Source organism: Echeneis naucrates, chromosome 16 (genome assembly GCF_900963305.1).
Source record: "Echeneis naucrates chromosome 16, fEcheNa1.1, whole genome shotgun sequence".
In the NCBI taxonomy this organism is placed as follows: Eukaryota; Metazoa; Chordata; class Actinopteri; order Carangiformes; family Echeneidae; genus Echeneis; species Echeneis naucrates.
Genome location: NC_042526.1, coordinates 8,124,205 through 8,383,804, shown reverse-complemented (window position 1 = coordinate 8,383,804; position 259,600 = coordinate 8,124,205). Strand labels below are relative to the sequence as shown.

At 41.8% G+C, this 259,600-nt stretch overlaps 19 protein-coding genes and 1 non-coding gene across 34 annotated transcripts; 11 read left to right on the top strand and 9 right to left on the bottom strand.

The window, feature by feature from the left end:
* Positions 1-2,183: 2,183 nt before the first annotated feature.
* Positions 2,184-21,831, bottom strand: rassf7a (Ras association domain family member 7a). The gene is made up of 6 exons (XM_029522844.1): positions 21,468-21,831; positions 8,046-8,245; positions 6,427-7,355; positions 4,315-4,489; positions 4,100-4,207; positions 2,184-2,467 (listed from the first exon to the last, which is right to left on the bottom strand). The coding sequence occupies exons 2-6, from the start codon at positions 8,146-8,148 to the stop codon at positions 2,436-2,438; spliced, it is 1,347 nt and encodes a 448-aa protein (XP_029378704.1). The 5' UTR covers positions 8,149-8,245; positions 21,468-21,831; the 3' UTR covers positions 2,184-2,435.
* Positions 21,832-36,446: 14,615 nt separating this feature from the next.
* On the bottom strand, positions 36,447-47,139 carry lrrc56 (leucine rich repeat containing 56). The gene is made up of 13 exons (XM_029523147.1): positions 47,072-47,139; positions 46,662-46,834; positions 46,187-46,274; positions 45,675-45,735; positions 44,357-44,453; positions 43,712-43,909; positions 41,364-41,541; positions 41,041-41,271; positions 40,872-40,939; positions 40,231-40,373; positions 39,909-40,111; positions 38,925-39,258; positions 36,447-38,594 (listed from the first exon to the last, which is right to left on the bottom strand). Exons 2-13 carry the CDS (start codon positions 46,824-46,826, stop codon positions 38,417-38,419), a joined length of 1,944 nt encoding a protein of 647 aa, XP_029379007.1. The 5' UTR covers positions 46,827-46,834; positions 47,072-47,139; the 3' UTR covers positions 36,447-38,416.
* Positions 47,140-48,267: 1,128 nt separating this feature from the next.
* LOC115056059 (GTPase HRas) lies at positions 48,268-63,633 on the top strand. The gene is made up of 6 exons (XM_029522308.1): positions 48,268-48,559; positions 56,537-56,683; positions 58,028-58,206; positions 59,599-59,758; positions 60,402-60,526; positions 60,737-63,633. The coding sequence occupies exons 2-5, from the start codon at positions 56,573-56,575 to the stop codon at positions 60,519-60,521; spliced, it is 570 nt and encodes a 189-aa protein (XP_029378168.1). The 5' UTR covers positions 48,268-48,559; positions 56,537-56,572; the 3' UTR covers positions 60,522-60,526; positions 60,737-63,633.
* Positions 63,634-64,343: 710 nt separating this feature from the next.
* On the top strand, positions 64,344-65,203 carry LOC115056153 (tumor susceptibility gene 101 protein). The gene is given in 6 exon segments (XM_075353380.1): positions 64,344-64,385; positions 64,482-64,566; positions 64,663-64,728; positions 64,896-64,943; positions 64,946-64,979; positions 65,188-65,203. Coding segments are annotated over 6 exon segments (291 nt in total).
* Positions 65,204-66,482: 1,279 nt separating this feature from the next.
* On the top strand, positions 66,483-71,376 carry ndufa9a (NADH:ubiquinone oxidoreductase subunit A9a). The gene is made up of 11 exons (XM_029523102.1): positions 66,483-66,577; positions 67,623-67,796; positions 68,209-68,306; positions 68,418-68,509; positions 68,888-69,029; positions 69,203-69,305; positions 69,394-69,464; positions 69,827-69,903; positions 70,490-70,585; positions 70,917-70,983; positions 71,095-71,376. The coding sequence occupies exons 1-11, from the start codon at positions 66,523-66,525 to the stop codon at positions 71,263-71,265; spliced, it is 1,146 nt and encodes a 381-aa protein (XP_029378962.1). The 5' UTR covers positions 66,483-66,522; the 3' UTR covers positions 71,266-71,376.
* A 1,454-nt stretch (positions 71,377-72,830) lies between these two features.
* LOC115056151 (probable polypeptide N-acetylgalactosaminyltransferase 8) lies at positions 72,831-75,887 on the top strand. The gene is made up of 10 exons (XM_029522412.1): positions 72,831-73,096; positions 73,204-73,370; positions 73,530-73,713; positions 73,800-73,997; positions 74,276-74,390; positions 74,476-74,661; positions 74,761-74,895; positions 75,199-75,294; positions 75,365-75,532; positions 75,705-75,887. The coding sequence occupies exons 1-10, from the start codon at positions 72,831-72,833 to the stop codon at positions 75,837-75,839; spliced, it is 1,650 nt and encodes a 549-aa protein (XP_029378272.1). The 3' UTR covers positions 75,840-75,887.
* A 1,134-nt stretch (positions 75,888-77,021) lies between these two features.
* Positions 77,022-87,079, top strand: LOC115056068 (probable polypeptide N-acetylgalactosaminyltransferase 8). Its single transcript, XM_029522314.1, has 12 exons — positions 77,022-77,363; positions 77,747-80,057; positions 80,650-81,013; positions 81,115-81,281; positions 81,649-81,835; positions 82,088-82,285; positions 82,469-82,583; positions 84,905-85,090; positions 85,250-85,387; positions 85,491-85,583; positions 85,679-85,849; positions 85,947-87,079. The coding sequence occupies exons 2-12, from the start codon at positions 79,877-79,879 to the stop codon at positions 86,064-86,066; spliced, it is 1,920 nt and encodes a 639-aa protein (XP_029378174.1). The 5' UTR covers positions 77,022-77,363; positions 77,747-79,876; the 3' UTR covers positions 86,067-87,079.
* Positions 87,080-87,276: 197 nt separating this feature from the next.
* ribc2 (RIB43A domain with coiled-coils 2) lies at positions 87,277-89,416 on the top strand. Its single transcript, XM_029522316.1, has 7 exons — positions 87,277-87,481; positions 87,559-87,640; positions 87,825-88,112; positions 88,218-88,336; positions 88,471-88,650; positions 88,730-88,896; positions 88,991-89,416. The coding sequence occupies exons 1-7, from the start codon at positions 87,365-87,367 to the stop codon at positions 89,058-89,060; spliced, it is 1,023 nt and encodes a 340-aa protein (XP_029378176.1). The 5' UTR covers positions 87,277-87,364; the 3' UTR covers positions 89,061-89,416.
* On the bottom strand, positions 89,170-94,083 carry ada2a (adenosine deaminase 2a). Its single transcript, XM_029522315.1, has 10 exons — positions 93,981-94,083; positions 93,272-93,599; positions 92,565-92,784; positions 92,230-92,443; positions 91,751-91,878; positions 91,584-91,674; positions 91,307-91,415; positions 90,785-90,942; positions 90,475-90,677; positions 89,170-89,834 (listed from the first exon to the last, which is right to left on the bottom strand). The coding sequence occupies exons 2-10, from the start codon at positions 93,576-93,578 to the stop codon at positions 89,744-89,746; spliced, it is 1,521 nt and encodes a 506-aa protein (XP_029378175.1). The 5' UTR covers positions 93,579-93,599; positions 93,981-94,083; the 3' UTR covers positions 89,170-89,743.
* A 711-nt stretch (positions 94,084-94,794) lies between these two features.
* cecr2 (CECR2 histone acetyl-lysine reader) lies at positions 94,795-125,481 on the bottom strand. The gene is made up of 19 exons (XM_029523038.1): positions 125,222-125,481; positions 111,166-111,260; positions 109,248-109,431; positions 108,822-108,949; positions 108,506-108,589; positions 107,834-107,901; positions 107,512-107,672; positions 105,034-105,123; positions 104,529-104,679; positions 103,444-103,573; positions 103,315-103,352; positions 103,125-103,216; positions 102,892-103,018; positions 101,810-102,189; positions 101,563-101,703; positions 100,556-101,360; positions 98,013-100,059; positions 97,759-97,829; positions 94,795-97,489 (listed from the first exon to the last, which is right to left on the bottom strand). Exons 1-18 carry the CDS (start codon positions 125,339-125,341, stop codon positions 97,778-97,780), a joined length of 4,893 nt encoding a protein of 1,630 aa, XP_029378898.1. The 5' UTR covers positions 125,342-125,481; the 3' UTR covers positions 94,795-97,489; positions 97,759-97,777.
* Positions 125,482-128,259: 2,778 nt separating this feature from the next.
* slc25a18 (solute carrier family 25 member 18) lies at positions 128,260-136,102 on the top strand. 2 transcript variants are annotated; one of them, XM_029522676.1, is made up of 11 exons: positions 128,260-128,362; positions 129,481-129,826; positions 130,036-130,158; positions 130,953-131,008; positions 131,239-131,329; positions 131,637-131,645; positions 131,949-132,064; positions 132,953-133,118; positions 133,579-133,751; positions 134,491-134,566; positions 134,668-136,102. In XM_029522676.1, the coding sequence occupies exons 2-11, from the start codon at positions 129,807-129,809 to the stop codon at positions 134,807-134,809; spliced, it is 972 nt and encodes a 323-aa protein (XP_029378536.1). In that variant the 5' UTR covers positions 128,260-128,362; positions 129,481-129,806; the 3' UTR covers positions 134,810-136,102. The 2 variants fall into 2 exon arrangements, with proteins under 2 accessions (XP_029378536.1, XP_029378535.1); XM_029522675.1 differs by lacking the exon at positions 131,637-131,645 and having other exon boundaries at positions 132,929-133,118.
* trnaa-agc (transfer RNA alanine (anticodon AGC)) lies at positions 132,109-132,181 on the top strand. The gene has a single exon. It is a non-coding gene; the product is annotated as a tRNA-Ala (tRNA).
* On the bottom strand, positions 133,620-140,810 carry atp6v1e1a (ATPase H+ transporting V1 subunit E1a). 5 transcript variants are annotated; one of them, XM_029522680.1, is made up of 10 exons: positions 140,662-140,810; positions 140,168-140,233; positions 139,684-139,793; positions 138,729-138,795; positions 138,284-138,373; positions 138,126-138,194; positions 137,898-137,992; positions 137,628-137,715; positions 137,049-137,157; positions 133,620-133,744 (listed from the first exon to the last, which is right to left on the bottom strand). In XM_029522680.1, exons 1-9 carry the CDS (start codon positions 140,692-140,694, stop codon positions 137,095-137,097), a joined length of 681 nt encoding a protein of 226 aa, XP_029378540.1. In that variant the 5' UTR covers positions 140,695-140,810; the 3' UTR covers positions 133,620-133,744; positions 137,049-137,094. The 5 variants fall into 5 exon arrangements, with proteins under 5 accessions (XP_029378540.1, XP_029378538.1, XP_029378542.1 ...); XM_029522678.1 differs by lacking the exon at positions 133,620-133,744 and adding an exon at positions 136,015-136,340; XM_029522677.1 differs by lacking the exon at positions 133,620-133,744 and having other exon boundaries at positions 136,021-137,157.
* Positions 140,811-142,046: 1,236 nt separating this feature from the next.
* bcl2l13 (BCL2 like 13) lies at positions 142,047-154,552 on the top strand. Its single transcript, XM_029523851.1, has 7 exons — positions 142,047-142,105; positions 142,590-142,789; positions 144,579-144,668; positions 144,870-145,026; positions 145,881-145,953; positions 146,150-146,278; positions 151,754-154,552. Exons 2-7 carry the CDS (start codon positions 142,648-142,650, stop codon positions 152,792-152,794), a joined length of 1,632 nt encoding a protein of 543 aa, XP_029379711.1. The 5' UTR covers positions 142,047-142,105; positions 142,590-142,647; the 3' UTR covers positions 152,795-154,552.
* Positions 154,553-157,160: 2,608 nt separating this feature from the next.
* On the bottom strand, positions 157,161-160,879 carry wee2 (WEE2 oocyte meiosis inhibiting kinase). Its single transcript, XM_029522651.1, has 11 exons — positions 160,588-160,879; positions 160,293-160,501; positions 159,860-159,917; positions 159,327-159,496; positions 159,120-159,241; positions 158,870-159,016; positions 158,679-158,783; positions 158,518-158,603; positions 158,214-158,384; positions 157,960-158,108; positions 157,161-157,521 (listed from the first exon to the last, which is right to left on the bottom strand). Exons 1-11 carry the CDS (start codon positions 160,855-160,857, stop codon positions 157,368-157,370), a joined length of 1,641 nt encoding a protein of 546 aa, XP_029378511.1. The 5' UTR covers positions 160,858-160,879; the 3' UTR covers positions 157,161-157,367.
* Positions 160,880-161,759: 880 nt separating this feature from the next.
* dennd11 (DENN domain containing 11) lies at positions 161,760-167,292 on the top strand. The gene is made up of 9 exons (XM_029522652.1): positions 161,760-162,381; positions 163,048-163,147; positions 163,244-163,402; positions 164,288-164,441; positions 164,532-164,670; positions 164,859-164,990; positions 165,168-165,318; positions 165,454-165,522; positions 165,631-167,292. The coding sequence occupies exons 1-9, from the start codon at positions 161,973-161,975 to the stop codon at positions 165,824-165,826; spliced, it is 1,509 nt and encodes a 502-aa protein (XP_029378512.1). The 5' UTR covers positions 161,760-161,972; the 3' UTR covers positions 165,827-167,292.
* A 3,159-nt stretch (positions 167,293-170,451) lies between these two features.
* On the bottom strand, positions 170,452-173,444 carry agk (acylglycerol kinase). 3 transcript variants are annotated; one of them, XM_029523171.1, is made up of 14 exons: positions 173,217-173,444; positions 173,082-173,121; positions 172,922-173,001; positions 172,763-172,838; positions 172,533-172,658; positions 172,350-172,444; positions 172,157-172,226; positions 171,946-172,025; positions 171,789-171,846; positions 171,373-171,547; positions 171,157-171,254; positions 170,947-171,017; positions 170,750-170,834; positions 170,452-170,634 (listed from the first exon to the last, which is right to left on the bottom strand). In XM_029523171.1, exons 1-14 carry the CDS (start codon positions 173,324-173,326, stop codon positions 170,500-170,502), a joined length of 1,299 nt encoding a protein of 432 aa, XP_029379031.1. In that variant the 5' UTR covers positions 173,327-173,444; the 3' UTR covers positions 170,452-170,499. The 3 variants fall into 3 exon arrangements, with proteins under 3 accessions (XP_029379031.1, XP_029379033.1, XP_029379032.1); XM_029523173.1 differs by having other exon boundaries at positions 170,750-170,830; positions 170,943-171,017; positions 171,373-171,520; XM_029523172.1 differs by having other exon boundaries at positions 171,373-171,520.
* Positions 173,445-173,881: 437 nt separating this feature from the next.
* On the top strand, positions 173,882-188,665 carry nup205 (nucleoporin 205). 3 transcript variants are annotated; one of them, XM_029521997.1, is made up of 42 exons: positions 173,882-173,929; positions 174,878-175,020; positions 175,177-175,348; positions 175,549-175,693; positions 175,944-176,103; positions 176,214-176,442; positions 176,585-176,749; positions 176,866-177,041; positions 177,203-177,319; positions 177,554-177,691; positions 177,862-178,012; positions 178,175-178,380; positions 178,682-178,864; positions 179,036-179,086; positions 179,491-179,700; positions 179,825-180,062; positions 180,166-180,355; positions 180,549-180,669; positions 180,797-180,878; positions 181,037-181,201; positions 181,325-181,449; positions 181,595-181,709; positions 181,855-182,004; positions 182,250-182,324; positions 182,465-182,622; positions 182,718-182,798; positions 183,001-183,192; positions 183,377-183,578; positions 183,696-183,794; positions 183,907-184,055; positions 184,181-184,372; positions 184,497-184,618; positions 184,773-184,905; positions 185,041-185,167; positions 185,306-185,379; positions 185,499-185,627; positions 185,867-185,972; positions 186,733-186,905; positions 187,106-187,235; positions 187,547-187,658; positions 187,923-187,974; positions 188,151-188,665. In XM_029521997.1, exons 1-42 carry the CDS (start codon positions 173,902-173,904, stop codon positions 188,301-188,303), a joined length of 5,919 nt encoding a protein of 1,972 aa, XP_029377857.1. In that variant the 5' UTR covers positions 173,882-173,901; the 3' UTR covers positions 188,304-188,665. The 3 variants fall into 3 exon arrangements, with proteins under 3 accessions (XP_029377857.1, XP_029377856.1, XP_029377855.1); XM_029521996.1 differs by having other exon boundaries at positions 185,867-185,993; positions 187,547-187,675; positions 187,898-187,974; XM_029521995.1 differs by having other exon boundaries at positions 180,797-180,890; positions 185,867-185,993; positions 187,547-187,675; positions 187,898-187,974.
* A 494-nt stretch (positions 188,666-189,159) lies between these two features.
* fgd4a (FYVE, RhoGEF and PH domain containing 4a) lies at positions 189,160-231,244 on the bottom strand. Of its 5 annotated transcripts, none has more exons than XM_029521999.1 (18): positions 230,982-231,244; positions 207,260-207,334; positions 199,870-200,025; positions 199,159-199,360; positions 196,412-196,832; positions 194,596-194,685; positions 194,339-194,484; positions 194,046-194,202; positions 193,745-193,883; positions 193,599-193,657; positions 193,369-193,515; positions 192,796-192,968; positions 192,479-192,509; positions 192,299-192,379; positions 192,085-192,210; positions 191,810-191,947; positions 191,567-191,707; positions 189,160-191,465 (listed from the first exon to the last, which is right to left on the bottom strand). In XM_029521999.1, exons 1-18 carry the CDS (start codon positions 231,082-231,084, stop codon positions 191,196-191,198), a joined length of 2,655 nt encoding a protein of 884 aa, XP_029377859.1. In that variant the 5' UTR covers positions 231,085-231,244; the 3' UTR covers positions 189,160-191,195. The 5 variants fall into 5 exon arrangements, with proteins under 5 accessions (XP_029377859.1, XP_029377862.1, XP_029377860.1 ...); XM_029522002.1 differs by lacking the exon at positions 230,982-231,244 and adding an exon at positions 217,587-217,743; XM_029522000.1 differs by lacking the exon at positions 230,982-231,244 and adding an exon at positions 210,946-211,092.
* Positions 231,245-232,366: 1,122 nt separating this feature from the next.
* On the bottom strand, positions 232,367-258,255 carry bicd1a (bicaudal D homolog 1a). 2 transcript variants are annotated; one of them, XM_029522934.1, is made up of 10 exons: positions 258,040-258,255; positions 244,439-244,651; positions 242,135-242,287; positions 240,770-241,267; positions 239,306-239,698; positions 238,425-239,183; positions 238,201-238,352; positions 237,845-238,055; positions 235,933-236,018; positions 232,367-234,529 (listed from the first exon to the last, which is right to left on the bottom strand). In XM_029522934.1, exons 1-10 carry the CDS (start codon positions 258,253-258,255, stop codon positions 234,409-234,411), a joined length of 2,802 nt encoding a protein of 933 aa, XP_029378794.1. In that variant the 3' UTR covers positions 232,367-234,408. The 2 variants fall into 2 exon arrangements, with proteins under 2 accessions (XP_029378794.1, XP_029378793.1); XM_029522933.1 differs by lacking the exons at positions 232,367-234,529; positions 235,933-236,018 and having other exon boundaries at positions 237,461-238,055.
* Between the last annotated feature and the right edge of the window lie 1,345 nt (positions 258,256-259,600).

The following is a 259,600-nucleotide window of genomic DNA, read 5'->3' as shown; positions in this document are numbered from 1 at the left end:
TCGGATCTGAAAGCAGGTGAGCCACTGACTAACGCACATTGTGCCAGTTGACAGTTCCACTGTGCGTGTGACAGCGGCTAACCTGGTTTTGGGAGTACCTCTGCTCAGATGCCAGATCTTCCAGCAGCCCTCTGATCATGTCCCAGCTTTGGCTCAGCCCTCCCAGTGGTCTGCATGTGTACTGTAGCTGACTTCCTCTTAAGTGCACTAACTGACTGTGCCTTATTTAGGGTCAGCCGCTTTTCCGTTGTCTCCTACAGGGCAGACCTCTCTAATGTCACTATCATGGTCTGTCAGGACTGTTGGTGAGTGTTTTCGGTTTCAGTTTCATCTTGGTAGTTTAGTGAACATGTTTAGTCACATAATGTGTGTTTCCCCAATTTGAGGTCAGGGCTCCTTCAAGGTTTGCTGGAGAAGTTCAAAGATGCCCACCTAGAAAATAAATAAATAAATAAATAAAACGTGGACAGCAGCGCACCTGGTTTTGGAGGAAAAATGGATGAACTTGACAGGTTAATTAGTGACCTAAAAGTATAGTAAGACAAATCTTACCTGTAAGTAAGAAAATCACAATCACTTGTATCCATGGCATAAGTTTGTAAAAAGTATCCTGAAAGAGAAAAGTAAAATTTCTGTTCCAATCAGTTGTGGCATCGTGTATCTTCTTTGTGTAATGTAATGTATTTCTTAGTGTCAGGGAGCATGGTGCACAGAGTCATGAAGGCTCAGAGGAATAGATAAGTGAAGTATGTCAGACCCATTAACTTGTGGCCCCCCTTCAAGATCATAATGATGTGGATGTGCAGATTCTCACTCGTATCCACATCTAGGATGTTCTTTCCAAGACATCCACTGCCTGTTTTAAATATTGATAAGTTTCCTTCTAAACTTCCAATATTAATCCAAAATCACCCAGTTAAATTCATACAGAATTCCTGTAGTGCCATTGTATGAGCAAATCAGATGTCCTTCAGCACCATGTCCTGAAACATCATCGTAATCTGTTAATGTCCCTTTGATGAGATTGGAATCCCTCTGAGTGTAGATATGAAGTGGGTGAGCAGGTTAGGCACATTTGACACATTGGAGCTACGTCACAGCACACTGTTGGCTAAGGATCAGAAAATAAAGTGTTTCATGAGAAAGGTCAGCTTGTATATATATTAATTCCTGACCTGCTATTAAGAGTAACTGTAGGAATTAATGTGAAGATTTTTTATTTTAAGTATGTGTGAAGTGTCCCTCATGTCCACAGCCAGGCGTCAGTGTTGCGCCAGGGTGTGGGCTTGTCCGTACAGTGGGTACCAAACAAGGATTTGAAGCTTATTTAAGTTGTGCCAAGCCAGACAGCTCTAAAGCTTCTCAGTGTAATCCAATTCAACATAATCAATCATAATATCTAAACTCTCATGTACTTGTCCTTAACTCTAAACACAATCAGAAGTTAACAGCTAAATGGGAGTGAAAAAAAAAAATCTATATTTTTATGGATTTAAAACATTTTTACTGTCTTTTGTCTATTCATACACACCGTACCCTTAAATGGAAGGAGTGTGTTGAAAAATCCACAGGGTTTCTGTCTGTGGTTAGCCAGGGCACTAGGGAAACTCACGTCAGTCTGTGTGACAGCCAGCATGTTTACTCTCCAGGGTAAACAAACAGGAAAGGGGTGGAGGACAAAAGTGGTGTACTCAGGCCTGTAGTTGCACAACTGTGTGTTCATCCGATACTAAAGATTTCTTTTTTATGGCATGATCACACTCACACGCTATCTATATATATATATAGCACACTTGAGCTCAAAATGTAATAGGAAGAAAATTGACGGAAACTCTGTAATTGGATAGCATGTTCAAAGTATATTTCTGATTAAACAGGCTGTGAATATCAGCTTTAAAATGACTGTGTAGCGCAGTTGAGCTTCATTCTATCCCGTGGAAAGAGGAAGGCATCCATATTCCCCTACCTATAATATATTCATAATACATTTCACATAGGAGCGTCATAGCAGTGTAATTTTTAGAAAGTGTACACTGGTACGTAAATTATTTAGTGTGCGGTACTGCAGATGTGCTGTACTTCCACTCCTAGCTACTGTGTCATTTAAACAAGGATTGTTATGTTATTATTACAAAAAAAAAAAAACCCACTCAAAAAGGAATACCTAAAACACAATCCACATTTTTATTATATTTAAATACATAGTAATAATTTCTCTAAGTAAAATGTTTCTAAATTATTTTACATTTCATACAGATACATTTCAGTGTTTAGAGTAGCAAAACTCTGTAAATATATTTGTCTTATATATATACATTATGTATATCATATCATGATAGATAGAATAATGACAAGAGTTACAAAGAAAGAGGTCAAATAAGAGGTGACGGTGACAGAACAGTGAACAAGTTTCCCTTGGCCCTGTGGTCCATGTTTTATCTCCATGATGACTCTCGGGATGTCAGGACTGCAAGACACAAAAATGAGTGGGGATTATGATCCCTTTGTTTAGAAAACACTTTTCTTCGACAGACACAGCAGGAGAGAGGCCTGGCTCAATTAAGAGATGCACACATGCCCATGAGAAACACAAATTAGCACAAGACTAGTTACCGGGTCCCATAGAGTTTTTGGACTATGAGAAAGTCTTGTAGTTAAGAATGGCATTTTGGATAGAACTGCTTTGAAGTGTGTTTCTGTAACAAGCTCAGATGTCTTCAATTGCCGAAGCAAGGCGAGGTTGAATAATCCCACAAAGAAAACACCACACTTCAGACAGTAGGGAGAAAGTGCACACACAAACACACGTCACTTTGACCTGTCAGCATAATACAGAGACAATAATGACATGCTAAGTGCTATGATAGAGTAAATATTGGTTTAGGTGCTTTGGGTGGCCAAATGTAGATAACAGCACTGGAGGTGAGTACAGAGAAGAGCTTCCCTTATTCACTTGATGTGTGTTATTGGGACTTAGGTTAAGTAAGATGATCCTAAATCTACAATACACTGAAGTACAGTGCAAGTTATGACAGGTCAAATGTTAGGTGTGATGACAGCAAACGAATCAGATCCCAACAGATGAAAAGAAAAATACTGTAACAATCCATGGCCCTGTGGCCCTACTTCTGAAATGTATCCCTTGTTTTAGCACAGAGCTTGACAAAAATAGAATGGCATAAGCCGCAAGCTCCTAAAAATAAGTTGCACTGTCTTCCCAGCAGATCAGAAAGTGAACAGTACGATACATTTCTTTGTAGGCAAACAGTGGCCGAGGCTTTACATGGGAAGATAATTGGACAGTGCAATACATTTTTGCAGAGCCCTGTGTGAAAGGCTCTTGCTCTTTGGAAGTCAAGCATCACCAAAGTACAAGGCATTGTATAGATACAACCCCTTCACATATGAACTGTATCCATACGGAAAAGGCAAACTGAAATGACACTGGTCTCATATCTTTCCATGTCACATTATAAAAACAGTGCGACAATCAGAATGTCTGCAACAGTCATTCCCCAGGCGACCGATGTGTTACATGGAGATACAGTGAAAAGCAGCTGTCGGCACACGATTGTTGAATTGAGGGTGGGGAGGCCGCTCTGTATTACAGAGGGTGGGGGGATTAAGAGCAAGTTCCCAGATGCATTAAAGCACAGAAGCAGTCACTGTTAGTCCAGAAGCAAACAGTGAGAGAGGAGGAGGCTGGGGAGTAGAGGTGACATGAAAGAATCAATATCAGAGCAAAGCATTACAGAATGCAGGAATACATGACAAAAAGGAAAAAAGAATGTGGAAGTTAAATCATCTGTTAACAGTTGGGGACACGAATTAGCAGAAGACAGAGTGCAGAGGAGAAGTCTTTCGGCTTTGAAGGTAGCACACAGGAAAGCAACTGAGAAGTAGCACGTAGCATGGAGACCTCCTCCATACAAATGCTTCCACCACCCATCAACAAAAATTGCAGCTTTAGCTTTGAACCCAAAAAAGCTGGGGTGAGGAGTATAGGGAGCAAAAGACTCTGGGACCAGGGGACGGGCAGGATGCGACAGGAGCAGAGCAGGATGGACTTGGGAAGCAGCAGGGTCTCACACATACACACCCTCAGGGTTGAGACTGGACACTAGAGGGTTTTGCAGGTTGCGTGGATGTCCAAGGAACTGTTTGGCAGTGGGTCGAGGTGGAGATTCCCCTGGGGTTACATTGTGACCTGAGAAAGAAACAGAATTATTTTTGGAGGACAAGCCATCGCTGTTCAACATTTTAGCATGCAATGCTGGGTAAAGGAATGTGACATATTTTGGACTGATTCCATACTTCCATTCCTGTATCCGTCATGCAGAAGATGTGCAAGTTCCAATTGCTCTAGCTGCTCCTGAAGATCTGTGCGTGAGTGGGTGTGTGCCGGCAGGACACCTGTCTGTTGAATGAACTGCTGCAGGTTACACTGCCTCAGCTCCTTATTCAGCTCCTCCAGCTCTTCCTGTTTGGCCTGAGATGGAAAAGAGGATGGATAACTGAGAGCTCTGATCAGTCACACAGTTGACTCATTGAACTCAGTGTTGCCAGCAAACAGAATTGGATACATCATATGAAATTTGAAATCATATGTATTTAATGAATCAAAACAACTTAATTTCGCCTGTAGATGGCAGTATTGTTCATGTAATTGCAAGGTGTCGTTTCACCAACAGAGGGCAGCAGAGTCTACAGGGCTCGTCTCAGAGCGTTCAAGGTCACCATCACACCATTAAGCTACAATGAATCATCAGGGTGCAACCCTGTGTCATCATCAATTTTCTGATTCCATCAGATTCCATAAGTCCAGGACATACTCATAGATGGATACATCTTTCCTGCTCCCTGTTTGAGGTGTTTAACAAACCTCATGCCACGAGGAAAGATATTCATCCGCTCATATTAAAAAAGGTGGCATTCAGAGCTCCTCTATGGAGACAGCAGCATCACCTTCAAGCCCACACATTAAACTCTGCTGTACACAAACAGGCCCATCAATCAGTCTTAATCAACTATCCATGCTGCACACAGCTCAGCAACATGCTATGACCCCCCCATCCCTTGAGCCTGTGGGTGTGTGTGTGTGTACACACAAAGGTAATTGATGGTGGATTGAGGCAGTCTGCTGAGGTAGTTCACACCTGCAGGTCTGCCTCCATTAGCCTAATGACAGGAATGCTGTGTTCATCGCCACCGGCACTAAAACACTCGGCTGGCAGCCTCAACGAATCAGCTAACCGATAATTGACAATGCAAAGCATCTAGATCTTCCCAGTTCTATGTATGGACATTTCTGATAACATTCTACAAGTGCTCACATTATTTACAGGATATCTAACAATTACTGCCAGGGCGCCTTGGGGTTTCGTGTTAGATTGTAAACACTTGGAAAGTGTTGGTTAAATGTGATGACATTGGTAAAAATAACGACGGTATATGTAAAATCAAAAGCCCAGAACATACTGTCTGTAGAGCATTGCCTTCTATGTAACTGGCAAATTGAGCTCCACTCAGTCACATCAACCAGGCACTACGTCTGGGAGGGTCACATCCCAACTGAGCGAAAAACAAATGAGCTTCTCATGAAGTTTTGATCTGATTTGCAGCAATTGTTATTTCCTAGAGCCCACTGGATAGAGAATTGGATGCATTTGGTCTTTCAGTGAAGGCTTTCGTGGATGAGGACAATGAAACATTGGACTGCAAATATTTCCAGTACGCTCTGCGACAAAACAGTAAAACATCTACTACACCGAATTTAAAACATTCACATTTTTTAAGTCCCCTGGCAAGAACTATTCTGCGTCAGCTCTGAGAGGTGAATACCTCAGTCTCATGTTTCATTTGGAATATGAGGAAACTCATAAAAGTTTCACGTCAAACTGAGTTAGGCTTTTATTGATACAGCTGCTTCTATAACAACCACCGAATGTAAACAAACGTCACCACACACTACGAAAAGTTGACTGAGTAGATCCAATGAAAGGGGCTTTTGTTCTACCAAACAATGCTCTTTAATCTTTGTTTCCATACACACGATACAAGAATAGATAGTATCAGTAAATTCAATATAAACACCATTAGTAACCATGTGCTCAGATTGTGTTTACAAAATGATACCTGCCAAACCAGTTCATCAAGAGTGTAACTAGCTCATCACACAATTAAGAATTTTCATACAAAGTAGGATAAGCACATACAGCATTCATGTCATTGTAATTTCACAGTAAAGCATGTTTTTCCTCCTTTATATGAGTGTCTCTGCATTGTTGTGTGTCTGCTGCAGTTTGGAGGAAGGAGAGGGATACAACTTTACAGTACGGCTACAAGAGGGTCTGCGCTACACTTCTCAAATGGCAATTCACAGCAGATTCACAGGCCTCTCTCCAGAACCGTGACCTCTCTCCTTACCTGCAGCAGAGACTCTGCCTTTCCCAGGGCTTTGTCTGCTTCAGAGAGCTGCTCCTCCAGCTCCGTCCCCTGCCTCTCCTGGCTCTGGAGTTCTGCCTTCACAACATCGAGGGACCCCTCAGGCCTGGTGACTGTCTCCTCTGCCTGGCTTTCCCGCAGGATCTCTTGCTCTAGCTGAGCTGAGCGGACTGAGAACTCATGGAGCCGCCGACCACAGTCATCTAGCTTGGCATGGAGCTCGCCGAGCTTCCTCCTCATTCCCCTTTCTTTCTCCACTTCTGCTTGAAGCTCTTTCTCCCAGTATTGTTCGTGGGCAAGCTCAGCTTCGTTCCGCCGCATCATTTGCTCCAAAGTGTCTATCTCTTCCTGTATACGAGTGTCAGAGACTGGTGAAGGGCAGGGAGATGGGTAGGAACGATCCCAGGTATGTGACTCTTTCTCTAGGGTCTCCAGCTGTGTCTCCATGGCCCTTAGTCTCTCCTGTTGCTGAAGAACTTTCCTAAAAACCTCGTCTTTGGATGGTCCTATAGGTGGCGAAGGAGAGGGAGATGGCACATGAGAAGATGCAGGGCTGGGAGAAAGGGAGGGAGAAGCTCTCTGTTCTGGAGAGTCCCGAGGAGACCTCTTAAACTGTTTGGCTTTGCTTTTAGGAGAGGTGGATGGCCCCAGGTTAAAGGTGAGTGCCTTCTTGGGTTGGCTGCGTTTCGACAGCTCTGGCTCAGAATGCTTGGGCAGTGGAGGGGGAGTTGGCCTGTCTTGTTTTGAACCAGGTCCATCACTGCTGCTCGGGCCAGTTCGACGGAGAAAGAACTGAACCTCACTGCCATGCTGGCCTAACTTAGCCAGAGACTCCAGAGGCCGCTCAGTGGCCAACAGCTGCCTTTCAGTATCCCTAAGACGCTGGATCAGAACATAGCGGCCTGTCTGACCTGGGGACAGACAAGAGAGAATGCAATTGACAACATGTTCCACAAAACAACACCAACTGTATAATAGTTGTAAAGGCTGCTACACTGTTTTGCATTACAGTCTGTTCATGTTATTTGTGAAAGTGTAATTAGAGCAGTCTGTCTCCTCCCACTGAATCCATGCAAATAATGCCATGAGAACAAATGGCATCAAACACATATGATGATGCTGATACCTCTAAATCTCTGCCTTTGAGAACTAGAATAAAAGGCTGCTGTGTAAGACTCTCACAATATGTAAAAAATGTTCAAATAAATTGAAGTTTCCACAAGGACCTTGAAATTAGGACAAACCCTCCCTAATGACTTGGCAGGCAGCTCACTCATAGAAGGAGGAGAGCGCTAAATCTGGAATTATGGCGTTCAATGCTGCTGCATCTTATGGTTTGAGTAAAGCTGGAGGGTATAGGGACAGACAGCCAGCTCATGTCCAAACTGACCCTGTGGCAGTCCGACAGAATTTGCAATTTAGGTCTGCAAAAAATGAAAAGGTGAAAGCAGAAGAGAATTGCTGCAAGTTTGGCGATGTACAGGTACTCTTGTTTTGTCTGCATCAAATTGTCATTGCAGGGTTGCTATCCAATCACAACATCATCAGAGGCTGGTAAAACCAAATGATGACACAATTACTTCAAAGCTTGAAACACTCACCTATGGCTTGGGCCAAAGCAATGACCACATCCTGACAGGACGTCTCCTCAGATAAACCGCACACCACCCGCACCACTCCGTCCACCCACACTTTGAGCTCCATCTGCGACTGGGAAATCCAGGTGCAAGGGTAAACGGACTTCTAAACAGATGACTTCAGCTCTTGGCTTAACTCAGGTCAACGCTGCATGGCACTTGCTCTGTAAGAGATGAAGAACAAAACAAGACATCTCAGAGGTGTCTTAATCTGACTGGTCTTTCATCCAGAAATATTACTTCCTGGTTAGAAAAAAAAATACTTTTGTGAATGAAAATCAAAGCAAAGTTCTTATTATTACCACAAACGCAACACAGTACAAGCTGTCATGGGAAGGTACATAGTACCCTCATTTTGTGTGAATGCGGGCCTCTAGTGATGTCAAAAATGCGTTGTGCTGAGTGACAACATCACTGAATTTTAAATTCCAGCATCAGCAGCCAACAGGTAGAGCAGTGTAGCATTTTGTAAATTTCCTAGGGTTTAGTTAAAAGCCATGGCAGTATCTTGTGGACCAGGGAGCATAAATGCCAATCTGTAACCCAATTAAACGCTCTGCTGCCCTCCTTCAAAGCCGTTATGATAGCTTACTGCCGAGGGGAAAGGACAGGGAAAGTGGAGCAACTCGACTGTGTCTATGTTTGGGAGATTGTGCGGGAAGAAATACATAGAAATGTAGCAGGAGAGACAGAAAAAGTGTGTGTATGTGTGTGTTTGTGTCCCCCAGTTTGATCCACCTCAGCGGGACCAGAACTGGGTCTAAAGCACCTTCAGAGAGCAGATCAGCAGGTAGACTAAGACTCGTCTGGGCAGCAGGTTTAGCTTAAATGAATGTCATTATGTGCGCCCTTTGCTCCGCCTGTCTGTACTTTTATAGCTAAGCTTCAAAACAGGGCAGTAAAATACTGCAGTGCATATAAAAAGTGAAACGCCTCAGGCAGTTGTAGGATTATCAGTAGAACTTGGCACAGCAAATGAAACTTTGTAGCCTAGGTGGGTAAAAGACGACTGTTCAACCACTCAGACAGATGGTGTTCTCTTTCTGTCTGTCTGTCTCTCCAGCTCTCAATGGGAGGTGTTTAATACTGAGCTCCACCATTATCTTTCCCCTCATTCAGAGCCTGGCTCTGCTCCACTGGCTGCCTATAGGGAGTTGCTTTGGAGGAATGCACTGACTTCATCTGCCAGCCGGAAGAATGCCTGCTTTTCTTAACAAAGCCCTCACCCACCCCCTCCCCTGCTGCTGACCTGGCTGCCCCGCACCTCCATTACTTCACTGCTGTTTGGATGCCAAACACAAACTCTGCTGGGGAGCAACAGAACTATGTAATGTGACAACAGCATCAACATGACACCACATACACAATGACGGCATAGCTCAGACGCTAGACTTGCAGATCAAGATCGCAGGGAACAAGCTGGAGATGGAGACGGGTGATCAAATGTGGTCTTTTGGAGCGATCAGAGTGAGGCAGGCAAGAAGCCTATTTGTCAAAACTCAGCACAAAACATCTCAACATAGATGGCAGACATCTTAAAAATGCGTGAGAAAAAATATTTACTCGTGTCACACAGGCTGAGTTCTGACATTGGTGAGTTTATGTGAAATACTTGTCTATATGTATGGTATAATTAGGAGATAAGAAGTTGATATAACTCAAACTTGGTTGAAGACAGTTCCTAAATAATTTATTTTTTATAATTATCTATATACTGTAAAAATCACATTAAAGAGTGCACAAACAAAAAAACATCTTCCAGCAAAGAATGTAACTCTCCCATGATAATATTTTTGTCTGTCCTGGCTGATGAAATGTGATAATCTGCACCAACAGGAAACATGCAGGCCTGTGAGTCTCAGGTTGCTGTCTATTCTCTCTGTAGCAGGCGCAACAAGCCCTGAGAACCAGACATCCGCCTGACTCAGCTCCCATGTCACTACTCACTGATAGACACACACACGCAAAAATTAATTAAATAAAAAAGCATTTGGAAAAAGGGGATGAAATGGATAATATTGAAAATGTAGAAAAACAGCCAGCGTATCAATACATTTTTGATTCGCTGATTTTCTGGAAAGGACGAGTACTCTGCAGGATGTTTGGTTACAGAGTCAACATGCAAATGCTGCGGACAAACAAGACTGCTTTGCACATGCTCAGGGCCGCACCACACACACACACACACACACACACACACACCCATCCAAACCCAAATCCACTGGGAATGTAAAAAACATCTCAACACTGTATCTCTGAGCCACGCACCCTAAACCTCAGGTCAACCCCCGCCTCCACCCAAAAAATAAAAAATTTCACCTCTACTTTCACCCATACCCCACCCATTCAAATAACACAAGCCACATTGAGAGAATGTAATATATATATATATATATTTTATTTTATTTTATTTTTTTTTTTTTTTGGGGGGGGGGGTGTAAAGAACAAAGTCAAGCAATCAAAAAGTTGCAACACAAACCAGATCTGCAAAAACAAAAGACACTTGTCTTTCTCTTGTCTATTGAGTTGAATAATAATAATTATATAATAAAAAAGAAAGACCAGTCATACTGTATGATGAAAGGGGGAGAAAGGGAGACAGTGTGGAAGACAGACAGCGAGCAAATTAGAAAGGGGGAGAGAAATAGGGAGGAAAAAAAATAAATGCTGGCAGATGGACAGATAAGAAGGGAGAGAGCGTGGTAGAGAAAAGAAGAGCAGTGATTGGAGCCATGTGCCATCTCCCTCTCCTCTCATCATCACTCAGCCATCCAGCTAGCACGCTTTGTGTCTTTCATCACCCTGTCTGTCTCCTTTCAATAACTGCCTCCCAGCTCCTCTGTGAATTCAACTCAAGGCACAAGTGGTTAGCATCAGTCCTGCAGACACACAGGGCATGATTTGGCTCGTCCGTGCCCCGCTCTGTGTGACCAGCGGTGTTGGGCTGTGAATTGATTAAACCTTTTAGCCTAACTGAGCACAAAGAAGGTTCCTTTTGCCAAAAACTACCTCCTTATGTCAAATAAAACACCCAAAGCTGCAAATTAAAAAATCTGACCTGAGTTAGACATTGTTTCCTCTTTTGATATGACTTCAATTCTTCAAAGTTTAAAATAAAAACAAGTTTTTTCATACATGGGAGAGTTAAAAAAAAAAATGTATGGAGATTATGAACATGTAGGGCAAAACAAAAATAAGAAACAGCAGATACATTCCAGCCGAAAAGTAGTAAAATTATTGACGCAGCTGGAATGGCACACCCTGATGGTAGAACTTCCGTTGCAAAGGTCTGAACAATGAATTCCTCTTAGTCATCAGCAACATTGGGAAATCTGCAGAAACAAGTAAAACTTCTGAGGAAAATTCCAATCAATGTTACCAACTTACTGCAGCCTCACAACACCCGAGCCCTTAGGCTACATTAAGAGTATGTCTACTGGGTGTGACCTTGAGTTTCATCACCAGCCAGTTAGATTAGCTTTACCTAGTCAGAAGGCACAAATTTAGAAAGCCCATTGGATGAGAGACAAAATGTCTCCAAGGATATCGAACCTTATATAGCTACAATATATATTATATATATAGAACAGTCGCTCTTAATTCTCTTTGGATATCTATGACGTGGATGAATGAGAACCCTCACAGACGTCTACTGGTTGTGCATTGTGTGAACATATGAATGTGAGTGAAGGTGTGTTTGCGTACCCATGAAATACACAATACTGTATAACACAAATAAGGTGGTCAAAGGTTGGGTATGCATGTTTTCATGTACAAGCTTGTATGTGTTCAGTGTGTTTGAAAGCAGACAAGCCATTTAGGTCTATCTTTATGAGAGGCTGCTCCAGCCCACAGCCATTACTGTGCTATCTCTGCAGCAACAGAAGTCTCAGGAACAATGGCAGCAGTAAAGGGCAGAGTGTGCACATCACACATTGCCTCAGATCTGAACCATAGATACACAAACACACAAAAAGAAACAAAAGTGTACAGAAATAGTGTTTGTGACGGCAGAGAAAAGAATGCCCTGTCCCAGGCTGGTTTAAGAGCACATGATAAGTTAGAGATCATGGTTGGAGGACAATGAACAGCGCTGGGAGAAGCTGCACTTTCTGTGCCACTCTGCTCCAGGTTGGCAGGGACATGCAAACACTCAAAGAGCCAGTAACAGGCTGGCACCAAGCAGCCTGGTCTCATCTGTGTTGCAGAGACACTATTGTTGTCCTGGATCCACACTCAGCAGACAGTGTTGTCTCTTTTGTGGCCTCTGGCATCGCTGGCTCATCTGCCACGCCAGCTTTTACTGCCATTCCACTATGTCCGCATGTTACTGCTGATAAAACTAATAAAAGGCAAAACAGATACTTTCTGTCCTCCCTCACCTCGTTTTGCATTCTTTATTCCTCTTCCACCTTCATCATCCCACATTTTGGTCGAGTCAAGTGAGACCAGTTAATGTGTTCATAGACCACTGAGACAGAAAACACACAGAAAATGTACACAACATGCCTGTAGTTACAGGGAGCACAACAATTTCATAACGGTTAAAAAAAAAAAAAAAAAAATCCTTTTGCTTTGGCAATTAAAATGATCTCTGTAGAAATCTTGTAATGAATCACATGGGCAGTCTCAAGTCACTCTTTCACACTCTGCAATTTCATTTCAATGACTGGAAACACATTTTACTCATTTCAAATATTTCATTGTTGGAAAATAAAACAAACAAAAAAAATCTATTTGTGACTTCTCCTTCCTTTTACCCGTGCTGGTCATTCCAATTTAAATTTGCAATGCAGCTGTTTATTTATTTATTTATACTTGCCAGTACTGCTCATCTCAACAACATATCATTCCAAATGATCAGAAGTCTTTGTCAAGCCCTCAAGGGTTGAAGTGTGCCAAAAAAAGTTTACAACACTGGCTGAAGCTTAGCCCAGGAGAAAGCACATCCGGAAGGAATTGTAACACTGACAGGCCAAGCCTCATCACCTTGTGTTTTTATAGGGTCATGATTGTATCACAGACTGACATCTCTCAGAACTATGGCAAAGAAACCAAGGCTTTAGAATTCTCCACAAGTCACCGGCAGCTAAAACGACAAAACAAAACAAAACAAAACAAAAAAAAAAAACACTAAAACCCTCATGTGGAGGTCATTGTCAGCAGGTGCTCCTCTGTCTGCATGTGGAAGACAGATCTAAGATCTGAAGGCTTTATTAGTGTTCAATGATTGGCTTTCATAGCATTTGATGTATCTGACACGGCAGTAAAATGCAGTAAAAAGAAAAGCCACAGCTAGATTGTTTAATTTGTCTGCCGGTGTTACCCAAATATCAGGCAGCGGTTGACTCACTTTGTGGTTTAAGCTAAACTTCTGTGGCTCTATTTTTCAAAAGGATAGGTGGGCTATGTGTGTTCTCATTTGTGCAGCCAAAAAAAACATTTAATTTGCATGTAGGCATTAGTGTTTTCTGGTAGAAGTGTGTATTTTACTGTGACAATGACTGTGATGCACCGGCTGCTCTTCAGTGCAGGGCCAGGCTGCAGCAGCCTCTCCAGACACACTGCTTGTTAATTAGACTGAACGGTTGCCTGCTTTCCCGTTAACGGAGCTTGACTGAACCTTCAACACACCTAATGAATAATGAATTTTTTCACAGCACATTAATTTGGAAAATATTTTTTGCAAATGCCTTTGACCAAGTAGCTTTCTGTAAATGACCCCCCCGATTCAAATGTGTATTTACTCTATTGACATGCTAATGACTCAGTGAAGGAATCAGCCACAGCACTAATAAGCTTTTGTCGTCATACTTGCGTTCAACCTAATGATTGGTTCTTCCAAGTGTGAAATCACAAGGAGAGGGGATCAGTGATTCATTTAACACAGGGGACATCATTGCCTCCAAATGAAGGGCAAATATGGCCTAGTATTTCCAAAGGCTTTACTATGAGGTTGCAAGCTCTAGTCTCTGATCACCTGGAGAAAATGCATTATTCTTTACCTCTAGATTTCCCCACAACCCGGAAAAAGAAAAGTGGTAGAAGATGGATGGACCTCTAGATCTCATGTACAGTCACCAAACACACGTTAATAATCCCCATGCATATAATTGATGATTGATGAAGATTTAGACAGGTTAAAGTGAAACAAACAAAAAAAAAAAAAAAACCCAAGCCTGTCACTACCACTGCATAAACAGTGTGAAAACCTCATCATCACAAATCACACAGACAGATGATAACCTGGTCTTAATCATAAGTGAGAGTACAAAGAGGGAAGGTAAGAGAAAGAGTCTTTATAAACATTTTTAGGAATCGAGGGTGAATAAAGTTCTTCTTTCTCTGATATATAAAGAAGCCCTGGCACAGTTTGAAAGGCAATAATACCTAGTTTACACAGCCTGAACAATACTCCATTATTCACATCACGATGAGAAAGACTTACTCATACTTGGTTTGGCGCACTTGTTTGCTTCAACCCCGGAAACTGACTGGGGGCAAGCACATTAGAGACAAGGAATTTGTTTGCGCTGACTCATGGATACACGATGAGCCAGCAGCTAATGGTGAGAATGATAATGCGGAATTGCACATAGCCTGTTGAAGGCCAAGCAAATCTAGCCTCCACTGAGAGCTCAGCTCAGGATGAGTGTTCTTGCTGCCTGCAGGCTGAGTACTGCAAGTACCGGAGTTTGCATTGTTGGGCAAGTCAGGGAAGAAGGCTCACACTGCTGATGGGCACCCATGTATAATCATACACTCCTGTCCTGACTCAGCATTACTTACCCACAGAAGGAGGTCACCGCTCATTTCCCAGTACAAAGCAAGCTTGTTAGTAAATGGAATACCAATTCATATGTTGTACCTTTAGAACTCTAAGAACAGCTGTATGTATGCTATCAGCTAATCAGGGCTTTACAAAAGCACCAAACACCAGAATGAGACAAAATGTGATTCCAGTGAGTTTATATTTAGACAGACATATTCACTTATCGCATAGCCAAAATAATATGTTGCATGGCGGAAATACAGAGGGCAGACAGGCTGTCTCAGACTAAATGATGATGCGTCATTTTTGACGAGCGCAACACATAGCAAACCCACCAATTTAAAAGGATGCAATTTACACAGCACATGAGTGGAAAATAGTACCTTTAAATTACCCAACATGGTATTTGTAGATATTTTTTTCCCAAGCGTGTGTGTGGCACTCCATTCTCACTTCCTGCATGCATGTGTCATTGAGGAATCAGGAATACTGGAGCCTGCGGTGTCACAGGTTTGAAGCAAAACTCATTAGTAATTTAAAGGTCGCTTCCATGTCTGTTCATATCAATTATTCACTGCTATTTTTTGTTTTTCTTTTGGCATTCTTTTTTAGGAGCAAAATCCAAAATAAGGACTCAAAATATATCTAAGAAAAGGTTTATTGTAGGAAATCAATGCACCAATAATAAATAAAATAATTCAATCCTACATAGACAGGAAGAAACTTTAAACAGACTGGTCAATAATTCAATCCAAGAAATAGAATAAAATTTCATTCACATTCACTGCAACTCCTTTAACTGTGGAGGCATTGAAGGGAGGCTATTTTATCAGTGACTGAAAGTGGTGGTAGTCTTTCATCATACTTTAATTTCATGCAGTCCATGATGCAATATATACTTGCCAGTCCTCATATGAGCTAAAAGGGAAAATTGCCATCAGCATGCCCAGGGAAAAATGAAAATCAATGTGTTACTGCAAACGGAAAAAGGAAAACAAGAGTTCAAAGCTTTACACCTTTATCATCCACACACAGCTCTGCCTGTCACATCATCCACTACAGTAATACAGAAGAGAAGTTCAAACTCTGGTAAAGCTGCCATCAATCCTGGAGAGAGCAGGTGAAAATTATTATACAGGGTTGTAACGGTAACATTACAACAAAAATACAAGACTCAGACAAAAAGAAAACACAGACCTGTCTACTGAATGGATGTTATCACAAATGAAAGTGACAAATTCCACCTGGCTTCCTCCCAAGACATCAATCAGAGTTCATGAACAGCCAGTTCGGACTTCTACTACTCCTACTGCTGAGGCTAACGCACACCAATCACCTCTGGGTTTGATTACATTCTCTGTACTATACTCTGAAACAGGAAGGAGGCTGGAGTACCTGACAGTGACAGTCTCTGAACAACTGTTACGAAGTTTGAGAGAAAACCGCAGGTTGTCCAGTTCAACATGTTACTCCATCACTAATGTCTGTTATGCAAAACATTTCTTCCCACACCCTCCCAATATTTACCTAGGGAGTTTCAACATACTTGGTCCTTGGAGAGACACAGAGAGAGAGAGAGAGAGAGAGAGAGAGAGGTAAACTCAACCATGGAAAAAGAGGGCTTGTGAAACTGCGTTTGTGTGCTGACCTTCAGGTAATCTATCACAGTGTGACCATGTGCAAGTACTGACGTATGTGCAGCACATCATAAAAGGAAGTAAAAATTAAGCTTTTGCACAATAATTTTCATTCCCACCATTTCAATTTACACTGCTCTTCTGGAGGTCAGGTATAATTATGAAGTTCTTATACCCAGCCATACATATGTCCATTTAAAATGGACCCTCCAACAGTGGAGGGTGAATTTGTTTGTGCTGCATGTGGATCAGAAAGACTTAGGGTGGGTCTCTCAATTGACCCGATTACAGTTTGATGAGTAGGAGTTTCACACACGACTCGCTCTCCCTGTAGGAGGAGTAATGATCCCACCTTTCAGAGCAGTGAGGGGGAAAGCATCTGGACAGACAGCATGAGTAAGGAAAAGGTATGAGGGTGAGGTACAGATTTATAGCCAATTCCCAGTATCCTAGCAGCACCTTTGGGACCAAGACAGTATATCTGTCAGGGGAGCGTCTTCATTTCTGGAAAGCTGCCATTCACCACTCTTGACTTGCAATCACCAGGGTGATCTTTGGCATGGATAAACATGTATATACACACATCTTAATAATCACAGTTGTTGAGTTTGCATATGAGAGACAACTTGGCTAGCCCCTGGGAACAGCAAAGAAGGATGGAGGGAATGTAGTGATAAAGGAGAGGTTGGACTAAGACTGAGTGTGGCAGATGGGTCGAAACTAATAAATCAGAGCTATGACAAAATGAAAATGGCCAAAAAATTGTCATGCTTCAGGTTATGGACAAGATAACTAGGGGAACTTGTTCACCAAATAAGATGGCCGTGTTGCTATGTTAAACCTGAAACAGTCAATGCTCCACATCTCTGGAGGTTCCAGGTTTTACCCCTGGCAACTCAGTAAATCTGTGTCTTGGAGCTCAGCCCAGGTTTGACTCAAACATTACTTCTTAAACCGCAGAAGCATGGGTAACTTGACACTGAGATTATGGTTTATCTGTTAATCTCTGCAGATAAGTAAAGTATCTGCTTTGGCCATTTTGTTTTACGGGAAACAGGGTAGTCTAAACTAGACACTCAAGTACTCAAGTGCACATGAAGTGGCACTAAGAGAAAAAAGACACACACTGTGCATTTTTGTATTGTGTATGTGACAGCTAACTACATATATACTGACACATTTAGAGTCATGGGGTCTCTTAGTGTTGTCATCTCAAGCTGTTTAGAGTTATTCCTGGGAGCTTTTGAAATATGTCACCCATTAATAAACATAGCAAATCACATCTTTAACTCTGTCAAATTCATGTTTCATTCATTCTTATCTATAAAACAATTCAGGCATGGAACATGATAATCACTAATGATGAATACTTGTACTTCCAGTATCTAAATTTTACCCCAGTTCTTTTCCGCTCGTCAATGTGCATTTGTGCAACAGTGACTGATATCTGCATGTGTTTGTTTTTCCCCCCAATGTACTTGATCAAACACAGTCTATGTCTAACATCAAACTCTCTCAGCATGAGGGATGAGACTGTCATATCCACCTGCCTCTCTCTTCTCATGTCTTTTGATTTAGTAGTCCCAAGCCCTGAGGCAGACATTTTCTTTTTCTTGCTGGCATTTTGACCCCCTTCCTGGACCTGTCAGGGGCCCTTTGGCAGAGGCACCATGTTATTTACTGCCCAGAGAGTGCTGTGAGCTGAGAGTCCACGCAGTATGGCTGGTTGAACAAGGAAGCAACCTGCTGTTCACTTACAAAAAACATGAAACCACAGTTGTGGATACACATACACACAAACACAAACACACACACACACAGTCACATGACGCTCCCAGAGGGTAGGCACAGACGTTACCACGCTACAATCACTACACATGGTAGAACGGAGAGGCAGGGACAAAGAGACAAACAGATACAGACGTCCATACCCCCAGCAGCCAACCTGCCAGTAGTTTGAATAGTTACAACAGAAGGGGAAATGTGAAGCTATGGGTTTGATGATGTGTCAGAACAAACACCCGTGAAGGCTACGGGAGGTGCAACCTGACATGAAATGACAGCAAGTCACTCAGGTGAACTTCACGGTCAGCTGGACTAACTTGGTAACATGTCCCTCGGTGGACTCAGCTCTGTGAGGACATTTGGACAGAACCTCTGACCTGTACAAGGTGGATAAACAGAGATTCAGGCAAAAAACCTGTATGTGTTCAGTGGCCCAAATCTTTTCCAGCAACAGCATTCCCTAAAAAGGTTGACTAAAGACAAAGGCAAGTACAAAGCCTTGCACTTGGCATCAAACCATCCCCTAAGGGATAATACTGCCCAAACCACCAGCTGGGTGTATACTTTTTTTGACTTGCCCAGAAATGTATGCAGTTTTAGTTCACAAAACTCTGTTTTCAGGTGCTCTTTAAAACTATGCTTGTTAAGATATAAAAGAAGAACCGCAGTGAAATTCCTTCTCCAAATGCTCCTTCCTCTCAGTAATTATAGCCTCCCAGCTGACAAACTACAGGTCTGCTGTGTTTGGCTTTGCTGCCTCAGATACAACAGGTGAAGTAAAGTTTGTGTACACTGGGCTGGCTGCCAGTTTCTTACTGGTTCTGCTAGCCAAGTACATATTACCCTTCCTGGTACAACAAAAACACCTGGAGAATGAGTGAGGGAGAGTCCTTTAAAAACAAACAAGCAAACAAACAGAAACATGTTACTTCAAAAATTTCATGGAGAACAACAATTCCTATGCATCTCTGAAAACTTTAGTAACACATTCTACACAAGTAAAGCTGAATGCCCCCCTTTATGAAACCCAGTGAGGAAAAGTTTGCCATACTAAACTTGGTGAGGATGATTTATTTAGGGGAGTACAGATGATTTAATAAGTTGAAAAATGGGCTGACTTCGAAACATGGGTGTGCAGTAGGATGAGGGAGCAGGGTGTGAGGGATGTGAATGTGATGCAAGGAAGACTGGATCAATCTTTTATCACTGCAGTGTGCTTTCATCCCTAATGGATCCGACATGAGCAGAGCACAGCACTACCTTCCGTCACATTGCACAGGCAAGGGAAGGACACACGGAAAGAACAAGACCAAGCAAGAGAGGTAGAGCAACACATGAGAAAGACAGAGCTACAGAGCGGACAAGAGTGTAAGGGGGGGGGCTGTTGACACCACCCTACTCCAAATAATCACAGCCCCATATGTGCAAACATATTATTTTGCAGACATGCTGTTATAACGTTTTCAATTACCTCTGGATCTGAGTGCATCTGCAGGAGTTGGGAAACACTCCTGATAAGGACAGCGAGAAATTAAGTCATCACAGCATGAAGAGTGACTTCAAAAATTCCCATCAAGAATCCCAAGAGATATCTTGCTGTGCATGGGTGGAACTGCTTTCCATGCCATGCGAGCTGAGCGTCAAACAGACACGCAGACAGAGTCAGAGACAGAGAACTCCAGAAGAGGAAAGGAGTCCATCTGTGTATTCAAGCAGTGAAAGAGCAGTAAAAATAACATAGCTGAAAACAAGGCACGATGACTCTCTGAGGACACCCTGCTCTCTCCATGCTAAACAGGTTCATTCATGGGATAGAAAAAAAAGAAATATCTCGACAGTGACAGAGATACAAAGAGAAGCAGAGAAAAAGTAAGTGCTAACTAAACAAGGCTGTGAAAAAAGTTGAAAGTTTTATAATGCGTTCCGACTATTGGCAAGCACACCATTATCCTGCTTTCTGGTTTTCACTTTAGATAAAGTACCCACAATACTTAAAAGGAGGCAGCACATTATATCATCACTTCTCTGCTCTATCCATCAAAGAACTGAAGTAAACATGGTCTGACTTTGTATATTTGACTGGTTGAAGGTATGAAAAATACATCACTGATTTCCCAGGGAGTTTATGTTACACGGTCAGTATCAGTTCTTTGATAAACTTAGATGAGCAAAGGTCAAGTAGGACTAATTTATATGAACCAAAGTACCAAGAGCAGGAACGCTAGTAAGATACTGAAGCCGACCAAAAGATAAATCCATGAATGCATTTACTAGAGCCAAGCCAAAGCTTTAATATATGCTTGAGTCAAGGTTGTCCATTTAGTTTCTTCTCTGACAACCATATATTATGCCAACATTACATCTCTGGACCCAAGTTAATGGCGGCAACACACAAACAGAGATAAAACGTGAGTTATCATTGTGTAACTCCCACAGTTGGCCAGGAGAAAAAATAATCACCTCCCGTGGGGGTTGTGCGTATCTGTGTGCGAGTATGTATGTAGGGGTTTCCAATTGATGGCCCCGACTGAATAACAAATGCAGCCTCCTAATGAGCTCTGAGGTCCCTATCTGACACATACCATTCTGGGAAATGTTAAATAAGTTGCTACCTATGCATAATGATTAGTCAATGTTTTAACGGGCTTGGTGCAATCGACTTGCACAGTGTTGGCATTCGAGATGTGTAGCCCATCAAGAGTTAAATGTAGTTCTAAAACGTAGCGAGCTGAACTCTGCCCGTGCCCTCCATGCATTAATCTTTAATCCCACAGTGGTAAAAGGTGCAGCCGGTGTGACAGGAGACCTGTGTAAGTCTGAACTCGTCTCAGAGTTCTCACATGGCAGAATGTTTTCACACAAGAGAACGCACGTATAGCATTCAACACACACAAGTGTACAAGTAAGAGTAAAGTTTTATACAAATAGGTCTTCACAGCTTGTACAGGAGTACTTGGGTGGTGGGTCTAGTGTCAACAGGTACAGGAGACAATACAGCTCACCTCTTCAAAGACAACACAGAGGGCTGTCTTTGTTTATCTGATACAAACTCAAGCTCATACTTATTAATAATAGTTCATGTTAGGACATTCAGCTGACAGATTGTCTGACTTCAGTGAAACTTCCTGGCAATGATACTTAAACAAGCAGGGACAAATTCAAAGAAGCACTGACAGACAGCCTTACACTCACCAAAGGAGAGGACTGTTTCCAGTGTCTTCGGTGCCTTTAATTTCCTCTGTCTGTTTTCTCTCCGTCTCTCTCCTTCACGCAGGAAAATCCTTAATTCTGACAGAGCAGCAGAGCCGGTTGTGCGACTGGTGAGAGTGAGCGAGTGTGTGTCTAGGAGGAGTGTGTGAGTCCAGTAGAGGTCAGAGGCAGTCAGATGTGGTCTCGGGAGGAGATTTAAAGGATGTTGCGACTTCTCCTCTGCTCTGTCTTGCTGCGTTCTTCTCTTCTTGCCGCCTCAGGAATGCACTTCTCCTGGGTGTCCTCACCACAGCCAAGATCTGAGAGACTGCTAGAGTTCTCTTTCTCTGTCTACACCCCTCCTTCTTTTCTCTGTGCCTCGCACCCACACAGAAACACACCCTCCCAGTCTCGCTCTCTCGCTCTCTCTCTCGCTCTCTCCACCCTTTCTGGCTGTGCTGACAGATTTGGCACCTCCCCCCTTTTCAGGTAGTTGAAAGAGGGTTTTTGGCTTTGTCATTTTCACTCTATCAATTTTCTCACATACACCTTTTGTATTTTTCCCCCCAATGACACGAAGAGCTCCAGGTAAGAAAACTTATATGACACTCTTGACTCCTTGCATGAATACGCATTTATATGTGAGCCGATACTGTTTGGATAACCTATAACCTGAGGCTTTGTATACTCTGCCTCCAGTAACATGAACAGCTGATTACACAAATGAGGCCGTCAGGTGATTTTGCTTCCTTTTCCTGGAATGAGGTCATAGTCCGACCGACCAGGTGGAACTGCAGAGTGCGTCTGTGTGTGTTTGAATTTTAATCAGATAACGCCCTGTGGCATTGTAGCATCTTAAATCTGAGATCACATGTACAAAATAAAAGTCTAATCAATTAAACTATTCGAAAATATTCAACGATCATTCATGAAATATTGATTTCCCATCTCCATATCCTATCCGCATAAAGACAAAACCAAGACACGCATGACCAATATTTGAGACTGAATATGGAGGAGCCTCACGGTAGGGGTCAGACCCTGCTCTCAATCACCTTAAAACTGATGGTTGAATCATTCACTGCCCCTTTACCACACCCCAAACCTGAAACTAAGGCCTTGACATGATACTGAGCAGAAGTCCTTCATGCAAATTAAAGTGGAAATCAGGCTGTGTTGTTCCTTGTGGCATTCATACCGCATTGGTAAGGTCCTCACAGAGCTTCATATTACTCCTATTTTGTTATGTCGCTTTATGCTATAAGAAATAAAAAAAAATAGATAAAAGTAAAAGTCCCTCAGCAAATTTTAATTCCAAACTACAATATGTGGAAGAAGGGACAACCTGTGGAGATCTTAAAGCTCTCAAATGGAGGAGGTGTCCCAACTTGGCAAATGGGGGAGAAGGGACTTAGGTGTTCACTTTGGCTGAGCTCTATGGATCCTGTGTGGTAATGGGATAAACTCTCAAAGGACAACCATCACTGCACGCTTCACCCACCTTTATGACAGAGAAACCTCATTGAACTTTCTTATTAATGGGAGCTTTGGGAACTGTGACAAATGCCAAGTAAAATAATAGTGGTATAAGTTGAGTGTTATATCTCTATTATATATGCGATAAGCGTATATTGGCCAGCATTAGTTTTTCATGCAATTCTACAGGAGTCAGCCACTGACAATACCTTCTCTATCCATGTGATTACTTGCTTTTTTCCTGACAGCAGATTGTATTTTGAACTAGACTAATGAGGACATGCAGTCACAGTGCCTAATAACCAGAGAGCACATTGTATAAAGCAGATCTTCCAAAAATAGATGTCTTGGATTAATTGCATTAATTTGATGAGTTAAATCATGCAAACAAAAGACCACAGTGAAGAATGCTGCCGCTTTTAACCAGCTGAGTCACAGAGGCCCACAGAGAGTCACTTCACATCCATATAGACTGTTTCTCTCTTCTGTCTATATAGCAAAGCTTTTGGCACATCTAAGAGCTGTGTTGTCTGACAAATCACTTAAACCAAACTCCAAGATAAAAGTGGATGGGGGGGTGGGCATCCTGAAACCATGTTTGGGTAGCAGAGGCCACTCTAAGAAAAGGCTGAGGTGACAAGCAGGAGCGACATTTTAAAAGCAGCAGAAGGGTAAGTACACTTCATGGATGGCTACAGGATATTACCCTTCAGTGGGACCATGCAGTTGTCAATCATCAGACCCTCACCATGTTCATTTACAGGATTATTTTGGAAGATAAAACAAGACAAAGGTTAACAGGCAAGCAGTCCACCTTGATGGTCTGAAAGTCTGAAAACAGAAGGACAACAATCAGAATGGTGGGTGAGGGTATTGTAATGTGATGTGGAGGATTATCAGCCCAAAGCCTCCCAGAGCTCACTGACACCTTCCAGGCATTCCACAGGGCACCTCCCACTGCTGTGCCTCCCTCGACCCACCCTCCCCTGTCAAGACCCACATATCATCCCTCTTTTTCAACGTGACTCAAGCATTCTTGCAACCCCCTCCCCTCCTCCACCTACCTTTCCTCTGCATTCAGCAAAGAAGCAAAGGAAAACAAAGACTTGGCCTTAAAACCGGCTCTTTCAGAGGAAATTCTACCCTATTTTCTACCTATTTACTACATATTTCTCATTGCACAAAAGCTGCAAATGCACTCAGCTCTGTGGTCTACACAGCTATTTGAGTGCTCTCAATCACCACCTACTACTGAGTTAATGCTCAACAAGTGATAGCAGGTATAAATCTGTTCACTGAGTGGGTACCCAGACATAACTCAACCCAGGAGAGACAAGAAGATGGCTGTGAAATAAACTGGCTGGGTCTGGCAGCAGTTCAAAACGATCTGTGGATAGGAGCAGAGAGAAGGGAATACATGCTGATAATGTCTTTGTTGGCCATTTTTCACTAAGAATGAATAGCATTAATTTGCTTCTAAGGCTCACCCTTCCACATCTTCCCTGGTGAAACCCCCAACTCTTCTCTCTCCCTGTTTATTCAGCTTTCCTTTAAAAACAACCTTCAGCAAGTGAACAACAGGTTGGTCAAGACTGAAGTGTAGGCAGCCAATGAAATGGGGGCTGAATACTATCCGTCTATTTTCAGACACAAAAACAAGTTACAAAATCCTGAACTTTTGTTGACATCGGTTTTCATACTCATGGCACCGATATAAGGTAGTAATGCTCTGTTTGTGCCAAACATGCCTAAGTATAGTATTGCAATCTCATTATGGTCAGGCCAGTGCTGTTGCTCTAGTAGTGTAGCTATGCCTTGTGTATCATTATGACAAGCGAGATGGCTTTCGCCAGTGAAGGTAATTGCACTGCTGAGACATAAATATAGCACATCCCACACCAAGAACAGACAAAGACTTTTGGTTTTTTCCCCCAGAAACATAGCTCACAAAGATGATTCATGTTTTGGAAGTAAATTAATGTCACTAAATCATCTCTTTACAAATAACAACTGCTGTATTGAAAATACATTACCAAGGTGAAGCTGAGGACAAATAGATGACAGGGGAGTCTCAAGTGGAAACAACAGGAAGAAAGGTTCATCTGGATTAGCATATGCACAGCTGGTAAACAAGCTGTGTATCCCTCCAAACACAGGTCAGAATGGAAGCCAGTTAAAAAAAACCTACAGCCTTACTTTTTTCTCTCTGAACAAAGCACATAAGAGATCCTCAGTTAGTTTTTTGCTGCTTCCAAGTTGTCAGGACTTTGGCCGCACTCCTGCACCATTTCTCTTTTGTCTCTTTTTCTCCCTTTTCATTCAGAACCAGTCCGTCCTGGCTCGAGACTAATCATCATCACTGAAAAAAACATTTCTACCTCTAACACTGCCTTGTATTTTATTTTTGAGGAGATCTATAAACAGTTATTTTTAGAGGTCAAATAAATTCACACCTTGACAATAGGCTGTGGAGTTGTCCATCACTACTTTCAAGCAGTCCTCTTGGAAGTAACTAGTGCTTCAAACTGTCTCCTTCATCCTAGCTCCAGCTAAGCCAATCTGTTTCCATCCTGCCTCTAGACATATACTCACTCTCTGTCTCTTGAGATAAAGCTCTACCATTAGTATCACACTGTGCTCTTCAGCACCGTTCTTATCACTAAATGGAAGTAGGCTACAGCCAACCTGATTAGTACAGGGATAAAGCTTTGACTTGACTCAACTTTTCCTCATGCACTGAGTAGTATGGGATGTTGACAGTGCACCTCAACTGCACTTTAATCATATAATTTCTCTCTTTTGCTCTTTCCCAAGGAAGTGGATCAGAGAATAAAAGACAGTCAAAGCTAAATCAACATCTCTTTGTGCCAGAGACCACACCCACTCAGGATATTCTGGACAGAGAGAGGACCCAAGCAACAAGTTCGATCCACACTGTGTGCCATGACAGAGCAAGGACCCAAACACAAAGAGAGAGTAGGGAAAAGAAAAAGACTGGCCTAAATTGGAGGGGGGGTACAACTGCTGGGGCGTGAGAGGATCTGATGGACAGGAAATATGGGTTAGTGAGAGGGGAGCTATCAGGTGGTGCAGGTCAAGAGTCAAGGGTAAACAAAAGCTTTGTAAGCTCCCCACTGAGCAAGGGAGAGGTCCCGGGACTCTCACTGCTGTCTAGTATGTCTGTCTACACCTTTCTCTCCCTTGCTTGTGGAAAAACAATTTCTCACATTTGCTGTCTAAATGCTTTGTCGTCTTTATAGACTAAGATTTCAAGAAATCCAAGAGCCAAAATACTTTCATGATACACAAATGTACAACAAAATGAAGGTGCACTTTCAGGATTTCACCCTGACTTCTCTGTCCATTCATTTGAATCATTGTTCACAACGTTGGTCTATTTCACTGAGTGTCGGGAGGGGAAAGGACTATCCAAACACCTGCAGGAACAACAGCATTTAAAAGCTTTTGCTGCACCAGGCCTCTCATCTCTTTCCTTCTGCAGCTTTACTGGATCAAAGGAACACTGTAGCTGTGTTACGGTAAGAAGATCTTTTGTAGCCATAATCATGCTCTAAAGGTACACAAATAAACAGTGATGTATGCACGCATGTGCACACACACAAAGACATGATGACACCAGTGCATAATGGAATATCTCTAATCATGCAGCTTTAACAATAGTCATTTTAAATTGAGGCAGTGGCATATGTAAAAACTGATTCACCAGAACTTCAAGTGCAGACACTTTAATTTTAACAAGGCTGATGAGACTGCCATCATCATCTTTATCTGAGTAGCAGAGGGTTTCAATGTGTGCTAGAGTGGGCACATACGTGATGCTGAATTAATGACGTATGTGTGTGTGTGTGTGTGTGTGTGTGTGTGTGTGTGTGTGTGTGTGTGTGTGTGTGTGTGTGTAGGTGGGTGGGTGGATATACCAGATTACTAATCAGCATTTAGACAAAGGCCATATGTGTGCAAGTCTGCGCAAATCTCCCACGTCTCCCACATATTCTCCTTCGTGTCTGCATAAAACCCTATCAGCAGGAATGTTAGGATTGTCAGGTCAGCACTGGTGACATCACGGCAGTTGGTCAGAAACAACAACAAGGCCTCAGCACCAGTTTCCTCCTTGTTGCATCAGCATATGTCATACCAGGCAATAGATCAATGATACTCACCCAAGTCCTGCTTCCAGTTTACTTAATAATTATTCTGACACTCAATACGGACCAGACAACGATATGTCTAAAACATCATATTCATAAAAAGGTTTTCTTTTCCACATCACTCAACTCTGGAACCTTAAATCAAACCTGGTTGTCTGGAGTTAACAATCAATGTGAAAAGGTAAATTGTACACTTTGCAAAATCAAATACAAGTTCCAAGATCTTAGACAGCACCTGGGTTTTATCTGACACACCATACTCTTCACCTGCTTAAGGTAGTCTAAGCCCAACAGTCAAACATTAGTGGTTTGATTGATTACAAAAGGACAAGACTATAGCATGAAGTGAAGCCTGCTTTTCTAAATATTTACAGCCTCAAATAAAGTCAAAAAATGTCATTCAACGGCACTAACTTGTCTTTATGACAGATCAAGTGTCACCAAAACAAATGCTTGTGTGTTTGTGTTTGTGTAAGTGTGAGTGTGTGTGTGTGTGGAGGACCCTCCAGGTCATCAGATTAAGTGCACCTGAGGGAGGGGCTGCTGGGGGCCAGCTTTCAGTGTTGCCACAGCAACCAAAAACAGAGGTGACCACCTGGCTGGCAGAGCCCAAGATGGGGAGCTCTGAGGGCGCCACTTCAGGATGGTAACCTTGCCAGAAAATCCTCACAAAGCGGCCCAATCCCAAACACAACTCATACTGTGTTAGTGCCATGACGAGCCGAGCGGAGCAGACAGCGCACACAGCTGTTCAATCTTTCATGGAACATAAAAAAGAACTAAGCCCTCTGAACAGCTCTCTTACAGCAAGAAAATAACTTTGGCCTATCTTGATCATGTTGTTTCCACATGGTTTCACTCATTGTTAATCCTGTTGGACATTTAAAATCCACGCCAAGACCACAACTATGTAAGGTCAGTATTGTACTATACCGAATTTTCTAAATATGTCCTAGACACACACTTACATTAGCAGACTTCAAGGCACACATTCATGCTGCTTGAAAAAAAAAAAAAAATTCTGAATGAGTCACTCACCAACTGATCTTCCTGTAGAATAATGAGGTCAGGGTGACTAATCATCTGTCAAATGAGCATCTATCAAATAAACAATGATTCATTTTTAATGAACTTCTAACCAGTGAATCAATATTTAAATTATGATGAAACAGGCCTAGATTTTGCTCAACTCAAAAGACTGTTTCTTGTGCTCAAGAAAAAGATTAATGAAAAAAGTGTTTTAAAAAAAGGGAAACATCTAAAACTGAACAAATAAAGCCAATTGTTTCACTCACCCTTTGCAGTGTAATAGTCCCTGAAAAGTCCCTGTGACTGCTTACTGAAAAAGGAGAAGAGCATGAGGAGGGGGAAGAGGGAGAGCACGACAGCCCTGTCACTGTCACTGTGTGTCCAACTCACGGGCCACCTGATCCACCGCAGCCTGTGGAAGAGACGGAGCAACTGAGAGAGAGAGAGGCCAGCTCAGAGCAATGCTAAAGGGGAGGGCGGGGGCAGCTGCAGAGAAAAGTGAAGTGGTGCCGCCATTCCCTGTCACCCGGGAAACCGACGCGCTTTCAAAGGAAATCGGACCAATGGCAAACACCGGCAATTGTGTTCAGACAAAAAGTCACATGACTGCCCCAATACCACTCCCTAAGCACAGAGTGAGAAGGGAGGAGAAAAAAAGTATAGTGTTTGGGGGGGGTGGAGAATGATGAAGACAGGGAAAATAAAGAGAAAGACAAAGAAAAACTGGGAGAAATGAAGAAAAATAAAGTAGACTCTAGCGTTTGAATTTGAGTTGAGTTGCAGAGGCAGGAAACAAATGACCAGGCCCAGCTCCATCCTACTAATGAGTGCACAAACTCATTTCAACCTCATCTTTCCACATTTCCATGTCAGCTGCCCAGCAAGCAGGTCGACTATCCCATTTCTGATTTCGAAGAAGAACATTGCTGAGCAGCACAGTGTGACACTAATGATGCAGCTCTATCTCCAGCTGGCACACTAACAGCACCTATCTACTTCCATATTAGGCCATTTATATAGAGAGTGCAGAAAACATTACTTTCCTTCACCACATTCAACCCATATAGTGTCAACCATCGATGCATAACTGAAATCAAAGTTTCCTCCTCATATCTATTCTTGGAAATGGATCTATTACTTTTAAAGAAATCCTTAGTGCACCAATATGAAGTTCAAAATAATGATACTTCATGATACTAGTAAAAACTGAGTTTGTTATATCATTAAGTGATTTACTAAATCATAGATGTGTTATCTGTTAACTACTGCAGTCTTAGTCAATTTTAAGTGTTGGTTAGGAATCAGATCACAGTGTTTTGATAGATGGGACAACATTTAAAGTTGGGCTGATAACACAAAAAAATTGAAGATCAAGTCTATCATTTGCAGAAGGTGCTGTATTGAATATGTGGACTTATCTTTGAAAGTCAAATTTTCTATTATGAATGTCAATTACATCCTAAACGCGACTTATTTTGGACAGACAGTCCATCACTACTTTTGGTTTCATGTGTCATGATATAATTGTCCAGGGGGTTCAAATTGATAGCAATGAGTTTTCTACTTCACTGAAGATGGTGCAACATGTGTTGATTAAAGGCTCTGACATTTCTCAGGGCAGGACCCAAAGACAGATTCATTTAGAGGAAAACATCACAAAGGGGCCCACCCACTGTTTTCCAAAAGGTTACTGTGGCTTTAGACCCTGAGATGCTGATCCTCATTCGGATCACTTTATAGCTGCCTATAAACAACACCCATTAAACAGAGGAAGCCAGCAGAGCCACACTATCTGTAAAACTCAGCGATGCACAAGCCCTTTTCAGGTTCCTTTTTCAGTTTCAGCAGACTACTGAAGAGAACATGGTATCCAATATTGCATAATCTTGCCAATGTAGTGTCAGGTTAAACTCTTGGGCTGCAGATTAGAGTTGTTTTTCAGATGAACTAGCTAAACATACTTGACTCTGAGTTCATTAAGGTTTTTTTTTTTACCTGCAGCCCAAACAGGGCAAAAAAAAAATAAAACAATTTAACATTTTGTATATGTCCACTGCACAAGACAAAGACTTCAAAATCATAGCCCCTCCGAGTGTGAAGTAGATCATCCTTTTGCTGTGCACACTGGCATCTTCCCAAAGAGGTGAAATAAATTATAGTGAAGCTCTCTGGCATAAATTCCAAACAGAGCAGCATCTAGAAATGTTAGGCAGCAGGTTTATCACTCAGACTGAAATCAGACATCTATCACTTTCTCAGCAATATACAGTACACTTGAACACAATCATCTCCTGCGTAATGCATTGCCTCAGTGTCAGAAAATTACCCTACTTCAGTGGCGGCAGACAGGTCTTGTTCTCAGGAAAGCATTTACCAAGTGAAAAGGGGGCTAAATTACCTCTGCACAGTGTGAATGTGACAGGATAACAAATGAGCCACAGCCAGAGAAGGTAACTGGGCAGACAGCATCCAGAGCACAGGCAGCAAGGACAAGTCTGAAGCTCTGCTATTGATTTAGTTTGTTTTGTTTTTTTCCCCAAACATAACACAGTGTCAATAGATAATTGACACATTCTTGCTTTCGGCTTACTGCAACTTTCTGTGATGCTTTTGATGACACTGAACAAGCAACCAAGAGATTAGATCTAATTAGAAAATGTCAAAAGAAACAGTTAGCTTTTTCCGTTTTTTTTTAACAATACCAGGGTTTTTTATGGTTTGTACCCTATTCATAACGTGAAGTTGTCTGCATTGTTTACTTTCCTACCTAAACCTATAATAGTCTATGTTGTTTCATTTTAATAAAATAAAGGGAAAAAAAACACTTAAACACAGCATGCACTTGATGCTAAAAACCAATGTAATTTGATACTTATATTACATATTAGAAGGCATACATATTGGTTCCCATCAAATGATGGCAAACAAATTTGCAAGAGATGTGAGGATCATAAATTCAGTAAGTTCATCCAATAGCTTTGATGAAGGCAAAATTTAAGTCTCTTAAATTCCAGTTAGAGTTTTTGTGAAGATAATCTATCCCAATGTTCCTGAAAGTCAATACTTTAGTGGAAGGGTGTTGGTGCTGCAATGATTTAGTGTCTGCCAGACCAAGATTGGGGATGTGGGCGTGTGGGATTCTCAGCTGGTGGACGAGTCTTTACATTCTCTGGTGTTGAGCAGCTGGACAGATGAGTCACTGTGTACGGTTTTAATTATATGGAGGAGACAACGAGCTCAAGCAGCTAAACTCTTAACTGTCAACTTTTTGTCCTACTTTCCATTTCATTCCAGACTTGCAAACAGGGTGAGCTGCAAATTTATGATGGGAAAACATGGGACGGAAATACTAAATTAGTATCAACTCCAGTGCTGTGCATGAATCAATTTACTTGCTCAGAAATTCTCAAGAAGTAAAGTTAAATTCTCCTTGATAAATCTTGTGTTTTATATGTACATCAGATCAGTCTGAACGGAAAAAGAGAGAATCTGGTTACAACTTCCAAAACAAAAATAGTGACAATGAGTGAAAGTGAAAACTATCTCTGCCTCATCCTCACTTTCTCCTGAAAATAAAATCCATTATGGGTCCTCCTGATGCTAATCAGATAGGAAAGATTAATTGGTTAAAAAAAAACAAACTAAAAAAAAAGGTTCCATTACATTAAACATGCATGAAATGATTAACACAGACACATGGCAGGGCCATAAAAACCATTTACAACATACCACGATTCACTTTCAGAGAGGTAGGAAAACCAAAGAAATAGGAAGAAAACAACTCTATTAAAATAAAAGGAAGGAGGAAAGAAACCATACAAACAGAATAAGAGGAAGTTTAACAAACATGATTGGGAAGAAGCAAATATGCAAACCAAAAAAACTGTAAAAAAAAAAACAGTCAATGACTCGTAAACATGGGAAAGTGATAAACATAAAGCCTTTTTGTGTATGAGCAACGAGAACACTTGTGGTTAGATAACTAGGAAAAGTTTATAATAACAAATCTAACTCGTGAGAAAGAGTTTCTTTTTTTAACAAACACCTAAAGCAATAAGCAAACACAAATGAACATTTCAATAATGTTTAAATCTATAACATAAATAAAAAAAAGCTCAACAATAATGGCATTAAAGTTTCATAGTCCACTAACAGATGAAATTGGATCTGTAAACTGACTATTTATTTGATATATGTTACAGCATCTATTTAGTAAGCACAACAACAAAGGTTTTCTCTATCACTAAATAAACGGTCTTCTCTGATTTAAATGAAAATGCAAATGTGTTAACTCAGTTACACTGAGAAATGCTGAGCACAAACACAGCAGTTGAGATGATGCTTAGTATTTATGATGTTGTGAGTGTACTGTTTAATTTATTATTACTGGGATTTTTCTGTTTTTGTTTTGTTTGTTTATATTCAACGTGTTATTAATATTGGACATTGCCCGAGCTGAGTTTACTGAGCACGGTTTAAATGACTTTTACACATATTTTGACGTAAAAGCAAAAATCGGTATTAACTCTGAACCACGCAGGCAGCGGGAAAAACTGCTGGAAAGTAAAAATGACGAAGGAGGCAGAAATTTACTGACTTTGTCTGTAACTTTGAGCCAAACAAAAGTTAGTTACACAACAAGTTGAGAGGGAGAAGTTTGGAGGTCCGGCTCGTCTTTAGCTCGGCTTCACCGTGCAGGTGCACCGACATTTCTGCCGCCACTTGTTGCATCCTGTCTCGGTGTCTAAAAGCATTTCCGTTTCACATCATTACAATAAAACAAAACAAGCAAAACACCAACTGAGAACAACTTACAGGACATTTAGAGGACGATGTCGGTCCAAGGGACAACCGACGGAGTAAGTCGATCCTGTCCGTGGGCGAAAGTCCGCTGGTGTGGAGCCATCCCGGAAACAGAAGCATTACAACATCCGGCCAGCGGTTTCAAATTAAAGGAGTTATTTAATTATGTTCGAGGGGGAAAAAAAATAAGTAAATAGGAGTAAAATATCTTATGAGATAATTTTCAGGAAATTTGAAATATGCGCATCTTAGACAAGATGCTGGAGGAAACTGCACTTGATAACTGTTAGTGAGCCCCACACACAGCCGATTAGAGATGCTGACATGGGAATTAGGTCCTTATCTATTTTCATTTAAAGAAAAAAATAATCCCATTTTGCAGGAATTGAGAAAGCCCCAGTCTCATGGAGATGGTAGCAAAACAGGCAGTTTAATAGGCTGATATTTTAGAGAAGAGTTCACTTGCAAGCAGCAGAAAAATTACACTGGACTAATCTCCTGGATTATGTGGCTATGTAACTAAGGAACCACTGTAGAAGCAATTGGCTTCCAAAAAGTCCAAAATCTCCCCCCTTATTTCCCAACTCCGTGTTATTTCACCAGAGAACTTAACATTATCATTTCTGACAAAATGCTAGTATGACGCAGTGGATGCTAAGTTGTTGCAACACCTGGTTGGGTCATGAGTGCGTGGAATTGTTGGAGGGGAAAGATTATAATTGTCTGTCGTAACTAATTTATTTCCTCAAGCAGTCGTCAACAAAAGATTATCTCTGCAAAGTCTGCCAAGACGGAAAGTGCAAAATACGATAATTTTCTGGAACAACAATATATAAATTGCAATATATACGATACAATAGCCTATTTTCTGTGAATGTTGCTGCAATATTTACTTTTCTGGGCCAAACATTCCTTCCACTATAAGATCTTATTTGGTTATTTGTGGCTTTGACAACCAATGAAAATTAAAATACATTTTATATTTTTTCCACAAATTGCAATCACTACAATAAAGCAAGAGTTTCTGAAGAAGACACAAATGAAAAAGAATCACAAAGCAGCAAAACACACAACAGCTGTTCTTGGCGCTCATCTGTTGGAATAGATTATTAAACACTCATTATTAAGCCGTGAACTTTCTCTAAAAGCATGCCAAGACACAGCGATCAAAAATTGATGTATGCAGTATTTGTAGGTTGTTCCAGTCCCGCTGAATTTATCCTCTTCCTTTTGAATAACAGGTAATCCCCAGTGCCTCTGGATGCTCTAATGCATGATCTTGAAACAGAATGAGCAAAAAAAATGCAGCTTTGGCTGTCAATTATCAATTCAATGTTGCAAAAGAATGAGTGAGAGGAGAGCCTTAAGGTGTTGTTGCTGATATAACCTTTTCCTTGCATGATAGTGCTTGTACTCTGTATATCCATTTGTTATCTTATGATGTACTTGGCCACATGAAAAGAAAACCAGCATCGATAGAAGAACTTTTGCATAACAGGAACTGTATATTGTACTGTATATTGACTCGTCATGAAAATATATAACTTCTGTGTCACAAAGAATATGTAACCTGAACAGGAAAGCTAAAAACATGAAAGCATAATTGTGAGCCATTGTTTTCCGTTTGTATATTATTATAGACTGTGTGTCTGCCTTTGGTTATAAAGGTGTCAAGATAAAATGAGTTATGCAGTCCAAACATGTGGCAGTGAAAGGAATGTTCCTTCCGGCAGGATCCTGTGGTTTTACCTGTACTGTACAAACAACCTCTACTGGGCCTGTCTGAACTCATTCTCAAAGTATTTTCAGTTACAGCGTGTCCCACATGAAGTTAGTCATATTGTCATCAGATAATAAAATTTAAATGTATTCTTTTAAATGATAAAGTTAATTTGGTGTGTTGTTTGTCACTAAGTGTTTCTCTGTAATTTATTCCCTACCTGTTTTATAGATAAGGGTGCATGTAGATGCAGTGGTACTGTATATAATTACATTATTCTGCAAACTTCCTGTCTCTAACATATTTGAAGGCATCTTTTAGGGAAATGGTTGAAGCTCAACGAACATGACATGAAAATTAATTTCATTGAATTCGTTCTATCCTTCTATCGCTTTTCCGTTGGCAGAGGGTTTTGGAGCCAATCTCAGCTCACCCTGGGCAGGTCACCAGTCCATCACAGGGCCAACACACAGAGACAGACAGAGACCGACAACCACTCAAACTCACACTCAGACCTACAGACCATTTAGAGTCACCAATCAACCCAAACATGATGTCTTTGGATGGTGGGAGGAAACCAGAGTACCCAGAGGAGACGCAGGCAAGCATGGGGAGAACATGCAAACTCTGCACAGAAAGGCCCCAGGCAGGGAACCAAACCTGTGACCTTCTTACTGTGGGGAAACAGTTCTATCCACTTCATCGCCGAGGTGCCCTTTTATTGACTCATATCAACTATATCTTGTATATTTTCTATAAAATATACAATATGCAATATACAAATATATTTCATGTATGTTTTACTGTTATTTGCAGAATCTGCTGGCAGTTTTGTCCATGTTATTGTATTAAAAGTGTCAATTTCTTTGTTTCCCCTTGTATGATTGCTTGTATATTGGTGAGTGACAGGAATCATTTGTATTATTTATTTATTTATTTATTTATTTACTATTTATTTGTCTTAATGATATGAGTCACCTGCTTTTTGTAAACATCATTAGGAAAAAGGTTTTACATAGCAATGTTATAATGCAGCGTATTGAGTGTATGTGTAGTGTTTTTTTCTTTGACTTTGATGAAAGAGGTAATATCCACAAACTCTTGACTTTTCTAACCACAACGGGATTTTTTTTTTCTCAAATCAGATAAACTGTTATAGATGGATGCTTTTGAGAAGAACCTGTTGTCTCACTACATATCAGACATGTAAAAGGAAATTATTCTTCTTTGCAATCCAGTTTTCAGCTTTTCTCATAATATTTACTATCTAAAATCAGTAGATAAACTCTAGGCCCCCCGTCTTAGTTACATTATCTCATGATAACCAGATTAGGCCCTCACCAGATGTGAGAATACTGTAATACCTTTCAGAGGAATTACAGAGAGAAAGAAGGTGGATACGATCCTACTTTCCCACCACAAAAGGCCTCACTTTTCATTCCTTTCTCTTCCATTTGTGTCTTAAGACATAATAGCTACAATGTGATGAGAGTACGGCTGAAAACACCCGAGAGGGATTGAAGGAGAGGGACAGTCTTGCAGATGGAGCAGCCATGTGCAGTAGGGTAAAGTTTCTGCAAGTAAAGACATACAACAATGTGGTTTCATAAGAGCTGTGAAATGATCGTGGGGCTATGCATGCTTACACGTATAGACATATATACATTCCTGTGTCTGACACGTATACATCTCTTAGTTCAACACTGTAGTGTAGCATTGACAGAACTCTTGAAGCTCAACTGCAGTCTATGCTTTGACATTCCTTTATTTACATCTTTTTCTTTGGACTCAAGTGGTATATGGTTGACAGAAATTTGGGAAGTGATCTCAGATGTTTGTCTGTGTGTGCCCAAGTATTCATACATAACAGCGGGCAGGTTTGGAAATGTCAGCCTGCTGGTAGCGGTTCACCTGAAATGGAATTTGTGGAATTGATGAGACAACTATGAAACAAACCACTTCTCTAAATTTTACACACCCTGATGAACTGTTAGGGTGGTAAATGTCACTGCATTTTTCTGCTTCATCTACTACAACACTGTTGGGACATCACTCTCTGATCACATATAAAACATATAATGTATATTCAATGGACAATTAAATTGCATAACTCTCGAAAAAAAAATAGGACCCGTCAGAGTTAGAACATATAATTAAGAGTGTGCAAATCCAAAGCTTGCATGTTTCATGTTTGTGTATGTATAATGTGAATCACTGATGTAGGTCCACTGATGTGGACAATGAAATAATTGAAGCTTGTTAAAATGCGGGGTGGGGGGTTGAGGGGATGTTTGCCAAATGAGGATGAAATTCTAATTTTCATTAGGTAAATTTAACCTTCAAGACAAGTTGAGATGACCCTTAATTGCTCCCTCAAAGAGTGAAGAACTTCCAATACAGCAGCTCAATACACAAAGATAGAAAGCAAAAACAGAAGATAATTAAAAAGAAGATAGATATAAGAAATAGGGAATAGGGATAGGATAATATAAAAAATATTTGCAATACACAGATAAGTATATATCAAGGTTGCGCCGATAAATATATACTCTGCAGTTTTAGTTCTGTCTACATATGCAGTACCTGTCAAAAGTTTGGATACATTTGTGCTGGAGCTAGCTGAAGGAGGTTACAATCAGATCAGTACACAAAGTCAATGATGCAGCTGCAGGGGGTCTAGCTCCGAGCTCACCAGGTTGTTCAAGATTGCCTTCTCCATAGTCTTCATCAGGTGAGAGGTGAAGGCCACAGGTCTGAAGTGGTTAGGCTCCCTGGAGTGCAGAGTCTTCAGAAGTCTTTAACAAGTCTGAGACCCTCTCCAGGCTCAGGCCGTTAGGTTGAAGATGTGTAGGAGCATGTGACAGAGCTGGTCTGCACACTCCTTCAGGAGTCTGAGGTTGATGATGCTCAGATGTAGTGTCCAGGGTGCAAGCTGGGCTCTGCTCCCCTTGGTGGAGGAGGGGTAAGGAGCAGGAAGAAATCTGTAACAAAAGCTGATTCAATTCAATTGCCCACTCACCACCTCCAGCTACAGAATCCCTCCCAGGACCCCTGCTGTGGCCTGAGATGATCTTCAGGACTCTCCAGACTCCCCTGGAATTGTTGTTTTGAAGATGCCTCTCAATCTTCACTCTGTAGTGTATCTTTCCCTCTGACTTTCTACTTTCAGCGCACTATGTAGCTCATCCTGGTCCCCTGACCCTCCACTTCACTACCAACAGAATGTAATTTACATTTACATTCTATTAAACCAGCATCCCAGTATTAATGAAAGAAAACCAAAATAATCCTAAATTGTTTGATATTTAATTGTGTCAAATGCAAGAAAAAACAAATAATAATTAATCTTAATAAAATATTTCAACCTGAGAAATATGAATGTGAGATTAATTACACCCCACGTAAATTTTTCTCTAACTAAACGTCAACTCAGAAGCATTAAAGGAATTATCCTAGCAAATCCAGTACTACTCTGTCAGTCATCTTATTTAGACAGTTATTCATACTAAAGGATGGCGATAGCACCAATGGGACTGCTTTCAATAATCCTCTTTGAACAAAGAAGAGATAAAGTCTTATGGCAAAAATACAGGTAATCCCAACACAACGCAAAATATCGTGCAGGTAAACTTCCAAGCATATTCCTCTCAATTGGCCTACTTGCTGACCCTTTCCGTTTTCCGTGGTCCAGCACAGTCACACAATAATAACACTCCTCCTTTGCAGGGCAGCAAAAACATCAGCCTATTGTGGTGTCAGTCTGGGGGTGAGCTCCCTCTGTTGGGTTGGAGCATGTGGTGCTGGTGATATTTCTGTAAAGCTGCCATTGCTGTGTGAGGACGAATGAGACAAAGTCTGTTCCGAAGTTCAGATATCTGACGTGTGCGAAAGTGCTTGTTCCCAGACAGCACACTGGATGAGTCCATCTTTACGCTGAAAGACAGGAAACCTTTCTTTAAAAGGTAAAAAAAAAATAATTCATACATCATTTATTCAAACTACAGTTAAGAGATGTATTTCAGTCTAAAAGTATATTTTCCCCAAATTGCAAAAATGTTTTTCAGCACTTATCTGATAACTACCCCCAGACCTCTCTCAGTTAATTCTCCATTACAATCGGGTCATTTAATAACTTAAAATCTATTACATATAAGTCCCACATTTGGGAAACATATTCATAAAAGTTTGAAAACAAATTCACTGTACATATGCATCTATATATTTATTTAAACTTTAATAGTGATTATATATATAATGCCATACCGTGAATCCACAAGATCTTTACCCACAACACTTGTTGGTGGCTGGCAGGGTATGTGTGCAGGGTGGGGTAACAAAGGCACATTGGTTCCGGTCACATGCTTGACCTCCTGGTTTGCGTCTCCTGCTGTTGTACCTGTCTCGTTGGAACAGCCTACTCTGGATAAGTGGTCAGATTTGGCCAGGTTGAGCCGAAGCCTCCGTGCACGAATCCCTTGTTGGATCTGACTACGAGAAGCTACTGTGGCACTGGCAGGAGGAGAAGGGGACAGCGTGGTGTTTTTGCACAGGTACAGTTGAGCCATGTCAGGGGATAAGGCTTCTCTCTGGTACAGGTCTGAAAGCAAAATCATGATAAATGGAGTCAGGAGTTGCCATACATTCTTGTTTTGTCTTGTTATGTCTTGTTTGTCTTGTTCTGTCTGTTTTTGGTTTGGTTGTCGAGAATAACACTTTAATAGTGAATGTCGCTGACTCACTGATTGACGAACAGACTGACCTACTGACAGACTGTTCGTCATTCCATTGGTTGTCCAACTGCCATGGAACTGTATTTTTCCCATTTGTTGTTCTTTCAAAATAAATTAGCACTCACAATTTCTATTAGGGACTGTAAATTTTGTCAGGATTTTAGTAGCAGACTAGCAACTTGTCAAAGGCTTGAAAGTAAAATTTGTGGTCTGCATTTCAATCACTGTATCATACTTGTCTGTTGTCTAGCAACAGAAACAGAAAATGTGTAAATGAAGACAACCTTTATTAAAATACATATATGTATATACGAGAGCAGAGAATAGCAGAAAAGATACAAAACAGATAAGGCACTGACACTAGGCAGAATGCCCACGAGGCTGTCTAGCCATACATTTTGACATAGCTTTGTTAACTTATAATAGCTTCTATTGTGGAAAGGCTTAGGTTTTTTATTCACTTATAGGAAACATACTTTTAAGAGCAACAGAAGACAACCATTCAATAAGTAGTCACCTGGAGAAAGGGACTTGAACGAGGAATCTGGTGAGACATTGCCAAGGCTGTCACTGTGCTGTTCCTCTTCATGTTCTTCATCACCACTGTCATTCCTGGCATGCTCAAAACTTTCCTCTTCATCATTTCCCTCGTCTTCTTCATTTCTGTGCTGGATGACTAAGACCTGTGGTAATCTTTCTGTTTCTATGGCCTGGAGACGCCTATAAAGAGCAGTATAATTATGTTGGTTGGTTGTTGTACAGGGTTTTAGCTGTCAATGTGTCATTGCAAGATGGAGGTTAAGAATCGGCCCTCATTTAGCTGTGGAAGTACTTAGTACCTGCTGTGCTTCTCCCTCCAAGCTCTAAGCTCAGCAAACACATCACTGCATTCTCTAGCATCAGGCTCCTCAAGGTCGTACGTGTGCTCTGGTACGTGGATACGAACGTCACGGGGTGAGAAAACAGACCTGATGGGTGCCGTCTAAGAGACAGAGGAGAAGGAGCATGAACATGATGATAGGAAAGGAAGCTCCAAGACATAACAGAAGAATAGAGTCTTAAGAAATGAGTACATCAATTATGGATGTGCACCTGTGCACTGGCCAAACACAACAGGGGCAGACTGCACAATAGGGAAGAGGAAAACAGAGAGTGACAGCAGTGGTGTTTGTGTTGGATAGGGCCCCATCTGTCAAGTCTCTCTAACACTGCTGCATCCCTCACATATCTCAATACCTTGTGTCCTCCTACCACTGTGTTAGTCCTCTCAGGTTTCTGCTCTTGTGCTAATGATTAACTCCTACTGTTTATACCGACATTATATTAAAGAGATGAGCTGCTGGTGCCAGACAGCTATAACAGCCTGCCAAGTCCAGAGGGTTTGCTCTTTTCTGTGAACACTTAATGCTCTTAATACACAATTTTATGGATTTCTTCATGGCATTTAAGAACATCTGTTGTTGCAACACAAACCACATACCCTCAGCTTCTCATGTCTCGCTCGAATAGCTTGGATTGGGTTTCCACAGAATAGGATCTTACCAGCTCCTTTGAAATTAACAGACAAGAGGGATGTTAGAAAATCAGTAAAAAAAAAAAAGAGTCCTCTTGGTGGCACTGTTGAGTAAAGACTGCTTTTGAGTCTTTACCGTGAGTCATGAGGCTGGTTTCTGCCTCTACTGCTGAGAGCTCCTTGTCTGCAGAACAAGGTCTGGATCCAGGGGGGGATAAGACTCCTAGTTTGGTTGTTAACATGACTCTGGAGCCAGTGTGTGGTCTGGAACCCGCTGACAAGAGTGGCCAGACACAAGACTGGCTGGATGCAGGGCGCCTGGCTGAGTAAGGTCTGCTATAAGGACACCCACTGTGTGATGTCTCCTCTGCAAAGACACAAGTGAGTGGCCTATTAAATGCATTGTTGTATTTAACTGGTCTGCATCACTCACTTAGAAAAACAATTACATACACACACCATCTTCAGTAGCGCTGTGAGAGGGGTTGCGGTCTCTGATGGAGTTTCGGAGCATGGCCCAGTCTTCTCCCATGGTGCTGTTGCAGCTCAGCCTGTCCTCCTCTACCCTCACATCGTCTAGGTAACATAGCTGAGGGACCAACTCCCTCACTGTGGCCCGATAGCTATAGTCTGCACTCTGGGTAGCATAAGACAGAGAGAAGAGTGAAATGTGAAGGAAAGACAGTTCTGTGAAGGGGCAAATTTCAAGCATCTGCATAGCTGACTGGTCCCACTTCTAATGTAGGTGCAGAAGTTGCAGAAACTGAAGTATTCCGGAGGGTGGATGCTCACCACCCTCCATATTTTTATTTTTATTTTTTTTTTTAATTTCAGATTAATGTGGATAGCAGTGACTGACTAATGTATGAAAATAATAGTAATGCATATATTTGTAGTATGGCCATGAAGAGGTTTAATATGACAAAATCATATCTAAGATTGATACTCATGACACCACACACTCACAAAATACATAATTGACTAATTTAATAAACTACTGAGCTCTGTGCTTGATATTGACTGATCTATTTAATGATATCTTTGGTAAGATACATGGCTCCAAATAATGGAATCATTGCAGTTCTAATCTAAATTAGATTCCATTATACCTTGAGTGCTCTGTGATTTGGCTATACTAAATAATGCATAATATTACAGTATGGGGGGTATGACCAACACAAGACAACGATCCAGGATAACATGTAAAGGAGATGTCAGGTGACTCTTATGTTATCATTTTGATGTTATAAATATTGGAGTATATAGTCAACCAAGCCATTGCTATGTTAGTAGTCCAAACATACAGTTTACAGACAGTTACTCGTATCATATCAAGATATTGCTTTTTGGTCATCTTCATGATATATCTACTTATTTTTTTCCTCCTTTGTCTTTTATTTATTGATGAAACCTAACTTTAAGCAATGAAGGAAGGAGCAGGTTAACAACTAGTGCTACTTAACTCCACAGTGGGCACTTTGCAGTGAAGTCTGGTCTTTTATCACTAAGCAGAAAGGACAGAGAGGGAGAGGGAGAATCCAGTAACTCACTGAGCCACTGAGTGATCAAATTAGAGCATGGCACTCCTGTCCTTCACCAAACCACACAGATGCAGTGAATGGAAAAAGGGAGTGAGTGGCTAGCAAGGAGGAAATGAAAGAGAAAGGAGGAGTGAATGAGGATTGAGTGAGAGGAAGTAAGCAGATGTGTGTATGTGTGTGGTGGGGCAAGAGGAGTGATAGTTTGGAAAGCGAGCAAACCCAAGACCCCCTCAGTCACTACAAAGCAAAGGCCTAATGCATATTCAGCTCAGCATCTCCCTTCATTGCCCTAGTTTGCTAATTAATGCTCGGCTGGTGGGTGTAAATAAATACATTCACAGTGGCCCAAAAAAAATAAAAGCACACTGTGTCTCAAATCCATGGAAGGCACAAATGCAGCTTCTACGCTGTATGTTAGTGAATTAGCCCATGATGGGCTTCTTTGTGAACTGGGCATTTATAAGATCATAACAATATATTAAACAGTTTCCAATTACATCCCATTTACACGGTAAAGTATAAATAAAGCAGTAAACCTAATACATTGTGTTTCCACAGAAGAGTGTGACACTTATGTGACTTTTATACAGAGTAGTGAGATTGCATGGATACCTTCATGTTTTAGCACAGGCTAATTACATTTCAGCCATTATCAGACAAAGCCATGATGGCTAACAATGCGGATGCGGGAAGGACACACAACTAACTGAATGATACCTACAACAGAACCGCAAGTTGCATTTGCAAGTTGGCTTTTACAACATCAACTGAATACAACACTTCCTTTTCAGGAACTCTGCCCAACTTGCTCAAGAGTTTATTTGCCTCGCAACTGCTCTCTGTTTTTCGTTCTAGCCTTTGTCAAATTGATTCTAACCCTTACACTACATCATATAGGTTATTTCAAGTTGCAAATTGCACTTTCTTAATATTTTAATTATAATTATAATCTGGATCCACGTGGAAGCACATAGGAACATAAACTTCTGCAATCGCATGTTCTTGTGTCCTTATTCTTTCATTATCACCCTTGTATGATGCTGGTAAGTTCAGTGTAGATACATGACCTTTTGTGGCTAATTAAATTTTTTCCTGATCTCTAATTCTAAGAATCTCATCTTTTCAAATGTCTTTGATGACCATGAAAGACAGCCTGAAAGGGGAAGACAAAAGAGTAATTAAATCATGTGGATTACCTCATTCAAACAAAATGCTTTTTAACAGGTGTTTCATTTAGTGTTATGTAGAAAATGAGCAGAACATTACCTGAATGGCAGTGTGCTTTGGGCACACACACACAGGATTTCCTTCCAAAGTGAGTCTCTGGAGATTGGCACACAACCCCAGATACTGGATCTGGACTAAGTCATCCACATCATTTCCTTCAAGATCTAAAACCTGCAGGTTCTCCAGCATCGCAAGTGGACTCAAGTCTGACAAACTGTTATAAGCCACATACAACTCCTTATAGCAGGGTGGTTTTTCATAAACAAGAGAGGGAGAGAGAGAGAGAGAGAGATTGATCTGATTAGACAATTAGAAACCTTAGCATGCATGAAATGTATTATACAGTAAGAAAGGAACATTTCAGATACACACTCAGCCCAAGAGTCAGAGAGACACATATGAAACCATACAGCCTGGCATCTGAAGATCACAACACCTGTGGTCACTAACCAACATTCAGTATAACATTACTTTAAAAAATTCAGTATTTTCTATTTAGAAGTGAGAATGGAATGTAGTATTGTTACAGTAGATTGTCACCAGTGCAATTCAACTAGTGAATACTACATGAAAGTTATGAAACAAATTTAAAAACCTTGGCAAGTCAAGTTTTTTTTCTTTCAATGGTTTGCCAGATTATTGGATTGTCTCTCCAGAGAGCCCTTTGTAATTTATAATGTATACCTTTAGAGAGGAAATAGTAGTGATGCCATCTAGGTCCCGTAAGCAGCAATGAGACATCCATAGCACCTGCAGGTGGGAGAGGGTGGTTCCCAGGTCTCTAAGGAGATAAAACAGAATATATTTGATTTAGAAGCAAGGAATGGAGTTACGCAAGAATGTGAATTATGACAAAGATCATCAAGTCCCTTAGACACTGAAGTTAAAAGCTCCTTCCTCTTCCTCAACACGCAGGCCTCTCTTCTGCCTCCCACTTGTCTCTCCACACGGTCCTGCTCTGATCCTTCCAGCAGAGGCTTATTCACAGTATCTACAATACTGTCACACCCTGTCCACTACAGCTCCCTCAGCCCAGAGCAGGAAATGCTATCAGAGGCAGTGCATGTCCGGCTGGCTCTGCTCTGCTACTCTCAGGGTGGAGCAGACAGCTCCCTATCTTTCTATTGTACTCTTGTATCCCTCAGCAGCCTCTTGAATAACAATTCTCCACCTGTCCTGTTATGAGGACACTTCAGTTTGTGCATTTGTGTGTGTCATCCTGGACGTCATTGCTTATCTTCTGTCTGAGTTTGGTTACACTGCTCGGGCTGAAATCAAAGTGGAAACTGCATATTTCCTGTCATTTTCTGTGGCTGTCCAAATGGGTGAATCTGAAATCTGATATGCCACAAACTCCTCTGTGCCTTATTGTGAGGCAGGTGGGTGAACCTGTTCTCCATGTGTATGCCTAAAACATACAACATAGAAAATCTGTTGGCTTTAGGTCTACAAGCTTCAACACCTACCCTCTATACAGGAACAATTAATTACATGTAAGTGCCTGTTGGAAACCTTGGCTGGAGCTGAGCAGAGGTCCACACCTGCATGCCAACTGCACTGCACTTTCAGATCTGGCTTTCTGCTTCAAAGCATTTCCCTTTTTATTGCTTCCATTGCCTCTCGCTAAAAAGTGTCTTGTAGCACATATGTGACCAGTGTAAAGCATGACAATAATCCCCACTGGTCATCCCTGCTCATGGTCAAGTTAAAGTTCTGCTGGAGTCTGCTGGACTTGGACAAGCTTGTTTCATTTCTAAATATAAACTATGAATAAAATAGGTCAAAATGTAAAGAGAAGGAAACATACAGTAATAGTACAAATTCAGAGTTGTTAAATTTGTGATTTTACTTTTGGTTTTGAGATTTGCATCCACTGTATTTGTAATGTTCTGTGACCAAATGTTGACATAGTATGAGTGTGTTTGATGTGTGGTCAAGAGAACACATAGCAAGAACTAGGAAAATTACAAGACAATATTGATATTACACAACATACACCTACCTTACTGACATAATCAAGCTGTTATTCATTCTCAGCTGCACAAGGTTGGGCAAGAAGACACCTAGAAGATCATCAGATAAACAAAAACATCGTTCTCTACTTCATGTCATTATGGGGTGACTAGGTATCCACAGACAACACTCTCCCATACCTCCGCTTGTTGTGTAATGTAGGATTTTCTAAGGGCATAATCAAGAAGTTCCTCCACCAATATAAGTTCATTCTTGTCCTTAGGTTAGCACACCTGACAGGAAATCCAGCATGGCAGCATAATGTGCACTCGAACAATTTGTCTAGTTCTGCTTCGTGATTATCTTTTGTGTTTTTCAAACATCTGTCATAAATGATTGATGCATTTAAAATATAACTGAAGTCACTGAGTGTGTGGTCATGTTTGTGTAAAATACAGTGGGGAAAAAACTAACTCAATGTCGAACAATGAGCTGTGCAATAAAGTTTGAAGTAGTAAGCCTTGATTAATATTGAAGAACTTGCTTTATTGGACATCTTACCGAAGTTACCCAATGTGTTTTGTTGTGTGTCTACGCAGATCTCTAGTGAGGTCACATTAGAGAGGTCCCGAGTTCCACACAGCAACTCCTGTAAAAAATCATCAGTAAAAAAGCTGGCCTCTGATTAGCATCATGAACTTGAATTTGCCTTTTTCTATCTCCGTTTGATTTTCTGTATTTACCTACAACATACACTTGTAAATTTAATCTAATAAATTATTTGAAGGCTGTGGTGTGAAATTGTTCTGTCCACCCAGCATTCTGCACAGGCTGTACAGCCCGAATATTCTCATTATAATACAGTAAATATTAAAATGCCACCACGCTGAAAGGTCAAATATTATCTCTCAGCTCAAGCTTTCAAAGGTATCAAGTTGTGATTAAGCACCTAGACTAACAACGTGAATGAAAGAAAAGAGAAGAGAGGATGGTGGATCAGTGGGATGAAGTTCTTAGGGAACTTTTAAAAACTTACCAGCCTCTCTGGAGAGAGGCTAAGCTCCACCGCTGTGTCTGAGTCCTCGCAGGTTTTTGAGGTAGGAGTTGGATTGACAAATCCTGATCCACTAAGCTCAGTCACAAGGACCCGAGCTGTACCGGGCCGGATCACCTGAGGCATGGACCCACGACAGCAGCTCATCTCTCTACCTGAGCGAAACAATGGATGTAACTAAACAACATGGTTTATGACTGCTTTGATGAGATACGTAGTCGTTATTCATCGAGACGGCTCGTCTAACTAGCATACAATAAGCAAACAAACTAGCGTTACCTGCTTTGGACAAATTGTAGCGTATTAAGGGAGGGACGTCAACGAATATTCCACTATGAGCTAGAAATGACAAAGAAATTTACTTCTAACAAAATAATAGATAGGAGTTTTACCTGTTGCAGGAAACTGTAGTTTAGAGGGATGGTCAACACATTTTAAAAGCACTTCGCCTACAGGCAAAAGTTTGCTTGACAACCACAGACGACTTCCTGGATACGGCCTCGAGAGACCCATGGCTCTCTGGGTAATGTAGTTCAAATTTATCACAGGTGGCGTTGAAAATACGCCTTTCACTGGGAACATTAAGGAAAATACACACAGCAGTTAACAACTAACAGGACTATTATCCCATAATAGCCCTGTTATCAAAGAATTTGAATTTGTTCAGCTCAGTTTCTCCCACAACATCCCTCCAATTCGACTCCGTTTCAAAGCCACCCAAGGTGGTCTGCTGCTGCCTTCAAATGCTTCGGTGCAAGCTTTGATTTTGGAAAACATGTGCTTCCAAATCAACGTTGTCTGAATTATTCATTTCAGTGGGTGAAACATTTTTATCACAGTTTACCAGGTGTCTGTTTGTCTAGTTTACACAGAAGAAATACTGTTGATGCAGGGTCAGGTTTAATACTAATTAAAAAATATCTATATGAGGACAGTAATTATTGGCAAATATTTGATAATTTGGGATTGTAACAGCATGAGTTCGTTTTGTAGTGTTTCACTTATACGGATATGTTGGGTTTTTTTGTTTTGTTTTGTTGTTTTGGTATGACGGTTCTTCAGATTTCTGATGCTTACATGTCGTAATAAGTGACTGTTTTAAACAAAAATATAACTACGCTTCAAATGATTCAGTAGTTTAACTTTAACACCTTAACAGAGCCCATTAAAGATTACATTGTGTGATTTTTCATTTTTATTTTATCTTATTTTATTATTATATTATATTATATTATATTATTTGTTTCTTCTTCTTTTTTTTTTTGCAGTTTTGGTGACGGTTAGATTTTTTTTTTTTTTTTTTCAAGTGGGTGCGGTTGTGCTCAGGGAATTAGGACATATGACCCCAGTCTATTTTTATTTTTAGTTTTAGTTTTGACATCCTGTTGGCTTTATAGTCAAATAAAAGATGGCATCCGAACTCCACTGATATGTACACACTGTTTTATGGTGTCTCACTTTGATTAAGTAGTGAATGCTGTTCGGGTCCGCTGGGCTTCGCCGCGGAGTGGCCCGTTTTTCCAACAGTGTGTGAATGCAGCAGGACTGGGCGTGGGCTCCACACTCATCCCCTCCGCGCTGCCTCTCTCTGCACAGCACATTGTTCAACGCGGGCTCATTGTACCCACGACCAATGAAAGCCTCGGTGCATTTCGCCTATTGAAAATTAAACAGTCGCTGGGAGAGAATAAGGTGCAGATAGCCACCAAAGACGGCGGGAAGTGGACCAAGAACATTTTGTTTTTCTCCTGATTTGCAGCTGAGAGGCAACATCAGACTTGGAAGATTTTTTTCCTCCTCCTCCTCCTCCTTCTTCTTCTTCTTCTTCTTCTTCGGTAGACCAAACGTCGCTCTTGTCCCTAATTAGAAGCCTGCCTGTTGTAAGTATGCAGCTCATATTTATGTGTATGAAATATGTCCGTGTTTGTCTGATTTAAAAAAAAAAGCTCTCTGTGTTTATTTAGGATATTGCGGTGTGGTGTTCAAACACGTTAGCTAGCCACCGTAACATTTTCATTCACGCCGGGCGAGCTCTTGTCGTTATATCTAGCTTCACAGTCCATGCTTGATTTTTTATTTTTTTTTTTACCCTGTACACGGCCATTATATATTTATTTATTTATTTCCCACAGAAAAAAGTAGAATTATTTATTTTTGATAAATAGTCTCTTTGAGTTCGGGCTGGTGAAACTTGGTCATGGAAAAGAAAAAACCCCATCTCTTTAAGTCGTCGTGGATTTCCCCCTTCTTGTCTCTTTGAGAAGAGAAACCGAAGGCACCTAAATGAACATGGCCTGGGCTGCTGGGTGACTTTGTGCGGCCTGTGTTTTCTGTCCAGTGTAAAAAAAAAAGACAATCTTCGATATGAGGTTGCTGCTGCCGATAGTGGCCACAGACGAGAAGGGTGACGCCCCGTCATTCTGAGTAAAAAACACAGTGTATCACTGCGGAAGTTAGATTCCATTACAAGGCATTATTAGAGCTGACAGGGAATAATTTCTGCTCTGGACACTGTCCGGTCAAACTGTTTACCAAGTTGGAAAGGTGAAAAAGACGGCTAAGACACCGCTGACGTCCGATCGGCCATTGGCTGTTATAGAAGGGGGAAAATGAACCCATCGCTGTTAGACACAAATCTTGGTTGCAATCTGGGTTATTTATCATACCAACAACATTGAAGTTTGACCTCAAAACAGAAAAAAAAAATGGAAATATGTGTTTGAATGGCTAATTTGTCATATTTAGTCACGGACTGCTGTTCCTATGTTATTTTAACATCACTGTGGCTCATCTATGCATCATCATGTGAATGATCATACAGGTAGAAGCATATTGAAGACATTCAGGCCTTGTATTGTGAATTTGGCAGGAGGGTGTGTATCCATCAGAGTTGTGCTATGGACTGAAGCAGCTGGGAAAACAGCTGGAGATGCTTCAGTAAGTGATGGAGGTTTGATCTGTTGCCCTTTCTCTAAGCAACTGAAGGCTGGGTGCTACCACCCAAAACAGGAGACCAAGAATATCAAGATTTTTACAAATGGCCACTGTTCATAGTTCTTCTATTTAGTTAGTTATTTAGTTTAGTAAATGTGCCATGTGAGGTTTGAAAATGATTAATGGCAGGCTTGGCAGGAGAAGAAGTGTTGTTCATAGAAAAAAAGGTAGTTTCACAATATGCTTTCTATGCTGTATTCTTTATTTCACATGTCATTCAAACACAAAACATGACCAGATTTTTTTCATTCCTCCTACTGGTGAAAAAACAAACAAACAAACAACAACAACATAAACCTCATCATTGGTCACTTATGATTATCACTGGTTTCTGATGATAACCGTTGTGGCTCCTCTAAGTGGCAGGCCTTTGTGTGGAGGTCAGCTGGCCTTCTCATCTTCTGCCTTTACTGTCTCACCCAGCTGGGCTAAAAGAATGACCCAGTAGGGAAAATGTCACTTGGTCTCCAGTGCCTCAAAGAGCAATTTGCACAAACATAGCCTCTTCCATATGCTCATCTAAATTCTCATAGGAGAGATAATGTTGTGAGGAGGAACTGTTTCTTCATTTTTTCTTTTTGAATAAAATTACATGAAGGCTATGGTGGATAATTATTGAATGGAAGCCCTGTTAGAAATGAGTTCCTACTAGATTAATGAGATATTTTTTGTGATTAAGATCCTCTTAACTTAATTGTGTCTCATTGGCTTCAGAAAGCAGAGTGGTGATTCTTCAGCTGCTGGTCAACATGTACTTGGATACTGTTTAGGATGATGATGTCATTGGTGAGCAGTGGGAGGCTGCAGTGGGCTATCAAGGCTCTAGGATGGGTCTTTGAGTCTCAGTATTCGACCACGATACCTCCCTAGAGAGGGTCTTCTTACCATCATTGCTCCATTAAAAATCTATTATCTCTGCAGTGGGCTTGTGGCCCTGCCAGTATGGATTCTTTAACCAATTAAGCAATTTAATGGAGAGAACAATGCATGTCTAAGAAGATGGTCATTGATGTGCCCACCCTACTTGAATCATGTCTTGAGGTGATGGAGTTGTCCAGGTTACAATGAATGTATTAAAAATTGAAGAGATGTTTATTTACTGCAGTTATTGGAGCTTCACAGCTGAAATAGCTTGAAACATGCCAGAAAAGGTTGAACATTATCGTTATTGATTTCTTTTGTTATTTATTTATTTATTTTTTTTTCATTTTCCAGGTCAACCCCTCCCTCATGTGGCTGACTTTGCCCTTGGCATTAAGAAAGAGTAGCCCTCTCACTCCCTCACCCGCCCTTAGCCACTCTCCTCCCATCTCCCCCTCACTGCTCTGTGCTTGCACCATCCGTAAACTGTCATGTAAGATTATCCTCTTGGTCCAGGCAGGGCTCTAGGGTTTCAAAATGAACTGTTAATTTCCCAGCCTGGAGGTGGCAAGCTATAAATAACTTTAAATGTAGCCACACTGCATGGTGCTCTATGATCAGAAAGTGAGAAGCCATGCAAAGATTTGGGGGATTTTGAAAGGGACAGACCACCAACTTGTAGACAGATCTGCAGCTTGAGCCAGTCTAAGAGTAATGGCTGTAAACAGTATCAGAAGGAAACTTGCACTCTATTACTTTTAGCACGTTATTAGATCATTGGTTGTGGTTATTTTTTATTCAACAGTATACACAATGGGGCAGCCTGGCGGCAAAGTGTTTAGCACTGTTACCCAATAACAAGAAGGTCACGGGTTCAGTTCTTGGACCTGGGCCTTTCTGTGTAGAGTTTGCATGTTCTCTCCCTAACCCTCCATGGATTTACTCCGAGCACTCCAGTTTCCTCCCACCATCCAAAGACATGCATGTTTAGGTTCATTGGTGACTCTAAATTGTCTGTAGGTCCGAGTGTGAGTGTTAATGGTTGTTCATCTATATCCAGTTCTGTGTGTTGGCCCTGACTGGCGACCTGGGTGTACCCCACCCTTGTTCAATGTGAGTTAGGATTGGCTCTAGCAACCCCCATGACCCAGAAATAGATAAATGATAAAAGATAAAAGTTTTTTAACATCCTCAACTGTCCAAAGTTTCTACTTCCTCAATAATCGATTTCCCACACATTGTCACAACGTGATTAAATAAATAAATAAATAAATAAATAAATAAATAAATAAGCCTACTAGTAATAGTGATTTGATTTGAAATCATCGCACAGGCTACAAAAGCAAAGACAAAAAGAAGAAAGGGAGCATGCACAACCATTTATACACATCATCAAGACAACCAAAGCTTACAGACTGCCTGCACTCCAGAATGTCATTGTCCAGATTATACCTACACATTGTTACAGCTGCATACATTAACCACTGATACATACTGAACAATTAGTATATCTACATGCAGTCATGTTGTAACTGCATGTGTTGCACTGATTCCAAGTGAGATGACAGGCTGCTGATGTTTGTCAGATATATTTATTTATTTATTTTCAGATTGGCTGCACATGTTGAATTTGATCTTTTCCAATTACAGAAATTATTGTGGTTCTGTGTGATGTTTTTCTTATGTGTGTGTCTGGTCATGTGTAAATGTGGCCAACTGTTGTACATCTGGTGCAATTAAAGACTGCAAAGATTAATGATGCACTAATAGTAATGACTGAACAATATGAAAATCAAGAGTGAAGAGAAGAGTACAGGGGGTGTGGCGCTGCTGAATTGGTTGGAGATCCGTCTGTGCCCAGAACAGAGAACAAAAACTCTCTTCTGGTAGTTCCCTGTGGATGGGATATGTGAAAAGTTTGATGTTGACTGTTGATTGCTATGTCTAACGTTTGTATCCCCCTCCCCGCTCTCTATCTGCAGAAAGACGAGCCCAGTATGAGTCCCTCTTGACAACAAATGACTCTTAAAAAAGTGACAGCATCTCTATCAATGATTAATTTTTCCTATTTATCCCCATATGTATGTGTGGATTATTAATCAGCTGCTGGCGTGGCCTAGTTTGATGCGAGATGTCTGTTTTCCTTCCTCTAGTCTCCCAGTAGTGAGCATGAGTGTTTTGAATTTGCATTTTAGTTTAATTCAAAATGTTTGGCAGTTGTATACTTGAGATGTGGTTATACAAAAGAAGCACTGAAACCAACCACTGCTGAATCTGGAGAATGGTGGGTGTTTGTGAAAGTGCAGATGTCAGTCTCTGTAGCTTTTCCCCCCCTATTTGTGTGTGTCCTACATTTCCATCTTTCCTACTCAGAAGTTCAGTTCCATGTAGTTTCATTGGCATGAAGCCAGTGAATATCACTAACATAACAGGCCTGTTACTGTGAGGATCAATGGATCAAAGGATCAATGCGTAGGGAAATCAAAGTCAGCTGACTATGGATGAGGTTATGGATCTCCTGTTGTGGTTGTATGTAGTAGATTGATCCTTGTACAAGGTTATAGATGAGGTATGGATCATATTAATTCAGATATCTGTCAGGCAAAAGCACTGATTTGTCTTTGCCATTCCACCCATTTCCTGCTCAAATCTCCATTTAATCCATGCTAATGTTGAAGGCATCGCTTGATAAATAACTTCATCAACTTAAGATGTAAAATCTATTAGTTTATTTATAATAACATATTCCAGAAGGGTGTGTGTTTCCCAATGTGGAAACCAACCCCAAAAAGAAATTAAACGCTGATATTGCATCTATTCATCCATTATCTATATCGAACCCAGAACCTTTTAGCTGTGAGGCTGCAGCAATAACCACCACAACACTGTGCCACAAAGACTGATATTCAGACATAAAACATATTTTATGTATGAAGAGATTGTGATGGATGTTTTACAATTTACAGTTAATTGAAAAATATCGCTGATTAATCGGCAATCCTTAGTTGGGGAGTTGATATTGTATTTAGTATCCTCAATGTGTTTGGTTTTCATTCCAGCAAAGTAGTTCCTGGCGATTCCTGATGTGAATTCTTGCCCTGCCTTGAGTGTATATCCTTCAGTGACTGAAGTCCCTCCAGCGTCTGCCTGCCCTGTGTAAGGCTGCCCTCCTTACACAGCTGCTGTTTATTTGGTGAGAGGACGCTCTAAGCAGCGAAGCTGGGTATGTGGCTCTGCCACGGTCTCCGTACCCCCGCCAGGGCCAACTGCCCTGTGTGCCAGGTTGATTTATATACAGTGAGGGGAAAAGGAAGTTAAATGTTTGGCCACAGGATCGAGAGGTCAGGATAATTCCCTTCCTGTTGTGCTTGAGAATTATAGCAGCAAGGGTGTTTTTACAAGGAGGCCATTGTTGATATTGGGGATGGTGTTCAAAGCTACCTGTTCCATTAAGACAAGCAATGGCTTCTGGGCTCGAGAGTGTATTGCAGGAACGTGTGTGTCCGTGTGGAGTGGATGAGGGCAGCTAAACAGCTATGTCTTTAGTTAGCAAGTCTGCTTTTCTGTCAGTCATTAACACCAGTGAGTGAGTCTTAGTCCAGCTAATCTTTGTCTGCCCTCACATCAGCAGTTCCACACATTTTCAAACACTAATCATGGAAACAGGCAAATTTAGCATGCCTGTTATTTTTTGTTCCCCATGACTCAGCTCTGTAAGTCTCTTGTGGATGTCTTTCTGTAATGAAACTTTCTGGATATGTTCAGTACACCTGTTAATACTCCTCTCTTTTTTACACGTGAAGTTTAGAATTCACTCGAGCTGTGTGCGTGGGGAGATGAACCTCTAGAGGGGGGGTGTGTATGGGTTCTGCTCAGACCAACGGATGCACTGATGTTCCCCACTCTTGAGTAAGCAACAAGGAGTTTGTGTTACAGAGGTAAACAGACTATTAGGGATGACAGTTGGTGTCATGAAAAGGGTAAAACAGCATACATGACCCGTGGCAGTCACGACGGGTTGATTATACACTGTATCAGTTGGTGCAAGTTAGTGAGTTTTTTTAACTCTCAAACTGCAGAAGGGCAGCCTGAGATGCTTAACCCTATTTTTAAAACTCTTTAACTACTCCGCCTAAACAACAAGACAAGAGAGAGATGGGTTTTGAGGAAGAGAAACCTTTGGTTTTGGGGTGGTCCTAACGTAGATCATAGTGTCAAACCAAACCATACTATGATTCTAATGAAATTATCTTATATTTACGTTATTTTATTTTAGTATAACGGTATGAAAGCAACTTGAACTGGATTTAATGTAATTATTATTAAAACAGAAAGTGGAAGTGAACTGTTGGTCAACATTATTGCGTTGTCTTATTGGAATCCCCGGTGATTTTCCTGTCTGTCATTAGAGATGACGCTGACCTGACAGCTCATTGTTGCCGGTACAACGTCAAACTGAGGCTGCGATCAGGACAGGTTCCTGCAGTTATAATGGGCCTCTGGCTTACTTAATTTGTCCCCAGCTATAGGTTTGGACACACCAGCCCTGGGCTGTATTTGATTTCTTCATGTTTTTCCAACACTGAATCATCATGTGCTTTTCAGGGTTGGTGCCAGGTCATTTTCAGGCCAAAGATTTAGTCTCGTTTTTTAGTACATTAAAAATAATCAGTCACACTTGGCTACTGTATGTGGTTAACGTGAACGCCCATATGACTACTCTCTTTACCAGATGACGCAACATGCCTGGAATTTCACTGGCCAGCAGTGTTGCAGCAGAGATGATGTCAGGATCCATGTGCGTGCTTTTGTTTTTGTGTAGTTCTAGCTGACTCAATAGTCAAGGCTTTGATAGCATAATTTAAGTTCTTCGGGAAAATCCTGACTACTTGTACTCCACTGTGCACATCCATCACTGTGCTTTTTGACTTTCTTTGCTATGTATTTAATACAGGAGAAAACTGTATTAACCAATCCAAAGTTCATATCATTTTTTTTTTATAATTTAGCTTAAATTTTCATTCCCTTCCTGAGTTGAAATTCTGCCACTGTGTATTTTTCATACCAACATTGTTGCTGTTTCTGTTTTCAAACACCCTATGTTCATAGATTCTTGGAAAGGTAGTGGTTACCTGTGTCAGTTTTAGCCATCCACAGAAATTGGACTTGTGTTTTTCCCAAGGGACTAGTATTTCTTTAATGACATGCATTGATTTATAGTCAGAGCATCATATGGACCTTTGAAGTGAGGTCAGTGGGCCCTTAAAGGGCGACTGCGGGCACACCTGGTGACATAAAATCCTCTTTTAGGCCTCTCATTCTGTTGCTGTTGATCAATCCCTGAAGAATGACCATGGAAAACCGACTAAGAAATTGTATGGGATTTGCCGAGCTCTGTAAGAAATAGAGAATTGATTGCTGAAAGGAAAAACTGGTGCAGGTACTTGAATGTATTTCACCTATTATAAATTAATATTTTACTGTCACCTTGGGTTCAAAGGAGGCATGAGTAATGTGAAGCCTGAATGATGAAGATCAGTCTCCCAGTGTCATGCCCCTCCTTTTTCTCCCTGGCTGCCTCCCTAACTCTCCCTCTCATACGCACTCTCCCTGCTGCTCACACTGAGCAGGAGAGGACTGGAACATTGAGTACCTTCAGCACATTTTTCACATTACCCTTTGAGGGTCTCAACCTCAGTCCTCACTACATGCAAACACACACACACACACACACACACACACACACACACACACACACACTCACACTCACTCCCATTCACAAGTACCACTAATGTTTCTCACCCCTTCGCAGTAATGACAATGTGTATGTTTTGTCTGTACCACATGCTCTGGAATGCTTCATGGTAGTGCATTGGCAGAGAATATCTTGTCAAAGCTCAGTGGGTAACAGTTCCTTGGATCTGAATGTGTGTGTTTTTTATTATTATTATTTCAGTGTGCTAATCTACACCGTTTTCTCTTCCCTTTCTTTTCTCTGGCAGTGGTTTGTCCGTGTGCAGTGAGCAGCAGCAGCAAAGATGACGGAGTATAAGCTGGTGGTGGTGGGAGCTGGAGGCGTGGGCAAGAGTGCACTCACCATTCAGCTCATCCAGAACCACTTTGTGGATGAATATGACCCCACCATAGAGGTACGGCTCTGTTCTGCATGTTCTGCACACTATTCTAGTTCCTCCCTGCTCCCCTGTGTGGTTGAAGCAGATGGATTAAACCACATTTTATTTGAAATGGAGTGCAGGGAAATGCAGTGGAAAATCAAGTTAATATAATTTAATTCATCCCGTGGCCATACTAGTCAGAGTAAGAAAGAAATATTTACTCAGCCCTTCTTTGTCATTGTTTTATTCTCGTGGAAATACAACACTGAAAGACACAGCAATGAGAAGGGGAAAGCCAGTAAGACATTAGTCTCCAGTTTTCTCCCTCTCTGACTCCGTTCTCTCTGTCTAACTCCCTTTCTCACCACGCCTGCCTCTCGTCAGACAATGTCCTTTTTGTGTATTTGCATTCCTGGCCCCTATGCTCTAACAAACAAAGGGACGGCACTCCATGTTTTTGTGGCTGTGTGTTGGAAGGCTAAACATTGGCTCCAGTCCCCTGCTCCTCTGATGATGTTGTTGTTCATTTGACCTGGTAGTGGACAGGGAATTAATAACAGAAGTCAGTTAATAATCAGTAAATTTACTTTACATCTCTGTTTCTTTACCTGAATTCATGTTGCTTCATGCTTGGTGATATTTATTATAGATTGCACATTCACAGACCTCACGGATAGGGATCCACGATATTGGATTTTTTTTGCCGACATCCAATGATTTACAACTAACTTTGCCCATAACTGATATAGATACCAATATTTTTCCCCGTGTCAGTTAACTGGGTTAGGGTTAGGGTTAGGTTAATACAGACTTAAAACAAAAAGTCTAAAATTATGTAATAAGCCTTGCTTATGCAAAATGTACGCTATGTCAAACGTCTTTTATTTCTGTTTTTACACAAAAAAATATGGATATACACATCATATCCTATTTAAAACAAACTTGGATGATGCTCTCTCTAAGATAACCATAGCAATACCTCCAACCATTCTTATGAATGAAGGACAGCCTTTTTAAGTTCATTCTTTTTGTCTAAGCATTGATGTAAGACTCAGCATCCTAACACAACTAACATTTGATGTCCAAATTTCTTTTGTAAAGCTCACTCAAGTGGCTTCACCAATGAGCTTCTCATTTGTTGTTGGCAAAGGTTACCTCTCTTGTAAGACCACATCAGAAAAATTTCTCTGACTGGGCACGGTGTAGTTTTTTTTTTTTTCCAAAGAAGCTGCAGTTAGAAAGACAATGTCCAAGAGTTCATAATTAAGCAAACATAGGCCAATAACAATAACATGCCAATAACCTTGTGCATCCGTAATCATTGATGTCTTTACCACACTGTTAAATGTTGTATTTTTTCTTTTTCTTTTTCTGCAGGACTCATACAGGAAACAAGTTGTGATTGACGGTGAGACCTGCCTGCTGGACATCCTGGACACTGCAGGTCAGGAGGAGTACAGTGCCATGAGAGACCAGTACATGAGGACAGGAGAGGGTTTCCTCTGTGTCTTTGCCATCAATAACACCAAGTCTTTTGAGGACATTCACCAGTACAGGTGTGTGTACATTGAAGAAAGCATCACAAAACATGTTATTGATATCATTGTCATCTGTTGTTGCAGATGTGTCAGAGACTAGTTCCTGATGTTTAAGCTGTTCTGTATGGTTCTGTGTATGTGTATTTGCATATTAGGCAGTGTGGTATGGGGACTCCCATGTGCTGTGGAAGGAGAGGGGTGTGTATTTGTGTCTTTGCCAGCTCTCTGCAGTAGTGGGGTGATGTCATGCTGTAGCGTTTAACACGGCTAAAGAAAGCTTAGCCCCCAACTGGCAGATTACAGCACGATGCCAATGAAATCGATCCTGACTCAATTAGAGGAGCAAAGAGAGGTAGCACTCCCAAGGACAGGGAAGGAGAAAAGGGGAGGGACGGGCCTGGGGATGACTGTGTTCTCTCTCTTTGTCACATTCTGTCTTTGTCGTCACATTAGACACCAACCTGCTAGTTTTGCTTTAGGTAAGCAAGAAGTTGCATATTTGAACTTCTCCAGTTCCTCTACAGTTTCGCAGGGTTTTGAGTTTATCATGCACACATTTGTTTGAATTGTGGGACAACCATCTTTTAAACTCCTTGTATCAATACTACAATACTGTGCAGCTAGTACATGGATCTTTGGCTGAATGCTGGAATAGGTGATGGCCTTGTCACAACTGCTGGGTTATTCAAAGATCATCTATATTACAGGCAACAGTTGTCTGAGACATTATTGCAAAACTTCTCCACCAGCGCTGACATGAACTGTCACTATACAGTAGCTGCATCTTTTATTCATTTATTCATTATTATTATCAAAAAAACCAAAGTTAGAAGCTGATATGCTTTTTACAGCATTTTGATACACCTGTTAAATCTGAAATACCTTTTACGCAATAGATAGGAAAACATTTCTGCTGTGACAAGTGTGGTCATAAAGAACATTAGCGATGTTGACTTCAGATGGGGTGGGCGACTGTAGTAGCTATATCCTGCTGTACTGTGGCTGAGGGAGAACAAGGCTTGAGCTGATTGATCTGGCCCACTCCTCTCACTTGGTTACCCCTGGCTGCCTGGTGTTTGGCGCTGGCTGCTGTAGGGATGAGGTAATGCTGTTTGCTGCCTGCTTGTTGTGCATCCCTATCCCTCTCTCCTCTCCCCTCCACCCCTCCTCCCTCCTTCAGCAGTGCAGCACAGCCGAGCACCAGTGGGCCCTTGCACTTCCTCAGGGTCCTAGAGTTCCCTGGGTGGTTGGCTCCCCAGAGGTGAAGCTGCTGTTGTTTATGAAACTGGGAGGATTTCAAGCAAGAGATATGTCACTGTGATTAAACATGTCTGAGATTGGTTAAGGAAACTGCCAAAATTTTCAAATCAAATGTAACCTTTTGCAATTTCTTTGTTTTCCAATTCACAGAGAACAAATTAAACGTGTAAAGGATTCAGACGATGTTCCCATGGTGCTTGTGGGAAACAAATGTGACCTCCCAGCACGCACAGTGGACACAAGGCAAGCGCAGGAACTCGCCCGTTCTTATGGTATCCCCTACATTGAGACCTCTGCCAAAACACGGCAGGTAGGTGATGTACAAGAACCATACACCCATAGTCTTTGTTCACGTTCATGAAAGTGCTCTCTTTGATTTCAAATGAACGCAACAATCTGCCACTTTACCTAATATCAACAAGTAATGAATGAAAATAGAATGGCCCCTGTTTATGTTGATAAACTTTATGCTGTGTATTCATACACAAAGAGAAGAGAATGGCCTGCAGCATTATGTGATTTGTGTTGCTGGAGATGACTCACCAGGTTACCTTGGCTTGAGAACAGAGCTTCAGTATGTGAAAGGCCTCAGACGGACAAGTCACCACACAGCTCCACTGTCTCTGACTCACTGTCGCACTTCGCATAGGCACATACATGGTCTATAGGTACATACCGACTCACACATTCATCACTGAACCCAACAGAACAGCTGTCATTCAGGTGGTAGAGTGTCGAAAGAACGAAGCGATGAGTCATCATGATTTCCCTGATTAAGGGTGTCTAGAGTGTTCAGGGTTGCCATGACAATGCAAAACCTCGGACCAGTAAGTACACCGCAGGAGTTTGATGTAATTGTGTTATCAAAGGTGTACGCAGTGCGCTTGACTTATAATTGACCATTATAAGTTTGTGGATCTTGCTGTAGCCAGTCTGTTTGTATCTGTTGACAGGGAGTAGAGGACGCCTTCTACACACTGGTCAGGGAGATCAGACAGCATAAACTGAGGAAGCTGAACCCACCTGATGAGAGCGGCCAGGATTGTTTGAGCTGTCGCTGTGTGGTATCGTGATGCAGGTAAGCCATGCCTCCAAAAATCAATTTTCTTCTTTGATGGCTACACAATAATAAAGAAAGTCTCCAGATTGCTCTGATATGCTGGAAAATACACAGCATGTGTTCTTCTCTGTACAACTAAAACAGAGCTCTCTCAATTAAACTCTGACTTTGCCTCAGCTTCCACGGGCGCTAACATCCGTCCCCCTCTTGTGCCGTTTCCCTTCCCAGCTGACAGTTGCACGTTGAGGAAAATGCTACGGAGCATAGTGGCAGCATGGACTTTAATATAGAAAGATAAAACAACTCAATGACGAAATATAAACGTTTTCAAAAAGAGGATGATGGAAGAAAACGCTCTCAAGGAAACCACCAGAGCTGACTGAACCATAGACCTTTATGGAAAGGACGATTTTGGACTGTTGCCGAAGTGGCTCGCTGAAGTAGCCTGGTCCGGTCCCTTCGTTTGGTCCACATGTCGACCTGTGAGCAAGACCACTAATGAGTTTGTCAGCTCTAGTGTGGTCTTGCTGGGTAGCTCCAAAAGTTTTCTGCTAACTTATTGTTTTCAGTCTCAACACTGGTCTTGAAGGGGGTGAAACCAACCACCCTCCCACCTTGAAAACCTAATTCCACCCCCACCCACCGCCTGACCACTGGAAGGACTGCCCGACTGAAATGGAAAAGACTGGAATGGACATTTAGTTAACCTGACACCTCTTACTTAAACGTACATCTCCATCCAACCACCTGCCTTTGGTTTTCTTCAAATGGCTCTGTAGTCCTTTTGTTATGCTGAATGGCGAGGGTGGAGGCTGCTGTGGAAATAACTTTAATTTGTTGTTCTTGTTTAATGGTTAACCTGTTGTAAAAGTCATTCTTTTGTGATTGGAAGATTTGAAAGTCACTGAGCACTATCTGAACAACGATGTACAATAGCACCGGGTTCAACATTTTTCTTGACCTGCCTGGCATAGTTTGAATTCTTTTTCAGGTGAGAAAATGAAGATGGATGACTTTACAGAATGCAACTGCCTTCTCTCCTTTGAGCTGTTTTATTTAAGAGTTGTCTTTGTGGAATAATAATAGTAATGGCTAGTGTACGTAGGTTCTGGTGCAATAGAATTATTTACTATCCAAGTTACACAAAGTATTGGGATTAAAAAAAAAACCTCTCATGACTATTTATTATCCTGTTTGACATTGGTTTAGAAAAGGAGAGGTACAGTGCATGAAAAATTAGTGGTCATCTTTGCTGTAGCTGCAGTTGGAGAGGTTGCCTGTAGAAGAGGAGGAAAACCATAAACTTGTAAGGTTACACAATGACTGATTATTGTTTTAGATAAAATGACTACCAGCTGAATTTCTTTCCTGCTTTCATTTCAGTAATTGTACAGTGTATAACTCTTATTTACCGCATGGTGACAACAGTTACTTTTAGGTTGCAGTAATCACTCCTTGTGGTTAATATGGCTCAGGAATTAAGGGTCCAGGATGGTCTTCTGGAAACCAGAGTTTTACACAGGATGTCACCATTTAGCTTTGTGAAGTGTAACGCACAAGACCTGCCTCAGTCAGACTTTCCAACACACCAGGCTACCCTCAAACTACTCCTCTTCCTCTGCCACCTCAGCTCTTCAAATGAACAATAACAGGTCAGGTGCTAATTATGTCAGAACCATATTAACTTCATGTGTCCGACTGTTGCATGTAATGCGTGATGGATATTGGTTTGTTGGAGCGCATTGCTTCGTTTCTTAACGCTGACTAGATTGTGCTCTCTACAACTGCATTAATTTGATACCTAAATGAAAAAGAGTGCTCTGTGTTTACTTGGCCTTATGTTAGCTAGTTTGTACCTCATGTCTGCAGCAAGCTCTACCTGAGTCATTTGTTTGCTGCATCGTTTTATGTTTGGTTGTGTGTGTGCAACTAAGAAATATAGTGTGATGAGTTTAGACATGCGCTGTACAGAATTTGAATGACAGGATAAGTCCAAAAACACAATACACTGATTTTTTTTTTTTTTTTTTATTAATAATGAGGGAGTTTCTATGTAGGGATGTCGAAGTCTGAATGTGATTCTGTTCGATACAACTGAAAACACAACAAATTAAAGAGAGTTTTTAAGACAACCCCCTGTGTAAGCCAAGTTGTCTTGCTCACATTTTCATTTCATCCCCATTACACTGGAACATGTGATGGTAATTACTAATTGTAGAAGTATTACTTCGAGTCCAGGTCAAACTGCAGCGATGTTCAGAGTTGGTCATGCACGATTATCTGTGGAGTTCCAGACACTACAAACATGTTTTGGTCACCAGTTATAGATGGAGATTTCATGTCCAGAAACTCACATTTCTGGACATGAAAAACGTGAAATTTTATTTACCATTGTTTCTTGTCAACGGAAATATTTTTTTATTTTTATTAATTTTGTACAGTTAAAGGGACTAATTGTCACTTAAAACATGGCTTAAAAATATGGTGATTTCAGTTAGTTTATGAATGAAAGTGGTCAAATAGTTGTTGGTTTTTAACTGTTCATTTCTCTGCTAGTAGGGCAGATATGAACTGTGAATGTGTTTGAGTCTTTACATATTATTTGCAAGTACCATTGTGTTTAAAATTTACAATACTGAAATAATGCAAGAGTTGGTCCCACTGGGCTGTGTTGTTCCTTTATTTTTCACCCATTGTACTCAAATCTTCCGGTTAAAAACAAAAACAACATGCAACTGCAGTCCTAATTGTAACCAATACCTGCCCTCTACTTATTAATACTTTCATAGTAATACCATAGAATTCCACTAATCTATGCATTCAAATTCCCATCGAATTAGAATATCAGTGTCATGTTTTCGCAGGGATACTCCAGCCAGCAAACCGCAACATGTATACAGGTCAGAAAACCTGACAAGCATGACAAAGACTGTATGGACCATTGGGAGTTTTGCACAAGGATACAGTGAGCTCAAGGGCTTGTTTCTTCCCTTGCAAACTGTGTAATGGAGGTGTGGAAGGAACTTGTGAAAATATCAACTGTTTAGCTATTTAAAATGTATTTACTCTTTGAAAATGTGGCAAAAAATGTATTGCAGGACAGGAATAAAGATGTCAAGATGAAACTGTCTGATTATTTGACCATCAAACTTTCAAATGTTCCTTTCAGTTTTCAGGTTTCTGCCGCCTAAAGCCTAATCTGTACATCCGGAATGACAAGCATTGACAGAGACATTTTCTCTTATTCCAAAAATTTTAATCGCCCAGTGTAAACAGAAAAGCAGCAATTGATAAATTGTCATGAAAAATATTTTCCTCTTTGCCCCTGCAGGATTATAATGTGAAGATTACCTGTGGCCATATAGGGCTCATGAAGTTTCAAAGGACAGTCATAAAAGTTGTGTTTACACTGGTTTTACCGTCAGCACTACAGAACCTATTGCCTATTTTACTCTGGTGAACCTAAGGAAGCATTTCAGTGTATGCATAAAAAGAAAAAGCCCAACAAGGATCCAGTTTGTGAGTTGCTTCCTTTCCTTCTAACACAGCTTCTCCACAGGTCATCGATTTTAATCAAATTGAAAAATAATATATTGGTTTATTTGGGTCAGTATGACACTAAATTGCTTTGTTTGTTCAAATCATGTTGGCTTTTTAGGGCAGATAATCTGTATGATTGCCTAAATCTCATGTTGGTGGCTTCAAAGGTCATTGGTGATAGGAGGTTGTCCATAAACCCCGGAGATACATAAAGGAGACAGCTGAGTGTTGGTGAGGAAACGCAAAAACGTAGTACAAAAGTAATAGTTATTCTCCTTTTGGATAAACGGTAACCATGTCATACCTTGAGGGTACAATTAAGAAAATGCTTCCTAAGGTAAGAATAATCCACAATTGAGAGAAGAGTTATCCTCTCTAAATCATCTGTTTTCAGTTTCCTACAGTGTTTGTTTTTTGTCCTTCCATTTTGTAGACTTACATTCGCAAACATGTGGCTCATGAGATATATGTTGCAATATCTCACTTCAAAGATATGGTGCCTAAGATGGATAAATACAGTAAGTCTCAAAAAAACTGCTCACAATCTGTTGCTCAATTTATTCAACTTGTGGGTAATTTCAACAAGACCTAAATAATGTTGTGTTTTCACACAGTTTACAATGATGGAACCGCAAAGGACTTGATGAGTCTAACTGGAACCATTCCTGCCTTATTTGCTGGTAACAATGACTTTGCATTTTATTTGATTATTGGGTGATTTTATTTAAGATCCAAAGATAATCAAGAGCTGATTTTGATATGGACTGTGGTCAAATCAAAAAGAGGAAAGCAACAATTTACAACACACAAGTTAAAATACTCCTCTCCCCTTGTTTTTTTATACAAGACAATACTTATAACATACCCATATGCCTGTGGATTGAGGAGAGCTACCCCGAGACTGCCCCCATCTGCTATGTCAGACCCACACGTGAGATGATGATCCTCAGAGGAAAGTTTGTCTCCAACAATTGTGAAGTGCAGCTGCCTTACCTAAAGGAGTGGAAGAATGTGAGAAGTGAAATATTATTTGTTATAGGGTTAAGGAATTATATTTTCCTGCGCATGTACAGCACTGTGCTCTTTAGAGATTTGAAGCTACTTTTCATTGACGTGTGTGACTTCTTTTCCCTTCTCAGGGTGAGTGTGATCTAGCGAGCCTGCTGCAGGTGATGGCTGCCATGTTTGGAGACTTTCCTCCTGTATGTATGCAGCCTCATTCAGAAGCCAAACAAGACTCATGTAAGTGATTCAAAACAACAGCCTCCATGTTGTTACAAAACGACAATAGCATCTATGACCCAGATACAAGCTGATGTTTCAAGGTTCATGTCGAGGCCGCACCTGATTAAATACGGATCTGAAATGTCCCTCATAAATCTAAGGCTTATAAGACAACACATGTCTTCCTTTGCTGTGAGCCTTTGCTGTTTTCTTTTTAGGCTGGTTGCAGCAGCGCAGGACAGAAGAGGTGCTTTCAAAGACGGATGGAAGTTTTTATGTGTGTTTAACCAGAGAAGGTGGCCAACCCTTTCACCGAGAAAATGAATCAATCTGTTAATTCTACTTGGAATGTGTTATACTAATATGTGTTAAAAGCATTGTGGTGTTTCCTGTCTATTGGGTTGTGTAGATGTCAGATGGTATCCATTGTCTTCTTTTATAGTCCATGATTTATTAACTTCAGAAATAAAATTGAGTATATGTTTTGAAAGGGTCAGAATGACTGTATCATATAGAACTTGAAAAAAATGTAACATGTTCAGTGAGAATATTTGTACTTTTTTAATGATTTAAAATGCTTTGTTGTGTTGTTTTTAAATACAAGCAGCTTTACCTCACAACTGTAACTGAAATTGTTAGCCACAATTGTTTAGGACTTTTAATGTAGAAAAAGACTAATTTAGAAGACCCACACATTCGTTTGCTCAATAAAGCTGTTTATTATATCATTATTGTGACAGGTTTTAAATTTGACAGAAAACATTATTTAGCTGATATTCTGACAGTTAATTAAGATGCGGGTTGGATATTACATGTTACATGTAAGTCTTATAAATTTTATTTAGATATTTAAATATTAAATATTAAATGAAATTACATTAAATTAAATATATTTAAATATTAATTTACTTAATTCACATTTTGAACACAGATCATGAATGATTATCGTCTGTGTCTGTGTCGCAGGTTTTCTGTACAATCACCACAAGAAGGCAGTCTATAAACGGCGAAGCTCTCCTCTGCTCTATTTTCTATTTTCTGATCGAACAACGTCAGTTTGAAAATCAACCCCGAACAATTTGGCAGCTTCGTCGCACTGAATATTATTGCATTTTAAATTTTAATCAGTTTTCTGTTTGGTTAAAACGACTCTACATCGCTGCCTGACATTTGTACCTGCATACGCTCTCTGATCGCCCTGACTCGGTTTACGTATATTTTGTCCCACACGGAACACCGTAGTCCGGAAAATGGCGACCGTAGCGCTGGTTAGCCGTCCTGCGAGTGTCCTTCCAAAGTTTTCAAGTGAGTAGTGTCATAACTGTTATTATTACACATATATGCGTGTTTTGGACTATAATATATCCCCCTTTTCACGCACTGTCCACCACAGCAGTGACTCGAATCAAACCGCACACAAGGATTGAGTGACCTTGCTAACCGGCTCGGCTAACAACCTGCTAGCAAAGGCTTCGGCTAGCTCGTAGCTCTGATATTGGACATTCAGATCATGTTAGTTTAATTAGTTCCAGAAAAGCCGAATTTCCGCAACCGGCCGCAGGATAATACATACAAAATCAAGCGTTAAATATGTCTCAGCTCTGACTATCATCCTCTCCAGTGGCTCATGATGGCATGACGTCTGTTAGAGACCCCAAACACCTTGTTTTTCTAAGTATGAGGAAACAGATTGGTGGCCTCAGTTGTATTGTTTGGAGCCGAATTAACTGTTATTGTGTCTCCAGCCTGTTAAAGACTCCATCTTACTCGTTTGTTGATGATATTGTCTCGTCAGTGTATCCGTACAGTCACTGAGCACTGGACTACCTTAATAATATTGTGGAGGTCCTTGACACAGCATCGGCTGTCCTGGCATTGATTCAAGTTTGAATTAATGCCGTTTCCTTGTTTGCATATGAAACGAAGTTCATTTCGGTAATATGTCGGAAACAATTCAGTTAGATTTTGCTCTGTTTCTACAGGACTGCGTTGCACGATATTTGTCAGATGGATTCAGATCTGGCAAATGGGAAATCTACTGTGTTCCCTGCCATGTTATTAAACCAGAATGAGAGATTTTGACTTTCTGGTGTGGTACATAATTACCAGTACTAACCATTAGAAGACAGTAGAACGTGTTAGTTAGGACACACAAACAATACTTAGTTAACTATTTTAACCATTCAAATCATTCAAATCATGGTCGATTGAGCTCAAGGAAGAAACATTCCCCATGCTGCCACACCGCAATGAAAGAAATATTTATGGCAGAGATGATGTAGTTTTTAATTCAGGTGGAGGTATCCCATGTGACATTGTGATATTAACTGTGTTTCTCTCCTTTGATTAGGCAGCTGTTCCCCTGCTGTATTGTCAGCAGCCTCTGTCTCCACAGTCCAACAGAGGAAGTTACACCATGCAATCATCCCCAAAGGAAAAGGAGGGCGCTCCTCTTCCAGTGGAATAGCGGCCACTGTGTTTGGTGCAACAGGTTTCCTGGGTCGATATGTGGTCAATAGGCTGGGTAAGTTTAAAATGTAACATGAATAATAATGTTTGGATATTAACATGTTAATACTTACTTTATATGCAAAATATATTCTTGCAGACATCCCATCTTTTTCATAATAGCCCAGTTAAAATCTCATATCAGCAAGGAATTATGAAACATTTTAATACAAGTAATATAAAGATAATCTGAATTGCACTAATGCATTTATATGTGTGTTCTTTCATTCACTGCCTGAATAGAACTGATTGTTTTGGTTGAAAACATAAATTAATTGGTTTCTTCTTTTTTAAATTTGTCCAGAGCCAATCTTGTTAATTTCACACATTTATTGCCATAAATAGCCGACTGAATTTGTTCACAGACCTGTCCATTTTAAATTGATGATGTGACTGTATTGTATTGGTTTATCACTGACTATTTGCAGGTCGGATTGGCTCTCAGATTGTAATCCCTCACCGATGTGATCAGTATGACATCATGTACTTAAAACCCATGGCTGATCTTGGACAAATCATGTTCATGGTAAGATACATGCTGTGCAGAAACACAAGCATCTTGTAGAAACGTAGCAACAAGTATTTAAGATCCTTAAATCAAATGCTAGTGTATTGTGTTTGTTCTGTCTTACTGGAGGAGTGGGATGCCAGGAACAAAGACTCCATCCGGCAGGCTTTGGAGCATTCTAACGTGGTCATCAACCTGGTGGGCAGAGAGTCAGAGACAAGGTATATTTGGAAGATGGCTCAAAGTATCAGATTTTTATTGTTGTTTTTTTTGTTGTTGTTGTTGTTGTTGTTTGTTTTGGGGTTTTTTTTTTTTTTTTCCACATAATGGAGAATTATAATGCTCTCCCACTCCAGTAAATAGACACACTGGGGGGAGAGGATAAGGTGTGAAGGCCATGGTTGCATTAGACCATTGTAATTTTAATATTACATATATACAGATTTTATTTTGACATGACGTGTTACCAGCGGTAATAAAAGGAATGCACTCATCAAGCTTTCTTGGTTGACATGTAGGTGTAAGTGGAATGTAGGAGTACTTTGAATTTGGCCAACTAAGGATTCATATGTTAACTTTTTCCCTCTTTCTGTGTAAAGGAACTATAGCTTTGAGGATGTCTTCGTCACCATCCCTCAACAAATTGCCAAGGCAGCCAGAGAGGCTGGCATCACAAAGTTTGTCCACATGTCTCACCTCAATGCTGACATACGCAGCCAATCCAAGTACCTAAGGAACAAGGTAGTGAGCTATTTCTGTATATAGAAAACATCTTAGTCAGGCAGTTAAACTAGCATCTCCTTATGTCTTTAGTTGTGTATTTCCATTACAATGCCAATACAGGCCACAGTGACATATTAAGAAGATTTTTAATTTTTACATGTACGTCATAATTACACATAATTTTCCTGTAGGCTGTAGGTGAGACTGCAGTGAGGGATGAGTTTCCTGATGCCATCATCTTGAAGCCCTCAGAGATGTATGGCAGGGAGGACAGATTCTTCAACTATTATGCAAGTAAGAGTGTGTCTGTCTGCTGTACTAATCTCAGGCCAGTTAACCTGCCTGTCAGTGAAAAGTCTGTGTGGATTTGATCCTCTTTCAGACATGCGGTGGTTTGGCAATGCTATTCCACTTATTGCGCTGGGGAAGAAGACAGTGAAGCAGCCGGTTTATGTAAGTTTGTTAAAAGGAACAGGTTATTCTTGTAATTATTAATTTTATCATTTAATTAATTGTCATTTCATTTTCATGTGATATTGTAATTTAGCCATGTTTGCCTGTAGAACGTAAGATGTTATCAAGTATCTTCACAGGCCTGATTCAGTGCAAGGTGTGAAAGTGAAGGTTAGGTTGATGTTTGATGATTGGATGTTGTATAGATTATGGATGTATGGATAATATTCTGTCTTATTACATGTGGGTTTGTGAGGGTCTTCCCAAAAGTCATGGTGCTCTAGCAGTCTAATAGGGAAATACATTGGAAACGTAGCAACCATTGTAATGAAGCCAGCTAAACTGTCAGTTTCCACCCTCAGGTCGTGGATGTGGCTAAGGCTATCATTAATGCTGTCAGAGATCCTGATGCCAATGGAAAGACATATGCACTGGTTGGGTAGGTCACCCCAGATTACTATGTCTTGCAAAGTTTATCTGCAGAGTTCAGCAAATACTATTGTTTGGTATTGTTTGTTAAAGCAAATAATTTTCAATTTTATTTCTAGCACATGATGTCCCATAATCTGTCCTGAGATAGACATTTTACTTTAATGATAAATTCATAGTTTTAATTCATTTAATTCACTGTTAAATTAACTGACTATAAGTCATTGAAATTAATATCTACCAGATATCATGGTGACTTTGAGATCTTGAACAGTACAATGAATGCAATACATACAGAAAACAGGCGGCGCTTAATTGAGAAATCAAAATTATACAAGTCCCTGAAATCTGATGGGACTTGTTTGTAAGCAGTGTTTGTAGGGTGGGGTGACTCTTCTAACCTGTCAGTTGAATTTAATTAAATCCATAGCCCTGCTGACCGATTTGTGTGGATGTAAAACTAGTGTAAACATGTCCCTCAATCATGTCAATGTTTTGTATTACTGTGATACTTTTGTATTACTGTATGAACCGATTCATCCTCTGAGGAAATTCTCAAATAGATTTCTTCTGTCGTTTCTGTTTTTGTGGCCCAGCCCTAACCGGTACCTCCTGCATGACCTGGTAGAGTACATCTACGCTGTGGCACACAGAACCTTTGTGCCCTATCCCTTGCCTCGCCCACTCTATCAGTAAGTCCCTGATCCTACTCATCAACATTTTTCATCTTTCATAGAACTAACTCAGGCGTTTAGTTATGTCAACGGCATATTATTGAACTAACCAAGGGAGGTGGTACAAAAATGTTAAACACCCATCTGTTTACTGATAGAAGTTGTTCCTGCTATATGTTGTTTCATATTCTGCAAAAAAAAAAAATATTTGTATTTGTTGTGAGCAGACTGAACACATCAAAGAAGTGACTTCCCCAAAGAGCTACCAGTAATCAAACTCTCTACAGGGGAGTCAATGTTAACATTGTTAATACATATTCCTGTGATCATCTCCCTTTTTGCTTTTAAGTCTTGCAGCTAAAGTTTTTGCATTGAATCCATTTGAGCCGTGGACAAGCCCAGACAAGGTTGACCGGGTAAGTAAACCAAGTTTTGGCATTTCGCCCGGTTGTGGAGCTTGTTGCCATCAATGTTTATTCTAATTATAGTTAATGAACATACAACTAATACTGTTCTGCATTTTTTAGTTCCACATAACAGACTTTAAGTACCCAGGACTTCCTGGCCTGGAGGATCTGGGCATCACACCTTCTACTGTTGAACAAAAGGCAATTGAGATTCTCCGTCGTCACCGCCGCTACCGTTATCTTGAAGCAGATCTGGAGGACGCAAAACCAGCAAAGACTGTCAACTATTGAACTATCTGAGAAATTTCACCATCGCTACAGCCGACAGGGCATGTCAGTCCCACCGCTTTATCCTGTTGTCTTTAACTGTATTCTGTACATAAATTAAAAAATATCCTCTAAGGACTTTTGTGTTTGAGCCTTGTATATTTTTCTCTTTAGATAAGATCCAAGAATTATGGTAGCTCTAAAGACTATTGACCAGTTTTCCTTTCTTAACCCACTATACATTTAGTACTACTACACTTGGTTGGTTGTAATTTACCAGCAGTGTCGGGAGAACTGCCACCAGGGAGAAGAACAGATTTGCTAAAATGAATGCAGAAAACTTAACACAAATTTGTGTATATGTGTAAAGGTGATAAATTGAGTAAAATTAGAAAGTTATTTCAATCCAGTCGGGGTGTGTCTGATGTATACACTGCACAATGCTGGTATTGAGCAATTTTATAGGCAGAATGCTGAAAGGTACTTTGGAACCTGGAGTATTGTGGTTCTGATAGCATCTAATGAGTCCACCTCTCCACTCTTTACCCAGCTAGGTGCTGTTGTATGTAGGTATTGTTGTTTCCTATAAAGACTATTTATTTATTTTGTCTTTCCTTCCCGATCAGTCTAATCGAACAGTTGAAATTTTAATGAGGCTTTAAACTACAACTCTGAAAGATTTTGATGAAACAGTCCTGTAAGGGTAATTTGTAGGGATATATTATCTTTAAGATTAGACATGATTTATTGAACATTTTCAGCTGTCAAGTCTGTGAAGAGTAGAGTCTCCTTTAGGAGACGCCACAATGAAGACATATATGAGAAGAGCTTGGATAACAGGAGCTTTTTTACTTTTCGTGTACATTATCAACTTGTTTGGGAGTTGCAAAGAAGGGAAATCTCTTCCTCATGGAGTTGCAAATGCAGAGAAGGTGTGGAAGAAGCTGGACTGGATTGAAAAAAGTCTGAATAGGCTGGGTGAGTTCAGAAGCAGCAGCAACAGTATCAGCAGGCTCTGTGTAAAGTTAACTATCAATCCCGAATAACATGGAGCTTATTTCTTGAGGATGTGATGTTTATGGTAGAAAATGGTCACTGATAGGTCCTGTGTAACCAAGAGTCAAGATAGCTTTGGAGTACGTGGTGAAATCAATCAATCTTCAAACCAATCACCTTGACGTAATATGATTCCCCCCCCCCCCCATAGAGCTTTTACTATATTTATGAACATATGTACTCTATTTAGTTCATGGTGGGTCACATTTATCAATGATCAACTTTTCACACATTTGATTTTTCTCATTATGATTAAGAATTAACATGCTCTCCAGCAAAATAGCTGCTACACATGTTAGGGCTCTTTACTAAAGTAAAATGAACAGTACTGCAAATTGAGGGGAAAAAAAAACACCACACACACAGTACAAATGTCCGTAAAAGAAGAGTAAACTGATTCCTTTGGGGAAAAACTGAAAAAAAAAAATGCAGCTCACCAATCTATTTAGATTCTATTGAGAGACAGCTCAGTAAAACTAAAACTGAACCAGACTGTTCACGTTCCATTTCCAACTCTCTTTGTCTTTTTGTGAATGCATTCAACTAAAGAAAAGCTTATAGAAGCATCTGGTCCCAAGGTGTCCACAAATGAGTTGCTTCCAAAAGTGGACCAAGAGAAAGGGAAGATTGTGGTGCCCAAGTTATATCCAAACTCCTACCTGTTTGCCCACTGGGGCGATGGGCTGTCAGAGGAGGAACAGAAAGAGGCTGAAGGTTTGTTTCAGATTTATGGTTACAACGCCTTCCTCAGTAATCAGCTACCACTTGACAGGAAGCTTCCAGATACAAGAGATGAAAGGTAGGTTTTCGTTCTCATGTTTCAAGGTGCTTAGCGCGATTGAAAAGAAAACAAACTTGAATGCGATACTAACCAGCTCTATCATGGCACCCCATTTCACCATGTAGATGTCTGACGAAGACCTATCCCAAAGACCTGCCAAGCATCAGTGTGGTGCTCATCTACGTAAACGAAGCTCTTTCTGTCATTAAGAGGGCAATACGAAGTATTATCACCCACACTCCTCAACATCTGCTCAGGGAAATCATACTGGTGGATGACCATAGCACCTACAGTAAGTTTGTCAAAGAGTACGATGCCACTGCTCTCAAATGTCTATGTCCTTATTCACCGCACCACTCATATTGGTCTCACCATCCCATCTTTAAGGAAATCTCGGTTGTAGTCATGCAGTACTCTTATTTATAGATTTGACTTTGGGCTCCACTTTCAGATGACCTTGGAAAACAATTGGAAGACTACATAGCTCAGATTCACGAAGAGAGGACTGCTCTCATAAAAAAAGTGCAGCACAAGCAGCAAATGGGCTTGTCACAATCACGGATCTCAGGTTGGGAACACGCCACAGCTGATGTTGTGGCCATTTTGGATGCTCATATTGAAACCACAGAGGGTTGGTAAGTATATGCTTCAAATTGATTGTCCATGTTATAATTCTAAGCAAACACAGTTGAAAACTGCTACTTCTTGTCATCCTTTGCAGGGCAGAACCTTTGCTGGCCAGGATAAAAGCTGACAGGACGGTGGTTGTGTCCCCTGTCTTTGATAAGGTCAATTTTGACACCCTGCATGTGGAAAGATATGAAGCATCTTCTCATGGCTTTGACTGGGCTTTGTGGTGCATGTACGAGTCCTTTAATCCAGAGTGGCTGAATATGAAGGATGAATCGCACCCTGGGAAGTATGTGGAAAAACTGTTAAATTCAACCAGATTTCCATGAGCAGAATGATTATGTTAGACCTTGACCTAAAATATCTGCACCAATGGCTGCTATAACGCTTATCTTGCTAAATGTCTGTTTGTGCAAGATATAAACCATTCTATGCGTCATTTATGGAGGCACAGTTTCTTTGTATTTATATCATGTACATAAAGACCATGCCAACCTCATTTATTTTATGGTATTATACAATATTTTGGCTCAATGCTAGTGGCACTGTTGTCTCGGTTTTGGTCAGGAGTCCCTCTGTTATGGGAATCTTTGCAGCAGACAGGGGATTCCTTGGAGAAATTGGTGGACTTGATGGTGGAATGACAGTTTACGGAGGAGAAAATGTTGAGCTGGGGATTCGTGTGAGTATCCACTACGGAATAGATTACGGTTTAGGTTTTTCACAATTAGTAACGCAGGGTCCTGATGTCTATCTTGACTGCTCAGGTGTGGCTGTGTGGGGGCAGCGTCGAAGTTGTGCCTTGCTCACGTGTGGCTCACATTGAGAGGGCACATAAACCATACGCACCTGATCTGAACCCTGCCATGAGGAGAAATGCCTTAAGGGTTGCTGATATCTGGTTGGAAGATTACAAGAGGAATGTCATGATTGCCTGGAATATTCCGCTTGAGGTTACATTATTTGATTTATGTTTCTGGAGTATGTAATGCTGCAAAGCTAACTTTGGCCTTGTTCAGGCCAAACATCTTAACATGATATATGCCACACAGGGTCATGGAATCGATATTGGTGATGTGTCAGCAAGGAAAAAACTGAAGGACAAGCTCCAGTGTAAACCTTTCAAGTGGTACCTGGACAATGTTTATCCAAGTTTGCAAACGTGGGACAATATCCTGGGATATGGTGTGGTAAGGGCCAATTTCATGTAATCTACTTCCAATGCAACAATGAAACTAATATTATATGAGTTTAAACAGCAAGCGAATCAGAAATCTGGCATTCAAAGACCTTGTGTGTTTATTGTGTATTTTCTCCAGGAGTTAAATGTGCTGTGGTAGAGGGTAACATTTTGTCATGGTAAAGTTTAGATTGAACAATATATGTTAATAGATATGAAGCACACACCGTAAATGAGTATTCACGCTGTAGAAAGACACAAAAGAAATTAAAAAAACAAAACACTCTTACTATAAGACTGACTTGTACAGCTGCAGAACACCCTTCATGAGCAGTATTGTGTGGACCAGGGAGCCCTTCCAGGAAACATCCCAGTCTTGTATGAATGCCACTTCCAGCAACCACAGGTAATATCAGATTTATTTTTTAAAACCCAAAATGATAAATAATTAAAACATGACTTATCCTTTTCACCAGCATTGCTACTACAACACAGAAGGTGAAGTCATCATTGGGTACATAAAGTCTCACAAATACAACCCAAACCGTTGCCTCATTGATCCAGGCTCGGGCAGCACCCCCACGCTGCATGACTGTCAGCTGGCAAAGCTAAGCAAGCTATCTATGCACTGGGACTTCAAACAGGTATGCTCTTCAAAGGGAGCTGTCAGACCCTGTCAAGAGATTTTTCAACATATCAGTATACTACTCACTGAAGGCTCAAACTCCAAAAATCTTAAAGCAGCTTTAAAATGTGATTTTGAAGGCACTCACATTACCATCCCGTTGATTTTCTCTACTGATAACACGTTTGCAGGGCAAAGAAATTAAAAATAAAGCAACAAAGAGATGTCTTGAGGTCGCCCAGGGAGAAAATTTTACCTACGAGCTCATCATTCAGAAGTGCAGTGCACAGAGCTGGAGGATTCAGCATCTCGTCACAAATTTTTAGTTCAATTCTTAATCCTCATGTATAATAAAGTGGGATTGTGTCAAACTAGATCTTATGTTGTGTCTTTTTTTTGTTTGTTTTACTGATTCATACAAATATAACTTTAAACTGCTATCATTTGAGTGTGTGTTTGTGTGTGTAGTAATTCCTTTGACTAGCCTTTAAAAAATACTCAGGATCCAACAATGATGATTTAAGATGATTAGCCAAATATTATATTAACATATAATATGAAATAATGTGATCAGGAGAAGGGTTCAGATTTTTTTATAGCACTGCAAACTCAAGTGACCACAACAGACACTAAACAGCCCAGAGTGAATCATATATCAGCAGCCATTGTGTTCAACTGTGACATATCGTTGTTTGTCTTGATGTAAGCTGCCTCACCTAATAGGTCACAAAAGCAGAACTCGTCCGCTCGTCTGTTTCTGGACCATGAGGGAACAGCATGCAGATGTAAGCTGGAGGAGTCAACCCAGCATCAACTTCAATGAAGGGAAATGAAGGAAAATACCACTACCACAAACATTGTGACAGGGCAGTGCCAAGGAGGAGCCCTGTCAGTATTGGGTCAAATGATCCTCCCTTTATTAAATGCTCAGTGTGTTGCATCATCAAAGATTCAAAGTGTTTATTGTCATATGTACAGTACATACAATGAAATTCTTTTTTTGCTGTCCACAATGAATGCCAAACATAGAGAAAATAGATAAATGGGATAAAAGATATGACAATCTCAAAAACAGCAATAGAAATAAAATACAACAGAAATAGGACAAGCTGACATTTATGCTATCAGCTCTGTGTGCAAAACGAAACATCAAAGATTGTGACGTGAAAAAGAGAAAACAGTTTGCTGGCTGTTAAATGAGGTAGCTGATGCCTGTTAACTCCTGTTTAGGAGTCTGATGGCAGCGGGAGAGAAAGAGTCCGAGCAGGTTTCCAGGTTTGTTGGCACCCCACAAGAAATCATTCAATATTTTTCTACCCCCCCCCCCCCCCCAAAAAAAAAAAAAAAAAAAAAAAAAAAAGACTAACGTCACAAAACAAGTAATAATAGATTTAAAAAAAAAAATCTATCCACTTGCTTCATTCCGTCTGAAGACTGAGCCAAGCCAAAGTGAGTCATCATGAGCAGCTTCTCTGCAGAAAGTCAGCTGGAGGGGCGGCGCTGTTAATCACCTCCACCTGTGTCCAAGGTGGCGGCTCCAACTCTGTTCACCTCCAGTCTTCATGATAACTCACAATCAGAAACACCTGCATGTCGCCCTTTTCCTGCCCGAACCGACCGAGAAGGAAACGGTTTGTGCGGCTTAGTCGCGGAGGCTGCTCCTTCCTGATCGGCGCCGTCGACCTCTCAAGATTTTCAAGACAATGTACTCCGAGCTTTCTGAGCAAAAAGCAGGATGTCATGCAGAAAATGCTGGAAGAGGACAGACGGAGAAGACCAGCAGATGTCGAGAAACAGCCAAAGCTCAGGAGCAGCAGGAGGCAGCTAAGAAGGGTTTCCTTCTGCAGGAGGTCTGTTTCAAACGTATGGTTACAACGCTTGTAGCAGGACAGGTGTCCCCCCCTGCTGGGGTACCTCTGTGTCCGAACCACCCCCCACCCCCTACCGCCTATATAGGGGGATGAATGTAGTGGACTACATAGTGACCTTGTGCACAAAATGGACAGCGCCTTTGTGCCCTACTCTTTGCTTTGCCCACTCTGTCTGTAGGTTGCTGATCCTACTCAACGTTTTTTCATCTTTCGTAGCACTAACTCAGGCATTCAGCTATATCAAAGGCATACTGTTGATGTTAGCTGCCAGGCAGATCTGGTGTGTGTGTGTGTGTGTGTCCGTCCCTGTCCCTGTGTTTGTCTGTCCCTCATGGTCTCCTCCCAATTCTCTCTGCCATCAGCCTGACTGACCTGCAGAGCACATCTGATCCAATCATCCAGAGCTTCAGTGTAAAAAGGGTTGTCGGCGGTGATTCTGGTTGTCTGCTGGTTCCTGTGCTGGAAACATTTGTGTCGGCTTGATTTTAAAATGAAAGGTTTGTGGGGATAGGTAAGTTTGATAAGAGTCAGGGTTTTGCTTTTAGTTTGAATTGGGTGTCAGATTAGCTCCAGTTCTATTGAATGTCTTCCAGTTTATTTGGCACAACCACCTCATTCCACACTCCTCCACAATTGTTTTCCTGTATTAGTTTTTCTTGTTTGTCTCCTTACTAGGAGTTCTAACATTGAACTTATCAAGGGACCGCCTATCAGTAAGTCCCTGATCCTACTCATCAACATTTTTCATCTTTCATAGAACTAACTCAGGCGTTTAGTTATGTCAACGGCATATTATTGAACTAACCAAGGGAGGTGGTACAAAAATGTTAAACACCCATCTGTTTACTGATAGAAGTTGTTCCTGCTATATGTTGTTTCATATTCTGCAAAAAAAAAAAAAAAAAATGTATTTGTATTTGTTGTGAGCAGACTGAACACATCAAAGAAGTGACTTCCCCAAAGAGCCACCAGTAATCAAACTCTCTACAGGGGAGTCAATGTTAACATTGTTAATACATATTCCTGTGATCATCTCCCTTTTTGCTTTTAAGTCTTGCAGCTAAAGTTTTTGCATTGAATCCACTTGGTTGGTCGTAATTTACCAGCAGTGTTGGGAGAACTGCCACCAGGGAGAAGAACAGATCTGCTAAAATGAATGCAGAAAAACTTAACGCAAAAGTGTGTACATGTGTAAAGGTGTTATTTCAATCCAGTCGGGGTGTGTCTGATGTATACACTGCACAATGCTGGTATTGAGCAATTTTTATAGGCAGAATGCTGAAAGGTACTTTGGAACCTGGAGTATTGTGGTTCTGATAGCATCTAATGAGTCCACGTGAACCATGTGAGAAATTTCACCATTGCTACAGCCGACATGTCAGCATGTCAGTCCCACTGCTTTGTCCTTTTGTCTTTAACTGTATTCTGTGCATAAAATAACATGTCCTAAGGATCTACATCACGTTGTTGTTGTTGTTTGCCTTGATGTACTCTGCCTCTCCTAACAGGACACAAAAGCAGAACACAGGCCAGATTTCAGTGAAATGGCACACCCAGAACAAACATAACCTCTTCTTCTGGATAAATGTTAGAGGATTCGTGTTCTAATGAAGCAAGAATAATCAAATGTATTTATGTAGCACCAAATCAAGAGTTGCATCAAGTTTCAGATACACTCAAGATTACAATCTGCAGGTCACTTGTCCTGTGCGTTTCTGCACCATAAGGGAACAGCATGGAAAATACTGCAGGAGTCAACCCAGGAACGACTTCCATGAGAGGAAAAGAAGGAAAATACCTCTTTAAAACAGACTGACTGCTAAACATTCATTTAATAATGGCGTGGCAGGGCAGTGCCAAGGAGGAGCCCTGTAAGCCTTGGTGCAAATGATCCTTCCTTTATTAAATGCTTGGTGTGTTGCATTGTCAAGGGGGCAGAAGTCGAATGTGTGAGGGGATGGTAGAGAGACAACCGAGAACTTGTAGTGTAGCAGAAATTATCAAAGGATGTTTCATTAACGACAAAACTTCACTTTTACTTTGAAAGTAAATTTCAGAGCCTGCACTTTCTTACTTCTACCAGAGTATTATTTTATTTTTATTTTTTTTGTTTTACACATGTATCTGTACTTCTACTTAAGTACAGAATGAGTACTTTTGCCAACTCTGAAAATAATAGTAGATAAAAAAATCTATCCACTTGCTTCATTCCGTCTGAAGACTGAGCCAAGCCAAAGTGAGTCGTCATTAAAGCAGCTTCTCTGCAGAAAGTCAGCTCAGATCTGATGGATGGCTGTTAATCACCTCCACCTGTGTCCAAGGTGGCGGCTCCAACTCTGTTCACCTCCAGTCTTCATGATAACTCACAATCAGAAACACCGGCGCGTCGCCCTTTTCCTGCCCGAACCGGTCCGACGAGGAGGAAACTGCGCAGTGAGGGAGGCTGTTTGTGCGGTTTAGTCGCGGAGGCTGAGGTCAGTGAGTCCCGGATCATGATGAGGCTGCTGTGGCTGAAGAGGCCGGTCCTCCTGATCGGCGTCGTCGGGCTCGTTTTCTACGTGAGCACGTCGGTGAAGAACGGATATAAAGCATCAGGAGGGGCCGGCAGGGAGCTGGACCCCTCACAGGTGGTCAAGAGCTTCTCTGACCTGGAGGCGAGCATCAGCAATCTCCGTGAGTTAGTAACCTTTAAAAATAATTTAATGGAATTTACAAATGTGTGTGTGTGTGTGTATATATATATATATATATATATATATATATATATATATATATATATATATATATATATAAAAACTCAAACTAATGACAAGGATACATGTGATAATACTCGAGACGAGGATTAATCCTTGGTCATAGAGTCGGAAGTCTCACACACATAAAGGCAACTCAAATTGGCCGAGCGAGTTTTTTTACTTTGAAGGTCACAGAAACACTTCAAAAGTTTATGGCTGCGTTTGTATGTTTTTATTAAAGTTTCAATAAATAGTGAGAATGGTATTTTTAATTTATTCTAATGAATTATTCATTTTGGCGAACTAAAATACTCTGTTATGAAGTGTGAAGTCACACAGAGGCTGCTTGAAGTGCTGTAATAGGCCATTTTTCTCTGCCGATTAAAAAAAAAAAAAAAAAAAAGGTTGATGCATACTTGGTTTTTATTTAATAAAAATACGTTTTTTTGAATTTCATGTTTGCCATCCACCAACATGCCTTTGACTCATCTTGCTCTCCCCTGTGTCATTGATCTCTCAAAATTTTCAAGACAATGTACTCCGAGCTTTTGAGCAAAAGCAGGATGTCATGCAGAAAATGCTGGAAGAGGACAGACAGAGAAGACCAGCAGATGTCCAAAAGCAGCCACCAGCTGAGAAACAGCCAGAGCCCAAAGAGCAGCCCAAAGAGCAGCCCAAAGAGCAGCCCAAACCTCAGGAGCAGGAGGAGGCAGCTAAAGCTAAGAAGTACAGTAAACTGTACCCTTTCTCTCCCCTGTTCAAACAGTGGGGTGAGAATCTGTCTGAGGAGGACCAAAAGGAGGCAGAAGGTCTGTTTCAAAAGTATGGTTACAACGTTTTCCTCAGCGATCACCTTCCTCTAAATCGAGCCCTTCCCGATACCAGAGATCCAAGGTACAAACATGGTATTAAAGTCCATGATGCCAGAACTGTCATTAGGCTTCACACCCAGATAATATACTTCTTCTTAAAGACTATCTTATGTTTCTGAATAGATGTGTGAAAAAGACTTATCCGAAAGACCTGCCAAGTCTGGGAGTGGTGCTAATATACCTGAATGAAGCCCTGTCTGTGATCAAAAGAGCCCTGCGCAGCATCATTGACCGCACCCCTAACAACATCCTGAGGGAAATTATAATGGTGGATGACAACAGCTCTAATGGTTGGTTGGCTATGCAAAGAGATAAAGTTAGGCAATCATACCTGTGCCCACTTTGTATTTGTAGGCTGCAGACCTTATTATGAGGTAAGAGACAGGCTTTTATTAGTCAGAACTTTTTATTATTTCTGAGGGAGTCCAGAGTTTGACAGTAATGTCAACATGAAAATATGTTGCGATAGATCAGAAGAGTGAAAGCACTCTCATTTGTTTAAATGTAGCGCTAGGGGGCATCTGGCTAGGTGTGTGTGTGTGTGTGTGTGTGTGTGCATGCATAGCATCATCCTTATTTTTATTTGTGAGATGTGCAACGGTCAAACCTGTTCTCTCCTACTCTCCAAATAATGCCCACATTTTCCTTTCAATACAGAAAACCTCAAGGGCGACCTCGACGCGTACGTGAAGTCACTAGAGCAAGAGAACCCAGCTCTTCGTTTTATTAGAGTGAGGCACAACGAGCAGCGAGGGCTGGCCTTCGCCAGGGCCTCTGGGTGGAGAGCTGCTACTGCTGATGTGGTGGCCATCCTGGATGCACATATAGAAGTCCACGAGATGTGGTAAGGAGAAGGCTGAAATACCAAATCCTTGATTAGAAATAAAACATTTAGGGTTACCTGTATTTTTAAAACTACTTCTTGTACTGACAGAAATATATTTACTATTTCTAAACAGTTATTCCATTTTAATATCCACTTCTCCCTGTGTGGCTGTCTCCTATCTATATTATATATATATATATATATATAAAAACAAACATTTTTTGTGCAGCTTTAAATTTAAGACTTGTCTCTCGTCTTCCACACCTGCAGGGCTGAACCCCTGCTGACACAGATCAAAGCTGACCGGACAGTGGTGGTGTCCCCAGTGTTCGACCGAGTCAACTTCGATGACCTCAGAGTTATTCCCTACTTTCCAGCAGCACATGCCTTCGACTGGGCTCTGTGGTGCATGTATGAGGGTTTTTCACCTGACTATTACAAACTCAACGACAGCTCGCTGCCCGGGAAGTAAGTAGTTGTGAAATCATCAGTTTTGTTCTGGTTATTTGTCTTTGATTACGGGCCATTCTTCTTTATGATCACACAGTCTCAATTTTAAAGATTGAGTCTGGTAAAGATTGTGGTTTGTTACATTTTTTAAAGATTTCTTTATATGACCCGGTGATCATAGTTTTTTTTCTTTGACCTCAGGAGTCCATCTGTCATGGGAATCCTAGTTGCTGACAGGAAGTATCTTGGGGAAATTGGAGTCCTGGATGAAGGGATGAAAGTGTATGGTGGAGAAAATGTGGAGCTGGGAATTCGTGTGAGTGAGCTTTACCAGTCTAAAAACAAATCCTGCCCCAATGCAACAGAACAAACTGTTGCAGCTATAATCCCTCTTTAGAGTTGTAAAATCGCGTCTTTAAATCCACAAATTACTCAAATGGGCTTCTGGATTCTGTTGGGTCTCATCTCAGGTCTATCAGTAAACATGCCAAATGTACACATAACACAATCAAAACATAGTGTCTTCTAACATCATGGCATGGTAAACATGCAATGTGCCCCCCTGTAAAATGCTCAATGAAATTTTAATGAATGATCCTATTTTTCAGCACAGAATAATATCCATAGCTGTGCACTATGACTGACACATCTAGGATTGGTTGACAGCTCCTGTGACATGGTGGAAAGAAGTTCCGCTCTCCAGCAGCAGTGACAGACATACTCATTCAGAACCCAAAAAAAAGTAGATGTTCAAGAAGTGTAACTGCATCAGAAACTTAAGTCTGTTACGTTAAGTTACGAATTTAACTACGGGTCTATGAATCCTGAATGACCACCAGAGGCGGTGCTTTAAGCACTAAATATTCCCCTTTGTGCATGCACAGTTCGAGTATGTATACAAACAGTCACCTGTGACCTCTGGGGGGGGGGGGGACACTGCCTACACCCCCTACCCCCCCCCCCCAATCCCTCCTTCTCTCTCTCTCCCTCCCACTCTCAGCCCAACCGGTCGAGGCAGATGGCCGCCCCCCCTGAGCCTGGTTCTGCTCGAGGTTTCTGCCTCTTAAAGGAAGTTTTTCCTTGCCACTGTTGCCAAGTGCTTGTTCATCGGGGGATCTGTTGGGTCTCTTTAAATAAATTTAAAAAGAGTTTGGTCTAGACCTGCTCTATATGTAAAGTGCCTTGATGTAACTTTGTTATGATTTGGCGCTATACAAATAAATCTGATTTGATTTGATCTGGATGACCTGGAGGAGACCATATCTTCTGGTGTCACCTGAGGATCGTTTCCTACAGAATCTTCTCGCGAGCATACAAGGATTCTGAGTGACAGAGAGCTCTGGCGGTCATTCAGGATTCATAGAACTGTAGTTACATTCGTAACTTTCATTCTATTTCATCCCTGCTGACCGCCAGAAGTGTTGCTTTAAGCACTGAATGAGTCATACCAGCAGAGTCACAACGAATCCAGAGGCTGATCAGGTGGGGAGCTGCCCATGTGAGGAGATCTTTCGTCATTTTCAGCAGCTGTGGAGACTTGGTCCCGACCTGATGATTTATATGATGAGCAGCCCACTGCCGGAGCTGCTGGAGCGAAAAATACCTGACTGCTGACCCCAAGGCCTCAGTGTCTGGTCCCCTGGCCCCTAGGAGGGGGACCAGGCCTCCCTGGCCGTTCTCTGTGCAGGTGATGGAATCAGCAGTCATGTTCCCTCCTGCAGTGAGGCTGAGAGGGCCGTGAGATGCGACATGGAGTTCCCCATGTGACCAGCACGTGCTCCGGCATCATAGGCCCTTGATCAGCTGATGGCTGTATTTGATTCGATGAATTGTCCAAATGCGTTAAGATTAAAAATATGGAAAACAGTGCCATTGGTCTGAGCACACAGAAGTGCGCACTAGAATTGATTTTTATTATGCGCCAATGAAAAGCTGCCTCTCGTACAGAGAGAGAAAAGCTTGCTGCTCATAGACTCCAGTGTTACAGGTGACCTTCAGCTGCAGGAGGGCTTTATATCGAATGACAAACAACGAGCTTAGCATAACACTAGGACGGAAAATGGTTGGACTATCACACAATCACACAAGGAAAAAAATCTATTTTGTTGATTTAATTTTGTATTTGTTTTGGTTGATTGATTTATTGTTGAACTGGGTACACATATAAGAGGTGCCTTACCACCCTCTACTGACCCACCGCCGCTGACTTTACGACCATATAAACTGAAAACCAAATGGGGGTCTGATCATTTCCCTTAGAGGTGTAGCATTTTAGAAATATCATCACTGACTTTTTCCCACAGTTGACTGACTGATATCACATTATAAAGCCATAGCTATAAAACTATTGTCATGATAAAAAAAATTACCATTTCTTGTCAAGGAACAGTAACTTTTATCTTTAAGGAATCTTAAGATGTCTGATTGTTAGAGAAGTGTGTGTGTGTGTGTGTGTGCGTGTGGTCATCATTATCACTAATTCAGAGAGAGATATGGTCTCTATCAATCTCTATCTATGAGAATTGGTAGATTGTAAATATCTAAGTTGGTACTCTTTGCAGTTGCAGATATGTTGTTGGTGAGGGAAGAATGATCCCATTTTATATCCTAAGTTTAAACTTTTTACTTCTCATACAGGTCTGGACCTGTGGAGGCAGTATTGAAGTAGTTCCGTGCTCCAAGATTGCCCACATTGAGAGGTACCACAAACCCTATATGCCTGATCTGAGCCCAGCCATGAAGAGAAATGCACTGAGAGTAGCAGAAGTCTGGATGGATGAATACAAACACAACATCAACTTGGCTTGGAATTTGCCGTTTGAGGTATTTAAAAAATCTAAACAAAATTAAGGCATTCAAATATTTTTTCAGAAAAAGGAAAAATAGTTATGACTGCACTGACTGTATTTTAGATCTTAAACTAAACAAGATCACTCATATTTCTGCATGTACAAATAGTTTGCCCATTCTTGTCCTCTGCAGAATCATGGAATTGACATTGGGGATATTACTGAGAGGAAAAAACTTAGAGAGAGGCTGAACTGTAAGCCTTTTAAATGGTACCTGGAGAATGTGTATCCCAAACTGGATCCCTGGGACAACATACTTGCTTATGGAGGAGTAAGTTTTGTCCATTGCTTTGGAATTTTCCAAGGCTTATAATTACCTGCTATAGTGCTTAATAAAATGTTACTGACTGAAAGCAATGAATTCCTCCTGACAGATGAAGAATCTCGACAATGGCTGGTGTATAGATCAAGGCCCGGTGCCTGGTCACACACCTATTGCTTATGAATGCTACTACTATGGACCTCAAGTAAGTGAAGCAGCTATTAACTTTAATCCAGTCTCGCTGCCATTGCTGCATGATTTCATTGCCCATTCTGCTTTCTGGCCATTTCCCCTTTTTAGTACACGTATTACCGTAAAACTGGTGAGTTGTACATCGGCGGCATCAAGTCCCACAAGTACAATGACAATCGTTGTTTAACTGACACTGGGAATAAAGAGACCAAGCCTGGGCTTTACAACTGCAAAGAGGCTATGCAAAAAGGAATGGGGATATACTGGGACTTCACGCAGGTACCAAAAGAGGGTTTAGGTTATTTGACTGTTGTCTGAGTACTATATGCTTAGATATTGCAAATCTGTATTCTTGATACTTATTCTCTTTTTCCAGGAAAAAGAACTGAAAAACAGGCAAACACAGAGGTGTCTGGAGATGAAAGACAGAACACTTATAATACAGGAATGCACTGGCCAGAGATGGAAAATCCAAAATGTGATCAAACCCTTTTAAAAGGCCTTTCTGTACAACAACAAATGCAATTCTCATCTCAGATAGGGGGTAATAAAAGCAGATAATATAAGTCAATGAATTGCAACTACCTAAAATACTCTTGTAATTAGTAAACAATAAATTAGATTTTCAAGTATTGATATCAAATGAATATATTAACTTTTAATCAAAACAGTTTTCTAAGTCTGCTTAATATCATGCCAAGACTATAAATATACAAGTATTTGTACTATTAATATTTTTTGAACAACCGTTTAGTGTAATTTATTTAAAAAAAGCTTATCATTATATCATGATTATAAATAATAAGTACTTTTTATTTCAGTAACTAAAGAAAAAAAAACTGGGTGTTTGGGTATACTTTATAGTTTGGGTCTTCTTTAAAGGCTTTGGATCCAAAATTATGATGAAGGATGATAGGATGATTCCTGTGTTTCTAAAATTTGTTTAAGAAAAAAAACACTAAATGTTTGTTCAATGTTGGGGGAAGAACAAAGTCCATTTAATGTTTCCACTGAAGGTCACCAAACATGTCCTGCCCACAAGTGAATCTTAACGGATAACCTTTGGACAAACATCAAAGTGTCGCTGTAAGGGTAAATGTTTTAGGTCTCGCCTTATTTTGTCTTTTTAAATTAAGTTTTGGCTGCAGAAATAACTGTAAATGCTATTAGTGACATGTGGTTAATGATAATTAAATATTGATGGGACATTTGGTTTTGGTATAACAGGAAATACAATTTTGGAGCTTAGTGATTATTGAGATGCAGTTGTTAAGTTAGTGTTCATGGGACCTTCGGTTAGACTTTGGTGTAGGATGAAACCCAAATTAAATGTAACTTAAAAGTTTTTAATACTCGAAAATGGCCAGCTGCTGCTAAAAATGGTTAGTGTTTGGGTTGGTGCACATAACTAAAATGTTTTCTGATTTTAAAATTAACAGGGAATCGTTTTTGTAATTAGCAAAGTTTAATATGCCTCTGACATTTTATTTTTTAATAAAAAAAGAATCTAATCTTGTGATCTTTCATGACTGATAAATGCTGCAGTGGCTGTGTATGAACTAAAACTGTGGACTAAAGAATGAAAATGTCTCAGGTTGCAGGTTTTATTCAGGACTGGGTGCTGCCATTTTCATTCCGAATTCACGGAAAAAAACGAAATCTTCCGAAGCCTCGACAACATTTTAGTTGCCTGGCAACCGGTGTGTTTGCTCCTTCGATTAGTGCTGTCCCAACGAAAGAACCGGAGTCCGTTTTCAACAGAAAGTGTGAGGAAAAGGAGAAAGCACAGCCACAATGCTTCAGTTTGAGCTACTATCTGACCGCATGAAAAGAGAGAGTCTACAGAAGCGCCGAGACAGAGAGGCCGAGAGACGGGAGCGGGTTTTTAACGACAAAACGAGGAGCATCGGGGTGAGCTTGGCCCTCCGACTTTAGCTCAGAGTGCTAACGTGTAGCTTAGCTCTGACGCTAAAAGGTCTGTTTTGCAGGTTGACAAGGAAGCGCTGGACATGCAGGTGAAAGAGAAGAAGAAACAACAAGAGGCAGAGAGAGAGAGAGAACAAGCATGTGGTGAGTTCAAAGTTACTGGACTTCTTTTTTTTTTTTTTTTTTTTAAATCAGTGAGATGATCGACCTTGGAGTTGCTCACCGGTACCAGATACTGTGTGTCTCTGCACACTCTGCATGCCACCTATACTTCCGGTCATTCAGAATCTCTAATGGCTGTTGTCTGACTGTTTTATCGTCTACACAGATGCTGATTTGTGCCATAACAGCAAGGTAGCTTTCATTCTTCATAGCAGAGAAGAGAAGAAGCAGCGCGCATTGGAAAAGGACATTGTTAACTACAGGCTTCGGCACCAGCAGGAGTATGAGCCGAATCCCCCAGACCAAGAGGAGGCACAGATGATGCCCCCAGGCCTGGTGGGCCTGGACCTGGAAATGAAGAACAGGCAGCGGAGGCAGAAGGAGCAGCTCAGACAGTGGCTCCTCCAGCAGCAGAGTGAGCAGGCAGCAGAAAGGCAGCAAGAAACGTTGAAGGGTACGTTTTGTCTGATCCCACACAGGGTTTGTGCCATCATGTAATCAAAATGATGCATAACCTCACTCTACCCCACCCCCCCTCTCTCCCTCCCATGGCCATTAGAGCAGCACTATGACCAAAGCAGAGTAGAGATGGACCAAAAAGCTCAGCAGCTTCAGAGACTTGAGATGGAGAGGAGAAAAGCTGAAGCCATTGCCACTAAAGAATATAATCTGGCCATTGTAAGCCATCCTCGTAATTGTTACACAGATGCTGATATGCATGTTCCACTAAAACTATGTCATGTGATGTTAAACTAGTTATGTAAAGTTTACACAGAATGAAGAGGCAATGCAACTGACATGTTCTATCACAGACAGAACAGAACAGAGGAAACAGGCACCAAACTCAAGGGCAGGTTACAGATACTGATGTCCAACCCAACCTGGGCAGGGTGGGGGTGCCTGGCCTTTTCCCCAGCAGTGATAGGAGAACCCCTCCAGAGAGCCTGCAGCAGGTCATGGAGTTCCAGAAATATCAAATTGTGGAGAGAAAGGTAAAACTGGACAAACACACACTTATATTTTCAAAAATCCAGAAATCTATTTACTAATTACCTCTCTGTGCTTTTTCAGAGGATAGAACTTGAGAAAAAGCAAGAGGAGAAGCTGGATGATAATGCACGAATAGCCTCAGCTCGTATGGCTCTGCTAATAGAGAGGCAGCAGGCAAAACTCAGCAAGCAACTGAGACAACACCTGGACAGCACAAATGTCCAACTGGCCAAAGCACACAAACAACAGTCAGTGAGATTGAGAAAACACTAATACATCAGCTATTCTGTCAATTACTACACCAAGTATATTCACTGTGGTTTGAACTGATCTTATTTTAAGGAAAGCTGACATTGAAAGAGGATGCATCGACGACAGCTTCTTCTCCAAATTCAACACCTGCAGCAGATGACACACGAACACGGATGACTCACTTAGTTCAGTGAAGTAGTATTGACACCATGACAAGAACATGTTATGCATACATACAATATAAAATAAATCAAATGACACAGTCTAGCAGCAATTGGTTTTTAATGAAAATTTTAATTTGAACATTTCACAGCATATGCATGTCTGGATAATGGGTGTGTTTGATCTCTGGATACCACTTCAAAAGCAGCAAAGCATCCATTTATTTTCCTTTGTTAAAATGAACAGTTGGCACTATCCCCCTGTATGTACTGCTGAGAGCTAAAAATGAAAATTACATCCAAGTAAAAATCTAAACAATTAAAAAAAAAAAAAAAAAAACCCACGCACAACAAAGGCACTTGGCACTATCACAAAACCATGACTGCACAAAAAGGAAGTAAAACCTGAATCATAAAGCTCAAATATGAACATTTTTAACTGAAGTAGAAAAAAACAAGATGCTTTTGATCAAAGCTATTTCATATGTGTGGTTCAGGTAATAGCCCTAATTTTTATGGGACAAAGATCAGACCTGATTCACTCAGGCCATGTCATTAACATTACTGGCCATTGTTCTTTTTACTGACATGTTGAAATTGATGTGTGCCAAAAGACATTACCTTGTCAAAAGAAACCACTCCAGCATGAAGACTGCCCTGTAGACAATGTTTGAACAAAATGCTAAAAGGCATTTTCAGAGACAAATTTATCCCATTTTTTCTGCCACAGAGCAAAGGCTTCCTTCTGCTGCTTTGGAGTCAAAGAACTGTACCTAAAATAGAGACAGGGACATGTCAGAGTGGTGAAAACCTTTCCAATGGTCTACATTTGTGAACAGACACGATTTGATATAGATTCGACAGGAAAATCAGAAACATCCTTTCTCAGGATGATGCAGAAAAAGTAGTCCATGCATTCTTAAGTTCCAGGCTTGACTACTAGAACTCATTACTATCTGGATGTCCAAACAAATCTCTGAAAGGCCTTCAGTTGATTCAGAACGCTGCTGCATGAATATTAACAGGAACTAGGAAGAGAGATCAAATCTCTCCCGTGTTAGCTGCAGGTAAAATATGGAGTAGAATTTAAAATCCTTCTTAACTTATAAAGCTCTTAATGGCCAAGCTCCATCATATCTCAAAGAGCTCAGTATCGGGCCGGGGGGCGGACTCTTTAGCAATTTTCAAGATCAGGCTTAAAATTTTTTGACAGAGCTTATAGTTATAAAGTTCTCCACTCCTTAGCTATGCTGCTATAGGCCTAGGCTATTGGGGGAAAGAACTGAGTGTCTCTCTCTCTCTCTTTTTTTTTTTTTTTAAAGCCTGCTCTATATGTAAAGTGCCTTGATGTAACTTTGTCATGATTTGGTGCTATTTAAATTCATCTGATTTGATTTGAGAGCTGAAACTCACCTGATAGAGTTCTTGGCCAACTCTTTGAGGGTGCCAATGTTGGCTCTAAGACCACCAAAGCCCACAAAAGCTTCATAGAAGTCATAAGAGAGACCAGAGGAACCAAACATTGAAGGGTCATCAGAACTGATGACCACAGGATGGTTCTCTGACATCAGAGCAGCCGCAGGATGGTTTCGCAAGTCCTTTACCAGTTTCATTACCTGAATGACAACAAAAAGAGATATCATTTGAAAGATGAAAAAATAAAAAAAGTTCCATTAGATGACAAACTTAAATGGAGAGGATAGTTCACAAGATGGCAGAGCACCTGGTTGGAGATTGGGCAAACTTCCACAGCTACCCCTTCTATCCTGGACTTATATTTGACCAATGGATGGCGAAGCAAAGCAAATCCATGACCAATGCGTGAAGTGTTAAATAAAAGAGCATCCAACAAGTTCTGGTCAACATCTGTGCCCTCGAGATCTCCATGTATCAGAGAGAAAACAAAATGATGTTATTGTGTGGCTGGTAGAATAAGGAAACTTATTAAACCTAAAATACTGTAATTTTTCAGACAGTTCTTAAGTATGTATCTATCATTTAATTAGTTTATTCTTATCCTAGAAATATATGTATTCTTTGAGTGTGTGATAAAGCATTCAAATACTGAAATGGAGATTATCTTTTAACATCTTATGGTAACTTTTTGATTGTGAAGAGAGAGAAAAAAAAGTTAACAGTGGCTCTTTAAATATATTCTTGAAATGCCCAAAACTAACAAGTAATTCTTATTTAATTATTACTAGCACATGAAGTTACTCTACATATTAGGCACTGATGAGCTTACTGGTCTCTCCAGCATGGAAAAAGAATGGAAGTGTCATTCCTTTATCTCCTGGCAGTGACAAGGCATCTCTGAAGTACCAGAGGGGTCTGCCTGTGTCCTCACGGCCCACCTTCACATGCAGGGACAAAAGTGCAGCCATGTTTGCAATCTCAGGAAGTAATTTATAAATGTTTGTGTACATTTTAACCACCAGTGGAAATTAAAGATCAGCGAGTAGAAACTCCAACGTTAGCACCGCTTCCTAGCAGTTCATACAATAATTGTTGCTGACTCTCACCAGGTCAAAACCAGCCATGAAAATGGGGAAGTCTTGCTGTAGCTTTAGAGCCTTCTGCACAATTTCAGTCATCTTGGATGGACTTGCATTCCTGAAGCGTAAAGATGATAAGTGTGATGTAAGTATGACAGTAATTAAAGATTTTGAAAGGACCTTGGAGCAGTTACCTATTGTGTGAGAAGATGATTCTTGCTCCATAAAAGTCTGGATGGTCTTTTTTGAACTGCCTTGTGACTTCCTGGTAGGTCTTCACAGTCCAAGCTACGCAATGACAACTACCATCCAATTCATATATCTGAATGCAAATAGAAAAACAAATATCAAAGATAGCTATAAGCAGCAAATTGTTTTTATAACCACCTTCCCCGTGACTGGACTTCACCGCTAAAAAAAAAAAAGAAATCATTGACACCATTAAAAGTTTAAACACTATATCACAGCCACAACGTCAATGCTAGTTCCGTCTGCACTTTGACCAACCACCACAATATGAAGCTCAGTTTGACAATAAAGGTGATTGGGGTCATAGCTGTTATGGGGAAGATAAAGGAACATGCTTTTCAGTTATTATGCAAACATCTGGGTACGAGCCCAAACTGACAGATATGTGAGTGCACTGTATCTACCAGGAATGACCTGAGCTTACCTCTGGGAGCACAGCTCGTAGTTCCAAATACATGACGTTGTCCGTATAGAACTCAGTGAGGCCTTGGTAGTAATAATCTCTGAACACGGGAGCATATGTGAATAGACCCCACATTGCTTGAAAGGCCTTTTCAAACTTATCCCACACCACTTCCTGACTGGGATACACCGTTTCTGGATCCTGATTGGTGAAGAGTGTCAGGTTGCCCATGATGCTGAGTGTGCAAATATGAAAATAAAGAGGTTATGATCAGATTTCCAGCATAATTTTTGGTGCAGACAATATCTATTTCTCAACACTTGGGTTAGGGTTGGTGTTGTGGTATAGAGTAACACCTGTTGTCCAGATCTGTGGTGTTAATGAGCTTGGCCCTGAGGCTTTCCAGCAGGATCCATGGAGAGCAATTTAACTGTTTTTCTGGAGCTTGAGAGGAGAAGTTGAATCTGATGCTATTGCTGTCGGTGTAACACATGTAGCAGTGGGGCCGATAGGTCGCGTTCTTTACCAGCCACTCTGCATTCACCATGGATAAGTCGTGCACATGGAGAGCTGCCCCTGAAACAGTGAACTATAAAATCATCATCAAGGTAAACAATGGCAAAACCACTACCAATCTCACTTTCCATAAAAAAAAGTTTTTTGTATATAATGTATGTTCTAAGTGGACAATTCAGTATCTATTGAGAACATTATGGAAATAGGACAGAGATCCATTGCCTTGATTGATTGATTAAATTTTTGTCTTATATAATATCAAATAGTGCTGAAACATGTTTTTCCCTGTACCCAAGGTGACGTTACATTTTTTTGCTTACTCTGGCTGACAAAAAAAAACAAAAAAAACAAAACTCACATCTCATCTCACAAAAGTAAAGGCACATTCCTTTAATGAAGAGAAGCCCGGTCTCTTCATTAAACTAACACCTCCTGCTATCTGATAACCAGACTGGGTCACTCTCAATTCTGTAAACGGTGCCAAGTGCAAGATGAGCATAAGCTTTTAATAAATAGGCCAAAGTTTGAGATGTTAGGCTGAGCAGACCTTTGGGCATCTTCTGCAGCAGGCTGAAGATGGGACTGGTCTTGATGAGCTCTCTGGCCTTGAAGAAGTGCATGGCGGGAGGGAAGTCCGGCCTCATCATTTCCTTCTGTTTCATTTTAAACAGCACAGAGTCCAGCCGCTGTTCAGCATCAGTCAAAACCACCTGTCCTCCTGTCTGCATGGAGATCTCCTGCTTTATAAGGGCTTCCCTCAGTTTGGGGTCAGGGATGCACAGGCCACAGCTCAGGTACCGCAGGAGGAGCAGACAGGCCGCGGCCGCCTGGGGGCGCTGCAGGCCGGCAGCCATGCCGCCAGAGGAGCGGTGGAGCTGGAAGATGGACAAATAAAAAGTGCTGAGCTCGACTCAAAGAAATTAAAGAAATAGACCATTTGTTCAGCATCTGGTGGGGTAAAAATAACCACCACATCTCCAACATCAGCTGGACTTAAGGGAAAAAGCTTTCGGGTGTGGTGTGGTATGTGTATGGTGTGTATGAATGTTTCCGGCGGACAGTTACGTTCGTAAAACAGGAACCGAAACTGAATGACAGCAGCAGCAGCGGCCTCGAGCCGAGTCACTGCGGGATCTTTGAGAAACGAGCTAAACCTGAAGCTAAAGAAAGGTCCCCTTTAAAATCAGCTCGGCGGTCAAATGAACTGTTGGAATTGATTATTACACTGCGAACCATGACAAAAACTATAAACTTACTTTATCACGACAGTGTCAAGTATATAAACGCGTTTAGACGGAGATTCTTTGTCCGCGGTTTGTTTACTTCTGGTTCTGAGTCGTTGTGCACCTAAGCCCCGCCCTCCGCTCTCCCATTGGCTGGAACTGAGGCCTGCTTGGTGTTGATTGGTGGATTGATCTGCACAGCTCTAACATGAATCTGTTAAAAGAAACAGAAACTGTATGCTGCCATTAACAACTTAACACGTTTAAGTACAAATACTTAAGATAATTCACAAATTAGGAAAAAAAAAAAAAAAATCATCATAAACAGACATTTAAGTCAGTCTTCGTCTTAAAAGGAAACTAATGCTCACAACTTGTGTTGATAACTACGAGACAATTTGAAAGCTACATGGGGAAAAAAAAACTAAACAAAACAGTTAAGCTGTTTTACTGCTGAATTTTGTGAACTTATTCCCCATTTTGTTGCTTAATTATGCTCTATTAAAGGGGCCTTCTGCTTTAGCTCCTTGATTTCATTACTTTTGGCCCTTTCGTTGCCACAGTGTGATGGAACTGCACAGGTATTCCCTATGTGCTGTTTTCATATTTCTGTTACACAAACAAAACAGATTTAGTAACCATGATGAAACAAAATCTTAATAAGGAAAAGTTATTTATTCCTAAGAAATGCACAGTAAAGAAAATACTCCATTCCTTTTGCAAAATAATCTATGTCAGTCAAATAAGAATTTGTAAACGTCACTTAAAAATGAAACATACAGGTCTTTTTTCCAATACCACCATGCTACTGAGGTAAAAGACATCTGCTTAAAAATAACACCAAGAAAAAAAGGAAAGACACCACATTTATATTAAAAAGTCCAAACATGTACAAAAATTCTCAGAAGAGCAAATAAATATGATTCACATTTAATCACGTCTAAATGGTTTTAACTAGTGCAGAGGGATGACAGCAGAATAAATGAAGAGTTGACACATTTGCAATCATCTGGTGCCCAATCAACAACAGAAACACGCACACGCACACACACACGCACACACGCACACACACACAATAAAACATTAAAACCTCACAGATCTTTCAAAACAACACTGCCCTTCACACATTAGACAGAAGGAGTAAACACACTACCTCCAAAGTGGCCCTATTAGGCTCACTAAATATTGAGACAATTCCCTATTAAAAACAAAATGCAAGTCAACCATGACAAACCCCGTGTGACAAATTTATAAAATAGTCCCACAGCTTCTAGCATTTCTCCTCAAATACATTTCCTTACAATGCCTTACATACCTATTTCTAAGGCCATTATAATGCTGCCAAACACTATGAAGTCTATTACTAGACTGGCATATAGCCGACTGTTTCAACATCTTGTAGGCAGGAAGGCATGAAATCTGTACAAGTCCCACTTTAGACATATGGTGTAATATTGTCTATCGTACTACAACGATGACAAAAACTGAGAGTCAAAGTACCCATAAAAAGTGTACATTTTAAGAAAATGCTTGTTTTCCAGAGCACCTGTGCTCCGCGACAAACTGACAGATAAGTAATCATGACAGCTATTCAGAGATATTCACTCAGCACCACATTTCAGTCAAGTTGCACAGCAACCTGACAAGATTTTCTTTGTAGATGTAAAGGTATCATAAGGCCATATCATTATCAGTTCTAAGTCTAAAAACTAAGGGGGTGTTAACATCAGCTGGTCATAAAATGTTGACCCACAGGACTCTGGCCGAGGAGGAGAGGAAATTGGGAGTGTGGGGGCCCAAAAATGCCACTGTCTGGCTAGATGAGGTAGATTCATTTGCTGTCATCACTTAACTGCACAAGTGAGGTCTCACGGGTGCACCTTTGATATGACAGGGTGAATGATGGAGGAAAAAAACCCTACAAAATACATACCACTTACAAGAAACTACAATGAATGCCAAAATTAAATGTGATCGTTGCACAGCCTCAAATCATCAGGAATTGAGAATAACCCAGTTTAGAACCATTTAGACTCTAACGAGAACCAAAAACAAACAGGGATTTAGACTGGCAGTGTGCTGAGCTAAGGATTACAGATGACAATGAATACAAACCCATAAAAGCTAAGTTCTTTACATGAGATGGACTGATATGCCACAGCGGCATTCCCACTTTCCTTTTGCTGCTCCTTTTTAAAAATAATTCAGAAAAATACCCGTATATAGAAACTGTACACCCTGAGGATATGTTTAGTAATGCCAAGGGGTTGAGGAAGCACTCAAAGAAGCAAGCATACATAGGGCTGGGCTGTAAATAAACAAAAAACTAAGCTACAAATTTGTAGGTGGAATGTAAAACACAACAGCAGAACATGACACACATTTGTTCTGTGTATGTGCATAAGCCAGCTAGGAGGATATGTCACTGTGTGAGAATTTCAGATTTGCCTCATCTGGGACAAGAGGTACATCTACACAGTGAAGGGTTCATTTATATATATATATATAGATACATATATATGTGTGGAACAGGCAATGACTAAAAATCAGACTATCCAAGGCCTCGCTATTCCAGAACATCTCAAACAATAAAAACCATATAGTGCATAAAGTCAGGTATAGTCAAACAAATGCTGCCATCCTTGCTGGTCCCTCTCTGTTAGTCAAAGACATTCTTCTCAATGAAGGCAATTCTGAAAGATGCATATACTCTGTTTACCCTAAAAGCAGAGAAACACTGTTGGGGAGAATATGGACTAACTGGGCCTTGTCAGGACGGTTTATGCTTCAGACAAATAATCAATCTGATCATGTGCCCTTTCACATGCAGCTAGTGTGCTGCATTTACACATTCATGCATACATTCACAAAGCAAACCAAGATGGTTGTAAAGGGGCCTGTGAGTTGACTGGGTAGGGTGACAGCCTCATAGTACCTCCTTTTCTACACCTGAGTTTTAAAGATAAGGTTGGGACAGAAAGTAGCAGTAGCAAAAATAATTCATTTCCTCTAGATCACAGTTTTCCACAGTTCTGTCAGCGGATTCAGTACTACAGCCAGTTGACAGGATGGACAAGCTGTGTTCAGCCATCCGTATTTTGACTCCTCAAAGCTTAAAGGGCTGTCCAGTGTTCTTTAAGGCAGTTTCCCCTCTATTTGGAAGGTTGGCCGAGTGGTTAAAAGGGCTGCCCTTCTGTTGGTGGATCCAAGTTCATGCTTGTAATAAGTGGCAACAGTTCTGGTCAGGGGTCCTTGAGCAGCTCAGTAAATCCTCACTAGTTCAGAACATTTTTTTTTTCCACTGACACAGTAAGCTCTATATGAAGAAGAGCATGGGAATTGTTCTCCAGGATTGAATAACATTTCACATTATCATCTTAGAAATACCAATTTCCTGGTTGGATCTTCAAGTCCAATGGTGGGCAAAGCAAAGCCACAGGGTTTTGTCCAGTGTAAAAATATAAAAATAGATGGCTGTGGAGCAGAGCATCGTCTCTGTAGTCTGGTGTATCCAGTCAGAATGTAAACATGTCCTTTTGACACTGAAAAAGAACAGTTAATTAAAAACCAAGAATTTGAGCAAATTTAGAATCAATGTGATACAATGTGAACATAGCTCAACAGTGTCATGGGAACAGATGTATGTTTTGCTCCCTTCAGAGATGGATTAAAACTTTTTGGCAACATTATGCTCATCGAAACAAACACCTAAGGACTTAAATGCTTAAAATGATGACGAAGTAGGAAATTTTTAAAAGCTGTGAGTCAAATTTAAATATAATGAAGTGCATTAGAATATATTTTCACTCACTCTGATCACATGATGCATGTCACACTCCTTGTTTATTGCTAGGGCCACCTGGGGCAGCCACCCTTTGTTGCCTGGGAACAAATACAGTTATATTAAAAAAAAAAAAAAGAATAGCAGGACAGTGATTTTGACTCCAAATATCAGTATCGTCATCCTTAAGTTGATTCATTGTGTGGACAACATTTCAAAGTATTGGTTCTGGTAAAACACAGAAAAGTAGCCACACACACCCACCCCCACACACACACATTTACCCTGGGTGCAAAAAGTGTTCTGGTGCCAGACTGCTCTGCTGAACCATCATGCCCTGGAAATGCCCTGCAGGCCTGGGATGCCGGTACATGGACATGCGCGTCTGACCAGGGGAGTAAGGCAGTTGCTGGGGCCGCTGAAGAGCCTCCATCAGGTGTGGGTGAGGTCTCTGTGCTGCATAGTGTCCTGGATCTGGGTACGGCTGGCCAGGGTAAGGGCCTCCATTTCCAATGCCTCTGGCCTGAGATATCATATGTGGTGGTGGAACGCCGCCTTGCTGCATCCCAGGGTGCATTGCACGAGGGTCAAACATGAAGCCAGGTGTCAAATGTGCAGTAGATGCGTGTTGCTGTGGTAGGTGGGTGCTACGGTGTCGGGCTGCAGCATTATGGCTATCAAGGTCTAGGATTTCTTTTGGACTTTCGGGTTGTTCTGAGCTCTCAATATGAACCCGTTTTGCTGGACTGCCATCACCATTGCTGCTGCCTCCACCTGAATGCACGCTGCTTTCAGGCTTCCTCTCCTCTGGGCCCCCAGGGTGCAGGCCTGTTTCTGACACAGGACCTGCAGACACCAAACTAGCACCAATGGAGCCTTCAGAGCCCAGCGGTGACACATTGCTCTCCTTCAAATGACCATTGCCTCTAGCATTAGCTGGAGGTTGGTAGGCATTAGTTAGCATTGTCTGACGAGGATGATACTGAGATCGATGCCACTCCTCTGGAGGATAACCCCCTCTACTGTTACTTTGATTTTGGGTCTGAGTTTGTAGATGGGGCTGGGGGTAGTAGTGTTGCTGCAGGTACTGATGAGATGAGTACAGGTTAGGGTGGGCCGGGGGGTGTTGTTGGCCTGACATGTGGTAAGAGTAGGCAGTACCTCCCTGGTGATGGTAGGTGGGGTGGTTAACAGAATTGTGGAGGGTGTTAGTGCCCTGGTTGTGGAAAGGGTGATGAGAAGATGGAGGCATGGTCCTGGTCACGTTGGTCTGGTTGTAGTGAGGATGTCGAGGGCTACCCATGCTGTATGGACCTATGGCTCCATTTACCTGGCCTTGAGATTGAGGAGGTATGGCTGGATTGTAACCAGGTGAGGGTCCTGTCTGAGCTTGCATGCCTGCATTATTAGCCACCAGCTGAGTCTGGTGGTGGTTGGGCCGAAAATCCTGTTTATAAATACCATTTGGAGGCCCAGATTTATTTACAGTGTGCTGCGGGGGGTTGGCAGTGCCTTCTGTCTCTGTTCTGCTTGTAGGTTCACTTGGCCTTTGATTTCCATGGTCTGCTGGGCTAGGCTGGGATGGCAGTAATGGAGTAGGATGACTTGGAGGCAAAGATGTGAGAGGAGCTGGCTGAAGAGGTCCAGGTGGAGTTTCTTGTGTACCACTCTGTGGCTTCCCAGGTGTTGGGCTTTTCTGAGTGGGATTTTGTGGAGAGGTGGTTTGGGGGAAATGCTGAGGAGGTAGCTGAGAACTGTGTTGGTGTGTATGCTGGGCCGACAGCTGAGAAGAGTTAGGGGGGTAGCACTGAGGAGGCGTACTCTGGCTTGCCTGAGGGTGCCGCTGCTCTTTTTGGTTGTTTTTGTCCTCAGACATTTGTCGTGTGGAATTCAGAGATGCTGGTGAGTGCAGTGGCAGTACATTATGGGGTGGAAGCACAGGGCTAGGTCTGTTTTTATGTGGGCTGTTCTGTGCATCCTGAAGGGGGTTGGGTGGAATAGGATCAGTGGAGCTGTCGTTGCCTGTGTTGACAGGGGATGAAACAGGCGAGGAACCATTGCGTTGAGGACAGATGCTGGCAGATTCCCTCTGTTCATCTACCTCCTGCTCGTGACTCACTGTTGAAATCTGTGGGAGCTCTGGTCCAGATGGATTCCCTTGTGATATGTTTATGTTAGTGGCCGCTGTTCTCTGCCTTCCCTCTGCTGCCCCACTGTGGTGTCCTGTGGGAATAGGGTTGGGCGGGGGCTCTTGATTAATTGAAACAATGTTTTTGTGCGATGAAGCTTCATCTGAAACGTTGGCAGCCACCTTGCTCTCTGATGTTGTGCCTGTTAACATACAGAATGATGAAAGAGCGATTATCATAAAAGAATAACAGAAGGTGGTCATTATTTGAATTTCATTATAGATTAAAAGCAATTTCAGGAACAAGGTTATGTCAAACAATATAAAGAAATCCAAATAAAAACGACATGACACAACTGATTCATAAGAAGAATAAACAATAATCTAATAAAAAAAACAAACAAAAATCAACCCATGTCCTTTTATGATTTTTTTACCTTTCATTTGTAAAATTGCTAGTGAAGCTTAAGTGATGACATGTCATGTCTTTTGTACCCTCACAGCAAACAGCAAGATATTTCACTGAACTAATGAATATTCACTTGCCACTTACTGTTAAAAGCAACCTAAATCAAATAATGAAAAGCACTTGACAGGGAGGAAGGGAGAGGATATGTCCTGTGCTAATTCACAAAGAGACTAGAAAGGCAGTGGGTTCCTTTATGTGGAATATACATAGCTGCTGAAGGTCAGGTCTACCTTTGGGCTGCACGCCTGTCTGTCGTGAGGGCTGGCTGTCTGGCCCATTGTCTCTAGCAGGACGCAGCAGCTGAACCTCAGGGGCAGTGGAAGGCTGCTGAGAAGAGTGAGCTGGGATGCTGCCAATTCCTGATGGGGGCCCAGGCTGCTGAAAGTTGCCCATGTGCTGATGAGGGGGACCAGCAGGGGGTCCAGAGGAGGCTGACAGCTGCTGCAGGGCCAGCATCTCTGGGCTTTCTAACATGGAAGCCAAGCGTGTCCTGCCAGAGGAGTCTGGGTGGGGAACAAGGGGACGTAACGACATGGGCCCCTGGGAGCTGACCCCTGCAGACATTTGATATTGGGCATTGGGAGAAGGCTGGGGATATCTAGCAGCTTCTGGCCATGGTTTATGACCCACTGGAGGCGGAACGCCACCATAGCTGTAGCTACCCTGGTTCATCATGTTGGCATCTTGCATTCCCATCCCATTGGGCCTCTCCTGGTGGCTCATACGGGTCCACATGTTGGATGGACCCATACCAGGAGGCCTCAAGCCAGGGTAGTTGTGCTGAGGTGGCACATCTGGCCCTGGGAATCTGTTACCCATGTGATGCATGGTGTGGCCCTCTGGATGGTGGTGAGATGGGTACATGCTGGCTTCAGAAGGAGGTCCAGGCTGTAAGGCCACAGGCCGTGGGCCCAAAGATGGGCCATGTGTTGGACCCATGTAGGGGTGCTGTTGTTGATGTTGAGGTGGATGATGATTAGGATCTGGACCCATTGGATACCGGGGATCCATGTGATGTCTTTCAACCATCCGATGCTGAGAAAAGCAACAACAGCAAAAAAAATTTGTTTTGTTCATTTGTTCATATTAAAAATAATTCAATGAGTAACTGATTACAACAGCCAATGATTAATATCAAAGGGAAGTGGTAGCTTATCTGCCAATTTATTGATTCAAAACATTTTATAAGAATGTGAGGTATATCTACTTGCTGATGAAATATAGCTGTAATTTATACCTGCATGTTAAAGTTGCGGGGCAAGTGGTTCAAGTTGGTGTCTCTATGTCTGGGAATATGAGCTGCGTAGGCAAAGCGGGGATCCATGGCCACTGTTTCAGTATACATGTGTGGTCCATGGGGACCAGGTGGACGATGAAGCTGGTGACATTACAGACAGAATTTCAGACACATATAAAAGAAGGGGGTTAGGCGCATTGTATTAGGTGTTTACGAATGTAGAGAAAAAAGGTTATCCTGTTGATACCTGATGCCCTGGGTGGTACATGCCCCGAATGTCTCCATCATGGATGCGTTGTTGGCTTGGATGCATGCTGTGGAGGTGAGGGGGGCCACTGGCCCAGTGAGGAAGATGATGTGGTCTTGTCAGTTTGTTGTCCTCTTCCTCTGACAGTGTGCTACCCTTGCCCCCCTGGGAGTGTCGTTTACGTTGGACTTGCTCAGTGGCCTTGATCAGACTCTCAGGTCCCAAATGTTTACTGCCACGGTTCCGCTTTTTGTCCTTGCGCTCTTTGTCTTCTCGACTGATGTGGAATTCCTCATCAGTGTCCCCATCCTCCGATGGAAAGTGTTTCAACAGGGCCCGACTAAAACACCGCTCTAGAGACTCTGCCATGATGGTGTACTCTAGAAACAGAACCAACATTAAAATTGGCTACACGCATATGCACATCCTGTCTAGGCCCATAAACAGAGACACACACAAAGACATACCTGTGGCACAACCATCTTTCACCCTCTCCCTTTTCCACATGCAAAACCTCACTCATCTCCTAGTTCTCCCTTCCAGTCAAGCACTGCAGATCAAAATGCGTGGTATGCACTCCTAGACACACTTGCTCCACTTTTCTGAGCTTATATTGGCCCACTGACCAGGTCAGAGGGCATAGGTTGACCCCCTGCTCCTCCAACCCCTTCCTCCTGGTCCTACTACTCCAGCTCCACCCAGCCCACCCTGACCACTCTCCTCCCCCCTGTCCCCGGGGAGAGTATTCAGTTGGATGGATGACTCCAGACAGAGGGCTTAGGGGCTGGAATGTTTCTCTGGCACTGCAAGGCTAAGATCCCCCTGAGCACTGGAGCACAGCTCAATCACTCCCCATTAATCACTGTCAAAGCTGCCCTGGCCCTGGCCCCAACACACCACTAGGTCCAGCCCCCTTTCTTTTGCTCTTTCTCCAACTCTCACCCCCCCAAAATTCATATAGGCACCCCTTTCTGTTCTCATAACACACTGAAATGGATTTTGATGGATTAATCTTAAACTGAGAACAAACTGTTAATAAAAGATGTGGTATTTTGGAGTAGAGCTGGTTTGTTTTCATTTACCGCTGTCGTCTCCATTGTACTCAACACAGTTTTCAAACATGAGCTTCACATCAGCAACAAACTCCTCCTTAGCAACGTACTCCCCATCATTGAGCTTCTTTTCAATGGTGGACAGGTCCATGGGAGTCTATGGGGATTGGGGAAAAGATTAAGCAGAATGTTGACCCATCGCACCCAGACAGACGTAACGTCACACAAACACCATTTGTGAAAACAATGACAGTAATGGTCACCTGTATGATCTCATGGTAATTAGGAGCATACGAGTCATCCACAGGTTCCAAGAAAGGCCAAGCATCTTTGTGAGCTTTCAGGGCCTCAAGCACTGAAGAAGAGATTAGATCAGATTAAAATCACACATTGACAAACATTTATGTGGTTTGTGTTAGGAAATAGCCTTCAATAACTGTTTGGTAGGCATACCTTTGTATAGAGCAGTGTAGTCATCATCAATTTCATAGCTGTCATGTTCAAACACAGGACATGTTATTAGACAGCATTGAGCAATACAAAGAGAAAGTAAACTGATGTCAAATGTACAGCAGTACTTACAATTCCTTATTCTTGTGTGTTCTGCGGACGGGGGAAGATGGCTCCAGATTCAGTAGCTCAGGCGGCAGGTCTTTCCCTTGAGACAGCAACCTGGCCTTTTCCTCTCGCATCTTCCGCCTCTTTGCTCGTTCTGGGAGGAAAGTATGAACATAGGGAGAAATTAGAGGCCCAACTAATAACATAACAGTCCCAGGTGGCTTTGGGCAAACAACTTTTTAATAGCTTTCTTGGGCTTTGAGTTACAGTTTAAATTGTAGTTTTGGACCATTGAGGCTGTCAAGAGAGTCAATGAAAACCAGGCCGTAGCCAGAGTTCAGCAGCAGTTGAGAAAAATACAACTGGAGATTCATCAGAAATCTTTTTAGGGCCAGCCGATCAAAAGAGCTGAGAAAGTGCATATGTATTGCTGCTTTATCTTTTAACATGAAAGGCAGAGAGGGCTGCCAGCCCCCTGCCGTGTGGATTGAAGATGTTTGAGGAAGGATTCCACATATGCAATCCACACAGAGAACAGACCAGGTCCTGCTGTTCATCTATAATACATTAATGAGGCTCCTCCTCTGAAGCACAATCAGCAGTTCATTAACTCTTGTCAGATGATGGGTGGGGGGGTGCTGGTGTGTGATCCTATGATTAAAGGCCCTCAATATTCCCTCTCACAGTCTCTGTGTACTATACATAAATCACAAGGCTTTGAGTGCTGCTATGCTACTGCAGATTTTTCAGATGTTAAGAGCCAAACTATAGCAATGGAAATGTGAAAGCCTGCGCACAGGGTGCCCTCCACAATCCATTCTACCCTTCAGCCCTGAGTTAGAAGGGTACCATGAAAGCCCCTTACCTGTGGCTGCTGAAAGAATGTGAAATTATTGTTGCTCTTTGCTATGTTTGATATATCTTGGCTTTCGGTACTTGGCTTCATTTTTATATTGTTTTTATACAGTGGTAAATAAATATAAGAAAAATAAAAATGTTTTGTTCTGAAACCTTCCTGGACCTGAACAGAAAATTTGTTATTTTGAACAAACAGATGTTGACCATCTTTCTATCTGCATCCCATTTATCCATGTAATCGTCCATCTTACCCTCGACAGCTTTGATCTTCTCCATCTTTTCCCTTTGTCGTTCCTCCTGCAGAAGTCTCTCCTCTTCTCGTCGCTGCTCGGCCAGCAGGACCTGCCTGTCTAGCTCATCATCTTTCCTCTTCTCTTCCTCTGTTCCAGCCTTCTGATTGTCCTGAATACATGCACACAACCCTGTTATTCTACTCTGGTCTCATATTACGACAGTTTGTAATGAATGTGTGAAAGCTGATAGTCACATTTCTCCGTATTGCTCATCTCTCCATATTACTCTTAAGCATTGAATATAAGGAATAACATTCAGAGGTAACCAAGACAAGTAGCATACCACACACACAAATGTACTGCTAAACCTCTCATTGCACAGAGATACATTGTATTAGCTCAAAACCCATTAAAATCAAAGTAAAACGGATATTATGCTCCTGTAATAGTATACCTAAATTTTAATAAAATAAAGAAACCCCCCCCCCCCCAAAAAAAAAAAAAACCCCAAACAAACACCCACCTCATCCTCTTGTTTAATGGGTTGTACAGAGAACCGTTGTGATGTGCGAACTGGATTTGGGTCAAGTAGTTTCTGCTTCTGCTCCCGCTCCTGAAGAGAAATTAAGTGAAGCGCTGGTTTTAATGTTTGTACTGTGGCCCTAATAAGACCATAAATTCATATCGATCTTAGATGATCCAATCACAAGTAGATAGCTCTTTAACATTTTTTAAATTAATAAAATCTTGTTTCAAACTAGAGCGAATGTTGGAATTAAAACCACCTTATCTCTCTCTTTCTCGACAACACTGGTATACTAAGTGCCATTGTCTGATTGAAAATAACAAAAGAAAACACATCTATTTGCATATAAAGCAGTATAGTGAGATCTGATCACAAGTGGTGAATGGAGAGGGTGTATGAAAATTCCTTTAAGTTTAATTCATTTCTGATTAAGCCTTCATGAGAGAGCGACAGATCATACCCTACATAAGCCAACACATTCGTGGGCCCTAGGGAGTTGTGGAGAAGCACTGAGTATTGAGAGGTCACTAACTCTACCCTCCCATCCCCCACAAGTCACCCTCTCTACTCTGCCGCCCGTATTCACCCACCTTTCCCTGGAGTGACAACCAAGCTGAGAGAGAAAAGAAAGAAATTGAACCATGTGTTGTTGACTCTACCAACCAAATTAAACAATTCTGGGTGAGAGGACATGTAAACGCACCCTGTCCAATTTGGCAATAGCACTACAGTTGTTACAGCATATTTAAATTCTGCAGAATTCATCTTGGGGTGGAATTCACATGAGCCTCATTTGGATCCAAATCCAAGATATATCACTGCTACAGATCCAGGTCATACAGTCAAGGGTGAAACACCAGCCAAGAGAGCTCTCTGTAGATCCTCAGAAGGCTTGTTTCTGTCTGAGACTGGCCTGTGCAGCTCATGCCAGAGTTCATCAGGAGAGCACAACAGTGGCCAACAGCCTCCTGGCTGATTTTATATGTACAAGTGAGAGGACAAATGAGGAAGGAAGATATGGGTGCGGTGTGAAAGGCAGAAAAGAGAAATGAAGAGACTGAGACAAGAGAAAGACATATTTTCACAATCTGATCTGCACTACCCTCCACAACTCTGTCCCGATTCCATTTCTGCCTTCCCTCAATGTGTGTCAATGGTATATCCTGGAGTTACACAAAATTCAAACTAACACAAAGATAGATTGCCTTTGGTGTCAAAGCTTAGAGAGGTCCAGAGAATCCTGAAGCACAGCACTGCTGTCACTCAAGAGACTACACTCTGCCTCAAGGTGAGCTCCCCCCCTGCTGTGTTTGCCCCGTGAAATGCTGGTGACAGCAGCATGAGACACGAAGGAAGAGGGATTCAAAGCACTATACGCACTGTGTTGGACATGCTTCTATGCACACACCCACATAAAATACACTATGTTATGATACTGATGAACGTTGAATGCTGAACATTTGCTTTCCAGCTGCTTTACTGGGAGGGGAGGATTTTCTTCATATACATCATGATAATTATGCCTTTTCCCCTGTTAATGCAAAACCAACAATTTGAAGACATTTTTTTAATGATTTGAGCAACATGGCCTCAGTCATTTCAAAGCAGAAGGGGGTTATGAAAGGTTTTAAGTAATTTCAACATGAAAGTGTCTGTAATCTTTAATCATACTTACCCAATATCGAAGAGAAAAAGAATGGCTTAAGAACTTATATTTGTTCTCAAATGAAGGCTGGACTGTCCAGCATGACAGCGAAATGTGTTTGTGTGATGAACAAACATTTATAGGCAAAAAGTATGTCTATAATCCACTTGTTAAGTACTTAACCAATTTCAAAGAAGATAATGATGACAGATGAGCATGACCTACTGCATGGCCAAGCACATTAAAATGAAGGCATGAATGAAGGCATAAGTTCTGTAGTCAAAGTAACTTGAGAGCATAGTTCTTTTAAATGAGGCTTAAGTAAAAGGCCTGAGGCGAACTCTTCAACAAGCAGGTGCGCAGAATTAAGAGCAAGCACAGGCCAGCTTTTCCTCGCTCCACCTGTCCAGCAGCTATACTAGGTAAGACTGTACAATCCCAATAACATCAACCGAACGAAGCAAAGCTGCTAAATGGAGACTGCGTTCAATCTTTCCAGCTCTGTTACTTAGACTAACAGTGTCAGAAAGTTTATTACCCCTGCAAGAGGGCTTCAAATAACAGCTCAAGTTAGGATTTGTGAAGTTGATTGCTAAATAAAACCTGGCAAACAGACTAAAAAACACTTTGGTGAACAATGAGCAATCATTCAATTGGCATTTTTAGATTTAGGCACATTTACAATGCTTTGGACTTGTTTATGAGCTGGTATTCAGACATCTCTGGGTAGAAGTTGATAAAATTGCATAAAAAAATGTGGACAATGGTTTAAGTAGACACCATTGGCTGTTGTAACAGGGACTAATGGCAATGTTTCTTCTGTGTCTGACCTTGTGCTCAATCATGCTGCTGATCTCTGGCAGAAAGTTCTGACTGATGACACGATAGAGGTGACGGTCCTGTGGTGAGGTTTTGTCCTTCATGCTTTCTGCCAGTCTCACCCACTGTTCTTCTGTATCACAAATGAGGGACCAAGTGCCTCGCTTATGGCCTGGCAGAAGCAAAGAGGAGAAACATTGGCATTTTCTTTGAGTGGAAAGTAATTAGATACTACCAAGTAAGGCAATCTTGAGGTCAAAACATAAATAAAACAGATTCTTCGATGGAATCAGCATGAAAAATACATTGATTATATTGCTGAGGTCAAGTCACCTTTTCTTGGGGGAGAGTCCTCCAGTCCATTTTCTGTCTTGACTTCTGAAATTTCTCTTTCCAGCTCTCTGAAAGTAAAATATAATCATTACGAGGATCCAAAACATAGAAACAAAAAGCAAAAGTTATAGAAGGGGGAAAAAAAGCAACACAGTTATAATGTAAAAGAAGCGGTCCTTAACTTGAGCATGATATTTCATTACATTTCTTAATGACATTTAGGTTTCTTGGAATTAAAGGGAAAAAAAAAATCTGCCTACAACTGGATTCACATGGTTGGAGACTACATGACCAAGAAACAACCAACTATTTATTACTTTTCAGATAAGACAGGAGGCTGTAAGTCACTCAACAGTTGACTGGGCAAAGGAAACAATAAATCAAAAACCTGATCTCTGGGCCTCATAATTTCAGAAAACGTATAAATGCTATTATGACAGTTCTTCTTTTGCTTTGTATGATATTGTACAAAACTCTGATTAACATCTGATATCACACAAACAGCACAAGGCAAAACAAACCACCATTGCATCTGCAGTGACAGATAAAAGCATGCATTGTATTGATATAACCGGTAGATCTGTGTACTACACGCACAATTTCATTACTATACAACAGCAATTCTCTGCAATATACTGTTGACTATAACAGCAAACTAAATTTTGTTGTTACCCCAGTTGAGGGTCATCCAACTTTCTCTTCTTTGGTGGTCTTCCCCTTTTCTTTTTCTCTGGTAATGCTAGTTCAGGAGGTTCACTGTTGGATAAACAATCAAAGTAGAAAGCCTTTTAAAATTACAGCCTGTTAACGAGGGTAATTCACAATGGGATCATACTATAATTAACCCTTAACAGACCTGTAGACAAGTGGGAAACCATCACAGCAATTACATTTACCACATGCCCTAGTTAATCGCAGAAAACACTACCAGTGGCATAATGATCACTCTCGTACAATGAACAGATGAATAGCATCCAGTGTTATCTACCTGATCTTGTCAGCTTTCCTCTTGACTGGCTCTTCTTTGTACATACGAGTGCCATAAAAATACCAGTAGAGGGCTCCGTTTCCATCTTGTCCCAATGGTTCAACCCGCAGGCTGTCAGCTTCCAGTCCCTGAGAGAAGGGTGGGGGTGAGGACTTTAAATCATGTGTAAGACTGTCTAAATCTTAAGTCATTAGGGAATGATGTCATGCTGTCCTTTCAGCCTATATGGCTATGAATCATATACAGACATTAGGCGCATTTAGTTTATCACTAATTGAATTTGATACATTAATTAAAAAAAATCTCTCATGAGAAAACGGGTAAATATATGGGAGTAAATTGCTGACTGACAGACAACATGGGAATATAACTGTCAAGTTATTTACAATCAAACCTTTGTTTATGCCACTATACATATTTGTGTACCTTAAGCAAGTCAAAGACATCGGCAGCATCCAGACGGTAATCACATAGCCGGTGCAGCAGTTCCACCTGAGTGCGAGGGGGGAGATTCTCAAAGGGCCCCTCCCTGAGTGGGTTGGGTTTCCCCTCTTCTAGTTCCCACCTGTAACTGATGATGTCGTCCAGATAACTGCTAAATGCTTGGGGGCTTAAGAGCAAAGCAAAACAGAAGATGTTGACAGGAAGTGAGGAAATGTGCCAAGTTTCTCAGAACCACAGTAAGAAAACATTTTCAGTGGCAAATAAAAAAAATACTGAAATAAATGTGATAAATAATTTGGCCTTGTATTGTAGTATAAGAAATTCATTAGAAACCTTTGGAGCGGGGCATTTCTTTATGCCATGACAAACATTATACCAACAGAGCACACAGAAAAATTTTTCTGGCTGATGCACTTACAAATTATCAATATTTTTGGTTGAATTTTTTATCTAACCCCCTAACCCTGGCCGTTAACGTTAATAATGTTAAATGAAATAATCAAAAAAGAAATTAGAAAGATCCTTTTTTGGAGGGTCTGTTTAACTCCGTCAGTGCGGAGCAATTCTACCAATTAAATCCCAAAATGCTGTCTAAACATTGCAAAGCCAACAGATCAAGCTTCATTATCAACTAAAGCACTAGTTTAAGTAATAGTTTAGTGTTTAAAAGATGTGATAGTTTAAAAGAAAAAGTTGAGTTTTTTTTCAGTGGGAGTTGGTTTGTATCTCCGCTAAGAGTGGAAGCCAGTGAATAAATGCTGATTCCTGTTCAGGTGTAGCTGATTTTTCTATAAACATTAATTTACAACTCAGACCAACTGAAGAACCGCTTCAGGCAGGGGTAATATCTATGTACAAACGAAAAGAAAGCGGGAAAGAAAATATGTTTATGTTGAATGTCTGGACTACACAGCTGCAGGTTCCTCCTCCCACTACCCCACCTCTATCTTTCTTTCTATCCCTCACTCTCTAACATCCTCCCTCCTTCATTTCCCCTGCTCTGGCAGAGCGTTTAACACGTGCAGATGAAAAGGGCAGCTCTGTGAAAGGCCAGTGCTGAGCAGCCACCCCCAGGATGCCAGCGCCTGTCTAGTCCAATAAAGCAGGTTGTCCTCCTGTTAAAGGCTGCCTGGATGGAAAAAGAGGATCACTTCTGCCCCTCTTCTTATCAGTTTACTTGTACCATTATGCTAATTTCTAATGATGTGCTAGTGGGAGGTGTACAAAAGGGAAAGCCCCAAGAGAAAGAAATCACGTGGGGATTTAAATAACAACCTCTGCTATATACTCACTTTCTCCCATCCCTACATCACAGGAACAACAGACGTTTCAGTGGCTACGCAGATCTCATTCTCATATAGTAGAGTAAGATTTTACCAGAGTCTTAATATATCATGTGGTGAGCAAATTCTGAGTTCTCTGCGAGTCATAGTGCCAATGACACACACTTCCTATGACGGCTCTCGTGTGTGCTGAATAATTTGAGGTAGATGAAAAAACTTGTGTTCTGATGCGCTAAATAAAAAGACAAAAACAAACAAAAAACATGTTCTGAAATTGACTGACTGATCAGTTTCAGATTTAATCAGTTTCTTGATTTGAGGTGTGGCTCAGAAATTTGTTTGTAAAAAAACAAAAACATGTTTCTTCATTTAAGTGGGCAAAGAATTATTGTTTTTATAGATGACAAAAGTCTTGTAACATCCATAGTTAATTAAACATTTCAAATGATTCTCAATCATGATGGAAAGAGCACAAAAAAGACTTCTTTCCTTTCCTTTGTACTTCTTGTATGTCATTCCCAACCTTTGCTATTTGTTGCCAAAACATGACAAGACAGTTAATTTCAGTAAATATATTGACAGTGGTTTCAGACTTTGCCGATATACTAGAAACTTACGTGATGTCAGTGCGCTGGTAGCATCCCTGCAACAGACAGGCAATGAGGTCACCAAGGAAGTCCAAGTCCTGCTCTGACAGCGCTTTCTCCAACTCCTGGACACAAAGAAGAAACAAGGGTGAGCGCACTTACAAACATTAGTACTTGCCTAACAGACAAAGACATATTAAGATATTGTTGAAAGTGTAACATACAGCATTAGTACATGCTGCCACATCTTTGCAATAATAGAAAAAGAGTTGTGTCAAAGCCCAACTTTTAATAAAGTGAAATAAAGTGAAGTGTTTAAAAGTGTTGGTATCATTGTGAGGTAATCTGGCAGAAGCAGACAGCAGGAGGGAAGGTTGGAATTTGCAACTTGTCTGATTATGGCTTCTTGGTTTGTCAGAGGTTGTTTGGCTGAAGCTGAGGTTCAAGTTCAGCTATGACCCCTCTCCTGCCTGGCATTGTGTTTCAGCCATTGAGGTTTTATGAAGCGGCAGTAACCAGCCGAGCAACCTCAAAAAGATCTGAAAGCTCTAAGGAGAGAAGGCAGGCAGCAGGGGCCTAGAGCTACAACACAGCCATGCCCCCACCTCTTCTCTGCTGACCAACCCCGAACAGCTTCCCAGCATGCACTGCTCTCCGCAATGGTACCCACCCAAAGACCCTGGAGTGGTGGGGGCTCAGAAGGCAGAAATGCTAATCCAAAGTGCTCTGTCAGCCAAGTGTCCATTTCACTTAAAGCCCCCTTTTTCTGGATGCAAAGCAGCCCTCTCAGGCTGAACCTCAACCAGTTGCTCTTCAGAAAAAGAACATGGCTGCCAGCAGCTGACCACTCCTCATTTCTCTTAATGACTGCAACTACGCACCTATGTAATTACAAATTAAAATTCTCATCTGTGTGTCATGCCAGCTTCAAGTAGGGGGAAAAAAAAAAAAAAAAAAGGGAGGATGAAATTATCTCAAGGATTTGGAGGCACATTTAATTATTCTGCATTTATTCCTTTCTCCCCCGTCTGCCTCTCTCTAGAGAAACACGGGTGAGCTCAGAGATCGCCAAAGGTCACCATACACACCTCCTGGCCACAGAGGATGACGGAAGCCAGGAGCCAACAAGTCAGCACGATGAGAAACAGAAGGGGAGGAGGAGAGGGACAGAAAGGAGGTTGGGAAAGAAGTTGAAAAACAGGATAAGATAAATGTTTCTGCTTGAGATTAGAAGAGAAAAAAGTACAAGAGAAACACTGAGGGGACAGTCTGATCCTGCCTCAAGCTTCCAGAGTAAAGAAAATGTGTCTGATGTTGCAAAGTCTCATGACTCATAGGAAGAACAGTTCATTAAGTTTTATTAGCACCTTCTAATGGCCAATTTAAAAACCTACAGATCAATATGCTGACAATGGCAAAAAAGACAAATGAATGGTTTGAGAGACAACTCAGGCAACATTACAAGTTACAGTTAAAATAAGTGATTTAAACCTTTTAGATGGTGAATGCATCACTTCAATATGCTGCTAACCTACAGCACAAGCAAATACCAAAAATAATTATCTTTCGGTAATGCCCTGTCCAATATCAGTTTAACAATCAGCTGGCAGATTTCCACATTCATTCACAGAGCAAGACCAAACAGAATTTGGTCATGTTGGCGATTCAGTGGCGATACCAGCAAATTAGACTCATACTGTTGCTGTAACAATGGATGTGCACATTCTGGAGAGCTGTGTCCTAATCTTGAGCTCTGATCATTTAAGGATAGAAAGAACGACTTGTCTATCTCTTTGGGTAGAGGAGTGTGTGTACAGGATGGCAAGAGATCTGTCACACTCCTTTGTACATCCTGGACCTCTGTCATGCAGCCTCTGGGCCAGAATGAGCCCATCCATCAGACACAAACTGCACTTTGATCACACTGTGAAAAAGCTGGGGGCCACAGCTGGGGGAAGATTGGAGAGTTGAGTACAGCACGGCAGAGTGGAGAGCTTGTTATAGCCTGTGGATTAACACCACTGTGCCCCACCTTTGAAGTGCCACACAGCATCTCAAATGGCAGAGGCAAGGGAAATTAACGTGGTGTCCGTGCACTTTCTTCAGCAATCCATCCATCCAGCCGATCTTTCTGGTGTCAACAAAGACTCAGTTTGATGAAGGACTGTGATGGGACACGCCAGTGCAGCTGTAGCAACTTTCCCCCCAGATAACCTCATACACCCAAAACAATGAGCAAACTACTACACTACAACATGACTCACAACTGCGGACTAGCATAGTCAGACGAATATGCTCACTTTTATGGACAGCCATTCAATTATACACGTGTCAACAGAATGAGCACAGTGGACTGTTGTGGCTGTTTCACATTAATGATCAATCAGACGCAAAGATAAGAGAGCTGGACAAGTGATAGGCTACAAAGAGCAGAAATCACAGAGCCAAACAGTCAGAGTTATCACTAAGCTACTGCTATGAACAAAACAAGCTTTTCATATTCACACACTAAGACAAAGATTGAAGGGTGAGTCAAGGCGTAGTCAAAAGGTGTGTCATCACCACAGCCCCTCTCTAGGCTTTACTTAAGCGGTTCACCCCAAAGGTATTTGCCACTTCTATCACCCAATTCCCTGCTGTTTCTTCCTCTACCCCTAACTTCACTGGTCTGAGCACTTATTACTCTTGTCCACACCATTTTCCTCCCCCTGTCTTGGTGTCTAGTATCTGGGTGGGGGGGCTCTGAGGCATTCCTTTATGCCTTATCTCTATTCTCCCCACAGACATTGTCATTAGAACAGCTAGCTGCCTCCAGTTTAGAAGAAGACACTGCACACACCTCGCAATAAGTGAGAGGGTGATTGGCAGTAATTCACTGGCAAAGCAAAGCAAAAAAAAAAAAAAAAGAACGCCATATCTACCCTAGATGTTTGGAAATCTCCACTGAAAACAACTTCAGGCACCGTCACCGTCCACCTGTGGAATTAATTGAAAGAGCATGCCACTGTGTCTCAGATGGCCTTGCCACACATAATGTACCTCCACTACTAACGTAACAGAAAAAATATTTTTTTCCTCAAAAAGATTGCTTTACTGCATGTGTGAGGGTCATAAACCACTTAAGTCCTAATGTTGTCCATTACTATACTACTAGCGCATGTAATGTTTCAAATATCTTCCTTCAGTCTGAAGTAACTGGCATTGTGAAATGCTGACCTGACATAAAACCTGAAACTGATTTGCAAATAACAGTTTCACATTGTAATTTGAATGGGGAAAAATGCGCTGCCATCACGTGACTTCGAGCGTCTCAAGGTCAAGTAGAATCTTATTCTTCACCGTTAGAAACAAATTAAGACAACTCCTGCTTACTATGCTTTGATAAAACCTATGGTAAACATAACATTTTTATAAACATTAACCCCCACCCTACCACATTTGTGTGCTTGTCTCAGTCATCTGACTTGCACATTAGCCTTTAGTTTGCAGGTAAGTCCTCATTCGCGTTGACACTATGACGATGCTTTGCATCGTAGTTGGGTCAATAAGTCAGTATACACTTCCAGTCATATGATATACATGTCTAACTTAGCTGAAAATGAGCCCAAGAAATTGAGTAATACCACATAATCAACGCAGGGTTTAATGATACCAACCAGAGATGAACACCAAAAGGAAGTACTAACAAGTTTTCAGTACCTGAGTGGTAAATGTTAAAGAAACAAATAACCAAGAAGCATAGGGTGTGATTTTATTTTTTGAAGAGATGAAGCATGAAGGCAAAACTGATATTTCAAGCAGACTTAAAGGCAAAGCAGGCCGTCTACATTTGCAGATAACAGTAAAATGTGCTTGTCTAAGTAGACAATAGGGCCTCATCATGTGTCACAAACTAAATCTCTCGAGACAGAAAGAAAGCAGACATAAATTTGTGTATTTGTGCCTGGCCCATGTCGGCAGTAGAAAAGGGAGAAGGGCTTGTGATAAGCAGTGCAACAGCTCCAAGGCTGTGACAGAGCCACAGAGACCTCAGTATCAGGGGGTTGGCCTCTGGCTACCCTCACAGCAAACACTTTCCATGCCACTGCTGTTAACAGCTCCTCTGGGGTCTATATCACCAACAGTTGGAGAACGTATGCATGGATAGCTGGAGGGGGAAGGGAGGCCTGTTTGTTGTGTAAAGGCTCTTCTCTCCTTTGCTTCTTTCTTTATTTCTTCCTCCCCCACTCCCCACCCACTTTCAGCTCACACATGGTTCCTCCAGGAACCATCATCTGACAACACCCTCCACCCCCACATGCAACCGCCTCCTGCCACATGACAAACACACATACATTGCCGTAACACCACAGGAAGACGCCCTCGCATCCTCAGGATGTACTCTTCATCTGATCAGAGGAAAGCATCAGCATATTGCCAGATATATCTGACTGCATTAAATAAGAAGCTGTTGGCTGAATAGCCTGCACAGCCATTCCTGATTTACAACAGGTCTGTTTGTCATTTTCTGCACTTCTGCTGCAACCCGCATTTTGACACGTTAAAGCAAATAGAGCTTCCAAAGGACACCATTTGCTCATGAAAACATGTGAAGAGAAAGAAATGACTATGGGTTGTTTTCAACAAGGTGTGGGAACAGTGGCAACACTAAATTTAACTCATATACCACCTGAAAGGGTAATTTCAACTTTCAGATGAATTTTACTATAGTGCCAATGTGAGGGCAAATTTGGCCAAACACTAGTAAAAACAAACAGTGGAGAGAGCCTTCTGGACGCAAGCGCTTTCCAGACAGATAAGGATCATTTGCCTTGTCCTGGCTCTCTGGCTATGTGGGTGAGGATCATTAAGCACAAGAGATGGGAGGCCACCCATTGCAGGAGCATGTTTCACACTTCCACTGTCTGCTCTAAAGAAGCCACGTCATCAACTTCCTCATATAAAAAGGAGCTTCCTGCTTCAGTTGACATCCCAATGGTCCCATTGTCTGACTGCATAAAGACACACCATGTATGTGCACGTACGTACACAAATAAGCCATCATTTTGACCACTGCATGACACAGATGACTTGTAGCCTTGGAGGTCAATGGATTAGACTTAAATTAAGAGGAAATGTTGCTTCACAGCGGAGATAAACAAAAAGGTACCCTTTACATAAAATGTTTGAAATTAAACAGCATACTGGGAATAGAAGATGACAATAAATTAAATTATGTATCCAAAATCGGCATGAAAAGTTGAAGATACTCTGTACATCTGTTATTTTAAAACTGGAAAAACTGTATGTGATGTCAATAAATTTTAACTCAATCGAGGATTTCAGTGCAAGATGAAGTAAAACTTAATAAAAAGGTGGAATTAATAAATAGACAGATTTTCTAATTTTATTCTGAGCATGTCTACAGCCAGCTGGCCATTGTCTATAGTATTTGCACTATTTAAATGAAACATTTAACAGAAGACATGTGGTGACATAGCATTGAGTCTTGTTGGCTCTATTTCTTTGAAGTCAGTGTAGCGTGTCAAGGTCCTGACATTCCCAAACAACAGCGCAAAGCTCCCAAGGTGCTTCGGCCTCATTCAGACTGACCTCTGTGAAAAAACCCAGCCCCCTAATTTATCTGAATGAGGCCAATCCATGATGCAACAGGGGTGCCAATGCAGAGGTCTTCAAAAAAAATAAAATAAAATAAAAACACTGCTAAAAACAGCATCATCTGACAAGGTGCCGCTCTTGCTAATTAAATATGAAAAACCACACATTTCTTGAATATTATGTTTCAGATACTCACCTGGGAATCATCAAATGAAAATTCAAATGACTGTCAGCTTGCTACCTTGAGGTATGATTAATGATGAGCCTACAGAGTCATGGTTCTATTCCTAAAACCAGCTTTCCTGCATTGTATTTCATTCTGTCACTAGTAAGAGGAACAGTATGCTCTCACTTTTTTTTTTTTTTGTTTTTTTAACTGGGCTGCTTTAGAACTGAACCCTTATTCAGACCAGATAATGGCTAAGCAGCAGGAAAGAAAAAATGGATGGACAATTAATATTGTGGAAACAAACAATATACAGAGATATGTAGTGTTGGAAAACACTTGCAAAGTATGACAACCGGACAAACTTTATTTTGTCCTGTAATTGGCTGTAACCCATGTCTTCAGCAAACTGTGTGCTAGTCAGGACCCTCATAAAAGCCCCACAGATCTATCCTGTCCTTTAGCAGAGAGATATCCGTCCTCAGAACTGCTCTAAAAAAAAAAAAAATAGCCTTTCAGTGCTCTCCACCTCTTTATCGCACTTCCTGTGCCTACTCTTTTTTTTGTCTATAGGAAGAAACAGCAGCATGTTCCAGAATAGATATTGCTTTACCACCTCTTACTGTAATGTTGAGTCAGACAGACAGATACACACCAACACAACCAAAACACAGTTTCATGGCAGGTTGAACACAGAAGATAACCAGGAAGCCTTCAAAGGCTCTTACTCGCCAAGTCCTGGGTTGGTGAAGTACTCATCACTTGTTTTGGCTCACTCTGCTTATATATGCTTCATAAGAGGCAGCAAAAACACAGAAGGAGAAAGCAACAGTGGAGGGATGCCGCCCCAGACTGGAGACAGAGAGAGGGAACCATGGGGAGCGGCAACAATGGAACTGGCTGAAACAAACCCCAGTGTATATGCCCCCTCTACCTCCCCCTCTAGGCACACAGTCCCCATGTGAAACCATCTGATACATGTACTTCTGCTCTTACTTGTCAATCACAATTGGGGGAGGGGCAACAACATCTTACAAAGCTTCTCTCACAGTGCACGCAAGGGAGGGTATTAAAAAAAGACATGCAAAAAGGTTCTTGATCTTTGAGGGGTATTCACAGAGTGTGAAAAAGTTTTAAGGGTGTTATGTGTAGTCTGATCTGGAAAGGAAAGTGTCAGAGGTTGGTGTCTGTGAGGCTTTAAGAAGGGCTGAGCAGGGGATGTGTCAGTGGGTGGGAGAGATGGAAAGAAAGGGAAGGGATGCAAAGGATGAGAGAACAGCACAGATCTGGGATGAAAGAGGATCATTGCTGTGTTACAGGGACGTTTCAATCTCCTCCTTGGAAATGACAATGGAGGTAAAGCAGGCATACATTAAATGTAAACACATTTTCTGTGGTTTCAGTTACTGATAACTGATGATATGTGAGGAGATATCAAAGAGTAATAACAGTAATAAAAAAAAAAATAATAATAATCACTTGCGCCACCCTCCACTTTTTTTTTTAAGTATTGCCACACAGCTGCACCACCAACCAAACTTGGCCCTCACATAAAAGCCCCCCTAACTTGAGGCCAGGTTGGTAACACCTATTAAGTAACTGGTATCTGCAGCTATAATCCACAAAAACTGTGGATTGGCAAAAGTGTGTGTCTGTCTGAAGTTGGGCCATGATGGAGCAACACTTAAGCCTTGATCCCATTCCCCTTGTTAATCCATTTTCCTTGTAGACAACAGAAACAAGGACGTGCTCACAGGCAGCCTGCTCTCGCTTATTTACCAGACCTAATAGGACTAAATCTTCTTTTACAATCACACAGGGGGGCTTTACAAAAAAAACAGGGAGCCCCTCCCCAGAAGGGTAGCAGCAGCAGCAGCACCCAGAGTGAAGAGCCTCCATCCTCCAGGGGGCAGGGAAAGAAAGAACCACCATCTGGGGTTTAGTCATGGTGATGCCAGGGGCTGAGGCTCAGGGACAGGGTGTCTGCTGGGGCTAGAGAAAGAGATGGGTTAGAGGGAACACCCCATACATTGGTATGGGATACTAGAAGCAACGATGTCAATCATGAATGGCGTTTGGGGAGAGATTAACGGTGAAACTAGTCTTTGGGCATGCATGAAGGTAATGATGAGGGATGATATTAAACAAGCACGACAGATAATACATGTTTACAGAGATCTTAAAGAAACTGCACACCCAAATCGATGTTACTCTGGCTGATCAGATATCTAGCTCTTTTGCTGTTGGGTGTATCGTTGTCGACAATTATGTCATCAAAGCAACTCTATGAACAAACAATAATGATTTCAACGTTCCACCCTAACAGGTGCAATAAAATAAAGAAGAGGGAGAGAGCTTCCAGTTAAGTACAGCCTGTACACACCCACACAGGCCTGACAAGAGGTCTAACCAGACAGAATGAGTGCAAATACCTGTGTGGGTGGAATATGGGTGTGTGACGACTTCGGTTCATTATTAAAACAAAAGTCTAACCTGATTTTTTCTTTTTAAATCAAAATAACATTAGCAAAGAAAAAAAGCCATGGATGAGAAACCTAAAACTGGAATTTCTAAAAAGTTAGTCTTAGTTGGAGGCATAAGATAACAAACAAAATAAACTGACATAGTTAAGAGTGCGCACACCCCCCATAATTTTGATATACAAACAACATACGGTGAAGAGCTCGTTCCAAAGAAAGGAAACGTATCTTTGGTTATTTGGAGTTGCTTCAGGTTTTTGGCATCAGATATAGAATAAACAACACTTCGCTGCAAAGTTTGTTTAAAGGTGGTTGCTCCCTCCGAAAAGAAGAAGACCGCTGCAGCCCAAGCACCACCGCCAAAACACAACCTAGCGTCTTGGAAACATTTACAAACTGCATCCCATATGATAAGAAAGGGGCGCGGTGGAAAGCGGTCATGGATGCAGTTGCGATGATATTTTATGTTTTTCTTTTTTTTAAGTTAGTTTGAGGGTGCACTGTGTCAGTTTGAAACCAGATTAAGCTTACTGAAAAGTTAGGTTACATTGTCACCGTTTACATTGGCAGGCAAGGCTTTCCATCTCTTTTTTTGGCTTGTTTATGATCTCCTTTTAACTCCAGAAGGGGAAAAAAATGTAATTAAAACTTGTTTTGAACAATTTGTCATTTGCAAACTGATTGTAGGGGGAGAGAAAAAAATGATTGATTTGATTTAAATTGTGAATCGGATTTGTTGTAATTAGGCCATATTGCCCAGTCCTAATTCACTTAGTAACAAAAAAAATAAACAATTATCCCAACATTGACCAACAAGCTCCGAATCTGCTAATCGCAACAAAGAGAATATAAAGATGTAAATAACCGAATTTAATTATTTAAAATGAACAAGATTGTCGTCATGTTACAAATCTTCAACACCACACTGAAGAGAATTCATCCATTAGTGCTCCTACAACAAACCTTTTATTATTATTATTAAAAACTGGGATGAAATTACAAAAAGAAGATCGACAAGCCAAAATTTGTTGTAACTTCTGTCAAGTGAAAGTGCATTTTCTTTGAGATTTTGGTTACTCATTCAATTCAAAAATCGCAGAAGACAAAATTCTCTTGAGTAAGTTACCAGGAACAGTGCTAAAAACAGATGGCACCAAAAGATGTCAATGATCAGTGATATATTAAGCAAGATGCCTTTTGAAACCCCTGCCAACTGCGTCTTGTGTGACTAAGTCTTCCGGGACATAACTTAAACCAGACCTGATGAAAAAGAACAAATGCTGTAACCCAAATGGCCAAAGAGTTGAAAATGTAAGGTTAAAAATAGATCCATGTTCTAACAATTAACCTTTGAAACTTACAGAAAAGTAGATATTTCAGAAGTTTGATTAGATTTGATTAGATAGCAGAGACCACTACTTTAATCTTCATCAGGACAATCAATCTCAAGACTGCTGGCTGGTTCTCTTTGAGCACCACTGTGTAATTTCCATTTCCATTAAAAGTATTAACAGAACGAAGTGTTAGAGAATGAGAATGTAGCAAATTGGAAATTGTATAGGGAAAAATTTAATTACAAGCCACAGCTTGATGTCTTCTAAATGTTTCATGTGTCTTAGCTCAACTGTACTTTAATATTGAAAATCTCCAAAGAGGAGCCCTAACAATATCAATGATGACAAGCACATGATGAAGATACATGGATTCAATGCATACGGATGTGCCAAACAGGCTGCCAGCAGAGCACGGACTGGGAAGATGACAGGGACAGAGGTCTTTGGCACCGAGGGCTATGTCTGGCAATAAAACACACATCACTGGAGAGCGAGTGACAGAGGCCTGTAGTGTCTGTTGGCTGTGGGATTTCAGGCATCATTTCAGATACACAGCCAAGAGACCAGATATACGTTACAGCGACCAAAAAGGCAAGCAAAGGGAGACAGTTGTGTTGACTCTGGACCTCCTTCCTGGAGATTGCCCTCTTGCTCTTCCATGCTGCTGTCCTTTCCCTTCTTTAACCGGCATCTCTAGGACAATTTTCTTCACATCCCCCCTTTCCCCTTCCTCTCCTCATTTTTTCTTGTCCAGCTCACCCACACACACAAACACACCCTTTCCAGCTACCTCCCTACGGCCTGAGGAAAGTGGAAACCAGTGACAGTGAAGTGTATCAGCCCAGGAACAATGTGCAGGGGACTGTTTTGTAAGGCTAGCCAAGAAGATTGCAGGAGACACCATTATCACAGACCAGCACCATAGAATGAAAAGTGCTGCTCCAACAGTACCACAGCAGCACTGTTGGACTGGCTCACTGAGTTTGTCAATATCCAGCCTGGTAGATGTTTCACAGGGTACAACTAACAAAAGTTTCTTCTAAAAGAGGAAAACAGGTGTTTCACTGACACGACTACAACAGTCAGTCAGTAGTCATTGCCATCCTGCATTTTCCATACTTGTGCCTCCAAAAGTCCAAATCTCAAAAACACTCCTTAGTGTTTTGTTGTTTTTTTTTTTGATGAAATATGGCAAATGTCAGAGAACCCATAAAGTTGAGTTCCACAACAAACCAGCGCTGGAGGGAGGCATGCACTTCACACCTTTTTATAGCTCTCACTCCCAAAAAGCTGGCATCACAATAAAAAAAAAAGATACAATACAAGAAATACTCTGACAAGGAGATCTGTTTGAGGCCCTCAGTGGGCACAATATTAACCTCTTCTGTGTGTAATATGGAGGGCCAGGCAGAAAAGCCTGACACAAATCGACAGCAGCAGAAGTAAAATACTGTGTCCACATGGAGGGACTGATGGTATGTCAGAGAATGTTGACACTAAAGCCCAAACCAGAGTGAAATCACTCGACACCCCCCCACTCTGTCATGACCAATGACATCTACTTCCTGAGCCCTTTCCCAACAACTGATTCTTGGGTAATTTAACCTGTGCATCCAGAAACAAGTTTACAGCTGGAGCTACCTGCCATGACCCAACCAATGTTATATCAGCAGAGGAAAAATTACTATAGTAGATCATTTTAATCGACTTTCTTTTCCATAGACTATACAAATCGAGCGAAAGGTAATTAAGAGTCACCTTAGGTGCTTCACCCATGAGAGTGCCCAGGCCAGCTTGTCTTGTTGTTGGTATTTGGCATTAAGCAAAACAAACATGCCTGCATGACAGTTTCCTCTTGGTTCTATGACACAATATTGTCAAAAAGTAAACACGTTAGATCCAAATAATCTGGAAAAAGAAATGGCCGACTACCGTTCTACATCACTGTTTAGTCAAATGGCCATTTGATTAGTTACCAGAGAACAAAAAAAAAAAAAAAAAAAAAACAGACTCACTGGAGAGGACATTGTCAGCTTGTTCCTTTTAAATTATTATATCAGACGTCTAGATACTTCTGGGGAAGTCCATTTATGAGTGTCCTTAGTGCGAAAAACACAGGGTTTAATCAAGGTAGTTTGTGTTCCCTAATTTTAGAACACCACAAACACTGGCATTTGTCCAAAAGCTTGCTTTGCTCGACAAATGGAGACGTGCACACAGGTGAGAAAGCAGAGCTTTTAAGCACTCTGCACACTTGTTGCCACAATGAGAGGTGGTGGGGAAGGTGTGACAAGGGGTTATATGAGCTGGACTCTTAGGTTCCATCTTTAGATGCATATTGTATTTTCAGATTACACAACAGGCCTATGCCAGTACAACACGATCTACAAATTTGGACATACTATAAATGTCCAAAGAGTGAAATTCTGGCTTGGCTCTTATCTTGACATTCAGTGGAACAAAAATCTCCATACAAAGACAGCCACTTTAGACTTCGGCAGATTTAAAATTACTGATATAAAGGAGAATTGGATTTGTACACTTGGTACACTAAGATAGCAGCTTGCTACAACCTGCAGAGAAGAGAAAGACAAATTTGCTTCCTTGTTGACATACCAGAGAGCAAATCATCAAATGACAAGACGGTCTTTGTAAGAACATACATTTCAGCTTATGACATGTATTCAATTCAGAACCTTGGTAGGTTTAACATGTAACATATTCTCATATGGTCACCAATTTCTCTCTCTCTCTAAAGTGTATTTCTTGTCCACCAGCTGACACTTTAGGGAACAATAACAAGATCAGCAAGACTGTGTCTGGAACAAAGATAATATGTACTTACAGTCAAACACCTACAGCAGTGTACTTCTTTTCCTGCTTACTACCAAGTCGTTATTATAATTACGGCTACAGATAATTTGTGGCAAATCAAAGAATCATGACCTTGGACACATGCATCTGATTAAGATGTCAAGTTTAAAGATTAAGACAATCTCAACATTTTCCTGAAATCCATCTTAAGGGGTGTAGCCACACGTGATCTGTTGTGTGATGCGGTTAAAGATTAATACATCAATTGCAATGAGTAGCAACCAAGCTCCCCAGTAAGTGAAACGACGGAAATAATTCTGTGATCTCTAAAAATGTTTGATAAGTAGAAAACCAATCAATCGTTTGCAGCTGGCTAACTCGATGTGGGCTTCAACAATGCGGATCTTGCGTGAATCCAAACACACGCCAGTGAGTGAGGCGACATCATAAGACCCTCAACTTTCACGTAAACTAAGCGCAGGGCGACTCCCCCCGGCTCGCTCTCCATTTAACAACAAAGCGATGCCTGCGCGTGTTTCTCTCTCTGAGGGGGTGGGAATGATTGAACGATGGATGCTGTTGATGCGTGATGTTGACCTCAAAGATTTCTTTACAGTGCAATCATTCACCTCCTGCGGAATGAACCATCTCGATGAGCTCTCTCGAACTGAAAACGATGTTTAGTGAATGTCTCTGTTCTGTTAACTCAAGACGCCGATAAAGTTGATTTATTAGTCCCGCCGTTATAATAAACGCAATTTATTCTGTCTAAGAACTCGGGAAGGATGAAAGATTTTAACCTCGAAACTTCTTGCAGCCCAGTGATCTCGAAAAACAAGCGTTTGAAGCGTCGCTTCTCACGACAAACGGGACTTGGGCAAGCAAACAATGCCTGAACAGCATCTGCGTCCCTATGGCTACCCGAGCCAGATGGCTTGAAACTCCTAGACAATAAATTCAAACCTCACACCATGAACTTAACTTTATCTGGCATGGAAGAGAGAAAAAAAAACAAAACAACCCAGAACAAAAATCACCACCAAAACGCATCTAGCAAGACCAACAAGATTTCAGATTGAAGCGTGACTTTTGGCTCTCTGTATATTATTTACAACAGTTAATAAATGGTGATCTAAATGAGATAACGCATTTTTTTTTCTTTTTCCCCCTAATCACATCACCCCATGAGTATCACCTTTACCTTATTTACTTGTTGTTTAAACGACCAGAACTAAGATCATTGTTAAACACAAACATGCTTGGTCTAGCCAAATGAAAACAAACGATTAGCACATGGTTGTTGTTCTTATCTAAAGTTACTTCGATCATCCGCAGGTACTAGAAAAAAAAAAAGGAATCCATTCGTGTTATTGGGGTCGTGAAATTATGCCGCCGCGTTATTCTACAGACGCCTGTTGTGACGTGTTTATTTAACTTTGAGGCAATGAGCCTGTAGAGCTAGCCTTCGTTAGCTGCGCTAATGAGCTGGTTAGCTCGTTACCTAACAGGATTGCCTCAGTAACGTTAACGCAGGAGAAGTTCAGACAACACGGCTAAGCTGGTTGATCGAATAGCTGGTGGGGTGGAAAAGGCGCTCGACACATCACGCAGGCAAAAAAGCTGACACAAACAACTTTTCATTTCCGCATTAAAACACATTCACGCTGATAGAAGTGAGCACATTTGTCATTTACCTCTATTTCAAAGTCTGGGAGGTTGAATGCTGTCCTGAACAGCGAGCAGAAGTGGGCTATGGCGGGGACTTCCCACCAAGACTGGATCTCTTCCACAGAAACTGGACATCCCTGGGACATTTTCGGTCTGGAGAAATTGCGTGATGTTTATTTCTCACATCAGAAAGTAGTTTCTTCAGCGACTTATAACGCCTTCTTATCATTACAAATGCGACAAAACTTGCTGCTGCCGTCCTGTCCCAACAGTTGCCATTGCGACCCGGGAGCGCTACAATCTGTTTCAATCAGTCTCACCGGAGCTGAACAGATGGGGAGGGCGATACCACTGTGCGAGATGTAGGGGGGGGGGCGACCTTACTTAGCCCCGTACGTTAAACAATATACTAACCCAACAACGCATTGTGATGTCGAGTCTGTTTATCTTTCGCGATTGTAACGCACATTCGTCCAATATGTGGGCAGCCGAATTCATCTGTTCGTCGTGGCAGCAAAAGTCTGCGACCTACGGGACCCCGCCGGATCGACAGTGCGGCGGCTGTTTAAAGGGAATGCTCGTGAATGGTGAATGAATAAAGAACTGAGAGGTGTGAGTCAGGTAACTTCTCCGAAGTTACACTAATGTGCTTTCCCCGATTGGTTGTTTTAATGTCTCACCAGGGGTCCTTTCATCCGATCACAGTTCGGTGCAGAGATCTGTCAGGTACATATTCAATTTGCCAATGACGTTGTAAACAACGTCGTTGAGACTGTGTTAGACAATACGCTGTGCAGGGGCTCCCCCCAACGTAATATCTGAAAAAGTGCATGCTGTTAGATTGTTGTGCTCGGTTACAGGGAGTAACAAAGCTCGTGTCACAGATGGACACTCGCGCCCATGTGTCCTGTTTTACTACGAAATATCAGACTTGATAGTCGTGTTGCTTGTGCGAATTCGGTTGTTTTTTTGTTTTTTTTTTTCATGCCATTTAAAAATGTGAAAACAAATGTTGTTATAAATATTACAGCGGTATTCAGACCAGAACAGATTTCATAAGGACGAAAATCTAATTCTGATTTAGATCTGGCCTAGATGACACATAACCCATCCTCCAAAGTTCAGTGCATTTAGTATTTGCTTTTAGTTAGCAGTTGTGCAAAAAGTGGCAATATTTGCCCTGAAGGTGGCATTAGATGAAAGGTAATGGGTCCCTTCTAGCTCAAAAGCTTCACCATAATTAGCTTCATTAGTTTTAAGAGACATGTAAATTGACATTTTGGCCTAAGGGTGGTGCAAGAGGCGTGCTCAGGAGTTCGCCAAGCTGGAAAGGGTTTACAGAGCCAAGCATCATCTTATATACTTTCTCATATATAGATTTTATATAACATATACACGTATTTAGCCACATACACACTGAAATTAAATATTATAACATATATTTATTATACAGCGTGGGTTGAGTAACCCTTAATTAGCAAAAGTTCCATTTGGAACAAAGCCATTTCTTTAGTCACAAGTCATATGAAATCCATCCATCCATCCATCTTCATCTGCATATCCAGGGTTGGGTTGCGGAAGTCAGATGAAATATTGTGGTAGGTAGGTTTGAATTACTCAGAGATCACATCTAAATTTGTGCTATACAGATGCTTGACATATAGCAGGAACAATCCTTTAAGTTGTCCAACTAAATTATTGAGGCATTTTGACATAGCGTATAATATAGCAAGTCAAAAATAATCTATAAAATAATCTAAAATAATTAGTCCAACCAAACAGCAGAATTTCCCCCAAGAGATTAATAAAGTGTTTGAGGTTCCGATTTCTATACTTTATGAAAGTACAATTAAGACGTATGGAGTTCACTAGTCTAGCTGGCTCTGGATAGAAGGTGTGTTTGAGCTTAGTTGCTTAGGTCTTAAGGCTCTGCAACGTCTTGCCCAAGGAGAAGGGGTCGAACAGTCCATGGGCCATCGCCACGATGTGGGATGCACTCGACTTCCCTCCATGTTACTGGTGTTCTGATGACAGTTGTGGAGCATGCCATCAAACAGGGGAAGGTGCTGGAAAGCAACATAACGGGGTCTGCAACATTGAACTCAAAGGCATGATATCAGCGCTAAAGGAAGGGTCATAGGGTCACCAAGAGGTCACTGAGTACCATAAGAATGACATAAGAACAACGAAACAGCCCACATTACCTAATTTAGGCTATGTTCTTAATAGGCTGTTTTGTTCAAAGGTGGAGCGATAATCATCGAAATAAATACCTTGGTCTTGTCTTGGATTTGTAAACCTGCACGTTCTTAGCCCTTCAGCGTGCTAAAAGGTAACAGCAGCTGTCAGTGGGACAGGGTATTAGTGGTGAGCCATTCTCTGAGTTATCAATCCCAGATTAGCGATGTTACTGGGCAATTGAGCAATCTCCTCAAAGCAAAGCTGAATGGCCAATCGGTCCAATTTAAAATTCAAAGCAATGAGTTTTAAACCATCAACAGTGAGCTGTAGAGAATTCTGGGACTAAGACAAGCTGTTTAAAGCGCACAGTGTCTTTAAACACAAATTCATCTTAACCCCTGTTTTTCTTCTCACATCCCATTTAACTTATTGCATGTAATTTTTCATTAATCAATTTGATTACTTTATTTATTCTCATTAAGCCTAATGGACTTGATCTTATTACTAGTCACCATAACCCTGAGAATTCTGCTGACATATCCTGGCCCGTGAACTACAAAATGCCAAACGTGAATACATTTGTGGCATTGATTTTGCTCTGAGGTATTATACAACATGAGAGTTGTTGAATAGAAAGCTTACTAGGAAAAGGCAGCCTTTTGTGTCTCTGCACATTTTCCTGGATATATTTACTTAAAACAACAGAAACAGGGTTATAATTGTGTCTCTACTGTGTGTTTGTGGCAGCAGCTCCACAGTCATGAGTTTAAGTCGAGTTGTGTTGCTGTGGATGTGTCACACAGGGAGTCACCACAAGAGGGAGGGACCATGAGAGGCAGCAGGACAATGCTAGTGTTTGTGCAACGGCCCCTGAGTGGCGGTTGGCTCTCTCATATCGCTCTCGCTTGACTACCATTGCTGCATGCATTGTTGAAGTGAAAGGAAAGTGGACAGCTTGATCCTGTCTGTGGGATACACCGACAGAGGTAAGACCCCTGTTCCCTACTGCTATGCCCGTGTGATGGCAGAAAATGAAGTTGTTTTTTTTTTTTGAAAGCTGTCTCGTGGGGCTGTGCTGTGTGAACTGTGTGAGCAGGGGGTTCCAGTGCAATTTGGGGTTGGCTTGGGGTGAGACACCCTTGTTGCTGTTTTGGCAGGGCCACTAATGTGTGTGAATGGAGCTGAGCTGAAAGAAAGTTTCACAGAAAGAGGCTCAGTGAAAGGCATGTGGAGAATATGCGACTAGGACCGAACAGAGGAAAAGAGAGAGCTGGAGGTGGCAAAGAGAGAGGAGAAATATTTGGAGTTGCACTGGTGATGGGCAAAAATGTAGATGACACAAATTTACACGAGAAGATAAACAAAGCAAAAAGAGATTGTTTCAGCTGCGCTCACCAGAGAAGACAAGCAAGGATAGAGTGAAGGTTTACAGTGGTAAAAATAGAGACAGAAGGGAGGTACAGAGATTAAGAGAAAGATTAATTAGGGAGCTGAGGAGAATGGGAAGTCAGGAAGGGAAAAGGGAAAAAAAGTGAGAGCTTTGGAAATCAAAACAAGAATTGTGAATGATACAGACAGTTTCAATGGCATCTACATTATCTAAAGTGCACTATTCTTAGGCTAGGCCACCAACTCTTGTACTTCCACAAAGAATAATGAAGAAAAAACTCTTTCAAACTAATTTACCAACTTCCATCCAAATCTTATTTGTAGTCCATGTATATGCTGTAATTCAAATGTAGAAAGAATATTAGTAAGCCACTCATTCTCAGTTCTGCCCTCCTTCCTAGATCAAATACTCTTATCCCTTTTAGCTGGCAGATTAGAGAGGCTCAAGATGTTCTGTCCCCATGTGGTACTCCTGGGATATCCCTCTATTCACATTTATGAATGACAAAGTCTGTATTTTGTATGTCTTTATAGTCACTGCTAACGGTCTAATTCTACAACCATGATTGCAAAAAATCTTATACAGCCATCACAAATATCTACTCACAGGAACTTTGAAAGAAAAATACCTGCGGGCAGTTTAGGGATGAAAAGACACCGGTGTCATTTTACGAGTATTTAATCCATATTGTCTGCATGTGTTTTGTTGTTCCAGGGAGTGGGCTTGGTTTTTGGTTTGAGGTACAGCAAAACAGGAAGACTGGCCAGAAAATACAAGTCCAACAGCAGTGGTTTTGGCCACGACAGGAAAAAGGGTGTTCACCCCTGCCGGACCAGAGAGGAGAAGAAGGCGTTTCACTGCTGCTGCGTTAGAAAAATCAGTGAGCTCTGTTTGTGGCGTGGGTGGGTAGGTGAGGGTTAAGCTGCTGGTGCCAATATTGGGCTGTTTGCCAACGTGTAAGGAAGAGGAAAAGGAGGAGGAAAGAGAAGCAGTAGGTGGAGGAGTAGTAGACGTGGGCCTGGAGCCCAAATTCGAGCAGGATGGTGGAGAAGAAAGTTAGGTGAGTGTAATCGTCTTGATTATTTTGCTTTCTGAAGATACATTCACAACGTAGAAGTAGCAGCTGGACTAATGTTAGTGTTTTACAACTTGTGTGTGTGTGTTTTTGCCTGTGACTGGATGTGTCATTTGTGTGGTTTGGGTCGGTGACTGCGTGTAAATGGTTCTGTGCATGCATGTGTGCATGTGTTTTTGTTGATCCCTTCACAGCCTCCCTGCTAAGCTGATTAATGGGGGCGTGGCAGGCCTGGTTGGTGTGACATGTGTATTTCCTATTGACCTAGCCAAGACCCGCCTACAGAACCAGCAGGGCGTCCAAGTCTACAAAGGAATGTGAGTATGACTCCCCCTGGCCCAAAGTCAGCCACTGGTATTATCGATCTGCAACAGTCAAACACAGGACAGACATACTGTAGTCTGTTTTTCTTGGCATCACTGAATGGTGCTTTGTTAAATTCTTAAAAAACCTCAAAGTAATCTATATCATTAATGTTGGAAAGGCCTACTGACAAACAGTTTCTCTGCATGAAAATAAATACAAAAACAATGTCTGAGTAAAAAAAACCTTCGTCAAAATATAATCATACATCTAATCGTTAATCTGGAAAACAGCACTCTCTTATTTGAGCAACACACAAGACAATATTATTTATATGACCACATCTCACATATTTTTCCACTGAATCTTAGAAGGGGAGGCTATCCAGCTAGACACTCTTTCCATATTTGGTTCAGAGTTTTGGCGAGACTTTGCAAAATTTACTCATGGGATCAAATTAGGGGAGTTTCAGTACACAGTGTGTTCTTTTGATGGACTGACAGTTCAGTTACACAATTTAATTTAATATTGGGAATAAAGTCAAATGAGAGGAAGCTTCTGTGTCCTTAAATGACACTGTACACATCTGGAGGGCATCGTTACTCGTGGATGACTGGGTGTGGCCATCCTGATTTTTGCAGACAGTGGTTTTCCACTGTGAGTCAGCGATTGAAAATAAACATAGAAAACTCTCTCTTCAAAGCCCCATCATGAATATGGAGGTTTTATTGTGACCATTGTTAGGTTGTACTTTAACATTCATACAGAAACAGACAAAATGTCTATTGTTTCCATTTTGTCGTTCAAGGCTGGACTGCCTGGCAAAGACGATACGCACGGAGGGCTACTTTGGATGCTATAGAGGTATTTGTTTGTAATCCCTGTGACAGGCTATGCCACAACTCTGCTTTACTATAAGCTTTAGACGGCCACTGACAGTTGTTCGTTCTGTGAGCCCTAAATCTTTTTATCATAATACATGTGTCATCTGCCATCAACCCATGGGGGTGAGCCATAAGCTGTTGTGTAGGTCTATTTGTGTACCTTAATGGAAGCATGTTTGTCACTGTCATCGACCTGTTTGCCTTCTATAGGTGCTGCAGTCAATCTCACACTTGTTACACCAGAAAAAGCCATAAAGCTTGCTGCCAATGATGTCTTCAGGCAAAAGCTCTCAAAGGATGGGTAACTTACCCTCACTGATCCATCACATGATTAATCAACATCAAAATACACAATATTACAGCCAGCCCGTAAACGTATTATAGGATATATTGAGATAATATTCTATTAAATAAAATTAGATTTAATTATTTCAATTAATTAATGTAGTCAATTAAAACTACATTCATGAGTTCAGATAGTTTTGCCTTTGATTGGTGCAAATGGCCTGAAGTGTGGCAATCTTACCTTGAATGACTAAAGTCAGAAATTGTCTGTTTTATACCGTAGCAGTAATTAAAGCAAATACCAATTTTATCTCATTATATAGAACTGAGAGGTACCAGAAGTACTGCTATTAGTCCAGTGATATCATTTTATAGTGAAACTAAAAAATTGTTTTTCTGTGTTATAAATGAAAGATATGTCAATACTTTCCTCACTTCTTAAGATTCTTGAATGGGAGCATCTGTGAGGAGAGCAATTTCCCCTTGGGGATCAAGTATTTTCTGATACTGATTCTGATTAATAATAACAATCACAGTCATCTGCCAAGACATCAGCTGGAGCTGCAGAAACTCCCAGCGTTAGTGCATCGACATTTGCAGGGATTTAACTGTTGTCTCATTCACGGTGTCTCCAGGCATTTGCCCCTGTGGGGGGAGGTGCTGGCAGGATGTGGGGCTGGGACCTGTCAGGTGGTGGTCACTACGCCCATGGAGATGCTAAAAATCCAACTGCAAGACGCAGGAAGGCTCGGTGAGTTTTATTTTTTCTTCACACAGAGGAAACGCCACCCGCATGGGGAATTAGCTCAAATGGTAGAGCGCTCGCTTAGCATGCGAGAGGTAGCGGGATCGATGCCCGCATTCTCCACAGTCCTTTTGCACAATTTCCCACAGCACAGCTCTGCACCTCTGAAATGAATGACGCCGCTCCTGCAATTATTTATTTATTGATTAATTGTTTGTTTGTTATACGTTATTGTACAGTCTAGATATTCAACGTCTAATTTTTTATTTTATTCATTTTGTACTTTTTTTAAGTATTTTTTTTTTCTCTTGCTCTTTTAAACTCTCCACCTTATTTTCTTTGGCCATATGTTACACCGTAAAGGACAAAAGGGCAAACGAAATTTCGATTCCTCTGTGTATCATGTACAGAAGAACTGACAAGAAAGTACACTTTGATTTGACTTTGTCTCTCAAGAATATGGTGGCAAAAGGGTAGATTTTATTAGCTCAAGTTAACTAATAATAGATTTTACAAATCGATAAATGGCATTTGCAAAATATTGAAGGCCAACTAACGTTATGTAACATAGCATTGGGTCAATTGGGCCTGGACATTTACAAGCCATCATTTATGTTATTTTCTACTTCTTCTTCTTCTATCACTCAGGAGATATTTATTTCACTCTCAAGAACACTTAAGAATTAAAAAAAAAAAATACATATACTATAAATAGATCATATTTCAAAGGTCAATTGTCAGTTAAGTGCCATTTTATACAACCCCCACCCCTCATTGGTTGGTATAAAAAGTCTGTGTAATAATGGCTGCAAACTTCCATTACCCTTTTGTGTGTTTTCTCACCTGGGTCGCTGTGCATTTATCTAATAGCTGCACAAAGGCCTGTGCAAACAGCAGCTCAGGCTGCTTCATCTGGTCCAGCTCCATCGTTGGTGGCGCCCCCTTCACAGGCCCGGCGAACCCCTCCACAGCGACCCTCAGCCACTGGCATCACTGTGGAGCTGCTGAGGACCCGCGGCCTGGCTGGACTCTACAGGGGGGCAGGGGCTACTTTAATGAGGTCATACACACACGTCTCCCCTAACAACTCACCTTAGTTCTAACTGTTTTTCTTACTTTTGCTTTAAATGTACATGTATCTTTGGTATTATTTTAAAGTATTCCTCACACCAATTATTTCCACTTTATTTCTGTTCATTCTTTTTCAATTTCACTTGCAGTCACTGATTGACTTTTTTTACGCTTGTGTAAAACTCTTTCCACAGTGCTTTAATTACTTTATATTGGATAATTCATGCTACAGTTGTTATTTCCAGACATCTCTCAATTAATCAATAGATCCCCGCAGCTATGTCTGGCTGCTGTACTGCAGTGGAGACCATGTCTCTCTCTCTCTCTCAGTTCACCCACTAATTCTCAGGCTATCCAGGGTCTTTCACCTCACCCAAACCTATATTGATGCCTTTCTCCGGGGTTCTTTCCTCTTCGCCTCATTTAATCTAACTATTTTTCTCAATCAGGGATGTCCCTTTCTCGATGATTTATTTCCCGCTGTTTGCCAACCTGAATGCTCTGGGCCAGGAAAGAGCAGGTGGTCAGGGTGCTGTGCAGGCCCGGTCTCCATTCTGGCAGTCCTTTATGGCAGGCTGCACTGCAGGCTCCGTGGCAGCTATTGCCGTAACACCACTGGATGGTGAGTGGGAGAAAAATACATCAAAATAGAGGGGGGGGAAATTAGATGTGCATATGAAGTTGGAGAGGGGGCTTAGGTCTGTGGTTAGACAGCAGGTGTGTGCACCCACCCAGCGCTGCAATGCTTACTTTCTATTTCGTGTGTTCTAGACCAATGGTTCTCAAATGGGGGTACTGGAGAGCACTCCCGGGGGTATGAGAGATTAAAAAAAAAAAAAAAAATTCAAAAGCCCCCAAAAATGGTTTAGGGTTTTTTTTTTTTTTTTAGCCGAGTACGCCCTAACCATTGGGGGGGTAGGGTAAAAAAATTATTTCCAGGGGTTTCTTCACTGAAAGAAGGTTGAGAACCACTGCTCTAGACGAATCAAATTTACCTCTAAAGCTAACGCTATATTTCAATTATATATATTTTTTTTCTTAATGATTATGCAACCAAATCTTCCTCATCAAATGAAAACTTGAATACATAATCATAAAACACATCCTTTTTTAATTCAATCCACAGCCTCTCTGGGCCTGAGTTACTGGTAGTTTCTTGTTTCAGATAACAGATTCTCACTACATTATATCTTCCAACTGACATCAATAAGGAATTCTTTGGGAAATGTGCTGCTATGGTAACATTTACACTCATCTAGTGTTTGTCATGTGTGGCCACATTGGCTTTGTCTGCTGGAACTGACACTCCATCTTTCAGTTTATGCAATGATGGTGCATCTTTCTTTTAAACACCAATACAGTAATAAAGACTCGTCTGCAGACCTTGCAAAAAGGAGAGGGGGAGGACACATACAGAGGAATCATTGACTGCACAAGGTACAAGTATATGCTTAAATAAAATGAATGTAAAAGGCCCAGGTAACATCTGCTTTTCTCAATGTTTTCCCCTTGATTGTCTCCCGGTTTGCTTTTTGTAGGCGCATCATGAAACGAGAGGGCCCATCAGCGTTCTTAAAGGGTGCCACATGTCGTGCTTTAGTCATAGCACCTCTTTTTGGCATTGCACAGGGAGTCTACTTTCTTGGGGTAGGAGAGATGGTGCTGGGTTTGCTGGGATAGCGGGGCTTTTTATAGTGGTGGCAGCTGTGTTATCACTGTACACACACAATATGCAGTGACTGCATGGCACCACAGAGATTGTTGAATACAGAGAGAAAGAAAAGGCAGCCATGATCTGCCTACCAAAGGAAGAGGAAGGGTCAGAGATATGAAGAAGCTGTATTTAACAATGTGGACCGACCGGTTCACACTAATCAAGTTTCCCTAGGTAGGTAAAACAGGGTCCTGAGTATGTGTGTGACTAATCTGAGCGTCTGTGTCGCAAGTTGTCTGGTTGATCCCCGTGCGCTTGTTGCAGTGTTTCTGGGGCTCTTCCTTTCTGCCTGGTTAAGAAAGAGCTGCTGCTGTTGTTTGTGGCTGCTGACTAAAATGCCTATCAATCTGACCATTTCTACGGTCACGATGAAGATACATCATTTAATGCTAGTGACAAATTCTCCCTTTCAGTCTTTATCTGTTTATTGTGTCCCCAACAAATAACATCCAAGACTTGATGTGTTCCTCTGGAAGAAGAGCTCAATCTATTTCGGCCTGTTACGCATTCCTCCCACTCCATCTGTGAGGTTTGAGTTGTAATCTTGGATCCCTTCACTGGATTGGGAGGTGCTGCCTGTTAGTGTCTCTAAAGTCATTTGTTAATCTGATGGTAATGCTTTAATCCCTGTATTAGCGTGCAATATACCCTAACATTCAGCTCACTTCCTGTCTAAGGGCCAGAGGTTAGCCTACTTGGCCGCTGTCTCGTAGCCTTGACTTTCTCTTCTTCACAGCTTGGAATTAAACTGAACAGCTTTCGGCTTCTCTGTTTTATTGAAACTATTGTTTCAATAAAACATCAGCCGAAGGTTGTTTTCTTTCTGCTTAAGTGTACATAAAGCAAAAATGTTGCTTTAAATGATGCACGCACAATAACTTTAAAAAATGCATTTAAAGCCTTATCATTGCTGATAGTTACTAAAGAATCAAAACTGTAAGTCTTAAATGAATTCAGCAGAACTGGTGGTGTTGAGCTATCGTTTGCTTCTTGAGTCCAACTTAGCAAGGACAATTGAATTTGTTACTCATGGAGGGAGTATGGCACCGTCTTGCCAGCTGTTTGCCATTACTGAAGTCCACTAGTTGGCACTAAAAGCATCTTTTTGTTGTTGTTGTTTTTTTTTTTTTTTTTACATTTTTAATGCAAGACATTAGTGTTAGTGTACCTAGGCAACTACATTTTCCTCATTGTAGAGTGAGCATAGACTGAGTAAACTGTCTGTTTACAAGCTGTAAATAAAGATATCTCATACATGCTGATTTCTTTGTGTATTTATGCATTTATTTCTTTGGTTTCTGTGGGTTATGGGCTTTGAAACAATGGTTAACATCCTTTCTCTGTCCACATAGACTCACACAATCAAACAGTTCACTGAACATACAATGAACCTCATTAAAAAGTGTGGCCAGCAAAACATGTAGACTATAGCTTGGTTCAGATTCAGGGGCTGTGTCCATCAGAGAACAAGGTCCAGAAAAGAGCAGTCCTTTGTATCTGATGAAGACCATGAAGGATGAGTTAAAATGGGATAGTCTGGTCTCTGGAGAAATGTAGTTTTGCATATCGTGTTGCAAAGCGCCACCCCTCGGGTTTAGCATCCTTGGCTTTAATTTTTTCCCCCAGAAACCTAAGGTTTTATGTTCCTTGGCTTTAACAGCTGAACCACCCCAACTCAATAATACCTTGAAAACTGTACGCTTGAGATACACAGGGCTTCAAAGGATTTTGCCTATTGGATCCTTGGTTTCCACAGAAAAGGACGACGCATTTGTCGGCTGCATATGACGGAAGCGTTGAAATAGAAATCTAATTGCATCAACTATATGACTGGACACTCATTCTTCTAAAACAGAATTAGAAGGATGCAGTCCCTGAAATGGGACATAGCTTGTGTGTAGGGAAATGTGTATCTTTGGTGTCTTCAACATGTAGCTTTGATTAGTTTCATCAGTTAGTAAAGAGTGATTGTTTTCCCAAAACAACAGCAGTCCATCAGACATTTCAAGGAGAGATAAATCAGAGTGCATTTTAACATAAGTGAAAGTGCCCACATCAAATTAATCTGTTCATTAGTACAAAAATAAAAAGATAACTCAACACATCCATGGCACCATCTTTAGTAAACTAGGGATTTCTTCAACCCTAATGACTGGAAGGTGATTGTGCAGACTGCTGTGCATGATGATGATAGTCTGTGGTCACCTTAAGTATCCCATCTTTGGTCTCACTGCTCCCTTCAAATCTGCTGTTAATCTGTGAATTTGCGGTTGGGGTTGGCACCAAACAAGTTCACTCTGATTTCAGGTATCATCTATCAAAGGAAAAGTCAGGATATCAATGGGAAACACTCACACAAGTCAATAAAAATTAAAAATCAGCATAAATCCTTAAAGTAATCCTCTTCGATGTCTCTTACTTATTTAATTTATTGACCTTTTGACAAACATCTTTTCTTTTGCTTTGCTCTTTCATAAGACCCTTGATCAAATCTAATTCATCCAAGGGCAGCTATTCTACACTCAAAGCACAAATACATTTAAATTACTCTTAGGTAGATTCCTCCAATAAATTACAACCACTTAGCATTTGGTCAGTTAGTGGTTACCATGACTAACCACTAATCATGCATGAATTAACATGGTTTTATTTTCAACCAGAACTTACTAGAACACCTCCTGGGCTCTGCTGCCCTCTTCAGGTGAGCAGCAGACAGCATTTAAAATGTTGTTGATATCAAAATGAAATTATTTTAATTTGAATGTCCAGTCAAGGCTCCTTTACCTGATATGCCATAAGTTCTAGTCTGCTCTCCAAAGTGTTAGACACCTTGATCTTTCCATTGGCATTATACACTTCTACTCCTCCACAGCTGTTAAAACAGAGAGTAGACATTTTTGTAAATACTTAAAAACCTAAATCAACTCAAATCTTTCTTTTCTTCACCTTTGTCAATCACAGTGACAGTTTAAAAATGTTGAATTCTTAAAATATATATTTAAAAAAAAAATGAAAGCCCAGCAGTGGATGTTCAAATACTTTGAATCATCTTACATCTCTGACGGAAGAAAACATTCTTGATCAATTTTGACATCTATGTTGCTCTTCACTGCTGCCTTGTATATTGGGGTGTTCTTCTTAACTGCAGCCTGTCAGGTAATAACGCAGAAGATGACGACAATAAAAAAAATGTAATCAAATATCACAAATGTGCAAATACTCTTAATGCAGTACCTGTTACATCAACCACAACCTACGAAACAATAGTCGTCTTAACCTCACCTGAACCATTTCTACATCCTGCTGCCGACAGCGAATGGTGACCTTAGGTTCCAGCAGTTGATAGAATCCCTGAAAAGCAGAAAACTACAAATCATGGAAAAATATATAACCAACAAGTTAGTCTGTTGTTGGATCAGGAGAGCAGTTGGAGAATTTACCTGAAGTATCAGGCCCTCCAATAAGGTGGCGTATCTAGCAGGATCCTTTGCAATCTCTGCAAGTCGTTGACGGGCCTCGTTCAACAAATCCTGAGTAAAAAATAGACATGAAGAAAAATGAGAAAAAAATCTAATCAATTTAGATCAGTTCAAACGTAGACATATTGTTTATTAAAATTGTTATTCAGATACTTTGGCATCACATGTCTTTTAAACAAGGTGCAAATAAATAGAATTTTGTGATAAAATACTGAATATCCATTCTGCCACAGTGAGGTGGTGAATCTATTTGAAATGTCAGAATTTTATTCAGGTTTAAATGAGAGAAAATTAAACATATTTGTATATAAATGTATCTTATGTATACAGCCCAGTTGTAATTGTAAATTATTTGTATGGCATGAACTGAATGCCGTACGGGTAATATACAAGCATAATCTCTAACCATGATCATGTCATCACGGGCCTTCAACACCTTTAGCCTCGCTTGGTTCATCAGGTTGGACATCTGGCTGTGACAGTGTGAAAAGAAGTTAATTGGATAATTGGCAGCATACATTAACAAGCAATACAACAAACCTGATGCATGTTTATTTTTATAGAGCTGGAAATTAACAAGTAGATGTGAATAAATGAGTGAGGTCACATGACTAAAAGTCAGGACAGTGGGAGATGATGTAGTTGAAGTCTAGCAGACAAAGACTTAAAAGACAAGCATGACAGTGGCGGGGAAAGGAAATCTGGTCAGAACTGAAGGAGTTTGCAGATATTTCTTTTCTCTCTCTCTGAGAAGTGGACTTCAAAGTCAATGTACTGAGTATGAAGGTCCAGATTTTAAATGGTTTTCATTAGACAGAGAGACTCTGAATAGCACTGTGTTTCCTGGAGAACCCAATACCCCATTAGCCTTGTCTCTTGGTTCAAATCTATGTTTCTGCACATTAAATAAGGAAATGCTTTCACTGTTTGGCATTATTTAGGCAAGGCAAGTTTATTTATAGAGCACAATTCGTACCCAGGGAAATTCAAAGTGCTTGACAGATACAGAAAAATGTACAAGAAGGTAGATAGAATCATTACATAAATCATAAAAAAGTGACTGAATTGAATGAATTAAAAGCTAAAAAAGTGCAGTTAAAATACTTTAAGTTGTCATATGCACACCTACATAGAAATGTTTTCAGCCTGGATTTAAACTTTGTCAGAGTTGAGGCCTCTCTCACATCTTCTGAAAGACTGTTCCAGACTTTAGCAGCATAAAGTCTGGAACAGTGTATTAAAGTTGAACACAACAAAATTTCAATAATGACTCAAACAAGAATATTGCTGAACCTATCGCTCTTTGTAGATCATTTTTTTAAGCTAATGCACAAGAAATCACAAAACCACCAGCAACTCACATTTTCTTATGTTGTTCAATCTGCTTTTCCTTCTTTTCGTAGTGTTCCATTATTTTCACCCTTTGAGTCTGCACCAGACGGCCTTTCTCAATGTTGAACTCTTCCTCTGCCTGTAAACAGATGAGTATGTCAAGACTTGTCAACAGCCATTATCTGTGCTTATTGCATGACCAGTATTCTTTTTATAGTCTGGTAATGGTGTATATTTTGGAGTATCCCGTTTTCCTCTGACAGGCACCATGATACTCGCTGAGATGTTGAAATATCATGACACACCTGTAAGCAGACAGCCAAAAAGCCTGGATGGTGTTATGATTATGTGTATTAACCAGGAATTTCATGCTACATATAACCACCATATCACTGAATCCAATCGAAACCAGAATAATAAAAAAAAGGGTACAACCATGATGCTGGTGGACATGCAAACAAGGTAGAATGAGCGTGAATCACAAGACTTGGCAGACAGATGGGCTCCCATTACCTTAGCATCAATCTCCTCAACCTTCTCACTGGCCTCCTGTTCAATGAAGGCCATCATGTGCTTGATCTGCAACAGGAGGTTAACACACCAGAGGTTACACAGAGCTCACCCTGTACAGGCCGCCTTTCGGCCATTTCCTACGAATCGATTCAAAACTTAAAAAACTCGCAGCGACACGTCTAAGTTGTTTCAAATTACAGGCGAGAGATTCACGTGACTCATAATAACCGAGCGCGTCAGGGACCGCTAACCTGTCCCCGTTTAGTTTGTTTTCCGGTGTTGTTCGACAGAAAGAAGTTGTTAAATGATCGAAGCACAAGCAAAATGAGCTGAAACTTTGGAAAAGTTAAATAAGACACGTGAACAGACATGAAGTGTGCGTTAAGGGGTCCAGCCCGTCTGCTAACATTTGTCATGTTTACCTGAACGGACTAAATTACTTCAATCGGTTTAGTTAACACGTAAATTCACAAACCCAACATCTTCCGCTTTACCTGTTTCTGCACGTCGGCATCTGTCAGCGCCATGTTTACTGTTAAAACGTGTCTGTTTTTGAACAGTGTTTTCAAAAAAAGCAGAGTCTTCCCGAGCACTTTCTCGGCTCGAAATCAGGAAAACAGGAGTGAAGTCTGGACAGCTTCAAGTCGAGTTGGACGACGAAGACGAAACACGACGTCCGGTTTTAACTTTCAAAATAAAAGGCGGCTGGATTATGGACGGCAGCTCCTCCTCTCTCCTTGTTTTTAAAGCACCTGGACACTCATCGGACAGCTTTTCAAATAATTCCAGATTAACATGATTATTCCGTAATGCTTTTATCCACAACAAACATAATACAGCCGATTGGGACTCAGGAAGTGTTGATGCACTTCTCCATTGACCCTGGATCTGTACGGTTTCAGCGCATTTTTGTTGTTGATTGACGTTTTTTTTTTTGCGTTAAATTTCTGGAGTGATAATTTGTCGTATGATAACCATTTCTTCTCAATATCTTAAACCTGCACAGTGGTCGTTTGCACCTTCCGATTTTAACTTTGGAGAGGTCGACGATTTTAATTGGAAACATCACACCATTTGTTACTTTAGCGGTAGTTTTCTAAAAACAAAACAACAACAACGACAGAAACCCTCCGCTGATTAAACAGAGTGTTATTTTGAAGGCGTTGGCAGGAAGCCCGTTGTTGTTGTGTGTGTGTGTGTGTCGCTTGTGAGGCTCTCGGAGCACACCGTGTACCGGCGCTGCTCCAGCGGAGGTCCGCCCCTCTGCGGTCACTGCTGCTGGGGGACCGGCCGGCTCTCTGTCGGCTCCTGGCTGCCTTTGGACTCAGCTCGGTAAGAAAGCGGCTCCAAAAAGGACGTCTACTGCATGTATGAAATAACGTGTGTCGTTACAGCTAGCTGCAGCCTGCAGACCAAAAGCTCCTCACAGGGGAAGATCATTATTTCATGTGGAAAGGAGCGAGCTAAAAGATATAAGTGTCATGTTAAATGAATGAGGATCGTTTGATGTTAGCCATTGGAGCCGCGTAATGTGCAGAATCTGAATCAGAAATAGTTTTGCTGCCAGGCATGTGGAAATATACTAGGACTCCGGTGTTTCTATCTTGAAAAAAAAGGAAAGACAAAAATAAATAAATCAAAAAAATACAAAAGGAAATGTACATATATGCATTGAAATTAGAAATATTTGTCTTGGAATATGATACAATAGTGCAAAAACGTTTGAGAAACCATGACGATAAATGTAAATGACTTATTTCCAACATCATAAACTCGTTGGGAATTTTTTATTTGAACAGTTTTAAAATCCGTTATACAGCAACAAAGGTTTTATTTTGACAGTGTAAGACGGAAGTTTTTCGTTCATTTGGCAAACTTGTCTGAAATGAAACTTGTTGCTCGGCGTGGTGTCCGCTCGTCTGTGGGGAAAAGCTGCAGGTAAAACGGTGCAACCCGGCAATCTCCAAACTAACACAACATCAGAAACACTTGTTCTGTAACCGTTTTTATTGAATTCGCGCCCTTTTCAGTCCACTGCCACGTGTCTGCTGTGAAGTTGAACAGTTTCATAATGTGGGATCTCTGTCTGAGCCCTCAGTTAGCAGCCACATCGATGTAAGGGCACAGAAAATAAATAAATAAATTAATTAATTAAATTAAATCCAGTCATAATCAACTCAACTCAAGTGAGCATGTCCACCTGACAGAACACTGAATGGGTTTCTTCAGGTTTGTGTTACAGATAACAGCTAATTTGCGGCGTAATCACAGAAGTCATTATGAGTTGTATCCACCATCTCATAAGGATCTCCTTATATTTTTTTATTAAGAAGCAGCACAGCCAAAATTCACTGTACCACATTCTGCATTGCCTGTTACAGTGAAAACTCAATATTCTTCCTGTGCCTGTTATTTTCCTCAGGTGAGACATCCAGCTTTGACTGTAAGAATTTATGAGCCTGTGTGTCTGACTAGAGTCGATGGCTACCTCGGGTTCCACAGTTTCTGCCTCCTCCTCTGCCACTGTGCCTGAGGGTTTCCATTATGAAACCAAGTACATTGTGCTCCACTACCTGAGATTGCTGCCTGTTTGTAGAACACATGCTCCAGCCGAAGCACCAGGTAAGAGGAAAGACTAAAGACTCGTGCCTCTTGTCCTGTTGTGTAGTGTGACATGCATATGGCAACCCTTAACACTTCTGGATTTACACAACAAACAAATAGAGCTGTGTGCACATTCACACGTGTTGCTAACAAAAAAATGTCCTGGGTGTGTTGGCAGGTGGGCAACCAGCTTAATTTAGCACCCTTTAACATTGGCATGGAAAACCCATTCAGATACTGTGACCATTTAAATGTGGAACAAATGAAACGGCCAGTACTAATAAACAAATACATGCGAAGCTTAGCCAAAATCAGTCCAATATGTTGTTCAGAGTGGCTGAAGACTGGGCCTTCTTTACAGGCTTTCCAAGAGGTTTTACTGCAGCCCTGTGCCATGACCTCAGGGCTTGCAGCATTCCTGCTTTCCAGTTTGTTCCCTCTGTGAGGAAAAAAGACAGAGGGAGATGAACATATTTAGTATATATACTTATATGCACGTGACCTTTGTAGTTCTTGTATGACTCTGTCTGTTATGTGTACATAGAGGAAAAAAATGTGTGAAAATAAATCCTACACTTGCCACCACAATGCCCTGACACTTCTCTGCATTGAAGTTATGCCCACAGTTTGTTTGTCAGTGAGATAAACATTAATGCTTTCAAGCAGAGGTATCTCCCAGTTAACACAGTTCTGCTGGATTCATGGCCAGGCATCCCACTTGTTCTGTCAGTGAATGAAGATCAGAGCTATGTGAAAATACTAGGCCATTTTGAGCATTTAAAAACAGAAGGAGAGAAGGGGGTTGTCTGTATTTCCTGTCCCTCTTCATTGTTGTGTGCATGCTTAGAATGGGTGGAGAAAAGCAGATGAGTGGCTGATCCCTGCTTTCCGCTTGACCCAGTCCAATTTCTGACAGCCTGTCATGTGTAATCATGGTAGGATTACTCACACGCCAATGGACCAAAGCGAATTATTTGGCTGGCTAGCTGTCTGGCTGAATGCTGAAACAGCACCAAGCCCAGGAAAACCCCACCAGTCACACCAGTCCTCAGGGTGTTCACATGTGAACTGCAGTGATAGAGATAGTGAGAGATGGCTTCACCAAGTGTCCTCTTGATTTATGGGAAAAATAAATAAGTTGCCCACCCTTGTAAATGAATTAAGAGTGATATCCATATTGCATTGCTGTTAGCTTCTGTTTGACTGTTTCGCTGTCTAAAACAAGCAGAGCTAATGGAGTCCCCATTCCATTACAGTGGAAATAACCAATGTGTTTGCTTTGAGTGTGAAGAGGCAGGACTGTCGCGCTTTCTTATCAGCTGACTGCTGGCTCGTTCCAGAAGTTGGTGACTTTAAAGTAATGTGCGTTAGTAATAGCATGCAAAAGAATTTTCTCCCCTCCAAGAGTAGGAAGTGGTTTGTTTAGCAAACTGTGTGCATTTAGTCAGGCTGAGTTTTTATCCCTATTGGTTTATCATCATTGAAGGGTCAAGAAATGGTGGGAGATTGGATATCTGCTGATCAAACTAAGTTCCTGTAGTCCTAATCTTTTTTTCTAAGTCTTGTACAATGAACACAGAGTCTCTGCTTCCTTTTATTTAAAGTAAAGTAGCTTGTAGCAATAAATACAAACAGCTTAGCCCACAAAATAGCAAGGTGTGATACAGAAACTGTAAACAACTTTTCAAATGAGCGGTTCGGTATTATATTTTGTATTGTGTTGATATAGTATTTGTGAAGAATTGGCTAGCTGTGTGTGAGACAGAACAAGCTGCAGCTGATTTATGTCACATGCCATCTCTTTTAGGAAATGGTCAAAATGAAAGAGAGCGGACGTTAACAATAAAAAGGCAGCTAGAGGAAGAGCTGAGGCATCTGGAAGATGAAATTGATGCCTGTAAGTGGACACACACACACACACACATGCACACAAAATAAATGCTTTTCAAACTATAAAGTATTCTCATGTCATAAGTTTATGGACCAAAGGCTCTGTCTTTGAAAAATGACAATAATATGTCTGTGTGAAAACTTTGTAACATGTAACATGTAACTTTGTACATTTATTCTTTCTTAGTAACTGTCTGTGTGTTTGCAGCCTTTTCCGATTCAGGCTTTGACCGCTGCTCATCTCTGGTGTTCAATCCTACCAATCCAGAGACCTCTATTGAAGACTGCCTTGCTGTGATGGGAGACAGGCTAGCCAGAGAGCTTGGCAATTCTCTGTCAGAAGCTGTACACACACTACTCACAGGGTTAGTTTTGAGCAGCTGTGACCATCTTTGAGACAAAAAAGTCACAAAGGATTTTAGCTCCCAGGGCACAGTCCTGAGCATCGTGTGTCTCTGCTTTGAGCTTATGATTCTTATCACTCCTAATGCTGACAGATGGGAAATCCAAATTATGCATTTCATACGGAAACATTAGTGGTGCAAAATCTATTCAATACAAGTTCCTATGTATTTCATAGTAAGAGGTAAATGTGCTTTCCTCACTCTCAAAGGAATGACAGTCAGTGTTAATGTACTGCAGATGGAGAGTCAATACTTGAACAAGTTATGCAGTATAGTAGGAGAGTAGGAGTTAAAAAAGCTATGACCAAAAAGTGTCTCATTAGAAAATAATGCATGAATGATACAGATTTGGTATAAGCAGGGCCCTTGTTTCATACGTCATCCACATTCTAGCCCCTTCATATCAAAAAAACCCCATATGGATACAGTTTTCTCCCAGACACACAGCTTAGCAAGTGTATGTGGTTGGACTGTGCAAATTCTTCCTGTGAATGAGTGGAACTGCTCGAGTATGGTGACAAAAGCGCATTTGCAGCTGTTGAAGTTCTGTTGAAAGAGAGCAAAGTGATGTTTAGATGCGCTTTAGATCTCTTTGGTTATATGATAATACATACGTTGAAAAGGAAAACCGGCATTCGCTAACAGCATTAGCCTTTATTTTAAAAATAGTGAGCATCCATCCATGTTGTTAAATCAGGCTTTGGCAATAGAACAGAAACATTAAAGTGAGACACTGTTTCAGTCATAAAATTATTCTTGTGCTCTTGATTTATTTATACATAGCTCAAACTTTGGTTAAACACCATGTGTTTCAGGCCTCTGGACTACCAGAGATTCAGAGAGACAATGCTGGCTCTCTCAAGACAAGCCCATGGAGGTTGGAGCAAGGTGAGTTAGCCATACGTTTTATTTATCCTCATCATGCATTCCTTTTTAGATTTGCACATCCCATAAAAGGTGCAGTATTCCTTCTGCGCACCATTTTTTATCTTTGGTACCTAATGACACTGTCATTCTTTCTCTCCTTTTATTTGCCTTCACCTTGACTTTTGCTTATACTCTTCTTCTTTCCCCTCTCTTTTAGGTGCTTGTGCCTTTAGTACTCCTCCAGGCTTTACAAGGTGAGGGTCAGTGTGTGGAAACTCTGCTGCACCTAGGTGTGCGCTCACTAGAGGAAGATGCAGCTGACTACATTATTCAGCAAGGGGGATGGGTGAGTTCGAGACACGCAAAGGAGGAAACTATAAATGCATGCTGGTACAGCTTCTCTTAGTCTCCAGTAAGTCAAAAATAACCGTTTTTGTACTGAGTCTATATAGATCAACAATCATTTCTTGTCACATCTTCCGGGGAAAAAACATAAAATACTCACATCAAGGAAACATTATTCCCAAGGAGAAGTAAAAAAAAAAAAAAAACTCTAACAACTACAAATATTCAATATAAAAGCTTAAACACAAATTAAAGCGAGCTTCTTTGTTGCACTAATGACAAAGTATTTTGTAAGATTGTTGAGAGGCAGCAAGGATGAAAAGGAAGTTGGGATGAGCAGCAAAGTGAACTGGAAAAACTCTTGCAGTAAATGTACAGGTTTTTAAGTTGCCAGATGAGGGCGGTAGTGAGTCGTCTGCTCATTTAGTTCATATCCAAGGGTTCTTGTCCCTTTTGTGATCTGCAACAACCCTTTAATATACATTTACCATTGAAATATATGTATGTAATATTTCAGCCTAATCATCCCTATAATTCCAACTCCGGCTCCGGAGTTTTACTCAGGGCTTACTCTTCTCTCTGTTCTTGGGTTGTGCTACCTTTGCTTCAAAAACTTTTTTGAAATGTTTAGAGCTTAATGTTTTTCTGTGACAATCTTTCGCAGCTTAGGGTCTCTAATGTATTACCAAGGGGAGCGCTGCATCGCAGATGGCTCCCTGTGAACCAGGTCATACTGACAAGGGGCCACGTGACTTAACATGTTAACTGCTGCCCTGGTCGCCATTACCTCATTGTCATGATGCTCGGCCTGGTTTTGGCACAACATAACGTGTGTGTGCTGTCTACAAACAAAGGCACATTCTTATTCTGCATTATGTCACACAGGATGAACGGATGAGGGACAGGATCAGCATGAAGAGAGAGAAGGAGGGGAGAGAGAGAGGTAATAGGAAGGGAGGGAATACGAGAGAGGGGAGGGGTGAGAGATGAATAAGAAAGGGCTGGGCACAGTGAAAGAGCATAGTGAAGTCTCCATTCGTTTGACAGCTGTATCTGTAACACTACTGTCCAACCAGCTTTTTACCTCCACTTCATCTCCTCGGCTGTCCTGTCCTCTTGATTCTCTTGAGCTTCATCTGTTTGAACTGGGCACTTCAAGACTTTGATTTGAGGTAGGGTGTTTTATCTTGGACATTGAAGCAACAACGTAGAGAGCTCATTGATTTCAGTGTGTGTGTGTGTGTGTTTACTTAAAGAAAGTGCAAGTGTGCACAAATGCTAACTGCTAAAGACTGAGAAGTTTATCTGTATTGTTAAGGAGATGGTGGCGACCAGAGACATTCATATCTTTTCCCATCCTTTTTGTTTTGAAACCGCAGAGGAGATCTGCATAGATTAGTAAACGGTCACTTTTTAACAATTCAACACAAGAAAGTGGACATTCTGTTCTTTTTTCAGTAGTGGTGGTGCAAGTGATGCACTAAGCAGGTTTTGGATGGCTATGATCATTGTCTATTGTTTAGTTATACCACAATACAATAAGGATTGTTATGACCCTAATTTGGTACACACTTCATTTGGCAGGAACAAAACCAACAGCCCACAGACATTGGGCAGCCAGGGGCAGATAGGGGAAGGAAATGATGGGAGGGAGGTGTGGGGGGCACTGCTTGTCTACTGTTGTTGGCAGTGTCTTCTTCAGGAATCAGACAGCTGTACTTGTGTGATGTGAATTGCTGCGTGAGGTCTGAGTATGCACATCAGCCATTTCATATTATAGTCCTTGTGTGATGTAGTATGACGCCGGAGCTTTGCTAGTCCAACACTTAAATTGCACCTGACCTGCTGGCAGAGAGGAAGGGGTGATTTGACTATCTATTTACTAGCAAATAAGCTGCAGTAAAACTAGCATATCTTAAAAGAACATAAAGCTGTTTCTGTATGTCCTTTGTTTTATGTTGGTCGTAAATGCCGCTGAGAGAAGTGTGAAGCTGCAGTTACGATATTTCAAGGACAAGTTGGTGTAAGGTTTGCAGCCTGGGCCGAGTCAGGGCACCTCATGCTGTGCAGTCTGACAGTGCCCTGCCCCCCATGTTACGCAAGCGGCCTCTCAGCATCCCCAGGGTGAAATGATGTGCAGCACTGTGCCATCGACATGAGACCAGACGAGAGCAGAGTGTCTGAGCAGGCTGAGGAAGCCCCAGAAATAATTCTATTAATCATCTGAAAACATCCTTACCAGGGGCTTGACTGGCCCACTTGTAGCTCACTGAAATAGTTGCTACAGTAGCAGCACACTGGCTTACTGCCAAAGTTTGAAGGCAGCCATCCAGTTTGCTGTCCTTCTGTCCATCCATGAGTCTCGCCGCTGCCACAACACTGTTAACGATGACATGTCAAAAACCAATATTTACTGATGCAAATTGCATACTTGCCCACACCAAGAAGCTATCACATCAGGGTTAAAGGGGAATTTGCCTATGGCTCTCCCAGAGATGTCAGATAGCATCAGCAAAAACTCTGCCATGCCCTGTGTTATGTGGCAGGCAACAATTAACAGTGGTGTGTGCCAACCTGAACGGAATGTAGTGTGACTCAACACAAAGATAAAAAACAAATACATGCTAAGGCTGTACTTGCTTTTTTGTCATTCTTTGAAATGATACTACTGGAGGAAGACACCAGCCTTTATTCTTAGTTTTGATAGTGTTGTCTCATAATGTTTTATTGCCCCGTTTTGCATTGAGGAAACTGATAAGCACGCTGATGAGCAGTTTCAAAGGGTCTCTCACTCCTCCGCTGTGTGACCTCTTGCATTGCTTGTCCATTTGGAACAGTGGTGACATAATCCTCATAAATGTCAAATGCTTACATGAGCCAATGATGAAAATAATCACCAAATTGAAAATTCACTGACTCATGGTGGTGTTGAGATACTCCAGCTTAGGTTCACATTTTCTTGATGCGGACTGCAGCAACCCAGATGTGATGTTTGGATTTTCAGGCATGTTGACCGTATGTGGCAGTCATGTGCCACTGTAGCATGTACTGGCAACAATAATGTTGCAGCGGTTTTCAGGTCCTTTGGGTCAGTGCCTATATTAGCTGCATGAGCAGTGTGAAGTTGTTACAGTGAATCACTCGGTGAGAAGAATTAGCCAAGAAAGCAATAGGTGCAAGGCTGTACACACTTGCTTCTCTCTCAGGAATGTGGACTTGTTTTATATAGTTAGTATTTGGCTCAGGGCAGGGGAGGAGAACCGTGGAACACGCCCAACAGCAGAACACCTTTTAAAGTTTTATGTTTCCCAACAACATGGAAGAGCCAAGCAACAATAAACACGGAGCAAATTGAGAGTGGATTGTCTTCTCAGGTGTGTTTTTCGTTCATTGGTTATTCTTTGGATAAAATTGATGCTGCAGGTTTGTAATGAATTTGCAAACGTTGCTGTTTGTTGCCATTTGCATTTTTGTTTAAGTTAGTTACAGAGCCTCTAACTTTGGACTGTGCCTGGTTAGACGGTGGATCTTTCCTGTCTGAACTTTATACCTACCAACACAATACTTCAGTTCGGGAATAAATGGTTTATAGTCGGTGCTTGGAAGACAAAATTTGTTATTATGTAATTTTTCTGAGGCACCAACCTCCTGTTGAGGTTAAAATGTCATTTAGATTTTAGATTAGTGTGAACTTTGTAACAGCAGACACTTTTATTGCCAGTGAAGGATGGATTGAAATTGTTCTTGATTGTGGCTCTGGCTGGGGATTTTCTATTACAACCCTGTGCTGCCGATGGGGAAGCTGTATCCTGAGGATTTTGTGAAACGCTCTTGCTCTTCCACATGCAAATCAGCTTATGGAGAAAGCAAATGTTGGATAATGGTGGAGCGCTGTTGGATTTAATCTCTCTCCTGCCTCCCAGGATGCAGCTGCTCTGCAACACGCAGAATGTCCTTGTAAGGAAAATCACCTTCACAGCTTAACTATGTCATTCAAAACTCATCTTTACATATGCAATTATTAGTTTACACAGGCTACATCAGGGGTTGATTGGTGTGTTGATCAAATGCAAATTGGTAATTATAGACACTTTAAAGATGCCCTATTGCTTTGTTTTCAAATGACAGTGCGGTTTTGGGAGGGCCCGTTCTCTCTGCACAGATCACACCAACTCTTAGCCTCCATGTTTGACAAACACGCCTGTGCCCACTGTCTGTTTGAATTGCATCAGTTAGACTCACACCTATGTGACATGCTCAGCAGCGCCACAGGGCAAGATGCTCGTGACTAGATCCAAATTCAGCTTCAGTTCTTTATGAGTAAATGCAAATTGGTTATTTTTTTAAGCCATTTTCACCTGCCAGATGCATCTGCTCAGGCAGACGTTGGATTTGCTAATGTTGTGGTCCTGTGTAGCCACTTTGGTCCAAACTTATATACCTCAGCTGCTTTCGTGTTAACTTCAAATGTTTGCACAGATATTCCAGGCCCACACATCATAAAGCATAGCTGGCTACAGCGATCCTCTCTGTTTTCCTCTTGTGCCACCATGAGGCTGCCGTTTGTGGTTCTACGTGAAATATCTCAACAAACGTTGAATGCGAATGTTAATATGCTAAAGTAGATAAAGTGAGAAAAGACTTTCTGCAGTTTAGAATTGCATTAGATGGGATTAATATGTGGCCTTTTTAATTTGGACAATTTGAAGAGGGACAGGAAAGGGGGGAGAGACAGTGGGCAATGAAATGCAGCAAAAAACACTGGACCAGTGTCCCTGAGGAGAAGCTTGCAGCCTCCTGTTTATGGGCTGTATCCTATCCATGGCCCACGTTGATCACTCTTGGTGTGAATCTTGATTGAAATTTGTAGCGGTATGATCATGAACTATGCGATAATGCACATCTCTAAACCTCTTTTTTGAGCCACTCTAGATCTTAATCTGCATGCTGAGAAAAAACAGAATGATATGGCAGTTCTGTCATGAAAATTCTGCCTCAGAAATAAGTTTGACCTTTTTAATATGATAAGGTCAAACATTAAATTCCATTCAGCGGATATGTCCGTTTGGTTTAATTTACTTATATGTGTTTTGCTGGAACAAGCTGACCTCTGTGTCCATTACTCATACCCACATGATCATGATATGCCTATTACATAATGGAAAGGCATTAGAGGTCTTGATCCAGTGTTGGGTGGCAGCTTTATGCCACTAGGTGGCACATGATGGAAACTTTAGGAATGATGCAGCAGTGACACAAAGATTTTGCTCAGTGCATGAACCATGAAATGTATTGAGACAATTGGAGGTTCAGATGGTATAAGTTTATTCAAATATAATTTTACTTGTACGGCAGTTTGCACCATGGCCTTTACTTTAATATAATAGTCTATTTTGATTTTCTATTTACAAAAATGAGCTCACAATACAAAACAAAAACTCATAATGTTATCACTGCTCCTCTCTGTCTACCATAGGGTGAAGTATTCAGGCTTCAGTCAGAGGAGGATCAAGGTGAGACCATTGCTGAAGACAGTAACGACATTTACATCCTCTCAGGGGAGCAGCATCCCGACCACCTCAGCCCTCCTCTATCGCTCCTCGGCACTGGAGACAACAGCAGTGAGCAGAGCTCCTGGCAGACAGAAAGCTTACCTGTGTCTCTGGCTGGCCACGAGTCTTGGGCACAGGTCAGTGCAATGGACCCTGAAGACGTCAAGAGCCTGGACAGCAATGAGGGTGTGGCTCTGGCCGAGGAGCGCAGTGAAAACAACTCCTCAAATTCAGACATTGTCCACGTAGAGCGCGAAGAGGCAGAGCTGCTGGAGGAAGGCGGCGAAGTTGGGGCAATAGAGGAGAGCATGATGAGTGTTTTAGGCACAGAGAATGAGCTGGTCGAGCTCAGGGAGGAATTCAGGGACCAAACTCCACCTGTTCCAGTGTCAGCTGATGTGGACTCCACTGCCCCGGCCTCCCTGGTCTCATTAGACGAGTCCATGGTAATAGAGACTCCTGCAAGTTTGTCGGCAGAACCTTCCCTCATCTCCTCAGAACCAGAGCTGATCACCCCCGCTCCTGAAGAAAATGCCCCCCCTCCTGCTGAGTCAGAAACTACAGCACCTTTACCTGTTCCTGCTGCAGAACCGGAGCCTGAGCCAGAACCAGCTGCTGAAAGTACCCCAGTGCCTGCTGAGGTGGCCCCCCCACCTCTAGACAAAGAAACCCCTACAGAACCAGCAGAGCCTGAAGCCCCATTGGAACAAGCTCCTGAACCTGAGCAGGAGCTGGAGCCTGCTGCAGTGCCCCCCCAGCCAGATCCAGAGACAGTGGCAGAGCCAGCTCCAGATGTACCTCAGGCCTCAGAGGTGGCAGAGGCCCACGTAGAAGCCACATCCAAGGAGTCTCCAGTGCAGCCAGAGTCTCCATCAGAGTTCCCAGTGCTGATTTATGGGGGTGCTGCTCTCGTGGCCCTTGCTGCTGTAGGGGCATATTGTGTGCTAAGCTGCAGGAGGAAGTAGAAGAGTATTTTTCTCAGGGGAGGAAAATGGAAATTACAAGATGTTATGGTAGAAATAAATGTATTAGTTAAGCCTATGGTGGGAGAATGTGTTGGCTTTATCAAATAAGCCAGATTTTTTTTCTTCTTTTTTTTTTCTTTAGCCTCATCCTCATCTACAACCTTAGTGCTAAAAGTCATCACTGCATCATTGCTTCACTCCACCAGGTAGAAACACAGAATGGGGAAAACAATACTTCACACTACTTTTCCACCTTACTTGGAACTTCTTTAAACTATTCAGTCTCCTTGAGTGGAAAGTGTGTGACTTCATCCTGATCTTTCCACTTTCTGCTTGTGGCTTTACTGTTTGGATTGTTGTGTGCCACATGAGTCAATGTTGACTATGTGGAAAATTCACTGTAACCTGTGTCAGCTGGAGAAAACCTCAAAGTCTACATTTACGACGGCAATGTGAATTCAGGTTTTCTTTTTCTCTTTATCAAGCAAACCGGGGAATATATTTTTATTCTCCGCCTCTGAGTTATTCTGATATTTGCTCTGGTAAACAAACCGATGTATGATGTGGGGATATGAAAATGAAACCATTTGATTTTTATTTATAATTTTGAGACCATTTCTGGAAATGACTACAAAACAATATTATATGGTGTTTAATTTCCATGCAGCATGTTTTCATTTTTGTGAATTCAAACATTAAAAAATTTGCAGCGTAGTATATTTGCTGTCAGTATTGCAATGTTTCCTGAAGCACAGTGCTGCAGCTGCAGCTGTGCTGCACCCTCCAGGGGACCAGAGCCATTTTTAGTCACCATCATTTTGAAAATCGGAATATTTAGTTAAGCTCCAAACAACTGAAAACTTAAAAAGATCCTGTTGTTGAGGAGTCTGTCAGCCGCTGCTGATGCTTACCATGCCAAAGTGAGCAGGAGTGAAGGAATGAACCTGCAGCTTGTGAATTTAGTCCTCCCTTTAGAGGAAAATGTATTCATGGATGAATTTACACCCCATGTCCTTTCTATTGCTACCCCTCTGCATCTTACTCTTCCCCACTCATGCCACGACTTTTCAAAGCTTCTTAACCTTTCACTGTGTTTTTTATTAGGAGGCCAATGACTAGAATGAGATAATAGTTTACTGTCAGGTGTTTAAAGTGACAATCAGATGTCTGGCAGAAATCAAAACAGCATGAACTTTTCACATAATGAATGAATTGAAGTACAAGAAAAAGACTTGAATAAACAAACTTTTATGCAAGTACATATTTGCACAATTATTTTACTGAACTATTTACTGAACTAGTCACCGCAGTGACTGAGCCAATAAATAAAGTATCTTTACAGGACATGTGAACTGATCTGGTGGAAGGTCCCCTGGTTTACTGATCTGAGTGGAAATTAAGTTACCCTTCCATCTGAGAGTTTTGTATCACATGTCTCAATAATACATATTACATTTTTGGCCTCCCCCCCACTTCAACTATTGGAGGATTTAGAGTGTGTATCATGAAAATTCTTGAATGGCTGTGAGAATAGGTTACTGGGCTGACACCATCTTTAGTGCAGAAAAAAATGTTTGTCAGGTGTGTCTCAGTATTACTCACTGTAATATACACACACAAACTGCCTGTTGTGAAGGGGAAACTGTTAAAAGTACAGAGCAGAATGGATGTCAAAAGAGCCCAACCTCAACACTTTGTACCTTGACTTTCCTACAGTACACTGTTTGAAAAGAGAAAAATAAAAAGATTCAAGTATGAGCAACTTTCTGTTTTGATTTGTGAAAATGTTCAGTTGTGTAAATTTTCCTTAACATTTATGGAATATCAAAAGAATGAACAGATGTGCATTTTAAGCCTGAAAGTAAATTTAAATCCCAAGAATTACACTTAGTTTATTGGAGTTACATGTATCGGCTATATTATGCCAAAAAGAACAAAAACTTTTTTTTCAAGTATAGATTGATAAACTTCATAGTAATTGGAAATATTAAGATTAAAAACATGGAAAAAATTCAAGTGTTGCCATCTCAATCTTAAATTTCCTGTGAACCACAACCCCCCCCCCGCCCGCGCGCGCCAAAAAAGCCCCCAATGATTGTTCATCACTTCTTGAGAAAATATGCAATCAACATAGCTCCATTCACAGTTGGCTGGTCATGAGGAACAGATGCTGGTCTGCAGTCTTCCACAAAACATTTCTTATATTTCCTGAGAGTCCGTAACTAAAAGATCATCCTGTACTTCTAAGGTCGATGTAGTTCAGTGCAGTGTTAAAGAGATTTTTCAGAAATTTAGGGGCTTTTTGACACACTCCCTTCAGCAGGGTGAGAGTGAGGGCAAGAATGACTTGTTCCTGAGGTAGATTCTGTGGAATGGTGATGTGTGTCATAACCCACTCCAACTCCTGGGAAAGACATCTATTCCATTGCTGAAATACAAATAACAGAATTAATGACTTTAATGTAATTAATCACTTAGTGTTTTTCAAGGCAGAATTTAATAAACTTTGATTTGGTGTATCAATAACTGAATTCATTGCAAGACAAATTGTGTCAGTACCTGTGATTAAGCAATTAACGGTTTTAATCATCTGAAGCCAAAAAAGCAGAACATTAGACTATAAAAACAGTTTAAGGTCTTGTTATTGTTTGTGATAGGACAGTTTGACACTATACTGTGCATGATGTTGATTTCAGAAATATGAGGTGATGACATAGCAAATACTTGTTTGGGGAACTAATCTGTGCAAGTTAATGTAGATAATGGTAAGGATGAATAAATCCCTCTGCTCAGAGTAGACTCACATCACACTGGGAATCTGATATCTTCCTGCTCAGGTTGGCCGTAGCCCGAGCCAAGACACTGCGTTCAAACTGCTCTGCAATTCCTATCAGCTCTGCTGCAATTTGCTGAGCAGCTTCGTGGTTTCCTACAGGAAGATAAGGCCACATGTAATGTCTCAAGGTTCAACAGGGGGGGCGATGAAGAGAAAGTTAGCCCTGTTTAACTGTAAATTACACCACTTATTTTTTTAAGAGTTGATGACTTTTTTCTTTTTTTTTTTTTTTAGGTTGGGTAAATCCAGCCAGTAAAACATCCACTCAGTCAGACTGGTTGTCATGATGTGGTGAAATCAGTCGTGTTGTGAGTTTGGTTCAGTTACACACTCTGCCGCTGCAGGTCCACCGAAGGCTGCTCATCGCCGAACATCATCGCGGGGCTGAACGGGTGGCCATCCGTTTCGAGGTCTCCATCGTCCGCCTCTGTCGTGGGTCCATTGCTGTTGACGTCGCGGCCGAGATTGAACTCTGAACGCAGAGAAACGAGCTCCTTCCTGAGCTCAGGGTCCCTGCAGTCCGTCTGAAGGAAGGCCAGGATGACCATGGCCGTGTCCGGACCAGCACTCTGACGCAGCTCCATCGATGAACACTGTCGGCCTTTAATACATTTAAAACAGCACACACATCCAGAGAGCTGGTCAGCTACTTCAGACACGGCCCATCCACTCAAATGGAAAAAAAAGTCACAAAGCAAAGCAAAGAAAAGTTAACATACCTCCACAAAATAAACCTAAATACTCGTTAAGCACCGACGAACATGAACTTTATGAACCGGAACAACCCAACAGTTTCATGTAGCTAGCAACAGAGCTACGCTAACGTTAACGTCTGCTACCGGCATTAGCTTTCGTAATCGATTACTTTAAAAAAAGGACAAAAATGATCACTCAACCCACATCCGTTTCTAATTCCACATATGTTAAGTTGTCCTGCTCAGTGTTGCTCCAGAGATGAGCGGCAGCAGCACCAACCTGAGGCTGAAGAGCGATGATCGGTTGCTTCAGTGCCCCGTGATGCGTTCAAAGCCCTCCACCGCCTTTCCGTTGGATATTCAAGTGGTGAATGTTCGCGTTAAATTAATTCATCGTAAACTTCTGGAGACCAGATTTTTTTTATGTTATTATGAAGTAAGAAGGTGAAACTTCGTCCGGTGCATCTTTAATTAATGCAATAACTTCAACATTTTCAGTTTCCCAAATTTACCTTGAGAACTTTTGGGACCGTGAATGCAGCAGCATCATTGAAATAATGTCAGAACAAAACGAACACAAAACCATATGGTCTGGTCCTGAGCCAGTCCTGGTCCTGTCTCACTTGCAGTTTCATAATTCGTTCACTACACGTCATCCGGAAATTTGCCGGAGAGTCTCTGGATTGGCATTTCTTTTTTTGTGTTACATTAGACACCACTTGGGGAAGTTAAAAAAAGAGCCTCATGCGATAAAATATTTAAAAATGTTTATTTACAACTAAAAGAAAGTATATATAAAAAACAAGTTGTTCAAGGGTCAGATAACATCGGTGAAGTCAGATTAATCCTTTCCAACGAATGTTGGAAGTCTTTCAGTTCCATTAATCCTCATAAAGTACCAGATTGCCCCTCCTGTCATTTTCAGTACCAGTCCTGCGAAGAAAAGCTTGTCATAAGGACATATTTCAGTTTCACCACAGTCTTATCTCAGGAGTCGTGTTATGCAGTGGCCAGGCACGTGCAGAGCTTATCAAATGCCATATCAGGGGCACCCAAAGCTCATGGATCGGGCCTGCTTCCTACCCACAAGCCTCCTCCCTGATCTGGGCAGTGACCCCATTTCAGCAGGAGGTTTCAGCCCAGCAGAGAAGTTTGGTTTGGGTGACAGTGCAGCCTGACGAGCCTCCTGTAGCTGTCTGTGGATGCAAAATTGGAAACAGATGGAATGGGCATTTTGTAGCCATTACGGTTTACAAAAGCAGGAAATTAGGCCTTCTAAATTAAGATTGAATTGCGCCACCCACTGGTTGTTTTATTCATTGTTGGTACCAAAAAAGTTCAGAAATTAAAAGATGCTGCCTTGTTTTTATTAAATATGCAACACAAATTTGAGAGATTTTTAGTACTATGAATTGTGCGTTATTGCAACACAATGTAGGGGCAAAATTATTTTCATCCAGCAACAGTAAAGATGGTTATTGGCTTTGTTACAGTTTACTTTTTTTAATATTACAAAAAAAAGCTCTGGGAGTCAAACCCTAAATATGGAATTTTACATCCTACATCTGATGCCTGAAAACTCTACGGTTATGTTGCCTTTAGTTTCAGGTGAAGCTTTCATTATCCTCCCTTACTTTTCAAGCATTGCTGTCCTGAACCTCTCTACATTGAGCTCTTTGCGTAGCTGAGCAGCCAGCCTCCCGGTCCTCTCCTCCTTTAAAACTGTATGCTTGCAAAGTTCCCTGGCTGATGGTCGTTTTGTTGGGTCTGGATCCAGCAATAACTGACAAAGATAAATAAAATTAATAATAATTGAAAAGAAAGAAAAAAGAAAGTTCACATCCATTGGCACCTCAAAATTAAATCACTGTATTTAGATTGCAAGTACCTGGAGTAGGCTTTGGAAGGGAGGTGAGAGGTCCTGTGGCAGCTTGGGGAGTTTTCCCTCCCTGAGCCTGTGCCAGTCGTCTCCATTTTGAGGCAGCGGAGGAGCCCCAGCTGCCAGCAGCACTGTCAGACCCAAAGCAAAGATGTCTGCCTTGGGGAGATAGCTGTAATTCTGGGGATCAGAGAAACTGTTTAGATACTAGAAAGAAAAATGCTACATAAAGACTAGCTCTGTGAAGCTTGTCAACTCAGAAGCCATAAACACATTTTTGGCCAATGATCAAAGTAGCAGCATGCACTTTCACCTCATGGAGGATCTCACTTGCCAGAAAGCGGCTATCCCCTTCCTCAACTTGAGGACTTCTGATTGAAGTCACATGACCCAGATCCCCTGCAGACAATTATAACAATCAGAACTAAGAACAAACTAACATTTAATGCAGTGATTTAATGAACATAATATTACCGATTTTATAAATGACTCCTTCTGGACCGCTTCCATCATCTTCCCCCTCACTCTCGCCTTCAACTGCTGCTGTTGAACCGGGACGCTGGCAAATGAAAATATTACCTACAGAGATGTGAATTAAAAGGGTACAAGGCATATTAGGCTTGGGTGGAATAAATAAATATGAGGTGAAAATCTTTCCAACATACTCGGTTTGATGTCCAAATGTACCAGGCCTGAGCTGTGGATATATTTTAGACCCAATGACACTTGTAATAAAAGATCTTTCAGTTCTGCCGTTGAAAACCGCTCACACTGCATCTGCTTCTTCACAATGGCATCACTGAGACTTCCACCTGACGCACACACACAAAACGAAATTTCCACGTCAAGACTTAAAATTATTTAATAATTTTGAGTGCTTTTATAATGAGCTTCTGTTTTGAATATGAAACGTGCCATCGCAGTATTCATTCTGAATAATCATGTGGTCATCCTCTGCCCATGCTGAATAATAGCGTACAACATGTGGATGATGCCCAAGAACGGCGTGTGCATACACCTCCTTCAGGGCCAGCTGCCTGGAAGGATATAATAAAATAAACAAACAAATTCAGAAAGTGGATTGATTTATGCCTAGAATACAGTGACATTTTCCTCACTCACTCATTGGCGGAGCCTGCCAGGGGTTGCTGAGAGCGTTTTATGGCGTATAAGCAACCATCCAGCCTCTTCACACACTTATAAACTGCCCCAAATTCACCCACACCAATGCACTCCAGCTCCAGGAACTCACTCTCATAGCGTGACAGCATGAAAGCTTGGACAGCTCGCCTCTGCCAGATAAACAGACGGAGGGCCTTGTGGTAAAACCAAAAACATTTCTAAAGAAAGAACATGCGTCACAGTGTTCGGTATTGAGTTTACAGCCAGGAAGACCAGGGCTTTTCTTTTGTGCATCACCAAATATGGTAGCACTTCCACAATGAAAGATTTTTGTAAGGATTCTGACGCCTTTTATTTTTCCTCTTTGGTGGAGATTCCATTGAGAAATCCCGGAAGTAGGCCTGGCAGCATGTAATTTTGGACCGCATGAGAAGTGAGGAGGCAGCAGAAGATGACAAAGCCTGATGATGAAATCATATCAGTAGAGTCAGAGAGGGAGGGTTACAGTCATCAGAAAAGAGATAAAAATGTACCTTTGCTGGGAGAAAGGCCTCATCATCCTCCTCAGATGACGTTAGACTGTGTTTCAACCTAAAAGATAAAAAGGGCCTTAGATGATTTTATACTTTGCATCAGTAAGTGATATAAAGTTGGGCACCCAGTTTATGTCAGGGCACTAAATAAAAGCAAAATCATCCCAATAGATGCCATAAAATCTGTTTCATCCTTAGTGGATTGTGGTGGGCATCTGACTGCCAGTAAAGAAAGTCTTCTTATAGTTCACATAGTTGCATTATACAAGAAAGAACATTTACCATCACAGAGAAATCAGTCCAAGTTACACAAGTCAGGAATTTTCCAACCATTGAAAATATTCATCTGACTAAATATACTTTAAAAAAAAAATATATATATATATATCCACGTTAACAATTCATGCCCCAATCCCACTGCACATTTTGTTACCTGTGTCCATAGTCATCATCATCATCACTCCTACAGCTGTTCCTCCACTGCTTCTCACTGTTCCTGCGTACCGTGTCCGGGGTGAAAGGATTGACGTTGACAGAAGGTGCTTGGATGAGGTTTGACGCAGCTGAAGTGAGACACAGGGTTCTCTGACTGCAGCTTATTTTAGAAGTGGAGCAGAGGTGAGACGACTTTGAGAGCAAACTCTGCAGGAAATAAAAGAGATCTCATGCAACCCACTGAACATAAAAGTGGCTTGACATCCAAGACTCACATTGAGAGCGCTCCTTACCTTGGGTGTATTGGGAGAGTCGCGGAGCTTGAGTTTCCTCCAGGAAGCATAGGGTATGGGGCTCGTGCACTGTAAAGGAGAAGATAAGGTGTTGCTTCTGCTGCGGTGGCGTTGCACCCTCGGTGTTCTGCAAGCAAAGCTTGGACTTTTCACTCTGGGACTTCGGATCTTGGAGATGCAGTCATCTGAGCTGTTGTCACTGCTGTTGCCCTCCTCTCCACAGCTAGAAAAGTCTAGCTTCTGGTTGATCCCGTCAAACAACATCGCCATGCTTGAAATTTTAGTAAAGGCTTCCATTAACATGCTTAACCCTGCTTTTGACTGGCGTGAAATAATGATTTTAACAATGTTGATTGTGCATATTAATGTGATTATTATCGTACAAGACAATGGAGCTAACAGGAAATAGCCAACGTGTGTGTTGCTAGTGAAACTGTTAATATCTAAATATATCTATCCATTTCTATATATATATATATATATATATATATATATATCTCAAGTATGACAGTAGATCGCTATTATTTGACCAGAAGTCATGCACTCAATACTACTTACTGGTTTATTTTCTAGGCCATTGTGCCGAGCCAACGACGCAGAACACCTGAAAAGCGGCACCAGCCAACATATAAAGTTATTTTCAGTGTATTTTCGTGTATGAACGTTTAACAGATTGGTCGTCACAAACACACACATCGGCGTGTGATCAGACTTTCAGCTAATTGTGTATGTTTATCATTCATACTCACAAACGAGCAGCCTCCGGCACCGCTACCACTAATTTCACCGCCACGCTTGAATTTCGCGCCTTGTATGCAAATGACTTCCTGCTTAAACGGCCCGATTAACCCAATAAGCTTTCTGATTGGCCGACGTCTTCCTAATGCCGCACCTGACTTCAAGGTGGCTGATGCAGTAACCATAACATTTTGTGATGTTGTGGGATGTACACATATATATTTATACATACCTAACTAAGTTAAATTAAATGTAATAAAATACGGAGAGGGACCTTGAAACGGCCTAAGGCTGCGTCAGACATAGTATGAGGTAAAATATATGCACGTAATACATGAACTTAAATTTGACTGTCTCAGAGATGGACAAAGTAAACTGCCCATAATCTAAATTAGGTCAGCGTATGAAATAGTAATGTAGACACGTGGGCGGAAGTGAGCGACGTCATCAAAACAGTGAGACAGGAGGAGGAAGAGCAGCCCGTCGGTGGATGTGACAAGCTTACTGATCCACACAAAACAACCCAGCGAGCAGCAGGAGACCATGATCGAGCCCCAGCAGCGTGTTTAGCCTGATCAGCGTTGCCGGGCATCGGACTACTGTGTGTTATTTCCCTTCCTAGCCGCATCCTCGGAGGCAGCACCGCCATGGTGAAGCAGTCGGACCGAGCTCCTCTGCTGGACTGGGAGGAGATCCCACCGCCAGATCCGAACCAGATGGGCCCCCCGCCGCCGTCCGAACCGCCGCGGAAGGAAGACCCCCCGGCGGAGAAAAGTTCGGAGCCGACTGACACTGCGGCTGGTCCGGGGCGGAGCACCGACAAGAGCCCCGCCACCATCACCTGCAGCCCGTCTGGGAGTGTAACAGCTGTTGTTGCCAGCAGGGACGGAAGCCGGGGCCGTCCGCTGACACACCACCGGGGCCCCGGCCGGACTCGCCCCGAGCCCGTCGGCAGCGATCGGACCGTTCCCTTCCCGGGCCTGTCGGTGAGGGATCAGTGGGAGGAAAAGGACCAGATCGTGTCTGTGTTTGTGGTTACATTTGATACGAGATCAGGTGAGCACGCAGGCGGCACTGAGGGCACGTGATCTCTAATATTTCATATGTCAAACGTAGACGAGATAAAAAACCTCTTCCCCGGATGATGTAGTCCCATAATTCGTTGTTATTTTGTGTGTTCTCTGGACAAAAAGCTTTAATGCGTTAAATTGACATGGACATGAAGACATGCAGTTGGGGTTGTCCAAAATAGATTGACAGCCAGAGGTGTGAAATAACTGTAATCCTGATGGGGCAACTCTTGAGAAATTATGTGAACTTCGTTGTTTTTTGTTGCTTTTGTAATTTGTGAAAGGTGAACAAGTCATACAAAGGACAGAGCAGAGTAACTGTCCAGTAAAAGTCCAGGCTTCTGTGAAGGGGGAATTCAATACCTATGTGTTTAGTTTAGAGTAAATGTACAATTTGCATCCATATAAAAAATACTAGATAAAAAAAAAAAAAAAAAAAAAGTAGCAGTCAAATTAAACAGACCACAATGCCAGATTGCCAGTGTTTAGCTTTTAGATGGTTACAGTCGCTGAGTCAGCTCTCTTTTACTGTCCCATGTTGTCTTCCCATAATAAGACTTGCACTTTAGGGGAAGTGGTCAGAATGAAAGTTAGAGATATGAGAAGTAACTTTGTGATGTGTGTGTGTGTGTGTGTGTGTGTGTGTGTGTAGGGAATATGGTAGAGTGGTGCCTGCCTCACGACATCAACCTAGATGGGGTCGAATTCAAGTCAATGGCCAGTGGTTCCCACCGGATCACCAGCGACTTTATGTACGTCCTCCCTCCCAGCAGTCACTTAGTTTTTATTTAAATCTCTGCCAGAAATCTGTGTGTTTACACCTTCTCTTTGTTGTTGCCTTTGGCTAGATATTTCCGTAAAGGCTGTTACTTTGGGCTGGCATGTTTTGCAAACATGCCTGTGGAGAGTGAGCTGGAGCGGGGAGCAAGAATGAAGTCAGTGGGAATCTTGTCCCCCTCCTACACTCTGCTCTACCGCTACATGCACTTCCTGGAGAACCAAGTCAGGTGAGATAATTGTGTGTGCCAGAAGTACATTTTTCTGCCTTTTATAGCGTTTTCTTTCTCATTTTGTCCCCTTTCTTTTCATCATTTGTGTTCTTTTTGAATAATCCCTCTCCAAACGGTGTTTACAAGTTTGTCTTTTTTTAATAACAACCCCCTTGTCTTTGTACTTTTGTTTAAAATGCTCTCATCTATTAAATATGAACCCAGAGTCCCGGTGACAGCTATCGTCACAGGAGCCCATTTACATGCAGTTTTTTTTATATGACGTCTTGAGCATTGAAGTGTAAGAAACATCCATCGTGTGTTTTCTTCTCAGTAACTCAGCCTTTCTGCTCCAGCCCTGTCACGACATCTAATCTGCTCATTGACTATGTATAACTATATAACACAGCCACCACCTCAGGTTACAAATACAGAGGGGGAGGAACTGATTGTCAAGCCTTCAGTTTGCGTGATTGTGGCTCTACAGTTACTCTGCAGTAGCACACAGATGGTGGGAGAAATATGTTTAGTAAGAATGGTTGAAGTAGTTACACCGCATTGAAAAGAGCTATTTACGAGTGTAAGTGGCCTCGTGTGATCCCACATAACAATTTCATAACAAGTGATGACCACTAATGGAACAAGAACAGAGTCTATAATCTTGTATTATAAATGATCTAAATAGCCTCTGGTTCCAAACTATTCAACAATTCTTCTACATAGGTTATGTTTAAAGTGTGCTGTCAGTAGCAGTGAAGTGTCTTTCAAGCTCTGCATGAGCAATGCTGATATTGAATATTCAGAAAGCTGAGTAAATACACCGTTTAGAAATACAAATCTGAAAATGCACAGATGACTCACGCCTGATAAATTCTTCCTTTTCCTCTTCTTGTTGTTCGGTAGACACCAGTTGCAGTGTCCAGGCCAATATTCTCCGCTGGAGGCTTTCTATGAGGATAAGAAGGCTGTCCTTCCACCTGCAGGAAATGGCCTGGTCACTGCTTGTCCAACCTGGAGCGTCACCAACATTAACCGCTGTATGCACCCAGAAATGAAGGTAGGACCTCTACTGGCTAACACACACAGATGCATATTTCCTCAGTCCTCAGATTACCGTAGAACAACTGTCACTATTTGATCCCTGCAGATCACGCACCCAGCTGGCTGCATGTCACAGTTCATCCAGTTTTTCGGTGAGCAGATAATGGTGCTGTGGAAGTTTGCACTGCTGAGGAAGCGTCTCCTGATCTTCTCCCCTCCACCTGTTGGTGTGGTCTGCTACAGGGGTGAGCAATGTAAACACACACTGTCAGGAGTCTGGCTGTTGTAACAGAGATTCTCTCCTTCTTATAATTTCACAAGACCGCTTCAGGGTGTAATGAAAATGCAAAATATTGGAACTTAAGTTTGGCTTTCTTTTTTTTTGATGTCTTCATGGAGATGCTTCCTAAAATATGCACTTGTACTCCTTTAGTGTATTGCTGCTGCTCCCTGGCAAATGTGTCTCTGCCTGGAATTGGCATCTCTGTGCCTGAATTACGGCCTTTCTTCTACATCAACATAGCTGACATCACTGCCCTGGAAACAGAGATGTCATATGTGGCCTGTGAGTGAGGCTTTACATTACCATTATTCATTCATCTATGTATAAATAAAGGGACATAATCTTGCAGTCTTGTGACATAAAATTATAAAAATCACATTGAAGTCTGACTTTTAAATGTTATATTTCTATCTGTAAAATAATTCACTGCATATAAATTATGTCTTTATTTGCTTTAAGGTACCACAGAGAAGATTTTTGAGGAGAAGAAGGAGCTATATGACGTCTATGTTGATAACCAGAATGTGAAAACACACAGAAGCCATTTGCAGCCGCTTCTCCGACTGAATGCTGCAGATAAGGAGAAATACAGGAAACTGAGTGAACAGAGGTACGCATTTTGTTTACTGTCAAATAAGTAGTTGTCGATTTGCAAATTTCCCACGTTAAAATCAGTAAAATGACTGATTTGAGTGTCCAATTTTTCAGATTTTGCAACAATTCATGGTGACTGTGTTTCTCCTAGGCAATTGTTGCTGTACTCTCAGGAGGTGGATGAAGACTGCACATCAAATGAAGAGGATCTTTTCATCCTGTGAGTGCTTGCCATGTGCATTCATAGCCTTCGTCTACTTGATTCATAACCATGGACATTTTGTTTAAGAAGTGTTTAAAGATGCAATTGTCTTTGATCCTGTACTAGGTTCTTCATGGAGCTGAATAACCGAATCTTCCAGGCCCTGTCAGAGGTAGCAGGGAGCACTGATCCCACCCTGACCGCTGAGCATGTGAGAGCCATGGGGCTGGATCCCCAGGGCGATCGTTCCTTCCTGGTTGACCTTTTGGAGGTGTACGGTATTGATGTCACCCTGGTCATAGACAACCTCTGTTGCCCCTAAGCAAGCACTACCACAACTCAGCCTGGGAAACTTGGGATGTCACTGGATTATCTGTGCCTTCATGGCCCGCACACATACACACACACACACACACACACACACACACACACACACACACACATTGACACAAAGACACTGCCACCACCCTGGGGCTTCATCTGTTGCTTGCTGTCCCCTTCTGGGTGTCTGTTCCCCTCTATGTGTGTCTCATCTGACCTGTGAAGACTGTTCCATATAGTGTGGATGAAAAGGACACTTAACTTCAGTGCACTGATCCACCTTTGATAATAAACACCTGCCTAGCAGACAGTGGCAGCTTTGCGCCTCTATAGCCATTCACGTCTTATTTCACACTGTGCTGTTCTTATTTTGTCAGAAATACTGTTTTCTTGTCTCGGCCTTGTCTGACTTTGAAACTGGCTTTAACAGGCAGACTTTAAGCACTGGGTTAAAGCAGAAAAAGCCACGATCAGGTGTAGTCATCGCAGCAGGATGACCAGTTGTTCTTCACTGCAATCATCTCAATGAAGAAAGTCAGTGAAACCTTCACGGTCTTACAGATTTATAGATCACTCACTTTTTGTATGATTTGGAAATGTTTGTAGTCTTGGCAATTAGTTTGTGTGCTCAAAGCTTTGTTCATTATAATTCCTAGCCTCCATAATGCGACAATTTCAACATCATCATTGCTGTGATGCCACACTTGTGTATTAAAATTATGGGTCTTGTTCTTGTAAAGCTACTTCTGGAATTAGACAAAATCAAAGCTTTTGACCACTTTATTTGCCTTTAAATAAGAAAGCAATACGAGTCTGTGTTGGTTGAACGTATTGGCCTTTTTTTTATGTATATTCAACCTCACAGTCATATTCTAGGCGTTTCCTTTTCAGCTGAAAGTGAGAGGTAAATTGAAAGAGAGATGTTGTGAGTGTAATAACCTCTTTTTATAACGGACAGGTAGGGTTCATTACTCTGACGTGAAAAGCTGTTATCAGTGCTTTGTTCACCTTTATGCATCTTTGGCACAAGGTAGATCTGATGATGTGTTCTTTATGGTGTTATTTGTTAAATTTGTTGAAAATGGCAGAGGATTTATCAATGAATGTGAATCTACTGTTTAACACTAACTTCTCATGAATGCTGCACTATGTCCATCATTGGACTGTTTCCTGATGCACACAGTGATCATTGCTTAACTATGTTGTTTTTTATGCTATGTTTTTGTTATTTTTGTTATGACGTTTGAGCCAGCAAATGGTTTCGGAGTGAAGGGGTTTTCTGTGTGTCGTTTGCAATACTGTCTACAGATTGTCATTGATCTATTTTTTGAAATCAGCAGCTGGTTCATCAGTCAAAGTTAATGTATCTGTTTTGGGTCTGCTGAATGGTCCTCGATGGAGCCATTTGCAGTTTATTTGTTGATCAGCTTCAAAAAGACCCCCTCTAGTTGTCTGGGTGCATGACAAAGATCCTTTTGTGTTTTTTTTTTTTTTTTTTGGGTGGGTGGGGTGGGGGGGGGGGTGGTGGTGGTCTGGTAATGTCAGATTTAGGGCTTGAGCAGGAGCTTTAACTCCTCCTCTTCAGGCAGATTCACAGAAGGGCCCCCGTCTGTTCCAGTTAAGGGTTTCTCTCTCTCTTTTCATCGCTGTCCCATTCAGTGAATCCAGTTTTAGAGATGGGCCAACTGTGTCCTTTGAATACTGCTGGCAGGTTAGTTTAGTTCATCCGTCACATTGCCAATCAGAGTGATAATTTGTTCCATGTTGGAACACATGAAGCTGATGTTTGCCTTGTATGAATGTGTAGTGGTTCTCAGCCTGTTCCTGGGCCCCCTGCTTCAAGTCATTTTTGAAACACATCTTAATCTCCCTTTTTTCCCCACGCATTGTTATTGGTGCTGTGTACAATGTAGAAGTACACTGACAGACACTGAAAACTGGAGCCAAATTATTTGTCTGTACAAACAATAGGTGGTCAAAGAAGTATATTCTGATTCTGATAATTTACTGGTAATGTTTGGCAAAACAGTAACATTTCTCATCCTTGTCTTTCCAAACACGGCCTTTCAGGGGCCTGAACCCCTGACATTCAACAAGTCAGGATGTTTTCTGGACCAGTTAAAAAGAAAGAAAGTGCATTTATTGTTATATATGAAGGAGAAGGACACTGAAGCCTTGTCTTTTAAATGAGGCCTTAAGGAAATGTGACTCTAATATTTAGTTCAGCAAAGTGATCGACTTCATTACTGTATGTGCGTCAACATTATTGGCTAAAAAGATTAAGTACATTGTCCTTTGCGATTCTGAATGACCTTACTGTCTCCAGGGAAACCTGCAGACTCTATTTGCTTTTCAGCAGATATGTTTTCTTGCCTTTTGACGGTGTTTGCTTTACAGCTGTATGTTAAATGTAAAAGGGAATGTACACAACACACACACCACTGTATAAAATGCCTTCTTTATGGGGTTGTACCAGCATTAGCTCAATGAATCATTTGTGCAGCGTTTGTCATTCTACTGAATGTCAAGGACGGCAAAACTATTGCACACATGCAGCAGCACATCCAAATAGTGTAACCGTTTTCTTAATGGTTTTAAAGTAATTCAAGGTGATTTGCAGAGTAACAGTCAAGTCCTCACCTTTACTAATGTTAAACACTGTAAGAGATGTCAGTAATGTACACATGAACTCAATAGCATGAGCAACTGTTAATTTCACTGTACTGCCATTGTAAATCAATAAAACATTGATACTGGGGAAGTGCGATCTAATCCTCTGCTTCTAACCATGTTTAACGTTTTTCTAGCTACACTTCGTTTTCTAACCAGCCTCATTGGTAGTACGGAGCCCCTTAGGGGTCAAGTGGAGAATTTATTATTACTTTTTGGATTGAGACCGCCCACAAGCTCATTGATTGACTCTGCAGCTTCTTGCTAACATGGCCGTCCGTTGTCACTCTATCTGGTTGTAAACACTACCTGGACTTGCACATAGTGTTTGGCTAGATGGCCAGGAGTCTGTGTTTGTGGCAAAGTGAAACTTCACAGACCCCCTCCAGAGACAAGAGACTAGACCAGACCCTTCCACAGAGACGAGACCGCCCCAGAGACAAGAGACTAGACCAGACCCTTCCACAGAGACGAGACCGCCCCAGAGACAAGAGACTAGACCAGACCCTTCCACAGAGACGAGACCGCCCCAGAGACAAGAGACTAGACCAGACCCCTCCACAGAGACAAGACCGCCCAAGAGACAAGAGACTAGACCAGATCCCTCCACAGAGACGAGACCGCCCCAGAGACAAGAGACTAGACCAGACCCCTCCACAGAGACGAGACCGCCCCAGAGACAAGAGACTAAATCAGATCCCTCCACAGAGACGAGACCACCCCAGAGACAAGAGACTAGACCAGACCCTTCCACAGAGACGAGACCGCCCCAGAGACAAGAGACTAGACCAGATCCCTCCACAGAGACGAGACCGCCCCAGAGACAAGAGACTAGACCAGACCCCTCCACAGAGACAAGACCGCCCCAGAGACAAGAGACTAGACCAGATCCCTCCAGAGACGAGACCGCCCCAGAGACAAGAGACTAGACCAGACCCCTCCACAGAGACGAGACCGCCCCAGAGACAAGAGACTAAATCAGATCCCTCCACAGAGACGAGACCACCCCAGAGACAAGAGACTAGACTGCCCCAGAGACCAGACACCAACTTGAAAATACTTTGACTTCTGTGGCTCTGCCTCTTTTACCAACTGGACAAGTGGGGCATGGAAAAGTAAAGAGAGAAAGTTTAGGATGACGTCCAGTTGCATTAATGGAAATAGAAAGTATAGAAATAGAAGTACTAGGGAACTTGATGTATATCATGAATCCTGATTATTTTTTTTTCCTCAAAATCCAAAGTGCCAAGTAACTAAAGTTCTAAACTACATGTTGCCCAGTAGAACAGAATGCAACAGAATGCTTCTGTATCACCATATTCTTTCTGTTCTTCCATGTAGCCTACCTCGCTATTTATAGTCTTCTTAGCCCCAGCAGCTAGTCACATCTCACTACTTTGATGGACTGTCCTGTCTCTATGACAACTGGTCCTCCTCCTCTCCCTTCAGGTCACCTCGTTGGTAGAATGCGCTTTCCAACTCAGTCAAAACATTACGCTCCTCGCCATTTTCTGATACAGGCTTTACAGCATCCTCAGCTTTTGCTTCACTTACTTTTACTCACTGTCATCAAAAACCAATGGCCTTTATTTGGATCAGCACCTGATAAATGTGTATATTCGTGATGTTATGCCGCTTGAAAATTGCTTTTATCAGAATTGGACAGAAATAATTTTTATTGACCAAGTTCAGATATGTTGGAAATAGTAAACAATCAGTAAACATAAAGTCCTTGTGTAAGACAAAATGTACAAGAGTTACAAGCTCAGTGAATCAAAGTCTTGGTCCTTTCACATACAACAGCATGCAATGTATGCAGCTGCTCAACATAACTGAATATTGTGTGTTAATATGTACTAAAACCATCAGCCAGTCATTTACAACTGGTGGTAAAGCAGAAATAAACTCAGATTTTCTGGCATTGGGTTCTTCTGTTCGTTTTTCACTTGATAATCCTTTTTTGTCCTGCGGTTCCTTTTTTTTGGGTTTTCGTTTTTTCCCCCATCACTGTGTCTGTGAGAGGAGCTGCTCCTTGCGCTCTACACTCATGAAGAAGCGTAGTTTCCGTGGCAACAGCCGTACCTCCACAGGCATGGCCTCGTACTCCTCATTATCAATGTTGAAGAAGCCACTGGCACCCTTCAGAGTCGCAGAAATGAAATGCCAAAGCAAAACTAAGCACACGGAGTTTTAAGAAGTACATTGATCAAACTAAATAAATGGTAAAATGAATCAGATAAAATTGGCTTCTGACCTCTGGCAGCTGCAGCTGGCAAGCACTGGCTTCCAGTTTTGTGGAGTTTTCCGTGAAGGTAGTTGGATCCTCCTCTTTTTTCTTTCTATAGTGAAGAACATTTACATTTTGTTACTTAAGCGTGTCTAAATATGACCTTTTATATGAAAGCTATTGTTTCAGAAGTTTCCTTTTTCCAAAAGACTGCAAGTACTGACCCGACAGTAATGAACTCGCCCACAGTCATTTTGCTGGACTCTGCACAGATCATCAAGGAGTCATTTATTCGCTGCAGGTTCAAAAACACAGAAAGAAAAAAATGTATATACATATAAAAAGCTGGAAGAAAAATAAGGCAGATGAAATTTACTAATATTGTGCCAACAGCTAGTACAAGGATGTATAAGTGCAGTGATTTTTAGACTGACCCTCTCCACAGGGTTTTTGTTGTGAGTTTGGATAAACAGCTCTATTGTTGGCAACTGCTGCTCCTCCCACTTCTCTGCCTCTTCCACCTTTGGAGGCTCTAAGCAAACAGAGACACAACCGGATGACATTGCTCCCAAACTCAGTTTTTTTGGTATCCATGTATCAACAGTCACACACACAAACAAGGTTACATATAAATACACATGCATGCTCACCTTCAACAGGCGGGTTCCAGTAGTTTTTCAATCTGCGTATGATGCGGCACAGCAGATTTGGCCTGGGGAGCTTCTGCGTTGGCAGGTCAGGGGGGCGAGGCCTGGGAGCCAGGTAGGACACTGAGAAATCCCGAACCAGGGGCCACTCCTGAGGGTAATTGAAAACAACCCAAACCTCCCCTGCTATTATTCAATCTATTTATTGTTGTTTCACACCATATTTTACACGTCTTTTTCCTCTTGCATAGCAATCACCAACTGCAGGCTGTAATATTCTTATTCCTAATACCATAGTTCACTGCCTTTCATCACACCACATGTAGCCTTTACCATTTTTAGTTAAGAGTAGAAGTAACTTAACATGCCAACATAGATTTCAAATAGCAGACAATTCATAGCTTAGCACTTTCTCTTACCTTCAGAGTACTAAACCAGTGTGCTGCATTTGTCTTCAGTGGACCCAGATACCAGTATCTGTGGGGAAATATCATGGTTACTAAGGTTTACAGTATGGGTGGAGAGTTATATCATCTTTGTTTATTCCAGGTTACAGTCTGAGTGAAGTAATCTTACTTGCTGATTGTTGCAGCCACATCTCTAAAGGCTCCCCAACGTAGCCCCATCAGAGCGTAGACAGGCTGATCCTTATCCCCCTACAGGCACCCAAAGAAAGCCATATTATACGTTAATGTGACATTAAAACAAACCAAAATAACCAAGTTCCTCAATTCAGAGCACACTCCACATTCACGACTTTGCTAAGTAAACAGAACCAGTTCCTTACTTTAATTTGCAGCACATCCAGAGGGACAGTTTCTCCTTTTAGAATAGACAGTGTTGCAGATGTAATGTCTCTGAAAATTTTAAGAGATGTAAAAATGAGTGCAAGTCACTTCCAAGAAAATCCATAATGTATATCTTGTGAGTGAAGCACACCCAGTAAATACCCCATCATGGGGTTTTGTGAGATTGCTTACTTGACTTTGTTGTCACTGAGGAGGTGAAGACTTGGACTCAGGGAATTGTGAGAGCCCAGTGGAATGAATCCAATTGGTGTGTTACTGAATGTGTCCTGGAATAAAAAAAAAAAAAAAAAAAGAAGGAAGAATCAAGTAGCTGGTAACCAACATAAAACAACACAATTACTGCATTACACCTACGTGATCTGGCCTTCGCAGTAGGCCTGTGATGACCTCCTGCAAGGTGCCATCTCCTCCAGCCACGATTAGCATGTCTGTTTGTTCCATGAACTCCATTAGCTTTTTTGCCTGGCCTTCATAATCTGTCTGCAGAGACGGATAAAATAATCATTTGGTGCCACCAAATAGAACCCATAACAGGAGAAGAAAAAATTGATTCCAGTTTTCAAGAGCAAAAAAGCAAATTATACCTTTACAACTGTAATCTCCACACCAGCAAGGTTTAAAATAGGAGCAGCATTCTTTTCAAACAGGTTGTTGGCTTTCCTGGGAGAGATTTAGGAGTAAAGTTGGGAAAATATCACAGCGAGACTGAGAGTGAGAAGTAGTGAGACCTGATGTTTCCTTACCCACTGCAAGCTGCAGGGTTCAAGATGACTGTTGCTTTCTTCAGCCGCTCCTGTGGTGCTATCTGTTGACGTCCATACTCCTGGAGAGACATGGGATGGGATCAGAGACAAAACTTAAACTTAATTTATAATTAAGAACAAAATATAAGTGAGGTCTTACCCTGGCCACCAGACATGCCTCCCTCCGTAGGACCTTATCACTAAAAAGACATACAGAAAACAAAACAAAACACAGGACACGTGAACAACTCTGAGATTCATCACAATGAGTGTAAAAAAACGTCACGACACCCACCAGTGTTTGCCATACAGCCAGTAGCCCCCATACGACAGAACACACACAGCAAAAGTGGACTTCTTCCAGTGATTCCGTAGAGTCCGAAACACCTTCACGACCCGAGACATTATTCCGGTTAAAATCCCCCCAACCCCCCTGTTTTAATCCGGTGCTGCATTTAAAAGTCTATAATGACCATTTTCACCACAGCGGTCACAGACTCACGACTGTCAGACGGGCATGGACATTTTGGTGTAACAACAAAAGAGTACGGGTGAGCACAGGGCGGAACCATAAGGCGACCTTAAACGAGTTAAAACAAAACAGCACTATAAGTTTACATACGTTTTGTAAAAAATATATATCTGAAGAAAAATGGGATCCATCAAACTAAAAATGATATAAAGGCCACTGACAGATCATTAAATTACCCCTTAACGTAATTTGTACTTGTAAACCACATTTCCCATCAGGCTAAACCGCTCTAACGACCCGAGGACCTCGCCTGTCGAGAGTGGGAGAAATACAGTTTGATAATATACCCAACTTCATAAAAAAAAACACAAGTATTTAACCATGAGTAATCATTTCATATTAAATTCAAGGGTTTGTTCAATTATTTTCTACAACAGATTTTTTTTTTAATTTTATACTGGCACGGGGCGACAAGCTTTTGCAGTGTAGTGCAGTTGCGGAGTGTGTCATGGCGGCACAGATGGCGGTAAATTCGGGTATGAACTATATTTTTTTGCATTGAGTAACACAAATGTGTCGAGCTTTACCAGGTGTTTGTATTTGTTATATCAAACATAAGTTAGCACGTGCCTGCTTTTTAACGTTAGTTTTGTAAACATGTCCAGTGTTTCGACCACATGGTGATGGATTCATCAAGTTCACGCTCCGGGATGCTAGGCTAACCTAGCCTAGCCTGCAATAAACGTTTGGTTATCTAGCATTGCAAGCACGAAGTGGGCAAACACGTTAGCACTTAATCAGTCCTCACTGTTAACGCTTAGGATGGAGTATCGATATGATTCCCAACGCAACGCCGGTGTCAGCCGGTTTGCAGACAAGTTGATTTACTGAGAAACAAAACTGAAACAAAGCGACATATTAGATGCTAAAACACACACACACACACACACACACACACTGCCAGCTGAAAGTTACTTTGAGTGTATGGGTTTGTTATGTTGCGCCACGACAAGGCCATGTAATGGTCCACATCCATGTTTTACTTAGCTTTTGACGTGTTATTATTATACTCCTGTCAGACAGCAGTAAGTCAGTGTCAGGCCCGATTAAATGCTGCGATATCTGTGTCTGCTGTGGGCTTTGTGGACAATAATACGATAATCATACTACGATCAATTTATGCTTCTTCTATTGTATATGCCGAAGCATAGTTTAATATTACCCATACACCTACAACTAAATCCACGATCCTTGTGAGAATAGATGCTCATTGAAATGCGGCTGTTGAATTTCAAAATGCAGTTCTTCCAAAAAATATGTTCCATGCTTGTGTAACTGTGTATCATTTATGAGATTTTTTTTTTTTTTTAAATTACCATATGCCAAGGATGGTTAGTAGAAAGCAGCCCAATGGGATTGTTATCAATCAGTCTCGCATACATGTGATGAGACTGGATTGTTGAAAGCCTGTTTTTGCCAAACAGGAGCCAGTCTGTGGGGGCCGCTGAAGGAGCTATGGGAGACAGTGGATGGGGCTGTGTTGAGGAGACAGCCAGAGAGTGTCCACCTCCTGGACCTGCAGCTGAAAAAACACAAACCACACTTTTTATCGCTCTTTAAAAATCCGGTGAGATTTGCCTTTGTTGTCACTATCATTGTGCACATTAAAGTGATTTTCTTTCACTGTATCCCTAGAAATGATTTGTAACATTTCTAATATTGCTTTGCATATCAATTGTTTCTAAGACTGCAATATCAGTAAACTCTGTCCTTTCATATTTAGCCAAAGAGTGCAGAGCAGAGAGAGAAGGTGCGGAAAGCCAGCACAGAGGGCATCGCCATACGTGGTCAACAAGGGTCTCGGCTCCTTCCAGAGCAGCTTCTGACAGAAGCCTTCATTCTCAGTGACCTGTTTGATATCGGAGAGTTGGCAGCTTTAGAGCTTCTGTTGGCAGGTGAAGTGGAAATTAGCATAAAAACATATCTACCATAACTACATAAATAAATGTATTTTGTTGACCATGAATTACATTGTATATTGTGTTTATTAAGACTGTTTTGTTTATGTTTGTCCATAAGTTGGACAGAATGCCTTGCTTGAATTCCAGGGGTACTGGAAACATTTCACACAAATGTATCACTTGTCATCCTCCAGGTGAGCAGCAGCAGCCTTATTTTCCAGGTTTGACACGAGGACTTGTAGCTGTGCTGCTCTACTGGGATGGGAAACTTTGTGTGGCCAACTCTCTGCGCACACTTATTCAGTCACGCCATGGCAAGACCTTCACCCTAGATCTAAGGTAATAATATTTTAACAAAGTAATGTCTTTACACACACTGGTGTCATTGGCCGCCTGTCATTCTCCACTCTCTCCTCTATTTCCTCTCCCTCTTCAAGCTGTCCATTTGATTAATGACAGAAAAAGTCATCTGAAATGACATGGTTTTCAGGGCATTTTGAATGCATCCTTGTCCTTTATTTATTTTTTTCGTACTTCATTGTGAAGTAAATTGTTGTTAATCTATACTCTCATTTGTTTTCTCACTTAGTGGTGAGCTGGTGGCTTTGACAACCCGTTTTACAGATGAATTGATGAACCAGGGTCTTACCAAACGCATCCTCACCTTGGTGTCAGAGATCAATGTGACGCGTGAGTTTGAACGGCTACAGAAGGAGCGTGGCCTTGGCAATGAAAAGCACAGAAAGGAGGTGGGAGCAAATCTTTTTAGGTTGCTTTCTGTTTGCAACAGAGAGATATTGTGGAAGGAACAACAGAGAGGAGAGGAAAAAGCCCCATTAATCCCCATTTTTGTTACCAGGTTTCTGACCTAATCAAAGAATGCAGACAGGCCCTGGCTGATAGCTTGTTTTCTTGGACCTGCCAATCACCCTTGACAAAAGATGACACCCTGGCTCTTATTGCTCACCTTGAATCAGTAACAGCTCAAGCTGATGGCTCATTGGACAGTGTCAATCTGGCTCTGGTCATGGCACTGCTCTACTCCTTGGATGTCAGCTTTGTAGAGCAAGGGACTGAAGATAGAGAAGGTGGGGGCTTGTTAAACCTCTGTGTTATGGTTTCCAGTCAAGTCCTCTACAAAACTACCACTTATCACTTCACATAAGCTTTCTCTTAATAATGCTATAATTTGATTGTGCAGCTATTAAAGGATTGTGCCTGTTCTTCCAGATCTACTCCAAGCACTGCCCTTGCTGACAGAGAGGCAGTATGTATCTGCCGTGCACAGTCGTCTGATGGATGGCCAGGCGTGGAAGCTTCCAGGCTTGCAGGCTGTGTGTCGGCTGGCATGGGCTTTGTCTTTGAGAGTGCTTTCCCAGCTACCACAGGGGTCGGGTAAGACATCTGCGAGACATACAATAAACATCCCTTAACCACCTTACTCGAAGAGTTACACACTCTCAAAGATGATTGTCATTTAAATATTCTATATTTGTATGTGTGTTCTGCAGCCCTGGTTGAGTTCACTGAGGCAGATGAAGCTCTAGCTGACCAGGCTCTACTGGGAGATGTCTTCCTGTTTATGAAAGATGGCATACTGGGATGCGAGACTTTTGGCCATGAAGAGTTTTACATTCGCCGCCTCCATTCACTAATCACAGACTTTTTGGCACTTATGCCGATGAAGGTGAGAGATGCCAAAGGTGTTGACTTACAATCTTTCTTCCATAGTAAAGCAGGCAAGCATGTGTCGGACGTTGGACAATTACTTATGATTAGTTTTGGGTTGGTATTTCTGTAATTTTTCATCCTAAATAAATAGAAAATACAAATTATGGTGTTTTGCAGGTGAAACAGCTTCGTAACCGTGCTGATGAGGATGCCCGCCTGGTGCACATGTCCCTACAGATGGACAGTGAGCTTCCATCATCGTTGCGCAAGGACTTAGACCACCTCATGATCCTTGTCAGTGGTTTTAACACAAACACATACACTTAAGCTGTAAAACTGATGTGAGCTGAAGTGTTTCAATGATGATGCTATCCAAAAAAGGGATGCCTGATAGGAGTAACAGAAAAAGCTTTTAACTCCCACATAAGAAATATTTAAAACAGGTGGTAGAAAAAAATGCTCATGTGGCCTGAGATGATTGTTTTTTTTAATCATGTTGGTTCCTGTTTTGTATTGGTTTTTATTCAGATTGGGGACTTTTACAGTAAGGATCCTTTTGGCCTGGAGCTGGGTCTAGAGTTCTGGTGTCCCACAGAGTCTCTCCAACACACTTCCTTACAGGGATCCTACTTGGGAATGGCACTGCAAAGACCTCCACATAAACAAGTAAAGCTTTTATTTTCTGGACCATTGTTTCACTAAAAATCCGATCTAATTGCTTAGATGCCAAATACGTAAGTATGCAAAGGTCTAGAAAAATTCCCAATTTTTAAGCTTGCTCATGTGGCTGTGCCTCTCTCTGTTGACAGTCTTCTTATTTCTGTGATTTGATTTAGGTGGTTCTGTCCAAGTTTGTGCGTCAGATGGGAGACCTTCTCCCCACTACCCTTTATATTTCCTATCTGCGCATGTTAAAAGGCCTTGCCAATGGTCCTCAATGTGCCCACTACTGCTTCAGCCTGTTGAAAACCAATGGAGCCACACACAGTGAGAGCAGATTTTTTTCTCTAACATAAAAAACTTTGTTTCCCAGATTCCAATTAGTTAATCTTCAAATTTTGAAGAAATTAATATCACAGGAGAAGAATGTATTTTTAGCAAAATGCATATCTAAACCAATGCTAACTAACATAATAAACATTTGTGCAGGTGACAACATTCAGGGAGTTTCAGGCAGCCCAGTGTCTTGGGAACATTTCTTTCACTCCCTCATGCTCTACCATGAGAACCTGCGGAGAGATCTTCCAAATCCAGATGCCGCACACTACCGCCACCCACCTCTGAGGGGCATCACTCAAAGAGAGCTGGAAGGACTCACTTCCTTTTTGCAGTTACTTACCACCATCATTACATGGGTATGGCACAACTTTCACCAAATGTATGGACGTATTTGTTATCTGCTCATATAACTGGGAATATATAACAAGACTAAGCTAAACTTAAAGTTATCACTTCTTGTTTCTTGTCTTAATTTGGTGCTGCTGAACTGTTTTGTTGTCAACAAAATTGTTTTGCAGGCATACAATGACAATCGTGCATGCTTGAATTGGATTACCTTATATGCAGTTGTATCTTGGTAAATTGTTTTCAAATTCTCTTTTGACCCAACCATATTATGGTGTGTGTGTGGGTGTGGTTTTTGTTCCCCCTCCCCAGAGTGAAAATGCCCGACTGGCATTGTGTGAGCATCCCCAGTGGACCCCAGTGGTCGTAATGCTGGGGTTGCTACAGTGCAGCGTTCCTCCTGTCCTTAAGGCCGATATCCTGCACTGCCTGGCTGCTTTTGGAAAGTCACCAGAAATTGCTGCTTCACTTTGGCAGTCGCTAGAGTACACACAGGTCAGACAATAAAAACGTTGTACAATTGCATTTCTACATTGTCACATGACTTAATGTTATTACTCAGATGTCATGCTGCTAACTGCTGAAGATCCAGTTATTTAAGTCATTTCATTGTGTTGTTAAGGGGTTGAAATTAAAATAAGCTTTGTTACTTGGTTTCTACCCTAGATCCTTCAGACTGTTCGAGCCCCAGGACAGAGGCAGGCAGCTGGAATTGAGGTGAGTGCATCTGAAACACCTTCCTCCAAATCCAGGTTTTAAACCATGTTTTCCTGTAAGTTTCAAGATAAGGAAATAAAATAATGTATTAGTTGCAAATTTAACTACTTGGAACTGCCAACATCGTGCTTTTTTTTTTTTTTTTTTTTTTTTAATTTTTGGTGTGTGTATGTGTGTGGGGCAAGAGACAATCTTAAGTAATGAATTTTTCTTTTGTCTTGTGATAGGCAGGAGGTTGCATTCTGTAATCCTAAAATGTACTCTCTGCATGATGATTTGTGTTTTATGTTAGGAAAATCTATTTAAATCGATCAATTCTGTGGAAAAAAATTAGTTTTACTACTTGTAAGAACATGAACATTAGTTCATTGTGGCAAACTCTGTTTTGTTTTTTTGACTCTAAGGTGGAGCTCAATGAGATTGAGTCAAGCTGTGAGGAGTACCCCTTGACACGAGCCTTCTGCCATCTGATCAGCACTTTGGTTGAGAGCAGTTTGCCTGTTAATTTGGGGGCTGGGCTTCGTGTGCCAGGCTTCCAGCCATACCTGAACTTCATGCGTGATTCCGTGTTCCTCCCTTTCCCCACGAGAGCATATCATCGCCAAGCTGAAAAGGCAAAGAGCTCTTATATTATCTATGCAAAGTGTACACCTATAGATGGAGCAAGCATGTCTTCGTGTTTTATCACATACATCTTTTAATTAATTACTTAAATTTTTGCCCTCACCCATCTCTCAGTGGGAAGTAGCTGATTCTGTCCTGGAGGTGTTCCACAAATTGTTGCGGGACTATGAGCCGCAGCCATCAGACTTTGTCCAGGAGATGGTGGAGCTGCAGGGTGAGCAGGTCCCAGCCCACAAGCCTCCTGGTCACAGCATCATGTTCCATCTGCTGAATGACTCGCCCATGCTGGCACTCTGCCTCAGTCTGCTGGAGGAGGGTGTACGCCAGCTGGACACCTATGCACCCTTCCCTGGTGAGAGAGCATATGCTGCTGCTGTCAGAGGAAGAGAAATAGCTGGTATTTGTGTGCCTGTGTTTATGCTGAAAACATGCTCCATTACTCTCCCTCCCTGCAGGTAAGAAGCACTTGGAGTCGGCGGTGCTCCACTGCCTGTGTCTGCTGGACCTTGCTCTTCAGAAGGAGGTGGTCTTCATGGATCTCCTTAGAGAGAGTCAGGCCTCTCTGCTGGTTTCTCCCCTGGAACAGCTCCTGCAGGGCGTCAGTCCACAAACACGAAGGGCTGATCACATTGTCAGTATTGCCAGGTATGTGCAGCCAGGGGGTAATCCAAACTGGAGTTGTGTTTTTTGTTGACTCTGTTGTCATGTTTATCTCTTTCCTGGTTAATAAAAATGATCACCAGGAGTCATTGCAGGTTATGTATCAAATAATTATACTATATAATGTGAAAGACTGAATATGTCTAACTATATGGTAAACCTGTTTGTCCTTTTGCAGGTATCTTTATCATAGCAGCTCCAACCCAGAGGCTGCTTTCCAAAGTGCCAAGATCTTACGTCGTATTGCCAACTACCCCAACATTCAGATGAGACTGGTGGGAGATTTCACACATGACCAGGTATATTAAAATCTGAAACTTGTCTTGGTAGTATAATATTTCACAAAATGAGCTTAGGAATAGGTTATAATATGTTTTGGTTATTGTAAACTTGAGAACAATCTTTGTGTATGTCTGTTCCCCTCAGTCAGTGAGTGACAAACTGATGGCAGGCTTCGTAGAGTGTCTGGACAATGAAGAAGCAGAAGAAGGGACAGACAAAGAAGATGGTGAGACAGAAAGTAATTCCTTCGCTATACTTTGCTACATCTGAAACTTTACACAACTTTGTACTGCTTTGTGTTTTATGTGATTCCTGTTAAGATGTTCCTGCTGAAATTGTGCTAAACTCATGTGAACAGTCCGGGTAACACTAAACTGTTTGTAGACTCAGAGCAACAAAAGAAGGTGGCGAGAATCCGACATGAAACCCAGATCCACATTCTGAACCTGCTCATCACCTCCTTGGAGCTGAAGACGCCCAATCTGGCTCTTTACCTTTTGGGCTACGAAATCAAGAAACCTGTGTCCTCCACCAACCTTCAGGATCCAGGTCAGACCACAACATAATCTGTTGACATCCTGGTTCTGTGATACATTATTTGTAGGATTCTGGTTTGGGGGGAAAAGTGTCATATAATCAAAGTGGAATCTCTTAATACTGCATGCACAACAGGTGTGCTGGGACGCCCACGTAGTTGCCTGCATGCCATCCTTAGTCTGCTGCAAAGGGGCACTGAGAAGAGATCAGGACCAGTACTCACACAGCAGGCCCCACATCTGGCTGAGCTTTGCTACCAGGTACTCCATTCCCATCCCCAAGACATGTAGCTCCATCGTTTTTGTGTTTTGTACCTAGAACCTTGTAGGTTGACTGTTAATTTGTGGACTATTGGATAATTCCTTTTTTTCCTTTTGCATTTCTGTCATTATTTCCTGCTTTCAGGTGATCTACCAATTATGTGCCTGCCCTGACACATCTGGACCAACTATGCGCTATTTGAGGACCAGCCAGGACTTTCTGTTCTCTCATCTGCAGCACCTGCCTTTCATCCTCTTGAGTGAGTACAGAATTTCAGCTGCTGTTCTTTGTTTTGAGATCTGTAATAACAAAAATATTGGTGGGGTAATGAAGTAAAACATGAAATGAAATGGGTAGGATTTTGGAAAGGAGGAACTTGACTGATTTGCTTTTTCCCTTTTCAGCAAACCAGATTGCGGCCCTCTCCCAGATGTCTTGGCTCATGAAAACGGCTGCAATTGAGCTCAGAGTAACATCACTGAACCGGCAACGTTCACATACACAACGTCTTGTCAGCCTCTTGCTGGATGACCAGCCACACACTCAGCATACAGGTATGGGATGTGTTGTCAAAAGCGAATGCCTTAAATTCTGCAAGCATAAAACTATAATAGTTTAATTGTTTAAGTTAATGTTTCAGTATATTCCCACAATTCAAAAAGTTATTTAGTACATGTTTTTTTTTTTTTTTTCTTTCACCCTCTTACAAAAGCTTCACTATTGAAATTAACAAGGGCTAGCATAATTTCTCATTTTGATTTATGAGCTGAAGACCTGAACCTCATAATTATCTTTTTAGCTGATGGGGAGTCAGGCATGGAGGAAGAAACCAGATCGGTTAGCGGTTTCCTGCATTTTGACACAGTTTCTAAAGGTTTGTGGCATTTTAGTGCAACATCAATAGTCATATGTCATTACGCTGAATGCACTTGAGCTTTCAGTCCTCAACCTAAAATATCGATATCAGATTGTTTTTGACTGCTTCTCTCATTGTGTCCTTGTTTTGTGCCTCAGTGCGCAGGAAGTTGCTGAGTGTGCTCGACGCCATTGATTTCAGTCAGGACATGCCTGAGCTGCTGCAGCTGGACTTCTTTGAGCGAACACAGATAGAGCAAGTGATCTCGAATTGTGAGCACGTCAATGAGCAAGGACACACTGTATGCAATGTCAAGGTGGGCCTGCAGTTTGCACAACTCCTATGTTCTGCTTTCAGTTATTTGTATCAGAACAGATCATATAATCAAAAATATAATCATTTTCCTCACAGTTGCTTCATAGAGTTCTGGTAGCTGAGGTAAATGCCCTGCAAGGAATGGCAGCCATTGGACAGAGGCCGCTCTTAATGGAGGTGAATGAATTTAAATTGATGAAACTTCATTGTCAGCATGCAGTAGATTGATACTTCAAATTTGATTTCCAGTTGTTTAAATGTGAATGACCTTTGATCAGTATTGTGCCATTAAAACTCCAGCATTACTCACATCTAATCCTTTAAATTCTTTGTACCCATTTTCCACATTGTAATCTGTCCTTTGGTATTTTCTCCTTAGGAGGTGAACTCCATCCTGCAGCAGGTGGTGGAACGTAACCGTGTCCGTCGAAGTCTGAGTGCAAAGCGACATGCGCTGCAGTCCTGGAGGAGCCTGGTGGAGACGCTGCTGACTGCTTGCCCTGCTGATCTCATACCTGCTGATGACCGACAGCTTATCATCAGAGACCTTTTGCTAGATCTGCACGACAAGGTCAGTGTCTCATGAAAGTGAAGCCTTTCCACAGTAATTTATTAAAGGTTTGGCCAAGCCCAATTGAAATCACTATATCATAAGAAGACTTTCAAGGGTGTTGTGGCTTTCGTTCAGGGTTTATCATTGGACTTGACTGATTAATGGAGTGCATATACCTTTATTTTTCTCTTGCATTGTCCAGGTGTTGTCTGAGGATGCTGCAGGAGAACTGATGCCTATTGTTGCCGGTGCAGTCTTCACTCTAACAGCCCACCTCAGCCAGTCTGTGCTATCTGAGCAGCAGCAGGGGTTGGGATTAGAAGCATCTTCAGGATTTGCCTCCATTGCCAACTCTGCTCTGCATCTGATCCTCCGCAAGCTGCTGGATTTCATCCTCTGTACTGGTTAGTGGTGACTTCAAACTCTTTCTCTCTTTAACTCATATTTCTCACAATGGAATGTCTTGCTAAAATAGAGGGAGGTCGGTTTATGATTTTTAATATTGTCTCTTGCACTTTAAGGAGGTGGATATCAGCGTCTGCGTGCTCATCTATATGGCTCTCTCTTGTACTACCTACAAATTGCCCAGAAACCTGAAGAACCAGACACTCTTCAGACAGGTACACTTACACTTGATTGCATTTGCTGGCAGAATATTTAATGGCAGATTTTCAGAGATTTTCAAGTGTTTGTGTAATGTTCCTACGATCTCTTTCTCTGTCCCTCTTGCAGCTGGGAAGGCAATGTGGGAACGACTCACAGCCCCTGAAGATGGTTTCTCCAAACTGCAGAGAGAGAATCTTGCTATCATTGAAAGCTATGGCAAGTCTCTCATGGAGGTTGTGTGCAGGGATGCTTGTGATGGCCATGAAATTAGTAGGGTAAGCAAAACCATGCATTTACATACACACATATGATGTGCTTCTTTTTTTATTTTTTTTCTCTGAACAACTCTCATTCAGCCTGACACTTTGTTAGAAAGCACCTCTTTTGTCATCCTGGTCAGATGCTGGCCCTGGCAGTGCTTGATCGGATCCTGTCGATAGACCGTCAGAATCAGTGGCTGGTCTATATCTGTAACAGTGGCTACCTGCGCTCACTAGTTGAAAGCCTAAGGCAGGATGATGCTGCCCTGCAGACCCTTCTTACACCTCAGCCACCCCTCCTCAAACCCCTTTACATCTATGAGAGCAAGATGGTGAGGAGATCTGGGCTTTTGCGCTGGTTGATGTGAAGTCTGTCACCACTAGTCCCGTACATACAGAATGTAGTTTAAAACATCTGCGAGTACAAGATTATAAAATTTGTCTGTGTGTTTTCAGGCTTTGATGACCCGTGTGGCAAAGACTGGACAGGGAGCGGTTGAGCTGCTGCGTTGTGGACTTGTGGCACGACTGATGGAGTGTCAGGTGTTTGATATGGTTCCTGAGAGTGATGCACACAGGTACGGATCTGGAATGGGAAGGAGAAAGTGTCATTAGTTGTAATGTGTAATTTAATAAAACATGGTCCCTCAACCCAATTTCCTGGTTTTAAATATCCTTTATTCTTTTCTTTGTTTTCCTTCACATTTTTTATGTTCCTTTGTGGTCTATCAGGGTGATGAGGGACCCATCAGGCTTTATTCCCAGTCCCATGGACCGCTACCGGCAGATTCTCTTGCCAACCTTAAGACTTTTTCAAGTAATCTTGACCTCTACCACCATGAATCACCAGCAGGGGGCAGCACAGGTAAATACAGAAGATTGCAGCATCTAAAGGAAAAGAATTTGCTTTTAAAAATCTATTAAATATAGATAATATCTATGAAATATCTCTATCACATCTTATCTTTCTCTAAAGTCACAATGCTCTGTGTGTGTGTAGGTTCTCCAGTGGCTAATAGTCCATGCAGACACCATTCAGTCGCTGCTACGCTGTCAGGAGCTCAGCATGGGAGCTTTGCAGGAGCTTTCTCTGCTTACTGGCATCATTAGTAAGACAGCTCTTCCAGGTACAAAGATAAGCAAACACACCAAAATTAAATGGCTCGTCTCTGTTTTACCCTTTCCTGTATTCTTTTTACAAATCACATATCCTCATTTCATTTATTGAGGGAATGATGACATGAGTGTGCTGCCTGTTCTCTCAGGTGCCCTGGAGATGAGTGGCGAGGTCAACAGTGCTGCTCTAATGGAGTTCCAGGGTCACATCAACAGATTCCAGGTGATACAGTTTGGCTGAAACTTAAGTCTCATTCATGCACCTTCAGTTTTTACTATTCTGTTAATGTGCCTCCTTTTTTAGTGTGTTACCTGCATAGTAACATGTTTAATATTTTTCAGCGGCTTTGTTTGTCTCTGTTGGGCTGCCTGGTTGGGAGTGAGCGGGAAAGGTTGCTAAAGCAGGTGGAGATCGCTGCCCCTGGTGATTCAGCAGAACGACGAGAGGAGATGGAGGTGGCCATGCAGCAGGTTTGTTTAAAGAAAAAAAAATGTCTTTGAGAAATGCTGATGGAGGTGAAGAGGGTTTGCAGTGTAGACAATCTTCCCTCACTTAGCTGTTCTTCAGTACACATCACACTCAGAATAATAAATTATGAAATGATGAATAGGCCCAAAATAGAATAGACCCTAACCCTATATTTGTTGTCATGATTATTCATCAGTTCAGCCCTTTCAGTTACCTCAGAGGCTTTGTTCCCTTTCCCCAGGTGTGTGCTAACATCATGGAGTACTGCCAAACCTTACTGCTGCAGAGTTCGGCCCAGGCTCAGTTCAGCATCTGCCTCTTCAGCCCATCAGGTAGTGAGCCAGCTGGCAGAGACGGAGGACGAGCAGGTCAGTCATATTCTGGCTTTATTAAAGAAGGAAAAAAAAGACATTCATTACATGAAACCTAAAAAAACGGAATTATTGCGTGAGTCAGACTAAAACTGGACTTTTAAAGTACATGTAAACATGTTAGCTCGACTGAAATCCAATTTATAATAGTTGGACTAATACACTCAGATAATGCGTTTGAAAGTCAAGCTACTGCTGCATGTATAGACAGTTGGACTGGAGCTGGAGGAGGTAATCCGCGCATGCGCTTGAGTTTCACGCCAAGCTATGACATAGAAGTTGAATGGCATTTAAAATATAAATCTAGGAGGTCAGACAAAAGAAGCTGGTGCGTTGAACATGGCAATGTTTGCATGTTCCCCCCCCCCCCCCCCCCCCCCCCCCGTGGTCTGGGACGTCATAGGTCAATCGGTAGTGGCCCATTACCCACAAGCCGAAAGAGTGAATATCGCCACCTATCGTAGTGGTGGCAACATGATTTCAACAAATACATCGATTTAACTCCCGTTCATGTACGCTGGGACAAGGACAGAAGTCCGATTAGATGGCTTTATTGAGCTATAGCCATAGCTCGACTTAAGTGTGCATGTAAACATACTGAATAACTCATGTCAGTGTATGTTGTATCACAACAACCTTAGGCATTTTTAGCAGAATTTTGTCTTTAATTTCCATCAATATAAGGCTTAACTGTGGCTCCTTTTTCTTCTTTTTTTTTTTTTTACTTCTTTTAAAGATCTCTCGTCCACTCTGCCATCATTTTCCTCCTCCCGAGCACCCAGTCTTGGTCTGGTTCTGTACCTGCTGAAGAACAGCGCCGCAGATTTTTTCAGGTTCCACCAGAGTCACAGACAGAGCCTTGGAAAGCTGCAGAGTCTTCATCAGCTGCCTCCCGAAGAGCTCAAGGAGGTAGTAATAAACTGGATATACTAATCCAGCGCTCTCACAGACACAACACTGCTGAGAAAACTGTATTGAGCCCATTGATTTTAAATGAGATAAAAGTTAAGGCCATGAAAGAAAAAAAGTATCTATTCTATTATTTCATGTATCTGATTGACTTCAACATGTTGTATCCTGAGTTCTAAGCACAGATGTCTTCTCTGTAGTTGTGCCAGGGTCTGGTATCAGGCCCAGGAGGGGTGGAGAAAATCTCATCAGTCCAGAGGAGCTTGCTTGCCAAGAGACGACTGGTCCAGCTCATCAACAACAGAGCCAAACTGCTGGCCCTCTGCTCTTGTATCCTTTGGCCCCTCAGAGCCACAGTTGTTGTAACAAGGCTAATAGGGTTAAGCTTAAAAAAAAAAACAAAAAAACAGTGTCTCAGATTTTTATCAACCTTTTCTTCCTTTTTTCCCCCAGGTGACTAGAATAAAAAAAAAAACAAAAAAAAACAAAACACTAAATTATATCTATAAAATGTATAGATACACATACACATCTATGTGTATTCTATGTTTGTCTTTCAGAGTTGTCTTTGTTAAATTAGAATAATACCTAAACATTTCACAGCAAGAGTTGGTGTTAAAATGCCTTGACCCTTATCTTAGATGTTATTGAGACGTGTTTGTTTGTGTTATGGCGCCACCTGGAGTACTACTTGTTGCACTGTACCCCCACTGACCCCAAGGATTCTCTAATACCTGGAGCCGGATTATTTAGGTCACGCTTCACAGATGGTAAATTACTCAACACCCTGATGAATAAACTGGGGATGGATTCATGACTTCAACAAAATTTAAGAATATTAAGTGAATGAACTGGAATTACTGGATTATATGATATTACTTGACCTGACATGGTGAGCAGTTTGCAGACCTGCTTCGGAAAGCAGGTCTGTTACTGTTTTTCCACACCTGGTTCTGAAAACTGATTGTTTATTTTAAATTTATTTTCCTCAGACTCATTTGGCGGGTTGCAGGCAAGTGGAGGTCGTGGACTCAGTCTTTCCCGTGTCAGCCAACAAGACCTTGACCTGGTAAGAAACATCTGTCTACATCTTGCACACTTGGTCAAGAGGATAGATGTTTATATATTTGGTTGTGAGCTCTGGCAAACATGTTGTCAGGAATTGTTTACGTAGTAACATGTATGTAGTATGTTTACACATATTTTATTATTAATCCCCATTGTGTCCTGGTTGTGTGGGTGCAGCTGAAGAGCGACATGGCTGCAGGTTTTGGAGAAGCTCTGCAGAGGAAGCTGCTGGATGTGGAGGGCTTGTACAGCCAAGTCCGATCCCGGTACACCTTCATCCAAGCCCTGGTTCGCCGGATCCGTGGCCTCCTCCAACAACCCAAAAGCTGAGACAGACACACTAACACAAAGACTTACCCAGAGGCAAATTTCCCTTTTCTTATTCAATCAAGATCTCTGCCAAGTATAAACCTGAGTACCACCAGGCAGCTACCAATACGTCTGTCTCTTTTTAATGATCTGTTCCAACTCCTCTCCTGAGTATTCTGGGATGTTGCCACCATCACAATATCTGGTGCATTATTTGCAATCAATCCTAATTATGTGCGACTAGTGCTGTGCAAGAAAGTGAGACATGTACTGAAGACATTGATAAGGTTTTACTCATTGCAGAGAATTTGATATTGTTTTGTTTGGCTAGAGTTTTTTTGTTTCCTCTTTTGTGAAAATAAACATTTTCTATATCTGTTGAATACTTGTCTATCTTGCACAGATTAAGCAAAAAACCTAGATCATAACAGATTAACAGGTGATTGGAATTTATTTCAACTTCTATATATTTTTGGTGGTAGTGCAAAATTGAGTTACTATCGGTTGACATGTAAAAGGTTACTTTACACGTTATGTGTAAAAAAAAAAAACAAAAAACAAAAACAAAACAACTCCCTCCTGGATACAATTGTTTGTCACAACATTTGCTTTTGAGTTTTGCAGTGAAGCAAAACTTTTTAGAACTTAATTTGATCACTTTTATCTTTCAGATACCACTCCTGACAAACAACTTTCTGACTTCACAGATTTTTAGAAGCCTGTCTAAGTCATTGTGAAAATCTTACCAGGAGAAGTAAAACAAGGAACCAAAAAGCATGTTTCTTGTGAAAGTACCAGTACAATGATTAAGTTGCTTAGAGTATCAGACACCTTGTTCACCAAGTAACTCATGCAGTGCAGTAACATTACAAACAAGTGAGATGCACACAAATCATATTTAATCTTGTTTTGTTTATTTGAAGGTACACTTTATAGGACTGTAAAGTGCGTAGATTCTCAAACCTTTGGGGAGGAAATACGAGGACACATAAAAAATCTGGATATACATTCAGATCTTACGGACAAGGAAGTTTTGTGCTCTTGAGTTTTTACTTTTTTTTGGGGGGTGGGGTGGGGAGAATACTAAGGAGGAGGAAAGAGTTCAGGGGGGCAAAACTCAGATGAGCACCAGCATTGAGTACAGGGGGAACTACAAATGGAGCCCTGTGAATGAAGATGCTCACGGTGAAGAATATAGGCACATCCCCGCCCCCCCACAAGTCCATCCAGCACTATGACTGGCCACTGTCACGCTGAAGAACTGAGGTGATGTGTTTATTAGTGGAAAAACATCTCTCAGAAAAAAATAAGATCAACCTACTTCATTTCTCAGTCAACAGCCAGCAAACAAATTTGTGCTACTTTTAAAAGGTCATGCTCATCATACTCTATAAATTACTTTTAAATAATAATAATTACAGCATTAGAAACAAATTTACATGTCTTGCACCAGCTTGGTATATCTGTGATTGTGCTGCATTTGCATCCAAATAGAAAAACTACCACATGAGGATAATGAGGATCCCAGCTTATCCTGCTCTTCATGACTTTTGTTGTTAAAACACCATTTTCTCATCAACCCCAGGTTAACTTCTTTGACCTGGGTTAAAGAGGTTAACCTTTTTCACCTGGTTTAACGTGGTTTTCTAATATAAACTGCACTGTGACTATAGGTTTGGATAATTTACCATAAAACTTGTGATTTGTCAGTTTGCTTCAGTTCCCACGAAGACAGTTTTACTTGTAAAACAATTACTTTTCACACACTCCCTTTAGTTTCGTTGCCTTGCAAAGTACTGCTTGAGCTGTACTGTGAAAACGGCAAGTTTACGTCGTCTGCAGCTCTGAGGAGAGAAAACTAACCCTGGTGATGTCATAAGGATGTCATCACTCTGAAACGTTTGGGCCACATATTTGATGGGAAAATGTGACATTGGTTGATGTGATTGAAGTCCAGAAAGTAATGAAAGATGCTAATGAATTGCATCATAGGAATTGTAAGAGCAATCATGTTTGATTCCAAGTGGTTTGGTCTCTGCTCCTTTTAGTTTTTTTTGTTGTTATTGTCAGGCTAAAACCAACATTTACATCTCAGGAGTTGCATTTCTGCAAAATTAACCATATGATACAGGATATAGAATACAGAGATCGATTAGACTGTTGTTCAATTTTCACTGAGGGATGAGAGAGGACCATCATTACGGCAACCATGAGATAATTTTCCCAGTTTTGGAACTATCTTGGCAAGCAGGGAACAAAGGGAAATACTGTAAATACTCTATCATATTTAAATGATCTGTGTTATAGAAACAACATTTGTGACTGATTTCTGTACATTAAAAACAAAACTTTTCCTTTATGAAAAGATAAAGTAAAACATTTATACTTTACATGTACATGGAACTGAGCTATAGCTCCAGCAGACTTACTTGTAACTGTCCTTTTGTGCTGATTCTCATCCTCTGCAGTGCACTGTGCAAGTCTGTGGTAGTCCACCAGCTCAAGAGGAGTTGACAGAGGTCCACAAGGGTTTGGGTTAGTTTGAGCTGTGCCTGTTTGAGGGCACCAGTAGTAAGTCCTGAGGCCCCTCTGCTCTAGTGTTGATTGTACCACAGATGTCCTTTAGTAATCCAGCACAGGCCAACAGTGAATCAAAGCGCCACCTAAAAAGTTGTGTTTTTGAAAAATTCCAGGAGGAAGCTGGGAACAGGAGAGAAAGACAAGAAAAGCCAGCACAGCATCCAGCACTGATTTTCCCACTTTAGCTTGAGGTTTAAGATTCAAGGGCACCATGGAGCGTGTGCATTTGTCTTGTTTGTGCAGTACACATCAGCAGTTTCTCGCTCTTTTGAACAATCCAACAGCCATTTGCTTGCAAATAAGTTCCACAGCTGTCAGCTTGTAGAAAATGCCCTATGAACTGTCAGCAGCTGCCTCTTGTGTGTTGTTGTTGTCCATCATGTTTGTATTGCTGTCGTTGGTCTGAGGACATTCTGGCATCTCTCCGGTCACAGCCACTCGAATGACTTTCAGCCAGCGCTGCTTAAGCTCCTCTGTTTCAGCAGCAAAGTTATGGACAGACTTAGACTGGGAGAGACGGAAGCTGGCTGGCGTGTCCGCCGTCCGGGCGCTGTCATCCACAGTATATCCCAGGAGGGGGATCGTACACTGGGCCTTCACATCCTGGTGAGAGCAGTCAAGGGTGGGGAGGACGTTATCGCTATGGGTGGCTTTTAAATCAGTCTGGGTGATTACATTTTTAATTTGTGTTTATGCTGTTTTACCTGCGGCGCTCCATAGAGGTAGAGCACCAGACATTCCTTCTCAGGGATGACACACCACACCTTCTGCCAGGGTTTATTCTTCTCACAGTACTGCAGGAAGCCACACATGATGCTGCTGCCAGAGAACTGAGCTGCCTCAATCTGCCCAGAGGAGGAAGCCCAATGAAGCAATATTTCTATACCCGTTATCACTTTATTTATAAAATCCTGATGGGGTTATGCATTTGTTGTTTTTTTTTTTACCTCCAGGATGCCCTTCTTCTTGCCTTCAGTTACCTGCTCTCCAGTCAGGATGGAGAAGCAGTCTCGGCAGACTTTGTTCATTTTGTTGCTGTCATATTCGAGTGGAGCTTTATTGTCTGAACATTTCCAGCACACCACCTGGAAGAAACGGGCAGAGAAAATCTCAGTGTGTCAGTCTGGTCGTTATCACAACATGTCACAGGATTGGTGTGCTTTTAGACCACTGCAGTGTGCGCATGCATTACGCATAATGCAACACTATCAGGATTACTTACATAACCGCAGGCTCTGCAGTGGTGTCTCCGTCGTGTCAAAGCATTAAAAGGCTCTTTGCACTTCATGCACATTGTCACTTCGTTGTCGCGTATCCAACGAGGGGCTCGCTTCCCCAGCTCTGCTTTCTGCATTTCAATGAAAACATATTCAATAACGGCGCAGAAATCGGTGTCGACAATTGAAGTGAGTGTGAAATGTTGACGTGACACTGACCGATACTTCTTCCACATCTTTTAGTGCATTCTTGAAAGACTCATTCTTTTGCTGGAAGATCTCAATTGTCTTCTGGAAAGCCTGCAGGACAAAAACAACAGAATATTCACGTGGCACTCTAAATTACACACATTCTTGTGTAATCGTTTGAAAAGTGATTTAGCGTTGTACAGCACCCACCGTAATCCAGTCTGCTTTGTCTTGCTCTGAGCTGAGAAGCAAAAACACAGCAACATCAGGCGTTAAAAACATTAGTCTTCCTTTTCCTCTTATATAACTAACGCTGTCCATACTAGCTCTGGGCAAAGAGTTTATTTAGAAGGTGAGATTGACAAAGGAACCTTGGATTTGTCTGTTTAGGTGGTCTTCCAAATATAAGTGAAATTATATTGTATGAGATGACAAATGACATAATATTCTTCAGTGCAGACGGGGGTGGGGTCTTTTTTGGGGTTTGCAATGAAACCAAAAAGCCTATAAAAGTGCATGGTGTCTACCTGGCCTGTAGTTCTAGTGTCCTCTCCTTCCCCGACACCTGAAAGGTATGAGGGTAGTCCTCATTGGTCGTTTCCAGGACCCTTATGCCGTCAATGCCGATTCGTGTCCTCACCGTGTACTTAGGACCTCCCAGGCTAAATTTGGGCACGCAGTACAACAGCATGTTGTTGAACTGAAAAAAAAAAAAAAAAAAAAAACACAAAAAAAACCTTTTACTTTGTGGCAAGTATGTAAGAGTATGGATCAGTGTTACTCTAGTTGAGGTTCCTGGCATTCTTTTCCTTACAGAGCAGGGCAATTCTGAACTCTGCAGGTAATCACACCAGTGGGAGACATTCAGCCTGCAGCTAATAAGAAACAGCAAAAATATAATCCCATCATCCAGCAATCTCAGTAATTGAGAGATTTGGTCATGCGTCCCTGATGCATTCTCACGCAAAAGTGGTCTTAGTGTGAAATGATTCATTTGTTTCAATTGACTCATGCAAACGCAGTCTGTGGTCTCAGCATATTTCCCTGCAGTGTCCTTTCCAAAAGGAGAAAATGTATTCGTTGAGTGCAGTTTCTCTCACCAAGAAGAGGTATCTCTCCATGGCTGAGGTGTTCCTGGCTGCCAGCTTCAGGATGTGGCCCTCCTTTATGAACTCATTAGAGGGGTGGACAATGTCCTCCTCCTCTCCCAGCATCTCGTATATCTCCAGCAGTTTCTTCAGATTCTCCTGAACGAAGACAGAAAGTTTATTTCAGCTGGATGTTGATTGTGTGAAGTGCGAAGAAGATGGTGTAAAACATCTGTACTTACAGATTTTCGTATGGCGCTGTTGGAGTGAGTCGCTGCAGTGGCAATGATTTGCAATGATTCTGAAAAGAAAAGAAAAAAAACAAAACAAGACGATGCGTTGAGTGAAATAAAAAACAAAACAGACCAAACATTGAGGTGCAACTTACTTTCAGCATCTTGCCGGTCAGGGTCGTCCTGAGGCAGCTTCTTCAGATAGTCTTTAAGCAACATCTCGTATCGAGGGACTCTCTGCACAGGCTCCAACATGTGATGCTGAAGTGTCAGGCTTCCACAGACCTCTTGAATCTGCCCAGAAATGAAAACACATTTTTACTTTTACTGTAGTTAGTAGGTAGGCAGCACGTTTGCCTACAAGACACATGGTTATCAGCCAGATACCTAGACTAGAATGATGAAGCACTGTAACCTCCTTATAAAGTAAAATAAAGGTGTATTGTTTGGCACTACCTGTATCTCCTGGATGATGGCCTTGAATTGGGGAGAACGGTCAGTCCACTGTTTCAGCAGCTCCATGGCCTTGTCGAAATTCTTCACGTACTCTGCATACATTTTGAGGAAGGGTGTGAGTTTCTGCAGGATGTCCCCGATGCGAGGTTTGGACGACCTGCAGGGATTGGCGGGGTGAGGTGAGTTAATTTTTCATTCGGATACATAGTCTCAACGTCAAAAATCTACTTGATTATTTATCTTCCTCCAAACATGTTTTAATGTTTTGCTTGTTTTGTCTACACATAGCTCACCACTCTCCCATGCGTTTCTCTAGGTCTGGAAGCAGAAACTGGCTGTGAAAGGCGTTGATGGAGGAGATGTTGGAGAAGATGTTCTTTACGACATCCACGGGGAACGTACCCTTATTAGCCTCGTCCATCAGCTTACTACAGAATTCCTGAAAAGGTATACATAATATGGAACTGGTAAGTGACAGATGAGTCTTCTTTACTGTGTGATATGAATACTATGTTACATGGTACAAACAGAAGTGACCTGAGTTCCTCACCTGGTCCAGCAGGTTAAGTCTCGCGACGTAGGCTTTCTCTGTTTGCAAGAGCTCGCTGGCAATCTTAAAGAGCTTCTGTTCGTTTGTCTCCTGAAGAAAAAAAAAGGGGGGGGGCAGCGTGAGTGCTCATTCTTGTGTGTGTTTAAATAACACCTGATCATCTCTGAACTAGTGAGGTGTGAATGTGATCTCATTCTTTTTGCAGCACTCATACAGTCAGCAGGCAGCAGAATGGATCACTTCAGTCACGACACTTTTCGAAAGATGAGGGATTCTTTTTGTCACCAGTTAAAGCTCAAAAGAAAATGAGGCCACAGAAACATTTTCAGCAACAGAGAACAGAGTTCATCGGCTGAGAATAATGCAGAAGTGTCATGGAAACTCAAGAGAGGCTTGTGATTTCAGTTCAACTAAGTGTTCATTCTCACATCACTGTCATTGCCGAGCATAGCTTCCTGTCCCTCTGCAAGTTCCTGATTGGCTCTCATTTTAACATTGAGTTAACATCAGGCAGGGGAGGAACACATGCTGCTTTTCAATGAGAACATGAACATCTCATGTTATTGATTCAGATTTTAACGCCTCAGTGAGTTATCCCTCGTCTATGTGCTGCCTTGTGTTGAATCCGGTTTGCTGTATCATTAACACCCCAGTGATGGTGGGCTGACCTGTGGTGTCACAGGAGGCCTTCAGAACAGGAAATGAAAATATAGATGAAGGGAAATGGCACTAAATCAAGCTAAGACACAATGAAGTCAAAGCTTTGTGTGGGAGGTCGGTTATTATAGAGGACGTTCGGAGAAGCCTCAAAAGTGGCCTGAAGCACACAGGCAGCGTGATGTTTTTGTTGCTGGTCAAGAAAGTTTACTGCCACAATGACAATGGCAGTGGCACACTGCACGGTATACATAACCACAAGGAAGTGGCATCTTTCTCTCGACTGTTGGTCTGAGTGGGCTTACATTTCCCCACACTTCATGCAGTTCATCCTGTTTTTTGGCGGACACAGGTCAGTAGAGAAAGCATTGTCTTTCTTTCTGAGACAAAAGAGCAGGGAAGGAAAATCAAGTTGACTTAACACGTTATACTTTTACTCTACTACAGTTTATCGGGAAATGTACTTTTTACTTGCCAATAATTATCTCTCAGGCTTGCCACAACTTCCTTTTCAAATTTAGAGATAACATTTAATAGGAGTATGTTGTGTTTGTTGTGCACACCCCCCTGGAGGTGTATACTTGTTTTGTGTGTCTTTGTGTTTTCTGACACACAGAAACCTGTAACACGGCTGAATGGAAATGTTACAGACAAATACAAATGTGATTCGATGAGAAAGTGGAACAAAGCCAAACTTAGTGCAGACTGAATGACCGTATTCCTGAACATTTCACAACGAAGCTAGGCGATTATTTTGTGTTGTTGTTTTCAGCACTGAGAGAACAGAGATTGTTCAGAACCTGAGATATTTATAATCTGCAGACAACAGCAGGCTCCACGGGCTTCCAAGAGGAGGAGGGGAAAGAGGGATTAAAACACAATCTCAGCTGCTCAAACGTTTGACATCTGTTTGGCCTTCGCAGAAAATAACCGTCCTTAGAGACATGCTTCTTCCTTTGTAACACGATCCTTACAATATTAGTGTGACCCAGAACTTAAGTAGTTCACATGATTTAATTGTGCTGAGAGCCTAGAGCATAAATAAGTGCTGACAGTTTTGTTTATCACAATCTGCAGAGCCAGAGCAACCAGATACTTCTGCCGAGTTGCAAATACACACCACTGACAAAATAGATGTAAAAAATCCCCCAGCTTGTACCTTCTGGTCCGTGCTCCCTTCTCCACTCCTGTGCTCGCTCTCCGCTGTGGGCTCAGAGTCCTCGTTCTCTGTGTGGCTTTCTGTATCAGTCCCGTCTGTCTGACGGGGGGAGTGATCCTCATCCTGTTCTGTGCTCCCATTACCCATATCTCCATTGACCAGCCCTGCAGTTTCTATCCTCACACTTCCATTCTCAGGCTCATCTTTGTCCTCCTTCTCCTTGTCCTGCTCCATCTGCGCTAGCACCCCATTGGCCGCCGGTTTGTGGTCATCCCGGTGTGGTGTGGTCCGTTTGGGAGTATGGTTCTTCTGAATCCTGCCTGTGTCCATCTGCCTCTGGTGGGGGCGGTGGGCTGGGCTGCAATTGTTAGACTTGCTGATCGAGTCGAGCGGAGAGGTGTCTTTCTTGGTCTCTGTGTTGCTGCAGGAACAGAGGAAAGAGCAAAAGGGAAGTCAGTTGGAGCAGCATAGACACAAAAAGAGGTTAACTGCAACCCCCCCCGTTAAGTAGCTGCTCTCGCTGACACACTGACCAGGGGGTGTGAGACAGTAATGAGAGCTTTTGCATGTGAATATGAGAGTTAAAAATAAATCTTTGGTAATGCAAAAATGTCCTATCTTATGAGGCTGCAGAGAGCTCCTGTGATGCAGAGGAAGAGCAGTGTGAGCAGAGAGGGAATGTAGGTAGAGTAATGAGGAGTACAGGAGAAGTATGACAACTCCCCTGGGATCAATGTTGTCCTATTTCCTACTACACACACACACACACAGAATGTGTTATATATATTTAAATCTTACTATAACATCACTCTCATGCTTTGCTTGAACATTAATGAAAAAAAAAAATGCTAAAAGCGGTCTGCACAATACAGTCTGAAATAGAGAACAGGAATGGAAACCAAATTAACACACACAGACACACATGTGCATGTACAATGTCACCATTCAGCTGTTCTACATCCTCTACCAGCAGTTGGTCCAGCTGCTTCCCTGTAAATGAACCTCCAGACTTCTATTTTTCCAGCGTGTAGCTACTACATTTCTGCTCTGCTGATCTTATGTTTTAAGAACCTCAGATCAGATCTAAAAAAATCTTCCGGCACTTAGAATATTACCAGTTCTTCCAACGGTGTAACGACTATTACACACACAAAAAAAAAAAGAAAAAAAAAGTGTTTTTTCATTAGCATGCAGCAACATTCACACTTGCGTTGAATGTCACTGTCCGGAAGAGACAAGTATGTATAAATAGAGGAATGACAACAGGCTGGTGCAACGCTCCACGCGTGAATCACTCCTGGGCTGTCGGCCACCTGAGCAGCTCAACTCTAACCAAAATATCATCCCCTCTTCACAGAGGAAAAAAACAAAAACCCTGAATGATATCATGATGGGGGGGGGGCAGTGCCAGAAAACAATGATAAAAAAAACAAAACACCAGACAGACAGACACAGCTTCACTTTGTCAGTGCACATGGCAGTTCCTCTTTGTGAGTACATGACACAGTCAACTATTCCAGTACATGACTGTTTCAAAACGGGCTGAAATAGACATGAAATAGCCATGTGGTACTCTAGCTACTTTTAAGGCGGCCAAGTGCCATGTGAACCAGATTAGTATATTAGTAGGCTAATTCTGTTCTCACAAGCTGTGGGTCTTTCTACTGCTTCTGTTCCAAGGCCACTAGAGGGCTAATATCTGCAGCCCTCCAGAGTCTGAATATTTAAAAAAAAAAAAAAAAATCACACCACATCACTGCAATTTAACTTATTTCACACCTGAAAATGTGATGAAATGCACAGATAGCCTCAGGTTTCGCTTTGATTTTCTGTTCTTGCTTTCAGAGATCGAAGCCCCAGATGAATTTGCATATGAGGCAAGAGGCTGAGGGGATGTGAGTGAAACTTTAGTGGGCTGCCAGTGCTGAAGTCTGAATATTTTTGGGCTCTACTGTATGAGCAGCTGGGACAAGGGCACCATTGTTGTGCCTCTCACCACCATCAATGGGCCTCTGACACATATCTAAGGCTGCAGTTACAAGCAAAACTTTAAATGACATTCAATAAAAGAAGATGAAACATAAAAAAAATAAATTAATAAAAAAGAAAGGGGGGGGGGGTTGCATCAGTAGATATTGTTGAGCCAACAGAAATATTATTTTTACACTATGGATGTTTAAGTTCGTTGTAAAGATCCTACCTAGTTCTTCTGGGTTTCATCTTGCAACGCTGAGTCCTGTGCCACAACTGAATAAAGAGCTGTGTTTCCCCTCGCCTGAGTAAATCTCCTTTCACCCCCCGCCCCCCTTGCAAACACTTGGCTTGTGAAGCACTGGCTAATCTCCACTTGCTCTGTCTACAGCTCTCGTCTGAGCTTCTATCACTGAGTCAAAGCTGAGGAGGGACTTCTGCTTTACCCTTTGAAATAGGCCCTGTAGAAAACATTAGGAAAGAGAAGTTTTCCGTTGCTGTGATTACAACAACTTCAATGGGGTCACTTCATTACAGATGTTATTGAGCGATGTAGAAGAGGGTTTTTCAACCACGACCCGTGAGCCACAACTGAAGCTGCTGCGTCTGTCACGGAGGGTGCAATGATGCTTTGAGTCAGCAACATTTCTCAATTAAAAGCCACTTTTACCGATTACAGAGCAATCCAGGCAGCTTCTCATGACAGAATATTTGTTCTTTTAATTCATTTCTGTGGAGCGACATGACGCTTCACCTGAAAGTGAAGAGACCCCTACCTGTTCTCCTCAAAGCGACTGATCAGGTCGGAGACTTTGGAGTGTTTCTCTCTGGTCTTCTCCCGGTTCACGACTCCACCACCTGCTCTTCCTCCTCCACCTCCCTCTTCCATGGCTACTCTAAGTGGTGGTCTCTTGCTTTGGCCCAATGGGGATGAGAGCTCCGTCACCGGGCTCTGAAGATGCGGTGGCTTGGGTGGCACTGAAGAGGAGACAAGTGGGGGAAATATTGAAGTACAATCTCAACTGAGAACTGAAGAGGGCAGTATGAGCTAATAACATCAGTACACGGTACTGACTTTGTCTACATCCTCAGCTTTGAAATAGCACAAACCCAGATCTTGAAAGATGAGTCAGTTTTACCTTTTTATCAAATGACAAAGGTCACGTCCTAACTATGTAGGATGAAGTCCACAGCTCAATAAAAAGGGAATGAGGCTCCGGGTTCATTCATTCCTTTCTATTTCCACTGAACATATAGTAAACTGGCATGGCTGAGCTATTTATTTGTTCAAGAATCACGCAGCAAACAGACAAAGACAGGCAATTTCAAAACAGGAGAAAGGTCACACTGAGACTGAACAATAAGTCAGTGCGTGTCACTACTTTCATGTGTGACTCAGAGGACAATACTCTGCCCCAGTTGTGTTTTCTGACCCTCCCACCGTGCTGTGTTGGGCTGAATACATAACGACTCTTCAGGTCTTGTACCTTGTGGTTTATACTGCAGCGAAGACCTGCTGCTGGGGCGTCTTCCATTGACGCCTACTCCCCTGCTCCTGTCAGTCGTCCCACGGTTGGCCCGATTTAGACACGCCTGCACGCTGGGCCGCTCACGGCGCTGACACGCCGGGCTGCTGCCTTGAGCTGGAAAGATGAGAGAGGGAGCATGGCACTGTTAGATAGAGGTCAATAATCAATTCAATGCAGTCATTTCTGTTTCACAGTAAATGAAAGGAGAGTGATGATACAACTGCATAGAAATTATCGAAAACGATCAACAAGCAAACAGAGTTTACAAAGACCATTGTTCCTTTGTTAAAACCTCCTGCACAAAGAACAGGGCGGAAATAGCACAGTGGATCATTCTCACTTCTCAGATGATATTTAAGCCTGGTTTTTTTCCTTTCTTTAGAAATCTGAAATTCCTCTGGATATTTAGGCCAAGTGTAATAATAATCATACATAACAACAGTGATATAAATTGATGATAGTGCAGCCATATGGTCTGGCTGTTATGCATTTGAATATTTATAGTTTTGATGGAACATTTTTTTTTACTTGCAAGATTACCTGTTAACCTTCAGTCACCTTTAAAAAGTTAGTTTTTTCATATTTAAATTACAAGTCAACACATTCCAGTGGCTTTGTGAAACAGTCTTTCCTTTACCAGGGAGACGTTCTTCCTCTGCATTGACAGTCACAGGATAACAGTGTATTAATTGGCGAAAATGTGCTTATGATAAGCAGATGCGGTTTAGATATTAGAGAGCGTCAGACAGTTCAGTTGATTATCTGGTTAATGAGCCAGGTGATGATCAGCACCAGGGAGGCTTTTACCCAACCAGCTGGACACAGATGGTCGCGCATCAGTGTTTAGTTAAAGCCGGCAGCAGCCACAGACACAAAATGGCAGTGTTTACAGTAGCCTAAATCTACCTCTGCCTGACCTCAGACACAGAGACACACAGACACACACATACACACACAGAGCCAAGTTAGGGCAAATGCCCATATTTGGAATTACAGTACTTTGTGCTGAGACAATCGGCATTCACTTTAGCTCACAAGCTATTAGTCCATTAGTATCCATTTACGTGGTCACTTAACTGGGTGTGTGTGTGATTTTAAAGCGTGGCACTGATGTATAGGCAGAGTGGAGGAATCAATGTAGCTTTTATGCATGGCTAGCTTGTATGGATAAACACGATGCACAGTGACTGGTTTCATCTGTTGCTGTAGTGAGAGGCGGTAAAACATTCTTTCATTTGAGTCTGCTCTGTCACCACACAGTGATGACTGATGTTTGACGGAAAGTGAAGTCCTCTGTGCGGCACTCATCAATAAAAACCTTTCATTTGTTTCCACTGTAAGCCATTCTAATTTATAGCCGCTCCTTGACTGGCTCTTTCCTCTTACCCGAAATAGCAGAGAGCATCTGTACTTTCAAGAGAGTTGACCATCGGGTAAGCCAACTTCATTGCTGGAGATCATCGTCCATCCTGTTGACATTAAACTAAACTTTGACTGATTTCTTGTCTACTCTGAGGCAGCTGTTAGTTGTTAATTTTATCTGTGCCCCGTTAGATGCTAGACAGGAAACATCAGGTCATTTTTCAGAATTTGATAACTGTTGCCCTGGGTGGACAGGTTGACAAGGGCAGTAAGTGATCATTCAGGCTACGGACCCCTAAAACAAAAAACATTGACACTTCAATGCTTTGTAGGGCAGAGAACAACCTCATGGTGAGCTGATCTGAATTCTCTGGGGTTTTATTGGTACAATATTCACCTTTAACGTGTATAAATGAGTGGTACTGGAGTAAAAAAAAAACTGTACAGTATATCTTTCAGACTGTATTTTGTGGACTCTACAGTCATCTTTATCTAACCATCCTGGAACAGAAAGAGAAAAATTACCACAGAATCATCTCCCTGCCATTTCTATTTTTGACAAAATTACAGTAATTAAAGGCAACAACTCCAGCAACTTTCTGACTAGAAATGGTCCCATGCTGTGCTTGGGAGGTCAGACTTTTTAAACAAAGCCCCAAAATTACCAATCAAATCTGAAGTCGGCCTCAGGAATGTCGATGATTACATGCTTGGTTTCCCCTCACGAACACATCAAGAGATTAGAAAAAAAATATTCAAGTTATAGACCATATCATACATATACAGCTCAGGGTGAGGCCTTTGGGTGTACATTGTACTTTTATTTATCCTGCATGATTGCAGGTCAACTCTCTGCTGCCTGGGTCATTCTGGGGTTGTTATGAACGGTGTTGAACCATCAGCTGAAAATGGTCTCTGTGCTGCAGGCTTTCATTTGAACTAGTTCTTGTGCAGATCTTTTAACGGTTATTGTTCAAGATAAGAAAAAAAGAGATGCAAACAGAGATCATCTTAGAGACATGGAAATATATTTGTCTTGGCCCTGCATATTCCAATTCCCTTTTCAATTGTTCAGAAAAAGATCTCCTGTTATGATCTCAAAGCTTTCATTTTCACTGTGAAGCAGTCACTTCTGGTACAGTTAGAAGAAGAAGAAAAAAAAAAGCAGCATGATTTACACTTCCTCTCTCAGAGCTGGGGGTGCCTAGCAGAAACTACAGCTCCTGGTAACGCTCTTTCTGGTATTTTGTCATTAAAACCGGCTTGGCACAGTGAAATGAACAGTAAATGAATAAGAGCCAGCTCCCACCCTGCTGACACACATCTCTATCGAAAGGGAAGTCACACTTGAGCAGAGACTTGCTGATGTAAAACACAACTAAAGCCTGTAATAGAACAAGAACTAGCATGAGCAAGCAAGAACTGTGTCAAATGTGATGTTAGTGTGTTTGCACAGCGCACAGGTCGACTGCTATTGGACTGAAACCAAAACACTGTCAGAGGCTGCAGCAATCCAGGAAGTGAGGAGTTTGAAAAGTCAAGCTGGGACTCGACCTTTATGTGTGTCCTTGGTGCAGGATGGTGAGACTATGCTGTCATGGCAAGTGCCTTGTTACCTTCTGAATATGCTAAATTTATTTCCCGACTGACTGGACTAGCCTGTAGACATATGCTTCCATCTCAGTGAATCCAAAACTCCACAGCAGTGAGCGAAGAAATGCTTCAGCAAATATCAGGCCTCGTTAGCGCTGCATAAGAAAGACGAGTGCAGAATTCTTGATTTGCAAAGTATCCAGTAATGTCTGACTTCAAAAAACTCCTCTTTGTTTATCTAACACCCTGAGGAGCATCCCCCTCTACTACATTAGCCGTCGACACAGAGATGTGCCAAAGCTTTCCAAAAACACATCATCTTTTCAAAGACAATGAGAAGGCTGACTCTACCCTCTGTTGTTCACCTGCACTTAAGAAGTTAGATTCATTTGTGAGAGTTTATGTGACACACCCCCTTCCCTGTCATATCGCCCGCATCCCAGCAGGAGAGGAGTTTACTGCAAGGAAGCTGAAAGAATGTATCATTTGGCACAAATATTTTCCCCTGCAACAAAAAAACAAACTGTGCCTAAAAATAGTAAATCATTTCAGCTAGCACCCAAAATAGTTTGGCTCCAGTCTAACCAGTCTGTTGGTTAACCCCTGTGATCCCAAACAAAATTACTATAAAAACTGTTAGTCATGGTCCAGTTCAGCTCCTAATGTATGATGATGGAGATTTTCTGCATAAATGTTCAAGGCAATCATCTCATCAGATTGCTGCAAAGCGATAACAGTGCTACTGGCATTGCCACCCCCAAACTGTGCAGCTAGCCTGGCAAAAAGATCAAAACAGAATGAGGTTTATTTAAAAAAAAACAAACAAAACAAAACAAACAAAAACACACCACGAAGGTTTTCTCACCCTTCCATTCATCTCCTCTGAGTCACTGTTAAATGCTACTTCAGGACGATTCTATCACACGCTTATGACACAGTAAGTCCGTCTAACCTGTCTCTTACGTTCTCTTGTCACACTCTTTTTTGTCCTCCTCCCAAACCACCTCTGGCAGAACGTGCCAGATACTTCAGTGTTCGAACACGAAGTAAAAAAAAACAAAAAGAGAAAAACTACAAAAGGCACACCTGTTTGTCTGTCACCGTGTGTCCCTGCCCAGACAGGAGTGGTGCTCACAGATTCAAACTGAGGCTTTGTCCTCTTACCGCTCGGCTCCTTACATACACAGCACTCAGATCACAGACAATAACTGATTATCTGGGTGTCTGCACACGTTGGGGAACATGGGATAAGACAGTTGCACCATTTCTGAAGTACAAAGGGTAAAAATCATAGAGTGCCACAACCTGCCCGAGCAGGATTACATACATCAGTATTTATTACCAATGTTACAGTGTAAGCATTGCAATGTTAAACCGGCAGATAAAACAGAAGGCCAACATTAACAGCTACAAGCTTGTTCTAACCATTACCAAATCAAGACCATGTGCTCTCAAACACATTTCATCCAGCAAAGACGAAGCTAATCTCAGGTGAAGCCTTAAAACTGAGAGAGGAGAGATGAAGTTTATCGCAAAGTTGAAAAAAACAAAAAACAAAAAAAATAATCCCAGTGGCTGAACTCACCCTGTGCTCGAGACAGGCAGGAAAGCAGCTGCAGAGAGTATCCTCAGTCAGTATCCACAGTTTGTGTCCAAGTGTGTGTCCCAAAAGAGCACTGAGTTTAGGCTCCCTGCGATCTTCCCATGCAGCCTCACCACCGAGTGTCTCAACATTTAGACTCACAAAACTCCTCCCTCACTCTCGCTCACACACCCACCCATTTAAGTGGCTTTTAAAAAGTACTGAGAGACACAGACACACACACATACACACATCCAGAGCTTCATGCAGCCCCCTTCAGCTCTGGGCTCACAGGATCCAAAGATACAGAGTTTACACGCTTCAAACATATAACATGTAGAAATAAAGAGCAGCAAATCAGTATGGACACATGGAGGTTGCACAATGAATTAACTCACTGGTGCAACATGATCAAAGTCCTATCCAGCTTTCTGACCTCATTTGATATACTGGAATGAGAAGTGGTGCCAGCAAATAAAAGTGTCTGCATGGTGTGAAACAAGACCACTGGTAGAGGATGGACATGCTTGTGTAACATCCACTCTGTTTCTCATTCTGTTTGCCTCCGATATCGGTTAGTTTGATCAATGGTTAACCCGCCCGGCTCTAAAGCAGCCTGGAGCGCCGCATACCAGTTTTCTCTGCCTGACAGAAACTAAATGAAGGCCGGAGCCTCTCATGTATAATTTTAAACCACCCCTTCCTCAGGCACACTGCTTGTGCAAATATTATAAGTAACAAGGTAGAACTAATGCGCTTCTGGTAAAATGAGTTCAAGATTGAAGTCGAGATCTTTATTTGTCACATGTGGTGCACCTACAGTGAAATGTAAATGTTCAAGTCAATATTAATACAAAGTAATTGAAAATGAAACAGGGATCCGAGGACCAAGAACAAGATGTACATTTTGCAGAAGTCAGTGGACAGAACTGCGACTTGACCTTCTGCATGTTTTGTACATGTTTATCCTGCCCCGTAATCTGTGACAGTCTGGCTCTAAAGTACTTGCTTTCACATCAACTTTGGCCAATCAGATGTTGACATATAAAAGCAAGGACAGAAACCCTTAATTTAAATCATCTCACATCTACAAATAGTTCTTTTCATCTGTCTTTTGTGAATATGTCAAATGTCATAAAAATGGATGCTCACTGAGCAACGATGAGCATAACTGCATATGTCACTGTGACTGGATTCAGACAGGACCAATGATCATTCCATCGGTTCTGTCTGATAGTTTTACATCTCAGTAAAGAACACATAAACTCTCATTCACACCACAAACCACATTACTACAGAAAGGCCGTAGAATACAAATGTTCACCTCTCTAAATATGATTCCACGGGGGAGCTGGAGCGAGTCCCAGCTCACTTTGGGTGAGGGCGGGGCCACCCTGGACAGGTCACCAGTCCATCGCAGGGCCAACACACAGAGACACACAGAGACCAACAACCACTCACACTCAGACCTACAGACAATTTAGAGTCACTGATGATGGTGAGAGGAAACCCACGCAGGCACGGACAGAACATGCAAACTCCACACAGAAAGGCCCCAGGCTGCCCACTATGCTGCCAAAAATGTGCAATATTCTCCAAAGAATATGTAGTTTCAGTTGATTAGATTTGATTAGATTTAAATGCCCAGGTCATACACTGAAATAAGAATAAACATTTTCAGTGGTAGATGAGTGACACTAAGACAAAGCATAATGAATTGCTGCACCTTCCTTCCACACAAAGGTAGGACATAAACTGGCACACCAACACACACACACACACAACCCACAGTCTGACTCAATGAATTAGAGAGATGGTAGTTACAGTGCATGTCTGGTTTTCCTGTAGTGTATGTAGCCTCCATTGTGACCACACACCATAAGAGAGTGTGTGTGTGTGTGTGTGTCCAACAGATAACCATCACCACAATGCATGGGGAATTATCTGCTTGTGCTCAGAGACCCAGACTTTCTTTAGATTAACCGTGCCTCTTTGTTTAATCCCAGGGTGAGAGTGAAATTAGAACTGCACTCTGCTCTAAACCAGGAGGTGTTGGGGGGCGGGACGGGGTGGGGTGGGGCATACTGAGAGACAGGAGGCAAGGAAAAGTACGCAAAAAGAAACAGTGAGATGGTGGAAGCAAAGGGCAGGAAAAATGAGAACATGTGAAAAATAGGAAGACACTGGGGACTGGAGGAAAGTGCCCATTCATCACCAAGATGCTAACTACATACAAACACACACACACACACACACACACACACACACACACACACACACACACACACACACACACACACACACACACACACACACACACACACACACACACACACACACACACACAAGAGTTTCCTATAAAAATAGGGCAGGGACCGGCAGCCTTTGTCATACCCCTGCACAGCACTAAGCCGCAGTGAAGATACAGCCTTTAGAACAAGTGCAAGATGTGAACTACATTTGGTTAAAAGGAAACACTTGTTGTGATATCCAGGAAACAAATGAATGGCCATCCTGCTGAGGATCAGAGCTGGTGACTGGCAAGTAATTAAACATTTCTCTTCATAATACCACTCAGTACAACCTCCCACACGGTCACTGGATGAAAAAGTGGCATGGAACTGGTGTACAGACTAGAAACCACAGCCTGTGAAAAACCACAACACATCTGCTACGTGTGATCTCTGAAAATAACTATATTAAAATGCAAGTGAGCATTTTCAACGACAGATACAGATGATTTTTTTTTTTTTTTTTTTTTTAAAAGCTGCACATTACAATAGTAAATATTAGAATAGTAGAGTTTCTTACCTGTGGCGTGTTCGATCTTCACAGCCACGCAGGCCTCCTCATTGGACTGGCAGCAGGCGGCTTTGCCTTTCCGCTCTGCAACAACACAACACAAGGCTCACTGTGAAAAAATGCCCCTCACACTAGAGCGCAGGAAGATATTGTAATACTGAATCCACATGCAAGACAGGAACTTCATGCAGTTCCAGGCAGGCCCATGTTTAATTTAGCGGGGGGCACCAGCTCAGGTTGTATAGGGAGAGGGGAGATGAAAATGTGCGATGGAAGAAAGAGAAATACGAAGAAGGAGCAAGAATATGCATTTCTTATATAAGCTGCTGTAGAGTGGTTATCCTCCAGTCGCCGCATTTATCAAGATCGGGGGGGGTGTTTGTTTTGAGAATGAGAGGGAATATACCGTCCCCCGGAGATAGAAACCCTAATTAGTCTGTCTGTGATTTGTAGGGCATCATCTGTGGGGAGAGCTTTCAACACAGCCTTTTAATATGTACATAAAAGATTAAAGAGAAAATAGCATCAGTCATAACAACACTGATGGGCTTGAATGTGCACACGCACACACACACACACACACACACACACAAACAATCATAACTCAGACAGTTACAGACTTGTGTGCACACATCCATATGAACCTGAGCGCTCAGTCTGATTTAAAGCATCACAGCAGATGATCGGTGCAGCTGTTAAAGTGTGGGAAGGACACACTGGGCAGAAAAACTCTGTACTACAGCACAAATGAAAGTTGGCCTTCTTCATTCGGCTCTGCCTGATAATGATATGACGACGACGACGACGACAAGTGAGAAGATCTCATAAATCATTCTTAATTTTTCTAAAGGTAACATCCAGGTTCAAAACATTACATCTATTCATGTTTATTCAGATTATGCAAGATAATATTTATTATGCGGAAATAAGAAAATGCCAAATGCAGTCTAACCTGCAAAACAAACATTTAACTGCAACGCTTCCTTGCTGGACTTTGAACAGCACAATTTCTGCCAATTATAATTCAGTGTGAATATCTGAGAAACTAGTTTCACCAGACACTGGGTTTGTCCATTTCATTGTTTTTTGTTTTTTTTTTTTTTGCTAATGACAATCCCATCAGTCTCAGCTGCACTTCACGTCATGTTTATCATGCAGCGCTACATTTACTTCATTGCCATATCGTTAAAACATAACCTGCGTGTATTTATGAAACAAGTATATTTTCATAATATTTTTCACCACTGTCGATAAACATTTTTAACAATGTAAGGGTATAATGTGCAAAAAAAAACTAAAACAGTATGGATGAGACATGATGGTAAGGTCTAGACATGTTTCCTCATTTAGTATATCTCTGTAGTAAACTGTCATCACTGTTCATTACCTCTTGTGACACACCAGACTACCATGTACTACCATTAGCGTTTAGGACTGAATCAGTTGGGATATGACAAAACACAAACACTGAGCTCAGAGCGACATAATGAAGTGTGAATAATGCCCCGCAAAAGAAAAGTGGACGGACTCAGCATGGCTGAGGGGGCTGAGGGGGTGGGGGGGGGGGGTCTAATATCCTGATCAGGGATTAAAGGAGAGCTTTCTCCACCCACCATCTGGACCTCTCATGACAGGCCTGCCTACTGTTCACACACACACACACACACACACACACAAACTTACTTTAGAGCGCCTTAGTGGAAACCCAATCTGTTATGCAAGTTCCTTATTCAGACTATAAATATAAGCAGCTTATCAAAAGCGTTATCTACATATCAGTCACAAAACCCACTAACTCACTCAAACTGTGACACCCCCTTCTCGCCCTCCCCAGCAGACTCTCAGCCATGTGATCATAGTCATCATACACCTATTATTTCCTGAAGTGGGGGATGTGTTACCATGTCAGCAATTAAATCACACACACACAAACAATAAAAGCCATATACTCTGTCAGAATATAAATGTCAATGACCAGAAAGGATGTTCAGGTTGAATGAGTGGGTTTCTCAGGTGTGGTTGTGTGGGTGTGTGCCGGGGGGGGGGGGGGGGGGGGGGGGGGCTCCTGCTATGATGATGTATGATGGGGAGTAGAGTATTTGTCCAGCTACAAGCCTGACCACTAACTTCCTCTTCCTGTCTGTCAACTTCCTGTTTTTCATATTGATAGTGTAATCTGGAGTTCTAAACTCACAGCATAGCAACATTCTGACCTCAGCCAACGGACGGACTACAAGAAATCACGTGCACAGGGTCACATGTATGCACGAGTACACTGGTTTGTTGGCCAGTATTTGCAGAAGTGAGATGTGAAACACAGGCTACAGTAGGCTCAAAACAATAACTATTAAGCGCAAACACAAATGCAATATCCATACCTATCTGCCAAATGAACAAGTTGGGGAGAGCTCTGCTAGGCAGTTTTGAAAAAGAAAGACTGAAATTCTGAAGCTGAAAATAACTGATAAAAACAGAGATGTAAAAGAAATTGAGGAACTGAGAAAGCTGATGTGCCATTTTCTATCTTTTAGTGTTTACTGTGGTTTACTGTCGGCAAAGTGAGCACAAAGTGCAGGATACTGTGGGGGGGAAAAAAAAAACAAAAAACCTTCCACTAGGTTGAAGTTTTTCGATACGCAAGCTCCATGAAGTTGGCACTAAACGGCACAGGTCGCATACTGCAACGTCTCCTGGAGACGCCTCTGCCACTGTTCCCAATAACACTGTAGTCTATTGACAGTATATAGGCGGCAAGGTGGAATGGTGGTTAGTGCTGTTGTCCCACAGGGGTTCGATTCTCTTTCTTTCTGGAGTTTGCGTGTTCTCCCTGTGGCTGCGTGGGTTCCCTTTGGGTGCTCAGCTACTCAGGCTTTCTCTTGCAGCGCAAAGAAATGTAGCTGTAGGTTAATACTGATCTGCAACGTCAGCTCCAGCCCCCCCACCTGCAGCCTCTGACAAATAATGAAAGATTAAGCTTAATTGAGATTTGACATTATCAGCTATTCACTACTGCTTGGTTACATACTACATATTGTATTTATCACATAAATTAATCTCCTAGCTGCCTCTATTCACTTTTCCTCATCTATAGCAGCAGTAAGAGTTTGACACACAAAAAAGATTAAAAACCAAGTGAGTCATTACCCAAATCTGACCTTCAGACATTAAATGAAGTGAATCTTTCTCCACTGTTGCCTCTGAGGTTTCAGCCACGTGACAACAAGTCTGGTAAGAAACTGTTAGAAAATGTGACACTGGGATTTACAGTATGCAGGAAAGCGTGCAGGCTGATGACTTTACTGCCACTTATGCAACCTTTCTGGAAACTGAGCAGGAAAAACCACCTTACATTTAATGCATCATTGTCATTCGCCATTCACCATACAATGTCACAAGGAATTATTTACATGGTTTCTGGTCAACAGACAGGCTGAATGTTTAGGATGTTTTTGAGGTGACTACACACACACACACACACACACACACGCACACACTCATTTGACAGCCGGTGTGAATGTGGATTTTTGCGACCATGGGGATAACCGTGGTGGTTCACCTACAGTACTCATCTCAAAAACCTTTTCCAGAAAAGAAACCAAACAATATTTTCTTATTTAATTTTCATTCTTATTTATTTGACTATTTGAGAATTTCAAAATTTGACTATTTGACAAAAGAAACAATCCTTACAGTACCTCTGAACTCTCCTCTCCAGTGCAGCTGTTTCATCCCCATCCTGCCAACCACACAACGTTTGTCCATCTCAGAAACTGTCCTCAGCTCAGTTTCATCTGCACACAACAGAAACCTAATCTCTGTCTTCAGATGCAACCTTCATTGTCGCCTGGTTACTTCATGTGTTCATTAGCACCTCAAGCTCTCTGAGGATCTGTCATGTCACTGTACAAACCGGTTCCCTGGAAACCAGAGTCGCAAGGTGAGAGAGGGAATAGCAGGAAGTGGGGAGGCAGGAGTTGCCCTTCACAATATTGTTTCACGGTCACTTTTAACCATTTCCATAATGATGCCACCCGAGGAGGGAGGAGATTTGAGAAAAAGAAGATGGGAAGAATTCAAAGAAAAGGTGGGAACACAAAATTGAGGAAAGTACAGAGAACTAAAATAACAGTGCAAATGGAGAAGTGAGACAGATGAAATTAACCAGCTCTAACAGTTAATATTGAACTATATGCAGTTCTGTCAAATAATGTATCAAACTAATTTTCTTCTCCAGAACCTGAGCTAGTGAGTCCTATCTCCATTTCCTCACATTTACCGCATTACATGAATCTGTTTTTAAATTTTAAACTAATCTAAATAATGATACTCTCCAGAAAAAATGAATAAATAAAAAAAAAGTCTGTGTTTCATAGAGAATCTGAAATTAAAAAACCCTAAAAATCATAGAAGGGAATCTGCATTTATCACCCTATAATGAAGAGAAACATACAGTATTAAACATATAAAAAAAGACTGTTAATGCCTATACAAACATGAGAATGCAAAGTAGCCTAATTTACATGGCTGCCCTAGATTGAGATAACCACCATTCAAATGTAACTCATACATAATGGAAAGGGGAGAATGTATTAATATGCCAAGTCACACCCCCTTTAATCATACTGCCTGATAATGTGTGCGTCTGTCTGGGTGTGTGTGAGCACGTCTGAGGTTTTCATGCTCAACACAGAATAGATTGGCTGCTGAATGAGACCAGCTGTGTCCGCCTCCCTTCGCTCTCTGTCCTGTCCTTCCATAATGGACAATTACCAGAGAATTACGGTTTTCTGCCACAAGCATAATAGAGTGAAAATTAAAAGGCCTAGAGACCTTTATGGGGTCAAGGTAACCATATGAGCCCTCATCTTTCCAGCTCACGCAGCAAACATGTACATATCATGTTGTTGATTCTTCATCCAATAATTTAGTTCTCTAAGGAATTCCTGTCTGGGCAGAATAATCCAATGAGCAAAACATTTACAACATATATTTAGTATGCGAGTGCAGCTCAGTCACCGTCATGTTGGTTTAGCTTGATCTCCATTATGCTCAATATTGGTTGCTAAATTGCTGTTTTTCTGTCTGCCAGTTTGTGCTGCACAGGAAGGCTAAAGCTAAACACCATTTGCATCTGGAAAGGTGAACTAACTTAGTTTAAGTTATATTCACCCTGCCTTCTTGCTTCCCATTCAAGTACTACTCCGCAGATTTCAAGCCCTGAATGCAATTTAGTGACGCATCAGTTAGGAAATAATTGTTTCTGATACAAAGCTAAAACTGTGAAAAATATTGTGGTATGATTGTTGCCTTTGGCTATAAAACAGGTTAAAGAGTCCTTTCAATAAAAAACACACTAATCATACTGATATTGGATATGTTCACCTTTATAAACGCGGCTAAGCAGCTTTTCTTTAAACCTTTAATAATGCAAAACATTGGAGATGCTTTTCTCCCCTTTCCTCTTGCCCACTTTCTTCATGCTCCCACTCCGATTACTTAAACGCATGCCTCATAAAACATGGATATCTTGTGCTGACATTGTCCATCTCCTCACTGGGTCCCAGCATGTGAAGACAAGCTTTCAGCATGATCTAAACATGCGCTCTGGCCCATGTCTAATGGGGGCTCGCCAAGCGGGATGTACTGTGAACATGAGCCTGAAGAGCAGCCACCACAGTTTAAAAAAAACAAAACTAAACAAAACAAAAAAAACTCCCTGTTTGTACTTTAAGGACTCCAGGGAGGAAAAAAGAACAGCGTGAGAAGAAAAGGCAAATTCTTCCCTAATAATCTTTAATAGCAAAAGTAATGTCCTGTTTAAATGTATGTCACATTTTATGACTGATGTATTAAACCTTGTGTCAAAAAAAAAAAAAAGAAGCAGTCGGCAGAGAGAGAGAGTGTTGAGATAAGGGCCATCAGTTATCACTAAGAAATGGATCGATTGTTGAGTATTCGATAACATCAATGGGTGACAGTCATTCTCTCTTTCTTCATTGCTCCCCCATTATGCCTATTTTCTTTCATTTACGATCACCCTCTTTCTCGTGGTCTCCCTCCATCTCCTCCTCCTCCCCCTCCCCCTCCACCACCCCGTGACCCCCTCTGGTTACCTTGGAAAACAGATCACAGCTGCAGGGCAGAAGCTTCCAAATGTGTCAATCAATATCCTGTCCACTCAACGGCCACGTCTGACTGGGCCCCAGCTGAGCCGTCTGTTCATAAATGAACAGCAGTGCTCATTCGCAGCACGTTCTTCTATGATAAGACTGAGCCAAATGGATTTGAAATGTTGCACAAAATGAAGCGGAGATATGTGAAAGTGACCCATATCCAGCATTAAAGACCATTACTGTGTAAACAGAAAAGCATTCAGAATGTGTCCATACAATCCAATAAACTGCAGAAAGCCCCAGTGATCCAGCTGCACTAACACATTTGTGTAAAATCAGTGAAGTTGAACCCTGCAGCGTCACATGCCCCAGGGGTTATTTCTGCTCACAGTGTGGCAATGTTTCCAGGCACTGTCCGTGCAGCACCACCGATGTTTACAAAAATAACCTTTTAAATTTCCATCACTTCGGCAAAAGAGAATGCCTTCGTGGAGTCAAAATATAGCTTAATCTCCAAAAATAAACCCATGAGAAACTCTCACCAAAGTGAAGCTAAGGAGATGTTACTCATCTACAATAAATTGAAACTTGCTATTCAGATGCAACATGAGGCAAAGAGCCACAACAGAAGCCAACAGAGGCCGTGCAACAACACATGGCCTCTGTGAAAGGACATGGACAAGATTTTGCAGATGAAATTTCAGACACATTTTGCTGGGAGATTGCTATTTAGATAAAGAGATAGATAGATAGATTTTTTTATTAATTTTATCCAAAGGGAAATTCTTTTGTTACAGCAGCATTAACAAATAATACAATATTACGACTACACTAAAAGGAAGAACAAAAGAATAGCCTACAATAAGTACTAAATATAGACTAAAAGCATATGTACATACACGTATACTGTTTACCCTTACAATAAAAAAGAGCTACTAAAAATAACAATAACAAACAACAAACTTCCAGTTCGGGTGGAAGAGCTACAAACATGGTCACTGTATGGTCAGTATGTTTTTAAGTATTTGAAAACTGTAAGAAACAAGCAACATTGTGCTTGCTCAAATATGAAAATACAAACATTAGTACAAACACCAGTTAGTTTTACTTTTCTACCTTATACCACTGTGTCGAAGCTGTTATATAAGCTAACATTTGTGACAAGGTCATGGTCTATCATTAATTTGGGGAAGCGCACAACTCAGCAATTGCAGCAAAAATTTGTTATCTCCAACTGTTTTGCATCTGCCGAGCAGATGGTTTACAAAGTGGCGATGCAGCATTTGTGTAATTCTGAAGCTGAAATGTACTGTTTGAATACAAACAATGAAGAACACATCAAAATGTTTGTTGCATGTTCAGACTTAACATAATTCAGCTAGAATTATGCTCTATTTTCCTGTATTGCTTTAATTTTTGTCATCATCATATGTTCACCTAGCTCCACAGCGCTGTTTCTTCATTGAAATGTCTTCTTCACGGAGGAGATGCTGTTGTTATGCCAGGAAACGTGCAGCTTTAGCCTCAGTGTGTCTGTTTAGTCTCATTTTAGTCATTTAAATATGTACTTTATGAGCTTCATATTTGGACATGACAAATCCGCTGAAGTCATTAAAAAAGGTTTGGTGGAGGCTGTTTTTTGTTTTTAAAGCTGCTGTTCGTCACAGCCTGCCTTATCTATAGAAACAGTAAATGAGCTGTGCAAGAATGGAAACTTTTACAGGGAACAGCTTAGTGACAGTCAATTAATTCAACAGATCATGGTTTGATTTAAAATGCCTCTGGTGAATTATTTGCTTCTTAAGTATCTCTTTGTTAATCTCCTGTTGATCGCTGTACATTTAGGAGACAATAAACAACAGATTTGTTAATGCTAAACAGATTTGGCTCAATGCATAATGGATGAAGTAAATAGTTGCTGAATGTGATGACAATCACACAGTGTAGGTAAAGATTTATGACTCAATTGGGATCATTGTGCTCAGTATGAATGAACCCCTCTGACTGGAGCCTCTGGACAACAAATTCTCACGGACGGAGTTGGAATGCAAAGAAAACCCGGCAAGCCTGCAGCCAAGGTTGGGGCACTAATGAGGCAGAAAGGGAAAAAGCATAACAGCAAACTTCCTGTTTCACTAATGCTGGAACTATCCCCCCCCCCTCGATCTTCCGCATTTTGACATCATGTCTCTGACAATATTCTGCTGAAGCAGTTGGGCATCTTCCATATTGAAATTCACTGTGCAAAAGTTTTGTGAACTCTGACTCTCACGCGTGTGTAGCCCGGTACAAATGCACCCACAAAGCACGTTCATGTGAAATAAAAGGTGAAACGGCATCAGCGTTGCTGGTCTGTTTAACGGGAGGCTCAGCAGAAAGCCGAGAGGACAAAATGACAAGATGATCAGCTGCCACGAGCAGAAGCCTGTGCCTGCCTGTGTCGGACAATGACACAGCAGAAAAAAAGAACATAAAGAATTCCATGAACGCAGATAGTGCAACACAACCTTTACAACATGCAAGAATAAGCCATTAGAGGAATAAATAAAGATTCCGAGAAGCGGAGTTGCTATCCTTGAATGTACATTAGTATTCATTGTGGTGAGGCTTTTAGCACTCCTTCCTCCTTTCAGCTTCCCTTTAGAAATTGCATGATCTGCCCATACTCAGGTTTTTGTTGTTGCCATCATGTACCTACACCCTGCTGCCTTTGAACAGCAATACTGTGAGCCGTGTTTCCAGTCATTTATTGGATTTCTGTTTTATTAGACAACATGAGATAGAACAGGGTTTGGGACAAAAGAAAGAGGTGATGAGGAGATGCTGAGTCATCAAACCTACATATATTTTTGCTCATTGATCTGTCATTACAGCCAATAGAGCCTATTTATTTTCTTTGGACTGGCTTATATTTTTGTATATTGCCAGAGTATCAGATTTTCTCTGATGATGGCTATTAGCAGTGACAGCAATCAGACACTTCCATCTTGACGACATAACAAATCCCAGCACTCCATCATACCAACGACAGCAAGTCTCATGTTAACACATCCCCACCCTGCTTTATGGTTTTCATTTGAGCCACAGAAACCTCAACACTAATAACTAGGAAGGTCCTAACCTTGTTCCACACAAGCTCATGGATTTGTTGCAGAGGTCTCCTTGAGCCTGGAGGGACCCCATCAGTGGGATCACAGAGAGGCAATGGTTTCCTCCATTGTAACACCCCTGCTGCTGCCCTCCTGTATGGGAAGGCTTGACAAGTGGAGGCAGCTATACAGAGGATATATTGCTGCAGATAAACTGCAGAGATAGCTAGCCAAATGAGTTAGAGAGAGTGCACACAGCAGGGAGATACAAGGCCCAAGAGAGAGGAGTACAAGGTCAATTTAGTTTTTTTATTGCTGGGATATAACAAAGTCTTGTGACAATTTATTATAAATAATATTGGCTAAACTAATTCGTTGATGTTGGGAATCAGAGCAGATTCTACCACAGTAAGGATTAAATCTGTCGTCAAGAGTTTGTATTACAGCTGTAATGACAAGGTGACTTCAAATGATAGCTTTGGTTGTAAAAGATTCACCAACACCAGGCCGCAGCATACAAACACACATGGGCATCTGCACGCACGCACACCGAAATTTCATATTTTCCCACAGCTTACTGTGGACAGCTGAGGCCGATTACACCACTTCACTGCAAACAGAGTTAACCAGCAGCAGCATCAGTGTACACAACCATGTGTGCGTTTGAACGTCTGTGTGAGTTGCAGACTTGTAGCGCATATCTTGAGACAGCATGCAGCTGAGATGCTCAGTCAACAATGCCTTGAAGAAAATTAATAGTTCCCCTCCAGCCAATACAGCTTCCACTGCTTAGAGTACCCACAGAGCGTGCTCACACAGACACACAGACACACACAAACACAACCACATTTACCTATGGCGCCCACGATAATAATATCCTGTGGTGAGATCCCAGGTTTGTCTTTTGTGATGTGCACACAACCCTTTGTTAACCATCAGTCTCAACAGGCGACATGTCGGTGTGTGTATGTGTGGAACAGCACACAGTATTTCAGTGTCTATGTGGTCATGAGCCACCCACATTTTGTGTGTCGGATCTGTTAACCCAACGCCCTACGGATGCATTGAGCACACGTTGCACAAAACAAGCCAATGGTGACTGATAAACTGATCTAAAAGGAGAAGGGTACTAACCTGAAGTGTCCAGTGAAATGAGTCCAGTGAAGAAATTAAAATCCACACTGCTTCAATGAAGTGCGAAGACCCCTCCCTCCTCTCTCTCTGTGTGCTCTGTCGCTCACACTGGAAGGTTCAGGCTCGTGTTAAACTGCTGCCTCGCTGCATTGGTTGCATCTTCCCTTCCTTCTCTCTCTCGCTCGCTCGCTCGCTCTTATACACAGACACACACACACACACACACACACACACACACACACACACACACGGTTGCTCAGTGAGAGACTGACTTGCCCTTTCATTCAGCTCTCTGATGCTTCTCTTTTTTTTTATCCTTTCCTCATTGCTCTGTCTTCCTGTCTACGGTGATTGAAATTGATAATAACATTCCAGCGGAGATGGGGCATATGGTGGGGGAGCGACACTCCAGCTCTAGAGTAAAGCCCCCTCTGTGTGCGAGTGTGTCTGCATATGCCTGTGTGTGTCGCATGGACAATCAGTCCCATTGTGTGGGATGAGGGGAGGGCAACGGCCGCAGTCATCTGCTGTCCCTGCTGCTGCTGGGTTGGTTGTAGAAGAGACAGGCGGTGAGTGTGACACAAAACGACCCCCGCAAGGAAGTGAAGGATGTGGGGGTGTTTTGCAGTGTTGGGGTTGGGGGGGGGGGGGCGGCATGGCATCTGGATAGAGAATTGATCCGTCTATTTCAGAAGAGATGCCCAGAGATTAGAATAGAGATTTATAGAAACCCTGTTATTTGTCATCTCCTGTGTCCATCCAGGGTTCACACCGAGGAGAACAGTGTAGGTTGGAGGTAGAGAGTGTGTTTGTGTGGTGGGGGGGGGGGGGGGGGGGCACTGCCAGCCACTCCTTTTCTCATGACAGCCAAATTAGCGGCTACCATATTCCAAAAAGCACGTGCACAAAGAAACATTCATGGGAAATTGACCCATTTGAAACACGTACAGATGTCCAAGTTGAGTCTCAAATCACTTTTTATAGGTCAGCTGCTGCTACAAAGCAGAGGGTATTCTGAAATGATTACATCGGGACCAGAATATCACTAGCTGTGGGCTAAGTCTATGTAAGAGCTGCAGCCACTAGTCGTTCAACATAACGGTTTTAATTTTCTTTCGAGGTTTTGGCTTTGAGCCTCCAGTTGGCTAACCTGCTTCGTTTGCATGCATGACCCTGACTGATGTGAGCATGCTGTCCACCTAGTGCTCAGCTCAGCGTTCTGCTAACAGAGCTGCTGGCACTTATCTGCCCCCATTTCAATACAATTTTTAGGATTTTTTTAGCATGTTTTTTCAGATCAAGGCATTGACAAGGAAAGTATTTTCAGAAGCAATGTTTGAAATGTGCAAAATGAATGCAGTAAATGTTGTTCTATTTCTTCCTCTACCTTCTCCCACCGTCACTGCACGCCCATCAGTAGACTACAGCCAACTGCAGAGTGCAGAGCGCTCTGTTGTGGCTGGCTGAACTCATTGAGGTGTTGACATGGTGAGAAAGAGCGCTCAGTGGTTCCAAAAGTTCTCAAATTCTCTGCAGAAATGACCCACAAACACCGACAAATACCAAAAAGTGTTATTGCTTTCACAGCTCGTGTGATTAAACATGCTTTTGGTTTGTTGAATGTGATGTGCACACAGTAACGCCTCAGGCACTCAGATGAAAACATGTCAAGGAGCTTCATCTCTTTTCTAATTCAGACTGGCAGCCTCAACAATCCCAACCTCCTTTCTATCCTCCTCTCGGTCAATGCGGTCATACACGTCTGACACGTCAATCCTTTCCTATTGTTTTTAACCTCTTCCTTCTCACTGACCCATTTCTGTCTTTCTCTCCTATCTTGCTTCTTAAATTTATAATTTTTTTTCCAACAGCTGGGAATTCGATAATTCGGCCTGCAATTATCTGTATAATGATACAACGCAGCCTTTATTGTTAACCCTTTAGAGCCAGTGCCTTTCAAAATGAAATCCTTCCAGCAATTATATAAACCCACCAGGTCACATTATACATATAGACGCTCTCGTAATCTAACTTGTGCTTTGATACACTCTGAGTCTGTGCAGGTCTCCTTACACTGTAATTATTCAGCGGAAGGCCAACAGTAATAACCACATCCAGACCTCACCATTAGCGGAGAGTGTGCTGTGTTGTCTGCGTGCTGTTTGTGTGTGTGTATGTGCCCTGTTTCTTCCTGGCCATGTGCTGTGCAACCATTACCACCAACAGGTCAGCGCTGCAGCTCAAAGGTCACATGGCCCGCAGACACACACAGACACACGCATGGGTGATGGGTCTGTACTCCGAGTACAAAGTTTGGGACTTGTAAAAAGTTAGAGTTAAGAGTTAAAAATCTGCCACTAATAAGCATCAGGACAGTCTCTGTCTGGATGGGGTCAAACAATCAGTAGCCATCTGTTGTGTTTTTATTAGGTTCACCCTTGTAAGTGTTATTTAAAAAAAAATAATAAATCTTTTACACATTCATACTCATCATTCCACGATAACTTGATGACAACTTTTTACTTCCATAAATTATTTCTTATTTTATTTCAACTTCTTAATTACACCAAAAAAAAAAAAACAATTGCCACAGCAGTCTGTCATCAAATTAGACCGACATCAACTTGTAAGAAACTCCCATTAAAACTTCATTAAAAAGCCTCACTGTAAGTAGACAAATCACCTCCACTGACATGAAACTACAGAAAACTGATATCCAACAATTCAACATGGTGCTGTTGTTTGAATCTCAGGCTACACACAGTGATCTAACTAGGCTCTGCTAAAAAAAATGAATAAATAAATAAATAAAAATAACCACACGCTAACACATCCATCCTAATCTCTGTCAACTTTCAGCCTAATTTGTGCAAATTCAGTTAGAATGTCATGAGAGTTGTATAACATAAATGACACTGTTGCACAGTGGGAACCGAGATTAACTGTCACAACACCTGAGGCTGAAATGTTCAGCTTCATTTGGTTTTTAGGAAAAAAGTCCATTATCACACTCCATCTTGCTTTTTTCCCAGCAGTGGCTGCTGGTGAGAACGTTGACCACTTGTTTAATCAGGAAATGCGTTTGAGGAAGAATGTCCGGCATCCTGGAAGACGCAAACCTGAGTAATATGTTTGGAAATTGCGCCTCTTATGAACCAGTATGTTGATTTACTATTATCAACGGAATGGCCTTTTATGTCCATGGCAACACTTGACAGAAATACTGAACCTGTTGTGGTATTTATTGTACAATATGCACACAGGACAATGAAACTCTTGATGCATGCAGTGCTTGCTAGCAAATATGCTCTTTCTTGTTGTTTTGCAGCCACTGACCTATCTGTTATCCCACACGTAGCTTAAAGAATCCTTTCTAAACTCTCTCTGTCAGAAGCAATGAAAAGCATCATATTACCTTATTTCTGCCAGGATCAAACTCCCCCTTTCATTCTAGGGTGACCCCGATGCACCTCACATCTCTGAGAGCGTGGAGGCACTGCTGCCAGCAGTCTGAAGTCACAGGACTAACAATGGACAACAGCACATCCAAAGAGAGCTCACAAAACAAAGTTGTAGAGTAACATAATTGAATTCATAAATTTGCTCTATAATCTAGCTCATGTTTTTCAAATGTAGATAAGAATTAAGACAGGGCTTTTACGTTGGGAATTCTGCTGCTCACCCTTACCCAAGTCTCATATCTACAGTACATTAAAGCAATATACAAAAAAATGTGCTGCCTTTAATTAGAAAAGTTCCGGGCCGTGGTTCTTTCCTGCATAGAGATTAAGCCAATTAAGCCTTCTGTGTAGTCCGTACTGAATTTCTGAATAATTAAACATTTTCAGATTGGCCCTTGGAAAACAAAAAGGTACACATTAAATGAGAAACACATCAATTAACCATGAATAGTGTCTATCTATGATCAAACCTGAAGGAAAACTGCAGTGTTTTAATTTAGGGTTTCTGTTTCAGTCTCGCTCACTCAGAGTGTAAGTATAGTTTTTAGGAATTCAAATTATCATCATCTTATTGCTGTATTATAATATTGCAGTTGGCTCTCACAGAATATAAGATACACATCTAATTAACCAAAACAACTGTGGTTAAGCTTTATGTTGATGTAGATATTTTTTGTTAGAGATTACATTTGTTCAGCTCTCTCACCACAGTCAGAATTTGAGTCACATTTTCTTTATTACTCGGCCAACTGGGGCCAAATAATAATGAACAAGCCATTTTTTAATATATATGTATAAAGATAATAAATAAGAATGCACACCCACGAGGTATGAGGAAATTCCTGGCTGCCCCATGAGTCCAATTTTCACTCTCATTTAAACTGTGGTCTGGACTCCACCAGCTCTAAATGCACCACCGTGTTCAGCAGCTATTTGTGAAATAGCTGTTCAGGCTTTAGTGATGCGGAATGACTCAATCTGAAACAAACAAACTGAAAAACAAAACAAAAACAAACAAACAAAAAAACATGCTGTGAACTGTGGCTGAGCTGAAGACCTATCGACTAATGAACTAATGAATTAAATTTTAATTAAATTAAAAAAATCAAACCCTGAGCCATTTTTACGTTTTTCATGAGATGTCTGAAGAGCCAAAAAGTGACTTTTCAACAAACAGGAACAGCCTTTATATGTAATTATTTTTTTTATTTTAATTTATCTTTTTATTATTTTTAATTATATTAAAATAATTCAAACTTTCCAAACTGATGCAGTTGGCTTTTGTCTGGGGATGAATGTATTACAATCGGACTTTCAAACATATATTTTCTTCTGTCGTTTGGTTCCAGACGCTTCACTTCTTCCCTCCCACGCATCACCTCACACTTTTTTTTTTTCTCGCTTTTTCCTTCCTGCCATTGCAGCTGTTGTCTCCCCTCCCTCGTCGAGCACGTCCACCTACTGCTCCGTTATTCCAGTTCATCTCTCCCCACCACCCTTCTCTTTCTCCTGTCTTTGGCCTGAGAGCAGAGCAGAGAGGAGGGGAGGGGAGCAGCATGGCTTCAGGCCATTACCCATCGCATCTCCATGAGCTTACAGCAGCGGGCCTCCCACACACATCATTAATTTAACCCACACCACTCGAAATACAGGCACATATACATGTGGTCAAGGAACACACACACAGACACACACACGCATGCATTGCATTGCATTTGAGCCCTTGCTCTTTTCGTTGAGTCCCCCCTCCTGCCGGCGCATTAGCACATTATAAAGGTCGATGATGAATCATGGGTATTGTCTGCAAACCCACACGTGCTTACAGACACACACAAACACACACACAAAAGAACAAAAGCATCACAAAACACCAAATTACAGCAGTGCACATCTGTCATGAGGGGACGTCAGGGAATGGGGATGACCATCTGCCCTTGCCACGCAGCAACAGCTCATTTCAGATTGGTTCCTAAAACCAGCCTGACACAAAAATCACAGAGACGCGCACACACCGACGGACACACACGCACCATAGCGGCATCAGTTCTGTCAATCTGGCCTGGTAGAAAACAACAACCAGCTAAAATCAATGCTGACTGGCTCAGTTCTGAGTAGTGCTGTGAGATGGATAATACCCTGGTCAGACAATTGCGTTTATCCAGACAAGAAATTGATTAAACTTAATCAGTTTACAAAGAGTGTTTGAGAACCATCTCAGAACTGAAGACACCTGGATGCTTTCATTATCCACCTCATATATCTCAGGTTTCCTCAAAGCAGACCAGAAGAATGAATCCCACCATAATCCACCCTGAATAAACAGCGAGAGTCCAAAGGGATCACAGATGAGGTGAGTACTTGGTTATTTTTATGTTTGACTGAAGCAGTAACATGTGTATGTGTATGTGTGACCATCAGGGAACGGTAAACAGGTGAAAGAATTTAGCAAAATGAAATGCTTCACTAAACGTGAGAAAAAGGTCAGTAAATTATTGATGGTATTGGTTGACATCGATTTTTTTTTTTTTTTTTTCCAGATGGGTTTTTCATTAGACCTCACAGAGTTGAGTTAAAATACTGTGGGAACCTGATACCTTTTTATTCTGCTTGGTTAAACTTCCATTCTGCATGCTTTAGAAAGCACATCCAGGCAAACAGGAGTGACTGCATTTCAGTTTATATCATTTTAACTTCAACAGAGCAATAACGTTAAAACAGATCAGCTGATCTGCTCTGACTGATGACGGGCAGCACGGGAGGCTGGGAGTTCGTCTGCATATTGATTGGATCATTATCGAAGAACATAGGTGTAAATAATAACAGGAATGAGGACTGAATTTCAATGAGCTGCTTGTGTTTCAGGGTCTTGTTACATCCTGCTGTGCACCGACGAAGCTTACTGGGACCCGTAGAGTCAGTGTTGTGTCATTACTGGCCCCTGTGTTTTTCCTGCGATGACATGTAATTCTGTCTGGCTGCCTGACAATGGAAAGGACTAAAACCCTCAGGTGGACACAGTTAAGATTGCTGGTTGCATATTTGCAGCCAATCCCAGCTCACTTTAGGTGAGGGCGGGGCCACCCTGGACAGGTCAGCAGTCCATCGCAGGGCCAACACACAGAGACAGACACAGACTAACAACAACTCACACTCACACTCAGACCTGCAAATAATTTAGACATAATTTAGAGATATTTTAGAGACAGACCAATATAACCCAAACACGATGTCTTTGGACGGTGAGAGGAAACCCACATAGGCACGGGAAGAACATGCAGACTTCACACATAAAGGCCACAGGCCCAGGAACTGAACCCACAACCTTCTTGTTGTACTATGCCACTGTGAGATGTGACAGAAAGAGCTACCTTGGTATAAGTTACTGGCACATTTAGAAACTGCAAGAGCTACATTTTTTTAATGATTTTGTGACATTTATGTAAGACTAGAAAAAGACTTAAATGTTATCTCTTCATGACTCAAAAATACGGAAAAAAAACAAAACAGTGTGCATAAAACAGGTGAGCAATTATCATTGTAATCGTCAACCTACTGTCTTGAAACACAATATCCAGTCCTCATATATGGCCACTGATGTAAACCCAACGTCTCAGGCAAAGATTTGTGGGAATGTTTATCGTGCTGCTGCTGCTGCTGCTGTAAGCTGTCACTGCTAGCATTTTATTATCATACTCTAGGGGGTTTTTCATGTTTTTCTGCATTGGAAATAGTGTTTGTGAATCTTAACTTGGATGTGTAAGGGTGTACACATGATGTCGGAGCCCAGGCACGACAAGAGGAATACTGATCACTACAGAAAGCCAATGAAAAAGAAAGAGATGCTTGAGGAGGAGAAGAACAACAACGACAACAAAAAAGTGATGATGCAAAAGAGGAAAAAATATATTGTCTTACAGGAAGCAACTACTGAAAACCACATCAACACTCAGTGTGGAAACAAATGACAGTACTAAATTTAGCTCTTCACCATCTTCTTCTACTGACTACCTGCATTTCAATTTGGCCTCCAGACATTTCAATTTGGACATTTTGCAGTAAGAGCTGGTGCTCCAAAGATCTGAGCCTCATTTAGATTGTAGGGAACATCTAAGGAAGCAGCAAAAACGGCAAATGGAGAAAAAGTGTCTTACTGGAAATCAGGCTAAGGACAAAAGGTCATAAAGGAGAAATACCACTTTCAGAGCTTTTGCTTGATGAAGGATGAAAAGCTTGTTGATCATTTCAAACAGAAAGGGGACTCTCACATATATGTTTTATATCTAAACTTCTATAGTCTGCTGACGACGCCGCTGGTTTTATCCCCTTCAGCTGTTGGTCATTACAGCTAATTCACACACATCCCTCACTGAGCTAGACAGCTAACTCTGATCACTGCAGGCCAGATGTGACACGACTTTGTGGAACAAAACACACACAGAGCAGCAGAAAAGGCCCCCGGGCCACTTCTGACACATTAAATCTACAACCCCCCCACTTCCCATCATCATCAGTTAAATGATTGGGGGGGTATTTTGCGTAACTAAGACGCAAATGAGCTCTAATCTGAAGCCCTTTAATTTAAATGTTGCTTCTAAGGACTTTTGACCATCAGTCATACATCTTTTTGATTAAATAAGGTAAGAACCAAAAACAATGTTGTATCAATGTTGAGGTATTGAGATTATTACCCTACAAATACAGGGAATTTTACCCAGTGACATACCACCTATAGTAAAGAAACATCTTGGGTTTTTTTTTTTTTTGGGCAGATTCCTAATTTAGCAATCAATTTCTTCAGTTTCCACCAGAGATAAGTACGAGTGGACACATTGTACAGATGAAAAACACACGTCAATCCTCTCTGGTGGACAAACTGAGGAATGGTGAAACTGGTGGGTGAGATAGTACTGAAAGCGCTACCTCAAGTCTACTTTGGCATCTCTATACTGCAATTTGTTCTCATGACATGTAGTGTCAGCCGGTGAGTGAGCTAATATCGGCTGTTTATCACTGTGTACTATTTATCACAGTGTGTATTTTGTGAGTATCGTCTTATTACAACTTACAGAAACTGTTGACTTCTTCAATGGCCATCGTGAACTATCTTAAAGGGAAAGTTCACCACAAAATGTAAATTCTGGGTTTAGACCAAACCGTTAGTGCTATGATTAATTAGACACACATGAGTGTATAGGTACTTATATCCACGGGTTGTGTTACTGCTGCTTGTGACACCCTCTCCCACGATGAAACAATGAGCCTGGTGAAAGGACCTGGGCCTGCTGCTGTTCCCAGCCTTTTCCTTCCTGCCTCTCCCCTGCTATCAAATAAAGGGTGACTCACCCCTGCTCACCACCCTAAAACAAGGTGCACAGTTATGGGGTAGCAATGTAACAACACACACATGTACACTGGCCTACTACACTGCACAGAGACACACAGCACTCGAATGCATTTGGGTAATGGGTCATTGGGGATGTTGCCAAAAGGCCAGAGTGGTTGGGAGAGGGTTTAAAGAGGGGGAAATGGTTCCCAGGGCTCTGAGAACAAAACTGTCTTTTTTTTTTTTCCCAGCACGGTGGATTTAAATGCTCCCTCATACTCACACCAGGCGGGTCCACATGGAGGCCAGTGCTGCAGCTCAGCGAGTCAACATAAGCACTTCAAGAGAAATACTGCAGCAAATCCATTTAAGAAACATTCATTCTGGTTAAACTGACTGCTGATGAAACCTGATAAAAAGAAGAGTTGCAGATGTTTACCGCAGAGAGCCTTTCAAGATAATTTGTTCTTGTTTTGTGCAGCCCTGGCATTTCCAGAGTCCATGTGGTCAGAGGCAATAGCGAAACATCAGAGTGCAAGATAAATGGCCTTTGTGGGAAAGCAGCCAGATGATAACATTCGAAAACGGGATAAAATACAGATTAGCTCTAATTCAGTCAGACAGACCAGCAGGGCATTTAACGAACAGGGAAATGTCTGGATGAGTCACAGTTGGTGGTCAAAGGATGGGCAAGAAAAACACTGACACATGCTCATTCATTTAGAATGTTTCATCATATAACATTAACTCCAAATAAAACAGAGAAGCTCTGAATCTTACCATAACAGCAAAGCAGACACATCTTTGAGTTTTTACCTTTCCGGCTCCAAAACCAGTATTTGCGTCGTCGTTTCATTGTCAGTCCAGTGTCTTATATTTTGGAAAAAGAAGTCATTATGAACCTAAGATCGCCTCCAAGCATATATATTCACTTATTGTCAGTGTTGATCCGCACTGTGTTGTCCAGGCTGTAAGGATCACCTACCAGAGGCAACATGGCTCAAACGGGACCTCCAGTAACAAGCTGCCAGACAGTCCATAACGTGTCCCAGCTGGCGGGCACGCCGTTGAAGAGACAGTGGAAAAAGAAACTGAGGTGTAGTTGAAGATGAAGTCAAGGAACAAACAACTAGTGCTCAAGTTCAATTTCTACATTCAAAAAGCGGATTAAAATAGTTTAGGCCTTTCTCCCCTTCCTTCCTCTACTTCAGTAAACAAAGAGGTACAGACCTCAGCCCTCCCCACCTGACAGGACGCTCTGCTGCACAGGAGAAGAGACAGCACTGAGGAGATGGAGTCATTCAAACATCTCAATGTCTTAATGTCCTGTTGCAAATGGGATGTCCATAGTTTCGCAAAGGTGAGGAAAAAAAAAAAAAGAAAAAAGGTTGGATTACACAACATCCCAGAGTCTTCCTCTTTGTAATGTTACTTCTGCCTGTTTGAGCGTGTAAGGTAACAGAGATTACAGTAGCTTTCTGAGAAGAACGCCACAGGCTCACAATGCCAGTCAGGTGGGGGAAACAGCTCACGCAACACACACGCTGCTGTCAGGAAGCCCTGGCTGGTGAACAGTGTTTCCTGCCTAAAAAAAAAAAAAAACCCAGAAGATATCAAGACAACTATTTGTAAGACATACTGGGATTCAGTGTTCAGTAATATTTATAATTCATCAGCGTAAGCAAATTCCAACCCAGCTGATAAGTTTTGGAGGTGGGGAAAAAAAAGAAGAAGAAAAAAAAAAAAAAAAAGAGAATTAAAGATTTCATGCCAAAACAATCTGGCCATATAAAGGTGAACACAGAAAATAAGTCTTTTGGCCTGTTAGCCTTTTTTCTTTCTTTCCTTTTTTTGCTCAAGAAACAGTCTTAAAAATAGCTCATTGTTAACTTCCTCTTTCCACCTTATTGTTTCTCTGGGAGAAATGACCCCCGTGTTTTCCCAGAATCATGATGTGTGTGTTTATTCATGAATCCAAATTAATTGCTTAAAGAGCCAGAGCATAATAATCTGCTTTCACGTTGTTTTCATACAGACAGTTTGACAACAAAAAAAACAAACATAATGACTATCTTCATAATTGTTCTGGTGGCAGCTGAGGTTTGCACTTAACGCTGCGTGGGTCCTCCTCTCACACTGAGCATGAAGGTCCACCTGCAGCTCGGTGGATGAACCATATCTGAGCATTTACCTCCACCTACTGGCACACTTGAAAACGTCAACTCAAACCCGGATTATTGGGTGTTGCTGTGCAGCCCGAGCCATTTCTATCTGAAATCTGCAAACTCAAGGGAAAGATTCAAATAAGGAAATGGAGTAATCCTGCATTCCTTTTTGCAATAAGAAATTATTGGCAAAAATCGACCGGCAGTCTTTTTTATGGGCTTAAGCTTTGAGAACTACACAGCATGAAAACAATTTCCATCAGGAAATGTACTTTTCTGAAAAACCCCTATGAGTTTACTTGTGCCAGTGCCAGAAATTATTTTTTCAGAATATCCTGCACTTAAATTTAGCAGAATAATATAAACTGCGTTTCTCAAGTTATTTATTATGAGATGACTTTCTGTTTATGGGTTATAAAAAAAACTTAACTTTGATAAAACATCATTGAACATGAATGACACACACACACACACGACCTATGCGGAGCTATGACCCGTAGTTTACACTGATGTGATACAGAAATACAAGGCATTTATAAAGAAATAATCTTTAGGCTGTTATGAACTGAGCTGCACAAGAGAAGCACTATGCTTGAAGAGTGTTGAGGCCTCTATAGGACAGTGAGGAGGTTCAGTTCAGGCTGAATGAGCATCACTGTCGCAAAACAATACCAACAACAGAAAGAAACCGGGCCACACAGCTTCTGATTCATACAGTCCCACTGCTGCTGTGTAAGCACACACAAAACAAACAGCTCCTTTGTTGGTGGCCTATACAGCTGTTCTCACCATCTACAACCAACAGCACCTCAGACTGAGAGACCCCAAGCTATTTGGACTGACAGGACAGAATACATTTAATTGCAAACGCAGGTTATTGTAAAAATAAGTTTCCTGGCCAATGGTTGTGGAGAGAGAAAATACTTTCTGCTTACAGTAAACTTGTTGTCATGCCAGAGGCAGAGAACAACAGCGACTATAGAGCTGATGGTTATATTTTTCATGTGCTTAACCCAACTCTCTTAAACCAGAGCTGAGAGGAAACAGCGTAGTATCTCACATTTAAAGGTGACCCACTAGGAAAGAATACTCAAATAACCTTCTGTCCAAGAGGACGGGATGAAAATAGACATCTGTACACCTTTCTTCAGCATCAAATAACTGACTGCCAATGTGGCCTCGAAGCCAATTTCAGTGACCTAGAAGCACGCAGCCGGGATGACGGAGCATCATTATAAGCCCAATACGGCATCCGCAGGAACAGACAGGCACAATAAAAACATCGGGTCATCTGCGCCCAGTCAAATGGAAAGAGTTTCCCTCTGACTGTGTCATGGCCGATGACATACTTTTTTTTTTTTTTTTTTTTTTTTTTTTTAATTCTTCCACTTTGTAGTGGAAGAATAATAATTCAACTGCAGCTGTTAGTTCTACTTTTACAGTAACACCATAATACATGTTTACAGTGGTTCAATAATGAACCAGTCAGTTGAACTGGGGTTGTGGAAGAGCAATCAAAGGGTGAAAAGAGGAAATGTTCTATGAGAGAACAGCAAAGTTGACTGTAGTATGGCCGACACTAACCTTATCCATACTTTCTCAGTGACTCATTGACACATATATTTGGGTATTCTGTTTTTTTTTTTTTACCTCACTGCATGACTCACAAATAATCACCTTGAGGTATGTGGGCTGAGTGCTAATACATAAATTTGTAACCTGTGAGCTGATGCCGCCTTGCCTGATCTTAACTGTGGTGCCTTCAACCAACGAGCAAAGTTCACACCAAACTGCAGGCACAATGCAGTAATCCTTGGAAACATGTTTGCACAAGCACTCCACAGATTTGTAAGATAAGAGTTAGTCATGCCATTGCCTCCTGTCTTAGTGCACATGCCCCAACAGCCCGTGTATGTCTTAGGATATTACACAAACTGATCTGACTGAAGCCTGCGTAAAGTTTCAGTCAAACCAAGTTACCCAGGTTTCAGCTCTGCAACAAATCCACATGGAAACGTGGATGGAGACAGACACCAACGCTGTTTTTGGTCACATTTTAAAGCCAAGGCTGCGTGCGTAGGGGACTAAATGAAATGAAAGAAAATTAAACTTGCATCCTGATTAGAAATTCTTGGGCTTCTTCCAGGGCAGGGGGAAAAAAGTGCCCTTCAGCATGTACATGATTACACAGCAGGCTGGGGCTTGTCTTTGAAACCTTCATACCTGCTGAGCAGCCAGTGAGCCAGGAGTGGTGCACAAACAGGGGATAGTATGGCCTTTCCTCATCAGAGCTGACGGCCAACACAGCTCAGGCAGAGTCACCATCTTCAAGTGAGTTGTGTGTTTGTTGTCCACATGTCAATGCACACACGCAAAAACCTGTGCAATGTGCAGTAACTGTAATAATGGGACGGTACAGGCAGCTTCTGATTTCCCAGCAACTCACCTGCCTCTCCTGGTTCCTTATTATACAAACTTCGTTGCTTTCTGCGGAAAGCCACTCTGTTAAATCCGTCCATTGTGTTCTGCGGCCCCAGACGCTCCAGCATCGAAACTCTTCACATCAAAACGATCAAGAACTGCCGGAAAAGTCGAAGAATAGCGGCAAAAACCGCTCAGACTGCCCATCCGCTTCTGTAAAAACAAATCTGAGCCAAATAAGAAACATGGAAATAATAATCAACGCTCATCGGCGTGAACAGCTGCACGCACGTGACAGCTGGGTCTGTTTCTTCCAAACACACCCCCCCTCACCTTGTTGGTGGTGCTCCTTTGGCCACGCCCTGCTCCACACACACACACACACACACACACACGTAGGAGTAGTACACATCTCCTCCTGATCGTTATTATTATTTTTTATTGTTTTTGCTATTATCATCTCGCCTTATGGTTGAACCTCCTTTCAACAATGTCACAATAAAGTCAGGAGGCTATTTATGTTAGGTTGTGTTAAGCCATGTGGCACTTGTAGGACTCAAAATCGTATTATTACATTAGTAATGAGGCAAATATCACAGTGTCTTGTACATAAATAATCCATTTGTCAAAACTACATGAATATTACACGGGAATGTTTGGAAAGCTGAGCTTTGGATAAACAGTCCATTAGTGAGCGGTTAGGGTTAACCATGCACGTTAAGGCCAACTCACAGCAACAGCTGTTTTAAAATCTGTTTTTATACTTCTTTTATAACATGTTTCTGATTTTTATGCATGTTTGTTTCCTGTGAAGCACATTGAATGTCCTATATGTATGACAATATGTTATCCAAGAAAAGTTTCCTAGACCATGGTCTTTCAGTGAGACTGATAGTTAAAGCTAGTTCAATACAAAAGTCCAGCCAGATCGTTTTACCCAAAGGAATCGAGGTGACATTGGGCGAAGACAGGGTACACCCAAAGCAGGCGGCCAGTCCACTGCAGAGCCGCCATACGGAAAAGAAACAAATTCAGGACTCCGGTTCAGTTGGTGTTGACAAGTTAACTGAACACTCTCTACCAAAAAACATACTGACAGCCTCCCTACAGGATTTCTGCTGATGTATCGCCCTCTGTCTTAAATTATTTGGCCTGCAACAGGTTCACGTACTGTATATGTGTGTGTCTGTGTGTCTTCCTGTATGCATGTCATGCAGGCCATGCGACCTTTGAGCTGCGGCTCTGACTTGTTGGTAGTAACGGCTGGGCAGTGCTCGCAGCGCTGCCTGCATGGAAACACATCATTTATGCAGAAAAGAGAATCAGACACACACACGCACACACACACAAAGTCACATACAAATCCAAGGACAGATTTTTAATTTACTTTTGAAACCAATTAAACACAGTTTTAAATAGAGAAGAACCTGTAATCCTCACTGTAGTACAGCAAACAGCTAGCAGTCTTTTGAAACCCCAGTTTTATTTTTTTCTCTCACTGGATTAGTCTCTCCACATCCACTGCTATATTGTGCAAACAAACCAAGAGCGTTAGCTCACCAATGAGCCTGAATGGGTTCACAAGCTACTTTTGGACCACAAATATTTTCATCACTCTGTAGTTGCAAAAGGTACACGAACAAAGACAAATCCAACAAATGTACACACACGCAGAGAACAGAAAGAATCCAGTCATTCTGTGCAGCTGTAAGAGGAAATGTCTGTCATTGCAACATGATACAGGGTATGTATTTATCAGTCTAGTAGCATATATCTACGTGGAAGAATTATGTGTTCAGTGCAATGAGGACAACATCAACATTAAAGAGATTATGACGGCATGATGATAGAAAGAGGGGACTTCCATTATGCAACAAATGTAACAAAATACATCCATCACAGTCAGACGTAGCCTAACACCTCGGTGATCAAAACAGCGTTTCAAAAAGAAACATCTCAGTTCTGTCAAAGGGAACTGACAGTACTGTTGTAACTGTATCCCCATTATTTTAGGAAATCTGGGGACACTCTGGCTGTCTCATTCTTCCTGTGATCCTGCTGGTTATTTTCATTGTGACTGAAGTGGCTGAAAGATAATATAAATCTTCCCCCAGATCTGTCTATGACTGGTGCTGATGTATTGCAATAATGCATACTGCATAATTGTGCTTGGACAGTACTGCATACTGTTTGGACAAAGCATTTAGAGAGTACAATTACAGACGAAGATGGCTTGGAGTTCTGAGAGTGTCAATAGACTGACACTGTCATTGTCATGGTATGGGAAACTAATGTTAATGAGAACAGTTTTCTGGGTTTGGGTGACACTACAGAGAAAAAAAATCGCACAGAGAATAGTATATAGTGATGAAGTTAACTCAACAAGAGGCACACCTTGGGGGGAATCCTCAGTTCCTAGCTAATGTTAAAAAGAAAGATGTCAGATCACTCCATGGTCACCTACACCCGTGCAATTCAAAAAAGGCAAAAACCCAGACCATCAGCTCTAGTCCTGTTCTCAAACTTCCTCTCAACCATCTCAGTCTCTAAAGAGACCTGAGCTATGCAACAGACTGAGCCAAGTCACCAGAGTCTGCTGTAAAAGTAAATAAAAATAATAGAAGGTATAAAACAGTCTTTATGCACATGATTTGCAAAACAAAAGTTGTATAAAAAACACAGGCATTCCAACAAAGACTAGTGGCATTAGAAAGGTAGTGAAATCCACTCATCACCACCCCCAAGAAAAGATTTTCTTGTAATAAAATGCTTAACTTCATTAGTCTGTTTGCAATGTCAAACCCAATGTGCTGTCACACCCCTACAGTATGTAAAAATGGCATACACTGTGTATTTTTAAATGATTATACCAAGAAGATCCAACCTTTTAAATGCCATATAGTAAGGTTAGCCAAGTTTTAAACCTGCTCGTTAGACCAGTAAGAACATTTGCTATAAGGAAATTCAGTTTTTGGTTGCTGTGATCACTAAAAAGTCCTCACCACACAGTAAAACGTCTTGATTTCCTTTCTGAAACATGACCAACAAATACAGAAATAACACATTCCAGTAATAAATATTTCAGAAACTTGTCACAAATCAATGTGTAAATAAATAATCAATAAATTATAAATAAATACGAGTGGGAATAAGGGAAGCGATCCCCCTGATTTGTCACTTTGGCTTGAGCGCCTCAGCCGTCTTTCCCAGGACAGGATATCACTTCCAGAGACAATGAGAGCGTGCTGCTCTTCTTCTGCGACCAAGGTAACCAAGGGGCCTGCCGGGGGGCCGGGCCATGTAGTGTTTACAGTTTGGAGGGGGGGAGGGGGTCAAGAGTCCACAAAGCACCAGGTTGGACTGTACGTTTGCAGGAAGTCCGTTCCAGAGTGTCTCTGTCTCTGAATGACCCCTACCAGACACAGGCTGGAGTCTGGAGCGGAGCAGGGACGTTAGGTGCCGGGGGGTTGACGTTGTTGAACCAGACAGTTACGAGGGTCACAGGGGGAGAGAAGGCTGCTTCTGCGGGAAAGGACTACATGGTGATCCTGGAGGTTTGCCACAAATTTAGGACTGTAAGAATGCAGAGACACAAGAGAAAAGAATTTATCACTCTGTGAGAAATATGTTTTTTTTTTTTTTTTAAATAAGTGCTGTAGAAGAAGGGAAACAGTGGTGGGAGGACAAGGTTATACCAAATAAACACAAAAGCAACATATAGTAAAGGCCAAGGGACTGGTGTGGTTTGGTTACAGGTAAAGTTATACATTTTGAGAGAAAACCTTTTGCTTTCATAGTAAGATTTAGATGAGAGGATTAATATCAGTCATGTCTGTATATTAACCGCCTCAGAATATGAACCTCAGTATAGCAAAAAGACCCATAACAGGGAAAAACAGCTGCCCCAAAAGTTTTAACCTTTGTTTTTTTCTACAGATTAAACAAAGGAGACGTTACTTGTAAAAAAGAGAATTTTCTCTCCCAAAAAGTCAAAGTTTACCTTTAAAACCACCTCACAAATAAGGGAAGTGCTGCTCATACTTTGGGACAAAGTAGTTTGGTGAGTACAACAACAGAACAAAACAGGGTTAGAGAGGAAGGCCAACCATCACAGAACCGACCAAACAGCCTCCCACCTGTCAGCAGCTTCTCAGTTAGCTTCATTAAACCCTTCTAACCTATGATAAAAATAAAGATGGACAATTTCTTTTCCAGCTTGTTGCTAAATGCTGAATTAGCAAGACTCATTAAGCCAATTTACAGAGGACAGCCTGTAATACGTAAGTGTAACTAATTAAAGCTACTGGCTAAATGTTTTTGACACTTCCATTGATACTGATATTAATGATCAAATTAATGTCAGTTTATCATTGATGTACTCAAATACTTTAATTGTGTAACAGCAATGGCAAAGTGTGAACCTACTCCACTATTTCAGTATGAATACATCAGTATTTGCATCAAAATATAGAATTCCTAAAAGTATTCCTTGCTGCACTCAGAATAAGATTAATTATGGGTGAACTAATGTGTATGTCAGTTTAATGGATGATTTGTAATATCTTTAAATACTCAGCATCTTGATGATCTAATATGTTATTATCTAATACCACATATAATTATTTAATACAATGATGTCGACTTGATAGTGCCATTATGAGCATGAGTAATAGCATGGATATGAACCCGTTAAAAAAAAAAAAAACCGCCATGCAAAACTGTACATGCAAAGTTAGGAAATGTTCTATCAATCCTTCGTCTAGAAAGAAGTGTTGCATTATTTATGCCATAAAAAGGGTTTCAGCCATAACCAGCCCGCAATTTACTTTGTTTGGATGCAGATGTGCAACTACAAAAATATGTGAAAAAATCTATATGGACTCTAGAGTGATATAATTTTGTGGCATGTAAAGGATAGATGGATAGATAGAAAGACGTTGGTGATCCCAGTACTAGCAGGTTCTACAGCTTGTTACCTGCGGGCTAGGGAGGCTCTCCCTCGCCTTAGTTGTGGGGAGAGTGACGGTACTGAGGCAGCAGGCTGCTGACAATCTACAAGAAACTGATAAATTAGACATATACAGACTGATGACACTCAGGGTTAGACAATAGAGGAGAGAAAAGAGGGAGGACAAGACAGGGGGAGGGCCTTGTCGGGGACAAACACACTGACTGGTCGCTGATAATGTGGCAACAGTGGTTGAGGGTGAACAAGAAATGAAATCAGTGCTTCACATTGTATTGTCAAGCCAAATGAAAGAAGAGCGAGATGGGAAGAAGACAGATGAAAATACTTGAAACTACGTTGGGTATAAGCTGACTGCTTCCATGTAATCTTACTTAGGTGAATCTAACTGATAATGTAGTAAGAAAATAAAGCAGTCTGATCTGACCACACGGACAGGAACTATCACAGACAACACCGAAGCATCCAAAGACTCAAAAACATTTACACAGAAACACAGCAAACAGCAATATCGTATTGTTTTGTCCAGCGAAAAATGAGGACAAACACTTGGGATGAATGATGAACAATCCAGTCCTGCTCTTCAACACTTTCTTCTCATGGCCATTATATTTTTAAATGTCACACAAGTCAAGCTTCTCAGTTCTTTGTAAAAGCTGTTGATAGAGTAAACAGGTAAGATGCCTTGGTCTGTAAAAGGAGCTTTTCTGATGATGTGATTATCCAAGGTGGAATGAGGGTGGGAGAGTGACAGCATTTGACAGGAAAGAGAATGGAAACATGTTCATATACTGCCATCTGGTGCTAAGAATCCGCAACAATGTCAGAGCAGTTTGTCAGCGAAATGGCCATCAGTCATAGCATGGAGCCATTTCTTACGGCTCCCAATTTACGTTCATGCTATTTGTCATGCATGAGCAGTGTACAGATGAACAATAAAAGAGGAGGTTGAGGCACAGGGAGGAGGTCTGACTGGTTTTTTATACTACTCTCTAGAACCCATCAACCATGTTACAAGCTCTAAACCTGTCAAATGCATCTTTGAATTATAGAATTATATATACGTGACAAATTAAGGCATGCACAGATGAACAGGGAGAATTATAATTTTACAGGTTACAGTAACTGAGAAAAAATTATTAAAAGCTAAATAAAGTATGTCGCTAAATGTTTTAATAAAACAACTAATTTGAACATATATAATTTTTTTGCTGTTTAAATCTGCCACAGGGAGGTGCTGTAAGTCACAGAATGATGACAGATGCTGCACCCATTTCTCCTTTGGTTATTTGATGTAGACGATACAGGAATTACTTCTAATATGTTATGGTAAAATGCCTTATTACATTTTATGCTGTCCAGCTTTCAGTCAACCTTTACAAATGTTGAGGATGAACGTGGGCTCCTTCTTCCTAAGTTCTGCTGAATGTTCAAACAGTGAATATGTGAAACCAGTTTCCTCCTCTCTGTATCCCACCTCCATTATCCAAGCTTTCTGAGAACTGCGCACGCTGTGGACACTGTATGGATGATGCCAATTATCGCCTTGGACGAGGGTGAGGACATACTGAGGCAGGCCTATCAGTGCTGGCCTTGTGTGATGGGGACAGTCGACCTACGTCTTGTCTTGAATAAATGAGTCGTTTGAACTCTAACGTCAGCCACTCAGGCTCCACCATGGTGGGCTGGCTGTCCAGCGACAAACTGGAGTGACTGAGGTCAGTCATGGTTGCAGCTGGGGTCTGGATTGTTTCACAAAGTGTGTCTGAAATCCACGCAGACATGGACGGACAGGTGGTTATCTCTACAGAGGGAGGACAATTGAGGGTCAGGGAGGAGCTCAGGATGGGGGTGCTGATGATGGAGTAGCTGTGGAGCCTATTTGGGCTGGGTGGAGCTGTGAAGGCACCTCTGTGACTTACTTTGGGAGGGCTGCTTTTTATCTTGGGCACCTTAGCGCCACGGCCACGATGGGTCTGCTCATGGTCAAACTCCAGATCCTCCAGGCGTTGGGTCAAAGCCAGTTTCTGCTGGATGGCCATACGCAGAAGGGAGTTCAATGTCTTTTTCTCATCTTCTGCTGCTGCCAGCTGCCTCTGCATCTCATCCAGCTGGGTAACATACTCATCACATCTATAAAAAGAAAGGTAGAAGGAGAGATACCAGTTAGGACACATTGTATTATTCATATTAACACCTCCTGCACATTTACAGACTAAAAATATTCCAATTTTATTTCCTCATCTTGGGAGCTTCATTTTTGCAGAATCTCTCTTACCTTGTGGCAAACATGGCCCTCAGAGACGAGAAAGTGGCAGCGTCTTCTTTCAGAGCTTTAAGTTCGTTCCTCAGCTTCATCATGGTCTCTGTCACCATCGCCTTTTCATTCTCATACTTGCTCTTCAAATTAGCCAGCGCGCCCTCTGCTGTCTGCAAGACATGTGGATCGAATCATTTTAGGACTTTTTCATGATGTACTCTGAGCAAAGAAAAATCTTTTACCTGTTTATTGGCCTTGAGCACCAGCCTGAGCGTGGCTATCTGCTCTCTCTTGGTACTGAGCAGGGACTTCAGCTTCAGTAGCTCTTCCATACATGACTCCTTGTCCTTGTCGAGCATAGGGGCCAGCTCCCTGGCTGCAGCCCGCTGCCTGGACAGCTGCAGTGAGCGGTCGACAGCCCTCTGGAGGTGCTTGATCTGGTCTCTGATGATGGCGTTCAAGTTGTAGATATTCATGGGCTCCTTCCGAAGGTCCCCACCTGCCTCCGAAGGAATTGGTGAGGGACAAGGAGATATGCTAATGACTGGGGAGCCATTGGAGTTGCGGGTGGGGCTGCTATGACAGGATGAAGACTCCGCTGCGTTGGTTGTTGTCTCGTTGTGATGGGCGTCTTTGGATGGGGAGTCCATGGGACTGCGTGGGGACTCGGAGGAGCAAGCTGCAGATGCTGCAGCAAGGCGTCTTGCCAAGCGAGGTGAGAGTAAAGCCCGAGGATCATCTGAGCCTTTCAGGCTGCCGCTGCGTGTGACGCGGCTCTGGCGGTAGTAATCCAGCATGACGCGGTTGGGTGTCTCGTTATTGCAGAGACAGACATGGTGATAGAGTTGGGCCAGCTCTTCGCTGAAGGTTACCAGCTCATCCTGTGCAGTGTTCAGCATGCCCTGGCTCTCTGTGGCTGTGCTTGAGGCCACTCGAAGCTCTGCCTCCAGGCTTACCACCTTCTCTCTGCCCTCACGACAGCTACGCTCCAAGTGGGTCACCTGTTCGGAAGAATTTAGTTGGACATTCAGGATGTCACACGATGCAAGTAAAAAAAAAAAAAAAAATTCAGTAAAGAGAAATGTTACAATAAATATAGAAATCTACACATGAAACAACAAACCTGTTCATTCAGTGCCTGGACTCTGTCGTCACTGTGGCTGTCTCCCTGTCCCTCCACAGCCTGATTATACTTCTCCTTCAGGGCCTTGAGTTCTGCTTTCAGGTCGATCACCTCTGTCACTGCCACCTTGTACTTACATTCCAGGATCTCAAAGCCGTGGATGTCGGGATCATGGTGACCATTGGCTGGCGGTGATACAGACCCACCATCAGGCTTTTCACTCTCTTGTGGATCATCAAGCTCTTTCTCTCCAATGAGACGCTTCATGACATTGACGCGCTCCGTGAGGCGATGGACCCGCTCGTTCTGCTCGGTCAGTGCGCCCTGCGTGTGCTGCAGCTGGATCTGAGACTCCTGCAGGTTCATGAGCAGCGCTGCTTTCTCACACTCCACCTGCAGGGCGGGAGGATACACACCAACTTGAAAGTATGGGTCGAAAAACCTTACTACATTATTGTAGTCAATATAACAACCTATTTATATTTCTTATTAATAAAAAGAGGATCAAAATAAGTCTATATAACTATAAAAATAACAACAATAACGTCTTACTTGCGAAATATATTATTATGCAAGCGAATGAACAAACACAAGTGAACCGTGGACAGCTGATTTTTGTACAAAGCTGTGCACTGGCTGCTTCCCCAGCTTTAAAAGGGTGATACTTTACAAAACCAACATCCCTGAACAGTGGCCATGGAGGAAAAACACAAGGGTGATTTTGCAACATTCAACTAGCAATTAGATGCCCGATACTGCTGGTGGTTACATCCTTCACAGAACAATCAACTAGAAACGTGGAAATTGATGAGAGTGTAATTGTGTTATTGGAGAAAGGCACACTGCTAATATCACAGCCGCTAATCTAATTTTCTATTTCCCAATGGAGTTCAGCTAAGGAAAAAAGATTAAAGAGTAAAAACATCATTAGATTTTAGCATCTAATCTGATTTACCTCCGAATATTACTTCAGATTCCATGTGTATCTCTCTTGTCCTGCCCGTTATTCAAAGTTTAATGAGAGTAAGAGAAAGTCTTTGTTTTTGTGGCTGTACCTCATCACAGTGCAAGTTTTGAAATAATATTTAAATGTAATATAGTTGGCTAAACACTTCTGTTCCCCCTCCCTGTTCTGGTCTGAAGGCAGAAGTAGTCAGTTTCTGGTTCCATCTTACAGCTGGATCTTCTCCTGCTGCTTAGTGGACGCTAATCACCCTGACAGGGCTTTCTATGGCACAGGCACACGTACACACAGTGACTCAACTGGTTGTTGAGTGTTGAGTGTATATATGTTCAGTGGCTATATACGTTAGTACTCAGCACGCCTATCTTTGCCAAAATGACGTTTAAGTGGCGGCCCGGCTGTCCTTGAAATGAAAAAAGTTAGAAATAAAGAATGTGTGAGAATAAAACTGTGAACTTTTATGGGAAGTTGAATTCACAGTCTTCGATCCGATGACCCACCTGTAGCAGCTGTTGCTTGAGCTTCTGTATCTCTGAGAGGTTGAGCTCACTGAATAGGTCTGGCACAGGGTGCAGGGCTTCTCCTTTACGGCCTGGGCGGTATTCTCCGTTCATCTTAGCCAGCCCTGTGCCTGTATGGAGGTGACCATTGCGCCGGTTGCTGTCCTCATTGTTGCCATTAGCAGCAGGGATGGAGGGGCAATTGGTGCCGTTGGTTCCGTTCGTCTCCTCTGGGAACTTGAGGCCCTCAACGCCAGTGACAGTGAGGGCCAGATGGGCCCCTGCTCCATAGACGCTGTCGCTCAGGCTGATGTGGTGGGCCAGCTCCTTTCTTAGGTTGTTCTTCTGCTCCCGCTCACTCTTCAGGGCATCCAGAGCTTCTTCTAACTGACCTTCAGAGATTTCCTTTAGACGTAAGGCGTCTTCAAGCTGGCTGTTGAGGAGAACAGCCTCCTCCTCCTGAACCTTGATTTCATGTTTTAGTCCCTCATATTCCACCTACAGACGGGATAGGAAAGAAAAGTGTGTTTGTAAATGACATATGGGTATACAGACTTAACATGAGATGACATTATACATTGGGGGTGCTATGCCACTGACTGGGGCTAAAAGTTGTTCTCTGTACAGCAGGTAGAATCTATGACAGCAACATTTCAAATGCTGCTTTTATTTTCATGGTTAAATAGAAAATGTAATTTCCATTTTAATTGATTTGAGTTTTGCCTGCCTTAGAGTGGAATATTTTTTTCAGTACTGGTGAGTTGTTGGTCTAATAAATAAATAGTAAAAATAACAAACCTGGGACAAATGGAAGGACAAGTTATATTAACATTTTGAAGTAACCCGCTGCTGTATGGACTAGTGCTGCTAAATATAATATATTGTTATACTCCAAAATAGGGCTCAATGATGTTGTGATTTGGTCAGAAAGTAGATCAAGGCATTCTTTTTCAATTCAGTTCATAACACTGTATCCTCCCGTGACTCAAGCCTTCCAGTAAGACCTGCAGAATTATATCACCAGTAATGATTTTTGGCCCATTATCTGCTGGAGCACAAAGCGGACCTTGGAGATTGTGACTACATCCAGTACAGATACAGCATGACCGTATGTAATTGGATAGGGGATAACGTAACCCCTTCGGCCAGTAAAAGCGTGAGGAGCACAGTTTGATGAAGGGCTTCACTACAAGACATAAAGGGAACCATGTGGTTTTGGAAGTGACCCTGGGAAACAGTGCGAGCCAGTCATCCCGAATAAGACCGCAGCTGCTTTCTCATCATTAAAAGTGGCGACAAATTGTACTGAGCTTTGACTTGGATGAGTAAACCAGTGAATAAAATGTTGAGTGTCTTCATACCGACCTGGCTCTGCTTGAGTGTGGAGACCAGTTTCTGCAATGTAATGTTCTCCTCCTCCAGCTCTGTGTAATCCTGAAGGAGCCTGGTCTCCCTGAACTTGTACTCCTTGATCTCCTCCCTCATCCTGCTCCTCTGTAGCTCCAGCATCTCATTGCTCTGCAGCCCAGAAAAGAGCGTGAGAAGAGAAAAGCAAAGAGAGAAAGATGGATACAGGAAGGAAAAAAGAGGAAGCAGTGGGAGAAAAGATGGAGACAAAGACCAGAGTTCAGTGCTTCTTCTTTTCCTGAATTGCACTTCTTCTTAGTAACACGAGAAACTTTATAAAACAGTTTCATAAAATTAAATGCAATGACTCAGCACTCTCATGGGCCCAGAGAGATTTTTTTTTTTTTTTAAGCCGTCTACTGTGTAGACACAGAAACGTAAGCACATGCTGGACCAGATAAAGTTTCGGTGGGAGAAATGCAGTCATATATCTACAAACAGCAGGCGGCAGCACTGAGAATATTTCATGAGCCAGGCAAAATCATTCGAGCTCACATAACTAGCTATGTTACCTGAAGGCACGGCGAAACGGATGAAGATCTCTGTAAACTTATTAGACCCAGAATGTCAACTTTTATCTACTTATTGATAGGAAAAGTATAAAGAGGTTAGAAATTACAAACAGAATACAAATAAACACACAGCATGGCTTGTATGAAGTATAGCATAGCTCATAATGACAGGCTTTGTGTACACGGGGGTATTTCGCTCACTGCTTCCTGTACATATGGCAGAAGTGCTGACCCAGACACACTGCCAAAATGGCTACACTCACACACCCATGACGCCTCAACAATCTCTAGACTTCTGTATTAGTTTTGGGGTTGATGGCAAATTTGGAAGTGGCTACTGGACTGAAACTAAAGGCCATTATGATCCACTGAACTTTTTGATTTGTACAGCGTCTGACAGCAGCTCACATACTGATGGAGCGAAAGGAGTTTAAACTGCAAAGTCCGCAGAAGGGCAGCAGGGCTGCTCTGTGGCTACGCCTAAATGTTTCTATACTGATTCAAGAAAAGAAAATGTAGAGTTACACATATCACAGATATAGATATTGCATATTCACACCAATATGTGGAATTAGCAGAGAGCTGTGTATAAAGTGGACAAATTTGGGGGCAATTATCAGTCAGGCTCCAAACAGGGATCAGGGGCTATAGTGGCCGGGGTCAGGGACAGTGCCAACACACACCATTGGCACTTGGCCCGCCAGAGCGGCCCCTGACCTGGAGTTCATGCAGTAGCACTGACTGCTGCAGCAGAAGTCCAGCCATGTTGTATTTATTCATCATTACCAAAACCTTACCTGTGGAAATGTGTAATAAAAACTACGTTCCCTGTATATTCTTTACTGTAACTTCTGCATGAAACCAGCAGCAGCTAATTTTGTGCTACTTTACCCAGATGTTTTCTTTCCTCGTCCTTGATGAAGTGTTTGTGAACGGTTGTTTGGAATTTGCAAAAATCTTTTGATTATACTTGATTTGTGACAAATGGAGATCCCGGTGTGGTTAAAACACCTGCTTCTCCTCACGAAAGAGGTGACTCCTCTTCATTAAGGGCATCACACATGTGTATTTCTAAGGAGGGCAGAAAGTATTTAGTGGAACATCATCAAAGAACCAAGATCATGACGCAAACAGGTGAGAGGTGCACCATGACTATTTAGACCAGGCGTATGAGGTATTAGTTTCCAGTAGTTTTGACTTTGACTTTGCTTGATGGGGCGGGGGCCCAACTATAACACATACAGAGAGCAGCAGTCAAACCTCTGAATTTGGTGAATGGGGAGTGTGTGTCCTGTGGACGTGGTGTTGGTTGTTGTGTGATGAGAGCAGCCTGGCTCACTCTGTTCCTACACATGTGCCGAGCTCAGGGCATTTCACTTATTCCCCAGCTTAGCACCGGATTTGCCCCCCACAATGGGGTCGTGGCCGCGGCGTCTGACCCCGGCTCGAACTTCTGACTGCATTGCCCAATACGGTGCAGACGTGTGGTGTATGCTTGCATAAACAAACGGCCAATGTTTTCTCTATGAGGTTGGACCCTGTTCTGTCTGTCACTCTGACCTTTGACCTTTAACAGACAGTTGGATCTCATTTGGGCTAATGGGACTAGAAGTAAGATAAAATTGTAATTTTTGCTTTGTTTATTTATTTATTTTGCTGCCGAATCCTAAGAATTTTTTAAATCTTTTAACTACAAACAGATGAATATTAAATACTATCAAGCCCAGCTGTCCCGTTTCAGGATGCTCACCTCTTGTAGTTCCTGCACGAGTGCATTGAGCCTCTCGTTTTCCGACTGGGCATTGGAGGCCACAGAGCGGCTCAGCGTCACCTCCGTCTGCAGCTCCATTAGGCGGCCTGTGTAGTAGGCCTCCTTAGAGGCTGACTCCTGCAGCAGAGTCTCCTCATTGCTCTCCCCGTCCTCCGCCACCTTACGCTGGTTGGTGTAGGCCAGGCCAAATGCCTGAGCAGGATAAAACATATTAAGGGTTAGAAATGAACAAAACCTGAAGACATATATCTTCATGAGAGGAATTTGTATCTATCCCGGCTTTCAGACTTGACCCCTGCGTGTTCTCCTGATGGTCTTTTGACCACCCGCGGCGTTGCTTTCTGAGGCCGTCCCTCAAAGATACCTGTTTTGTGTGTATGGGATTGTGTTTCACTGTGATCAATAAAAACACTGTTCCCATTTTCCTGACACAGGTTTTTGCAGCCCTGAGCGCTGACTTGTCATGATAAAGGACCTGACACCTGATTGAGGAAATCAAAGCAGCCATCAACAGCAAAACAGGCCAACTATCAGAGCCTCTGTACCACAGTGCACAACAAAGTCCTGAACACAGACACAAATTCACAAGTCGGAACTGCTCTGCGACATCCATGGCACTGCTGCCTTAGCAGTTCAATAAATGCTCTCGACAATTCTTCATTTTCTCGGCAGATCAGCAGGAAAAAATGAGCATGCTGCCTGAGACAGCCTCAGTGAGAGATTTGTCTGAGAAATATTTGATGAAACTGTAAACAGTACAGTATGTATCGTTATTTCCTGGACAGAATTACTTGACCAAGCAGCATAAATCAAAAGGGGCCTACATGTTTTGGACTAAATGTATTAATAATTCACTCATAGTCGCCCCAATCTCACTTTGCCTTGGTCACAGCACTTCCGCTGTTTGGGCTAAATCATTTGTAACCTATAAGGAGTTGTTACTTGTGTGCTGCTTGCTTTTTTAATTCACTGCTTGAGTCATTATTCATTTTTTACTATTGATTCAGAGACTAACAGATTCAAGCAGGCAGCATGCTGTTACATTGGGGTGATTTATCACAGCCAGAAATCTACTGCAGTACAGATTTTTAAGTATATTGCAGTGTGTTGTTTTTTGGCTGTTTAACCACAGTGAATCTATGTCAGGAGGTCACATCGCTCTGTTAGATGCTAAATAAATTTTTTGTGTCTGAATGAATGTGATGAGGTGATTTCCTGGCAGGAGGATTTGATTGCCACCTAATTAGCTTTATTGACCATCTCTGTCTGTCACATCAAACGTGCTGCTTCTTTACCCATCGCCAGCAGCTCAAAAGGTATTGAACACTTGATCACACTTTTCCATTTTGTCAATAGATAAACTCAGCACTCGTCTTCATGTTACAAAGCAGGTAAATCAAATGCTATTTACCTGCAAAGGCACTGATTCTCCCAGTGCGCTGATTTATTTGAAAGCAACAGATTCTTTTGTTTACCCTTTGAATATAAAGTGTAACAGTGAGTGTATGAATAAGAGCTAGCAATCTTCTGACAGGCAAAACACCTGTAAATAAGCAAATCATTCAGCCATTCAGCCAAAACAACTGTCCCCAGGGGCTTGTTTCATAATGACAGGAAAAAAATCCTGTATTCAATTTTTTTTCTCATTTTCTCATTTATCACTCCTTGTCTTTCACACTCTCTTGTTCTCACTCCCTCACACCCACTCTCTCACTCTCTGGAGGGAGGCACAGTGTGACTGAGGCGAATGATTAAATGGGGGCTGGCTTCTGGAACAAAACAGCTGATTAATTCTTAGCACAGTGTGACTGAGTGAGCTCCAGTTCTCGTTTCAAATGTAGATATTGTCAAAGTCTGGGGCAAACCCCATCCCCGCCCCGGCAACAGCTGAGCCCCACAGGAGGGAAACTGAAAGTCTGTCCTCACAGGAAAACAAAGTGTATCAACAAAAGTGTTATTTTCACTGAATCCCAAATTTCAAACTCATTCATTTCAATTACTCTGGTTTGTGAGCAAACTCAAAAGAATATTTGAACCTCAGCCCCTTTGAGAGTCAGATTACCTGAAACAAATGTAGAACTACACTGTAACGGACAGAGGCACAGAGAGGTTGCCCCAGTTGCAGTTGGTGATTCAGCAGCTACTCAGCCACGGAGAATCATGGGGGTCTGGGACGCGTAACGAGAGGCAGATGCTTTTGTAACAAACCTACTTTGTGGGCTGAGCCAAACTCCTCAAAGTCTGCTTGCTCCATCTGCTTACCGCTTCTCTTCAGGGAAATCACAGTGAGTGACACTGATGGCTGAGCTTCCAACGTTTGCACATAAAGGAACACAGTGGCCCCGGCCCTCCTGTTGCTCATGCACTGTATAGCTCCTGGTGGGCTAAAAATAACACTGAGCCAGCTCTGTATTTTTCAGGCTAATTACTCACTGCATGCAGCATCATTATAGTGATGTGTCTGCAGTGTTCCTGTATGTGTCTTAGCGGCTAAATATAGAGTTGTTGGAGCCTGATAACATGAAGAACAGCATGGAAGATTAAAATTTTATATTATTTCCTAAGGACGATGTTAATATGGAGTCACTGATTGGCAGCCTATTTGGGTTTAATGCATTCAACCTTGAGGCTCCTCAGCCTTCTGTGCCTCAGTGGATAACGTCCAGACAATAAGGTTCCCATCTATAGATATTCATCCCTGGGGCCATGGAAAGAGGAACGGGCAGAAGGAACAAACCAACCAGTGTGTGTGTGTGTATACAAGTGAAATGTATATCTGTTATAGTCCATAATGAGGAGTCAGGGGAGGGCCCATGGGTGCGTGATCTTGTATTGGAGTGGGTGTATATACACCAAGAGTCTACTTTTGTACCCAGGAGGGAGAAATGAGTGAATAATATCTGAAACAGCAATTAATCTCCACCAAACTTTCACTGTTAGGATAACATTCGAGGTGTACTCACCAGCAAAGGCTGTGTATTTATAGAAGGCAAAAAAAATCTTGTTGAATGTCCAGACTTGATTAAAACAGCAGGGTTAGAGAGCAAAACCTGTTCTGCAAGATTGCAAAGACTGGAGGCTGGAGGTTAAGAAATGCTGCGGAAACATGGACACAGGCACAAAAAATTACCATTGCTCAGTTTTTAGGATTTATTTGTGTCCCTTTGTGTTCAAGTTCAAAATAATGCAAATCTTAAATAGATTTTTGGGATGATGTAATATTTTAATATCGAAACTGAAAATCAGGATACACTTAATTAATTGTGAAGCACTGCGCAGTCTGAATTGGTGGATATTGTGACAGTGAGAAAATTAAAGGTCAAGGTCTTTAATGGTGCCAGGTGGCTTGAATAAATTCTAATACCTATGTCTTGCCAATTTATATTTCATTAGTGTATGAGGTAAGCCTTTACTGCATTTGTTTCAAATATGAAAACAGCTCTGAATCTCAATCATCAACTGATTTAAATATCATCCAAAAGACAGCTTACTCGGGCAAAATCTCTGCTGTGACGGTCATCTTTGGATGAGGTATGGGGGGGGGCAGAAATTCTGGTATTAGTCAATTCATAAGACGCAAGATTCTTATGGCTGAAACACACACACACACACACACACACACACACACACACACACACACACACACACACACACACAGTTGAGTCCTGTCCAGATGGCAGACACAGCCAACCATGTCAGGGATTTCAGTACCATGGAGAGAGACATGCAGGACTGCTGCTGCAGTGAGGCCACACATCTGTCAGCGTCTCGGAGGGAGCTGTGTGTGTGCGCAGTACCTCTGTTATTCGTTTTTTTTCGATGATCTGTTGTAAGGCATGTACACAGCACTGCCCTGACAGTTTGAGGCAAAGCAAGTTAATCCATTCGCAAAAAATAAATAAATAAACAAATCATCAGCGGGAAACCAGCTTCAAGTGTAAAAGTAGACATTGGAGGCATAAGTCAGAGGGTCGCGTGAGAGGCCTCAACCTCCAGCCACAACAAGTAAAGCACACACGAGCACCCATCAGCCAGCAGTGACGGAGTAAAACACTCACACAGATTTGTTCCTGGCTCGCTCACTGTTTTGACAAGTGCACTGTATGACTGCAGTCAGGGGTGGTTAACACACTGTGGCAGGATGAAAGGAAAAGTTGAATTTCTGAATTGTTTTTTGCAAACTCTCTTTGATGTGTCATGCTAAATTTCAAAGAAAACAGATGATGCAGTTTCCCTATTTTGGTTAGTGAATAAAGTTTTAGAATTTTGACAGACCCTTACATTTTCATTTTCAAGTTCATGCTTGCTAGTAACCTTAAATATTACTACAATCCTGAGACCAAGTTGAGTTTTTTCCTCCAGACTTTAAAAAGCTTCCTCCAGAGCCACAAATGACAGGTTTGATAGAACTTTAAAATTTTAATGCCGATGTACTTAAAAGCTGCACCATGATGAGCCGTTAAAAGTATGTTCGTGGGAGACATTGTTCTGGCATACTGTGCCCTCTAGCAAGGGCATAAAAATGTCCTCACGTACTTCGCCGCTGCAGGGAAAAGTGCCAAGTCAAGAGATCTGTCATCTATAAAAACACACAATCACATTTCCACTAGCAAGGGGAAGCTGGGTAATCACAGCCCAGCTAAAATGGAGGTTAGTCTCACTGATAAAATTACCAAATAAAACAGAAGATCAAATACATTATTAAAAATACATTCAGCTATGCATATATAATCTTTGCATGTTTTTCTAATGTATGTGTTCACACACCGACAGAGATCCTCTATTGAATCGGTAGGTTATTGTTGTAATACTGTAATACCTTTCCTTTAATTCCCTCCGCTGTCAGAAAGCTCTTTTGTTCATGAATTGTTGTCTACAAAGAGAGGGAGTCACTATGACATGAATGTTTTAGAGATAGTAGGGTGGGAGGAGGGTGAATGTGAATTGCCCTCCTTACAGAAATGCTATTGAGCGCACTGAAGCCTATTATCCCTCTGATAATAATATGCTTTAATACTGACGTCCAGGGGGAAAAATAAATAAATAAATCTACAACCCAGGATAAACGCAGAAAAATGCCTGAATGAGCTTTGTCGTGAAAATCCATGGCTCATACGACAAATCCACTATAGTGTCGCATCTGTCGCTTTCTCCCAAACACAATGTGCACAGGACGTGTTGCTGAAAGGTCTGCCAGGGGATGTACTGTGTTTTGTTGGAAAGATGATGTCTTTTAAAATGATTTGATTTGGCTCAGGTCTGCTCATGATAAGACTGTTGGACTTTCTCCCAGAATGCCTACCACTAATGTGTGCTCAGTCTACGCCTGACTGAATGGACATTGAATTGGGAGACAGTGAGGCAGTAAGATTTGTTTACCGAATCCCGAATGACTCGTTATTTCCTATTCAAATTCCTCCTTGTACTCGTCTTTCCTTAAAATTTTTCATTGGTTTGCCATCTACCAACGTAAGGAGAACACAATTTTATGCTTTTTCCATTAAAATACCAAGCGCAGATAAAAGTGAGCAGAAAGGAGAAAAACCCATTAGAGCACCAACAAAACTGCAAAAACTGTACCAGCTGGTCATGTGTAGCTTTCTCTCTGCTTGGTAATGTAGCCTCAAGAAAACCATGAACAAGCTGACAATAAAGCAAATGGGCCAACCTTCAGGCCGTTTCAACACACAAATGCAAATTTGTGCAAATTGAAAAATACACATGGCTGCAGGCACGATGGAATAAGCACATCACTGTTATTCATCCCTGACTCCTGCCGTTCATCATCCACGGCATGCAAAAAAAAAAAAAAAAAAAAGGCTCTGAATGACACTTTAGTCCAGAGATGCTTCAACCCAGAAGGAAGAGATGCATCTTTACTGTAGAATAAACTATTAATTTCATTACTGAAACATTTTGAGTGGTTGATTACATAACTGCTGTATTGTTTTTTTCTTTAAGATGTCCAACAAACGCAAGAGCGATGTTCGGATTTAAACATGTCCTTTGTTGAAACACACAAGAAGAACAAGCACCCAAAATTCAACAAGCCTGCCGAGGAATACGTGTGTCAACCCGCCGTGATGTCGCCCGCTGGTGTGTGTACTCCAGCCCCGAGTTTGCTCTGTGACTGTTAGTCACCATCTTGCTTTTTTGAAACAAGAGGAAACCATATTTAGATGTTGGGGCGTAGCAGAGGATGAGTCAGGGATGGATCTGACCTGCTCTGTACTCTGCTTCCTGAGTGTCAGGGCGGTTGTGTGTGGTACAGTCTGTCAGCTGTATGGTAGCCACACCCTCATTCATACTGGATGCTTGTGCTCTATTGTCCTCTGCATTGGACAATAAACATTACGTGATATGGAAGAAGATGTGAAGCTACTGACTGAGACCGTAGAAGTAGACAAACTTTCTCACAGACTTCTCTCAACCAGTGAAGCCGGACCCTGATGGTCACAAAATAATTTTGAACTGGCTTCACTTTTCAGTGTTTTTCTGTCTATACAGACATCCAACATTTGCTGTCCCTTTCTAGCCAACTCATGTGCACTGCAGCCAAATTCAATTCTAAAAAGAGACAATGCAGCTTTGTGCGTCTGAAAGTGCAAGTATTTGTGTGTGTAACTATATGAGTGTGTGAATGCGAGTGTCCCAGAAAGAAAAAATCCTTGTCCTCAGGGAGCAGCCTTAAAGCTCAAGGGAGGCTCGGATGGACTTGAAAACTGAAGTTACAGGTTAAACAAGGCTAAAAAGATCTTTTTGAAACAGAATAACGCACATCCTCTATTTTTTTTTTTTTTACCGAATTCCTCCCATGTTGAATCCTTTCCTGCCCCTAATCCTCCAAGGAGAAGTTGTTTCGAACACTTTATCCATTATCCAGAAGCCTTAAAGTGGTTTCTTCCTCAATCATAATCCTCCTGAATGACAACAGAACATTTTAAATCTGATCTGTAGCTAAGTGCAGGGTCTCCTCGGTCATAAGACTTTTTCAGGAACTTGCCTCAGGTAAAGAAAAATTAGAGCACTAATGCAGGCAGAGGGAGGGGGAGAGTGGAGATTGATCTACTCTGTCTCCTCTTTCATACACACTCCTTCTAGTCCTTTATCCCTTTCTGTGACTAGGTGGTGGAAATATGAGTAATGAAGATGGCTTTGAGAAATAAAAAGACAAAGGTGTTTGAAAGCCTGCGGTCTGACTGGCAGCATGTGTTGGTGCCAGTAGACGCCGAGGGGGGGGGGGGGGGCAGAGTGATAGGAGACAGATAAGATTGTCTCCTCTTTCTACAGCGGGCCTATCCTGATAAAGAGGACTCACCCAAGCCAGACGAGCACCGGCTACATCCTGAACCACACACGGGTCCTCTGGGTGACTCAGGGCTTTTGTGCGGCTCAAGGAGAGCGGCCATGCCAAGCCTGCGGAAAGTCGATGGTAGCAGTGGCACTTCATTAGGGACATGCAACGTTTTAGTCCTGTTTCCATCTAGAGGTCCAAACCTTTTTTTTTTTTTTTTTCCCCCCCAAAACACCATTTTGCTGTAGCACCTTAAAACTTCTGCCTGATAGCTGACCGTTTACAGCCTGTAAACATACTGGCAGCTCCACGAGGGTGAGATGTTTCTTTGAGATACATGCCTCCAATAAAACTTGGTCTATTTAACCCCCCGCCCCCAAAAAAGCATGTGAACAATAAAAGTCCTTCCCCTTTGCTTAACATGACACCATTTCTCCAGTGATGGAGGATAGGGTCAATTAAATGGCTTAACTAGGAGATGATTTAATGCCTGTCTAAGCATATACATCCCCTGACAGGGTAAATGTGACAAAGACAGATCTTTGGAACCTCATTCTGTGTCACACAGCCATTATGAGTGCACGTTTGGGTGTGCACACGCTCATGCATGCCAGTCTATATGCGCTCTGTAATTGTGATGTCCTTGCTCTACATTGCTGCTGGACATGACCTCTCGTCATCTAGAAAGGAAGCTTCTCTTTTCCCTGCACGCAGACACAATTATCAGGAAGGAAGCTGAGACTTCATTCGATTGTCTACACACAATCAAACCAGAAGTCAGCTGTGCTTTACAACATACGGGAAAAAAAGTGATTTGATTCATGTGAATTGTAGCAACAAACGTGGGCCTTTGGGTTGCAAATACAAAAGTTTTCCTTGTGAGAGGGCAGGCTGCTTTTGCTACGCTTTCAGAGTTTGCAGCACACACAGCTAAAGTAGACGACTAATCAATACAGCAGCCTGCAGGCAGGGGAGTCCTGTTCCCTCTTCCTTCTGCCCCTCTACTGTATTTCACTGCAGCAAAAAGGAGCTTTCTGAAAAACATAGTCTGGGCAGGCCTGAAGGGTATCTGCAGAGGGGGGGACTTCATTAAATAATTTCCCCTGGCATGTGAGGATCATGGGATTTCAAACACAGGGACATAAAAGACTAAGGGGCGATGCAGAAATTATGGAGGAATGTTTTAGAGTTTCGTTGGTAGATTCTAAATCACTCTGAGCACAGCGACCACTCCCCACTCTCTGCCTTAAGCCAACACTACCATTAAATGCTGAAACAACAACACAGGGACCAACTGATCGCAGCCACACACCACAATGACTACTCTATCCTGCCGCCCCACCCTCTCTGGTCTCAATCACAACATCCGCACCCAGAGCCCCCACCTCTACACACCCAGGCAGAGGAGAGGGGAAAAAATACACAAAGGAAAGCAATACTCACAAGCATGAATGTGGCTCTAATGTGCGACTCAACTACAAAGACAAATGACCTTCCCATCAGGCCCTGACAGAACACACACACACACACACACACACACACACACACACACACACCAATGGTGCTTATCTCTATGCTCAACTGCATCGCTGAGCTTGTTGCTGGGGTCACAGGTCAATGCCAGCTAACCTGGAGCATTCATGACTAAGCAGACCTTCCTCCCTGAAAATATCCATGCCACTGAAACTCTTTTATTTATTTTATTAGAACGTGTATGTGGTCTCATTCTGATGAGAGCTTTTGCTGTGAAAGACAACATCCTTGAGTGAGCTATACATTTATTAAGTGTTGAAGCTGGCTGGCTGGGTGACTGGTGTCCAGGAGATGCCACAAAGAGCCAAAACAATACTCCTTTGTCGTAAAAGCTTTCCAAGTGTCAGATTCAATAGCTGTTCTCTGTACTATGATCATGCGAATCACAAGAAACCTGTCAAGTGCTTCACTGTCACCCAGAATTTCCAGAATGCATCATACACTACACACAATAGAGAACAGTTTAGCTCAGACATGATATTTTCACCACACAGAGAAGAAATCGATGCATAATTCCTACTTCACTAGAGGGGGTGGGGAAGTGGGGGGTGTGGAGCGATATGGAGAGGAGGAGAGCCATGGGAAATGATGAAGGGGATGGTGCTGAGAAAAAGTCAAAGAGGGGAACACGAGGTATTGATTCATCCCCTCCATCCATGTTTACTGCCTATGGAGCCTTGCTAATGTAAAAGAGGAGCAGGGAGGAGGAGGTGGAGGAGGTGGAGGAGGTGAGGGGACAGGAACTTGTAATGCATCCTTTCTGCCCCAGTCAGGGAAGATAGATTTACAACCGCAGCTGCTCTCGTCCCAGAAACGGAGGCTGGTCAAGCACACGAGGACACTGATTCACTGTGGAGAGCAGGTTTAAATACCTAACTTTACCACACTGTCTGCTACATTTTTACCAGTTAACAGGGAAATATTGTCAACACCTCCCTGACCACCTCCTGGCTCTAGCTTCATTTAGCATTCAGATGTGTGTGTTTTATTTTTATTTTTTACATAACAATTATCCAAATTAAAGGAACACGGTGTTGTGATCACATTGAGCTGATGAATCCTGACTGAATCATCCTCTTTATATATTTGAAGTTACGCTGTGAACAATTTGATGCAGACCTCATTTGGCATTTTCCTTGTCCTAAAGCCCGGAGAACAGAACTGACCTGCAAAATGCCAGTTCTCAGCATATCACAAATGTCAATTCCGCCGTAGACTTTTAATTCAAAAAGAGCTTGTCAAAAATAAATAAATGGATCTGAACAGATATGTTCTGACAGCTTCGGAAATGGCTAAGTCAGATTTCCTCTTCGGGCTTGTATTTAGCACAGATAAAATCTGGAAGATTGAAATAACCAATTAGCGAGTGCAGGGCCACTTTTAGAGCAAAAGTCAAAGTAGAGAAACAGTCCAATCTGAATTTTTATGAAAGCAAGTTGTGCTCAATCTACAGGCAACTTTAACTTTAAACAGTGTGCTGAAAACACTTAAACTGTATGACTACACTGCCCTTCCTACTCTGCAGTGATGGCATCTCCCTCCTCCGGGCCTCTTACTGTGTCCTATCTGAGGTTGATCTGCCCGGAGACAGCACTAACAAGACAGAACCAGGGGGAAAGGGTGTCTCCATCACTGCTTAGGCAGCTACCCAGAGACTTACGGTACACACACACACACACACACAGGGTGGTGATGTGAAAAATGAGAGAGTGATCGGGCCGGGAGGCGGAGAGAAAAACTGAGGAGGAGTGAAAGAGCTGGGTGAAGGAAAAATGGGCAGGAGGGGAGTGGACACTACAAAACAAGAAATGACTTTTCTGTTGTCAGCTGCCAAAACGCACTCTCAGCATCCTATTTCTGTCCTGAGGCCTCAACTGAATTAAGTGATAGTAAATATAGCTAGAGTTTGCCTAAATCTTGATGATTGTTCTGTTTTTATTTTCTAATATTAAATATAGCCAGATACAAATAACACCCAGATACAGACACACCAACGGCAATTTTTCCCAAACCAGGTTCCCTAAGCTGAGGCATGAGGGTGTCCAGCCTGTGAGGGGTGAATGTGTGTGTCGATGTCAGCGTAGTACAAGCAGCGCTGCAGCGAGCTGTTCTCCACCAGCTGGGACCTGGACTGAAGGCAGCGGCCCCGAGCATGGAAGACATGCTGTATGTGTAACTACACAACATAGTAGGAACACACAAGTCAATCTGGCCAGCTTGCACATGCACACCTGCCCAGACAATAGACTCTGTTCCGTGTGATAAAAGAAGCCAAAAACAAGTACAAGCTTCAGGTTTTGCCGGTACACCACGGTAGCTTGTGACATGTAGTCTTTCAAAGTTTTTTGGAGGTTTTGATAGAGGCTGGATGAAACGTAGAATACAATTTATTCATAAATACAAGGGTGTGACTGGACTGTGTAATGAATTTATGGTTTTTCATACAAATCACCAATATTCATGAGATAGACCACTCGGTCCCAGAAGCAATCCCAATTTCCATTTTCTGTTTGCCCTTTGATAACACACCTCTCCTGAGGACAGGGAGAAAGCACACATGATGTTATTGTTGTGGCAGGTTCGCGCTGCAACACGGACTCATATTCATGGAATTGTGTGACAGGCAGACAGACAGAGCGGGTCCAGGAGGTGCTTTCCTGTGGAAGTAATATCACCGCTGGAAAATGTTCCTGTCGTCAGATGAGTGCAAAGATGGAGACAGACAGGCAAACAGACAGACAGACAGGTGGGGAAGCAAGGAGCATACTGTATGAGGCGTTAGGTCAATACAAAGAGCAGTGCAGCTGCACTTTTGTACGACTTATAGCTGATCTTATATATCAGCGACGGAAATCTAAGTTTGATTCTGCATAAAAAATAAAAAAAAATCGACCATCCTATTCCTCATCAAGCATCTCTATATTTCTATATAATTTTCTTTCCTGTCTCACCCCCACCCCCCACCCCCCGCCACATCATTCATCAACTAATAATCCATGTGTGCCACATCAGCAGGACAGTGTATTAAGTTGCTGCTGAAAACTCTATAGAGATCCCTTTTACTCTCTCAATCTTGGACTGATCAAATATTGAATATGACTCAGGAGACGAGGAGTGGGAGATGTAAATATACAGCCACACATGCATAATGTAACATGCGAAGTGGCAGCCATATACAGAAGCTTGAGCATGTGATGCCATTATTAATTAATTCTTTTTTTATTTTTACATTTGGCTTTAAATTTGCTCAGCCAGATGAGCAAGAAAAGCTCACTGATGGAGTCCATCTCAGTCATGTCTTTATAATGTTTTCTTGTTTTTTTGGGGATGACATTATTGTACCATTTTTGGAGTCTGTAAGATCAGTGATAAAGGGTAAGACAGACAAATGAGTTGTTCTCCAGATGCAGATGTAATGTCATTTTCAGTATACAGTATGGGGAGAAATGGAGCTCAGGTGAGGTAGGATGGGGGACTGAGGTAGTTCAGTTTGTCATTTGAATTCCATAAACTGGATTTCAAACATTTTTGAGGCCTTCTTGGTCGATTAACTGATCATTTGGTCCATTTAATGTTAGACTATAGTGAACAATGTCCAGTACAATATCCTTTAGTGTAAAACAACTTTATCACGTCTTTTTTGTCAATGAAGTCATTCAGAACACATCAAATTTGTCAAATATCCAGCAACTGGAAGTCAACAAACATTTGGGATTTTGATCAGCTAATCATTTTATTGCTGCTGCTCTAATGTTTAAATGGTAACTGGCTCTGGTAACTTTAAAGGCCAATGTGAGTGCTGTCTGTACCATCTGAGATGACACGGCTTTTTGAGGAGGCAGCCCAGGGCAAACATCTCTTTCTTACACACACACACACACACACACACACAGCCTAAAAATAATAAAAACACTGCCTTCAGCTCTTACTTCTTTTTGCCCTTCAGGTGGGACATCTCTATGGGCATCCTGGAGCTGTGAAGCCTTGTCAGCATTCACCTTTTGCCTTCCTGTGCATGTGTGCAATAATGAATGAATGAATCTATAAACACTCACTTTGAATTTCAGATCTGCAGCTCTTATCTTGACTGAGTGTGGACTCTTTACAGTCACCAATTATTGTATTCCACTGTTTTAGATTATGGATAAATTGCTATTACCTTAAGACCTGATGCTCTTTCACATCTTTAATAGAAATCCTTGTGTTGACATTTGGATCAATGGGACAACCTGTGAACAACTCTGAAGATCTAATTACTGTGAAGTTCTTGAAGGGAGGAAAAAAAAAAAACAAAAAACTGTGTTGGCTAAACCGCAGAAAGCTCAGCTCAGTCCCAGCAGAGTAACCTGAAAGTTAACGGCGGGCGCCACAGACAGAAGGAGCCTTGAAACGATAAAACAGACTGGTGTGGGAGGTGGAGGAGGGTGTTACTGTCTGCTTACAGAATCCTGAGCTTGCAATACAGAGCTGCTGTCTGAACACTCTCACTGGCCTCACTGCACAGACACAGCTTGAATTATTCAGGTTTTTTGTTTTTGTTTGACAATAATCACAACTTATTTATATATGAAACCTGCATCGTGATAAGAATAAACCTTATGCAACCAATACCTGAAGGATTTACAACTGAATCAGACAAACCATGCTCTGGCCCTGATGGACCCCCCAGCTGCAGCTGATCCTGCACACCTGACTGCAGTGCCTCTGCCTCGGTGAAACAGCCCCCCCACCCCCTTTCCTCCGGCTCGCCTACCTCCTGTAACTGCTCCAACTCCTTCCTGAGAGTCTCCTGCTCGGTCTCCAGCTCCACATACTTCTGCTTCAGCGCCTGGTTCTCCTCCAGCACCACCAGCCCGCACTCCGCAGCCCGGATCTTCTCCCGGTTGGCCTCGGCCAGCTCCTGGGTGAGCCGCTCCACCTCGGCCCGGTACTGATCCACCGACTCCGCGCATCCTACACCGGCGGCCATCGCCCCTCTCTGAGCCTCTGTGTGTCCACCGGTCGGTCTGCAGTCCCCCCCCCACCTCCCCCCAGCACCACCACCACCACCACCACCACCAGCCACCGTCTTTGGACTGAGCCACAGAGGCGGGCGGAGGCTGAGACGCTGAATATCCGCCCCTCTCTCCCGACAGCCGAAATAAAAGCCGGTTTAGACGCTCCTCACAGCCGCATCTGGACAGATGTGCACTGTTACAGAGCCATAAGGACGGTCACACCTCAGAATCAGGTCAAAGCTGTTCGGACGGCACGCTGCAAAATCCAAACCCAGCATCCGGACACCTTTCCGGCTTATTCATGGGAGCAAGAGCGCCACCTACCTGCCACTTTGACAGGCCATTCATAAGTAGAGAGTGTCAGCCTTTACTTTGGTCCCTTCGTCATATACATCTTAAATATTTTATTTTTATGTCAAATTATGCCCAGTGTAGGAAGTCATTTATTTATAAACTTGTGGAGTTAGAAAATAGCTACCATCTTTGTTTGCTCAGAAACTGATAACACTTCTTGAAAATTAGATTCAATTCAAAAGAGGGCACTTTAATTTGGTAGACAACAGATGAATTATCTTTGCAGAAGCTGTATAAAAAAAAAGGGAGGGGGTGGACTTGTTTAAGCATTTGTTTCACACATCTCTTAATAAAATACAGCCAGTATAGGCATCATGAACATGAGACTTTCTGACATGCCAGTTCTGTTAGACTGTGTGAGATATTGTACAGGTCTAATGAAGACTTAAAAACTTCTCATTCCTCGAGGTAGACTCCTTTCCGTACAGTTAAAAACAAAATTAACTACTGGACACTAGACTGAACAACAGACAGAAAGTACTCAAACGAGAGAACTTTAAATTCACTCTTTCTTTTTCATTTCCTTGAATCTGAGAAACTCCTTTTAGTCTGTGCTTCATAGCAGCCTCCTATACAAAACAGTACAAAGCAAGGCAAGCAGTAAAAATAACTTAATGCTGCTCTATCATCGGGTGCCAAAACATTTACAATACATATAATTTATATTTTCACTGGAGGTCACATCTTACACGTGAATAAATACCACTCAGAACAACAACCACGAAAGCAGTGATGCACTCTGCTGCCTATTTTTGTCCTGTCCTCTTTAACCAAGCCCCTGCAGCCAGGTGTACAGTTTATCTTGTGGCACTCACATGCAATAAATGAAGACATAACTGGGGTGAAAAGTTTAGCTGCACTCAGAGGCTTGTCAAACGCAATCAGTGATGGTGCTGTGAAGTTGTAGTATAGATAGTGAAGGCGTTTCTATGTTATCATTCTTATTAGAAAAATGGCCTATGC

Excerpts from the sequence above, each read along its gene's own strand:
- ribc2 (XM_029522316.1), top strand. The coding sequence starts at position 87,365 with ATGCTTCAGTTTGAGCTACTATCTGACCGCATGAAAAGAGAGAGTCTA. Across the intron at positions 88,337-88,470 it reads AAGAATATAATCTGGCCATT|ACAGAACAGAACAGAGGAAA; the intron begins GTAAGCCATCCT and ends GTTCTATCACAG. Across the intron at positions 88,897-88,990 it reads GCCAAAGCACACAAACAACA|GAAAGCTGACATTGAAAGAG; the intron begins GTCAGTGAGATT and ends TCTTATTTTAAG.
- agk (XM_029523171.1), bottom strand. The coding sequence starts at position 173,326 with ATGTCTCGGGTCGTGAAGGTGTTTCGGACTCTACGGAATCACTGGAAG. Across the intron at positions 173,122-173,216 it reads TGGCTGTATGGCAAACACTG|TGATAAGGTCCTACGGAGGG; the intron begins GTGGGTGTCGTG and ends ATGTCTTTTTAG. Across the intron at positions 171,255-171,372 it reads CTGGAACCCGCCTGTTGAAG|AGCCTCCAAAGGTGGAAGAG; the intron begins GTGAGCATGCAT and ends CTGTTTGCTTAG.
- dennd11 (XM_029522652.1), top strand. The coding sequence starts at position 161,973 with ATGGTGAAGCAGTCGGACCGAGCTCCTCTGCTGGACTGGGAGGAGATC. Across the intron at positions 164,671-164,858 it reads TGGTGTGGTCTGCTACAGGG|TGTATTGCTGCTGCTCCCTG; the intron begins GTGAGCAATGTA and ends GTACTCCTTTAG. Across the intron at positions 165,523-165,630 it reads GAAGAGGATCTTTTCATCCT|GTTCTTCATGGAGCTGAATA; the intron begins GTGAGTGCTTGC and ends ATCCTGTACTAG.
- wee2 (XM_029522651.1), bottom strand. The coding sequence starts at position 160,857 with ATGGCGATGTTGTTTGACGGGATCAACCAGAAGCTAGACTTTTCTAGC. Across the intron at positions 159,497-159,859 it reads AGGCCTTTCTCCCAGCAAAG|AGGCGAGCTGTCCAAGCTTT; the intron begins GTACATTTTTAT and ends TTTATCTGGCAG. Across the intron at positions 158,109-158,213 it reads CCTTCCAAAGCCTACTCCAG|TTATTGCTGGATCCAGACCC; the intron begins GTACTTGCAATC and ends TATCTTTGTCAG.
- ada2a (XM_029522315.1), bottom strand. The coding sequence starts at position 93,578 with ATGGCTGCCGGCCTGCAGCGCCCCCAGGCGGCCGCGGCCTGTCTGCTC. Across the intron at positions 91,416-91,583 it reads TCATGGCTGGTTTTGACCTG|GTGGGCCGTGAGGACACAGG; the intron begins GTGAGAGTCAGC and ends CTGCATGTGAAG. Across the intron at positions 89,835-90,474 it reads TTGGCCAAGAACTCTATCAG|GTACAGTTCTTTGACTCCAA; the intron begins GTGAGTTTCAGC and ends TCTCTATTTTAG.
- bcl2l13 (XM_029523851.1), top strand. The coding sequence starts at position 142,648 with ATGGCTACCTCGGGTTCCACAGTTTCTGCCTCCTCCTCTGCCACTGTG. Across the intron at positions 142,790-144,578 it reads TGCTCCAGCCGAAGCACCAG|GAAATGGTCAAAATGAAAGA; the intron begins GTAAGAGGAAAG and ends CATCTCTTTTAG. Across the intron at positions 144,669-144,869 it reads GGAAGATGAAATTGATGCCT|CCTTTTCCGATTCAGGCTTT; the intron begins GTAAGTGGACAC and ends GTGTGTTTGCAG.
- LOC115056151 (XM_029522412.1), top strand. The coding sequence starts at position 72,831 with ATGCATTCAACTAAAGAAAAGCTTATAGAAGCATCTGGTCCCAAGGTG. Across the intron at positions 73,097-73,203 it reads CCAGATACAAGAGATGAAAG|ATGTCTGACGAAGACCTATC; the intron begins GTAGGTTTTCGT and ends TTCACCATGTAG. Across the intron at positions 74,662-74,760 it reads CCTGGAATATTCCGCTTGAG|GGTCATGGAATCGATATTGG; the intron begins GTTACATTATTT and ends TATGCCACACAG.
- rassf7a (XM_029522844.1), bottom strand. The coding sequence starts at position 8,148 with ATGGAGCTCAAAGTGTGGGTGGACGGAGTGGTGCGGGTGGTGTGCGGT. Across the intron at positions 4,490-6,426 it reads AGGCAGAGTCTCTGCTGCAG|GCCAAACAGGAAGAGCTGGA; the intron begins GTAAGGAGAGAG and ends TTTCCATCTCAG. Across the intron at positions 4,208-4,314 it reads TGACGGATACAGGAATGGAA|GTCACAATGTAACCCCAGGG; the intron begins GTATGGAATCAG and ends TTTCTTTCTCAG.
- ndufa9a (XM_029523102.1), top strand. The coding sequence starts at position 66,523 with ATGGCGACCGTAGCGCTGGTTAGCCGTCCTGCGAGTGTCCTTCCAAAG. Across the intron at positions 69,904-70,489 it reads AAGACATATGCACTGGTTGG|CCCTAACCGGTACCTCCTGC; the intron begins GTAGGTCACCCC and ends TTTGTGGCCCAG. Across the intron at positions 70,984-71,094 it reads GCCCAGACAAGGTTGACCGG|TTCCACATAACAGACTTTAA; the intron begins GTAAGTAAACCA and ends TGCATTTTTTAG.
- cecr2 (XM_029523038.1), bottom strand. The coding sequence starts at position 125,341 with ATGTCCCAGGGATGTCCAGTTTCTGTGGAAGAGATCCAGTCTTGGTGG. Across the intron at positions 102,190-102,891 it reads GTACAATGGAGACGACAGCG|AGTACACCATCATGGCAGAG; the intron begins GTAAATGAAAAC and ends TTCTGTTTCTAG. Across the intron at positions 100,060-100,555 it reads GACAGGCGTGCAGCCCAAAG|GCACAACATCAGAGAGCAAG; the intron begins GTAGACCTGACC and ends GTATGTTAACAG.
- fgd4a (XM_029521999.1), bottom strand. The coding sequence starts at position 231,084 with ATGCTGGAGCGTCTGGGGCCGCAGAACACAATGGACGGATTTAACAGA. Across the intron at positions 192,211-192,298 it reads AAGATGTGGAAGAAGTATCG|AAAGCAGAGCTGGGGAAGCG; the intron begins GTCAGTGTCACG and ends ATTGAAATGCAG. Across the intron at positions 191,466-191,566 it reads ACCTCTATGGAGCGCCGCAG|GATGTGAAGGCCCAGTGTAC; the intron begins GTAAAACAGCAT and ends TGCTCTCACCAG.
- bicd1a (XM_029522933.1), bottom strand. The coding sequence starts at position 258,255 with ATGGCCGCCGGTGTAGGATGCGCGGAGTCGGTGGATCAGTACCGGGCC. Across the intron at positions 244,652-258,039 it reads AGTTGGAGCAGTTACAGGAG|GCATTTGGCCTGGCCTACAC; the intron begins GTAGGCGAGCCG and ends TATCCTGCTCAG. Across the intron at positions 239,184-239,305 it reads TCCAGGCACTGAATGAACAG|GTGACCCACTTGGAGCGTAG; the intron begins GTTTGTTGTTTC and ends TCTTCCGAACAG.
- lrrc56 (XM_029523147.1), bottom strand. The coding sequence starts at position 46,826 with ATGAGCTGCTGTCGTGGGTCCATGCCTCAGGTGATCCGGCCCGGTACA. Across the intron at positions 43,910-44,356 it reads CTACTATTTCCTCTCTAAAG|GAGTTGTATGTGGCTTATAA; the intron begins GTATACATTATA and ends CCCTGCTATAAG. Across the intron at positions 40,940-41,040 it reads AACCAGCCTCATGACTCACG|GAGCTGGTAAGATCCTATTC; the intron begins GTAAAGACTCAA and ends TTAATTTCAAAG.
- slc25a18 (XM_029522675.1), top strand. The coding sequence starts at position 129,807 with ATGGTGGAGAAGAAAGTTAG. Across the intron at positions 130,159-130,952 it reads GTCCAAGTCTACAAAGGAAT|GCTGGACTGCCTGGCAAAGA; the intron begins GTGAGTATGACT and ends TTGTCGTTCAAG. Across the intron at positions 131,330-131,948 it reads CAAAAGCTCTCAAAGGATGG|GCATTTGCCCCTGTGGGGGG; the intron begins GTAACTTACCCT and ends CGGTGTCTCCAG.
- atp6v1e1a (XM_029522680.1), bottom strand. The coding sequence starts at position 140,694 with ATGGCGCTGACAGATGCCGACGTGCAGAAACAG. Across the intron at positions 138,796-139,683 it reads ATTGAACAACATAAGAAAAT|CCAGATGTCCAACCTGATGA; the intron begins GTGAGTTGCTGG and ends ACACTGTCACAG. Across the intron at positions 138,374-138,728 it reads CCCGTGATGACATGATCATG|GATTTGTTGAACGAGGCCCG; the intron begins GTTAGAGATTAT and ends TTTTTTACTCAG.
- LOC115056059 (XM_029522308.1), top strand. The coding sequence starts at position 56,573 with ATGACGGAGTATAAGCTGGTGGTGGTGGGAGCTGGAGGCGTGGGCAAG. Across the intron at positions 58,207-59,598 it reads GAGGACATTCACCAGTACAG|AGAACAAATTAAACGTGTAA; the intron begins GTGTGTGTACAT and ends TCCAATTCACAG. Across the intron at positions 59,759-60,401 it reads CCTCTGCCAAAACACGGCAG|GGAGTAGAGGACGCCTTCTA; the intron begins GTAGGTGATGTA and ends ATCTGTTGACAG.
- LOC115056068 (XM_029522314.1), top strand. The coding sequence starts at position 79,877 with ATGATGAGGCTGCTGTGGCTGAAGAGGCCGGTCCTCCTGATCGGCGTC. Across the intron at positions 82,584-84,904 it reads ATGTGGAGCTGGGAATTCGT|GTCTGGACCTGTGGAGGCAG; the intron begins GTGAGTGAGCTT and ends CTTCTCATACAG. Across the intron at positions 85,850-85,946 it reads TATACTGGGACTTCACGCAG|GAAAAAGAACTGAAAAACAG; the intron begins GTACCAAAAGAG and ends CTCTTTTTCCAG.
- nup205 (XM_029521995.1), top strand. The coding sequence starts at position 173,902 with ATGGCGGCACAGATGGCGGTAAATTCGG. Across the intron at positions 175,349-175,548 it reads TTTAGAGCTTCTGTTGGCAG|GTGAGCAGCAGCAGCCTTAT; the intron begins GTGAAGTGGAAA and ends GTCATCCTCCAG. Across the intron at positions 176,750-176,865 it reads CCAGCTACCACAGGGGTCGG|CCCTGGTTGAGTTCACTGAG; the intron begins GTAAGACATCTG and ends TGTGTTCTGCAG.